Source organism: Eumetopias jubatus, unplaced genomic scaffold (assembly GCF_037043125.1).
Source record: "Eumetopias jubatus isolate StellerSeaLion01/CBP00866 unplaced genomic scaffold, mEumJub1_p1.0 scaffold_4, whole genome shotgun sequence".
Taxonomy (NCBI): domain Eukaryota; kingdom Metazoa; phylum Chordata; class Mammalia; order Carnivora; family Otariidae; genus Eumetopias; species Eumetopias jubatus.
In genome coordinates this window covers 86105361-86372804 of record NW_028274810.1, presented here as the reverse complement: position 1 = coordinate 86372804, position 267444 = coordinate 86105361, and the positions used below count along the sequence as shown (strand labels likewise).

The 267444-nt window shown below is 43.8% G+C and overlaps 6 protein-coding genes and 1 pseudogene across 19 annotated transcripts; 4 read left to right on the top strand and 3 right to left on the bottom strand.

The window, feature by feature from the left end:
• The first annotated feature begins 12139 nt into the window (after positions 1–12139).
• Positions 12140–39222, top strand: THEMIS2 (thymocyte selection associated family member 2). 5 transcript variants are annotated; one of them, XM_028114040.2, is made up of 8 exons: positions 12140–12280; positions 14481–14621; positions 17078–17488; positions 21499–22571; positions 24773–24932; positions 37072–37105; positions 37747–37899; positions 38713–39222. In XM_028114040.2, the coding sequence occupies exons 1-8, from the start codon at positions 12187–12189 to the stop codon at positions 38858–38860; spliced, it is 2214 nt and encodes a 737-aa protein (XP_027969841.2). In that variant the 5' UTR covers positions 12140–12186; the 3' UTR covers positions 38861–39222. The 5 variants fall into 5 exon arrangements, with proteins under 5 accessions (XP_027969841.2, XP_027969843.1, XP_027969842.1 ...); XM_028114042.2 differs by having other exon boundaries at positions 38459–38801; XM_028114041.2 differs by having other exon boundaries at positions 38456–38801.
• Positions 30703–32029, top strand: LOC114217216 (dnaJ homolog subfamily A member 1 pseudogene; annotated as a pseudogene).
• Positions 32234–47240, bottom strand: RPA2 (replication protein A2). 2 transcript variants are annotated; one of them, XM_028114046.2, is made up of 9 exons: positions 46954–47240; positions 46610–46716; positions 42723–42824; positions 42480–42593; positions 39869–39943; positions 39068–39184; positions 34914–35021; positions 34431–34525; positions 32234–33165 (listed from the first exon to the last, which is right to left on the bottom strand). In XM_028114046.2, the coding sequence occupies exons 1-9, from the start codon at positions 46961–46963 to the stop codon at positions 33081–33083; spliced, it is 813 nt and encodes a 270-aa protein (XP_027969847.1). In that variant the 5' UTR covers positions 46964–47240; the 3' UTR covers positions 32234–33080. The 2 variants fall into 2 exon arrangements, with proteins under 2 accessions (XP_027969847.1, XP_027969848.1); XM_028114047.2 differs by lacking the exons at positions 46610–46716; positions 46954–47240 and adding an exon at positions 46459–46572.
• An 18013-nt stretch (positions 47241–65253) lies between these two features.
• Positions 65254–87028, top strand: SMPDL3B (sphingomyelin phosphodiesterase acid like 3B). Its single transcript, XM_028113841.2, has 8 exons — positions 65254–65314; positions 75256–75469; positions 78059–78156; positions 81914–82057; positions 83045–83217; positions 83626–83806; positions 83894–84027; positions 86654–87028. The coding sequence occupies exons 1-8, from the start codon at positions 65254–65256 to the stop codon at positions 87026–87028; spliced, it is 1380 nt and encodes a 459-aa protein (XP_027969642.2).
• A 774-nt stretch (positions 87029–87802) lies between these two features.
• XKR8 (XK related 8) lies at positions 87803–93483 on the top strand. 2 transcript variants are annotated; one of them, XM_028114004.2, is made up of 3 exons: positions 87803–88172; positions 90346–90566; positions 92174–93483. In XM_028114004.2, the coding sequence occupies exons 1-3, from the start codon at positions 87880–87882 to the stop codon at positions 92881–92883; spliced, it is 1224 nt and encodes a 407-aa protein (XP_027969805.1). In that variant the 5' UTR covers positions 87803–87879; the 3' UTR covers positions 92884–93483. The 2 variants fall into 2 exon arrangements, with proteins under 2 accessions (XP_027969805.1, XP_027969806.1); XM_028114005.2 differs by having other exon boundaries at positions 87804–88172; positions 90370–90566.
• Positions 93484–96129: 2646 nt separating this feature from the next.
• EYA3 (EYA transcriptional coactivator and phosphatase 3) lies at positions 96130–219027 on the bottom strand. 7 transcript variants are annotated; one of them, XM_088022539.1, is made up of 20 exons: positions 218764–219027; positions 217579–217868; positions 165108–165208; positions 163105–163312; positions 156175–156218; positions 151329–151408; positions 146084–146150; positions 143458–143594; positions 137384–137521; positions 131448–131533; positions 128171–128354; positions 126092–126231; positions 120990–121073; positions 119445–119534; positions 117104–117162; positions 114870–115030; positions 112329–112443; positions 111155–111276; positions 101888–101988; positions 96130–99869 (listed from the first exon to the last, which is right to left on the bottom strand). In XM_088022539.1, exons 4-20 carry the CDS (start codon positions 163105–163107, stop codon positions 99789–99791), a joined length of 1692 nt encoding a protein of 563 aa, XP_087878665.1. In that variant the 5' UTR covers positions 163108–163312; positions 165108–165208; positions 217579–217868; positions 218764–219027; the 3' UTR covers positions 96130–99788. The 7 variants fall into 7 exon arrangements, with proteins under 7 accessions (XP_087878665.1, XP_087878666.1, XP_027969426.1 ...); XM_088022540.1 differs by having other exon boundaries at positions 163105–163308; XM_028113625.2 differs by lacking the exon at positions 163105–163312.
• Positions 219028–241988: 22961 nt separating this feature from the next.
• On the bottom strand, positions 241989–266964 carry PTAFR (platelet activating factor receptor). 2 transcript variants are annotated; one of them, XM_028113643.2, is made up of 3 exons: positions 266858–266948; positions 266662–266752; positions 241989–245255 (listed from the first exon to the last, which is right to left on the bottom strand). In XM_028113643.2, the coding sequence occupies exon 3, from the start codon at positions 245215–245217 to the stop codon at positions 244183–244185; it is 1035 nt and encodes a 344-aa protein (XP_027969444.1). In that variant the 5' UTR covers positions 245218–245255; positions 266662–266752; positions 266858–266948; the 3' UTR covers positions 241989–244182. The 2 variants fall into 2 exon arrangements, with proteins under 2 accessions (XP_027969444.1, XP_027969443.1); XM_028113642.2 differs by lacking the exon at positions 266662–266752 and having other exon boundaries at positions 266858–266964.
• Between the last annotated feature and the right edge of the window lie 480 nt (positions 266965–267444).

The following is a 267444-nucleotide window of genomic DNA, read 5'->3' as shown; positions in this document are numbered from 1 at the left end:
CCTTCCCAAGGCCTCCACGTAAATGCAAATTCAAATTTGTGCATTGGCTGGCAGGGGGTGGATAGGGCAGACCCAGTGGAGGGGAAAGAGGAAACAAGGCAGAGTGCCAAGTGCCATCTCCGTGCTGTGGGACGGGGTCCTGGGGCTGAGGAAGATGGGGAAATCCTAATGAGAGGGAAGAGGCCTCTGACTTTCTTCAGTCCGTTTTCCTTACAGCTGGGGAAGCTGGAGCTAAGAGTGAGCAGCAGCTGTTGCTGTTGCCTGAGTATTACTCAGAGCCAGGTTTGGTACCACAGCTTTCCTGAACTTACTGCACTGAATGCAAGTTTTCCACCTCTCTGGAAGCCAGGTGGCTTGGCTCTGGAAGCCAGGCCAAGTGAATCATGATGATGAGGCCACATGCTTTAGATTCAGACAATTACTTGTCTCAAGATCACAAGAAAGAGGCTGTTATGAGACAAGCCAAGAACCCAGGGCTCCAGATGCCCCAGGATGCGTTCTTCTGCCCCAGAGAATGTCATCCTCCCAGGATCTGGAGGAAGGTGTGGGGGCTGGGGAAATGAGGGCAGATCCCATTCCAGAATCCTCCCAACATCTGTTCAACAAATGCCAGGCTCTGTGGAAATAGGCAAAAAAGAGACACACCCAGCCCTCATGGCTCGTGTGGCCGGAGAGGCGCAAAATCTGCCAAAACAGAATGTGTCTCTGTGGCAAGAGGATTCGTTTAGGCTGATTATTTTTATGAAACAGAAAACTCAAGAAGCTTTTCTTCTTGCATCTCCCCCAACTCTTTAAAAGGATTTTGATGGGGCGCCTGGGTGGCTCAGTTGGTTGGGTGACTGCCTTCAGCTCAGGTCATGATCCTGGAGTCCCGGGATCCAGTCCCGCATCGGGCTCCCTGCTCGGCGGGGAGTCTGCTTCTCCCTCTGACCCTCCCCCCTCTCATGCTCTCTCTCTCTCATTCTCTCTCTCAAATAAATAAGTAAAATCTTTAAAAAAAATAAAAAAAAATAAAAGGATTTTGATGGAAGACTGTTCCAGGAAGGGAGCTGTCACCAATGGTAACTACAGTATAACATGAACCTGGTGTGGTAGACAGGGAGGAGCCTAGGAGCATCAGCTTGTGAAAATTCCTGTGTCCCATTGTTTCTGTAGGCACCCCCACACCCAAGCGTTTTTGTTTACCAAACATTTACTCTTTCTCACCTTCCTGTGAATTGTCTTCCTTCTCTTTTTTAAAAGATTTTATTTATTTATTTGACAGAGACACAGCGAGAGAGGGAACACAAGCAGGGGGAGTGGGAGAGGGAGAAGCAGGCTCCCCTCTGAGCAGGGAGCCCGATGCGGGGCTCCATCCCAGGACCCTGGGATCATGACCTGAGCTGAAGGCAGACACTTAACAGACTGAGCCACCTAGGCGTCCCGTCTCCCTTCTCTTTCAAGTTCCAGACTTCTAAGCCCTTCTCTTTAGCTCTGGATGACATATAAACCTTCATTGCCTGACTGGGCCTCATATTCTTATGGAGGTGCCATAGATAATGTAATTACATTTGACTTTCTGTTAATCTGTCTCCTGTCAATTTAGTTCTTAGACCGCCCAGAAAATCTTGAAGGGTAGAGGAAAATTTTTTGCTTCCCAGCATAGCCTGCTGAGGAAGAGATGCTAAGAAGAGAAATCACAAATAAAGGTAACATTGTAACTGTGAGGAGAGCTGTGGCGAAGGCGTTCCTGGTACTGTACAGGGTGATCTAAGGGACCATACCCTGTCTGCAGGGAGGGTCAGGAAGTCTTCTTGAGGATGTGATTCTTAGGTTGAGACTCAGGATGAAAAGTTTACTAGAAAATCTGTATCTTGGTTCCTGCATCCTGTTCCTGACAGAGGGCTCTTCTAAGCCCTTATAAATTCCTAAGTGGGGGCACCTGGCTGGCTCATTCGGTGGAGCATGAGACTCTTGAAATTGGGGTTGTGAGTTCAAGCCCCATGCTGGGCCTAGAGATTACTTTGAAAAAACTTCCTAAGTGATAAGAGCACTAGGAGCATCTTTGTTCTACTGAGGGGACTCTGCGTGGGCTTCTGGATGGCTCCTGGAGGGCAGCTGTTCACCAGAGAGACTAAGCCATGAGTGGAAGCTTAGAATTTTCAGCCTCTTTGGCCCCCACTTCTCCAGGGAGAGGAGAGGGGCTGGAAACAGACTTACTAACTGATCAGGCCTATGTGAAGCCTCCATAAAATCCCAATACTACAGGGAGGTGGGTAAACACATCCACACCAGGAATGTGGTGCACCCCACACCCCATCCCAACTCCACGGGGACAGAGGCGCCTGCACTCGGGACCTTCTCATACCTTGTCCTATGTATCTCTTCATCTGGGTGTTCATCTGTATCCTTTATTACATCCTTTAATAAACTGGTAAGTGTAAGCAAGTGTTTCCCTGAGTTCTGTGAGTCACTCTAACAGAATAATCGAACCTAAGGAGAGGGTCGTTCTCCAATCAATAGCCAGTTGGTCAGAAGCATAGGCAATGACCTGGGCTTGCAACTGGCATCTGAGGTGAAGGAGGGGGGCAGTCCTGTGGGACTGAGCCCTTAACCTCTGGGGTCTGATGCTCTCTCTGGGTAGATAAAATTGAGTTGAATGGTAGGACACCCAGCTGGTGTCACAGAGAATTAGTTGGGATGGAGGAAATTTCTTGGTAAGACGGTGTTTTTTCCTACACAGTTACCCAGGCAAGAAGATGGTGTGCATTCTAGGCAGAGGGGATGTCATATACAAAAGTCCTGTGGTGGGAAGAAGTACAATACAATCTAGAAAAATGCTCCAGGTTTACCTTTTCAAGAATGTGAAGTAGAGGCATCTTATTTCCCTTTTCTTCTCCAAAATCACTGCCTACCCATATTATACACACACATACAGGATGAGAAGAACAAGAAACAGAAACTCTACCTTCTAGAAAGATACTTCTAGGAAGATACCTCAAACTATAATATTGTAGAAAAGCATCAAATGCTCTGTATTCCAGTATGGTTAAATAACAGAATTATTAAATAATTGTGTCTTTTCTCTAGTTCTAAGACTTGGCCTCCTTAGGCCAATAAAATTCCAATGTCTGGCCATAAGAATGAAAATCTTCCTAATGAACAACAACTATGAAAACAAGCCTCGGAAAGATGAGAAGGTAGCTGTCCTTTGTGCCCCGAAGCTGTAGAAACAGAAATACTATACTTCATCATATAAATGAGTTTAAGGATCAGACACGATAGGGGTCAAAACAAGAACGTTCATAAAAGTATCCATCTTGTTTTCCTGTCCAGTATGGGGGTTTGTTTTTGTTCATTAAAAACATGTTCGCTTTATTAATATAAATCTGTCCTGGGAAGGGTTGTTTGCACAAGAGAGTTTTGTTTCTTTTCTTAAGATTTATTTATTTATTTTGAAGAGAGAGAGAGAGAGAAGAGAGAGCACAAGTGGGGGAGGGGCAGAAGAAGAGGAAGCACAGAGCCCACCTGGGGGTGGGTGGGGGAACTCAATCCTAGGACCCCAAGATGAAATCAAGAGTCAGCTGCTTGGGGCGCCTGGGTGGCTCAGTTGGTTGGGCATCTGCCTTTGGCTCTGGTTGATTGTTGGCCTGCGTTGGACTCCCTCCCTGTTCAGCAGGGTGTCGGCCTCTCCCTCTGCCCCTCCCCCACACTCATGCTTGCGCGCGCGTTCTCTCTCTCTCTCTCTGAAATAAATAAATAAAATCTTAAAAAAAAAAAGTTTCAGCGGCTTATCCGACTGAGCCACCCAGGCGCCCCTGCAGAGGAGAATCTTGAAAGATGACCATTTCAGATTGTACAACACTCTGTGGAAGTAATTTTTAAGTCCAAAAATAAGCCTGTGATGGTAACTGACTATCTTCATTGATAATTTGATCTGTGATAATTATGTTACAATTGTCATTTCTTAGTTACTTCTAAGCCTTTTTCTTTGGAGGGGTGGGTCAAAGCAGAAGACAATCCTCGACAACTCCCTCTTTCTCACATGATATGTAATGCCCATGAAGAACAGAATGACTCAAAAATGCTATTTTTTTTTAGATTTTATTTTTAAGTAATCTCTACACCCAATGTCATACCCTCCACTGACTAAGTCAGCCAGGCACTCCTCAAAAATACAGTTTTAAAGAAGTTCTTGCAAATTAAAAATATAAAAGCAGAAACTATGAGAAGTAGAAGAATGGTTAGAAGATGAAGTCTGTGAAATTTCCTAAAAATCTCCTAGAATATAGAACAAGAGGGCAGGAGATAAAGAAATGGTTCAGAAGATACAACATATATTTAAAGGAGCTCCTGAAGGAAAGGAAAACAGAAAACAAAGAGAAAAGCAAGGAAGTTTCTAGAACTGAGGAAAAATATCCACGGGTGCCTGGAAGCAAGAATGGAAGATCCACAGATGGCTGAGCATGTGAAATGAACATCAGGGACTGAGAGAAGGCTCCCAACCTTCATACTCAAGGGGTCTAGAATAAGAATGGCATTGGACTTCCTAACAGCAAACATGTTACTACAAGACATAGGAACCATGCTTCCACATTTGGGGGGAACATTGTTTACAACTTGCACCTTAATACCAGCCAGATCACTGCTGAAGGATAAACAATGCTGCACATTGGATTTAGGCTTAGAAACAGTCAGAGATAGCTTTTTTTAAGATTGCGATAAAATCCATATAACGTAAAATTCATCATCTTTTTTTTTAGATTTTATTTATTTGACAGAGAGAGAGACAGCGAGAGCAGGAACACAAGCAGGGGGAGTGGGAGAGGGAGAAGCAGGCTTCTCAGCAAGCAGGGAGCCTGATGCAGGACTCGATCCCAGGACTCTGGGATCATGACCTGAGCCGAAGGCAGACGCTTAACGACTGAGCCACCCAGGCGCCCCAGAAGCGAGAATCTTAAGCAGGCTCCATGCTCAGTGTGGAGCCCGATGCCGGGCTCAGTCTCATGACCCTGACATCATGACCTGAGCCGAAATCAAGAGTCGGATGCTTAACAGACTGGGCCACCAGGCATGCCTAAAAAAATTTTTTAAGAGTAATCTCTGCATCCAACATGGGGCTTGAACTCATGGCCCTAAGATCAAGAGACACATGCTCTTTCAACTGAGCCAGCCATGTACTGCCCATCTCAACCATTTTTCTTTAAGATTTTATTTATTTATTTGTTTACTTGAGAGAGAGCAGGGGAGGGGCAGAGGGAGAGGGACAAGCCAAGTCTGCACTGGGTGTGGACCCCCACGTGGGGGCTCAGATCCCAGAACCCGGAGATCAGGACCTGAGCCAAAATCAAGAGTCAGACGCTGAACCGACTGAGCCACCCAGGCGCCCCTCAACCATTTTTAACTACACACTTCAGCAGTGTTAAGTACATTCGCACTGTTGGACAGTCAATCCCCAGAACTTTTTCATCTTGTAAAACTGAAACTCGATCCTCTTTAAACAACAACTCGGGGTGCCTGTGTGGCTCTGTCGTTGGGCATCTGCCTTCACCTCAGGTCATGATCCCAGGGTCCTGGGATCGAGCCCCGCATCAGGCTCCCTGCTCGGCGGGAAGCCTGCTTCTCCCTCTGCCACTCTCCCTGTTTGTGTTCCCTCTCTCGCTGTCTCTCTCTCTGTCAGATAAATAAAAATAAAATCTTTAAGAAAAAAATAAACAACTCTTTATTTTCCCTTCCTGCAGCTCCTGGCAGCCACCATTGTACCCTCTTCCTTTATGAAGTTGACTGCTCTAGGTACCTCCTAGAAGTGGAATTGTACCTTACTTGCCTTTTAGTGACTGACTTATTTCACCAAGCATAATGTCCTCAAGATTCATTCATGTCGAAGCATGTGTCAGGATTTCATCCTTTTTACGGCTGAATAATATTCCACTGTACAGTTGTCCATTCATCTGTGGATGGACACTTGGGTTCCTTCCACCTCCTGGTTATTATGAATAATGCTGCCATGAGCATCGGTGTGCAAATATCTATTTGAGTCCCTGCTTTCAATTCTTTTGGATATATACCTAGAAGTGGGGTTGCTGGATCATATGGTAACTCTATTTTTTTTTAAGATTTTATTTATTTATTTGAGAGAGAGAGAGAGAATGAGAGACAGAGAGCACGAGAGGGGGGAGGGTCAGAAGGAGAAGCAGACTCCCTGCCGAGCAGGGAGCCTGATGCGGGACTCGATCCCGGGACTCCAGGATCATGACCTGAGCCGAAGGCAGTTGCTTAACCCACTGAGCCACCCAGGCGCCCGGTAACTCTATTTTTAATATTTTGAGAAAGAGACCACTTTTCATTTAACTTCTGCTGAAAGGGGACAGCAGACCCAGGCTGCTCTCCTCAAACCCAGAAAGCCTGATGTCCTTCCCTCTGCTCACCAGCCAAGCAGGTGTCGCAGTCCCTTTGCAGAGAGGAGTGAAGCCTCTGACTTCATGAGCAGGTGGTTTGGCTTCCATAGCATCCCAGTTAGGAAGGACAGGGCCAGAAGGCGCTCTGGGCTCAAACCCACTTCCCCAGGCTGGAGGTCGATGGTTTCACTTTCTGGTCTGTTCTTTCCTGGGCTCGCCCCCAGCCTGAGACCTAGCCAGTTCCCAGGCCTGAGGAGCTCCTGCCCAGCCCCTCCTCAGCAGCCCCTCTCCCTCCCCTCTTCCCCTCTCCTCCAGTCTCCTCCCCTCCCCTCTCCTCTCCTCCCTGACCTCTCAATCCTCTGTCTCCTCCCCTCCCTCCTCCTTTCTCCCTCCTCCTCCCCATCTCTGTCCCCTCCCTTCTCCTCTCCCCTCCTTCCCCATCCTTTCTCTCTGCCCCTCACCTCTCTCACCTCTCTCACGCCCTGCCCCTCCTCCTCCTCCCCCCCCACACTGGAGGTTGTGAAATTTCCTCGTTGAGGACACAGGGAGAGTGAACATGTCTTTCTAGAAGTGAACATGTCTGTCCCTCCACCCTCATGGAAATCTGCAATGGGGGTGGGGGGAGCCTCCCTCCAGGATGGCCTCCACCGTGGTCTCAGGGAATCCTTGGCAGGGAGCTGTTTATATTATCCTTACAAACCATGTTCTAATCTAGAAAACTGGGAAAAGACAACAGATCGCCCTTCACGTCCCTGGGGTTGCCAGTGCCGTGAGTGATTCTGGTTTCATTTGTGAGTTTTGGGCACTTGTCTCTGCTGACCTGGAGCGTGACAGCTTCCAAGCCTGGGCCTACAAGCGGGTGGGTGTGTAACTGTGCGGGTGGGTGTCCTGAAGCCCACAGGCGCCTTGGGACTTGGGAAGGGGCCACCTCAGAGCGGCCAAGGGGGGCCTGTGCCAAGAGGCAGAAGCCCGCAGCCCCAAAAGCCTCCTGATTGCTACCGTGTTTTCCACCGGCCCCCCTCTTGGCCAATGGGCCATGCTGGTGGACATAAGTGGACAGCCAGACGCTGTCACAACCCCCGACAGAGGCTGCATTCCCCTCCTGGGGAGGACCCCGCCCCTGGAAAGGCCGTGTGGGACCAGGTGCAAGAGTGTTTGGTGCCAGCAAAGCAGGCAGGGACCCAGCCCCCAGCCCCCCCAAGTCACAAGCAAAGCAGGCAGGGACCCAGCCCCCAGCCCCCCCAAGTCACCTTGAGTCACCCTACTGCTGTGACCACAGGAAGCCTGGAGGTATTCACCCTCCGACACGGAAAACTGTGAAACTTAGAGAAATGAGGAACTCCAGTTCTGGGTTGTGGCAGGCCTCTCCTCTGGCCTCCTTCCCCACTTCCCTCTGCCCGCCCCTCCTCCCCCCCCTCTCCTCCCCCACCCCTCCACACCCTGCTCAACTCCTGAGGAGCCAGAGATCCAGGCTGGTGCTCCTGGGCTGGGAAAAGTGCAAAGGGCTGGGGCCAAGGCTACCTCAGGCCAGGCCCAGCTTCCAATCCCAGTTCCTCCATTTGCATGCTGTGTAACAGCAAGGAGAACTGTTTCCCACTCAGAATCTCATTTTCCTAAACTAGAAAGCAGGGAATTAAGAGAATTAAATGAGATGAGACCCTCAGAAAACAATAATAAGAACGGATGTTGAGCACCTGGCATGTGCCCTGTGCCCATCACACTATCATTTCCACCAAGACCCTGCTCCAGCCAGTGCCCATTGTACAGAGGGGAGCGAGGCTCAGAGAGGTTAAGGAGCTTGCCCAAGGTCACACAGCTAAGAAGTGGTGGAGCCAGGCTTTGAGCCCAGGTCTATTTTCAAAGCTCATCTTTTTATTCTTCATCCTCTGCTGCATGCAATTCAAGGCCAAACTAAACCAAGCAGCAATCTGTCAGACTTACTCGGTCTGCTGAAACCCCTGGGGAAGAGATGAGTAACTGCCATGGTCTCCTCCAGCCTGCCTCAGAAGGCTTTGCCTCCCCAGGGCGCCTGGCTGGCTCTTGATCTCGGGGTTGTGGGTCTGAGTACCACATTGGGTATAGAGATTACTTAAATGAATACATAAAAACTTAAAAAGAAAATTCCTAGCTTCCCCCACTTTCTTGTCACATGCTCTCAGGCAATACTTTTCTGAGCCTCTTCTGTGCCTCAGTTTTCTCATCTATAAAGTGGGAATGATAATGTCTGTCTTGCTTGCTTGTAGAGAGGATTAAGTGAGTTTATGTTTGTACTGAGCCTGCTCAGAGTAGGTGCCCACAGAATCACACCTGCCAATGTTTCTGGAAACATAGAAATGCCTCCTCCTCAGTCCCATCCCCTCTGCTTAGCATACCCTCCTCCTGGGCCTGTAGCCCCATGGCCCCTGGCATACCTCTGTGCCACTCTTCTCAGCTCTTGCAAGTGTCCTTCTTCCTTTTCTTATTGGGTCCATTGGAGGCTCAGCAACATTTCAACATGACTGAAATACGCCCTCAGAAGATATAAACGCCAGCATACCATTTGACCCAGAAATTACACTTCAGGGGTCTATCTCAAGGAAGCATTTTCCATGCATTCATTCAGTGAGTCATTAACAACAGCAATTTATTGAGCATCTACTGTTTGCCAAGCCCTGTGATATGTGATTGCCACACTGGGGAGCAAAGCAGACTGGTATTCCAACCTCTGACCACGAGAAGCCAACTGTCTTTTTTTTCAGTAAGTTCTGGGTTAAAAAAAAAAGTTTTTTTAAATTTTATTTTAAGTAGGCTCCACATCCAAAGTGGGTGGGGCTTGAACTCACGACTCTGATTAACAGTCGCATAATGTACCCACTGAGCCAGCCAGGCAACTCCAGAAGCCAACTGTCTAATTGCTGAAGAGACGTTAAATAAACAATTACACATATAAATATATAACCACAAAACTGTAATGGCAAGGAAATGTTTCAATATGTCGGTTATAGTAGGCTTTTGCCTGCTAATTTGGTAGGTCCACTTCTGTGCCCAGGAATCTGGGAAAAGATAAAGGCCAAGGACAAGGGAGGGTTTTAAATTTTTCTGTTGAGTGTTATCACTCAGGAGCTTCTCCCTGAAGGTCAGGGCTGGACCTGATGACAGCTGGGTCATGGGGTGGGCAGCGGTGTCTGTAATGTTTATGCAAAGAAAGAAAAAGACAAAAATAGGGGGCGCCTGGGTGGCTCAGTTAAGCATCTGCCTTTGGCTCAGGTCATGATCCCAGGGTCCTGGATCTAGCCCCATATTGGGCTCCCTGCTCAGCGGGGAGCCTGCTTCTCCCTCTGTCCCTCCTCCCCCACCACCCCCCGCTTGTGCTTGCACTTCTCTCTCTCGCTCTCTCTCAAATAAATAAATAAAATCTTAAAATAAATAAATAAATAAAAGGAACCAGGCTTCTGGGAGAAATGGCCACGTGTAGGGCTGGGGCAGAAAAAAGACAAGATGAGCCTGAAACAGCTTGTAGCATCAGACAGTAAGGAAGGGCTCAGAAAGCAGAACAAGGAGGGCATGGCAAAGGGACCCAGGCACCAGCCCGAAGGAACTCCCAAAGCTGGAACAATTTGAGCAACAACAGAAAGAACATAGTATTAGATTATAAGTCAAAGTATAAATACCCATATGAGTCCATACTGACATAAACAAATAGTTGAATAAGTAAATAAGTGGGGGAGAAGAGGCACATCTTTCTTACAGAGGACTCCCAAGTAATTTATTTGGATGTTCTTCACTCCGGGAAGCGGGGCTTAGCTTCCCCTAACGGTGGGCTGCACTTAGCAACGTGTTTCCGAAGAATGGAGTACGGACAGTGGAAAATAGCAACTTTCCAGGGGAGAAACCCGGAAACCCCGCCTTGGCGAAGCCATCACGGTTAACACCACAGTAAAAAGTTCTGTGCCCATGTCATGTGCCCCCTTGGAGAGGACATGAGAAGGACATATCACCTTGGTAGTAGCCTCCCAGAAAACCCATAGCCCCAGTCTCGTCATGAGGGAACTATCAGAAAAATTCCAGTTGAGGGGCATTCTGCAAAATGCCTGACCAGTTCTCTTCAAGATTGTCAAGCTTAGAAGAAGAACCAGGAGGGTGCCTGGGTGGCTCAGTTGGTTAAGCGACTGCCTTCTGCTCAGGTCATGATCCTGGAGTCCTGGGATCGAGTCCCGCAATCGGGCTCCCTGCTCGGCAGGGAGTCTGCTTCTCCCTCTGACCCTCTTCCCTCTCGTGCTCTCTCTCTACCATTCTCTCTCTCTCAATAAATAAATAAAAATCTTTAAAAAAAAAAAAAAGAAGAACCAGGAAAGGTTGAGAATGGGCCACAGACCGGAGACACGCAGATTAAATGCAACACGGAATCCTGGTTGAGATTCTGGAACAGAAAAAGGACATCAGAGAAAAAGCAGATAAAATCCAAATAAAGTCTACCATTTAGTTAACTAATGTAGCAATGCTGGTTTCTTAGTTTTTACAAATGTGCCCTGGTAATGTGAGATGGTAGCATTAGGGGAATTTGAAACTAGCTGAGGGATATATGGGAAATTTATTTTTTGCAACTTTAGTGTAAATTTTAAAAAGTTTAAAATCTGCACACAAACAATAAAGAGTAGAAAGAAACACGGCCAAGTGTTAGTAATAAGTATGTTGGAATGTCCTCTTTTTGTCAAGTGTCTTTAATTAGGGTTTATTCCTCTTATTTTAAACTTTTATTATTTCTTTTTTAAAAAAAGATTTATTTATTTTAGAGAGAGAGAGCACGGGGAGGGGCAGGGGGAGAGAGAGAGAGAGAGCATCTCAGGCAGGTACCCCCCCTCCCCTCAGGCGGAGCTGGATGCCATACCGGGAGATCATGACCTCAGCCCAATCCAAGAGTCGGAGGTTCGACCGACTGAGCCACCCAGGCACCCCAAACTTTTATTATTTCTGATTAGAAGTCTATTACTTTTATAGTGACATAAAGTGAAATAAAGAATTTTGCACAATACCTAAATGATCTCATTTAATCCTCACAACCAGCTCAGAAAATATTCTTTGCCCCATTTTACAGATGAGGAAACAAACTCAGAAGTCAGTAATTTGTTTCAAGTTAGATACCAAGCAAGAGGGCTCTCGCCTAAGCAGATTTCTCTTTAGCCCAAGGAAGAAATTTTAACTAGAAATGTCCGAAGGTATGAGAGTCCTGGAAAGGTGGTGAGCTCCCCATCGGTAGAGGACCGTGTGTCCGGGACACTGCATCTTTCTCCGCAGACGCAAAGGGCAGGGCTGTGTCTCTCTTGGGAGACCAAGAACTACACCAGGCGGGCCGCGTTTCCGCCTTCTAACTGGGAGGACGGCGGGGGCAGGTCGGGGGGCGGGGCGCGGCTGGGGCTTCTCCTTCATCTCCATCAGCGCCCCCCACCCCCCGCACCATGGGATACATCACAGACAACCGGGGACGTGGGGACCAGCCTTCCTTTAGTCAGAGCCTCCAGGCGTCGGGCCCTGATCTAGACCTTCGGCGTCGCGCCGCCAAGGTGAGAGGGTAGGCACTGCGGCCCATTTTAGGGCTAAGGAAACCGAGGCGGTCTGAGGGCACGCGCGGGGTCGCTGCTCCCAGAGACGGAGAGGCCCCGCCCACGTTGGCGGAGCGACCCCGCCCACATCGGCACGGCGCGGGGCGCGGAGGGGCGGGGCGGGGCGCGGCGGGGCGCGGCGGGGCGGGGCGGGGCGCGGCGGGGCGGGGCTGAGGGATCAGCGCGCGGAGTGCGGTCACTTGGTAGGCGTCCAGAGAGCCGTGAGGACCATGGAGCCGGTGTCGCTGCAGGACTTCGTTTGCGCCCTGGACCTCGCCTCCCTCCCGCGTGTGCTGCGGGTCTGCTCGGGGGTCTACTTCCAGGGTGAGTGAGGGGCCGCGACCCCGCGACCCCCGCCCCCGCCAGGCTCTAGCTGCGTGGTGCTGCAGGGGCGCTGCCCGGGCGACGGAAACCGAGCCACGCTGCCACTGCCCAAGCCCAAGTGTGACTTGGGGCCACACTCAACCTCTCTGGGCCTCGGCTTTTGCTTTCGTGGAATGGGAGAGCGCTGATTGCCCCGCAGGGTGATGATGAGAAGTCAATGAGCTTAGACACTCAGGTGGGAGGAACCGAGCCAAGCGAGGGTGAAACCGCTGTGCGCACAGACCGAGGTCTGACCGTGGGAAAACGGAACATCAGGGCTCGTGCCAGGTCAGCCCTCCTCTCCGCGTGCTCTCCCACTCCTCCCCCTTGACGCCTATCTACGCGCCTTCCAGCCCCCTTCGTCCACGGCTTTGCAACCTGATCTATCAGCTCTTCAGTTCTCCGGTTAAATCGCTACTCCCCCCAGCCGGCTTCCCCGCTCGCTCTCTGCTCCTGGCGCACCTGCACATCTGCCTACATGGTTCCCTGGGATAGGTACATAGCAGGGGCTCAGTCGCTAGTTGCTGCCTGAAGGAGAAGAAGGGAGAGATGGACAGGCAGTGTGGAGGGGAGGGGTAGCTGCTCGGAGGGTGAGGCGCCGGAGGAAGAGGGAACTTGGAGACTGGTTGGAGGGGGAGAGGCTCCTTCCTTAGAAAGCAAACGAATGCAGGGGTGCCCTGCCGTATCTCTTCCCTCTTTCTCTTCCCTTGCTTTGCCACAGCAGCCTCCAGTGAAGTGTTCTGAGGCTCCAAGGGGGGGCTTCCTAGACCAAAGGGGAGACACATGGAGGGCCACGCAGGTGGCAGCATGCACCACCACACGCTGGGTTTGGCCAGGTCCACTTGGGAATCTGGCAGATGTGGGTTCAAATGCTGACTTCTCCTCGGGGGCTCCCTGCAGGCGCCTCTGCTGTTTGCACTCCTGCTGACATCCCCTGACAGGCGTGTCACAATGGCTGCTTCCTCATTCTGCCTGACCCTGGGCGTGGGAAGTGGTGGACGTTTGGTGAGAGAAGGCCCTGGGCGGAGGCCAGGGGGTGGGAGCAACGGGAGCCTGCTGCGTGGTGAGGGGTTCCCACTGTACAAACACCCTGGGCTGGAGTCCCCGTTCCGCCCCCTTTGACCTGATCATCTGAGGACCCCACCCAGTCTCACCCAGGCACAGCTCATTATTTAGGACGGGGAACCAGTTCTCCCTCGGAGGCCACTTGGGGGTCTTTACTGCAAAGCACATCTGCAGTCCGGTGCCCAGCACCCCAGCTGCTATTTGCACCAGCCCTGAGGGGCCGCCCCCTGAAACTGCAGACAGACCTACAGTTTATGAGCCCATGTGCGTTTTCCTGGGATAAGGGGTGGGATTTTCATCCGCTTCTCAGGGCCATTGTGAAAGCTGTGCTGGGGATGCCTTGGAAGTGTGGGGGGGTGGGGTGGGGTGTCAGGTGGTGGCCTTAGGGCTGACCTATGTGTGCTGTCCCGTCCCGTGTCAGCAGAGAGAGCCTGTCCACCCCGTGGGGGAGATCTTTATCGAGCACTCTCTATGTTCTGGACACTGCTTTAGACACTTAGAATCGTTGAGTGGGGCCGCTGTGCTTGATGGTGGCAGCCCAGAACCCTGCCTCCTGCGCCCACCCTGTCAGTGGCCCTCCGTTTTCACCCGTGCTGCCTTTAACCACAATTCACGTGAAGAAGAAAGCACCAGCGCGGGTGTCAGGCTGTGTGTGACCTCCAGGCAGTCACTGCACTTCTCTGGGCCCGACGTGGTAGCCATACGTAGGCAGCTGGGACTTAGGGCTACTTACTCGCCCAGGACCTCAACACCCACTTAGAGGCGAGGCCTGTGGCAGCTACAGGGGTGCTGGGACGGACCAGCCCCGCCTCGCCTGGGAGCTCCGCTTGGGAGGCATGGGGACGGGGAGAAGGTCAGAGAAGTGTCTCACAGAGGTGTCTGCCCAGCGCTAAAAGAAGGCACAGGCAGGGTTCCTGCTGCCTGAGTCCAGTCGAGCCAGGGGCCCTCTGGTGGGGAAAGACAGGGAAGGCCACCCCGGGTAGCAGGAACATGTGCAGAGTGGAGGCAGAGCGCGGCCTGTTGCGGGGGCAGGGTGCAGGCCAGCCAGCACTTGACTCTTGCGGGCCCCCGGGAAACTGGATCTCTCTCTCTGCAGGCTCCATCTACGAGATCTGTGGGAATGAGTGCTGCCTCTCCACAGGGGACCTGATCAAGGTCACTCAGGTTTGCCTCCAGAAGGTGGTCTGCAAGAACCCAGGAACAGGCCAGACCATGGAAATTGCCCCCAACTTCTCTGGTAAGGCAGGCAGCTCTGTGTCCCCCGCCCCAGGGCACTGGCCCCCTTCAGCCCAGCATGCACTCCCACCCCTCTCATTTGCACCTGGGCTCTCCCATCCCCCACTGCCCTGCCCCAAGGCCAGGGATGTCCTCTGAGTGGTCTGACAATGCCCTTACCCTGGGGTGGCTGCACCCTCTCCGTGTCCATCTCTCTGGTCACATCTGCCTCTCTGGCTGGGACTTTCTTTGTTCTAGGTCTTTGCCTACGTGCTTGTCTCTGTGTTTGCTCACACATCCCCTCGCCACACATTTACTGACACGTGTGTGCCGGGCCCTGTGCTCAGGGCGGGGGCGGGGGGGGGCTCAGGATGAACCCAGCGCAGCCCTCTCCAGCGGGAGCTTCCCCGATGGCAGCAAGAGGAGGGCAACAGTAGATGCGGAGTTTAGAGAGGGTTCCTGGCAGGAGGAGCCTGCCTCAGGGGTCTGTGCAGGCTTCCTGGAGGAGGTGGCACCTGAGCGGGAGGAAGGACTCCCAGAGGGAGTAACACAGTGAGGAGCATGTGCGTATCTGGCCCTCCAGAAATGACAGCTCGGTTCCAGCAGGGGGTGTGTAGTGGGCCGTGGGCCAGGACGCTGAAGCCAACGGTGTGGATGAGAATCCCGGCTCTGCCTGCTACTAGCCATGGCCAGTTCCTGGCACCGCTCTGTGCCTCAGCGTACTCCTCTAGAGCAGGGTAGTCAGGCTTGAGGTGAGGGGTCAATGAGTTGCCCAGAATGAAGGGCTTAGAACAGGCGTGGCCCAGAGCAGATGTAGTCCGAGGGCTCCTTCTTGTATGCCTTCCTGTGATGGCCTGAATGGGACGGGGGAGGGCTTGGGTTCCCGGTGAGGGGCAGGCGGTGGGGAGGCAGGCGGGAAGCAGATTGTTAGAGGGCTTTGGGGGGCCACGGGCATAGTTTGGTCTTTGAGAGCACCGAGGAGCCAGTGAGGGTTTTAAATATGGAAGTGGTGTGCTCTGTTTTGTATTTTGAGGGTTTTTCCTTTTATTCTGAAATGTGTTCAAGTTCACAGAAGACTTGCTAAAACCACTGTACACCCTTTATCCAGATTTACCAGTTAGTTGTTTTCCAGTTCACCAACATTTTGTTACATTGCTTTCTCTGCCTCTCTCCACACACATGCACATACACGAACATATATTACTATATGTGTATGTGTATATATGTATTTTTTCCTGGGCCATTTGAGAATGAATTGCAGACATGATAACCATTTTAAAGGTTACTCCTTGTATTTACTAATATTCCTCCTAAGTACAAGGATATTTGTTCATAAAACTATAGTTAAGTGATCAAATTTGGAAAATTTAATATTGATATAATACTACTGTCTAACCTAGTCTATTCAGATTCCAACAACTGCCCTAATAAATGTCCTTTATTAGTCGGTTTCCCCTTGATCCAGAAACCAATCCCAGATCACATCGATTTCTTTCTTTTTTTTTAATAGGAATTTCCTTCTCCCTTTTTTTTTTTAAGAGAGAGAGCACACGCGTGTGAAAGGGGGAGAGAGAATCTTTAGCAGGCACCACACCCAGGTACACCCAGTGCAGACGTGGGGTTTGATCTCATGATCCTGAGTTCATGACCTGAGTCAAAATCTAGAGTCAGACGCTTAACAGACTGAGCCACCCAGAAGCCCCCAGATCACATACCGATTTCCTAATCTCCTTCAGCCTTTGTCTTGACATCAACTATTTGAAGAGTCTAGACTTGTTCTTTTGGATGTCCTTCAGTCTGGGTTTAGTGTGATGTTGCCTTGATTAGACTCGTGTTGGGCATTTTGCAACAGGAAAACTCTGGAAGCGATGTCTGGGTGTGGGCTGTTTTAGGCTGGTATACAGTGGCAGGAGAAGCGGGAATGGGGACAGGGGGAGAAGTGGATGGGGGAAGAATAGTCGGGCCACCGGAATTGGCGGACGGGATGTGGGGCGAAGGGGGGTAGTCAGAGGTCATTTGGCTAGGAGCTCCTGGGTTTCTCGTGTGGGAGAGAGGGGGACAGTGGCGCTGCCCCAGCATGGGGTAATCGGTGTTGGATGTATGGGATTGGAATGGTGGTGAGGAATACGGAAGCAAAGTTGGCAGAGTTGGAGGTAGGTATGACTCAGGAGGTAGGCAGATGTGGCCATTGTCAGTGTCTTTTGGGAGGTCCATCCCTGCTCTGTCGACAATCCCTCTGTGTTCTCGCCTCTCCGAGTAAGGAGGAACTGTCCCCATCTCTACCTGTCACTGTCCCTTCACACATGGTCGCTGGCTGCTTTTTGCCCCTCAGCCCTGCTGCCTGGATGTCCAGATGCTTGGCGCTTGTCTTTGGGGGATTCTGACTGGGTTCTCTGCGGCAGACCGGGGCCTGGTATGTGTGGCCCTGGACCCAGCAAGGGCCCATCCCACCTTGACACCCTCTGCTGTGCCCCACAGGCCACTTCAGCCCCCTCACCGGCCCTCAGAGCTACACAACCTTGGAGGAGTTGGTCTCCGCTGCAACCCAGCGCTCCAGGAAGCTGCCCATTGGCTTCATGTCGACACACAGAATCACCACAGAGTCCAGGGTGGTGCCCAGGGACCAGCCCCTCCTGCTTGAGGATGTGGAAGCATACCATGGGACCTACCGTGCCCGCTGTGTGCTAGACACCAAAACCCAGCAGTTCATTCTACACCTGCCCCTCTCCCAGAAGGGGCCCTTCTGGGAGTGGCAGCCTGGCGCCCCTCAGCCCCTGCTCCAGGCCCTGCAAGACCCAGCCCTGAGCGACCGCCTCTTCACCTGCCCCACCCTCCCCTGGCAGTCCCTGATCCTGAGGCCCCAGTATGAGCTCCAAGCCATCATGCACAGTGAGTCGTCTGGGCAGGTGGGGGAAGGTTGGTGGGGCGAGAGAGGGGCCCCTGGGAAGCTGCTCAGATGGAAGGTACCCCAGGGGCCAGGTTGCTTACCCAGTACCTAACAGAATAAAGAGTTTCAAATGGTGGGAAGTTAGTAAAAGGAGACAGGAAAATGAGGGAACTTAAGAGTGAGGTCCCACACTTAATAAAATCAGTCAAAAGTTAGATTGTGTGCTTGCTAGCAACTAGGACAAAGCCGCAGTTACAGAGTAAAACCTTGACCATTTGCTCAGGAGGAACAGATTTTCCTGCCTCTGGGGAAGACGGGATTGTTCCTCAAGGTCCTCTCCTGTCTGGGTGACAAGGGCACTGGGTGAATCCCTAGCTGTTTCATGGGCTGTTTCTGAGGACAGGCTGGAGGCCAGTGCAGAGCAGGGCTGGTGAAACAGGCAGAAGCTGCCCAGGTCTGGCCGCTCGGAGGCTGAGCCGGAGCGGAGCCCAAATGAGTGCCCTGGGGGACAGAGTTTGAGGTTCAGCTCTCTGGCAGTTACCGAGGGAGCAGATGCTCACGGTGGCTGGGGGGCTCCAGAGCCAAGTGGGAATGCTTTATGCTGATTTTTAAAAATCTTTGAAAACCATTATGGAAAAATTCAAACATATACAAGCAGAGGGTAGTATAACAGACCTCTGGGACCCCATCACCTGACATCACAGTTATTAACTCAGGACCTGTCTGTCTGTCCTGTTTCATCTCTCCCCACCCTGCCCAATTATTTCAAAACAAACCCCAGGTGTCTTATTATTTCTCATATAAATACTTCAGTGTGTCTCTTTTAAAAATAATTTTTTTTAACAGACACGCAATACCGTCATCACACCAAAAAAATTAACAGTAACTCCCAATACCACTATTTGGTGTTTGAACTTCTCTGCTGTCTCATAAATTGTTCTACAGTATATTCACAGCAGGATCCAGATAAGATCCACAAGACTGCTGTTGATTGTTAGGCCTTTTACACCTGTTACTCTATAGGTTCACCTTTCCTATTTTTCTTATAATTAATCTGTCGAAGGGACTCGGCCATTTGTCCTGTAGACTCTCTCACATTTTGAATTTTGTTGCCAGCATCCTCGTGATGGAGCCAGCGTGCGTCTGACCCCTGTATTTCCTGTTGCGTTGGGCCCAAGGCCACCCCCAGGGGAAAGCAGGTGTTCAGCATCACTGGTTGTATGGGCTAAGGACAGGAAACCACCCCCACCAGTGAGAGGATGCTGGTAGCACTCGCAAAACCATGTCCCCAGGCGCAAGCCGAGGACCAGCCTTGCAGGCGGGCTTGTCCAGGGTTAGAAGCCTAGGCCCACTGTTCGCTCTTTTCTGCACATCTGTAAACAGGCCCTCAGAGGTTTGACCAGACTCAGGAGGCAGTTCTCATGGCTACGTGAGGTGTGGGGCAAGGAGATCCCCCGGCTCTGTGTCTGTCCGCAGCCTGGCTTACAGCACCAACCTTGCCCCGCGGTGTTGATCAGATGCAAGGGATGGGCCAGCATTTGTGATGTGCGTGGCTGTTGCTGATCCCCGCCTTAGATCCGTGATTGCCTGAGGAACTGCAGTAGTGGTTTTAATCCTCGTGTTCCTTCTTCATCGAGTAGTCAGGAAACTACTACAAAACCCACCCACCCCACCGCTTTGGTTCGCTTGTACGAGAAGTATGGGACATTGTGTTGATATATGTCAAGGTCCCAGGGCACCATTCTCCCACCACTCTGGCAGACCTGGCCGGGTTCTGCCTGTTTCACCAGCCCTGCTCTGCACGCTGTCTCCAGCCTGTATGGAAGACCGTCCTAAGAAATGACCTATACTTTGTTTACTCGTTCTTTTTTAAAGATTTATTTGAGAGAGAGAGAGAGAGAGAGAGAGAGAGCGAGCGCATGTTGGGGAGGGGCAGAGGGAGGGAGAGACTCTCAAGCAGACTCCTCACTGAGCGCAGAGCCTCCCTCGGGGCTCGATCTCACATCCCTGAGATCACGACCTGAGCTGAAACCACAAGTCGGATGCTTAACCGACTGAGCCACCCAGGTGCCCGTTTACTAGTTTTTAAAATGAATTGGCTCCCTAGCATTCTTCAAATATGATTATTTAGGTGTTGTTTTTAAATCATCATTGTGAACTCACAGATGAAATATTTTCAGTGTTCCAATCCACTGGAATTATCATTGATGCTCACATTATCTCCGCCTTGGCCCATGGGAGCCTTTTCAGTTTGGCTCCTGAGTCCTTTTGACACACATCTACATGGTCTTGAATAGATTTTTCTTGCTTTCTGATATAAGAGGTTCCAGACTGTTACATATTTCTATCCCAGGAAGTTCTCTCTTTCCCAGGGAGCCCTGGCATCTTGTGGGAAATGGCAGTAAGAGACCACAGTCTGGGGAACCAGGGCTTTTAATGGTGGGTCGGGCGTGGGGGCTGCCCTGGATGATGAGGCAGTTCAGGTAATTCATAAAGTACTTTGAAGAAAAAAACCAGAACAGTATAATGAACCTCCATGTGCCTATCTCCCAGCTGCAACCAGACATCAGCTCCCCTGGCACAGAGCAAAAATCCCAACACTGTCACCTGAGGCACGTCACCACCCGAGCCTCAGTGTTCCTCTGTGAGGAAGGAGGATGCTCCTCGCTCCGTCTTGCGTGTGGTATGGCTCAAACGCAGTGGACATGGGCTTACAGAGCCACCTCCTGAGTTTATAAACCAGGTACTAACCAATGCCCAGAGAGGAAACAAGTTGCCAAGGTCATTAACCAGTGTTTTTATTTTTATTTTTCTTAAAGATTCATTCATCTATTTTAGAGAGAGAGAGAGATAAAGCGCAAGCGGGAGGGGCAGAGGGAGAGGCAGAGAGAGAATCCCAAGCAGACTCGGCTCTGAGTGAGGAGCTGGACTTGGGGCTCGATCTCACGACCCTGAGATCATGACCTGAGCCGAAATCAAGAGTTGGACATTTCACTGACTGAGCCACCCAAGTGCCCCTCTTGATGTAGTTTTATCTCTTTATTTAAAATTGCAGAAAGGAGGGACGCCTCGGTGGTTCAGTCGGTTAAGTGTCTGCCTTCGGCTCAGGTCATGATCCCGGGGTCCTGGGATCGAGCCCCGCATCGGGCTCCCTGTGGAGCAGGGAGCCCGCCTCTCCTTCTGCCTGCCACTCTCCCTGCTTGTGCGTGCGCTTTCTCTCTCTGACAAATAAATAAATAAAATCTTAAAAAAAACCCAAAACCACAAAAATGCAGGAAGGATTTGGAAACGTAGCTTATAAAATTACATTCAAAAATCAATTAAAGTTTAAAAAGTGGTTGAAAGAGGGGTGCCTGGGTGGCTCAGTTGGTTAAGCGACTGCCTTCGGCTCAGGTCGTGATCCTGGAGTCCCGGGATCGAGTCCCACATCGGGCTCCCTGCTCGGCGGGGAGTCTGCTTCTCCCTCTGACCCTACCCCTTCTCATGCATGCTCTCTATCATTCTCTCTCTCTCTCAGTAAATAAATAAAAATCTTTAAAAAAATAAAAAGTGGTTGAACGAATTAGATATCTGATGCTATTAACAAATTATCAACTAATTATTATCTAGATGTGGTAATGGCATTGTGGGTATGTTTTTAACTTTATCCCTTCTCTTAGAGACACACACTGAAAGGTCAAGATGACATGTGATTGTCCTGATTCAAAATAACCCAGGGGCGGGGGACAAACAGGGTATGAATGAAAGAAGATGGGCCGCGAATGAAATACTGAAGCTGGGTGGTAGGGGGTTCACTATACTATTCTACTTTTGTAAATGTTTAAAAATTTCTATCGTCGCTTTTGAAAAGAGGTTAAGGAAAAGAGTGAGCAAGGAACCTGATGCCATAGGAAAATGCTGGCAGAACAGAACAGGGAAGAGGTCAGCCAGTCCAGATATCTTTGCTGGGGTGCAGGGACACCCCTGGGCTGGTGTGTGGGCCACCCCCTGAGCTGACCTCCCCTCCCCACAGTGCGCAGGACCATTGTCAAGATCCCCTCCACCCTGGAGGTCGATGTGGAAGATGTTACCGCCTCCTCTCAACACATCCACTTCATCCAACCGCTGCTGCTGAGTGAGATCCTGGCCCGGGGAGGCCCCTTCCCTCTGCCCACGGAGATCCTGGAAACTCCGGGGGGGCCCCCCATCTTCGTCGGCCCGTGGGTAGGCTCCTTACAGAAAGGCCAGCGGCTCTGCATCCATGGCCTGGCCTCACCACCCTGGCGGATCCTGGTCTCAACCAAGGGCCGGAAGGTGCCCAGACACTTCATGGTCTCTGGGGCTTATCAGGGCAAGCTGCGGCGGCGGCCGAGAGAGTTCCTCACGGCCTGTGACCTCCTGGGTGCTCTCCAGCCGGGCCAACCGCTCCGGGTCGTGGCCACAAAGGACTGTGAGGGCGAAGGGGTAGAGAGCCCCGGGTTCACCTCCCTGGCTGTGGGCGACAGGCTGGAGGTGTTGAGGTCTGGCCAGGCCCATGGGGCTGAAGGCCAGGACATAGATGTCTTGGTGTGTCAGCGGCTGAGTGACCAGGCTGAGGAGGAGGCGGAGGAAGAGTATGAAGAGGTAGAAGATGAAGACCAGATTCTGCTGCCCCTCTACTTCTCCAGTAGTTTTGTGGAGGAGATGAATGATAACCGGCGCTACAGCCTGGAAGATCTGATGGCCCAGTTTTCACTGCCCTGCGAAGTCAAGGTGGTGGCCAAGGAGAGCAGCCATCCTGCTGACCCTCTGCCCTCCTTCCCAGGCCTGCGGCTGGAGGAGAAAATCATGGAACCCTTCTTGGTGGTCAGCCTCGACTCCAACCCTAAGATGTGCTTCGAGATCCCTCCCCGGTGGCTGGACCTGACCGTTGTGGAGACCGAGGGGCAGCCTGGCCAGCCAGCTGGGCGCCCCCCGGTAGCCACAGTAGAGGAGGTGACAGATGCCTTCTACTACACCCTCCGGCGGTTACCAGCCTTCGAGAAACAACCCCCTCCTCCTAGGCCCCCCAAAAGTCGGGGCCTCCGTGGGCAGAAGAAACAAAGCGGCATGGACAAAAGTGCCCAGGTACCAATATGCCAAAGGGGGCGGGGAGGGGAACCCGCCGGGGTTGCTGCGGGGCCTGCCCGTTCCTTGTCCTGCCTCACGTCTCGCTCTCAGCTGTACAGAACTTGCAGTTTCTACACTCACACACTGTGCACCCATTCTTCTTACTCGATCCTGACAATCTGATGCTGGTGTGATGATTCCTATTTTATGGGCGAGACAGTGAGGACTCGGAGACCTGGAGACTTGCCCAGAGTCCCAGTCCAGAAGTGGGGGGCCTGAGCCAGAGCGTGAGCTTCCCCAGCTGTCCCCTCATTCGGGCTTCATCAGCGCTCACCTAAAGCGCGTCAGCAGCCTCTCCCCCGCCTTCCCACAGCGGTCAGAATGGCCTCCCAAGCCCTTCCCTGGTCATCGATGGGCCTCGGCCCCATCCTCTGAACCTCCAGTGGCTCCCCTTGGCCCCGGGGGTAATGTCAGCCCCCTAGCGTGGCGTCCAGGGAGGGTCCTTTATAAGCTGACTTCAGTCCCCCACCCCCAGATGGCCAGACCCATCTTCCTCCACCCACTCCGGTCCACACTCAGCCACAGAGAAACTCCCACAGCTTCCTCAGCACACCAAGATTCCTGCCTCAGCACTTCATGCGTGCGCCTTTTGCCAGAATGTGCTTCCTCTTTGCAGTGGGCAAGGCTCAGCTCAGGCTTCCTCTGGCAGCGACAGCCTCCCCCCCACCCCCACGGCCGTATTCGCACTGCCACGTGGTACACGGCCTGGGGGTGCCGGTAGGGGTGGGGGCAGGCAGACAGTGCCAGTGAGCGCTGAACTGACCCAAACCGAGTGACAGGCACGGGGAAGGACCTGCTTGCGGCGCGGTTCACTCGCCCCGTGGCCTGAGCTCTCCGGTTTCCCGCCCGTGAACCTGGGGTGAGGTGACTCAGCGCGGGCGGCTTAGCTGTGGCCCGCCGGGTGTCTGCTCTGCGGCCGGCGCCTTACCGGCATGGGCCCTCCCTCCCTTCCCCCCCTTCCCCCCCTTCCCCCCCCCCCCCCCCGCCAGCTCTCGAGACGTCCCTGTGAGTTGGGCGCTGAGAGATGGCTCTCCCCACCGCGGGGAAGACAAGAGGCACAGAGAGGGAGAGTAGTTGACCTGAGGTCACACAGCTAGCAAACGGCAAGCTGGGGTTTGACGCCGGGTCTGACGGCCCAGCCCGGGCACCGAGCTGCGGGGCTCTGCTGGCAACAGATGACCTGCGTCAAAAGCACGTTGTAAAGTGTAGCAAGCTTGCTGTTTGGGGATCTGGGGAAACTCGTATTTTGTACCGCAAGGGTAGGTGGTGGGATGGCAGCGGAAGTGAGAAAGATGAATCTGGAGCAGTTTTGGCCCCAGAAGGGACTTGCATCTGTGGAGGAGGGGGAAGGGCAGTTGTTTTCTGACAGAACAGAGAACAGACCAGGGCATCTGAAACACAGGCCTTCCTGACAGCCTGGGAGAGAACATAGTACAAAAAATTGAGAGACTTCAGTCCCCGCTTTTGCTCCTGTTGGAAGGGACTTTGGGCCCAGTCACTGCCCTTGATCCTGCAACTTTGCTGATCTCTGCGCATCAGCATTCCCCACCGCTGAGCCGGGGCCCTGCATCGTTTGCTTTCCAAGGCGTAGTGTGTTAGAAAGAGCACGAGCTTTAGAGGTCACGGACATGGTTCTGGGTCTGAACCCTGGCCCAGCTCGCAGTCCTGTGTGAGGTATGATATGGCACACTCTGAGCCTGTTTCCTCGTGGGTGCATTGGGAACTCAAACAGCTACTTGGAGGGTCCCCCGAGGATAAACGGACAGGTGTGCATATGGCCTAAGGTGGGCGTTCAGCAAAAGTCCTCCTCCTTCTGGGGCCCCTCTCAGCTCTGGCGCTCTGTCCTGAGATTTTGTGACTGCTTTTTGCCCCTTCAGCAGCAGACGTGAAGGACACTGACTGAATCCCCTCTGTGGAGAAACTCAGGGCACCCTGTCTCTAGCCCCCAACCCTTTCGTCTCTCATCCTGGCCTGTCTCCCCTGCCAAAGAATATTTCATGCGCTAGAAACAAAAACGCTTGGGGTCCCAGGAAGCCCTACCCTGAACAGGAAGTCAAGAGGGGAGCAGAGGAAGTGACATTTGAAGGAAATTATATTACATGGACTCGGCTGCCCCATTTCTTGGTACCCTGCTGACTTCTGCTTTTTCTCCTACTTAGTATTCTCGAGTCTCAGAACTGCAGCAAGCCCCTCTGCTCCCCAAACCCAAGATGAAGACCCTGCCACAGAGTGCCAAGGACAGCTCAAATACATACAGCAAGATTTCTGCCCACGTGAAGGGCCTCAGGTACACTACTAAGTCCATCACAGAAGATCCAGGTGAGTCCCTGTGAGCCCCTATTCACCGTTGCCGTTGCTTCTCCCCTGCTTACTCTGCTCCTGCTTGTACCTCTGACGGCAGCAGGGCCCTGCCCTCGAACAGACCCTTCTGCAGTCCCAGTTGGACAGAGAGGCTTTTAAGGGATGGGCTTAGGGGCGCCTGGGTGGCTCAGTCGGTTAAGTGTCCGCCTTCAGCTCAGGTCATGATTCCAGGGTCCTGGGATCGAGCCCTGTGTCCGGCTCCCTGCTCCGTGGGGAGTCTGCTTCTCCCTCTCCCTCTCCCTCTGCCCCTCCACCCACTTGTGCTCCCTTCCTCAGATAAGTAAAATCTTAAAAAAAAGAGAGTGGGTCCCTACTGTCCCTCTTCCAGGGGCTCCAGAGTCCTGGCAAGGAAAATGAGTTCATCTCCAACATACTACCCTCCCCGAGGCACGCAAGGGGAATATTTACACAGTATTCAGACAGAATAATTTGTAGTTTCTGGTCTAGCAGGGACCTTAGAGCACCCTGACCAACTCCTTCCCTGTCCGGTGCCCTAAAAAGGGGAAGGAACCTGCTTAAGGCCAGAGATCATCATTGACTTGAACTCTTTTGTAGATAATGATGAACATGATTACGAAGAAGTACTTGAGAAATTTCAGAATACCCTTTAGATGATGGAGGAACCCTGCTTCCTGACTGCTGTTTCTCAGGGAATCTCTGATACCAGCCAACCGTTACAAGCCTTTACAAGACCTCAGACGAGATCTCATGAAATCAGATCGTGGACAGGAAACGGCTTTGTGGCGACCAACGTGAAAAGGGATGGCCATTGTACCAGTGCTTCCCTCAGGTTCTAGGTTCCTGCCACTGAGGGCTGGCTTGTTTGGGCCCAGCACCTTAGGCTTGACTCCCTCAGCCTCAGAGCTTTGGTATACGGAGGAGCCAACATCCGTGTCTCACTGGTTGGTGCAGAAAGGAATCCGAGACCACCAGCCTTGATGGTGGCGGCACAATGTTTCCTGCCTCTTGGTAAAGGGGACTCGATCCGGAACACACTGCCCTGAGAGCCTTTTCTTCTGTTTGCCACCCCCTCGCCCTCCTCCTCCCTCACCAAACTCTAAGTCCCTGAGAGAGCAGGACTGTGTCATCTGTGTAGGATGCAGTACGATAGTTGCACCTGACGATCCAAGATTTTTTCACTCTAAAACCCATAGAATAAAAATGACATCTGGGCATCTGGAAAAATGGGAAGATACCATGTAGTAGGGTCTGTGTGCCAGACCCTTTATAAACATTATCTAAATCTTCAACTCTCTGAATAGACAACAGCCTGATTTTAAAGGTCAGAAAACTAGCTTGAGTGGTCAGGTGCGTCAGGAGGGGTGACTAGTCGTGGGCCGGGGTTAGCATCCCAGCTCACCACCTATCAGCTGTGACTATGAGCAAGTTCTTTTAACCTAAGCTTCAGTTCCTTCACATGTAAAATAAAACTAACGGTTATCTACCTCACAGAATTGTTCTAAGGATCAAATGCGATAATCTTGGTGAAGTATTTAGTACAGTGCCTGGCACGTAATAAACAGTAAGGTTAGCATCATTCCTGTTGACCCAGATCACGTGGCTATACCTGTCTCTAAAGCCTGTGTTCTTTCTCCACCCCCCCCACTGTCTCCCAGTCATGGAATCCTTCCGTGTCTGGAATATACTGAGCTCCTAGACTGGAGATGACGTGTGCAGACTGGTTAGAGAGCCTCTGCATCCAGAGTAACAGAGAGAAACCTGTGTCTATGCAGACACTAACTCAGCTTCCAAGGTCAGTCTAGGCCTGTTCCGTGAGGTGAGACCACAGGCCTCACTTCCTGGAAGTGGTAGGGCTTTGGTTTTTAGACAGAGGTGGTCACAGAACCAAGCACCGTGGTCAGCAGAGGACAGGAGACAGACAAAAAGGTGACCGGAGTCTCGGAGTCTCCGGCTGAGGTGGGAGTGGAGAGTGTGTCTGGAGCTTCCGGATTCGAGGGAGCACGTCTGAGTATGTCCTTCCTTGGTCTGCTGACACTCCACTGGGCCGTCCAGACCCACTTCACCTCCTAGGCCTCCTGGCTTCCGTACCCCAGCATGGAGCTCTCCAGGCGAGCCCCGAGCAGCTAACACAAGCTGCTGGCCTTCCCATGCCTTCCTCCAGAGACCAGCTGAACTGCCCAGAAGGACCCTGAAGAGTGTGCTCCGGGACAAGCAATAAATAAGAAAAATATGGAAGAGAGTTCTTCCTTGGCACAGGACCCCGAGGGCCAAGCCCATATGCAGAATGCCAATAGTTTTCACTTCGACTACTGCATTTAATTGTGGCCCCAGATTGGGCAAGATCACAAAAGGGGGGCAGAAGGGGCTACCAGCTCCTACAGAAGGGGTTTCTGAGTGGCCAGATGCTGCAATGAGAAGCAAGCAAGCAAATTCCTATCTAGGAAAGCTGGGCTGAAAAGGAAAACGTGTTTGAAAACCACAACTGTGAATGCTTTATCACAGCAGTGGGGGTTGGTGGGGACCAGAGGTGGATGATGCCCGTGGGGTGCTTTTGTCTTAACTCTGGAATAAGCCACTGGGCGGTGGGGAGGGTGTTATAGTGGGGCTAGGGGTTCCCCCTGAGCCGTGGCCTCCAAAGCGAGCACACACTCCTGGGAATATACAGGATGTACACTGGGAAACAAAAGAATTATTAGTCCATCCCTTCATATTTATTTTTCCTATCTTTTCTCATTTCTATTTTTTAATGTTTTGTGATGTAGAGAATATGCTAACACAGGAACAGATGTAAATGCTAAATAAATGAACATAAACTGGAGATGCATACTCAAAAATGGATCAAGTTCCGAATTTCCCTCAAATGCATTTTCAAGTTTTTTTTTCAAGATTTTATTTATTTGACAGAGAGAGACACAGCGAGAGAGGGAACACAAGCAGGAGGTGTGGGAGAGGGAGAAGAAGCAGGCTTCCTGCGGAGCAGGGAGTCCGATGCGGGGCTCGATCCCAGGATCCTGGGACCATGACCTAAGCCGAAGGCAGACGCTCACCCAGGCGCCCCTCAAGTTTTTTTTTTTTTTAAGATTTTATTTATTTGACAGAAAGCGAGAGAGGGAACACAAGAGGGAGAAGCAGGCTTCCCGCTGAGCAGGGAGCCCGATGCGGGGCTCCATCCCAGGACCCTGGGATCATGACCTGAGCTGAAAGCAGACGCTTAACGACTGAGCCACCCAGGCACCCCAAGTTTTTTTTTTCTTAAGTAATCTCTACACCCAACGTGGGGCCCAAACTCATGACCCCAAGATCAAGAGTCACATGCTCCACCAACTGAGCCAGCCAGATAGCCCTCCCTCAACTGCATTTTTGTTTTTTTAAAGATTTTATTTGTCAGAGAGAGAGCACGAGCACAAGCAGGGGGAGCGGCAGGCAGTGGGAGAAGCAGGCTCCCCGCTGAGCAGGGAGCCTGAAGTGGGACTCGATCCCAGGACCCTGAGATCATGACCTGAGCCGAAGGCAGACGCTTAACGACTGAGCCACCCAGGCGTCCTGCTCAACTGCATTTTTTTAATAAAAGATCTATTCAGGGGCGCCTGGGTGGCTCAGTTAAGCATCTCACTCTTGATGTTGGCTCAGGTCCTGATCTTGGGGTCCTGGGATCAAGCCCTGTATCAGGCTCTTCGCTCAGTGGGGAGTCTGCTTGAGGATTTCTCTCCCTCTGCCCCTCCCCCTGCTCACACACATGCATGGACACACTCTAAAATCAATCAATCAATCTTAAAAAAAACAACACCCAGATTTATTCATCCACATCAGACACTAATTCTTACCTTCTCTAGTTAAACCTGATGAAGTACTACTATTAACCAAGGAGCCTAATTTCCCACCAGTATACCTAGAGATTCTCTTGAGAACAAGCTGGATTCATTGCTTGGCTTTGACCCTGGGGGTTTCTGAGAACATGGGTTGTGTTGCTGCTCCTGCTGTCTTAACAAACATGCGAGAATACCGTATACTTGACATCCCAGGTGGGCACGAACACCATGAATGCAAGAGCCTCCTGCTCTGGCAGGCAGAGGCTCCAGAAGGCTGGGTTCGTTCTGCTGAGGAGGGCCTGCCTGTGCTCAGAAAATACACAGCTCCTGGGAGGCCGTGTAAACGCCAAGCTGGCAGGGAATTCCGCACCGCAGAGCCGCCACTCGGTGCTACTGGCAACACAGAACCAGCAAGTCCAGGGACACGACCTGGCGTTTTGTATTTCTAGTATTTGACCAATGGGCTGCCACGGGAGGTATTCAACAAATACTTGAATTAAGTAGTTTGTAATTGCTGAATCCTAAAAGACTTCTACGCAGAATCACTGCTATTGCCTCACCCATTGGCGAGCGCTAGCCTGAGAACCAGAGATGTCAACCACTCATAAACCTGTCCTATCATACATTCCAAATTCAAATGTATGGTTTTTAAAAAAAGATTTATTTTGAGAGTGAGCAAGCATGCGAGGCGGGGAGGAGCAGAGGGAGAGGGAGAGGGAGAGAGAAACGCAAGCACACTCTGCACTGAGCAGAGCCCGACGCGGGGGCTCAATCCCACCACCCAGAGATCATGACCTGAGCCGAAACTGCGTCAAGATGCTTAACCAACTGTGCCAAAGCGCCCCTAGAATATATATTTTTTAAAAATATTATTTGAGAGAGAGCACAAGATGGGGCAGGGTCAGAGGGAGAAGCAGACTCCCGCGGGGCAGGGAGCCCGATGTGGGACTCGATCCCGGGACTCCAGGATCCTGACCTGAGCCGAAGGCAGTCGCTTAACCAACTGAGCCACCCAGGCGCCCAAATACATGATTTTTTAACCCGTTTTTAGCCAGTGCCTTTTCTTTCAGAAAATAATGAAGAATGGACAGACTTGCAGATAAACATCCTGGTTGACTGACTTTTAAGCAACAATCTAGCTCCCTGGATAGGAACCACTCTAGGTACAGAAACAACAACCAGACTTGTTCACTTTTAGAAACCGGAGGGTGGGGCATTTTCCACATGGCTGCTGGTAGGTTTCATTTTCAAACACGGTTAAAGCAGTTATAGAATTTTTATTTGCATGTTACACCTCATTAACTTACCTCAGAATTAGTTCTCTTCTTCAAGACATAGCTTACATTCTGGAGTTGTCAAAAAACATCTTTGAAGTAGTTTGCTCTCCCTTAAGAAACAACTGATTACACTGGCCAAAGGCTGTAGGCCTTTAGACAGTCTCATCTTTTTTTTTTAAAGATTTTATTTGAGAGAGTGAGAAAGAGCAAGAGAGAGTACACACAAGAGCAGGGGGAGGGGCAGAGGGAAAAAGGAGAGGGAGAGGCAGGCTCCCCGTTGAGCAGGGAGCCCAACTCGGGGCTCGATCCCAGGCCCCTGGGATCATGACCTGAGCTGAAGGCAGACGCTTAACCAGCTGAGCCACCCAGGCGCCCTTAGACAGTCTCATTCTTGAGGTAAAACGGTAGGTTATCAATTCAGTTATGTGACCACATATTGCTAGAGTCAAGATTAAGGTCCACTTTCTATCTACCAATGGCAATGCTAGATGCTTTGCAAACATTGTTTTACTCAATTTTCACAACACACCTATGAAGAAATGATATAGTTGTCTTCATAAATAGGGAAATGGGAAGTCCTCAGAGCTGACATAGCCTGCTCAAGATCCTAACTAAAAGGGGGCGGAACTTTCCAGAACGCTCGGTGGGACGCGGAACAGCGGCGGCTGCCCGAGATGCGCCCAGCAACGCGCCCCTTCCCACTCCCCCACACCGGCCTCGGCCCTCTCACCGGCTGTAGAAAATGGTGAAAGAAACCACTTACTATGATGTTTTGGGGGTCAAACCCAATGCCACCCAAGAGGAATTGAAAAAGGCCTACAGGAAACTGGCCTTGAAGTACCACCCTGGTAAGAAACCAAATGAAGGAGAGAAGTTTAAACAGATTTCTCAAGCTTACGAAGTACTCTCTGATGCAAAGAAAAGGGAATTATATGACAAAGGAGGAGAACAGGCAATTAAAGAAGGTGGAGCTGGTGGTGGTTTTGGCTCTCCCATGGACATCTTTGATATGTTTTTTGGAGGAGGAGGAAGGATGCAGAGAGAAAGGAGAGGTAAAAATGTTGTGCATCAGCTCTCAGTAACCTTAGAAGATTTATATAATGGTGCAACACGAAAACTAGCTCTGCAAAAGAATGTGATTTGCGATAAATGTGAAGGCCGAGGTGGTAAGAAAGGAGCAGTCGAATGTTGTCCCAATTGCCGAGGTACTGGAATGCAAATAAGAATTCATCAGATAGGACCTGGAATGGTTCAGCAAATTCAGTCTGTGTGCATGGAGTGCCAGGGCCATGGGGAACGGATCAGTCCCAAAGACAGATGTAAAAGCTGCAATGGGAGGAAGATAGTTCGAGAGAAGAAGATTCTAGAAGTTCATATTGACAAAGGCATGAAGGACGGCCAGAAGATAACATTCCATGGTGAAGGAGACCAAGAACCAGGACTGGAACCAGGAGATATTATCATTTAGATCAGAAGGACCACGCTGTTTTTACTCGGCGAGGAGAAGACCTCTTCATGTGTATGGACATACAGCTGGTTGAAGCACTGTGTGGCTTTCAAAAGCCAATATCTACTCTTGACAACCGAACCATCGTCATCACCTCTCACCCAGGTCAAATTGTCAAGCATGGAGATATCAAGTGTGTGCTAAATGAAGGCATGCCAATTTATCGTAGACCATATGAGAAGGGTCGCCTTATCATTGAATTTAAGGTAAACTTTCCTGAGAATGGCTTTCTCTCTCCTGATAAACTTTCTTTGCTGGAAAAACTCCTACCTGAGAGGAAGGAAGTAGAAGAGACTGATGAAATGGACCAGGTAGAACTGGTGGACTTTGATCCAAATCAGGAAAGACGGCGCCATTACAATGGGGAAGCCTATGAGGATGATGAACATCATCCCAGGGGTGGTGTTCAGTGTCAGACCTCTTAATGGGGCCAGTGAAAAACACTGCTGGCATTTTATATGCAGTAGTGAATGAGTGAAGGACTATAATCATAGCTCACTACTTGCTATTGTTTTTAATATTCAACTATAGTAGTGTTTTAAATGAAGAATAAACTCAAATATAAAAGCTCTGAAAAAAAAAAAAAAGATCCTAACTAGAAGGGGAAAGCCAGGATTTCAAACCCAAGTCAACCTATGCTACACGCCTTAGATGATAAAAGTAGTAATTATACCAGCTTAGGAAGAAAAATAACATTTTCACACATTCTACAATAGACCTTTTATTAAACACAGGGATGAACTTTTTGGTATGAAATTGAAAGAACATCTTTCTCCCCTCTGCCCTCATGAGGCTACCACTCTAGAACTTCACAAAAACACACGTTCGGCAGCAGTCATGACAAGGTGAAGGAAAGCGCAATTCTGAAGGTAACACCATGTAACCAACTAAAGGGGGGAACAAAACCAGGCAGAGGTTAGTGGGTTTCTTGGCTAGCTCCCTGCTGAAGGCCCTAGTACTGCTCATCTTCTCTCCACAGGGAATATGACAGGAGCAGAAGCTCCTGACTGTTCTTTAAGTAATAACCGCTCAACTCTATCAGTAGCAGAGTTCTCCCACTTCCATCTGTCCTAACGTTGTAGACAGCTGATTTGTAACTTTTTTTTTTTTTTAAGAGTTTAGCTATTTATCTGATGGGGGGAGAGAGAGCGAGCGAGAGCACAAGCAGGGGGAGGGACAGAGGGAGAAGCAGGCTCCCTGCTGAGCAGGAAGCCTGACTTGGGGCTCGATCCCAAGACCCTGGGATCATGACCTGAGTTGAAGGCAGACGCTTAACTGACTGAGCCCCTCAGGCGCCCCGATTTGTAACTTAAGAAAGTCCGCCCAGGTTAACATTCTTGTCAAGTGCCCAAAATTGAGCTTCAAAAAACAAAAATAACAACAAACAAAAAGCCAGAAGAGCCATAAGTTTCAAAAGGATGTTAAATGAGACCCTTTCTAGATGAAACCTACTCCCTAGAAATCCATTGGCCAAACAGATGCATAGTTGGAGACAACAGTTTAGGAAAACAGGTCCAGCTGGAAAATGCCTTGGGTACTCAATTAGATCCAGTTAGTCTGCATCTGTGGATTTAAAATGATCATCATCCACAGTGGAATAAATGTGTCCCTCGTTGCTAAGAAAATCCACAGCTTGCCTAGAAAGAGAAGGAAAAAAAAAAAGGCTCATTTTCAAACCAATGCAGAAGAAAGGAAACAGACTTCTGGATATGGCCAAACATAGATTTTGCTCACTTCCCACTCTCTACTTTGCTAAGAAGTCACAGCCATTTTGCTCACAGAGGGCTCTTACAGGGCGAAGTGCCAGTAAAACTGCAAAAGTGAGATCATGCATGGAGACTATGGCTATCAGAGCTGCCTTGGACCCCTGTCCCAAACTGTGTAAAGGCCAGAAAATAGAGCCTAACTCAAATGCCAGTCTAAGCAAATTGAAACAAGAATCTAAAAATGCAGTCCAGCTTGCACATGAAACTCCTAGCATAAACAGCTATTTTTCAAAGTTTCTTCTCCTTACCCACCCACCAACCCTCTGGGAAGTAAAGCTGTAGGACGTAAAGGAAAGGAATGCAGGACAGAAATGGGAGGACACCTTCAAACCCTTCAAGACCTTCAGGATCAGTCTAACATATTTAATAATGTTTACTAACAGTAATTTAATAACAGTTAACATATTTATTTTTTATTTTATTATTATTTTTAATAACAGTAATAATTTATAGAGCAACTACTATGTGACAGGGTTTCTGTACCTCATCATCACTGGATCTCTGGGAATTAATCCTTTGGATAGGAATTAATATCTTCATTTTATAAAACAGGAAATGAAATTAGACCTGAGCTTTTCTTTTCTATGGGAACCTAAAATTGTTTTAGGTTTGATTTACAGTAACAAGTAACTATCAAAAGCACCAAAATACTCAAGCTTGTTTGACTGGCTCATCGGAATCAGGAAGCTGCTCGTCTACCAGGGAATCGGAAGGATGTCGGAAGGACCGATAAGGTTTCAGGTCCAGACAAACAAATGCACATCTCCACAGTGGAAACAGTAACACCAATGGGACTGTACATCTGAGGGCCAGGAGCGAAGGATCTCACTCCTCCACACTGAATTCCACAGGAGGTCAAATTTTATCTGGTCAATTTTGTTCAAAATTACATCCCCTGCACATAACAGGAATCATGACTTGTTAAATGAATGACTGAGTCAGTGACGTGACAGTCAGCATCACCTTTGTGAGTCCTTTTTTATCTTTCCATGACCGGACAACCTCCCTTCCATCAATAAAGATGGCGGCTGACAGTTTTATTTTTATTTGTAATTCACTTCTCATCACCAGGAAACCCTGCTAAGGTAAAATGGGTCCAATTCTGGAGCCCCAGCTGATGGAAACCAAATACTCACTTTATTGAGGCTACAGTCATGTGTTGGAGCTGGTTCTTGAGATCATGAAAGTTTAATCCTTCAGGTCTTGGACAAGCCTTAATCAAATTCAGCACCTGAAGATTCCAATGAGAAAGATTTGAGCAACTACTCTAAATCAACTCCCTTATGTAAACCTGAGTCCCCCCCCGCCCCCAGCCTTTTATAAAGATTTTATTTATTTACTTGACAGAGACACAGCGAGAGGGAACACAAGCAGGGGGAGTGGGAGAGGGAAAAGCAGGCTTCCCGCCGAGCAGGGAGCCCGATGCGGGGCTCAATCCCAGGACCCCAGGACCATGACCCAAGCCAAAGGCAGATGCTTAACAACTGAGCCACCCAGGCGCCCCTAAACCTGAGTCCCTTGATAAGAAAGAAATGAGTCAGGTCCTTAGCCTTAGAATCATTAAGGAAGTGACAAATTTAAGACTGTGTCTTGAATTTCTGGAGCCACTCAGTGTTTACCTGGTTTTGGGCCACAGTGAGGCCATTTGCTGGCATGGAGCTATTCCCACCAAAGTTCCCTGTTTCACCCATTCCTGGATTGCTGATAGATGCTCTCCCTGCTGGGGGCTGAATTAAGAAAGAAGTTCACAGCATCAGAAAAATTACCAAGTTAAACACAGTCCTTGTTATTGTGTTATAGCCTGTCAATAAGCAGCTCACAAAAATAATTTAAGCCGTTTTCCCAATAACAATTGCTTACATTGGAAGGAGCAACTATCATCATTAACGAGAATTTCTAAGGAAGATAAAGTGATTCTCTGAAGCATATATTATCAAACAGAGAGAAAGATACCTCCTAGCTCCTTCTTGTTTTTGTGCTGTTGAGGGGAATCAGAGGAAAACTAGTATCAAGAAGAAAATTACCTGGAGATTTGCTATAATGGCATCTATCCTTGGTGCTTTATTATTCAAACATGCACTCGCGCACTCATTTATTTATTTATTTTTGGGAATTCTTACCTCGTTCCTGATTTTATTATTATTTAAAAAGTTTTATTATTGAAATATAGTTGACACAACGTTATATACATTAGTTTCAGGTGTATAACATAGTGATTCAACAATTCTATACATTACCGGATGCTCACCATAAGTGTTCACCCATTTCACTCACCCCCCCCCCTCAGGCATTTACTGTCACCTAGGCATGAAGCATGACAATGAGAGAAAAAAAAACAGTTCCCATCACTCTTTGTTCTTTTTTTATTACCAAACTTTTAACAACAGACTATAATCACTGTTTCCATTTCCTTTCTTCTTAGTCACTCCCCAGAGCCCACTATATTTGCACTCTCACTGAATATACCTCTGAAATTGTTCTCACCGAAGTCACCAATGACTTTTCAACCAATATATCCAACAGTCTCTTTCAGTCCTAACACGACCTCTCAGAAAGACACGCTGACCACATTCTTCAAATGTACCCACCGCTCCCTAGGTTTCTTGATAGCCTGTTCTTCTTGTTCTCCACTTACTTCTCAAACTCTACCTTCTCAGTATCCCTTACCAGCTTTTCTCTCTACCTATCTCCCAAAAGACTGATAGCTCCCCCAGGATTCCATCCCAGACCTCCTCCTGGGCCACAAGTTCTTGTTCCCAGCTCTGGCCTGGATACGTCCACCTCGCTCTCTCACACACTCTGAAGTAAGATTACGACCCTCCCCAAACCTGCTTGCCCTGCTCTATCCCACCTCAGTGAGTAAAGCTAACCCAATCCTGCAGACTTCAGTCATCTGAGTCCATTCACTCACCTCCCACAGTCTGTCACCACAGCCTATCACACAAGCTTCAGTGTATCTCAAGTCCCTCTTCCTCACCCTGGCCTCCCGATGGCATTTCAGCTGCTAGTCTCTTCTACTCCAGTCAACCTCCCTCTTTGCTACCACATTAATAGCTTTGGATCCTGTCCCTCCTCTGGCTGGAAAGCTTTCAGGTGGCTCCCCCTGCCGGTGAAAATATAAACCTAGACATTCAAGACCTACCACAACTAGATGTCAAAATCTTGTTTTATTCTTGACTGTTCCTTCTCGACACACTTTACTCCCCAGCTGCACCTGGACTTCTTGCCAACTACAAACATGCCTCTGCCTTGAACATGTTCCCTGTCTAAAATGCTCCTCCCCTCAACTGCCTGGTAAACACTGACTTCTCATCCTTCAATGTCCAACTTAATTGCCACTGCCTTTGCAGAGCTTTCCAACATGCCCCAAGCCAAGTCAGCCATGTTCTTCGACCTTGGCTCTCACAGCAGCCATCACACTGTTCGCCTGGCACTTTCCGCCACAAGCTCCTCCATTCTCACAGTGCCTGGTGCAGTACGTGCTCAATGTTCTATCCACTGAACTGAATAAATAAGGATGACAGAACATCAAATGTGTTAAGTACTCATAACAGATATAAGGCACTGTGGAAGCTCGTTAGGAGAAATCCCATCCTGTCAGGAGACGCATTCGTTCAATAAATGCTCATTAAATGTCTACTGCTTTGAGGTAATAAACAAAAATCAATTGTGGTCCCTTGTTTTCAAGCTAGATGCCTTCATGTGGCCTGCTGGTAAAACAGAAGTCTCACATTTTATGATCCAATAATACTGAACTGAATGCTATTTCTTACCCAGATACTCTGCTGGAGGGCATCAGCTCCTGCTTCAGGTAACCCCACCTCGTGTATCTTTTAGGACTTGGTTTAGGCATCACTTCCTCCAAGGGGTCTTTCTTGATGTTCAGGTCAGGACAGGAAACCCCTCACTGTGGTTCCACAACACCCTGTGCTTGCCACTTACCCTGTTTTTACTGCTTAAGTGATCTGAATCTCCACTGCTCAAACACAAATTCTTTGTGGGAAAGGGGTTTTATTTGCTCCTCAATATAACTGTCTATATTTCCAGTTTCTACTCCCTAACCACCATTTATTTATGAAATATGTGATACATACATGTATGTGTCATTAAGTATGGTAATAAAATAAACACCCTAAACTTTCTACCCAATTCCGTTCTTTTTAACCCACTTCCCTCATCCTCTACTGAAGCCTCCCTTTTGAAGATCCAAAGTTTCCAAATCCAGTAGCAGACGTCTCTCATCACCTGCCTTGACTTCAAGGCAGCATTCTACAATTGATCACCTCCTCTCTCCTAAAATACTCTTTTCAGAATATTCTACAGAATCACATTTCCTGGTTTCCTCCTGCCCAACTAGCAACTTTTTTGACTTCCACTGGCTCCCGTTTTACTCTAGACTTCTAAAGGTTACTATGTCCCAGAACTCAGGTCTCTGACCTCTTAACTCCCCAGTTATCTCATCTCATCTGAGGCTTTAAATATCACCTACACGATGACTCCCAAAGTTCCACCTCTAGCCCTGACCTCTCCCTCGGATGCCACCTCTACATATTCAACCATCCATCCTGTTCCCCACTTGGATATCTACCCGGCACCTCCCACTTGGTAAGTCTGAACAGAACTCTGGAGTTACCCTCCAAACGTGCTAGCTTCACTCAGTTGTTCAAGCCCCAAACCTAGAAGTCATTTTTGAATCCTCCCTTTTTATATCCTATATTTATAACCCACCAAGAAGTCCTGTGAACTCTACCTTCAAAATACGTCAGAATCCAACCACTCCTCCTCCCAGCTACCGCTACCACTCCCAGATTAATTCTGTTGCTATTCCTGGTGCCTCATCACCTACACTCCATACAGCAGCCCAGCCCAAGCGAATTTTTTAAAAGACATATCAGACCATGTTGCTCCCTAGCTGAAACCTTCTAAGGGCCTAGAATAATGACTGGTACATACCAGGCTCAATAAATATTTCTCAAAGGAAGGAATAAATTAGTGGATTTCTCTCTGTATCCCCAGTGCTTACCCAATTGTTTGGCACAGAATAGGATGCAATAGCATCCTTAGTGGCTCATGAGTTCTCTAGCCTCTCCTATTCTGTAACCAGTAATCCTCCACCTGGGCACCAGAATCATCTAAGGACTTTTTTTTTTTTCTCTTTAAGTAGCCTCCATACCCAACATGGGGCTTGACTTCACAATCCCAAGATCAAGAGTCACATGCTCTACCATACCAACGGAGCCAGCCAGGTACCCCAATCTAAGGACATCCTAATACGAGAATAAAAAACTCTCTGTGTGGCCCTAGATGGACTGGCCAAATGGAATTTACACAGCAGAAAATAATGTTGAGAAATTTCAATATGAAGCAAGGAAGATAACTTCAGGGACAAAATAATGGTGCCTAATTTTTCCTATTTAGCCAACAGGTTAGAAGAAAAGCAGTAAAATGCTGTCCCCGTTGGAATATTTCTCTAAATACAGTCCTGGAGCCAAGCACTCAGCCTACAATTATGTGTCTATACTTGAAGGCTGTCTTAGGCCTCGATCTTCCAAGTCAGTGGGGTTAGAGGAACTTGTAATTCTGAGAGAAACAAGAGTGCTTCGTTTGGAATAAAATAACATGGCAAAGCTCGTGAAGAAAATGTTCTGAGGACTGAGTGAGGCCTTTCTTCTGGCTCAACCTTCAAACGTCAAGAAAATCAAAGCCAGAGAAGCCAGAAGCTGTCTATGTTTTTCCAGAGAAGAGGAAAAACTCTGAGAGTAAAGTTGCTCACCTGGCTGTTAGATTTGCTCAGGATCATGTGTGCATTGACAACTTCCAGAATATGTGTAGTGAACTCATTCATGTCCTCCAGAGGCATGATCTTAAAGGCTACAAGGCTTTTTTTGTTCTAATAAAATAAAGAGAAAAATGTGAATAAAAGACGAGCACATTCAAATCAACCTTAGCTTAAAACACTGTGGCACTTGTCTTGGGTTATAATATTTTTCCAATATGGAAAAAATGTGTTATATACTTAAAATTTTTAACTCAAGGTTAATCCTAATATAGTCATTAATGGGAGAAAAAAACAAAATCAACTCAGAGTTGTTCAATAACTTGCCCAATGTTACACAACAAGCAGAGTATAGTCTCCTGACTCCGAATCCAGTGTCCTCCCTTTTATCCCTAGTGGATGCCACTGATGGCAATTATAGGCAGGGATCCTGTTCTTTCTCTACCATTCTATTAGTTGTGTGTTTTTTCTTTCTTTCTTCTTTTTTTTTTTTTTAAAGATTTCCACCAATGTGGGGCTTGAACTCAACCTGGATATCAAGAGTTGCATGCTCTTCTTCTGACTGAGCCAGCTGGGCACCCCTCCATTAGTCTTATATTAAGCTAAAAACCCATTATTTCTCTTTGAAGAGAATAATGAAGTAATTTCAATCTAATTCCCATTTAACAGAAAGACTTGGTTCAATCTTAAGTATCCTAAACTCAGGCATGAATCCAAAAATTGCTTCATGCAAATATATATATATTTTTAAAAGATTTTATTTATTTATTAGAGAGTAAGCACGTTTTCTGACTTTACCTGAAAAGATCTCAGATGGCCAGCTACTTTCACGTATGTCTCTGGAGGAACCACTGTGTTTTCACTGCTGGCATCCTAAAAGATAAATAGCAACATATCACATGAAGGTTTTAGGGATGTTGATGAAACTTTAAAACAGCTAAAAAACAAAACAAAACAACTGCTAAATTATGTACAAAGAGGGCATTATAAACTAAGAGCACTAAAGGATCCTCATGTGGCACTAACTAGCTTCCCTGCCTTTTAGAATTTACCTTTTTAGAAAATCAGGCATTAGAATAAAAAGACCTCTAAAGATAATTTCTAGTTCCAAAGTTCTGTTATGTACATCATCAAAAAAAGCAAACAATTATGCGCTCTTGCTCAATGCTGTTGGGCACACAACTTTCTGGTGGATATACTTATCAGCATAGCAATTCTACATTTAGGAATTTAAGGAAAAAAGAACATGCGTTAAGATTTAGCTTTCTTTCTTTACTTACTTATTTATTTTTAAAGATTTTATTTATTTGACAGGGAGAGAGCACGCACACATGCACAAGCAGGGGGAGCAGCAGAGGGCAGAGGGAGAAGCAGGCACCCCACTGCACAGGGAACCCAATGCAGGGCTCAATTCCAGGACCCTGAGAGCACGACCTGAGTTGGAGGCAGACACTTAACCGACTGAGCCTGTCCCACAACTTGTGCTTTTTTAAAGTAAAAATAGTATACAAAGTGTTTATGATCCAAATTTTCTATAATGATAAAACATAAAAAAACCAAGTGATCTTTTACCCAATTAAAAATAAAAAGGATAGGGGCGCCTGGGTGGCTCAGTCATTAAGGGTCTGCCTTTGGCTCAGGTCATGATCCCAGGGTCCTGGGATCGAGTCCCACATCGGGCTTCCTGCTCGGCGGGAGGCCTGCTTCTCCCTCTCCCACTTACCCTGCTTGTGTTCCCTCTCTCAGTCTCTGTCAAATAAATAAATAAAATCTTCAAAAAAAAAAATAAAAAGGATAAAAAGTACAGCTTTCCTTTTATTTTCTCCATGTTTATACAGATACATACATGTTGCTTTGCAAAAATGGGGTCATACCATGTATACCATCTTGTAACATGCTCTTTTCCTCTCAAGTTTATGGTAAACATTTTGTAACAGTATATCCATTTCTATATCACCTTATATCATAAATATATGATGGTTTAATAGTGCCCTACTGCTCGCATTTTGAAAATTTTTAAAAATAATTCTTTTCTTTTTAAAGATTTTATTTATTTGAGAGTGTGTGAGAGAGAGAGAGAGAGAGAGAGAGAGAACACAAGGGTGGGGGCAGAGCGAGAAGCAGACTCCCTGCTGAGCAGGGAGCCAATGCGGGGCTCGATCCCAGGACTCTAGGATCATGACCCGAACTGAAGGCAGAAACTTAACCGACTGGGCCACCCAGGCGCCCCTGAAATTGTGTTTTGTTTTGTTTTTTTTTAAAGATTTTATTTATTTGACAGAGAGAGACACAGTGAGACAGGGAACATAAGCAGGAGGAGTGGGAGAGGGAGAAGCAGACTTCCCACTGAGCAGGGAGCCCGATGCGGGACTCAATCCCAGGACCCTGAGATCATGACCTGAGCCGAAGGCAGAGGCTTAACGACTGAGCCACCCAGGCACCCCATGAAATTGTTTAAAAAAAAAAAAGATTTGAGAGTGCATGCAAATGGGGCAGGGGCAAAGGCAGAGGGAAGCAGACTCCCCACTGAGTGCAAAGCACAACTCAGGTCAGGGACCAGTCTCACAACCATGAGATCACGACCTGAGCCTAAACCAAGAGTCTGACACTTAACCAACTGAGCCACCTAAGTGCCCCTGAAACTGTTTTTTTTCATTATTATAGAAAATGCTATGACCAACACTCTTACAACTGAATCTCTGTGTACATCTTTAATTATTTCCTTAATGTAAACCTCTAGCAGAGAAGTGCTAGATCAACATTTTTATGATAGATGATTTTGATCACCAGCTGATTTTTGAGGTAGGTTATACCAATTTATACTCAAACCATCAAGGTAGGATGGCATCCATTTCCCTTGACTAACAATGACAAATCATTCAACAAATATTTAGTTAAGTGCCTATTAAGTGCTAGAGGCACTGTGTTAGCTACTACTCTTTACCAGAAGTGGACACTGTCATTCTTTTTTCTCCTATGCTAATTTAATAAATTAAAAATGGCAGGGCGCCTGGGTGGCTCAGTCGGTTAAGTGTCTCACTCTCGATTTATGCTCACGTCACGATCACAGGGTTGTGAAATCGACCATGGAGCCTGCTTAAGATTCTCGCTCTCCCTCTGCCTCTGTCCCACCACCCCTTCCTTCTCCTTAAAAAAAAAAAAAAAAAAAAAAAAACCCTGCTTCCACAGAGTTCACATTCTAATGTCTCCTGTCACTTGCCTTTTAACTTTGCTTATACTATAGTGAAGTTTGGAACATTTTAAATTTTTATGAATTCAAATGTATTAACCTTTCATTTTAGGGTTCCTGCCTTTGATGTCTTATACTAAGAAATTGAAAAGACTAAAAAAGTCCAACATCTCCAGAGTCCCAAAATAACCCCACCCTAATTCAAAAATAACTGCTTACATCTGTGTCAACCCACTGGCGAACATCCATGGGCGCAGCTGTCATGTCATCTATTTTGTACACAATGTTGGTTGGGGCCTTTTCTGCATGTCTGATTATACCCACAATAGTGACCTAGATCAGGAGCAAAGAAAATTTTGGTTTTCCTGGAAACTAAAACAACATTTATGTATTTTTAAATAAACAATTTTTATTTCATTCTTCACAAGATGAAGGGACTCTTCCACAAACTATTTTACTTACCTGTGAAATCTCAACATTCCCAATTTTGAACATTTCATCAACTAGAGTGGCAGAAAGCAGCTGAGATATGGTACAGGGTACAATGTGCTGGGCTCGGGCCCTCTGAAAAGAAAATGTATAAATTCAATTAAGAAAATAATAATTACCACCCATTAACACCTTTCATGTGCCAAGCACTTTACATACATCATAACATTGAATCTTCAGACTGAATCTCATCACCCTTGCTTCACAGAGATGGAAACCAAGATCATATAGCTAACCAATACCACACTTTAGAATTCAAACTAGGTGTGTCTGACTCCAAAGCTCCTGATCAACGGGTAAGTTTGTGTAGCACTATGGTTTCACTAAAATGAGCAGGCCAGAGTGGGGACAACATAAGGAAGGATGACCTGCTTCTGGGACAAAACTTATACTCCAGTTTTAGGACAAAGGCAAGCCAGAGCTGGCTGTTTGTTTAGTTCACCAATGACGTAAGATGGTATCTGGAAAGGGTTTGAGAAATGGCCAGTAGAGACAGAACTCTGGAGTTGTTCTAAGTCTCATGATAAAATATAACAAAGTTCGAGGTATAGCTTTCTTAAGGACAGATGCTCTGATAATCGGATGCAAGTCCTGGGGAAAATGGGATAAGGGCTTGGCCACACTGGACATCTTAAAGGGAAAGGACACGACATGTTGGGTAGAAGAATGTCTAATGAGGACACTGAAATCCCATTCAAAAGTAGCCTAACAACACTGTAAACTCTTATTGTCACCTACCACTGGCCAGGGTTTGTCTCATGGCATAAAGATGAGAAAAATGGAATAGGATTTACTCTCAACACACTCCCACCTAATGGAGGCACAAATGTAAATAACAAACCGGTCTTGATATACTATAGAATGAGATGCACTACGTGGGATCCCAGAAAAACGTACTGGCACTTTCAAGAGTTAGCATTCAGGCTCTACCCTGAAGTATGAAAACATCAACAGTAAAAAAACAATACGGGATGGGTATTTCAGGCTAAGGGTAAATACGCACTCTCACAAACTCATTTAGGAAATAAGTACACAGAAGAAAATGCATGGTGGATTAAAGATTAGAGTTCTTCTTGTCAGAAATCAACACCTAATAGCTATCTACATGTAAGACATAATAGACTCTTGGCACTCATGGATTTAGCAGTTTCAGCTTTGTCCTGAAGGTCTATGATACTTGCAACATTTCCTTCTGCTGAAACCTCATTCTGAATGGTGAGTATTGCCAGGATGGTAAAAAGTAAGCACTGCCAACTACCAGCACACATCACAAAAGGCAGCAGTGAAGCTTGAGGTTAAGATACGGCTCTATCACTCAGGAGCAGTGTGTTCTTGGTCATGTTTTTCAACTCATTTCTATCTTAGTTTTCTTATCTGTAAAACTAGGAATGATAAAATCATGAAAATTAAGTATACGGTGAAGTACCTAGAATAATACCTGGCACATCGTAAGCACTCAAAGAATGTTAGCAAATGTTATTTGGTCAACTGGTGTTCCTCACCGTTTAGATCTGTAATGGCTTTTACTAAGGATGTGAGGAAATCAACAATGCTTTTCAATTCTACCTTATGGAATTGTACAGGTGAAGTTACATGCAACACTAGTATTAATAGATTTAAAATTTGCTGAGGTCCCATGTTTTAGCTCTCACTACGATATATTCTGTTTCTACCCATCACTGGTGAGCTTTTCATTTTATTTTCAGCGTAAGAAAACTAAGAACCGAACAGGAACAAGAACATGGGCTTTGGTGCCTCACAGTCCTATAGACCTGTGTTCAATCCCAGCTCCATAGCCCTGGACATGCCACTACCTCTTCTGTCAAATGAGAATATCCACCTTCCAGATTGTAAACAAAACATATAATGTATATAAAAGTGCTAATGCTGGTTTCTACATGTAGTATGTATTCAACAAATACTATTACTCCTCAGGTAAAAAAAAAAAGTTACATATGGGTAATGACTGAGGTGTTAGCAATACTTTCAAATTCATCTCAAATCACAGGTATTTCTTGTTTTTTAAGCACCTATTATTATTACAAGGAGTTCCTGGTTTGTTCCAAAGAGATTCAGAAAGTGGGCCAGCATAAGTATATTTAATTTTTAAAAATTCTTTTCTAGCTATGAATCACAGGTTACTCTGACACTACTGTATGAAACCACCATTTTTATAGGTAAAAAGTAGTCACTACTGAAAATTTCCCATGGTTCAATAAAATGTAACAGGTTTACGGTAGAAAGGAAACAGTTTAGATAGGGTGTTTATCTAATTTACTGTGGAAAAGGCACTAGATTTAAGAACAAAAAGATCTGGGTTGAGTCTCTAGCTTACAACCATCATCACTCTCTGAAAAGCTGTCTTAATACGGTGCCCAAGCTAAGGATCCTGAGAGAAAAATTCTATTGACTGGAATGAAGAAAACGGTTAAGCTTAGAAAAGACGAAAACCAATGATCTTTTGTTTTCTCCTTCACAACCTCAAGGAAGACAAAGAGTACTCGAGTCCCCCCTGGTCTTCCTGGGAAAAAGGAAACTGCAAAAGAGAAGCTGCTCACCAGATTTTGGATTTGCTCAGCATCCTGTATGCACTATCTAGTTCCACTTACTTACTAGCTATAGAAGCTTAGGCAGTCTCTTCACCTCCCAGACCCTCTGTTGTACAATGGAGTAAACAATAAATACCTTATGGGATTATATGAAATAATTTGTATGAAAAATATAAAGCAATGTCCAAATATATGGGAATTATCAATGAATTCTTTCCCCCGACACACACCCGTGAATTAACAGTTTAGGTAAAAGCTAATCAACCTGTACAAAAAAAACAGAACCTGCTAATACTGAATCTTAACGCCACATCTGAACGACACCTAATGAGTAGCCAAATCAACCTTGTATTTAAAGGATGCAATCAACAGCAGTTGTTAAATGCAAACTCTTTTCTGAAAGAGTGAATAACAAGCATTTGGACAGCTTTTAACAGATCACTTTCCTATACATTACATTACCTTATTTATCAATTCTCAGAACCAGTGATATAAGTAGTATGGTACCATTATCAGATGAGAAAAACCAAGGGCCACAAGGTTCAAGTTGCTGTACTAAAGATACTGCCACTTAAAAGTTGATTCCAGACACTATCTATCCTGGCTCCAACACTCAAGTTCTTTTTAACAAAAATATCTGGGACCAGGGGTGTCTGGCTGGCTCAGTCAGAGGAGCATGTGACTTGGTATCAGGGTTCTGAGTTCGAGCCCCACGCTGGGTGTAGAGATTACTTAAATAAAAACTTAAAAAAATCTGGGACCATTTATTGAAAGTGACTACAGGGTGCGCACTTTATATATACTATATATTAGACTATTAAGTCTCACAACAGCCTTGTAAGGTATGCATTATTAATCCCATTTAGTAGTAATCCCATTTGATTCCCGATGTTAAGAAATTTGTCCAATGAAACCCTGTGTCAGAGCAATGGTAGAACATCGATCTACCGGACTTCGAAGACCATGCTCTTTCCACCGCTTTTTATCACCTCATTACATTTAATGAAAAAAAAAATTTCGAATACAAGAATGCAAATACTCTAGTAACATAGTCCAGTTTTCCCATAAGACTGATTCATTAGCTATATTGGTAAATTTCAAAATAAAGCCAATTCAACGGTAGAAGTTAAAGTAGGAGAAATTTCATTTTTTAAACTTACAGCACTTAATTCTAAGATTCGGTAAGGCAATAATTGGTAATTATCCAATCAATTCGTGTTTGACGATCTTTCGCCGCATAAATTTTCTCTCACGGACGAGTTAGGAACTTCAGGACAGAATGAAATAAAACGAAATACTCTTTCAACCTACTGATTTCTTTTCAACCTGCGAAGGCGTCGGCGATCCAAAGCCCCCGGGGGACTGCGTGTAGCCGCCCGCTCCGCCAAAGGAGGAGCTGCTGTAGCTCTCAGATCCACCTGGTTTTAAACAACAGTATCAATGCCTGTGCTGCCTTCCAAGCTTCTGAACAACCCACAGGCCCCCTCAGACTTCACCCCACGGCCAACCACTCCCAGCATCGCCCTAATCTTCCCCACCACCTTGCCCCGGCCCCCGCCCCCCGCCCCTTCCCTCCCCCGCCCCCACTCGCACCGTCACACGCCTCTCCGACCCCGGCCCTCCTGCTAAATCCTCCTTGCAGCTCTCATCCTTACTAAACCACATCTTGGTCCCGACTCCCTCAGGAAAGAAGTCCAGAAGACGCCTGTCTGGTGGGTTCGTCGAACTCCTCAGAACCCTGCTGCGGCCGCAGTGTTAAATCCACTTCCCGCTGGTGCCACAAACTCCTTCCCGCGAACGGCGGAACCAGTCAGCGTCCAGAACGCTTCTTGCCTCAGCCAGTCAATGCTCACGAACTCTACGCTTTTTCCTGTCTTCTCTGGCCATGCTTATGAAAACGCGCACTCCGCTTCCGAGGGGGCCGAGAGCCTCTGCGGCCATTTTTACTAAGGGAAAACAAGCTGCGCAAGCGGAAGCAAGGAGCGGCGCGAGGCTGATAGGGCGTGTCTCAAGAAAACAACCAATCAAAATGGATAATTCCGAATCTCGGTCGCATAATCCCACCCCCGTCAGTGAGCGACATTTTACAGCACTTCCTTTGTTTGGCGTCCTTCTGTTCCCGCCAAACTCTCACCAATCAGACGACGCCTTAATCTACACCGCTACAGCAGAATTCTTGCTTCGGCGACTCCGCCTCGCCATCGTGCGGCGCTTGCGCATCTGGGGCCTCACCATGCTGTCTTCCCTGCACGTCGTGGGATTGTGGGGGGGGGGAAAAAAGCCGGGTTTTCTTCTTGGATGGGCATTCCCTTGTCCTGATTTTTCCCAGTAAGGCTGTAAGGAACATACACCCTGTTCCCCAGGACAGCCTTTCAAAAGATCTGAGGATCGCATCGCGCCCCTACCCCCCTCCTCTCCCCAGTCTGATAGGGTTCCGCATCCCTGATTGTTTAAACTGTACTTCACGTAACATTGTTCTGTCCTGTAGAGAGGAGAACACGTCTGTCATCTCCTTCCTCTAAATATCGCTAGATTGTTAGGATTCCTCACACCTCACTTTTTTTGATAAAAAGTATGTATTGCTGCCTTTTTTGTTCCAGGTTCTGTGCTGGCCACTGGGATTCAACGGTAAATAAGATAGACATGGCCCCTGGGTTCCTGGGCCATTTTATTTTTCTAAAACTGTAGGCACTGTCTTAAATACTTTACATTTAGTAACTCAGTCCTGTGAGGTTGGTGAACACCGTTACTGTCCCGGTTTTACAGAGGAGGCAGCCAAGGCAAAGAGAGGCTAAGTGGTGGAAGTCTGCACTCAAGCCCAGGAAGTCAGATTTCATCAACCAGTGTAGTCACTGTACTTTCTTGAACATCCCAGAACTGGAGCACAAACTCAAGTTGACAGTTGGGGTCAGGCAGGAAACTTGTAAATGTAGTGGGCTGGATAATAGAGGGAATTTTTTTTTTTATTGTTATTTTACTTTTTTCTCCACAGTGAGAAAAACAACCACACAAATATAATGGTAAATAGCAACTGACAACAAATATGGGTCCAGTGTTGTCATCTATATATTTTTAGCAGACTCCAGAAATTTTTATTTTTGTGTAAAAATTCCTGAATTTTTAGTGTTTTTAAGTAAATTTAAAAATTTAAAAACAGCATGTGGGCCAGAGGAAAGGTATCTGTGGGACAGACGTTGCCTGTCTGCCACCTCTTACTTATGTAAATTTTGTAAGCCTCCAAATCATCACTGAAGAATAAACAAGATACAGCCGAGGACAGAAATCTGAAGCATACCATGTTATATTAAGCATAAGGTGATTGAAATGTACAAGTCTAACAAATAAGAGCATATTTCTGATATATAGGATAAAATGTTTGAAATTAAGAGTATTCTGGGAAATTTAAAATGTGGATTCACTTGGAGTAATTGGGTTCATTTGGGGTTCAATTAGTTATAAATTCAGCTGAGAAAATCATACATTTAAGGGATATGGGGCACCTCGGTGGCTCAGTGGGTTAAGTGCCTTTGGCTCAGGTCATGATGCTCAGTGGAAAGCCTGCTTTTCCCTCTCCCTCTGCCTGCCTCTCTGCCTGCTTGTGTTCTCTCTCTCTCACTTATTTATTTATTTGACAGATAGAGACACAGCAAGAGAGGGAACACAAGCAGGGGGAGTGGGAGACGGAGAAGCAGGCTTCTTGCCAAGCAGGGAGCCCGATGCAGGGCTCGATCCCAGGACTCTGGGATCATGACCTGAGCCGAAGGCAGCCCCTTAACGACTGAGCCACCCAGGTGCCCCAATAAAATCTTTAATAAATACATTTAAAAAATAAAAAAAATAAAGGAAATGATGGCATGGCAGGTATAAAGGGTGTGACCAAAATTAAGGAGAGGTGGCAAGAAGCTGCAGCCCACACTGACCTCTCTTTTCCATGGGGATTTGTGTCACTCTGCTTGCGTCAGCTCCTAGGGAGATCTTTTACTTGTGATCACACCTTCAGAGTCGGAGCTTCCTCTGCTTCCTGCTAAAGATCCCCCTGGGAGTTGACAAGGATGTGTAGCAAGTATTTTCTTTCTTTTTTTTCTTAAGATTTTTTAATTTATTCATTTGAGACACAGAGATAGAGAGAGAGCATGAGCAGGGGGGAGAGGCAGAGGGAAAGGGCGAAGCAGGCTCCCTGCTGAGCCAGCAGCCCGATGTGGGGCTCGATCCCAGGACCCGGGGATCATGACCCAAGCCAAAGGTAGATGCTTAACCATCAGACTGACCCAGGCACCCCTAGTAAGTATTTTCTTATATAGGCCTGCAAAGGCTGAAGCTACCTGGTATCCAGGATGGGAGTGCTGGTAGCTCTATGCATATGTCTGTTTGAGGTTTTAATCAAGTTTTCAAGGAATAAAAGAGAAAAAAACACACAAAAGAATATAAATGAAATGAAAATGTCTTAGTTAAAATACTGCAAAATGCAAAACATCAAAATAAGATTTTTTTCACATCTTTTCAAGAGCTCGATGATCCCATATTTTGAGCAGAATTCTCAATCAGCACTAAAATAATGGGCATTTGCCTTTTTTTTCTTTTAAAAACTTTTTTTAATTAACATATAATGTATTTGTTTCAGGGGTACAGGTCTGTGATTCATCAGTCTTATACAATTCACAGTGCTCACCATAGAACATACCCTCCCTAATGTCCATCACCCAGCCACACCATCCCTCCCACCCCGCTCCACTCCAGCAACCCTCAGGTTGTTTCCTGAGATTAAGAGTCTCTTATTCTTTGTCTCCCTCTCTGGTTTCATCTTGTTTCATTTTTCCCTCCCTTCCCCTATGATCCTCTGGGCATTTGCGTTTTGTTTGTGTGTTTTTTTGTTTTGTTTTGTTTTAAATTTTTTTTCCATAGCCCAGTAGTTACACTCTCTTTCTCTTTTAAAAAAATTTTAAAAGATTTTATTTATTTGTCAGAGAGAGAGAGAGAAAGCGTGCACAAGCAGGGGGAGCTGAAGGGCAGAGGGAGAAGCAGGCTCCCTGCTGAGCAAGGAGCCCGATGCGGGACTGGATCCCGGGACCCTGGGATCATGACCTGAGCCAAAGGCAGACGCTTAACTGACTGAGCCACCCAGGTGTCCCTTGTGTGTTTGTTTGTGTCAATATTAATGATTTCATCTCTCAAGGTTTACTTTTGTCAAGGTGAAGTCTTCCTTTTCCCTCTCCAGGTTACTAGGGAAATCTATCCACAGCAAGACTGAGGAGAAATCATCCTTTAAAAACAACTTGGTTTCGGGGTACCTGGGTGGCTGAGTTAAGTGTCTGACTCTTGATTTTGGCTCAGGTTGATCTTGGGGTTGCGAGATCAAGCCCAGCATCAAGCCCTGAGTCGGGCTCAGTGTGGAGATGGCTTGGGATTCTCTCTCTCCCTCTCCCTCTGCCCCTTCCCTCCTCAAATAAATGAAAAATTTTTAAAAAACAAATTAAAAATGAATAAACAAAAGCTGGTATCACATCCATTTGGATGGCTACTATTTAAAAAATAGAAAACCCCAAGTGTTGGCAAGGACGTGGAGAAGTTGGAACACTTGTGCACTGTTAGTGGGAATGTAAGATCGTGCAGCCACTTTGGAAAACAGTATGGCAGTGCCTCAAAAAATGAAAAATAAAATTACCATATGATCCAGCAGTTCCGTTTCTGGGTATATATCCCAGAAACAAGGAGACCCCAAGGAACTGAAAGAGACTCAAACAGATACTTGTGCACCCATATTCACAGCAGCATCATTCACAATGGCCAAAAGGTAGAAGCAACCCATGTACCCAGTGACAGATGAATGGATAAACTAAATGTGTTATGGGCATACAATGGAATATTATTCAGCCTTAGAAAGGAAGGAAATTCTGACACCTGCTACAACACAGGTGAACTTTGAGCACATTCTGCTATGTGAAATAAGCCAAAGGACAAATATTATACGACTCCACTTATATGAGGGGCCTAGAATAGTTTAATACATAGAGACAGAGGAATAGTGGTTTCCAGGAGCTGGGGAAAGGAGGAATTGGGAATTACTGTTTAATGGGTACAGAGTCTCAGCTGGGGAAGATGAGAAAGTTCTGCAGATGCATAGAGGTGAGGGTTGTACCACAATGTGAATGTTCTTAATGCCACTGAACCGTTCATTTATAAAAATGGTTATAATGGTAAATATTCTATTGTTTTTTGACTACAAGTTAAAAAAAAAAAAAGCCCCGCCCTGGCATTTGTTTATTTTGGGAGGGGGCTAATCAGCTTTTATTTATTTAAAAAATTTTTTAAATTTAAAGTAAACTTAATTAACATATAGTATATTATTAGTTTCAGAGGTAGAATCTAGTGGTTCATCAGTTGCATACAACATCCAGTGCTCATTCCACCAAGTGCCCGCCCTCATGCCCATCCCCCAGTTACCCCATCCCCCCCACCTCCCCTCCAGCCACCCTCCGTTGTTCCCTACAGTTAAGAGTCTCTTATGGTTTGTCTCCCTCTCTGTTTTCATCTTATTTTATCTTTCCTTCCTTTGCCCTTTGTTCATCTGTTTTGTTTCTTAAATTCCACATATGAATAAAATCATATGATACTTGTCTTTCTCTGACTGACTTATTTTGCTTAGCGTAATACCTTCTAGTTCCATCCACGTCATTGTAAATGGCCAGATTTCATTCCTTTTGATGTCTGAGTAATATTCCATTGTGTACATATACCACATCTTTTTTTTTTAAGATTTCATTTATTTATTTGTCAGAGAGAGAGAGCACGCATGTGAGAGAGAGTGAGCACAAGCAGAGGGAGCAGCAGGCAGAGGGAAAAGCAGACTCCCTGCTGAGCAAGGAGCCCGAGGTGGGACTTGATCCGAGGACCCCAGGATCACGACCCGAGCTGAAGGCAGACACTTAACCGATGGAGCCACCCAGATGTTGCTATATCACATCTTCTTTATCCATTTATCTGTCAATGGACATCTGGGCTCTTTCCATATTTGGTCTATTGTGGACATTGTTGCTATAAACATTGGAGTGCAGGTGGCCCTTCAAATCACTATGATTGTGTCCTTTGGATAAGTACAACCATAGTGCAATTGCTGGGTCATAGGGTAGCTCTATTTTCAACTGTTTGAGGAACCTCCATACTGTTTTCCAGAATGGCTGTACCAGTTTGCATTCCCACCAACAGTGTAGGAAGGTGCCCCTTTCTCCACATCCTTGCCAACATCTGTCGTTTCCTGACTTGTTAATTTTAGCCATTCTGACTGGTTTGAGGTGGTATCTAATTGTGGTTTTGATTTGTATTTACCTGAGGTCGACCACTCTGGTGTTTATTGAGCACATAACACATGCCAGATACGTGTATTACCTCTGCTAAATGCTTAATATGCATTATCTCTTTATTTTTTATTTTTATTTTTATTTTTTTAAGACTTCATTCATTTGACAGAGAGAGAGACAGCGAGAGAGGGAACACAAGCAGGGGGAGTGGGAGAGGGAGAAGCAGGCTTCCCGCTGAGCAGGGAGCCCGATGTGGGGCTCGATCCCAGAACCCTGGGATCATGACCTGAGCCGAAGGCAGACGCTTAACGACTGAGCCACCCAGGTGCCCTATCTCTTCAGTTTTTAAAAAAGTTTTATTTATTTAGGTAATCTCTACACTCCGTGTGGGGCTCAAATTCATGACCCTCAGATCAAGAGTTACATGCTCTTCCAACTGAACCAACCAGACTCCCCTCTCCTGATGTTTTTGACTTTCCATTTCAGCCTCTAATGTCATTTTGCCTCCACTTTATAAATGCACATATTTTTTAAAAAAGATTTTATTTATTTATTTGACAGAGAAATAGCACAAGTAGGTAGAGAGGAAGGCAGAGAGAGAGAGGGAGAAGCAGGCTCTCTGCTGAGCAGGGAGCCCGATGCGGAACTCGATCCCAGGACCCTGGGATCGTGACCTGAGCCGAAGGTAGCTGCTTAACCAACTGAGCCACCCAGGTGCCCCATATAAATGCACATATTTTAATCAGAACTGTCCCAGCATTGATGAATTTTCATTTAGACTTAATTTCCTGTTCAATTTTCTCTACAGTGAGATTTACCCATTTCTGATTTTTCCATTTTTAATTTTACTAAAATAATTTTTGTGTGAATCAGTTCTTTCCTGGACAAATTTTATAAGGAGTGCTTAATTCATCATTCAAATTTGATCCATACCAAATGTTACTAATTTTTCACATCTGCCACTGTAGTTTTATGGGGGCTCATTATTTCTATCAAGTACAATTTGATTCAGGGGACTTTTTGAAGTTTTCAATGTTATATACAACATATGATTCTCTAACTTTTTTTTTTTTGGTCTAAGACAATTTTACTGGGTAGAATAACCATTTTCAGTTTTATATTGTACTGATTATTTCTTTTTTTTTTTTTTTAAAGATTTTATTTTATTTATTGGACAGAGACAGCGAGAGCAGGAACACAAGCAGGGGGAGTGGGAGAGGGAGAAGCAGGCTTCCCGCTGAGCAGGGAGCCTGATGTGGGACTCGATCCCAGGACCCTGGGATCATGACCTGGGCCGAAGGCAGACGCTTAACGACTGAGCCACCCAGGCGCCCTGTACTGATTATTTCTAACAGCAATAATCAATATGAACTGGATAATACTGATAGAATTCTTTCTTTTTTTAAAAAATTTTATTTTTAAGTTATCTCTAACTCCAAGATGGGGCTCAAACCCACATCCCCGAGATTAAGAGTCATATGCTCTACTGACTGAGCCAACCCGGAGCCCCCTATTGAATTATTTCAATATCCGACAGGCTTTTATATGTGGGAGAATACCCATCACTATTTCATGCTCAATCTATTCAAGTCTTATAGCTAATAAAACTTGAAATCAATCTTTGGAGTATTTAAACATTGTTTACAAACTTAATTAGATAACCTTAAAATTTTAAACTGCAATTAAATAAGTTTTGGTATGGCTGATTCTTATGAGTACTCCAAATATTTTTTTAAAAGATTTATTTATTTATTTGAGAGAGAGAGTGAACACTGTGTGGGGGAGGAGCAGAGGGAGAGGGAGAAGCAGACTCCCTGCTGAGCAGGGAGCCCGATGTGGGAATCGATCTCAGGAATCTGGAATCATAACCTGAACCAAAGGCAGACACTTAACCAACTGAGCCACCCAGGTGCCCCCTGCAAATATGTTAAAAACAGACCAAACATACAAAAATGTTTTATTGTGAAGCTAATGTTTAAGCTTCAGGACTCCTTACCTGTTCACCTTCTTCCAGGACCTCTTCTTTTTTTCTAGATACATGCTTACTCTCATACCTTACTCAGCATTTTTCTTCTTACGTAGGGACACACAAATTGTATTTTATTTTTTTAAATTAACTTTTTGTTTTGTTTTGTTTTTTAAGTAATGTCTACACTCAACATGGGGCTCGGACTCAAGACCTGAGCTCAAGAGTTCCACACTCTTCTAACTGAATCAGCCAGGTTCCCTGGGGCGTACAAATTGTATAAGCTTTAGGTGCCACAAAGTCTGGATCCTCCTGCCCCCTGCTTCCTTGGATCACTGCTTTATTTATTTTTTCATCCTCCTAGAGTTTCTGTAAGACTATATTTATTCCTCTCTGGGCTTTCAAAAATCCCGTCAGACTGAAAAGAAAAAGAAATGTCATCTTAGTCCAGTGGAGGTTATTGGATCTGGGTCCTTCATCAATCAGTTCTTGGTCAGGACTCAAGACTTGCTTGTGCAGTCCAAGGGGACTGTCAGCAGGCCATACATGAGCTTCTCTTCATTATGCCTCTAAGACTTTTGAAGTCATACTTCTGCAGAGGTTTGAGTGTTTTGCAACGTGATGTCTTTCCTCAAAATCATGGGCTTTCAGTCTCACTTGGGCACCATCCTATAACTCATTGTCCTCACTGATGGGAATTTTCGCATTTTCGAAATTCATGTATTCCTACTAATACATTACTTTGTTATATTCACAGGGCCACTTGAAGGCTTCACTTCCTAGAAGAAGAATGAATTGAGTTCTGCGGAGTTAGCAGGACTTGGGGATGGTTGGCTAATTGGTTCTTGTTGCCCTCACCTACTTAGTCATTCTGCCCACGGTTCCCTTTGTCCGAACGATTTGACTCCTCACAGGCCTGTGAGTTACTTCTCTTATCCAGGTGGGAACAAGTACACATGTATACTTTATAAATAGACATCTAATTAATAGAAGAAGCAAAGTACCCGTATGGGTTAACTTATTAATATTAAAAAGTTATGGGATGCGAGGCTGGCTCAGTCGGTGGAGCATGCGGCTCTTGATCTCAGGGTTGTGAGTTCAAGCCCCATGGTGGGTGTTGAGCTTACTTAAAAGAGAAAAAAAAAAGTAAAAAGTTAAACATATCCTATATCCTATAATAGTCACCATTCTTGTACGTTTCAACCAGTTTTTGTGCTCTTTTTCTATTTGGAACTCTCCTATTTGGGTTGTCATCATGAACTCATGGCCTTTCACAGATTCAACTTTTCCAGTAGCTTTGACAGCAACAGTAATAAAATAATCATTACATTGTTATGGATGTCACAGTTGTCACATCTTGGCCAGTGAAAGGTTGGTTCCTTTGTCCTGTCAGTGCGGCTAACGTTATTTATAGCCTTCTGGCTTGCTGACAACAGGAGAGTATGTTCCCATGCTATGCAGCTTGTTTTTTTTTTTTTTCTTTCCCCAAGCTATGGACTCAGTGCTCCTCCTCTGGGTGGAGAACGGCACCCATGAACCTTCTGAGAGTTGTCTGTGGGTAGGGGTGGGGCGGGGGGCTCCTGCTTTTGGAGCCCTCTCAGTAATCATTCAGCAATGACAATGGTAATTTTTTGTTAAGATTTTATTTATTCGTTGGAGAGAGAGAAATAGGGAGCACAAGCAGGGGGAGTGGCAGAGGAAGAGGGAGAAGCAGGCTCCCTGCCGAGCAGGGAGCCGGATTCGGGCTCGATCCCAGGAACATGGGATCATGACCTGAGCTGAAGGCAGACGCTTAACTGACTGAGCCACCCAGGTGACCTGACAATACTTATTTTTTAAGGTTAGGAGTTTGCATTTATTTTTCCAATTTAACGTGGAGTGCTACTGTACCTTACATTTGTTACACTGGCAGATCATTTGTGGGTAGTTTGTTTGTTTGTTGTAATCTTGGGGCGAGGGGCATCAGATTGGCAAAGACACAGAATCTGGGTGTGCCTCTGGTTCAAAAGGGCAGGATCAAAAGGTCCTTCTTTATTCACCTAATCTTCACAATAACCAAATGGGGTAAGCATTCTTGGCATCTTCATTTTACAGATGAGGAAACCTAGCCTCCCAGCCTTTTCCATACCACAGGCACATGTACAAAATAATGCTTGTATGGCACCCCGGATTAAATACATAAGGCTGTCAGGGGCCAAAGGTACAGGGTGACCACTAGTCCCAGTTTGCCCAGAACTTCCCCAGTTTTAAAACCAAAAGTACCTTGTCCTGGAACCCCTTCTAGTCCCAGTCAAACCAAGATGGTTAGTCATCCTTGCAGAGGTGTCTGGCCAGGGGTCTCCGGCTGCCCCACGCCCAGCCTGCCTGGCTGATCTATGGATGAATACCTCCTTGCTCTTGTAAACTTTTAGTGGTACACTGGTGTGCCTGCCCATTTCAGGTGAGACTGAGCGATCAGCCTGAGGTCACAGAGCTAGTAAAGAGAGGAACCAGGATTGAACTCAGCCCTGCGTGACTCCCGAGCCTAACTCTTAACCACGATACTTTGTCCTTCTGTGTCTCCTTTATGCCCATCCCCTCAGCCTTGTCAGTACTGCTTCATCCTCAAATACTCAACACTTTGAAACCAACAGAAGTAAAAGGGGCTTCTATTCACTTTTCTCAAAAATATTTGCAACTTTGAAGAGTGCCTCAGGAAGAGGAAGTGTGCCCAAGAAGACAGATGGTAAGAGAGGTACCTACAAAGGGGTCAACAGTGCCTCATCTGGATGTTCTGCTAAGAACCTGACTTTTCCCCTTGGCCTTGGGGAGCCACTGGAGGTTTTGGAGCAGAGGAGTTACATGATCACTTCTAGGTTTTAAGATGATCTCACTGGCAGAGTGAGGGAGCAAGGACCGGCCAGGGGAGGCCAAGACTGGAGGCAGGGTGATCTGTTAGGAGGCTGGGAAAACAATCAAGATAGCAATGCTGTGGGCCTGCGGGAGGGCAGGGAGTGAGAGAGGCAGAGTCAAGGCAGAAGCCATAGGAAAGTAAATTTATTAATTTGTTTTTCATTCAGTCTTAATTACTCTACCATTCATTTATTTAACATATTTATTTAGTGCCTATTAAGTGCCAAGAGCTATGCTAACCTTGAACTGACTCTGGTTTTGAATCTGGGTGATGAGAAACAGATCAGGAATTCAGGGGCAGAAGCAAGCCTCTTCATTGAAGATTTGGCCATGCTGAGTTTGTCAGGTATGGCCAACTTCAGAATTTCTCTCTGGGATCTTTAAGAATTGACCATCACAAAAAACTCGGCTTAGAGCAGACACAAATTATATGGCGTACTTGGAGGCCTCTCATGTTTCATTATGAGATATTCATTCTTTTGGGTCCGTCAGTGATGCTGCAAAGGGAAAACTGAAGGAATTATTCTATGATCTTTTCATGTTCTTGCTCCAAAGCCTTCAGTGATCGCCCATGACCTACAGGAAAAAGTTTGAGATCCTTTAGAATGGCATCCAACTGGACACCATCAGTTATAATTTCACATTAATCTGTATGAATTTTACTAAAGCCTATTTCTCTCAGTGAACTGTAAACTATTATTTTTAAGATTTTTATTTATTTATTCATTTGAGAGAGAGCAGGATGCCTGGGTGGCTCAGTTGGTTAAGCATCTGCCTTTGGCTCAGGTCATGACCCCAGGGTCCTGGAATCGAGTCCCACGTTGGGCTCCCTGCTCAGCGGGGAGCCTGCTTCTTCCTCTGCCCGCAGCTCCCCCTGCTTGTGCGTTCTTTCTTTCTCTCTGACAAATAAATAAATAAAATCTTAAAAAATAAATAAATAAATCCTGGATTTAAATACATTTAAAAAAAGAGAGAGAGCACCAGTGCAGGGGGCGGGTGGGGGTGGTGGAGGGGCAGAGGGAGAGAGACGAGCAGACTCCCTGCTGAGCAGGGAGCCCAACACGGGCAGCCGCTTAACCAACTGAGCCACCCAGGCGCCCCAGACTGTAAACTACTTTTGTACATTGTTGTATCATCAGCACTTGGCACTCAAATGAGTAAACGAAGGAATGTGTTTGCTCTAGAGTAACTGGACTGTCAACATTCATGGGTTCTATCATGACCTCACTCTTTTTTTTTTTAATTTTAAATTTTTAAAGAAATATCATTTTATTACCTTACATAAATACAATAATAGTAATTCTTAATTCTAACAGTGCATCCTTGATTTAATGAATAAAGAAGGTTGATTTTTATTTTTTTATATATTTTATTTAAATTTAATTAACATATAATGTATTATTAGTTTCACATTAGTGTCAATTAATTAACATATACTGTATTATTAGGTCAGTGATTCATCAGTTGCATATTAATACCCAGTGCTCATTACATCACGTGCCCTCCTTAATGTCCATCATCCAGTTACCCCAGCCCCCTGACCCCCTCCCCTCCAGCAACCCTCAGTTTGTTTCCTATAATTAAGAGTCTCTTATGGTTTTTCTCCCTCTCTGATTTCATCTTGTTTTATTTTTTCCTCTCTTCCCTTATGATCCTCTGTTTTGTTTCTTAAATTCCACATATGAATGAGATCATATGATAATTGTCTCTCTGACTGATTTATTTTGCTTAGTATAACACCCTCTAATTCCAACCACGTTGTTGCAAATGGCAAGACTTCATTGCCATTTTGATGACTGAGTAATATTCCATTATATATATATATATATATATACATATATATATATATATGCCACATCTTCTTGATCCATTCATCTGTCAATGGACATCTGGGCTCTTTCCATAGATTGACTACTGTGGACATTGCTGCTATAAACATTGGGGTGCAGGTGCCCCTTCAGATCACTACATTTGTATCTTTGGGGTAAATCCCTAGCAGTACAATTGCTGGGTCATAGGGTAGCTCTATTTTCAACTTTTTGAGGAACCTCCACACTGTTTTCCAGAGTGGCTGCCCCAGCTTGCATTCCCACCAACAGTGTAAGAGGGTTCCCCTTTCTCCACATCCTCACCCATATCTGTCATTTCCTGAGTGGTTAATCTTGACCATTCTGACTGGTGTGAGGTGGTATCTCATTGTGGTTTTGATTTGTATTTCCCTGATGTTGAGTGATGTTGAGCACTTTTTCATGTGTCTGTTATCATGGCCTCACTATTGACCTTCTTGGACTCTGTGGACTTGAACCCCAAGACAACCACAGATACATCCTGGCTTCCCAGAGGCTCTGAGGCCTGGACAAAGGGCATCAGTCACCTGAGGGCTGCCCCCACACCCCCAAGGGCTTTGCTACCAGGCTGTTTGCTTTATAGGCACTGCTGAGATGAGCTTTTACATAGCAGCTTTTCTCTAAGAGCAATGGGGATTTTCTGGAGATCACAGTTGCCCAGAATCAAAAAAAATGCTTTGGCCAATATGAAGAAGTGGAACTGTTTTGTACTTAAGAAGGCAAAATCCTAACCCTTCAGATTTCTCTGCCTCACTTACCTCTTCTAGCAAACCTAGGTCCAGCAGGGGCTGAGTGGGGGCTGAAATCACCCCTGGCTCCACCCTGAGCCCTGGCTGTGTCTGTCTGGGAGGGAGGCATCTTTTTCTTTTTTTTTTTATAATTTTTTATTGTTATGTTAATCACCATACATTACATCATTAGTTTTTGATGTAGTGTTCCATGATTCATTGTTTGTGCATAACACCCAGTGCTCCACGCAGAATGTGCCCTCTTTAATACCCATCATCAGGCTAACCCATCCCCTCACCCCCCCCTCCCCTCTAGAACCCTCAGTTTGTTTTTCAGAGTCCATTGTCTCTAATGGTTCGTCTCCCCCTCCGACTTACTCCCCTTCATTCTTCCCCTATCTTCTTCTTCTTTTTTTTTTCTTAACATATATTGCATTATTTGTTTCAGAAGTACAGATCCGTGATTCATCAGTCTTGTACAATTCACAGTGCTCACCATAGCACATACCCTCCCCAATGTCTATCACCCAGCCACCCCATCCCTCCCACCCGGGAGGCATCTTTTTCTAATTGTCACAAAGGCCTAGAGGGGTGCCCCTTTCTACTCACACAGACACCTTATGGGCTAACCAGGGGTGACAGTGATGAGGGCCTTCTGGGGACATTGACCAAAATGAAGCCTCTATTGGGGCACCTGGGTGGCTCAGTCAGTTAAGCATCTGACTTGGGCTTAGGTCATGATCTCAAGGTCCTGGGATCGAGTCCTGCATGGGGCTCCCTGCTTAGCGGGGAGCCTGCTTATCCCTCTGCCTCTGCCCCTCCCCCTGCTCATGCTTATATGCACATGCTCTCTCTCTCTCAAATAAAATAAGAATCTTTAAAATAAATAAATAAATAAAAATAAAAGAAGCCTCTGCCTCCAGCAAAAAGCTGAGTGGGACTCTAGCAGCCCCTGAGATGGGTTTATAAGGAACTCTCAGGCCCCCTCAGAGCTCTCCGCCTTGTTCCAGTTTCAAGCCTAGTCATTACCAGCTCCCTGCTCAGCCCTGGGGAGCCGCCTACCCCAACCCCTTGCCTGCCTCCGTCCCTACCCGTCCCATGGGTTACCTTCCACGCATGCCTGCATGTGGCCTAGATACTGTTCAGCGGTTCTGAATCAGGCCATAGGCTCAGGTGCAAGAAGTCACACTGCCTTATTTTTGTTAAGTCAACAGCAGTTGGTCTCTGAGCCCTCTTCCTTCTGCCCTGGCAGAAAGTTCGCTCTTGGTGGTTATGATGATGCCCTCTTCCTCCTTGGGGTGACCCGGGGCCCTGGACACAGGCTGGACTTTAGTTGTTTGTGGCCCCTCTTAAAAAATTCAACCCGTAAATTTGAAGTACTGATTGACTTCATTAAACGGCTCATGAATCTGGCAGCATTCCATTGACCAGGGAGCTCGGAGGAGGTGTACAAAATGGAAGGTTTTTATAGGAAGGAGGTTATGGCAAGGAAGTTATTAGCCAAAGAAAAGAAAGGATTATTTCAGGCAAGGTCATTTTCCCTTAGCAGGAAGAGCAGGAGGTCTGATCACGCAGATTACCTCATCTTCCTTTGTTGGGAGGGATAGAGAAGGCCCATGTGACAGATGACCTCATTGGCGCTAACCAGAAAAATCCTGACTGACCGCTTAAGACTACGTTTCTGGGGGGCGCGTGGGTGGCTCAGATGGTTAAGCGTCTGCCTTCAGCTCAGGTCATGATCCCAGGGTCCTGGGATCAAGCCCCACATCAGGCTTCCTGCTGAGCAGGGAGCCTGCTTCTCCCTCTCCCTCTGCCTGCCACTCCCCCTGCTTGTACTCTCTCCCTCTGTGTCAAAAAAAAAAAAAAAGACTACGTTTCTGGGGGAGGTTAAAACGCAGTTAGGTTGGGTATTGAGACCCAGTTTGATGACTTGGCTCCGTTCTGGGCCTGTGGAGTTTGTTGTTGTTTTTTAAAAAGATTTAATTTATCTATTTGGAAAAGTATGAGCAGGAGGAGGGGCAGGGGGAGAGGGAGAGAGAGAGAATCCTCAAGCAGATTCTGCGCTGAGCCCGTTGCAGTGCTCGATCCCATGACCCTGAGATCATGACCTGAGCCGAAGTCAAGAGTCAGATGCTGAACCGACTGAGCCACCCAGATGCCCCTGTGGTTTTCTTTCTGAAAGCCCGCTGGCTGAACTTGTACGGTTCCAAGGAGCCTGAGGTTCTGCTGCATCTCTGGCCCCTGGGCTTTGCCAGGCCGGGAGCCTTGCTGATTTGAGTGTGTAATATCCTTCTCTTCTGCTGAACGTAAGCTCTATGGGAGCTGAGGCTTTGTTTTGTTCACCACTGTGTCCCAAGGGCCCAGAAGCTAATAGACACCCAATATTGATTGGACCCAAGTAAATGTCCAAGGACCTCCTGTCTGAAGATCTGCTCCTTGCTGGAAACAGCCTGGACACGTTTGGCACCCAGCAGCCTGTGTCTGCTGTCCTGGCTGGGCCGGTCTCCCCTCTCTGAGAGGTGCTTCTCCTCCCCACACCACTCTCCAGTGTAGGAGGGCAGGGGACAAAAGCCTGGAGGTGGCTGTCTTCAAGAAGCTGTGGCCTTCCCCCTGGCCACATGCTCCCCCAAGGAAAGGGATCTTTGCTACCTGCGTGGAGCAGGGTTTAAAAAAAAATACAGCAAGGGGGGTGCCTGGGTGGCTCAGTCGTTAAGCGTCTGCCTTCGGCTCAGGCCATGATCCCACGGTCCTGGGATTGAGCCCCGCATCCGGCTCCCTGCTCAGCGGGAAGCCTGTTTCTCCCTCTCCCACTCCCCCTGCTTGTGTTCTTTCTCTCGCTTTGTCTCTCTCTGTCAAATAAAGAAATAAAAATCTTAAAAAAAACAAACAAACAGCAAGAATACAAATTAACACCTCAGCCAAGGCCTCAAGCCACCATCTGTTTCATTCTTCCTACTACTACTTACTAATTCCCCAGTGTAGACCCTCACTGCTTTTCACCAGCACTTCTCTGCTTCAGCCTCCTTGCTGGTCTCCCCCCAAATCCACCTTCCACAGAGCCAGTGCAGTCTTCCTAAAAGGTTAATTGGGCTGTGTCTCTCCCCTAGTTAAGACTCTATCGTGGCTCCCCACAACTCTCAGCTTGGCAACCGAGCATGGCCTGGCTCCCCCTGCTTCCCTGGCTCAGGATCCCAAACTCCCAAATCACCCAACACTGCTCCCTCAAATGTTTCAGCATCTCTGTCTTAGCCGATGTTTCTCCTTCTGCCTGGGACATCTTCCACCCTATTTCCCCCTTCTCCTGGCTACCTGCTGCTTATACATCAAGATCAACCATATGGTTTATATGCCTTGGGATGCGGTGTCACAGGAGTGACACAAGACCACCAGAGAAGTCTCCTTGCCGACAAAGCAAACCTGAAGGACGTCAAACCTCTAGGTCTAGCCACCAGTTAACAGGAGATACGCGGGACAGATGAATGCGTGAAATGACCACCACCAAGAGGCAACCAGCCAAATTCTCCTGAATGTGGGAAATGTAGTAGGATAAACAACCAGGTTCCTTTGACAAGAACAAGGGGAAAGTGGGGAGTGAGGGGGGATACAGAGTAAGAGAAACTTAACAGATACATCAACCAATTGGAATGTGTGGACCTGAAGTAGGAAAGCTGCAGGGACTCTGCTATTTGGGCCCCATTTACTCATGTTCCATAAATTGCCTCTGAATAAGCCAAAGAAGCTATGTTCTCACTTCAAAGGGGAAGCAGGAAAGTTAATCATTCTCTGAGTTTCGTCCTAGGTCCCAAACACCTAATTACACTTAAGAAGAGCCAGATCCCAAACCTGTTCCAGAACAATAGCTTCAAACAAACCTCAGCTGACGCTGGCCTCAATACCCCCTACCTTCGGCAATTTCAGGAATCACACTATTTTTGTTCACCTGATATTTGCCTGTGATTGACCCTTCCCTGGATTCCTGGAGGAACATGTACTCTAGACCCTTTTCTAATAAAAACCCCTAGCCCCAAGCCGCGATGAGACTCAGTCTCCATTGCTTTCCGAGTCTCCCAGACACCTCTGTCTGCTATTCTCTGTCACTTCACGATTCAATGAACTGTTTTTACTTTCTCTGGCTTGCATTTGATTTCTATCCTGTATGAAGCCAAGGACCCTTTTGGCTGGTCTGGTGGGGAACCCTCCCCTGGGTTCTCAGACTCAGCCAGCCTGCATCAGACCTGGTTTGGATCCTGATTTGAATGAACCAATTGTAAAAAAAATATCATGAGACAATCAGGACTTTCAACTTTGACCGAGTATCTATCTAGTGATAGTGAGGAGTTTCTATTTTATCATTTTGTTAGGGAAAAAAAAAAAAGGAGTCCTTATCTTCTAGAGTATTTGTGGGCAAAACCATATGATCTTTGGAATTTGCCTTAGAATAATCCAGTACAGTTGGGGTGGGGGTACAAAGGAGGTAGATTAGCCATAAGTTCCCAGTCACTGTAACTGGAGGGTGTGGGTGCTGAGGGTTCATGATCTATTCTACTTCTGTTTCTGTTTGGCAATTTCAATAATAAAAGAGGAGATTGGGTCCATTGCCTCCCTTTCCTCAAGTGTTAGATTCCTCCTCTGGGCTTGTCAAGCCACGTCACCCGCTAAACTGCAGTCCCTTGGTTTCCCCGGCTCCTCTTGAAGGCAGGGGCTGCCCCAGGCCCCCTCCGTCTCCTGGGGACGTGGCTCCTGGCATAGAGGCATGTGTGACCTAGTCTTGGTTGGCCTCTGGAGCTCCAGCTAGCAGTAAGTCCCTTTGACGGCCAAGGCCACAGTCATTTCAGCCGGGCCTGTTTGTTCTGCGGGGGTGGGGCAACGTAAAAGCTCGAGGAAAGTAGATGATATTTGCCACTCAGTGACTGGGGCCGGGCGAGGTTCTCAGACAATCCAGCTGCTGGCTGGACAGATGTGCTCTGAGGAACAGGCAGGGCGAGTGCTGCTTTCCACAGAGTTCAAAGTCCAGGCCGATGTGTCTCCTTGGGCCAGCCCAGCTCACACCCAGACAGGCCAAGGGAGAGAAGCTGGAGGAGGCAGTGCCTCGGATCACTGGGCACACGGGGCGCCAGGCCAGGAAGTTCTGCTCAAGCCCATGGCCAGGAGCACCCAGATAGAAAACCTGCAGTGTCGGCCATAGCTCCCGGAGAAGCACGTGGCTCCCAGGAAGTGAGCCCCAAAGATGAGGCTCCTCAAGCTGCTCCTTTTCCTGGCCCCCTGGGGAGTCACCCGAGCTGAAGCAGGTAGGCACCCCAGCAATTGCCTTTGTTTTGTACTATGAACTTGGGGATCCGGGAAGCTGCTCCCGCTTGGAGAGAGCTGAAAGTGCTGCTAAAAATAGCAAGGCAGGAAGTTAGGGAAGGGAGGCCCCAGGAGAGAGAGTGAGTGAGTGAGGGGTGGGGGTGCTCTTTGAGCCTGAAGATCTTAAGTGGAGGCCAGAGCTGGCCAGGGGAGGGACACTGACTTTGCGAAGATGTGTGGGTACGTGTGAAGAGCCAGCCATCTGGTAGAGGAAGAAGGCGGCCGGCAGATTCACGACTTCATTCAGCCAACATTGGCTAAGGGCCTTCTGCATATCACGCACTATCCTAGGAACCGGGAATGTGGCAGAAAAGAAAGGAAACAAAGCCCCAGTCCTAGGGAAGCATTCCTTCAACTAGGGAGAAGCAGACCAAACGACACTTGCACAAGTAAATGCATGATAGTCCAGGAGTTATAAGTGTTGTGGAGAACAATAAAGCAGAAGAAAGGGGTGGGAGTGGGGATGGGGGGACTTGCAGTGTGGCCCGGGAGTGACATTTGAGTAGAGACCTGAGGCAGTGAGGGAGGGAGCTGTATAGACATCCAGGAGAACATTCCAGCAAGAGAGCATGGAAAGCACACAGGCCCTGCGCCTGACACTCAGGGGATACATGTGAGGACAAGCCTGGGGCCAGAGTGGCTGGAGCAGAGCAGGCAAGGTGAATGGGAGGGGTGAAGTTGGGGACCATGGGGGTGGGGCTGGGGGGCTGGCGCCAGCTCACATACAAACATGTAGATGGTGTAAGGACTCAGGGTGGAATGGGACATCGTCGGAGGGCTTTAGGCAGAGCCTTAGGGTGATCTGACTCGTGTTAGGTTTTAAAAAGGGCCCCTGGGCTGTGCGTTGAGAAGAGACCATGGTGGATAAAGGTAGGTTGACCGACTTGTCTCAGTGTGCCTGAGACTTGCCTAATCTGAGCACCTGAAGTTCAGTGACCTGGGCGCACTGGGGTGGTTGGTCACCATGATAAAGGAGAAACAGTCAAACCCGTGGGCAGGCTCTTGTCATCCTCCAGTGAGAGGAGATGGAGGCTCGCCAGGATGGTAGGAGCGGGGCTGGCTGGAGACGGTCTGATTCTGGACAAGACTTGCTGGCAGATGTGGGGGTGACAGGGTGACTCCAGGGTCACTCCAGGGTCTTTGCCTTCAGCTGGGAGGACGGAGTTGTCATTGGCTGAGGTGCAGGGGGAGGGGACGGTGGTTTGAATAGGGATGCGTCCAGTTGGAGATGCCTATTAGATTTCCATGCAGTGGAAGAGGAGTCAGTGGGCAGGCTGGACCTCTGGTTCTCCTGAGGATCCGAGGTTGCCCTTTGCTGGAGTCCTGGGATGGGACCTGACAGGGGACCCAACACCCTTTCTGTAGCTGCTGGAATGAGGCTGAAAAAGGGAGGGACAGGCTCAGGTCTCTGCTCGTTGCTTGTTCTGTGGGGCTCAGTGCTCCCAGGCTGGAGCCCAAAGGGTTGGTGGTCTCAAGGTGCTCCCCTGGACACTACCCAGGAGCAGCTGGGAGCCCATGGCACAGCCGGGCGTCTTGAGGCCGGCAAGGAGGAACCTGGGGGCAGGAGACCAGAGCTAAATGCCCAAGAGGGACTGGGCTCCAAATGCTGTGACCCAAATGTGGAAATATTGCTGGGACGAGCCCTGAGAGTGTGTCGTTCCCTCTGAGGGTGACCTCCCTGGCAGAAGGCTGAGTGGAAGTCCTCCTTCTACCTGGGAGGCAGACCCTAGACCCCTTTGGAAATAATCCCTTTGTCAAGTAGGGATTATTGAGTTTGCTGAGCAGTAAAACACCTTACCCAAGGTTACACATGTAGTAAGTGTCTGAGTTGGGACATGAACCCAGGCTGTACAACTTCACCCTGCTTATAAAATAATGCTGTCAAAACAAACAAAGGGACACTGAAGGAAAGAGCCAAGAAGAGCGAACCTTTATTTTTTGGGACTTACGATAGGCCAGGCTGGGGCTAGTTGCTTGACATCTGCTGTCCTTTCAAAACCCACTTGAAAAATGAAAGAAGAAAAACCTCATTTGGTTTTTATAGTCCCTGTAAAGCGGGTACTATTCCTATAATACCCATTTTGCAGATGAGGCAAGTGAAACTCAGAGGAAGCACACTTGCCCAAGGCCGCACAGCAAGGAAGTGGCACGACCAAGTCTGTTCTCAGCTGCCTTACCCAGTATGCCCTTCGAAGGGTCCTCTTGGGATGGTGGGTTTTATAGGTACTATTTTTAATCTTTTCTCCAAACTTTCTGGAATGTATATATCTATACTTTAAAAAGAAATTAAATTTTATTTATTTTCTTTTTTTAAATTTAAATTCAATTAATTTACATATTGTGTATTATTAGTTTCAGAGGTAGAGGTCAGTGATTCATCAGGTGCATGTAACACCAGGTGCTCATGACATCATGTGCCCTCCTTCGTGCCCATCCCCCAGTGCCCCCATACCCCCACCCTCCTCCCCTCCAACCACCCTCAGTTGGTTTCCTATGATTAAGAGTCTGTTATGGTTTGTCTCCCTCTCTGATTTCATCTTGATAAAAACAAAATTAAATTTTAAAAGAATTCCACAGCCCTTGTAGGTTTTTTCAGACTCCGAGTCTTCCCTGAAATGCAGGAGAAGGTTGAGTCACCCGATCAGAGAGCAGTCATACCTGCTTTGCCCTGAACTGTGGCGTGTCTACTTCCACGGTCCTTAGCCAAGAGGCTGGGTGGGGTAGCAGCCTGCTGGCTCCCTCCCCTCCCACATATGCCCCATGCAGCACCAGCTTGTCCTTCAGCTTCTAACTCAGAGAAACGGACAATCCCTGTCCCCGGGGGTTAGCACGGTAGGCAAACATTCCCCTCAAGAATAAGCCTGTGGGGCTGTCGTGAAGAGAGGGCAGTCTACGTCCTTAACACAGGGGGTCAGTAGATGTTGGCTTGAACCAGGGAACCCTCTGTGTTTAGGAGGGCCTCAGCTTATAGAGGAGGTTATTCCTTAGGGTCGAAAGCAAAGGACTAAAATAGCGACCAAGGGGCGCTGGGGTGGCTCAGTTGGTTAAGCGACTGCCTTCGGCTCGGGTCATGATCCTGGAGTCCCGGGATCGAGTCCCGCATCGGGCTCCCTGCTCGGCAGGGAGTCTGCTTCTCCCTCCTACCCTCCCCCCTCTCATGTGCTCTCTCTCTCTCTCTCTCATTCTCTCTCTCAAATAAACAAAATCTTTAAAAATAATAAAATAAAATAAAATAAAATAAAATAAAATAAAATAGCGACCAAGATCGTCCTGTGGTGTGGGTTACACACAATCATAGAGAAAAGTCAGGAACCACTGAGCGTTAGAACTGGCAGGGCCTTCAGATAACTTTGTGCAGTACTCTCATTTTAGGGTTAGGAAACAGAGGCTCTAGAAGAGAAGAAAAAGCGAGGCCCGAGGGGCAGAGGGGCCCAGGGAATAAGCACTCAGGGTGGCTTGTCGGCCACGCGGCCGGATGCTGCAGGTGAGGTCGCTCCTCTCGTCCACACATCCACCCCTTTGCCACGGGCACCAGGATCCCCATTTTACAGATGAGGAAACTGAGACTCAGCTGGGGAAATCTCTCATTCAAGTTGCCATTGCCAGTGTGGAGGAGCCCAGATTCAAAACCAGATTTCCCTTAGTCCACGTTCCATGCATGCCCTTTCCAAAACAACCTGCTGCCTTCAGCCAGAAAACCTGGGTCCTACCTTTTAACATCTATGTGACCTTGAGCCTCTATGTCACTCTCTATAAAACAAGATAGGGATAAAGCAGAGGAGAGTTTAAACATGATAGTTAAGCAAGATCACACACATATGTTGTAATGTGCTGTAAAAGTTTAAAGGACCTTTTTTTTTTTTTTTTTTAATATCCAAGGTCGGGGCGCCTGGATGGCTCAGTCGGTTAAGCGTCTGCCTTCGGCTCAGGTCATGATCCCAGGGTCCTGGGATCGAGCCCCACGTTGGGCTCAGCGGGGAGCCTGCTTCTCCCTCTCCTCCCTGCTCTTGCTCTCTGTCACTATCTCTGTCTTTCTCTCTCAAATAAATAAATAAATAAATCTTTTTTAAAAAATAAACTTTAAAAGTAAGTAAATAAATATCCAAGGTCACACTGCTAGCTAGCGACAGAGTAAAGTGCATCGTGATCTTTTCTGTTCTGACACGATGTGAATCATAGGTCTGCCACTGACTAGCTCACTTTCCTCATCTGTAAAATGGTACAATACTAGAATATATGTCATAATTTTGTCATGAGTAGAGTGCATGGGTAGAGTGCTTGGCACAGCATCTGGCATTCAGTAGGTGCTAAATAAATGGCAGGTGTCTTGCTGCCTGCCTTTTCTTGTTTCCAACTATAAGTAGGCTCAGTTTAAGACCTTCTTAGGTTCTAGGAATTATTTTTGCAAGTCTCCCTCCTCCCATCAGGAATCATAAAGGATCTCATATTATATGATTTTAATAAAGTTTTAAATGCATCATTGATTTTGATGGTATTGTTTTTTCCCTGAACTTCGGAGCCAGTGCATTTTTTCCAGCCCCCAAACATGTCCATGGGTCTTACAAAGATACAAGGCTCTGGGCCTTATATTTGTTGTCCCCTAGTGGACAAGGGGGTCTGGTGACCCGTTTGGTGATGGAGGAGGAAGACCAGGAGTGTTTTACCTGCCCAGGGATAGGGAGCAGAACTGAGCTCTCAAAATTTAAACTGGAGGGTGGACTGTGCCCACCAAACCTCCAGGAGGGGAGAGGATCTGTCTTCCCATTGTTCTCAAATCCTGGCTCCCGGATCTGCACTTTATCTGCAGAGGACAACAGCTGAGGGGACGCTGGGGTGACAGGGGAAGGTTGCAGCCACTCCCCCCTCATCCCTTCTCCCTCCATGGGGAAAGGCGGACTTGCAGGACCCCAGGGATCAGATTCAGCCTACCTGCTGCTTTGCAATGCTGAGTGCCTTGGCATTATCTCCTGTTATCTCAATTAACCCTCACATCGACCCTAAGATGTAGGGGGCGCTGTTGTCCCCCTTTTACATCTGAGTAAACTGAGGCACAGAATTGCTCACGTTCCCACAGCTAGTGGGCCGTGGAGCTGGAATTTCAACCCAGGTCTGTGCTCTCAACTACTCACTGTAATTGATACCAAATTTATTCATATTCTCAATAATAGTGAATGATAATGACAGCTAAGATTGGTACACCTTTTCTTAAAACTGAAGGAACACATGAATACTTTCTTACTGTAAAAGATTCAAGCAGCGTGAATATATAGAGACTCTTAATTTTTTTTTTAAGATTTTATTTATTTATTTGACAGAGAGAGACACAGCGAGAGAGGGAACACAAGCAGGGGGAGTGGGAGAGGGAGAAGCAGGCCTCCCGCGGAGCAGGGAGCCCGATGCGGGGCTGATCCCAGGACCCCACGATCATGACCCGAGCCGAAGGCAGACGCTTAACGACTGAGCCACCCAGGAGCCCCAACACTCTTAATTTTAATGAGACCTCTGTGCACAGGAAGATCTGAGGAAGTCTGGTCTGAGAGTAAAGTGTTGAACTGCCCCATTCCCCACACCTTCCCGGGGTCTCCTGCCAGGGCAGCTGCCAGGGCCAGTGGTGTACTGGGATTCTTCTCTACAGCCCTTTCCCTTCACTGTCTTATTTGCTGCTCTCAGACAGCCGGCCAGATGTCAAACACCCATAGGCTCTGCAAGGCTAACGGGCTTGCCAGAATCCTCAGTCAACACATGAGAGAGCCTGGACTAGAAGCCAGATAACCCACCACCCTCTCAGTATACTCACCCCCTCCTCCATGACATTTTAGAGCTTAATTCCTCACAGTCTGTGACTAATTCCATAGAAGCCTGTGGCTTCCACTGTTTTATGGGCAACATAAGTGTTTTATAAAAGCCATCTTCTGGAGGCTCTGAGGCAACATTGTGTCTCAGCTTTGGAGCCTGGGAGGGCTGGGTTTGAACCTCAGTTTCCGTATCTGTGAAATGGGCATAAGAATCCCACCTCACAGAATGGCTGCAAGGATGGAATGAGATGAGAGTATATAGGGCACCTCGCTAACATTCTTTAGATTTTATTTATTTATTTGAGAGAGATTTATTTATTTATTTATTTATTTATTTATTTTGAGAGAGAGAGCACGAGAGGGAAGAGGGTCGGAGGGAGAAGCGGACTCCCTGCCGAGCAGGGAGCCCGATGCGGGACTCGATCCCGGGACTCCAGGATCATGACCTGAGCCGAAGGCAGTCGCTTAACCAACTGAGCCACCCAGGCGCCCACCTCGCTAACATTCTTTGAGGGCTTACTAGTCCCACCATCCTCCCCACAGCCTTGCTTATTCATTGAATATATATTTGGGCATCTTCCACATCCCAGGCACTGTTCTAGGTGGTGAGGACGCAGAGATGAAGAAGATAGGCTGCACGATCTCGGGGAACTGACATTGTAGACAGGGAAGATGGATGATAAGCAAGTCAACAGGATCATTTCATCACGTGAGAGTGCTCTAAAGAAAATAAAACTGAGGGAGGTGATAGCTAGTGACCAGATTGGGGCGGGGTGGAACTTGAGAAAACGTAGTCAAGGAAGCCTTCTCTGAGGTGGTGACCTTTGGGCTGAGACCTGAATGAGGAGGAGAAAGCAGCCATTTGATCAGTGACCTGGGGAAGATTGGAGAAGGCAGCCGAGGAACCAGGAAAGAGCCCGTGCGAGGCGAATGAGTGGGGTGGGTTGGTCTGTGTGAGGTCTGTGGACTCTACCTCCACAGTGAAGACACCAGAGCCCAAGGAAGTGGAGCTCTCTGCACCATTCCTTCCACTACCCTGGCCTCTCCTGGAGTCAGGCCGCTGGGGCGCGCACACACACACACACACACACACACACACACACACACACAGGTCCCTAGGAATCTGGGGGAGGCTGGAAGGAGTTTCAGTTCTATACTCTGACTAGACCGGAGCTCGTGGGAAGAGAGAAACTGACAGATGACATGTGAGCCCGTCAGCGGACAAGGAGTTTCTGGAGTGAAGCAATGTTCCCGGAGTTCTTAGAAGGCTGACATCAAAGGGACAGAATGGCTCCCTCTTTATGGTTAGTTGAAGAAGAGCCTGCTTGAGGCAGGGGAATGGTCTCTCCGTGGCCTTCAGAGGAAGCCAGGGGACCGCACTCCAGAGAGAAGGGCTAAGGAAGGGCCTCTCAGCCTATCTGACCTGGCCAGCCTGGCCTCAGGCTTGGAAGCAGGTGCCACCCCCTTCCAGTCTCCGGGCAGGGGCTGGGGAGAGCCCACCTACTCTGCCCACGTACTGGTTGAAATGGGGCAATTCGTTTCTTTGGCTTGGGATTTTGTCTCTGTAGGAGTAATTTCACATATATTGATCACAGTTTGTATGACAAGTTTGAATTTCCCCAATTATAAACAAAGGCTCTCAGTTTGGGTAAAAGAGAAACATGCAGGTATAGACTGTCTACAGAAAGACATATCAAAAATAAAAAGGCAACAGTTCGGGGCACCTGGCTGGCTCAGTCTGTAGAACATCTGACTCTTGATCACAGGGTCATGAGTTCAAACCCTACATTAGGCATGGAGTTCACTTAAAAAAAAGAAAAAAGGGCACTGGTTTTACCCCCTTAGCAATCACACCTTCCTGGGAGAAAATAGAGAGCCACAGGACCTTAACCATTTACCGTGTGATCTCAGGCATGTTGACCTCTTAGCCTTAGTTTCCTTATCTGCAAAATGGGGATAATGATCAATACAGCCGACCCTTGAATGACACAGGTGTGAACTACGAAGGCCCACTGGTACACAGATTTTTTGATACGGTACAGTAATGTATTTTCTCTTCCTTATGATTTTTCTTTTTTTAAAGATTTTCTTTATTTATTGGGGGGGAGATATCACAAGCAGGGGGGAGGGTGGTAGAGGGAGAAGCAGACGCCCCACTGAGCAGGGAGCCCGACTTGGGACTCCATCCCAGAACGCTGGGATCATGACCTGAGCCGAAGGCAGACGCTTAACCGGTTCAGCCACCCAGGCGCCCCCTTATGATTTTTCTTTATCTTTTTTTTTAAAGATTTTATTTATTTATTTGACAGAGAGAGAGACAGCGAGAGAGGGAACACAAGCGGGGGAGTGGGAGGAGGCTTCCCGCGGAGCAGAGAGTCTGATGCATCATGACCTGAGCCGAAGGCAGATGCTTAATGACTGAGCCACCCAGGTGCCCCACCCCCATGATTTTTCTTAAATAACGTTTTTTCTCTAGCTTACTTTATTGTACAAACACAGCAAATACATATAACATACAACATATGTGTTAATCAACTGTTTATGTTATCAGTAAAGGATTCTGGTCAACAGTAGGCCATTAGTAGTTAAGTTTTGGGGGAGTCGTAAGTTATGCACAGATTTTTGACTGTGGGTGTCGGTGCCCCGAACCTGCATTGTCCGAGGGTCAACTGCACCTCCAGGGCTGTGGTGACCGTGTAATGACCTTGGGAGGGATCATGACTTACTTAATCAGTCATTTGCACCCTAGTGTAAACAAGCTTCTGATCCTTTCCTGGGACCAGACTTAGATAAGGAGAGGTGAGGAGAAGTCTTGGAGAGAGGCTCCGGGGCTGGACTTTACCTTCGGACCCCTCCTAGAGCCACAAGGAATGTCCTGTGGCTTGGGTGGTGCCGTGGCTATCCACCCTGAAAGCAGCCCTGGGAAGCCGGGGGCTTCCAGGCCCCGGGCCGGGTTTCCTGGGCTGGGAGCAGGGCTGGGGGGGATTGACTGTTGGCACGGAGTGACACAGGAAATGGAGGAGGAAGTGATGGAGGGTGAGGAAATCCCAGGCCTCACCCTTGTCTTAGCCAAAAACATGGAATTTAGGGCAGAGGCCAAATCTGTTCAATAAACATCGTTGAAACTACTTATCCGCGGCCCTGTGCTGGGTACGGATGACAAATCCACCCCATGTGGCCTGTTTCTTTGTTGGGATTCCTTTCTCTCAATCACACCAAGAGACTTTTTTTTTTTTAAAGATTTTATTTTTAAGTAATCTTTACACCCAACATGGGACTTGAACTCACAACCCTGAGATCAAGAGTCACATGCTCCTCAGACTGAGCCAGCCAGGTGCCCCTCATGCCAAAAGAGATTTTTGACATTTCGGCCAGCCTTGGTTGGAAGCTGAGACCAGGTTTCAGTGGACCGATTCGGCAAACAGGACAGCTCCCAGCTGCATCCAGAATCACCAACCACTACACACATGCGAGTTTCAGCCCAATCTGTAGTTGGGTCCCTCCTTTTCTTGAACTCCATCTTCACACATACTACACAGGTTTTTGTTGGTATTAATGTACAAGATCTTACAGTGCAATTCGTGTTGTAAGGCTTCTCCCAGGTCAGATTTTTTTATGTATTTCCCTGGAGCCTGAGAAGATCTGGCTCTAGTTCTGGGCTCAGCGAGGTAAAGCAACTCACCCAAGGTCACACAGCTTATAGGTGGCTCCAGAGCCTGAGTGCTTCACCATGGCACTCCTCAAACTTTGCTTTCAAACAAGCACTCTGCTTAGAACTCCCAAAGGATTCTTTGAGGGTCATGAGGCCCACCCCCTCCCCCGCCCCTGCTGCTGGGTCCCCTGAGGTGGAGAAATGGAGAGGGTCAAGGGTCACAGGTCAGGGACAGAGCCAAGCTTTTTCTCTGCTCCTCTCAGTGCCTCCCTGGGCAAAGTCAGACCTGTGGCTCTTTCTCTCTGAGCCCTGGCTTCTGAGGAAGCTGTTTTACATTTGCAGCCTGCTCTCTCCCAGCCGGGACTCCCCCCGGGCTTCCTCCCCATCCAGGCTCAGGGAGGTACCAGCATCAAAGAGGGTCTCCTTTCCCCTGCAGGGAAGTTCTGGCACATCTCTGACCTGCACCTTGACCCTGACTACAAGGTCTCCGAAGACCCACTCCAGGTGTGCCCATCAGCTGGCTCCCAGCCGGTGCCCAGCGCAGGTCCCTGGGGCGACTACCTCTGCGACTCTCCCTGGGTCCTCATCAATTCCTCCATCTACGCCATGAAGGTGATCGAGCCGGAGCCAGACTTCATCCTCTGGACGGGGTGAGAGCAGTCACAAAAGCCACCCTTCACCGGGCCGCTGCTGGGTGCCACCTGCAGACCTGGCACCCTCCCCACGCTAGCTCCCTTAGTCCTCATACCGGCCTTGATTCAGAGAGGATGGGTCCGAAGCTTGAGGGACACAGCCTGCCCAAGAAACTGTGGGCCTGGCTGATCCCACGGTCCGTGCCCTTGACTGTGTCTCCTAGCCTTAGCAGAACGAAGCTCTCTCTGAGGGTGGGGACACAGTCATGGCACATCTGGGTATGTGGAGAAGTCCTGGATTTTATTATTTTTTTAAAGATTTATTTATATATTTATTTGAGAGAGAGAGAGGGAGGGAGAGCAGGAGGAGGGGCAGAGGCAGAGGGAGAACCCCCAGCAGACTCCCCGCTGAGTGCAGAGCCTGACAAGGGGCTGGATCCCATGACCCTGAGATCATGACCTGAACTGAAGTCAAGAGTCAGAGGCTTAACAGACTGTGCCACCCAGATGCCCCGAGAACTCCCAGGTTTTAAGTCAGGGGGATGAACACTGGGGCCACCCCCACCGGGGTTTAGTGATCCACATGCGGGGAGGGATGAAGCTAGGGGGGCTGAAAGTGGTCCTGGCTGCCCTGGCCCCGGGGGTTCTCATTGGTCACAGCACCACTCTGCCTGAGGATAGCTTGTGGGGTGGGTGATTTCTACTCAGCCAGACTCCGTTTCTGCTTCTCATCCAAGGACACTGCTGCGAGTCCTCCAGCTTGCCTCAGAACTGGCTGTCCTTGCCCTTCATGGTCCACCCTTCACTCACTGGCTCCTTTCTCCCTCCCTTGTCGGGGCAGCCTGTCTTCTGCTCAGCCCTGGGTAGACGCTGGGGAACCGAGCTGATACAAACCCAGACCGGCCTTCAAGGAGCTCCCCGTCTTGTGGGCGACACAGACAAGCCCACTGACCACTGTATCCCAGCCGGGAGAGAGGGTCACTGGGGGATGTAGGAGCTTTCCAGGGCACCTGACTCCATCTCACAGGAAGTGGTAATCGGGGGGGGGGGGCTGGTGAGGAAGGCTGGCTGGTGTGCTGACTTCCTGCTCCCTCTTCCAGCCTCAATGGACACTTGTACAGGGCAGGATCAGGCCCGTGATGCCCCCAGCTGGCCCTCAGTGTGGCGTGAGAGTGACCGGGAATGACCCTCAGATGGACCCTGTGGTTGGCAGGAATCAGAGATGTGACAGTGTCTCACAGCAGCTCAGGAAACCGTCTCAGAAGAGAGTGAGCTTTAGGCTCTGACCCTGAACTCTTGCTCCCAAGGGGGATCGTGCTCGGGGAGCCTCTGGATTTTCTAAGGAGGAACATTCGGAAAGACGGGATCCCTCTGGGAAAGGCGACTGCTTTGGGAAATTCAGGATCCTTTAACAGAAACATGATGTTTCTGGGAAATCTCTGGGACCTTGCAGAGATAGAGGACATTGAATGAGATGACCTCTGGGACCTTTTATAATTCAGTTTCTAAAAAGTTTGACTTTTCAGGGCGAGTTGCAATCCCTTAGGGGTAACCTGTAGAAACTGGAAGCGCTTTCTAAAAGAAAGAATTAGATCCTCCAAACTAGAAAAAAAAGGGGGCGGGCGGGGATTTTGTTTTGAGATCAAGAGTCAGATGTCTGACTGAGCCATCCATGCACCCCTTTTCTCAGTTGGATCCAGCCGAACAAGGGACTCAACGGTCCCAGGGCTGGTCCAGGATCTGCCGTAGAGATGAACTGTAAACGCTGATGCCAGCTCCCAACTCCTTAGGACCCTTGGGGAACGGAGAGGACTCAGAGATGGTTTTTCCACCCCAAACTCCCTGGGGACTTGCAGAGGGGACTCGAACCCCCAAGCTTCCCTCTTTACATAATAATACTAATACAGCCTAGCAGCTACTATTCTGCCTTTTATTTAATTTAATTTTAATTTACTTTTTAAAAGAGAAAGGAGAAGAATTTTATTGGAGCTCAAGTTAGGACAGCTGCCCGGGAAATATGCTCTTTACAAGGAAGAGAGTGGTCCCACTTGTCTACATTTTATATATATAATTTTCCCCGCTTTATTAAAATCTCACAAGACGAACCAGGAGAGATGATGGACTCTGAAAAACAAACTGAGGTTTCTGGAGGGGAGGAGGGTGGGGGGATGGGTTAGCCTGGTGATGGGTATTGAGGAGGGCACATTCTGCATGGAGCACTGGGTGTTATGAACAAACAATGAATCATGGAACAGTATACCAAAACAAATTATGTAATATATGGTGATTAACATAACAATAAAAAATTAAAAAAAAATCTCACAAATACTGTAGGAGTAGGTACCAGTCTTATCCCTACTTTATGGATGAGATAGTGGAGGCTCGGAGAGGTTAAGCAGCCAGCCCGGGAACCCACAGCAGGTGCCCTGCAGGGCCCGGGTTTGAACTCTGTCCTGCGTGACTCCCGCCTCCAGCCTGGCCTTTCCCTCGCAGGGGCTGCCGAGGGCCAGCTCCACGGCCTGTTTCCTCATAGCTGAGCCGTCCCTTCCTTTTCTCGGGGCCCTTCCTGAGCTGCCCCCACGGAACTGGCTCGGTGGTGTTTTGCAGTGATGACACACCTCACGTGCCCAACGAGAGACTGGGAGAAGCAGCGGTGCTGGGAATCGTGGAGCGCCTGACCGGGCTCATCAGAGAGGTCTTTCCAGGTAAGCCCCCTGCCGTCAGGAGTCTCCCCCACCCCCTCCACCCCGCAGCATTGCCTGAAGCCCAGGCGGAGTCTGGCCCGGTGGGGGTGGCTCAGTAACAGCAGCAAGATATGGAGGAACAACCTTCCACCACGGACGACGCTGGCTGCTGGCCAGATCTCACAGCGACCGATCGAGGAACGCGAGCCATCGCTGGCCTGTGTTTCCATGCAGAATCCAGTGGACGGAAACGCCTGACATTTCACTGCTTTCTGCCCGAGCCTGTTTTACAGCGTCTCACAGCTCCTTCTCGGGGCACCTGCAGTTATGTATAGGCATCGTTCCCGGCAGGTGTCACGGGGACTTGCACGTAGCCCTATGTCCTGCTGTGGCCCCAGAGCTGCCATCCACCGCCCTTAAACCATCCTGGCTGCCGGGGCCTCTGAGAGATGCTGATTTCCAGCCCAGGTGCTATTCTCGGTGCTTCCAAGGACTTCAGAGCCCAGGAGAGCAGGCAGAACCTGTGAGTGGTTGTGGCAGTAGTCCCGTGGCACGTGACAGGGAGAATGGGCTCTGCATGCCCCATCTAGCGCCCCCGAAAATGTCTTTAGGCAGGCTGTGCCAAACACAAGGTGCCAGGGACTGAATCAGGCCCTCAGGCTGTCAGCTGGGGACCTGTCAGAGCAGCCCGCTAGCCCCCACCCCCACCTCCTTCGGGTTCTGGAACGGGTGCATCCTCTAAAGGTCTTAGACAAGGATCGGCAGGCCCCGGATATGGACTGATGATAATAAAAATAAATATTAGCGCAGTAGTAACTGTACGTATCTCTGTACTGAGTGCTAAGTGTCAGGCGCTGCTCTAAGAGTCTAATAGGCCGTAGCTCATTCACTGTTGTGACGTTCCTGGAGAGAAGTGCTATTACTCTCTCCATTTTACTGGTGAGAAATGTGAGCCCTGGAGTCAAGCAAACTGGTCAAGGTCATGTGGCAAGGGCGGGGACACAAATCCTGGTTTGAGCACCACTGTGACCCACCACCCCCCGCCACCACTCCGGGAGGGGCCCTCAGCTGCTGTCACCATCCCACATCTGACCTCAAGGCAACCTCCTTTCCCACCTCCTTCCCTCAACGTGAATCATTTTATGCACCGTTGTCTGGATGTGTGGATAAGGCATTGATGGCTCAAAGCTAGCCAGTTCCTAGGGAGGGATTCAAACTCAGATCTGACTCTGAGCACTCTTCTCTGCTCCGCCGGGGCTTCTGGAATAAAAGTGAAATAATGGACAAGAAAATGCTTTAAAGGGCGCCTGGGTGGCTCAGTTGGTTAAGCGTCTGCCTTCGGCTCAGGTCATGATCCCAGGGTCCTGGGATCGAGCCCCGCATCGGGCTCCCTGCTCAGCGGGGAGTCTACTTCTCTCTCTCCCTCTCCCTCTGCTTGCCGCTCTGCCTACTTGTGCTCTTTCTCTCTCTGTCAAATAAATAAACAAAATATTTAAAAAAAGAAAATACTTTACAACTATGAGTTCACATACAAATGTAAATTAGAAGATCCTCTCGTTTATAACACACTTGCACATTTATTGAATTTCCTAATAATCCAAGATGCCATCGACTGTTTAGATGCATTGTTATCTTATGTATTGCTAAGGAAGAAAATGCTGTTAGAGTGTAACGGTGCTGTCTCGTGGCCTCAATGAGAAGTCACAACCCACCTGTAGAGATGTTAAAATAAGAATATATTACAAGAACTGAAAGGAGACATTATCTTATTCGAGAATTATAGCAACACAGGTCAAGCAGAACACTCTCCATTTTATAGATAAACAAGCCGAAGCACGGAGAAGTCAGGCAAATCGCTGGAGAGGAGGAAGGGACCGAAGCTTGAGATTTTGGGTCCCTAACATGCGTCATGTGTTCTTCCTGCCACGTTGCCACCTGCGTCACTGTGAACCCTGGCCCAATTTCTCCAGCAGGGCTTAGCGGTGAATGCAGGTGAACACAGAGCCTGCTCCCAGCTCAGGCTCTGCCAGTTTTCCGGCTGGGCCATGCCCTGGAGACTCCGTTTCCTGTCTGCACAAAATGAGGAAAATCATGGTGCCTGACCAGAAGGTTGTTGTGAGGATTAAGTAATCCACTCACTCATCTAGTCAACAAATATGTACTGAGTATCTACTAGGAGTGAGATACCATTCTAGGAGGAGGGACCTTGGCCGTGGACTTAGATGCCAGGCTGTGCCCGCATGGAGTTTATGCTCGTAAGGGGCTTCTCACAGTGCCCGGCACAAAGAAGCAGCAAAAAAGGGGAAAGATTCCCTCCCTTCTCATCTGTCCTTGGAATTCCAGGGGTTTGTGTTGTTTCTAAATGGATTCTTTTTTTTTTTTTAAAGATTTATTTATTTTAGGGGGGGAGGGGCAGAGGGAGAGGGAGAGAATCTCAAGCAGACTCCCCGCTGAGTGCGACCCCAAGATCATGACTTGAGCGGAACCAAGGGTCAGACTCTTAACCGACTGAGCCACCCAGGCGCCCCTCTAAAAGGATTCTTAATGGCTGCCGGCATTTATATTAAAGAGGTGAGATTTTTTCCGGGCAGTGACAGAGGTGGCTTCTGGGTTGGCAAACAGTTCCCGATGGGATTCCGACCTTCTCCTTCTGTGGAGCTTTCAGCCCTCCCAGATCTTGTGGGCTCTCCAGGGCAAAAAGTTGGTGAAAACATCTTCCCCATGGGGAATTAGACGTGCCCGCCTCCCTCACTGGTTCAAGGTCACTCACTCCCTGGGGAATGCCAAGCTCCTGTAAGGGCAAAACCCTGCCCTGAGCTCAGAGGAGTTTTTGTTTCTCATCAAACATTTATTGAGCAACTACTACTTGTCAGACATAGACATAAAGGAAATGCATCTGATGGGCTCCCTCCCACTGAGGGGTGATTCACAAGCCACTTCCTTCTCTGACCCCCACCCCCACCCTGACCCCCACTTCCACAGCAAGAGGCTCTTCCCTTTTTTTTTTTAAGATTTTATTTATTTATTTGAGAGAGAGAGAATGAGAGAGAGCACGAGAGGGAAGAGGGTCCGAGGGAGAAGCAGACTCCCCGCTGAGCAGGGAGCCTGACGTGGGACTTGATCCCGGGACTCCAGGATCATGACCTGAGCCGAAGGCAGTCGCCTAAACAACCGAGCCACCCAGGCGCCCGAGACTCTTCGCTTTTTTGTGACAATCCTCCCACCTCAGTCAATACCTGTCAACCCTACTTACTGCACTTCGAGGCCCCTGGGACTGGCACTGGGTGCCTGGTTCCGGGGTCTGTGCGTTGGCCCACACGAGGTGTTGATAAACACCTTCTGAATCACGGAATGCGTGAAACTCCTAAGGCTCCCAGGGTGAACCAGACCCCTCCCCCTACTGTAACTGGACCTGGAATGGACAAGAACGTGAAGCACTGTGTTACCAAGGGACTCAGTAGGGACGGGGAGATTATGTAGATCTTCCACCCTTCTTTTTCCTGTCCTCTTATGCTTCCTGCTTCCTTCCCACCAGGAAACTCTCTGCTGGGAATGGGGTTAGGAACTGGGATCAGAGAACTCACTACTCTTCTTTCCCAGGTCTGAGCAATGTGCCGCCAGAATCTACTGTATGTTGTTTTCTGTTTATCTCTGTATTTCGCTCATCTGTGCTATGGCCCTCCCCCATGGGCTCCGATGGCCAGGGGCGGCCTGAAAAGTACCAACTCCACTGAGCACCGTCACATAAACATATTTATATGTTTCTTTTTCATCCCAGATACCAAAGTCTACGCTGCTTTGGGAAATCATGACTTTCACCCCAAAAACCAGTTCCCGGCAGGGAGCAACAACATCTATGATCGGGTAGCAGAACTGTGGAGACCCTGGCTCAGTAATGAATCCATCGCTCTCTTCAAAGAAGGTACTAGCACCATTTGCAAGTATAAGTACTTCCTTGTCTGCCAAGGTCTGATCAAATTTTGTCCCCACCACGACCCCAGGAGATGGTACTGATTTTATCCCCATTTTACAGGTAAGGAGACAGAGGCTTAAAGATGTCGAGCCCCTTGGCCAAGATCAGCCAGCTTAGAGGTGGCCACTTGAGAGCAGAATCCAGGGCTGACTGCACTGCCCATGCTCTCAACAGCTCTCACGAGGATCCTAAGTGACCATTTCCTGAGTATTTAGTGGGTGCCAGGCACTATTCTCAGCACATGCCAAGACCCCCTCATGGAAACAAGGAAGGGGCAGTGACCTCTGGTTCAGGCAGGGTTTCCCACCCTTGGCACTACCGACATCTTGGGCCAGATAATTCATCGTCGGGGCTGCCCAATGCATTGTAAGATGTTCAGTAGCATCCACGGACACTGGATACGAGGAACACCCTCCATTGCCATAACCCAAAATGTCTCCAGACGCTGCCAAACGTTCCCTGGGGGACAAAATCAGCAGCCGAGGACCACTGATCCAGAGACACGGCCAGTCCAAGGTGACCCTGGCTACTCTCTTCCCTGTCCTCAGTCCCAGCGGGTCAAACCCAACCAGAAGCCATTGATTTAGTCCACAGAGATCAGCTTCTGGGACAGAGGGTTGAGTGAACAGGGTTGACAGTGGATCTGGAGGGGCAGACGCATCTTACTGTTCTTCATATTATAGAAAGGGAGAAACTGAAGCACAGAGCGCTGAAGGCTAACTGTTCCCACGCTGCACAGCTAATAAGTGCTGGAGCCAGGACTTGAGCTGAGCCAGCGGGCCTCCGGAGCCTCTGCTCTTCTCACCACGCCCCTCCTACAGGAAAGATGGGAAGGGAGGATGCGAGGGCAGAAGGTGGGAGTGAGATGGAGGGCCACAGAGGTGTGTTCGTCTGACGCAGGGATCCTTCAGATTCTCCCTGGCTGTGACACCTTAGGTGCCTTCTATTCTGAGAAGTTGCCGGGACTGAGTGGGGCTGGGCGAATCGTGGTCCTCAACACCAATCTGTACTACAGCAGCAATGAGCAGACGGCTGGCATGGCAGACCCTGCCCAGCAGTTCCGGTGGCTGGAAGATGTGCTGACCCGGGCATCCCAAGCTAAGGAGATGGTAAGGGCTCCCACCTCCACCTGCTACCCTCTCTGGGGTCACTTCCTGAACAAGTCTCCCACCTCTGCACAAACTCACCCACTCACTCGAGGGGCCCGTAGTGATATTACTGAGGGTCCTTCATCAGCCTGGCGCCTGGAGGGGGCTTTTCCCATCCTCAGGGCAGTCTGGGAAAAAGAGAAGGGTACTCCACGTGGCAGGCTTAGCCCGCGCGAAGGCGCAGAGGTGGGAAACCTGGTAAAATCATCGCTGGGGCCTTAGAGTGCTGGCATCTGCCTGGGGGTGGGCTCTGGGGGGACCCTGGAGCCTGTCTGCTTGCCTCTGGCGAGAGGGGCAGGTGTTGCGAGGTGGAAGTGAGGGGTTGGGAGGGGCACCCCTGAGCCCCTCCTGGGCACCCTTTCCTTGCAGGTGTACATTATTGGCCACGTGCCCCCGGGCTTCTTCGAGAAGACGCGGAACAAAGCGTGGTTCCGGGAGGGCTTCAATGAGGAGTACCTGAAGGTGGTCCGGAAGCACCATCGAGTCATCGCAGGGCAGTTCTTCGGGCACCACCACACCGACAGCTTCCGGATGTTCTACAGTGATGCAGGTACCCGCCGCGGAGGACAGCTGCTGGCCCAGCCCCCTCCTCCTCTTGCCAGCCTCCCTCTCAGTCCCACGGTCTCTCTCCTGAAAGGTACTCCCATCAGTGTCATGTTCCTTACCCCTGGAGTCACCCCATGGAAAACCACCTTACCTGGAGTGGTCAACGGGGCCAACAATCCAGGCATCCGGGTATTTGAATATGACCGAGCCTCACTGAGCCTGCAGGTCAGGAGCGCTGGGTCTGCTGGGGCCCAGGGGGAGGATGGGGAGGGACCTGAATGTATCACCGCCTTCCCTAACTCCTTCCAGCTAAGCCACCCTCTTCTAGAGCTCAGGTTCCCTTGAGCCACTCCAAATCTGCAACCAAGTCAGGTCAATTCTTTGTCCCCAAATCTCCCTTTGCCCTAAATCACAGCCTCCTACCTGGCTTCCCTACTTCTAGCCCTGCCCTGCTGTAGCTCATCTACTACATACTACAGAAGGCACTGATCTTTTTAAAGCACTTGTCTCTCTCCTGCTCAAAAACCTTCAATGGCTCCCCAGTGCCCACAAGATAAACGGGATCTCTTTGGCCTGGTGTTCAAGGCCTCCTGCAGTGTGACCTCATGCCCATTGCCCACCTCATGCCTACACCGACTAGGCCTCAGCCAAAGCCGGCCCCTAACTCATTGAGCAACCCCTCATTTCCTGGGATGGGCTTGTGATTGTTGAAATGGCAAAGAAATAGTATTCCTTAATTTATTCAACAAAATGTACTAAGCATCTACCATGAGCCGGACCCTGTGTTGAGCTCAGGAGTTACGTAAGTGAACAGTGACAAAGTCACTGCTCTCCTGGAGCTGAGGTTCTTACAGGAGACACACAATAAATAATAAGGAACGCTAAGTATGGCATGGAGAGAAGCACTAAGGACAAAGCAGAGTGAGGGGGTAGGTGTGCCCGTTGTTGGGTGTGTGTGCACGCGCACGTGCATGCTGTGAGGTGGGTGGGACGGAAGTGTCACTGATAGGGTGACGTGTGAATTCTGAGGAAACTGAGGGAGGGACCCACTCGGGCATCCGGGGAAGGCGGAGGACAGAGCAAGTCAGCTGCCCTGGGTGGGACTGTGCTTGGCGTGTCAGGCAAGAGCGAGGAGGTCGTGGCCGCAGAGGAAGGCACAAGGGGAGGGTGGGAGGGACGAGGTCAGATCCCGTCAGCCGTGATTAGGACTCTGGATCTGGAGGGTTTGGGGCAGAATTAAATATTCTGACTTACAATATTACAAAGTCACCCCGCCGGCTATGCAGAGAACAGGCTGTAGGGGGCAAGGGCAGAAATGGGGGGTGGGGGAGGGTGAGTTAGGAGGGGACCACGATAACCACCGAGAGGTGATGGTGGCATGGGCCAGGGGGTGGCAGTGGGGCGGCGAGACGCCCCAGATCCTGGATGTCTGCTGAAGGCAGAGAAGGCAGGATTTGCTGGTGGGCTGGATGAGGGTGTGAGAGAAAGAGAGGAGCCAAGCTTTGGCCTCAGCGCCTGGAGGGGTGAAGCTGCCCTTTACTGAACCGGGATCACTGTGGGACGAGCAGGTTTCAGAGGGAAGATCAGAAGTCTGGTTTGGGACCTGTTAACTTGGTGAGGTCTAAGTGGTGTCCCAGTGAAAATGCTGAGGACGAGGCAGCTGGGTATCAGGTTGGAGGCCCAGGAAGAGGAGGGTATAGAGATTTAATCGGGTGATTGAGAGAGGACACTTAAAAGCCAGGGACTGGATGGGATGACCTAGGTCCTTGACTCTAGAGTAAGTGTACACAGAGAAGAGGTCTGAGGTCTTTCGAGAGTGTGGCCTGTTGTCCACATGGGCACTCAGAGGGCCTTGGCAGAGGAATCGCCGGCTGGTTCCCCACCTCCCCCCCACCCCCGAGGTGCCTTCTCAGGAAAGGAGGCAGACAGGCCTGGGTTTGAATCCTGGCTCCACCCCTCATGAGACTTTTTACCTCTTCCTGCCTCTGCTCATCTGTAAAATGGGAGTAACAGTCCCTCACAGGGTTTGGAGAGCACGGAATGAAATAACATAACGTGCCTCGGGGGGAAGCTGCCCTCCATACGTGGCAGCTCCTCTTAGCCCACTGCTGGTGACCTGAGGCAGGCCCACAAATTTAAGTGTAAAGCATCGGACAGATAAGCCTTTCCAGATTCTAGTTCTGAAGATGCATCTGATCCTAGGAGTCTTGGGTGTATCTCAAACCCTCCTCAATCACAATTCCATAATCTCTTTCAGCCAGGCACTCCCTGACACTTCTTTAAGTTGCTTTTTATCCATTAATTCTGTAAATATTTACTGAGCTTCTCTGCGTACCTGGGACAGAAAATGAGTAGGCCACGGGGTTAACAACCTGGATTCCAGCGGCGCCTGGGGGTGGCTCAGTCGTTAAGCGTCTGCCTTCGGCTCAGGTCATGATCCCGGGGTCCTGGGATGGAGCCCCACATCGGGCTCCCTGCTCTGCGGGAAGCCTGCTTCTCCCTCTCCCACTCCCCCTGCTCGTGTTCCTTCTCTCTCTCTCTGTCAAACAAACAAACAAAACCCAACCTGGATTCCAAACCCGCCTCTGCCACAACACCTGTAGGACTCTGGACAAATGAAATAACTAACCTTTTTAGGACTCAGTTTCCTCATCTGTGAAATGGGGTGATAACTGCAGTTACCGCATCAGCATACCAGGCATACCCCGCAAGTAGGAAATGCTCACCAGCAGCAGTCATTGTGAGAGCTATAAGAATTGGGCGGGGGGGGGGGGGCAATGCGAGGTGTAGGATTGGGGGGGTGGAAGCTGCCAGCTCCTCATGGCCTGCCCTCCTCACGCCCTCTCTCCAGGACATGGTGACCTACTTCGTGAACCTGAGCCAGGCGAACGCGCAGGGGACCCCGCTCTGGGAGCCAGAGTACCGGCTCACCGAGGCCTACGGGGTGCCCGACGCAGGCGCCCGCTCCATGCACGCGGCGCTGGGCCGCATCGCCGACGACCCCGGCGCGCTGCAGCGCTACTACGTCTACAACTCGGTCAGCTACGACCGCGAAGCCTGCGGCCCGGCCTGCCGCGCCGAGCACTTCTGCGCGCTGCGCGAGGTGGCCTTCGACGCCTACGCCGCCTGCCTGCGCGCCCCCGGCGCCGCGCCCGCGCCCCAGCTCGCGCTCCTGCTCGCGGCGCTGCTGGGCCTGCGCACACTGCTCGCGCTGCTCGCGCCCTGACCCCGGGCCACGCCGCCACACGTGCCCAGCGGCCGCAGCGGGAACCGGCGTGGAGCAGCCGGATCAGGAATGGAAGCGCCCAAGACCTCCCCCCACCCCAGCGCACGTTTTTCTTTCCAAGTTTCATCCAAAAAAACAATGCGCCTCTTATTCTGTGCGTTTTTCCTTTTCATATGTAAACTGTTTCCGGCAACTCCCGTACTGAGTTACTTAACAGTTATGAACGTCCCCCCTCCCCGCCCCGACCCCCCTGCATTTGGATAATCGGAGTAAAATGAGCCCCGGGAAAATGCGCCTTAGGGATCCCGGGCCCTCGTTCTCCCCGGTCCTCGCCCGCACTCGAGGCACACTCAGTCTGCGAAGTCCCGCAATCGGGGATCAGAACGGGCCTTTTTGTTTTGCCACAACGCGGACGTCAGGGGTCGCAGTTCGACCCCGGGCGCTACTCCCCGGGCCATTTCCGTCGTCTCCGGCCTTCTTTTGCCTCAATTGCAACGCGAAGCAATGAGAAGTCGGCCGGGCTAAGGAAGGGCGGTGCGGCCGGGGCGGGCCGTCTTCTGGCCTGGCGGTCCTCGGGGCTCAGCGGGGCTGCGTGCGCGTAAGGGCCACGGCCGGGGGCGGCCTTCTGGGGCGCAGACGGCCACAGGTGGGGAGCACCGGCGCCCCTAGCCGCGGGGTCCGCGGGGCCTTGCTCCTCCCCGGACAGGGCGGGACGGGGAAGTCCCGCCCAGGAGGCCCGGGCCCTGGGAGGCCCTTAGGGCTGCGCCCGCCTCCTTCCTGCCGCGGCGACCCCGGGCGGGGAGGGCGGGTCCGGAGCCTAGAGGAGAGGGAGGGGGCGAGGCTGGCGGGTCATGCCCTGGTTGCCCCGCGCCGCGCTCCTCTGGGACGTGGTCCTGGGCTTTTTGGGCACCGCCGCCTTCCTGATCGACCTGGGCGCCGACCTGTGGGCCGCGGGCCAGTATGTGCTCAGCGGCCGCTACCTGTGGGCCGCGCTGGTGCTGGCGCTGCTGGGCCTCGCCTCGGTCGCGCTGCAGCTCTTCAGCTGGGTCTGGTTGCGCGCCGACCCCGCCGGCTTGCACGCGCCGCAGCCCCCGGGCCGCTACCTGGCGCTGCTGCATCTCTTGCAGCTGGGCTACCTGTACAGGTGAGCACCACGCCCTCGGGAAGAGGGAAACGGAACGGAGCCCAGCGGCACCTGCGGCCGGGCTACCAGCACCGGGGAGAGCCCTGACACCGGGAAGGGGGTGGGAAGGAGAGGATCGGGGGCCCAGAAGAGCAAGTTAAGCCCTTGTGGGCAATTCTGCTGACAGGTGAGCTCCCCGCCCCCCCCCCCCCCCCCCCGTAGAAAGAGAGGCCGGCTGAGAGCCCTCAGAGCCCATCTAGCCCTACCGTCCCTGGCACTGGGACAGAAACTGAAGCCCAGAGAAGAAAAGGAGGCACAGGACTTGGAGGCAGACTTGTCTGGGCTCCCGTGCTAGCTAATTTACCATCTGTGGCCTCATTCCTGTCTTCTCTAAGCCTCAGTTTCCTCTGTGAAAAGGCGGCAGGAACGTAGAGACAGGTCTGGCAGGCGGGCCTGTTGTGGGCAGTGAAGGCAAGAGCCGAGTGCGCCTAGCTTGGTGCTTGGCTGTTGGTGGACTCTAGTGTAATGGCAGACCAGTGATGTGTTTCATACAAAAAATGTTCCTTTTTGCTGTGGGTGGAGCCTTGGGCAAGTTACTTGAGCCCTCTGGGTCTCAGTTTACTCCTTGTTCCCGTGGGGATGGTTGTTGCGCCTGCCTCTGTTTGGTAGGGATGAAACGAAATTAAACGAAATAAGACCTATAAGTTGCTTTGGCGCAGAGCAAGCCTTCAACAAATTACCGGGGTCACCCAGGATCTTCAGCAGCCCTGACCCCCAGAGCAGAGCTTGTTCTCTCAACCCCTCCTCCCCTCCCTACCCTCTCACCCCTAGAGCAAACAAGAGCGCAGCGATGGGGTCTGACTCATCCGTGTCCCCTGAGCCAGCCAGGGCTGGACACAGGCTGGGTTCCAGAAAATCTGTGTAGGCTGTACTCCTTCTCAGAACTGGCAGGACCTTCTAGAGATGGAGAAGCTGAAACCAAGGGATCAGCGATGGAGTCAGGACACCATGTGGTCTGGGTTGGGATGAGGTGGCTGGAGCCAGGATCTGCTCTTGAATCTATTTTGCAGATTCTCTCCAGATCTTGCTTTGACAAAGCTGCATTGAGCCTCTAGGAGTGGACAAGAGGATCTTTGAATGTTGCAGTTTTGCCTGAGGGACTGCACGGGCCTCGATAAAATGCCGAATGGGCAGGAAGGAGGGCAGTTATTACAGTCCTGGCAGGCCTCAAGGAGCCCTGAACTCATAACTATGTCATGCATCCTCCCTTCTATTTCTGCTGAGCATGAGGCAGGCAGGCTTTACTGAACTTTCGTTTTGAAAATGGGGTCTCTGTTCCTGCCTTTGACTAGAGAGAGGCAGGCGCCTTGGGGGACCCGGGGCAGAGGCTCCTGCTGAGGGAGAGCCCCAACCTGGGCCTGCCCCCCTACTCTTTTGTGTTGTTAAGTTCCAGGGGAAGTGACCGTAAATTTCTGATGAATGAATTGGCACTGAGTGAATGGGCTCAACTCCCAATAGCCAGCTAAGATCAGTTCCAGGTGGGGGAGATCAGGGTGCATCTTCCACTGCCCCCCTCATGCCAGTGGGTCACCCGGGCCTGTCTGTCCAACCTCTGGACTCCCTTAACTCTGTGTCAGTCTCCATGCCCACCACTCTGGACAGTCCTCTTAAATGGATCTTCCTTCCGGTCTTACCCCTTTCCCCTTCCACTTCTCCACGGCCAGAGAGATCTTTCTACAGCACAGTCCGACCTATCCTGCCTGTGCCCAGAAGCTCTCAATGGCTCCCCTTTCCCCCACAGGGTCCTAAGAAAATCCTAGGCTTGCTAAAATTTGAGAACTACCACCTGGGGCAGTTTCATAGTATGCCTTTGAAATTCACACAGCTTTGGGTCTGAATCCTGTTTCTACCATTTATTAGCTCTTTGGTCTTGTTTCCCCATGTGTCAAATGGGGGTGTTGTAAGGAGTAAATGGAACAGGGTTTGTGATGACCCCAGGGCATCCTGGCCAGCCCGGGCGGTGGTAGTTGGTACCAATCCCCATTTTACGATGAAGAACGAGTTCGGCGAGGTTAAGTCACTCGTGCCCAGGGCCCCACAGCATGTCAGTGACGAGCTTGGAGTGGAGACTGCCCGCATCTAGGCACGGGGCGAGGGGAGGTGGAGCACAGCGGACACTAACCTGGCCCCTCAGGGCATCCATACCCCACCTGCCTAGGTGTGTGCAGGGGCTGCAGCAGGGGCTCCTGGTGTGGCAGCAGGAGGCGCCCTCCGAGTTTGACCTGGCTTATGCCGACTTCCTAACCCTGGACATCAGCATGCTGCGGCTCTTCGAGACCTTCTTGGAGACGACACCACAGCTCACGCTGGTGCTGGCCATCGTGTTGCAGAGCGGCCGGGCCGAGCCCTACCAGTGTGAGTGATGGACCGGGGGCCAGTCCCCCTTTATGGCGTGGGGGGGCTTCCAGCGAAGGGCAGGAGTGTTTTCACTCTTCGATCAAGGCTGCTTAGAAAACAGGAGGATGTCCCTTAGGTAGCTCTGTGTTCAATTCGGAAGTTGCTCCTTGGCCTTCCGAGTGAGGACAGATGGAGTGCGGGCGGGCGTGGTGGCCGAGCGCCTGCCGCCCACCGGGCACCGTGCCAAGTGCCTCGCTGTCATGCCGCTCACACGCACAGCGGCCCTGGAGGCTGGTGCTCTTTCTTCTCTCCACCTGACACGAGAGGCAAGAGGTGCAGAGAGAAGTGATCACCGGGGCACACAGCACTCACTGGGCAGATACTTCTGTTTGTCTGTTTGCCGCCACGGGTGTCTAGGATCAGGGCTACCTGGGGACGGTCTCCACTGTGTGTGCAGGGGAGGCAGGGAGTGAGGGAAGAGACAGATTTCCCTAACTTTTTATTTCACGAACATTTAGTTAGCTGCTATTATGTGCCAGGTACTGGGCTGCTGGGGACCCCAAGGGAGCAGAATGTTTTGTACACTGGAGGAGCTCAGAGACAAGGCAGGAGAGAATGACTGTGTGCTAAGACCCCAGACAGAAGGGGGTGAGGTGTTACAGGTCCCCTGTGGGGTGGGGTGGGCTGGGGGGGTGACTCTAGGGAAAATTCTGGCTGGTGCTCACAGGGCATGTGCTCCTGGCCTGCCCGATATTGTGGGCTAAGCTTGTCCAAGTCAGCGAATGCAGCACACGAGGCAAACGGCAAGGATATCAGCCCCGCTGAGACCTAATGTGGGCTAGTTAGAAAGGACGTTGCCCCAGATCTGCTCCCAGGGTGGGGGTGGCTTCCTGGTCCACAACAGGCTCCCAGTAAATATCTGTCGACCTACCGCAGTGGGAAAGGGCCGGGGAGTGAGCATTCTAGAGACATTCCAGTGCTGCCTTCACCCCTCCCTGGAGATCCTGGTGCTTCTAGTCCGGGAGGTGGGAGAGGATCTCCACCGTAAACTTCGAGTGTTGGAAAAATCAAGATGAGGGCCCAGTCCGAGCCGGGACGTTCTATCTGTGTGGCAGGGCCTGGCCCTCCCGGCCTGGAGGGCAGCTTCCGCCATGGGCCGGTTGCCACCCCTGGGATTTCCTGCTTCCATTTCTGAGACTACAAACAGGGAGCCAGGATTACTGATTTTCAGTGCCAAGAAAGGCTTGGGTTCTTCTGGGAAAGGACGGGTTACAGGGCCCTAGACGGTGCTCAGGGTGTGCCCAGGGGCCCGGGGCACCCGATGCTGGGTGACAAGGGTGCAGATGAGGGTATGGAAGTCGCACAGCCCAACCCCCCCGCCAATCCTGGAAGAATCTCATTGTGTTAGCATCTGAAAAGTTACGCCTTGCGGCGAAGGGCAGACTCACTCCAACCTAGCTGAACCCTGGCTCTGTTTTCGGTTGTGTGAACAGGTGTTCTCCAGCTGCAGTTCCCCTTCAGCCATCGGGGTCTCTGACACGCGCCTTGGGGTGGTGCCTGTGCCCTCTAGGGAGGGCCAGGCCAGCTGCCCGCAGGGCTCACCTGTGCCCGCTTCCTCTCCACAGGGGTCGGCATCTGCACGTCTTTCATGGGCATCTCGTGGGCGCTGCTTGACTACCACCGGGCCTTGCGCACCTGCCTCCCCACCAGGTCGCGCCTGGGGCTGGGCTCCTCTGTGTTCTACTTCCTGTGGAACCTGCTGCTGCTGTGGCCCCGAGTGCTGGCCGTGGCCCTCTTCTCTGCTCTCTTCCCCCACTACGTGGCCCTGCACTTCCTGGGCCTGTGGCTGGTGCTGCTGTCGTGGGTCTGGCTGCAGGGCACAGACTTCATGCCAGACTCCTGCTCGGAGTGGCTGTACCGGGCCACTGTGGCCACCATTCTGTACTTCTCCTGGTTCAACGTGGCCGAGGGCCGCACCCGAGGCCGCGCCACCATCCACCTACTGTTCCTCCTGAGTGACAGTGTCCTCATGGTGGTCACGTGGTTGACTCACGTCACCTGGCTGCCCAGTGGGATCCCACTGCAGATGTTGCTGCCAGCGAGTGGCATCTGCTTCCTCTTGGGCCTGGCTCTGCGGCTCGTGTACTACTGCTGGCTGCACCCGAGCTGCCGCTGGGAGCCTGACCAGGTGGATGGGGCCCAGGACGTCTGCTCCCTCGAGGGGCGTCGGCTGCCTCACAACAGGCGCTTGACCCACTTGGCTCGGAACTTTTTCCCCAGGGTTAGGGATGAGGCTGCTTTGCCACAGAAGGGAGAGGAGAATGGGGTCCTTTGAGGCGAGGCCCGACCCGGCAGGCACAGAACAGATGGAATGAACTGGTAGAATGCAGAAGATAAGCTAATGATGCAGCTATGGGCCTGGATTCCCTCAGGAAGCACTTGATGCCTGATGTGCCAGGCACTGGAGACCAGAGTTGAGTAAGGACACAGGCCTGCCTTTGAGGATGAGAACAAGATGAGAACAACTGTGGCAGGAATATTCTATTCTTGGAGCCTGGACCAAGATCAGCTGCCACCTGAGCTTTATCCCTTACTCTCTCCAGCTACCCCTGAGCGGGCAGTCATGCTGGAAGCCGGGGATGTCCAGCTAGTGGCCCCCGTCAGCCCCCCAAGGCCTAAGTGCTGCCGGCCCAGTCTCTGGCCCTGCTCTCAAGTGGCCACCTTTCAACCAAGTGCTTGTGAGCCTGTGGTCTGGGCCATGGCTCAGCCCGTTGAGTATTTTTCTACTCTAGGCAGTACACTTTCTACCTCAGAGTCTATGTGAGAGGAAGAGAACGTGTGTGCATATATGTCTTTGCAAGTGAAGGACACGTATGTGTTGTTTTTGTTTAACAGTATTATTAGATTATTATTAAAACCTCATGAAACCGTCCAACCTAGTTGTGTCATTAATCTACAGAATTCAAGGACACCTGGAAAGAAGGGTCAGGGACATGAAGTCCACCCTTAAAATTGGTAAGGGCCCTGGGACCAGAGAAGAGGGCTGGTTCTCAACCTTGTTTTCCAAGTTTCGGGAGCTGGTAAGCCATTGTGGGGTTGGTCGTCACCTGTGGGCATCAGAACCCAGATCTGGGCCCACTCTCATGTGTGCTGCTAACCGGCTTTGCTGCTAGGCCTGGCAGGAGCCACAAAACGCCTCTGGTACCAGGAAGTGAATCGCAGAGGCCGGGTGAAGAAAGGTACGTGTGCTGGGAGCTCAGGGAGGGTGTAAGCGAAGCGGCAACATAGGGGATGTGGATGTGGGCCATGATGCCAGGGGGGTGGAACTTTTGTTGCTCTGGAAGATCTGTGGTATGCGGAAACCAGGGAACAGGAAAAGGGCACTGGAGACAAAAGGAAAAGGTGCAATCCTCCCTGTGAGGGGGCCAGGATCGTCTCCGTTCTATTACTCATTTTAGTGGAGACACAATAAACAGGATAAGCAGAACTGTTCGAGATAGTGTAAAAGATAAAGTAGGGAAGGGCCCCCAGGGAGAGGGTGAATGCATGTTGTGGGTGGGAGTTCTAGTTCTGTATGGCATGGCTCGGGAAGGCCTCCCTGAGAAACTGACTGAGCCCTCAAGGATGGAGGGTGAGAACCATGCAGATGCACTCCACCCCAGGGACCAAATCAGCAGGGCCTGGCGGGACGCTTGTGGGAGGCTTGCACAGCTATGCTGGCCTGGAGCCAAGGATGACAGAGGTGGGGCGGGGTGGAGGGAGCCCTGGGGAGATGATGCTGGTGCTTTTTGACATGCAGAGAAAGGTAAGGCCAGAAGGATTTCCAGGATCATCCCGTCCAGTGATTTCTAGACTTGAATTTCACGGACCAGTAATATGGCCAACATGGGTGCTGACTTAATTTTAACAACAACAAAAAGGCAGTAAAGCTGGAGTGGAAGGGGGATGGGAGGGATGGGGTGGCTGGGTGATGGACATTGGAGAGGGTATGTACAATGGTGAGCGCTGTGAATTGTATTAAGATTGATGAATCACAGACCTGTACCTCGAAACAAATAATACATTAAAAAAAAAAAGGCAGTAAAAACTACCATCTATTATCATCATCATCTCCTACTAGGATATAATGGCCTTAGAGAAAGGATCATTCCTTTTCTTTTTTTTGATTGAGGTATAATATACAGTATTATAAAAGGACCATTCTTTTAATTGAATACATTTAAACACACACAAACACATCCATAAGTGAAATCATTATAGTTTCTCCCAAGTCACTGAGAATATCAAGGGTTGAGACCCCAGAGGGTGGGCTTAGTGCCCAACCCAGCCTCGGATTTAGGTCCTAAGGGTTTCACTAAAACAAATATTGGTGCTGTTGACTTTTCCAAGCTTCCTGTCATACGTAGAGATTAGGTTCGGGGAGATGGCATATATGCTCAAACAGAAGACACAGTGTTTTAGGCAATTCCCTACTTTCCCGGAGAAAAATCCCAAAGATGTGTGCTTTTAATGTTTTGGCTAAACGCTCATCTGTAATCGCTAAATGAAACTGTCAGATGATGGTAATATGTAATTAAATTGAAACAACATATAAGGCATACCACCTAAAATCTGTGGAATGAAGCAGTCGCTTCTTCGTTTGTATATAAAGTTTATAGAATTAAAGAGTTTTTAAAAGATTTCCATCAAGAATTTCTTTCAAAGGTCAAGAAACTTGTTTTTGAAGACTAAAACCATCCTGGATTACTAATTTTTACCTGCCAGCAAAAGGTTTTTGAGAAATGCGCAGATGTTGTACTTACTATAGGGGAGATGGAGATGTTTACTCGTAGGGCTCGAAAAGCAAATAATACTCCAGTATTTGTACTTATGACCAAGTTAAAGATGTAACAACTAATAAGTTTGCTTCAGCTATGATGTGGTTCGAAATATGTACCTTATGACAAAAAAATTTAATGCCTAGAATACAAGGCAACCCCCTTTTCTAAGGAGGAATTAATTTGGAGAAAAATACATCTTATAGTACTTGGAAGCCAGACCTGAATTCTGTCCTCCTTCGTTGGAATAAAAGGCAAAGGGATTCTCGACTGTTTTCCAGACCAGTGAGGGACAGTCAGACCCAATCTGAAGAAACGAAATGAGCAGAAGTAGTTGACGTGACGGGAAATCAGGCCAAATCAAGCAAGGTTTGATTATCAGTTTGTCAGTTTTATTGCTTTTGCATTTTAAGCTCATCACAGCAAGGTAGTGATTTCTCTTTAATAATTAAATTGCAGCACATTTGACAGCAAATGAGACCTCTTATCATTCCAGTCCTAAACTTTAATAAAAAGCAATAGATTTTAGAAACAATTAAGAAATAAACTTTCCCTTGCAAGTTATTTTAAAATATTTATTTCCACATGTACATTTATTTATACCAAATGGTTCTTAATTTTTGATGAAATTAATGACCGGGTTATTGAAGGGTGCCATCTTTCTAATGAGCTCTAAAGATTTTTTTACGAAGCCCTACTTAGGAGCCTACTTAGCTGGGCAACTGGGCTGATCCTACTCAGAAAAGACACAGGAGCAAACTGTATAGAAAATAAAAACTTTATTTTTTCAAGTTTATAAGATAGTTCCCATTACATATAACATTATGGTCAAGGACTCTACACAGCCACGAATGCCCGCAGTCACATAAATATATCCAATCCGCTCAATGCCTTTTCCTGCTAAATGAGGCATCTGAAGTCCAGAGGGTCATGTTTTGAGTAGAAGTTGTCCTAAATGAGACGGCTCCCGTCAGTGCATTAGGGACTAGCCGTGGAGCCTTGCTTGCTGGAGCTAAGTCAGAGGAGAGGAAGGGACAGAGGGCCTGCAAATTGGGGATGGGACAGAACTACATTTTTCTCTCATAGTTAAAGATATTTTAGAATCCCAGAATTCAGATTTGGCTTCTTTGTAAGTGTGAACATCTGGGGACTCCCAAGTTTTGGATGAAAAAGGAAGCCAATTTAGTGGTAAGAAGTAGAAACCTGCTTAAAGAAGGGCCCTAACTGTCCCTCTTCTACAGGAGTGAGGAGAGGAAGGCCCCAGCTCACCATCCTTGGCTTAGACCATTGTCCTCCCAGGAAGAGAAGAATGTGGCCCTGCCCCTCTCCCCGTCCCCCTTGGTTCAGTGGCACTGACACCCATTCAAGGTAGTGAACATCTAGATGCTCCATATGCTGCAGCTAGAGTTTGCCAATCAGATTCTACTTGGAGCTTGAAAAGTGAGTTTGTATAAACTGCGAACAAGCTGTGGCACAAGTCTCCTGGGACACTAGCTTTGTCCCTCAACTTGCAGAGCAGAAGACAGGAACATCCCAAACTAAATAAAAGCCCAAACAGGCATCGAAGTCTGGAACAGGCATCTATTCTCCTGGACACCACCAGCTGCCCCAGGGGCACTGGACAGGGTGATGCTAAGGCACAGTCAGTTTTACATTCGGAAGTCAAGCCACCTCTTAAACCCAGGACACATCTGACAACTCCAGATCCCACACTAGAGACAGTCCTCACCATGAAATGTGCAGACCCATCTTCTAGAACCCACAGTGCCTGGCTGGGGGAAAGACTCATCATGTGGCTAATTTCATGGGGACACTTGCTAGTAAAAGAGGGCTTCCCCTTGAAGAAATGACCCACGGTATCATTTTGTCCTCAGCTTCCAAGAGCTCTTGGTGCTACCCACTTATTTTCCTTTCTAGATCTTTGTGCCGGAGCACAGGGTGAAAGAAGAACGCTGTGTTCCCTGGATAACTCATTTTGGAAAAGAGGAATTGAGGAGCTCTCATTTTCTGTGTGTCCTATAATGAGGGCAGCAACAACCAGAAGAAAGCAGAAGTGCTCTGCTCGGTATAGTTTCCCCACCTCTCTTCACCAATTTCAAGTTCCTTTTGCAAAGACCCAAGCTGGGCAGTCAGGGCGGGGGTGGGGGAGTGAGGGAAATGCCGTTGAAAGAGGAGTCCAACTCAGGGATAGAGAGCTTCTCCCAAAGGGCAGGGAGAGGGAAGTGTTTGTGTGTGGCCCTGTGTGCGGGACGGGGGTACCACTCCACAGCCTCACAGGCCTGAAGTACAGCACCAACCAGGTGGCCTATGTCCAGTGCAGGGAACCAACAGTTACACCGCCAGTATGGGGAGAGCTTGGGGCCTGGAAGAAAGGCCCGTCATAGAGCTTTCTAAGATCAATTATCAAGCAAGGCAAAGCAGCATGTGGACAACTATGCCGAACTCAGACCATGGAAGGTTGGCCTCCGACTACCTGCCCCATCTCTTCCCCACCTGCCAGAGGCGGCAAGGTCAGAGAGGCAGCTAAGTAATGAGCACTGACTTCAGCTCCTTCCCAAAAACTGCTTCCCTAAAATTATGAGTAATGGAGCATTTTCTCAGTCAATTCGGAAGGAACGTGTCTATCAGTTTTTCTCTGCTGCCATTCGGGTGGTCTGGCGTTGGAAGGAGCCTGGCCCCTTTGTGCCGCAACATTTCTGGAAATGGATACCCAGAATCTCTGGGGGCAAGCAATTACAGCTGGGGTTGGTCAAGGGATGCCTCCTACTGAGGACCCAGACTGCACACCTGAGGTGCTTATATGATCACCTCTCCAGGCAGCCGGGGAGAGGCTCAACTTCCTCAGCTCTAGGAAGTTAACCCCGCCTGAGCAGATGCCCACGTTTGTCTTGGAGGGATGGAGCATCCACAACACAGCTGGACTGTAAGGCTGGGATTAGTTGCCTGGCGCCCACCAATCTTCCTAGAGGTCAGGGTGAGAGACGTTCCTGCATTTAGCCCAGGATTCAATTTTCAGGCATGGAGTGGGGTCCCAGCACCCTTGTTTAAATCAGGAAAGTCTTTCTGGCCTTCTGGTTTCCCATTTTAGAATGGGATTTGAGAAGCAGGAAGGGTGTTCCATGGGAAAAGTGGGTTTTGATCATAGCAATCTGTTCTTCAGTTTCAGGAAGAGATTTGGGTAAATATATGCCCAAAATACCTTTCTTGGCTTAAGGGCTTCAAAGGAAGTCAAATGTAGTTATGAGTCTGTTCTCAGACTTGATTTAACTTCTTGGGTCCAAAGCCGAGGGACTGGCCAGAGCTGCATGGAGGCGGATGTGAGGTACAGAGGGCAGGAAAGGGGCAAGAGTTTAGTACTGATGACTAAGAAGGCAGAGAAGGCTGCAGGGTGAGCATCTGCTGGGGACGGGTGCTTCTCGGCAGGAGGAAAAGGTGGACTCTTCTTGTCTCAAGAGCCAAAGAAGCAGAAATTCCTAAGAAGCCTTAGTCCTTTCCCTCCAGTTGGGAGGTAAGCCCTCTGGGACACAGTCTTTGAATAAAAGTCTAGCTGAAGGTTTAGAATTTACATCTTAAGAGAGGGAGTTTCTAGGGCTGTGCCATTTGGTTGAAGGGGGGCAGGGATTGGAAAGGGGACTAAGGCTTCTAGGATGGGAAATACCAAAGTCTAAAGTTATCAGTGTCCAGTGCCCCACAGTTCAGCAAACTAGGAGGTGGAAGAACGGGAAGGAAACCACCCTAGAGAGCAGACCGCTGGGGCAGCTAGAGGTGCTACTGTCACAGAGAGGTATTTTAGATATTTCAACTGCTATTTTCCAAGGAAACTTTACACACCCCTTTCTTGCTAGAAAAAGAAAGGAGGGAAAACCTGCTTCAGAGACCAGACCCTTAACTATAAAAATAACATATACATTCCCTGGGAATATGTTCTAGAGCTAAGGAGATTACAAAGACTGCAAGAGATGGTATCACAAAAGTCTGCCACATTTATCCTGTTCCCTCAAGTTCAGAGCAGTTCTCAAACTGGGCACAAACTAAGAGTGCAACTCTGCCCCAAGAACTTCCTTTTCTTTTCTTCATTTTTTGAAACAAAATAAAACGAAATAAAAAACAGAAGAATTAAAAGCACTGTAGCTGCGGTGAGTCTATTGTTCTCTCAATCCAACTGTCTCCTGCCTCTGTACGAGGATGAACACAGGGCTGCAGCTCACTCTTAGCAAAAATAAGCTTCGTCCCTTGCAGCTGTTGGTTCTGATTGTGTTCTCGCCAGCATTCCATGGAGAAAGAGAGAGAGAGACACACACAGAGACAGAGACAGAAACGGAGACAGAGACAGAGAGAGAGAGAGAGTTCCCAGATGGTTCCGGTCTCTAGCTCCCTTCAGGAGTGAAAAGGAGCTCACGGGGAAGGGTCTTCATTCCAGTTCTCAGAGAAAATCAAGTTCCAAAGCCTGGTGGAGGGACACTAGGTCTCCATGGTTGGTGATTCTCCAGAAAGGCATGTTGTGCTGGAAGACAGGGGGATAGTTGATAGTTGACTAACCCAACCTCTTTTGGGAGCTGATACTTACCTATATACCTCTTCCTCTCCCCAAGATACTTGGTAACACTCTCTACTCCTGCCCGCCTTATAGGGCTGTTATTAAAGATCAGTAAGTCATATGTATAAGGACTTTGTACGCTAGAGGACACTTTACAAATGGGAGAGATTTTTATCAGGTCTTTTGTGCTAACTGTGCTTTTGGGTGTGTTCTAGCCATTATACAGGGTCTTTAGGATCAAATAAAATGACCCACATAAGAAATTACTATTAATATATTACATTTTCTTAAAGATGGTCAGTTTTCTATACGTTTCAGACAAAGTTTCTGTAAGTTTCTACAAAGCCCAAATCTTGTTCACGACTAAGATGCAGAATACACAGATCTAAGAAATAATAATCCCATTTACCATGTTGTCAAAATCATGTCCAGAATACTGTGTGCTGTTATAGAAGCCACATTTTAAAGAAGGAATTTGAAAAATCGGAGTGTTGGAAACCATGTTCTATGAAGCCGAAGGGGATTAGCTTTACTGATCGTTTTGCTCACACTGCTTGCAAGTTACCCGAAATACTGAAGTTTTACAACAGTTCTTTTGGCACTAAGCTCAGTGTTTCTCAAGCAGGCTGCTCACCCATAATATTTAAAAGGCTTTTAATATACAGAACAGGAAACAGACTTGTTACATCATACTCAGGACTCGGACGACCAGGATATGAAAGTTAGAGATACAAGTTTGAGTTCAGTGGAAGGAGGACCATCCTAACAGCTTGGATGACGCCACAGTAGAACACGACACAGGAAGCAGTTTCCCCATCCTTGGGTTTATTCAAGCAAGGACTAGGAAGTCTTCTGGGAAAGGGGCTGGAGAAAAGGTCCCTCACAGGGTAGAGGCTGAACTGGATAGAGCTCTAAGGCATGTTCCAATGGGTGTATTCTGTGGTAGATGATTATAGGCATCAGCTTAGCGGCCCCAACTCCGCTAATGACTTAATTGTTCTCTATCTCCCCGACTCCCTTCTTCAAACCAAGCAGCAGTGTTGCCTCCATCCACTAGTGTCTTCTTCCCCCTCCTCCCCCCCAGAGGGCAACAAGTACCTCAGAATCAAAGCCTCAAAGATAACACATGAAAAAAAATAAAGGTCCTTGAATTGCTACATAAAATAGTACATGAAAACATAATGAGGTAATAATGCCACCCAATTACCAATCTCACAGTTTATTAGTAGTTGAATATTTACATTAACTGAAGAAATCAGGACAGCTGGTCCTAGCTGGCAACCTCTACCTCCAAATGTAAGAAATAGAGTTGCTGGAAGGAAACCAGGCAGAGGAAAAGAACTTCTGTAGATCCATTTAATAAACACAGATGAGGAAACTCAAAGAGGAGAAGTAAACTGTCCAAAGTCACACAGCTAATCAATGGAGGAGAGGTGACCCAATTTAATTTAGATTCCACAGTCAAGACTCTTTCATCTACTGTTTCCTGTAGTGAGATGAGGTGGCCTGGAGTTGGGACCTGCACAGTGAGGACGTTAACAGCAGAACAATCTTTTCTGGGCTCGAAAGCAGGAAGGACTTCATCTAAACAACTTTCACTTGATTGTACTGGCTTTTTGAGAATCTAAAGCCTGAAAAAGTCAGACTGATTTGCCTTTTTGTAGTGAAGTCTCATGCTCTTGGGAAGGCATTGCCCTCTAAGATGAAGACGGCAGATGGGGCCTGTATCAGGTTTAATGATGGGGGTCCCTACAGTAGCGCTCAAATATTTTAAGATTTCTGAGTGGCAGGGAGGAGGGGGAAAGGAAGGATCTAACAACTTATAGGGAAAACTCTATTTCGGGGAAAAATGAACATCTTTCTTTAAAGAAAAACAGGACAAGAAAACACTATAAATGCACAAGATTCCTAAGATTTCTGACTTTTACCATTTTTCTAATTGTTTGATGCATTCCCACATGGACTATTCTCTTTACCATGGTTACCTGTTTGGCTGCAATTTCTTCATCTCGTCCATCTCCAATCACTACATATGTGACTTTCTTTCCAAACCTAGACACAATTCTCTCAAAGCAGCTCTCCTTACCTGATGAGAAAAAGAAATTTCCCATTAGGACATTCTCCCCACCTTTTTTCAACACCAAAGAAAAGGGCTGCTGCTGGTTCACCTGCGTAGGCTTAGAAAAAACAAGTGACAGCCCATGTAGTTTGTCTGGTGGGGAGTGGGGGTGGCAGCTAGAGATCCAGCAGGCCTGCTGCCCAAAGAATGTGAAATTGTGCTATTAAGACAAGACTTTCTAAGCATTGTGCTTTTTAGGTTCTTATTTTAATAAGTGTGGGGAATTTTTTTGTTTTGTTTTGTTTTTTAAGTAGGCTCCACACCCAGGGTGGGGCTTGAACTCACAACCCTGAGATCAAGACCTGAGCTGAGATCAAGAGTTGGACACTTATGGAGTGCCTGGGTGGCTCAGTTGGTTAAGCGGCTGCCTTCGGCTCAGGTCATGATCCCAGGGTCCTGGAATCGAGCCCTCCATCGGGCTCCTTGCTCCACAAGAGGCCTGCTTCTTCCTCTCCCACTCCCCCTGCTTGTGTTCTGTCTCTCGCTGTGTCTCTCTCTGTCAAATAAATAAATAAAATCTTAAAAAAAAAAAAAAAGAGCTGGATGCTTAACTGATGGAGTCACCCAGGCGCCCCTTAGTGTGGGCATTTTTATAAATAGGAAGCAAAGGGGCCTAGGCAGTGTGAGAGCTGGGATACCACCTCCCTCTTCCATATCTCCTGTATGTTATAGCTTACAGAGATATTCCTTTAATGAACTCTCAAAATAATCCAGTGAGAGGGGTACCATTCCCTACTGTAAAGATGAAAATGGGATTGAAAGGATTAGTTAGTTACTTGTCCCAGATCAAAAACAAGCTAGTAGCTACACTCTGGGCTCCAGGCTCCAATCTAATCACTTCTCAGCCTTTTGGCTAAGATCAAGTGCAGGCTCCAATTTAGGGTCAGGCTATCTTGCCATGATGAAAGGATGATTTCAGAGGGTAACTGTTTTAGTGCAGGAAAAAAAAGGTGGAAGCATAAGGTCCTGATTTCTTGTTAGTAACAAGAAACAAGCAAACAGCCATTTTCCTTCAATTCTTCATTTTCCAGAAACAGTCCTAGGCTTGGGTCTTAGGTCTTTCAGTGGGGGGAACAGCCCCAGAGTACCAATGAATATGGCAGTAAACCTGTCACATCCAGAATGTCTATTATACGCTGTAACTGCAACTGAGACAGTGTATCTCTGAAGTTGACCTTGGGAAAGGGTGATTTCAATCCACTGCAGGCAGCTGAGAAACATGGCAGTGTATCAAAATTCAAATCACATCTGGAACACAGCGGAAACACGCACAGATAATACTGCTGTGGGAAAGACATTTTATTTGTATAAATAAAAGGGAAATGATTTCCCTTGCTCTTTCTTCACCATCTTATACTTTATTTCCCTGTTTCTACCACCTTCTTCAGTTAAACAAGGTCCTAACTCTGCTTCCTTCTTCATCCTGCTCCATTAACCTTCTCATTAGCACCAGGGTTCCTGTGTGAATAAGAAAAACATGCCTCTTCCTCAGGCACTTGACTGCCATCTGCTGGAAAATTGTTGTAATAAATATATAAATACATGAATGAGACAACTACCATAATTGACAAGAACCTATCTACCCATACTCAGAAGTCCCACTTGACACGTCTGAGCAACTGCAAGTCTCTGAAATCCCTAGCCCAACTGGCACCTCAACCCAGATGAGCTAGTCACCTGGACCAAACACCTAGTCCACTTTGGCCTTCAGTCTCCCGCTTGTAATAAAAAGCTTGGCTCAGGCGCACTTAGCACAGATCCCTTTTGGTGCTAACATTTTACAATAGCATCATCATGCCCAACATTCAAATCAGGCAATGCAGTCAATGTTTGCAGAATAAATGCATATTAATCTCATAAATGATTCGGTAGATGACTGCAGTCCATGTCTTGAGCTCCAATTCATATATTAAATAGTTCAACTAATAAATTCTTATTATGTTCAAAGTGTTGAAGAGTTGTTTGTCTAATTCCATGGCAAATATTACATCCTATAACCTAAGCCAACCTCTGCCAGGCCCAATCTACTTTATGATCTGTCTATAGAAAAGAACCTTAAGTCAGTCAGGTTTTAGACCTTTTTCCTCAGACTTAATAAAGGGAATGCCTCATATTTATTTTTAAGAAATATTTTATTCATTCATTTGACAGAGAGAGAGTGAGAGAGCACAAGCAAGGGGAGCGGCAGAGAGAGAGGGAGATGAGCAGGGAGCCCGATGCAGGGCATGATCCTAGGACCCCGAGATCATGACCTGAGCTGAAGGCAGGACACCTAACTGACTGAGCCACCCAGATGCCCCAGGAATGTCTCATATTCAGAGGACAAGGACATAAAAAGTTTTTCATTGTCATGACATGTAATGATCAAGGATGAAATACATTTAGGAATGTCTCCTCTAAAAGGATTAAGAGACAGGGAGAATTATTAACAGCTCACAGTGAAGAAGTAGCTACATAAAAAAATGACTCCCATATTGTTGGTAAATATATTTCCTCCATTTTACACTCTCAAAACAATCCTGAAGATGAGCTTTCCATTCAGGAGGATATGGCCAATGATCACTCAACTAACCAAATGTCAAACAACTGAATCTGTAAGTGCAAGACCAACGAATAAGCATTTGGAGAATATTCGGTTTCTGGGCTTCCCCTATCAAAAATACTTCTGAGATTTTCAGAAACAATTTTGAGAATTCTTTTTAATGTCCAAGATAACAGAGTGGCCACTAAGAGAACCATAACGCTGAAATCAAATGTCTTCTCCTTGCTCCCATTTCACAGTTCTATCAAGGAAAGCCTCAAGTCTCTCACTGTAGTTACCAAGGTGCCAGGAACCTATAGCTTTGCAAATTAGCTCTGGATGAAATGAGATTGAGAAAAATTACCAAATAAACACACGTACTGTTGAAGGGAATAAAATCATTCCCATTAGTTTGATGAGGCTTTGGGTGTCAGGACTCACTGTAACAAGAACTACAGAAAATCTACCTTTCAGGTGTGAAAGGCTTAGTGCGTGCTCTCAGTTATGAAATGCATAGTGAAGCAGTGGCAGCGAGAGCAAAACATGAAGAGGGGTGGGTTCCCCCAATCCCTTGTAAATGAAAGTAATTCAAAATACAGAAAAAGGAGAATAAAAATAAATTCCTGTATACCTACTGCCAACCCACTTTTGTCAAATTGTAATATTTTATAGTTGTTTTAGATAAAAAAATAAGAATGAGATACCACAGATTTATTTGATTTCCTGTGTACCCCTACCTGTTGACCCTTCCTTTCTCTCTGTGAGTATATATCCATAAACAATATACGGTATATGGTTGTGAACATTTTTGGCCTTTAGATAAATGATACACACTATACATATCTATCTGCCCTGTGTTTTTTGTGTTGAACATTGTTTTTCATATTAATCCTTATGGATGTATATAGTTTTAGTTCATTCACTTTTAACTGCCATATAGCATTCCATTGTTTGGATACATCTATCAATTTTCTTTTCATGGACAGGTTTACAGAGAGGCTATTTCCAATTACATTCTATTATGAACAATGCGGCATCAAAAAAATCCTCACACATCTCTCCTTGTGCACCTGAGAACTACTCAAGGGCAGGGGTGGGCCAACTTTCTGTGTAAAGAGTCAGGTAGTAAATATTCCAGGCTTTGTGGCTTCTATGATCTCTGTTGCAACTACTGGACGCTGCTAACTACAGTGTGAAAGTAGCTATGGAAATGACTTGACATGGCTATGCTTCAATAAAATTTTACAAAAACAGGCAGTGGGCAGAATCTGGCAAGTCAGTTATAGTCTGCAGACCCCTGAACTAAAGTGTATTTATCTAAAAGTGGAGTTGCTTGATCATAGGGTTATGCACATCTCAAACTACTAGACATTGACAAACTACTCTCCAAAAAGGGCTATATCCAGGGGTGCATGGCTGGGTCAGTTAGTAGAGCATGCAACTTTTTTTTTTTTTTTAAGATTTTATTTATTTGACATAGAGAGAGACACAGCGAGAACACAAGCAGGGGGAGTGGGAGGGGAGAAGCAGGCTTCCCGCAGAGCAGGGAGCACGATGTGGGGCTTGATTCCAGGACCCCAGGATCATGACAGGAGCCGAAGGCAGCCACTTAATGACTGAGCCACCCAGGCACCCCAAGTATGCAACTCTTGATCTTGGGGTTGTGGGTTTGAGCCCCGCGTTGGAAGTAGAGATTACTTAAAAATAAAATCTTAAAAAAGGGCTATCTCCATTTGCAGAGTAAGTGTTCCCATTTCCTTGACAAACTTTGGCACTGTCAGACTTAAATTTCTGTCAATCTGATAAACAGGGAAATGCAACACACTTTAATCTGCATATCCTTAATTGCTGAGGTTAAGGAACTTTCCATATGCTTACTGGTGACCTGAGTTTCCTCTTCTGCAAACTGACTGTTCCAAGGTTTCTGCCTACTTTTCTAATATGTTGTTTGCTGCTTAATAATATACAGTTCTTTACAGATTTTGTATATGAATTAACAAGCAAAAGAACTGCAAATATCTTCTCCCAGTCTAGTTTTGTCACTTTATATTTTCACTCGATATAAAGCTTCATCCAATTAAAATGATCATTTTTTTGTTGTTTTTCAAAACTGTATTTTGGGCCTTTTAAATAACATCCCCTTCTACCTTAAGGCCATACAGATACTCTTCTGTATTTTCTTCTAAAAATTAAAGTTTTGCTTATCATGTTAAGTTTTATTTTATCCACCTGGAACTTATTTCTGCAAATAGCAAAAAGAAGGAATACAATTCTGCTTTTCTTCTCATATGGATAACCCAGTTACCCTCATACCAGTGAGTGATGGTAATTTCCATGAGAACAGAGGACTTTGTCCCTGCTATATTCCTAGCGCCTTGTCAATGTCAGACACACGGGAGGCACCACCATTGTTCTTCCTCATCTAGTGAATCCTTACCACCTGCATATAAACTTGATAGAATTTCTCTTACGCTCAAAAATTCTCGAGCCCATATAACCCTCCAGTTACTACCTCATTTCTTTGTTCTTTTTTACAATTGATCTAAAGTGTTGTCATATGGTTGCCTTCTCCAGCTCTTCTCTTTCCATTCTCTCTTAAACCCATTCCAATTAGATATCACCCCCATCATTTTGTTCAAACTGCACATCAAGTTTATTAATGGCCTCCATGTAGCAACCTTATTTGACCCATCAGCAACATCTGATTGAATCGAACACTCTCCCTTTGTCTTCTTCTAAGACACCATTCTCCCAGTTTTCTTCCTACCTCACACATACCTCTCCTTCTGAAACTTCTGCTGGTTCCACCTTAAGATCCAAACATTTAAATATTAGAGGGACTCAGGACTTAGTTCATAGACCTCTATTCTTCTGTCTGGGTTCATTCCAATGACTTATGTAGTCCTTTTTAATAACCACACGTACACGAAGAACTCCTAATTATTTAACTCCAGCCAGTACCTCTCCCTTGACTTCCAGACTCAGATATCCAACTGCCTACCTGACATCTCTGCTTGGACGTCTAGTAATTATTTCAAACCTAGCATCTAAAACTAGACCTTTAATCTTTACCACAGCCTTCTCCATCTCAGTAAATGGCATCTTCATCCTTTCAGCTGCTTAGGCCAAAATCCTGGGACACCTCCTTAACTTCTTTTTCTTTCACACCCCATATCCAAATTACTAGCAAAGCCTGTCAAAATAATGCCTTCATAATATATCCTATATGTATCATAGACATATCTATCATCATACATGACTACTTCCCCATCTCTATTGCTACTACCTTGGTTCAAGCCACCCAGGATCTCATGCTGGATTGTTACAATAACCTCCTAATTTGACTCCCAGCTACCCTCCTCAAGATCCTACACAGCAGCCGCCTGATGCATTTATTTATTTTTTTAAAATATTTTATTTATTTATTTGACAGAGAGAGACATAGCGAGAGAGGGAACATGAGCAGGGGGAATGGGAGGGGCAGAAGTAGGCTTCCCGCTGAACAGGGAGCCCGATGCGGGGCTCAATCCCAGGACCCTGGGATCATGACCTGAGCCGAAGACAGATGCTTAACGACTGAGCCACCCAGGCGCCCCCAACCTGATGCATTTAATGGGTAAGTCAGATCTTGTCAGTCTTCTGCTCAAAACCTTAAGACAGCATTTCATTGGAATAAAAGCTAAAGTCTTTAAAATAATCTACAAGGCCCTGCAAGATCTCCCCACCCTCTCCTTTGATCTCTTTTGACTTTACTTGCCAACATTCTTCCTCCCCTGCTCCTCCCCGCACATGCCTCCAACCTCTTCCACTGGCTGTTCCCTCTCGTTGGCATGCTCTTTCTCCAAGTAAACGCTAATGGCTAACTCCTTCACCTGTTAGGTCTTGCCTAGAAGGTTAACGAAAGAAAAAGAAGAAAGAAAAGAAAGAAAAGAAAGAAAAGAAAGAAAAGAAAGAAAAGAAAGAAAAGAAAGAAAGAAAGAAAGAAAGAAAGAAAGAAAGAAAGAAAGAAAGAAAGAAAGAAAGAAAGAAAGAAAGAAAGAAAGAAAGAAAGAAAGAAAGAAAGAAAGAAAGAAAGAAAGAAAGAAAGAAAGAAAAAGAAAGAGAAAGAAAGAGAAAGAAAGAAAAGAAAAGAAAAAGGTAGCTTTGCCTTGAGGTCTTCCCTAACTACCCTATTTGAAACATGGCCTTCTTTTCCTAATTGATTTTTAGCTATAGCACTTACCACCATTTGACATAGGTGGTTTGTTTTCCTTAACTTACTTGTTTACTGTTTCTTCCCACTAGAGGCAAGGATTTTTTTGATCACTGCTGTATACCCAGGACCTAGAAAAATGCCTTGCACATAAAGGTGACCAATAAATATTTGGTGAATGAATGAAAAAAAATAAATGTCAACAGGACCCGGTGGGCTTATGACCTCCACACGTCCTGGGGTGTGTGTATGTGTGTGTGGATATATATAATTAGACCTGCTTTTTATGGAGAAAGCTGATCAACAGGCATGTAGTAGATTATTAAAAAAATAATGAATAACCACAGTTCATCTTCAAACTCTAGGACCCTCTCCTTTGCTTGGTATAACAGTGAAACAGGAACTGTAAGAGTCTGGACAGGTGAGGAGAGGGCTGTCATATTCCTCTTTTTCTGACCATGTTCAGCACACAAGAAGCACAGTGACACACTTGCTGCCATCTTAGTGGGACAAGCTGGTTTTGTATAAATCTGGTGCCAATTAATTAATTATTTCAGCAAATATTTATCGAGTATCTACTGTTTCCCATACTTGGTACTGAATACATTTTTAGGGGTTAAAGAGTACCTTCATTTACACAGTCCCATTTGAGTTTCACAATCTCTCTGGAAGTTTCTCATTTTATATGAGAAAATGGGGGGCTCAAGAGATAATTTGCCTAAAGTGAGAACTAGTAAGTGGGGGAGACAGGACTTGAATTCTAGTCCTTTTTTTCCTTGTTAAAGATTTTATTTATTCATGAGAGAGAGAGAGAGGGCGAGAGAGAGCACAAGCAGGGGGAGGGGCAAAGGGAGAGGGAGCAGCAGGCCCCGTGCGGGGCTCCGTGCGGGGCTCCATCCCAGCACCCTGGGATCAGGGCCTGAGCTGAAGGCAGACGCTTAACCGACTGAGCCACCCGGGCGCCCTGAATTCTAGTCCTTATTACTGTTTGTTTTTTCCTTTTCAAAAAATTGCACTAAAAACCATAAAATCTGCCATCTTAACCATTTTTAAATGTACATTTCAGCAGTGTTAAGTATACTCACATTGTTGCTCCAGAACTTTTCATGGTGCAAAGCTGAAATTCTATACCCATTAAACAACAATTCCCTATTTCCCTTTTCCTCCAAGCCTTTGTTAATCACCATCCTACTGTCTGTTTCTATGAGTGTGACTAAGAAACACACAGTATTTGCCTTTTTGTGACTGGCTGACTTCATTAGCATAACATCTTCAAGGCTGACACACGTGGTAGTATATGACAAGATTTTCTTCCCTTTTAGGCACAATGATCGCCCACTGTATGTATGAATATATCGTCTCCTGTGTATCCATTCATTTGATGGACGTCTGGGTTGCTTCCACCTCTTGGCGATCGTGAATAACGCTACCATGAACATGGGTGTGCAGATATTTTTTGGAGATCCTGCTTTCAATCCTTTTGGATATATACCCAGAAGTGGGATTACTGATCATATAATAGTTCTTTTTTAAATTTTTTGAGGAACCACCATACTGTTTTCCATAGTAGTCCTACCATGTTATACTCCCACCAACAGTGCAGAAGGGCTCTAATTTATTCACACCCTTGTCAACACTTGTTATTCTTTTTCTTTTTTTATTTTTAAGTAAACTCTACGCCCAACGTGGGGCTTGAACTATGTCCCATCAACATGGAGAGTTGCACGCTCCACTGACTGAGTCAGCCAGGTACCCCAACTATTTTTTTTTAATATTTTATTTATTTATTTGACAGAGACAGCGAGAGAGGGAACACAAGCAGGGGCAGAGGGAGAGGGAGAAGCAGGCTTCCCACTGTGCAGGGAGCCCGACGTGGGGCTCCATTCCAGGACCCTGGGATCATGACCTGAACTGAAGGCAGCCGCTTAACTGACTGAGCCACCCAGGCGCCCCTATTTTTCTTTTTTTGACAGTAGCCATCTGAATGGGTGTGAGGGATTTAACCAGTTTTAAGTATATAGCTTAGTCTTTGATTTTTAATTTAGTGCTTTTTCTATAAGACTATACTGCACCACTGTCTCTGTGGAAAAGAAAAATAAATCTGGAATGAGGCAAAAGTAGATTTCCAAGCTATATATTACGTTCTTTCAATTATTACAAAAGGAAAGAGCATGATAAACTTTAAGTCCTACAAACCTGGATTTGAATCCGGTTTATGTAACTTACTAGCCGTGGAGCCTTGAGGAAGCTACACAACTGTTAAGCCTGAACTGGCCCATCACTAATACTAGGAAAAGACTGCTGTGAGGATTAGAGATATACATAAAGTGTCTAATTATGGGATTGGTAAATAATTAAGCACATCATAATTATGAAGTATTATGTAAGGCAAGTGACAAGAAAGAGAATAGAAACCATACCAATTTTGGTAGCACTATAGATGTTTTCAATAGGAAATATTTCTCCTAGCCCGTAAAGGAGAACCTTGGCCAGAGCTGGAACCAGCTGAGTTGTAGTGATCAGAACATTCACACAATTCTTTCTAGAAGGGAGAAAAAATAAAAAGAAAAGGAAAAGGTGAAACTAAACAAACCTGAGAGCAAGAATTCAAATGCGTCTTCTCTTTAGAATCTAATTATTAAAAACTAACTTCAAAGGGCCTGATTTTTGTTCAGTGCCATGCTCAGCTGTTGCTCTAATTACCTCAGATTTATTTATTTCCCATATTAAAGGACAGAGATTATATTTATTTATATATATATATAGTGGGCACAGAGCAGCAACTTGATTCTTGCCCCATTTCCCTTATGACCATTCTAGCTCACTGCATTTGTTAGCAAATAAACCACCAACCCATGTCCCTGATAGCACACTCTAGAAAACCAGCAATGAAGACTTTCACAGTGCTATTTCATCTGAATGCAACTCAGCTCTTAAGTAAGATATGATTTAAGTCCTCTCTGCCTCTCACACAATAGCAACACAGATTCCAGAATACACCTTAATTTCACATGTCCTTTACCTTCACGGATATCTACCCCTTGGTGTCAGTTTTACTGTTTGCTCTACTAGGTTGTAGATCTGGAATTCCTGCTTTGAGGGAGGGAGGAACAGGGTACTGGTGTAGACTGTATTTGACTATATTTATTTCCCATCCTAAGCTTCAAAAGCTGAAATCTCCTTAAACTACTTAATTTTTCCTTTTCTTCTGAATCCTGCCTTCCTGAGTAGGCTTTGATACATTTCTTTAGAGCTTCCTGTACTTAGGGTATGCGATGTGTCTCCTACAGGGATTCTCTGATGTGACCAGGCCCATTCCTGGGCTGGATATTATGGGTCACTAAGCTTTCATTCTGTGAGCGAAAAATAAGGGGAAATAAAAAGGCTTTCATATATAAATATTCTCTGAAAATTCGAACACATGCTGTCAGCATAGAATGACCTCGCCTCCCACCGAACCTAAATGTTTGCTTGCATCCTTTCAACTCCTCTCACCCCTATCCCAAACCGGTGTCAGGGAGTGGCCTATCCTGGACTGGGGTAGGACTGAGTGCATATAGGAGACGATGAGACCTAAAAGTACCATTCCCATACCTGGACTGGATGAGAAGTAAGGACTTTAATGCAGTTCCTAACCAGGAATCTGTTAAAACTTCAATTTCTGCTCTTAGTCTCTGCAGTGCTTCCTTTCTCTGGGGACTGAGTAGGCCTTTGGGAATAAAAGCAGACACATTTATCATTTGACAATATATCCTTGCTGACACTAAGGAAGCAACTTCTAAATTCAATTTAGAAATAGTGTGAGTCACTGAAATATTCTATTGAGCTAACAGGTTTCTCTTCTTGGTAAAACCCTGGAACAGTCTACTTAATTAAAATGCCTTTTTGACTTTCTTCATCAGAATGTTTTGCTAGGCGGGCCACAACCACCAGCACAAAATCAGCTGAAAGAAACACTGTGATCAGATTCTGCCAAAGCTTACTCTTTCATCACCAGCCAGTAACATGACTGGCAGACTGGTGGACCACACTCTGAGCAGCGCTGCTGTAGATGTGACATCAAGAATCAAAGGGGGAGAAATGAGGGTTAGAGCTGGAAGAGTCTGCAGCATTTCCAATCTCTCTAAAGAAACCAAAGCCCAGGGAGGAAAGGGGGCTGCCTAAGATCACACAGCAGTTAGTGGCTTCTGGCTTCCCAAGTCTTTGCTCTGCCACACCCTGCTCCCATGGTGACCGTGCTCTCACCCGTTCATAACACATCGACCTGAGATTCCAGGTTGAATGACCAACTTCATGAACATCATTTATTTGTACTGTACTTGCTTCTGAAACAACTCCAACTAAGAGGAGACTGAAACACTGCTCAAGATCAGACAAGCATGGAACAAAACAGAATTCATCGGATGGGAGCATGTTATCAGACATTTGAATTATAATATTCAAATAATAAATCTGGCCCTGTATTTTCTGTAGTGAAGGTAAAAGAGAAATCCTATCTTCTATTACAAGTATTTCACAAAAACAGAAGGCATTTCTGTGAGGAGACTGGTATATAATTTGTTTTCAGATTGTCGGTTTCACAATGCAAGCCTAGAAATACATGACTCTCAAGGTCTCTGATAAGACAACAACAAAACCAGTACCTATATGTCATGTGTGGCATACACATAAGTCCACATGTCACATACTTAATTAATAATATGATGTGGCACTTCTGTTAATTCCTATTTTACAAAATACAGCTGGACCTTACTTTTAATATGTTCCCCAGAGTAGGCTCAGGGGATTCTCACAGAGGGTTATATCACTTTCTTCAGGAAACCAGGTCCTGGCCCTCAACTAACAGAAAAAGGATCAGATACTTAGGTTGTATATGAAAACTAACAAAAGAAAGGCTTATGTGTGGAGACAGTAAAAGCAAAAAGATGGGAGTTGCCAAAATAAAGTACTGGCTCTGAGTCATGAGAAAAAAATAGGCCATAAAAAGGGGAATCTAAAAAAAGCATATTAAATTCCCAAAGCCCAGATGCCTGTGCTTTTTATCTGGTACTGGGGGCTCTAACAGAAATGAACCAAATTATCTTAAAACCCTATTTTTACTTTCTGCACCACAATGTAAGGCAGCATGGTGTGGCAGGAGTTGTTTCTTGATCTGGGATAATATACCTCTAGACAGTCTATCAAATCCCTGAAACTTCATGCAATATTTTGTATTAGATCTTTGAGGGTAATGCTTCACAGCTTAAAATTTTTTTCTCGTAAGGATACATCACTAAAAAAGGAACTGCATCAGGGCGCTTGGCTGTCTCAGTCAGTAAGCATGCAACTCTTGATCTCGGGCTCGTGAGTTCAAGCCCCATACTGGGCACAGGGCTTACTTTAAAAATAAATAAATAAATAAAAATAAAAACATCTTTCATACTTTAAAAAAAAGTGTCCTGCATGAATGTAAAGTACACTGGACCAAGAGTTAGGGGACTGGATTCTAGCTGTGACCGTGGGTAAGCTGTCCTCAGCACCCTCATGATAAATGAGCTTTCTCAAATGCAAAATGAGGGATTCAGATTAGATTTCTAAAGTCTCTTCTAATTTGAACAATCTATGCTTAATTTATTAATTTTAAATAACAGAATTTTAGGCATAGTGACACCTGATATTTCAGATATTTCTGGGCAGAATTTCCAAGGTCCAGTACATGGCTACTGCCAACCTTTAATTCTGGACCAACGTTTCCACCCATTATAAATCTAGTCACTAGTTCTACGTGACTTGTTCTGATAGTTACATAAATCAGTCAAAAATTATGGCAACCCATTAACTAGTATTGACAATAGTTGTGACTCCAGAATAAAACATATGTCATCAAACATAATCTTTGGAACACATTTCTTTAAAAAGGTATTTGTCTAAAAAGAACAAGAGAACTCTGCAAAGTTATGCTAAGAGAAGTCCATGAGAGATGCAGAGCTTCCTCCTCAAAGAGTTTCAATCAAACCTGTTTTTTTATACAAAGTTAAAATGTTATTGTGGCCCCAATTCCTAAGCAGTTGCCAGGGAGTTCTAAGGAATCCCTGGAAAAGAACATAGGAAATAAGAGGGAAACAGAATATCAGACTGGCTGTATGCCACACTTACCACCCACGTTGCTTTTATGCTTATCATAGATTTCTCTCACTTTTCGGTAGCGGAAAGCCAGCTTTCTCATCCAGTCCACACCTCCCTGGACACCCACAGAGGAACCATGGCTGCCACCGCCTCCTGACCCACTGAAACCATCTGTTGAAAAACTGTAGTTGCTGCAGAGAGAGAGGATGATGAAAATTAATATCTATACTGTATGGGCTTTTGTGCTGAATCCCATCTGGGATTCTCTGTCCTATTCCTGGCATCTGACATCAAGTCTAAAGGCTTTGAGAAACTTCTCCTTTAATCTCTGTGTGTCAGAATCTATCTTCCATTAGTTGTCTACCTCGCCCCTACTACTGCCATCAAAGAAAGGAGGGAGAGAAAGGAAAGAGAGGTAGAGCCCATTCAAGCACCAGCATCCCCTAGAGGTTGTCTTGGGAATAGAGCATCTTTTCATTAATGAGAGAATATCTTATAATGAAAAAAAACTCCAGAATATAACATTTTTGTGTACACACACACACACACGATGGCAACTATGCAAAGTGGAGAAACATGTGAAGAAATAATGGAAGGAAATAACCCCAAATATTAATAATTGCAAGGTATAATGGAGATGTTCTTCAGAGATATGTTAGCTGGTTTATTAAGTTCATGGGTCATAAGTCCATGGGTCATAAAATGTCCACAAATTCTTTAATACTCCCCTCTTCTAATTCTTCTCCCTATGGGTATGGATTGATTTAAATGTAAACAGGATGTGGAAGAAGAGATGGTGTCAGACCGCAGAGACAGGCTTCTCTTGCTCTCTCGGAGCATTTGCTCTGAAAGAAGTCAGCTGTCACACGAGAACACTCGAACTGCCCCATGGAGAGGCATATATAGTGAGGAACTGATCAGCCACATGTGAGAGGCTGCAAGCAGGTCCTCCAGCTCCCATCAAGGCTTCAGATGATTTAAGCTCCAGCCAGTATCTTGATTTTAATCTCAGAGACCCTGATTCAAAACTACCTTGCTAAGTCACTTTCAAGTTCCTGTCCTATAGAAATTATGAGATGATAAATGTTTATTGCTTTAAGCTACTAAGTTTTGGGGTAATTTGTTACACAGCCATAGAAATAAGTAATACAGTTAAACAGGCTGGGAGAGATTGAACACTTCCTAAGTAAAGATATAAAAAAGTGACTGACAGAATTAGAGACAACTTGGTTCAATCAAAAATCAAAACTGAGTTCAGTAAGTGTGAGATTCTATTTTTAAGAAAATAAAGCTGTCAAGACATTTAGGTAATTACTGGTTGGCCTCATGTATAAGAGGAAAAAAAACACTAGGCTTCAGGGTAGATCATAAACTGCTTTGGACCAGGCACTTTCCTAAAAGGTCCAGTAAAATCTCATTAGAATGGTGTGCTCCATGGCTGTGCAAGCAACATGCACGACTGGATGCTGATCCTCACGTGGGACCTCGTAATCTTTCTCAGTACTACAGGATTAGGTCCTTCCTGAGTGATACGTCCAGTTCTGCTCTATGTTTGAGAATTCATGGATGAAACAATTTTAGGGTAGACACAGGGAAGAACCTATGAAAGGGACAAACACGAAAACAAATTAACATGAAAAAAATGTGACAGGTCTTTTTTTCTGAAAGTTCTTAAATAGAAGCTAGATAAATTTTTGGATTATTCACTAAGACTACTGGGAGGGAAGACAGCAGCCAAGAAAGAAATGAGGAGATGGAGCAAACATTTGCCTCCGAGATCCCCTTAGTGTAGCGTTCACTGATACAAGGTTTAAGGCTGTCTCCGATAGGGTCATTCCTGACACCAACAGACCCCCACAATTAGTTTCCCTCGTAAAATTCCTGATGCTTATTTGTATCTAAAACTAACACACTCCTGACTGAAAATCTGGTCAAAGAGAAACCGGTGTACCCTTTACTTTGAAATGCTTTTTCCTCATCCAGTCATTGCCACCCACTCTTGAAGGCCATACTCAAATTCTATTGCACTGAGAAGGCCGCTCCAATGCTGGCAACCACAGCCACCAGAGTTACTTTCTTTTCTGTGCTCTGTCACATTCTCTACTGTCACCTCTGTACACTGCAGTCCATCATTACCTCTGTTTGTCTCGGTCTCCGCTAACAGACTGTGGGATCTTTTACTCGTCTTTGTTTTCCTCTGAACCTAGACAGTATCTCATGCCTAACAGGTACACTGATGTTTAAGACATCACTGTTTCTATCACCTCAAGTCCTGGCCATTGTCATCAGAAGCCACATCTTCCACGTGCACCTGGTCACACTCCTGTTAAAAAACAAAACCACACACTATTTCAGTCCAGGGAGTAGAAGTGCTACCACCACCATGACATATTGTAAAAAGACCAAAAATAATGGCAGATGATGAAAATCCTTACAGTCTCCTATGTGTGGAGGATCACTCTCACCCCCCTGCTGTCCAACTTCTTTTAAGGCCTAATTCATGTCCCACGGTCTCATGAAATCTTCCTTACCCAGCCTGACCCTCAGGTATACTCTTCTCTCAGTAGTCATGGGTATAACACAATAGCTCATGGGTATAAACACAAACTCCCTTACACTGTCAGGGATGTCTACGTCCTACGCCAGACTGTGAAGTTCTGTTATAAACTGCAGCCCTCCTGTGGCACAACCTGTATCCTACAGCTCCCTTGTACCCCTTCAGTCTAGTCCTTACGTAGCATGTGCTTTTACGTAGCATGTACCCAATACGTTTTTGCAGATGAAACAGATGCTGGTAGGGTATGGTATCAAAACGGAGAATGACTGAAACAGAAATCTGTAAGTCCAAACTTAGGAATTAGAAGTGGTCACCTAAGTTAATCTCATGTTCTAAAAGTGAGGTGAAATGAATGACCCACGGCCACACAACTAGTGAGTGATAGAAAGAAACGAGAAAGTGCCTGGGCCTTCCAATTTGAATCCAAGGTTCTTTCCACCAAGCCCGTGCTACTATGAACTAAATGCCACCCACTACCTAAATCTGAGAGATTCATTCCTCTGACACCACCTAAGGCAATGTTGTGATGTCCGCCTACATCAGAATCCCCTGGGCAAGTTTTTTAAAAATGCATATTCTTGGGTCCACCCCAGACCTACTTGAATCAGAATTTCTGGGTGTGAAGTCCTAGAATCTTCATTTTTAACAAGCTCCCCAGGTGATTCTTATGCCCCCTAAAGTTGAGAACCACTGACCTGGGGGGCAGGAACATATTCAGGTCAAATTCTTCACAGAACTTTCAGTCCTGAGTGAGGTCTATGTCTAGAAAATCATTACAAATACAATTTGGCAATAATTATTGGCACAAAGTAGGTTTTCAATAAATGTTTGCTGAGTAAAAACTATGATGTCCTAACGTATCAACACGTGAAGTTGAGGAAGAATAAAGCATTGTGGAGGTTAGACAAAGGTACTGGAGTTTAGAGACCTGGGTAATTCAATTTGTTGGAGATCTGTCCATTGAGAAGAACTAGACTATCTTTAAAAAGAAATAGGATTACTTTGTGTTTATAAAATGCTATCTTATTTTTAATTAATTTTATTTATTTTAAGTAATCTTTACACCCCATGTGGGGCTGGAACTCACAACCCTGAGATCAAGAGTCGCATGCTCTTCCGACTGAGCCAGCCAGGTGCCCCACTATTTTATTTTTTAACTTACAATTTTCACTGTTTTTAAAAACTAGGTTATATAAGTAGTACACAGTTTGGAACTCAAAAGGGCATGAAGTGACAAGTCTGCTCCTTCCCACCTCTGGGTCCCAGCAACATATCCCCTTCCTCAGACAGAACTGTTACTAGTTTCTTGCGTAGGATAACTGCTTAACTGAGGCCCAAAATGGTGAGTTCTTAAATAGAACTTAAACTTAAACTTTCCTAACCTGGAACTCACACTCTGGTCTTCTGACTTCCCAGTCTTGTGCTCTTGCCACTACACCATGGTCACCTCAAAGGTGAACTCAAATGTCAAAGCCAAAAAATTCACCAAGAAGCTCTCAGTGCTCCTGGTTTTCCTTGCATCTAACTATACAATGATTCTGGACATCAAGGTTAACCTATACATGGATAATAAGCATGTATAAGTTATAATGAGTTAGAGCAGCCATTTATAGATCTGACAAATCAAGAGATTATATTTTAAGAAGGTAAAATCAAAAAATAGTCAAAATATAATTAAGAGTACAAAGAGTCAAACCCACATTATTGTATGTTATTTAAGACAGATGAACAAATAGGAATGTTGGTTTACACTTCACTGTTTTGTCTGAAGGGCTGGCATTTCCCCTAGAGCTAGATCACTTCCAAATAGGCTAACAAAAATCAAAATTTTGAACCAATAAAATTGAGGGCCAGTACCAAGACCGGTGACCTAGCTAAGGCACTGTTCTTATAAGACTACATAAGTCTAAGTGGCCAGCTGGCTTCTCCACAACCACCCCTTCTCACCACACTTCCTCTAAATACAATAAGCATAGGCTAGACAAATAAATAGTTACTGAACAAACAAAATGTTTCACTGAAGCACAGAAACAATTTCAAATGCTTACCTCTAAGTCATTGAAAAATAGATGTGTATCAGCCACTTCAAAAATCATCTCTTCCATTGTTAAACCTGAGCCAATCACTACTGTTGGATCCTAGAAGACAATAAGAGAAAAATCTGTTTAATTTGGTACTAACAGCACTGGTTCCAATCTTATAAATATTTTGGAGTTATTCTGGGTCAAGGTCAAAACAACAGAGGCCTGCAAAAGTGCTTCTAACTGTTACTTATGCAATTTCATTCAGTTAGAAGAATCTGGGATTGTGCAAAGTTAAAAATTTCAGGACTTAGTTTTTAGAAAACTAAACACACTTAAAAAAAAAAAACAATTTGAGCGGAAATTCTGTTTTGTGAGAAATGCTATTGCTAAAATATTACTATTGTGATACCCATTATCTCCCTTCAGCCTCCGCACCATGTGCGCGCGCGCGCACGCACGCACACGCACACACACACGCACGCGCACACACACGCACACACACACACACGCACGCACACACACACACACACACACAGAGCATGACGCCAGAAGTCAGTTATCTGACAATCTCAACAGCCAGGAAATAAGTGAAGAAGGCTGAAGAGCCAAAATATTTGTAGGAAAACCAATGCATCTAGCTTTAAAGTGAACCATCAGGTCTTCACTTGGAGGATGTATGCTCTTATTTTATACACTTTTATAATCAGCTTATACAGTGTACAAGCTTATGTCAGCTTACCAGCCTAGACACTAAAAGCCTGTGGAAAGTACTTCTAACAGAAACATTAATACAGTAAGAAATAAATGGGAATAGTAAGAAAGCAAAGGACGTAGATATTTTTATAAAATTTATTCACAGAAACTGAAAAATAGAAGCCTGGAGATAATCTGGTATAGAAACATATAGCTTATCCCTCTATCAAAGCTGATGTTTAGGGGCGCCTGGATGGTACAGTTGGTTTAAATGTCCAACTCTTGGTGTGGAGTCTGCTTGGGATTTTCTCTCCCTCTCCCTTTGCCCCCCCTCCATGCATGTGTGCTCTCTCACTCTCTCTCTCAAATAAATCAATCAATCTTAAACAAACAAACCCCCCCCAAAACCCTGGTGTTTATATTGATGACTAAATAAGTTTAAATTCTGCTTGGTATATTTAGTGTAAGGAGGTATGTAATCTATGTAAGAAAAATATTTTAGACTTTATATATATTTTAAAATTTACATATCTGGTATATACTCAGCTAAATAAAATGCTCAGTTTGGGCTGTTAAAAGTGACTTAAGGTTAACACATCAGTCTTTGGAATATATAATCCTGAGACTCCACTGTTTTGAGCTTCATTCCCATATTTAGTCTTTATAAAATAGAACCCTTGAACAACTTCAGCTTACAGCACTGGTCCTAGGTCTGTCTCCAGCTTTATCAACACTGCCTGACATGCAGTCTGCTGTACAAGTCATCCGGTGAAGTTGTACATGGCAAGTGAAAGGCCAACAGGGTAAGATGGAGGTAGCAGAGTGAGTGAGTCAGGAGGAGGGCAGTTACAAGAAAAGAAGAAAGACTCAAATTACCTTTCCATATTTTTGAGCATAGGATCCAGTAAGAAGAGAGTGAAAGATGATGATGGTTTCATCCAAGTCCCACAGAAATACCCGCTGAGGAAGGAAAACAGAAAAAAAAAATGAGTGAGCATCTTTTCTAAATATAATGGAATGGAACAAGAAATACGTAACAGAAAAAAAACGTAAAAATTCACAAATATGTGAAAATTAAACAACACAATTTTCAACAAGCAGTAGATCAAAGAAAAAATCCCAAGTGAAATTAGGGAATACCTTGAGATGAATGAAAACAAAACACAACATACCAAAATTTATAGGCTGCAGTGAAAGCAGTACAAAGAGGGGAATTTATAGCTGTAAAATGCATGCCTTAAAAAAGAAGATCTCAATCAATAACATAACTGTACAATTTGAGGAACTGGAAAGAGCCAGCAGAAGGAATGGAAGACTAAAAGTTATAATGGAGATAAATAAATCAGAGAGCAGAAAAATAATAGAGAAAAATCAATGAAACCAAAAGTTGGTTCTTTGAAAAGATCTACAAAATTGACAACCTTTAGTTAGATTAACTAAGAAAAAAAAGAAGACTCAAATTAGTAAAATCAGAAATGAAAGTGGGAATGTTGGTATCAATTTTACAGAAATAAAAAGAATGGTAAGACAATACCATGAATAGCTGTATACTAACAAATAACCTATATGGACATAGACAAATTCCTAGAAATACACAAAATGCCAAAACTGACTCAAGAAGAAATGGAAAATCTGGATAGACCTTTAATAGAGGTTGAAATCAGTAATCAAAAAGATACCAAGAAAGAAAAAAGCCCAGGACCAGATGGTTTCACTGTTAAATTCTACCAAACATTTAAAGAAGAATTAACACCAATCCTTCCTTAACTCTTCCAAAAGTTGAAGATGAAGAAATACTTCTTAAATCATTCTATGAAGCCAGCATTACCCTGATACTGATGTCAGATAAAGACACTACAAGAAAACTGCAGACCAATATCTCTTAAGAACATCAATGCAAAAAATCCTCCACAAAAATACTAGCAAACAAAATTCAAGCAGCATATTAAAAGCACTGTACATCATGACGCTGCGGGATTTGTTTAGAATGCAAGGATGGATCAACATACAAAAATTAATCAATATAATATGCTACCTTAAGAAAACGGAGGGAAAAAAACCCAATGCTTATTTCAATTGAGGCAGGAGAAGCATCTGACAAAATTCAACACACTTTCATGACAAAAATACTCAATAAACTAGGAGTAGAAGTGAATTTCCTCACATGATAAAGACTGTATATGAAAAACCCAGAATTAATATCTTACTCAATGGTGCAAGACTGAAAGCTTACATAAGTAACAGAAGCACTTTATCCTGGAGATCAGGAATAGGACAAGTATGCCTGTTTTTACCACTTCTATTCAACATTAAGTACTAGAAATTCTAGCCAGAATAATTTGGCAAGAATTGGGGGGGAAAAAGGTACCCAAATTGGAAAGGAAAAAGTAAAATTATCTCTGTTCACAAATGACACGATCTTATATATAGAAAACTCCATAAAGAATCCACAAAAAATTTGTTAGAGCTAATAAATGAATTCAGCAATGAGCTGTATTTCTATATACTTGCAATTACTAATCCTCAAAGAAATTTAAAAACAATTCCATTTATAATAGCATCAAAAATAATAAAATAACTTGGGATGCCTGGGTGGCTCCGTTGGTTAAGTGTCTGCCTTTGGCTCAGGTCATGATCTCAGGGTCCTGGGATTGAGGCCCGCATCCGGCTCCTTGCTCAGTGGGAAGCCTGCTTCTCCCTCTGCCTGCTGCTCCCCCTGCTTGTGTTCTCTCTCTCTCTCTGACAAATAAATAAATAAAATCTTAAAAAATAATAAAATACTTAAGCATAAATTTAACTGAGGGGTGCCTGGGTGGCTCAGTAGGTTAAGCATCTGACTCTTGATTTTGGCTAAGGTCATGATCTCAGGGTCGTGAGCTCAAGCCCCACATCAGGCTCTGTGCTGGGCATGGAGCCTGCTTAAGATTCTCTCTCTCCCTCTGCCTCTCCCTCTCTCTCTCTCTCTCTCAAAAAAAAAAGAATAAATTTAACTGAGGAGGTGAAACACCTGTATACTGAAAACTAAAAAACACAGCTGAAGGAAATTAGACGGATCTAAATGGAAAGACAGCCCATGTTCATGGATGAAAGATTTAACAATGTTAAAGTGACAATACTACCCAGATGACTTAAAATTTGATGCAATCCCTATCAAAATCCCAATAGTTTTTAAAGAAATAGAAAAACTCATCCTAAAATTCATATGGAATCTCATATTCCATGGCCTGAATGGCCAAAATAATCTTGAAAAAGAATGAAGTTGGAAGACTAACATTTCCTGATTTCAAAACTCATTACAAGGCTACAGTAATAATCAATACAATGTGGTACCTCCAAAAGGAAAGACACACAAACCAATGAAATTGACAAGATGACTCAGAAATAAACCCTTACATATATGGTCAATTTAAAAAAAAAAGACTATTTATTTGAGAGACAGAGAGCAGAGCAAGAGACAGAGCATAAGTGGGGGGGGGAGGGGTAGAGGGAGAGGGAGAAGCAGACTCCCTGCTGAGCAGGAGGCCCGATGTGGAGCAGGGAGCCTGATGTGATTCAGGGCCCCAATCCCAGGACCCTGGGATCATGACCTAAGCCAAAGGCAGGCACTTAACCAACTGAGCCACCCAGATGCCCCCAAATATGGTCAATTTTTGACAAGGATGCTAAGACCATTCAATGGGGAAAGGAAAATATTTCCAACAAAAGGTGCTGGGAAAATTGGATGTCCATGTGCAAAAGAATGAAATTAGACCCTTACTTTACACCATATACAAAAATTAACTCGGGGCACCTGGGTGGCTCAGTCGTTAAGTGTCTGCCTTCGGCTCAGGTCATGATCCCAGGGTCCTGGGATCGAGCCCCGCATCGGGCTCCCTGCTCCGTGGGAAGCCTGCTTCTCCCTCTCCCACTCCCACTCCCCCTGCTTGTGTTCCCTCTTTCGCTGTGTCTCTTTCTGTCAAAGAAATAAATAAAATCTTAAAAAAAAAGTCTCTTAAAAAAATTAACTGAATATGAGAAAAAATTAATTCAATATGAGTCAAAGACCTAAATTTATGAACTACAACAATAAAATTCTTAGAAGAAAACACTGGTAAATATCTTTATAACCTTGTATTTTTAACACTAAAATACAAGCAATAAAAGAAAAACAGGACTTCAACAAAATGTAAAACTTTTGTGCCTCAAAGAACACTATCAAGAGAGTAAAAAGAACTCATGGAATGGGAGAAAATATTTGCGCATTATATATCTGATAAGTGAGTAGTATCTAGAATATATAAAGAATTCCTAAAACTCAACAACAAAATACCAAAAACCCAATTAAAAACCGGGCATAGGATTTGAACAGCTATTTCTCCAAAGAAAATATACAGATGGCCAATAGATACATGAATAGATGTTCAACATTACTAGTCATTAAGGAAATGGAAATCAAAACCATTTCACATCCATTAGGATGGTTATTATTTAAAAAAAGGGGGGGGAATAATAAGTGTTGGTGAGGACGTGGAGAAATCAGAACCCTCATGCATTGCTGGTGTAAATGTATAATGATGTAGCCACTATGGAAAACATTTTGTTGTTTCCTCAAGAAGTTGAACATAGAATTACCATATAATCTAGCAATTCTACTCCTCAGTTTATACCCAAAATAACTGAAAAGAGAGACTCAAAGAAATATCTGGATAGCAATGTTCACAGCAGCATTATTCACAATAACTCAAAGGTGAAAAAACCACTAATGTCCATCAACAAATGAATGGGTAAACAAAACATGGTATATATACATACAATGGAATATTATTCAGCCATAAAAAGAAATGAAGATCTTATACATAGATGAACCTTGAAAACATTACGTTAAGTGAAAGAAGCCTCACACAAAAGGTAGCTATTGTATCATTCCATTTATATGGGATACTCAGAATAGGCAAATTCCTAGAAACTGAAAGTAGAATAGAGGTTACCAGGGGCTAGTGGGAGGGGAGAATGGGGGGTTATTGCTTAATCGGTATAGTTTTTGTTTGGGATCATGAAAAAGTTCTGGAAATAGACAGTGGTAACAAACAACACTGTAAATGTACTTAATGTCACTGAACTGCACACTTAAAAATTGGTTAAAATGGTAAATTTTATGTTATGTATATTTTACCACAATTTAAAAAACTAAATGGGTTCTCAGTTTTTCCCAATAAATGTAAAAGGACGTTAGATTTTTTCTTTTTTGCTTTTTTTCTTGGTCAGGAACAAAAGGAAAGAGAGTTCCCCAAACACAGCCTCAATTTACTTACGTCTTAATGCCTACCGATGAACTCATTTTTAAATACAGCATCCCCCTGCCCATTAAATGCTCATATTATAGAGAAATCGAATACAAAAACAAAAGTGTATAAAAACTCCACTATTATTAGCATTTTGTATGATTTTCTAATCTTTTTAATAACGAAGCCAAATGTATGCCCATAATAAATTCTTATAGTGCTTAACCACAAAATAAGTGCCTACCAATCTCATTAATAAGTTACCAGATCTCATCGTGACTGCTTCACATAAAGCACTCATCTTCTCATTTTACTTTTAGATTTTCAAATGGAGAACACTATGACATTATTTGTGACACCCTGTGCTTTCTGAATATGAGGGAACTGTTCTTTCTGTCCTTCTCTGGAACACAGAGAACAGTTTGTTCTTTCTCTTAAAAAGTTACCTGGCTATCTAAATTCAGAAAAGCTTTTTCAATGCTTTGGTGAAAAGCATCTGAAAGTAATATGGTGAGTTATGGGCACAGAGAAATGTGTTTTTACATTTCTCTCTTCACCTGGCCAATTTTCGTTTCTCTTGCCCAGGAATCGGGGCGGGGGGCGGGGGCGGCATTCAACAAAGAACTACAGTTTCTCCATGAGTTTCAGATATGTATGTTCAATGAACTTAAAAAATGAGACAAAAAGTAGGTAACTCAAATGAGCTCCTTCCCATACTTCCAATTCACTGTCCTGGGAAGAGCTGGCATCAGCTTTCCTTTTGCCTCGGTTCTTGCCAGTCATGTTTTTTCTGGACTGGTCATCAGCATCTTTATTTGGTGTAGTTTGGGACAAAGATGGACTTGAAGAAGGGTCTCCTGGAATGAAAAGCGAGACATATATTGCCAGTAGTCACAGGCTATAAGAACTAGAGCTGTAAGAGGGTCAGCACGCTTTCTATCCTTAAGAATCATATTGCAGGGATAAAGGCTAGAAAATCAAACTTTACCTAATCAGTTTAGGAATACAGACCTAGGCATCAACATCGAGCATCAACAGCTCCTAACATCACAGAGAGAGTTATAACAGAATTTATATACCTGCCTCTCAATGGAAGAACACAGCTATAAAGTTGTTTTGCCAAAAAAGACCCCCCAAAAATCTGAACCTGGAGCTGGTCAAGTTTCTACATCAGAGTTTTTCAACATGGCACAATTGACATTTTGGGCCAGATAATTTTTTGTTGAGTCGATGTCATGTGCATTATAGGATGTTTGGTTAAGCAGCATCCTTGGCCTCTATCCACTAGATGCCAGTAGCACTCCCCACCTGCTGTGACAACCGAAAATGTTTCCATACACTGCCAAATGTCTTAGGTGAATGCGGGAGAGGTCATGGCACAAAAATCACCTTTAGTTGAAAACCACAACTCTAGATCTATTTACCAATTTAAATTGAAATACAGAAGGCAGCAGGAAATGTTGATCTACCTGATACAGAGAAAATCAGCAAAATTCAGACTGGGAAATGGCATGAGATAAACACTTTCTTCACAGATATAGTACATCAGAAAATAAAAAAAGAGGGGAATTTACAACTTAAAAGAGACAAAATATATATCCACCAATCCCAATGTATGGACCTTACTTTGATCCTAATTTCAATAAACTATATAAAAGGAAAATAAAATTTTTAACATTTATGAGAAAACTAGAAATAATACCTTTTAGTATTTTATAATATTAAGGAATTATTGTTGAATTATTTCAGAGGGGATAATGGCACTGTGGCTGTGCTAGCAAGTATTTATCTTTTAGACATATGATGCCGGGAATTCGGCGAGAGAACTAGATGAAGTATAGTTGAAATACGAGTTAATTGTTGAAGATGGACGATATACATAGGAGGTTCATTATACTATTCTGAAAACTTCTAGGTTTGAAATTCCCTCTTATTAAAAAATTAAAATTGTTATGAAGAACAGATATTTAGAGCTCTGAATTCAAAACTAAGGTATCAACATGTGTAACTATTTCAAAGTTATGTAAGTTTGAAGCAGTGACCATCTGTATGTCTATTTCCTTAGAAGACTAATGAAGGCAAGGTGTACAAAAAACTGATTTGAGATAGAACACTGTTTTTGAAAATGCATCAGTACTAACAATAAACAGTCCTTCCTCCAGTTACATGATGTAACAGCCAACCACCAAATTTTCCTGAATGATAGAGACAAAAAGCATATACATATGTTTATTTACTGAATGTGTGTATAAAGCCTTTATGTCAGGGTTTTTTTTTTTTAAACCTGAACTTCACAACTCATCGATACATTTCAAACCAACCTTAATGTATAGGTTTAAACTTGTAGGTTAAATTTTATGTATTTCCTTGGGGTCGGGGGAAAGACATAGCTTTCCTCAGGATCTTGGAGATCCATGACACAGAAAAAGTTAAGAACTACTGCTCTGAGGCCTCAGCAGGCATCCAAAATATGCACAGACTAAAACTGGAGTCCTTCAACTTTTACAAAATGTGCCACTATTCTGAAGTTCCCTGTGACGAGCACATTAAAGCTAAAGGGTGGGGTGGGTGTCGCAGTCTTTTCATTCTTGGTACTTTTCTGTTCACAGCATCAGGTATTACATTCGGTCTGCCAATGACTCATCATATAGTCTGGTTCCAATGTTTAAATATTCCTCACCCAAGAGGGAAAGCCAATAGCACAGTAACTGACTTAGACCAGAACAAAATGATCTTTACTATTACATGGTGAATGAAGTGCCCTTAAGTCAAAGTTTTCAGAGCTACGGTGCTTACCCGAAGAAAGTCTCTGTGCCGTAGGTGCAGGTACCATGACACTAGGCTTCTCGGTCTGGTATGTGGTTGCTGCTAATGTGGTACTCTCAGTATCACTGTTAGTCTGGCCTGTGCCTCCAAAGCTGGAGCTGGGGTAGCAGGTCTGGTACTGACTCTGACCAAGGATAGTGTAGGTGGGATAGTCCTGTAGACCAACGGAATAAGGGAGGAAAACAAGACTCTTAGAAAGAGCAAAATGATGATTTCAACACAAGAGACTTTCATGTCTCTCTTATTCATAGTTATTTTCCTAAAATATTTATTTGACTTCTCATTTACCCATCTATAGCTTCCACCTAAACCAATGATTTTCAAAATGTATTCTGTGGAAACCTAAGAGTCAAGAGGAGAGACCTCAGGGCCTATCTTTGCCATGAGCCAGAGGCTGAGAGAGAAGGGTCCCACTCACTCTACACACAATGTCCCTTGTCTACTCTAACGGCTTTCCTTTTTTTTTTTTTTTTCTATTTTAGGTACTGAATTTCTGTATAAATTTCTGCACAGAATTTCTGAAGATTCTATTCTTTAAGAAGTTTATAAGCAACTGCACTAGATGCTAGTGCTTTCTAAGTACAGATGAGCTTAAACAAAAAAAGCACATATCCTACATTAAGGTTTCCCAGTTTAAAAACTGAGTACTGGGGGGCACCTGGGTGGTTCAGTTGTTAAGTGTCTGCCTTCGGCTCAGGTCATGATCCCAGGGTCCTGGGATCGAACCCCGTATCGGGCTCCCTGCTTGGCGGGAAGCCTGCTTCTCCCTCTCCAGCTCCCCCTGCTTGTGTTCCCTCTCTCACTGTGTCTCTCTCTGTCAAATAAATAAATGAAATCTTTAAAAAAAAATACAAAACACAAAAAAACCCCTGAATATTGGGGCGCCTGGGTGGCTCAGTCGGTTAAGCGTCTGCCTTCGGCTCAGATCATGATCCTGGGATCCTGGGATCAAGCCCTGTGTGGGGTTCCCTACTCAGTGGGGAGTCTGCTTCCCCTCTTTCCTTGCCCCTCCCCCCTCATGCTCTTTCTCTCAAATAAATAAAATCTTTAAAATAAAATAAAATATTTGGAGGGAGGGGCGCCTGGGTAGCTCAGTCGGTTAAATGTCTCTGACTCTTGGATCTCGGCTCAGGTCTTGATCTCAGGGTCATGAGTTCAAGCCCCACTGTTTTAAAAAAAAGAAAATTGGAGGGAACTTCATGGGCACATACATGTCAAAACTTATCAAACTGTATGTACAATTTAAATTTATGCACATTATTGTATGTCAATTATACCTTAATAAAGCTGTACAAAAAATGTGTATGATGTATAGCTCAAAAACATACCTTAAAGAATTTCAACTTATACTGATGTTGGTAAGAAGTAGAAAGAAGCTAATCAACCAGACCAATTATAAAGAGTACTGAACATCTATCATAAACCAAATACAACTCAGTCAGGGTGTGTGCTCATAAGCTGGAACATTAAAGAAAAGAGTGAAGTTGTACTGGCTGAACTCAAGGGAGTTAAAAGTCTAGCAGGAGAAGACAACAATATTTCCAATAAATTGGCAATAAATTATATGTCAAATGAGTGAAATACAGAGGAAGACAACTATCCCTGCAGACTGTGGTAGTCAGAGCTTTCTGAGATAAACAGAGGGAGTAAGAACATGAATATGCCCTGAAAAGGTTTTATATTAAGGGACCAGAGACGTTGAGTCTGGTTGAAACAAAAGATCTTGCAGGCTTGAATGAGTCATGCAAACCCATGAATGTGACTTGGATATGGTGTATAGTTTGGCAATGGTGTATAGTTTGTGTGTGGGGCAGGTAATAGGGACTATCAAAATCAAAACAACAAAAATACAAAAAGATTCTGGGACAGATGACTGACGTGGGCTTTTGAGAAAATTACTCAGATTCTGTTTTAAAATCTTTAAAAAAATTTTTTTTTAGTAATCTCTAACCCTAACATGGGGCTTGAACTCATGACCCCGAGATCAAGAGTCACACGTTCCACTGACTGAATCAGCCAGGCGCCTTCAGATAGTGTTTTAGGAAATGGTTAGGTATAGAGAAAAACTGGAGATGAGATGAACAGTTAACTGAAGTAACTCAGGATTAAAGGGGAAAAGCCAAAACGTGGGAAATAATAGCAAAAATGGAAAAGAATTCTAGAAATGGCTGGATTAGGAATGGGTGAGGAAAAAAACTGAAAACAACTGGTTTGGTTTGAGGCCTAGCTTTATTTAAAAATGGTCTCATTGACAATTGAGAAGTCATAGGGAAAAGTGGTTTTACTTTTGGAGGACAACGAGACAAAAAAAGGAGGAATGAAAGCGTGGTTTTTGATATGATGAACTTAAGGATATAGCAAGACATTAAAGAAAAAAATGGGCATCAATCAGCAGGAAGCCTGTAGATATCATGAGGTCAGGACTAGAATGTTCATTTTGGAGGTAGTAAATGGACACTGTGAATATGGTTAAACATTTCTGGGGATGAAGTAATAAGCATGTGGAAAACTACATACTGTCCATGAGAGAAAAGAGGATCAAAAAGAAAACCTATGAAAGGGAAAGAGATAAATAGTACACTGACAAGTGCCAGGTGTACAGCAGAAACTCAGTAATTTGTGAACTATAAGAATGAACAAATGCAAAAACAGTCAAACATAAAAGATGAACCGGAATAGTAATGTTAATTACAGCCAGAAAAAGAGATTCACGGAGAAAAGATTCATTGCTGTAGAGAAAACAACAAATAAAAACCTAACAGCAAAAACAAAAAACCCTAAATCACTGAAGCTATTACCAGTGATCTAAACATAAAGAGTTAATAGAACAGGGATCAAGACCAGACTACAAAGAATTCACAAAGGAATAAGTGGCTAAATAAAAAAGTGGAAGGAACATTCATTCCACAAATATTTATTTTGTGTCTTTAATGTGAGAACCAGGCATTTTCTGAACTCTGGGAATATACAAGCGAACAAAATAGAAAAAGAAGTCCCTATCCTCATGGAGCTTACATTCTAGTAGGAACAGAGTAGAAGGCAGACTCACAAAGTAGATGAAGGAGCAGATACAGTCATATCATTCAGAGACTTTAGCAGCGTAATGAGAGAAACTGGATGGCAGCCTGAGAAACCATCCAGGGTCCTAGTGCTGGTTGTTTCTTAGACTGGAAAATTGACCATGGAGTGAAGAGAAGAGCAAGCTTGATGAACCATATCAAATAGGATGAATGAGGTAGCACAGTACCTGGTTTGAGATGCTGGAAACTGCTGCTGCTGGAATATTGGCAATTGTAGATGAAGTGGGTATCAGGCTGGCATTTGTGCTTGAAGCTATAGGATTAAGAATGTCAAAAGATGTTAAAGATATCATGTAAAAGCCTAGAAGAAATGGAAAACATATTGTGTCTTATGTAAACAGATCTATAAGGATATCAGGAACATCGTGCAAAGGAAACAAATACTGATTTTGCTCTTTTGTGTGCCATACCTTACTCTAGTCTTGATTAGAAATAAAACAGTTCAACCATTTTTCTGTTTCAACTTGAGTTTTCAACTCTTCCTATTAAAGTCCTAGGAAGGGTATGTATAAAATGCACTGGCTCATACTAAGGATATCAATGGAATTAGAAGCTAAACCAAATCACTCCAGTCTATCTTCTGAGACCTTGAAAAATGACTCACTTGCGATGTGACCTACTGACAACCAACAGAAACAAGAGCTCTGGTAGAGCCACATGTAAATTCTATACTGTGATATTTGTTGTCACTTGCCCCAAATTATGCCTTTCCTAATGCAATATAATTACTTTGAGAAATACAGCTGGTCCCCCAAACGTGCTTGGAGTTGCTTCTTGGGCTCTCCTCAAATTGTGGATTATTAATGTGGATCAACAAACATGATGATCTGGCATTTAAAGATTTTGGAAAATCTTGGAAAATATTAAATATTATTCTGGCCTGGTAACAATGTACTCTGTAAGCTATTTAGGCTGCCTGTCTTGGACAAGGAATTTGGGCTAATTTTTTCATACCCTCCCATCACAGATCCCACCACAGTTTTAGTCAAATTTTTAGGGACTACTATTTGCTAAAGTGACTTTTTCCAAGTGGACAGTGTAACGGAGACTGTGAGGTACTGGTCTTGAACTCCTCTCCCTCGCTTATCATAAGCACACGTAGACATAGTTCCCACTGCTGTCACACACGCCATAAGGGTTCACCATCAGGCAGACCTGACTATCTGACTTACCTATCCCATTAGCAATAAAGTCCTTTACAGGTAAAGTTAATAGGAAAACCTCCATTAAAAACAGAACAGATGAACAAATGAAGCAGAAACGTGAGAGTACTCATCAAAATCAGGGGAATTCTTATCCCTTTCCCCAAGGGTACTCTTCTTAGAAGAAAGTCTAGAAGAGATTAGAAGAGAAAGTCCAAGGAACAGCTATTGCTGCAACTCCAGCTTTCAAATGAACTTGGGACAAAGAAGAGTTAAGGTAATTTGTCTACTGTCATGGAACTAGTAGTAGTCATGATGGTGACTGGGATCTCCCAACTGGATGAGCTAGGATTCAGATTTCTTGACCATCCAGGGAGATCTTCTTTTCTACAATACTTCTTCCCCCAGGGGAACGAAAGGACTCTTAAGAGTTTACCTTCTTAAACATAACAACCAAATGAAAGAGATTTTATAACCTCACAGATGGTATTTTCTTCCTACCAATATTTTTTCTTCTCTACTATGGCTTAATCTATTTTCCCCCCTGACGGGGAAGTACAAGGAATTACTGTACAGTACATAGGCTTAGATGATTCTGTAAGTAGTTTTTAATCATTCTTGTGGGTAGAGATTTTGAGTGGCTTTCAGGTTTTATTACCAGTACATTATGCTAGGCAACCATGCAATAAAACAGACAGAAGGACATAAGGTGATTTAAGGTGGGAAAGAAAATTAACAATTTAGTTAATCTCTTAAATTTATCTCTCCTAGAAAAGTCCATTTCTAGCTCAATTTTTCATTGGTCTTTATTCTAGCACATGCTCCTCTTTTCCTATTTACCTTTAATTCTGTTCTACCTTCTTACTAACTAAATGGTTAGCAGTACAACCCATTCATATCTGATCTTCACATACATGGGGAAAAAGGTACTCTGACTGACAAAGTGGTTTTATAAATTTAACAATTTTCAGACCACTTATTGAACTGGGCTAGAGGTAAAAAGGTAGACCTTACAAACAACTGGGCATATACTCTTAGTATCTCCACTAGGAAGTTTAATGACTTGATTGGCTAGTTGCTGATACTGAATTTTAAATAAGTACCTTACTAAAGATCACAAACTACTTTCAGCAATAGTGACTTCTATTATAGGAAATGTTGGCCTGCTGACCTAGAAAGTTTATAGGGTTCAGTAACACTTCTTTCTCCAACTCACTCAAATCATTTCTCATATGTGCCATAGTTCATTCATTCAGCAAACCACGGTCCACTATGCACCCAGAAACTGTTCCAGTCACTAAGGAATAGAGTAGTGAACAAGGCAAAGTCCCTGCCCTCATGGAGATTAGATTCCATTGACAGAGTTAGACGATAATTAAATAAATCATTTTTTAGGCTCCTGTAACCATCATTGAACCCAAGCTAAACTCACCTAAAAATGTACACACATCACTGTATACCCTACCCTACACATAACTATGACTAAAAAACCACACATCTCAAAAAAGTACTTATCATTCTGCGCATATATATACACACACATATATATGTCTCAACAAATAATATTCAACTGCAGATTTAAAAAACAAAAGCAGCAGCAATAAAGGTCCAACAAAAAGTACAAACTTAGAGGATCAAATAAAACTCAAGTGTTCAATCCTACTGATATATATCTGAAGACTATTAGCTCTCCAAATGCCATGGCATGGCCAAATGTTTTGGGATAGTCTCCACTCCTGTTCTGACAATGGAGCTGTGAAATAAGAGAAAGACAAAGATTCTGAGAACCATGCCCCATTAGAGGTCCAATTAATAAATATGAAGAGGAGACTCAGTAGTTTCCTCATAGGTGTGTTGTGAAGAACCATGCCCCACTAGAGGTCCAAATAACACAGTCAACATATATAGACAGCTTTAATCAGAAGACGGTGGTCAGAGAACTGTGAGAGGCACAGCCGAATTAAATGACACTGTCCCAAAGCCACAGGGCCGACCTAAGGGTCAATGGTACATAAAAGTTGGCACAAGATTTACTTTCTACCCATGTCTAATTTTATACATGTCTCTCTCTACCACCCTTGTTTACCTGGCTTTCAAGTTATTCAAAATAAAGACGAGCTCTTTCTCACTTGGGCACCTTTGCAATGTTACTCGCTCTGCCTGGATTGTTCTCCCTGGCCTGTCCCTCTTGCCCTCCCAGCATGATGGCTCCTCCTCAGCATGTCTACTTCTTCAGAGGTACTCTCTTTGACCCCTCTATTAAAACTAACTCCTTCGGGCACCTGAGTGGCTCAGTCGGTTAAGCTCTTGATTCCAGCTCAGGTCATGATCTCAGGGTCGTGCCATCAAGCCCTGCATCCAGCTCCACACTCAGCATACAGTCTGCTTAAGATTCTCTCTCTCCATCTCCCTCTCCCTCTGCCCCTCCCCACTACCCCCCATTTGCACGCTAATTTAAAAAAATAATAATAAAATAAAACAAAACTCCTTGTTTTCCCAATCACAGCAATCTATTCTTTTTTTCTTTCAGAGAACTTTTCAAAATCTATTTAATTATTTATTTGCTTGTTTTCTGTTTCCTCCACTCGTCTGTAAGCTCCAGAGGCAGAATCTTGCTATCTTATTCATTATCTTTAATATCTAGCAAAAAACCTGACACGGAGTAGGTGATGCTCAATAAATACTTGTGGGATTCATGTCTATCTTATAGACATGTATATTCCTGTATAACTTGTGGGATTCATCCATAGTATGTCAAGGTCATCAAAAACAAGAAAACCCTGAAAAACTGCATAGACAAGAGGAACCTAAGTAGACATGACAATTAATGAAATGTGGTACCCTGGATGGGATCCTGGAACAAAAATGGACTTAGGAAATAATAATGTACCAATATGGGTTCATTAGTTGTAATATATGTTCCATTCTAATATAATATGTCAATAATAGGGAAAATTATACGCAAGATTGGGGATATATAACTCTCTGTACCATCCTCTCAATTTTTCTGTAAATGTAAAATTAATCTAAAAACTAAAGTTAAACAACAGAACAAAACAAAACTCCTGGTGAATGAAAGACAATCAAAAAAGACTATCATGTGCTACCAACAGTATTAGAGTGCAAACACATTCATTAAAGTCAAGACGGAGTTAAAATTAATTTTGAAATTTCTAAAATTAATTTTACCCCTTGAATATTAACCATTTAAGCCATCTCAACTGAAGAAAATAATAAGAGACGGGGCCACATAGTTATACCCCAGGAGAAGACTGATATAAAGAAGCCAGATCTACTTAACCAAAGGGTTTTCATGAGCATTGTTGTATAAACTGAAGAAAGGGTTTTGATCAGAGTTGATGAAGCCAGACGTATAATTCTTTTTAGGTTGAAATCATACATTTTAAAAGAAACTGCAGTATGTTGACACCATTACATCAGCTTCAGGTGTACAACATAGTGATCTGACAGCTCTATATGTCAACTGTAGAATGCTTTGGGGTATGATGAGGAGTCACTGCTATTCTGACCACTTTTTAAAAATTGATAGAATTCTTCTTGTTTTTATTCTGTGGAAGGACTGGATAGTTACACAGGGGGAACAGAGCAGCCCTGGATAGCTAACATTCACTATCCATGCTAAGTGAAATTAAAGGTGGGAGTGAGGAGAGTGATAGTGATAGCAGACAACCCAGGTAATTTGATTCTGCCAATACTCGTATTTCACTTTAGCCAATTGTTTCAACTTGTATTCTACCAATTTTTTCTTCAGAATAAAGGCAAAAATTAATAACTTGATGGTTACCTTCTGCCTTAAATTCTACCCTCTGCCAAAGTTCTAATGAACAACAAAATGGGCCAAGAGGTTAACCAGAAAAAGGGAGGAAAAATAAACTTAGTTATCTGTCAGTAAAGGTTATCACTTATGGGAGAGTTGATACTGACATCAGGATTTCAATATTGAAAATGATAAATATTGCACTCATGCTCTGAGGTCAGATTGCCCAGCTTACATCCTGACTTAATTATTTACTAACTGGTAAATGGATCAAGTAGAAGTAGTTCTTAATCATTTAAATGAACACAAAACTGAGTAGCAAAATATTTAATTTAATATAATCTACATAAAAACTTTTTCATCACCAAAGTTCATATCTTACTACTACCTCAGGCCAGTTTTTGCTGTCCCATCCTCACTCCTCTAGCACTCATTTTAAAAGGAATAAAATTTTAAAGCTGGGAGAACTCAGGAGAAAGGAGGCGGATGAGAAGCCAGGTACATGGACATTAATTTCCAATCTGGAGCAATGATGAATTGCCTGTGTTAGATGTGGAAGGGCAGGGAATTGCACCGTGCCTTCTGAGTTTTTCTGTCTTCATTCCTAATAGTCCTGTCATAATTCTAACCTTTTAGAAGAACAACTCAGGAAGGCAAAGATGTTCAGAGTTCAAGCTTTAAGGCTATGCTTTTTATCATGAAACAGAAACAAGACTAAACTTTTTGAGAAAGAAAAATGCTCTCACCAAGAAGCAGCAAGTGGGGGTGCAGGTATGACAACACAGTAGCAAAAAAGCAGCACACATCTCACTTCTGCCCTATGTGGACTTCATATAAAAGAAGTCAGCAAAGTTCTACCCCATGGAATCTTCTGCTCATTTATAGGACAAAATGCCACTGAGAACAGACTAAAACAAAATCAGACAGGTTTTCTGGACACCAACATGCAAAAGGGAAGGCTTCAATTCTACGAAGCAGTTCACAGTTAAAAGGCTAAACTACTTACAAACCACAGTCTTGGGTTCTGGTTTGCCTAACACAAAAAGCATGCACAAATGCAAATATCACCCCCTTCTATTTTACAGGACAGAGCTCCTGTATTACCCAATTTGTTTGGAGATACAGATAGGCTGAAAACAACAAAAACAACAATAATAAAACACACACAACCATGCCTATTTACCTTGAATGGGATAAGAATAATGTGCTGGGCTTGGCTGGCTTGTGGTTAACCCTGTAGTGCAGGTAAGAACACTGTGTTGACTTGGAGATGAAGTCTGAATTAAACCACTTTCAGGTTTCATACCTGGCCACAATGCACCTGAATCAGATAAATTGGACCAATTACAAACAATACACTGGGACTGAGGAGCATGGTTATGCTTTCAAATATCAGCCAGTAGGTTTAAAACCTAAATCTTAGAACAAAAGTAAATTTGCTTGTAAGAGAAAATTACTGATTCTCCCACTCACAATATACCACAAGCAAATACAATTTCAAAGACTGGGGAGTGGGGCCACAGAAACAAAAATCTTGTCAAAAACCCCAATAATGATATATATATATATAAAAGTTCATTTCAATGGTTGAGGGAGACTGACCAGGGTTCAGAAAAAAAAGCTACTGTCACCCAACTGGAGTATTTATTGTAGATAGTGCCTGATGATCATGTACGGTGATAAATCATTTATCCATTGTCAAGGTGGGAGACATTCCACATAAGTTTAAAATTCACTTACCCATTAAACAAGCACCAAATCTTTCTAAAATGTATTAAGTACTTTTCTGCCTTCTTAAGCTGGTTATTTTGTCACCTGTTTCTTCTGATTAGGAAAGACATACTTGCTTATTTTTATAAATTAAAAACATTACAGAAATATATAACTTAGAAAAAATAAAGTCATATATAATCCCAGCATCCAGACTTAAGCACTATTAACAGTTTGCAGAAGTCACTTAGATTTCTTCTATGTATTTACTAATCTTTTTTTCTTTTTAATAAAAATGGGATGTTATACATACTGTTCATAATTTGCTTTTCCACATACCTGTGAAAGACATCTTTCCAAGTCAGAACATGTAAATCTCTCATACTGATAAATTTCATAGCTGTTCACTTTTATTTTATTTTTATCACAATGCTCCCGAATGACAATCTTTCTAAAATATATTTATATCTTTTCCTGCCTTCTTTGCAGGGAGGAAATAGTGAACGTACCTTTAGATTTTCTCAGAATTATTGTCACAAAGATTAATAGTGTGCTGTGCTATATATATTACAGAGACACCCCCAGAGGCTACTGGGATATGTAAAGACATTTGTTTAGTACTAAAGAGAACTCAGTTATAGTTCTATATCATTTTGTTTTTTTCTCTGTGACTTGTCACTTGACATTCTCTTGCTTCTCACTTTATCTCCTTTTTCATTTGCAGTAAACTAAGAAACCATAAATGAAGCTTTGATTCTACATGACAGCCTAAGGATGTCCTTTATGGTGAATAGTTTTAGTGACAATTTTGGCTATACAAAAATCTATCTATAAAAAATCTTACTGTCTGGTTGTTCACTGTGTTCTGAACAGCTATGGCTGGTGGATCAGTGCAGTTGAAGCTAATAATTAGGTCCAAGAAGGTTCATCAATCACATTCCAGGTCAGAAATCAATACCAAGGTCAGCCACAGCTTCAAATTCAATATTAACTCATTTCATTCACTTCTAATCTGATATTGAATTTATAGAAATGTAATGCACTGATAATAGAGTCCTCTGCTTCACCAGGGCACTGAGATATCTAGGTGCAACTCAGATCTGTAAAATTTGTTGATTAGTAAATGTAAGGGAGATGTATTTTGACATGGGATGTGGCAATTGCCTTGTTCCAAAGTCAAAACACACACAAAAAAGTCATATTCTTTTCTCACCTATTAAACACATGAAATAACTTATTTGAGGAGAATGAAGAATACCATCATCTCTAGCATGCATTAGGAGGGTTGGCCCCCATTCCATGCTTAGTTTATGATCATTAGCCACAGTTAAAGTCCTAACTAAACCTAAATTTCAACACTAAAAATATTGAAAGTGTTATTTTTTAAACATTTATGTGAAATTTGAATATCAGTGCCATGATTCTTCCTGGTTGAGTATCACATTTTTTAGCAAACAAACTGCCATTTCAATGTCACAATAACTTTCAGATTTATTGTAATCAGTGTGATTTTTTTTTCTAAATAGGTTTTAAATCTGAGGTGTTGAATCTGTGAACACACTCAGATTACACTGCACGAAAATACAATCTTATTAATGAGAATAGTATTACCTGTAAATATTTTGCCAGTCTCATTACTTAGTACGTATTTAAGTTTCAAAATATAAAATGTCTATGAACTGGCCCTTCTTATAAGGTCAAAAACCAGGGCAAAATGTCCAAGGCAAGTAGGGAAATGGCTACTTATGGTAGTTTTGAATGTTTTTGACCAGAAACATGAAGTTGATATTTAAAATACAATTATTTTACAAAGAATAGAAGAATAAAAGACCATATGAATACCACCTCCGGCTTCATGGTAGCCTTGCTCTGAAAGCATATAAATATCTTCCTTTAAAAGCGCCCTTCCCACAATTCCAAATCACAGGCAGCATGACCAAATGATCTGACTGTAGAGCAATACTGCCCATAGTGAAGATGAAACCAAATCCTAGTTTCCCAACTCCTAGTCCACTGCTCTTTTCCTGTAACTACCAAGCTTATCAAGTCATTTTAAGCACCAAGGGCCTGATGTGTAACAACAGCTGGCGTAACAATGGCAAATGAAGCCTGTCTCTGAGTGCTTTCCTCTTACCGCCCCACGGTGGGGTCTTATCACAAACTCTACCCAAGTTTCTCAGCACAAACACTTCACCCTTGGTTAGTCACTAACCAAACTAATCTGGAGCAGCTCAGTTTATAGTAATACATATCAGAGTAGTGGATCTTTAGAGAAAAATTAGTTTGGTTAGGAACTGAGGTATATGCCAATGCTCAGGAAAAAACACATAAAAGAACATCTTGGTTTGTTGATTCGATAGCTCACTGGGATGAGCTATTACAAATACTAAGTAATTTAATCTGAGTATTTTTCCTAATTATAAAGGGAGTAGATGTATGTTACAGAAAATGAAGAAAACATAGAAAGTAAAAGAAAAAAAATTGCACAGTCTCATTGCACAGAAAAAAAAATACAGGCAGTTCTTGCTTTTGTACGGGACTGTATTACCTGAAACCTGTGCATAATGCAACTATGTCCTTGCCTTACGTGGTTCTGTCATAACAGAGATCAAATCTGTAGTGCCTGTACTGCAACATTCACATTTTTCTTCCAAATTTTTCTTTATGTATATATTTTTAAAAAATATTAACTTGGCATATTATACTGCTTTTAGTTTTACATAATGCTTTTTTAATAAACTTTTCTCAAGATGCTCTATATTCTTTAAGATATTAAAGATATTTAAGATATTAAGAGTGTGAATTTATAAGAATATGATTTCTAAGTTTTCCATTCTATAGATACATTGCAATTTAACACACACCTTTCAATTCAAAATGTAGCCTGCTTCCAATCTTTTGCTGTTATAAATAATGCTGTGATGCGTATCTTGGTTTGAAAATTTGTGGGTATCTCTAATTAGTTCCATAGGATAAATCCCTAGAAGTGAAATTACTGGGGGAAATGGCATGAACATCCTTAAGGTTCTTAATAGTATTACCAAATCTCCATCTCACATCAGAGTTCTTTCAAAAGAAGCTGAATAGTGGCAGCTAAGGTAATCTTTTATGAGCTCCTAAAAATAAATGGGTGCCCCTTTCCTCCCACATGTTCACTGAGATCACTGGAAGTTAACCCTCGAATTCTCTTTCTGCCATTCCACTACATTTCTATGGAGTTCTTAAAAAGAATATGACCACTATTCCTTTACTTTTACAGACTGCTCACAGTATAAGCCTCCTAGATTTCCTCTAGTCTTTTCTTCTTTCATCAAGAGGAGGAACATTTTTAAATTTCAAACTCAACTCTGAGACACAGACTAAACTTACGAGCACTTCTGGAATTAAACAGACCTGGGTTCAATTCTAAACCCAGGCATTTCCTAATTGTATGACCTCAGGCTAGTCACTTGATCCTTCTCAGCCTGTTTCCTCATCTATAAAAAGGGATAATGCTACTGTTTACTCCCTAGGATTGTTCTAAGATTAAATAAGACAATACTGTAAAGCGTGAGGTACTTGTTCCCAGAATACTGCATGGTATATAATGCATTTCATAAACATTAGATATTATTATAACGAGATTTCCCAAAGCCCTGTTTACATCTGACATAAAATAACAGACTAGTTAATCTAATTTTAGTGCTAACAGGCAGCACTAAGATAAAATTGCCAAATCTTCACAAGAAGAAAGAAAGAGTATTTTATACTGAGTGAACACACTTTTAAAAAAAGTCATGTCTATGACTTCCTTAACAAGTTCTGAGAATATGCCACATCTACTATTCACATTGCCCCAACCTAAGTCTCCCTCCAGTAAGCTTCATATATTACTTAAGAGTCAGATTTAGCTGATTCTCTTTCTTTGAAATACTGATAGAAGAATTTATGAAACAAGTCTCCCTCACTCCCAAATATTAAACAAAACCAGATTAATGAAAGAGCCTGTTATTACCAATATTTCTTTACAATATAAACAGTTTCAAGTTTTTACCAAGGACCTATTATACAGAATTTTTTTTCTTTCTTTAATACAAGGGAAATGCAGTGATCATAAAAGATACCATAACATGCACATGGCACTATGTTAGGTATTCCATAATCTGAGATCAGAGATATAATAGTTTTATTAAATACTGAACAGCAGGAATGACCAACAGTTCAACAATGTCATAAATGGTTCTGGGCTTGCTAATAATGAATTTCAATCAAAACAGAAGGTAAAAAACTGATATAAAAATACTTACTTTATACTTGCTAGCTTTTACTAGTCAGCTGTTGAAAAATTAGCTTTAACATATGCACAAAGATGTAAGCACAAACATATTCACAGAGAATCCCATTTCCAAAAGGACTGCTCAGTCTTGGCTGGTTAAATATATAACAAATTTAAGATTTTAGTATACTGGCTAATACTGATGGGGAAACAAGAGCATTTCTGTTTGTCTTCTTCCATGAAGTTATCAACTACCACTATCATTAATATATAACCTGTTTCTAGTAGTTATCAGGAGCCAAGGCAAGCCTAAACTAAGAAAGCTGTCACTATCATAAAGGACTAGCCAAATGGGCCAGGTAAAGCAGGAATGTAGAAACCAAAAGCAGGCAACACCAATACATCCAGAATCTGTGGCGATCTGTTTAGAAGATCTAATTTCCAGCTAGTTTCAGTAAAGGCTACAGAGATATAATTTTATTAACATGCTGCATATGTGAAAATAATACAGTATTCTCTCAATTTTCTAACACTGGTTCTAGGAAACTAGAAAAGGGACAGTAAAGCACACTGCATATATCTATCAACTTACACACACAGAGAAAAATCAGCACAGATGTTAAGTGCTCAGAGAGTCTCAAACTGACTTCTAGTAAATCAATCTAATTCACAGTTCATGTCCAACATACCTAAAACCACAGAACAAACAAAGCACAAGATAAGGCTATATAAAATTGGGGATTCTCCTCATTCTAAGATGACTTGTTGGTTCAGCAGAGCAACAACTGATCAGTTTAGGAACGAGGGAGGAAAAGAGGGAGAAATTGACCAAAAAAAAAAGGAGAGTACACTATAAGGCATACTCTATCTGGATATTTAGATTACCGAGTTTTAGCAGGAAAATGAATCACCTCAAAATATATTTATTATGCTTATCTAACCATGGTAACATGTTTTATATAAAGAAATAGTAATTCCTCAAAGAGTTTCCCAAACACTTAAAGATTCCAAGCTTTATAGTCAAGATTTAGTACCTTGGAAATGGCTAAATCTTGGCAGAGACACAAATGAGTATTGAAAGTTATGATTTTATTTAATATGCAGCAAACATACTGTTGGAAAGTTACACACCCAGCTTCTATCAAACTTGTAACTGAGTAGGTACTCTGTAAAGAACAACCCATCATCTTTCAGCTTCCTGATTAGGCATACTTGATTTTTGGGGAAAGATCGAAGTTTCTGGGGGATAAAAATCAACACCCTCAGAAACTGCTTATAATAGAATGCCTTACCGAAAGGAGGTAGTCCATATGTTTGGGTTGCCTGAGGGTAGACAGCATAGGGTTGAGACTGCTGTAGTGTCTGGTACGGAGTCTGCCCAGGGTAAGCAGTTTCCGACACAGGAACTGAGAGGATATGTGCATAAGGTCTAGAAAAGTTCAAGAAAATAAAAACTTTCATGTGTGATTTATTTTTAATGAAAAACAGAGGAAATAGTTAATACCACTAAAAGCAAAAAATCAGCAATGAGGAGACTAACCTTCCACATACAATGTCTCTTACTACGGTCAGAAGGTAGAACTAATTTTTCCTTTCCAGATTTTACTATCACCTAAGAAACATTTTTATGGGAAATTTAGTAATTCCAAATATCCTCCCAAGGTCCAATTACTATGCTACAACCATTTGTGATATACTACATGCAAACTTGTAGATAGAATGAACGCCTAATGTAACCGAAAACTGGACAGATTGGGACTCAACATTTGGTTCTTATTCTCCACCCAGCCCTCTGGGCCAAACAAGTTCTAAGAGGGAGAGCAGGACTTGAGAGAGGGTTAGGCTGGCAGAGAAAAGGCAAGCAACCACTACACATCAAAGAACAGGGAGTAGGGGTGGGCCCCAATATCCCCAGATCAAGCCTACAAAACAGGAGCCAGATAACTAATAAAATCTGAGAAGTCCCAGGCAGGATTCAGAATCTCCCTACTGATGTTTAAGCCAGAGTATACTGCCATTAGTTGCAGCCAACCACATCAGGTTTAGCTAGGGAATTTGAATTCAGCAGTAAAACTTCTGGGACTTTAGCTAAATGACCTGGTCATTTCATCCATGCAATAAAATGGTCCCACGCTTTGTGCACTGAATATTTAGATACCAGTTATTTTATTTGGTATTATGCTGTACTTACAATGCAAGCGTTTTGTGTACCACATAAATCTGAACAATAAAAATATTCGGAGAAAGGAATGTTTCAGAAGGGGAAAATATTTTTTTCAGCTTTGGGGGAAAGGAAAATGAAGTAAGGCTATAAAGAAGCAGTATGTGAGCTGAGCAAATAAGACATGCAGAAATGGGAAAGAAAGGGTGTTCAAGGAAAAGAGAAAAACTCTGGCAAAGTTACAGAGGAAGGCAAACAGGGCTTAAGCCTATAAGGAGCATAGATTATATTAAAGGACATATATAAAGTGAAGGGGAGTAGCAAAAGAAGGAAAGATAGCAAAGACCTTGAATACCAGGCTGAGTTCAGACCAATCTGAAACAACTGGGAGTCACCGAAATTGCTGAGCAAAGAGTGACAAGATCAGAGCTGTTCTTGAATAAAGATTAGTTTGACACTCCTTTGTAAAATGGGTTAGAAGGGGTAGAAAGTTGAAGTAGAGTTAAAAAATAGCTATAATGCAATGGTTCACATAAGTGCTAAAGAGTTCTGAATTAAGAGAGAATGCATAGCTAATAAGGTGTCCTGAATGCAAAAGGTATGTAAATTATTTTTTGAATAGGCAGATGAATTTGGAAAAGCACCTCCATCTTCACATCTGTTCTTCTTAGCTAGATCTGAACCAAGAAATAGCTCAGGTTGTAGCTGTTAATCAAGTCACATGGGAATAATTTAAAATCTTTGTGACTTCAAATGGATTGATCTCCAGATATGTTAAAGATCATAATATCCTTTTTCCTGTAGTGTCTTTATAGCTCAAAGTATTTTCTTATTTCCTTCATGATGATCTCAGAGAATAGGTTCAGTCATTTCACAGAAGAAAATCATATGAAAACAACTGCTCCAATTGCTATTAGTGTTAAATACCAGATTAGAATTTGGAGAACTCATTGAATTGACCTTTTAGTTATTTGTTAACTGATGAAAAATTCAAAAGGTATAAACAAGCACAAAAAGAAAAAAAAATGCCAGTTTTCTTTTTATAAACAGTCCCATAGGTATCAGTCACCTCTGTTACCAATTCCTTTATGTGTTCTGCCTATGTAAGCACCTGGGAATACATCCAACTTCAATAAACACACTCACACGTATCTATCGACGTATGTGCAGGCTTACTCTTTATCAACGCCCATTTGCTAGTTTGGCATACACCCAGTTCTGTACCTGCTCATCTTGGAGATGATTAGCTTGTGGATCTTAAATGCTGATCTTACCTGTTGAAGGCCCAAAACGTTGCCTCTTAGTGACTTCAACCCGCTAAGCCTAACTTTAAGCCTAATTCTACTTTGAGGACATTCCTAAAGCAAGAAACTGAACAAAGATTAGGCTGAGAAGTCCCACTAGGAGGCTGGCTTGTGCTGTGTTTATTGATCTAGGAAGGTAGAGGAAAGAGAGAATGACCAGAGGTCAGTCACTGATATGCTTTGATCACGAACAGTATTTTTCATTTTCAGTGGCCATTCATTTACAGCAAGCTCCTGGGTAACAGTGATCTATTCCAGGCAACCATCTACTTTTTAAAAGCATTGTTACAAAGACTCTACATTTAGAGGGAATAAAAAAAGTGGAGTAGGGTCAGAAAACATGAGAGGTGAAATGAAGTTAAATGTCCACTTAATAATTTAAATATCAAATTAAATTTTGAAATGAACCTAGAGAAAAGGCATATAGATTTTTGAAATAATTATTGAACTTACTTTGCAGAATACATTTGTGAGGTATAATCATTGGATGAGCGAGGGATGTAATCGGTGCATGTCATAACTGAAAGAAAGATATCATCAGGTAAAAAGTTAGAACATTTCAAAAATGAAATGAGAAAATTGCATATCTCATTGTAGAGTCTTTCAAACTAAATAACAGATTACAGCTTGGACATGAGAAATTTAGAACGACTAAGCAGTAGAAAATCCCTCTCTCTTATAGTAATGGGTTTAGAGACTTTGAGACAGTAAAAGCCAGAATGTGGGGGGTATGGGAAAGAGCTGAAGGTTAGTACCAGTTGATCTCTATCTTTATCCATCACTGATCTAAAGCCACAGATGAAGTAACTTCCTAAGCTTTCACTGTGCTCACAGGCAAACTTAAAAAGCAAGATCCATAGCTAAGAAACCGCATTACACTTCTTCAGCTTATTCGTTCTCTGAGTGCTTCCACTCATGTGAATAAAAAGCCCTAAGAATGACTTGCAGGAAGACAGATTTGGGGGGGTGGGGAGTACTCCATTCTATTAGAAAATTGTTGCTACTGCTGTGTGCAATGCAGCAAAAGATGCAAGTATGCTTCCATACCACTATTTTTTCAGCTCTGTGGTGAAGGCTTTCAAGTTTGGCGAAGCAAAGACAGATCTGAGGAACTGATGTGATGCTCTGATGAACCATCAAGTAGAAACTTTCATAGCTAGTGTCCTCTTGACCCCTATGACTTCATCTAAAATAGCTGCTGTGAAGGTTTAACCCTCATGATTTCATCTGTAAATATTCAACTCAAGTCTGACAGGTAGCAGAATCCTATTCACTAGGCACTCTTTCAGTCCATGCTCTAGACAGAGTTATATCAGAAAGAACCTGTACCAGACCCCTGAACTGTCCAAGTACTTCCTTCAACATCTGAAAAGGAGGCTGTTCTACTATTAATAAGGATTAAGAGTAAAACCAACTAACTTTACGTCTAGCTGGGTTTCCTGAGTGTCTGAACTAAAAAGGGAACTCTGGTCAAGAGCACACAAGGGGCCAATTCATGGCCAATAGTAAGGCAAATTGACGTCTTGTCCACTGCCATTGTTCAAGGTCTTTAAAAATAATTACTGGAAATTTGTAGACCACATTCATCCATAATAATTTTGACAAAAATGAAAGAGATCTCAATTAGTCTAAAGTTCTTCACATCCATCACAGAGAATATAACTTTATTTGAATTCTGCATGATGGTTCCTTCCCTGCTGACAACTACTTTCCAAACCCAAACCCTTTTCCTCCTCTGATTTAATTCTAGAAGAGATTGACAAAACATCCTGGGAGATTTAGGCTGATACTTACTTCTTTAAAGAATGAATGAGGCTTTATCTTTGCAGTACTTAGGAACCGTGAAAGGATTATAAACAGTCAGGGCATAATACTGCTATAATATTAGAATTAGCAGCAGTGGAGATGAGGTGCAAACTTGAAATACATTCTGAAGGTAAAACAGGACATTCTGATGGATCTGTACGTAAGGAATGAGGAAAACGGGAACATGGGATAATTTCTATGTTTTCGGCTTAAGAAACTGGAGGGACAGTGAAACCACTTCCTAAGATGGGGCAGTTTGGGAAAAGAAGAGATTTGAGGGGGGCTAAGGGAATAAAAAGCTTTCCCACATTTTTTTTTAAAGATTTTATTTATTTATTTGTCAGGGAGAGTGAGCAAGCACAAGTAGGGGGAGCAGCAGGCAGAGGGAGAGAGAGAAGCAGGCTCCCTGCTGAGCAAGGAGCCTGATGTGGGACTTGATCCCAGGACCCTGGAATCATGATCTGAGCCGAAGGCAGATGCTTAACCAACTGAGCCACCCAGGTATCCCAAAAGCTTTCCCACATTTTAAGTATGACTTTCCTTTCAGATATCTAAGTTGTGATGTCAAATAGGCAGTTGGATATACAAATGAAATCAGGGGAGAAGTCAAACTGGAAATATAAATTTGGAATTCATCAGCAATGTATACAATATTTAAAGTAATGTAGTGGATGAGAGAATGCAGAAAGAGAAAAGAATGCTGGACTAGAAATAAATCCTGAGGCCCAACATTCAGAGTTCAGGCAGAGGAAGAAGGACCAACAAAAGAGAAAGGTGGGAGGAAAAGTGGTGAGAGGCAGAATATGAGAAGAAACATCCAGTAGATGTTCCACTACTCTCAGAATAAGTGCAAGTTAACTAATGACCTTGAGAGGAGCAATTTCACTGGAAGAGTGGTGACAGAAGCTAAATTTGAGAGGGCTGAAGAATGAATGGGAGACAAGAAAACAAGAAAGGGCAACTCTTTCCAGAAGTTCCAATGGCTCATGGAAAAAAGAAAAGGTCTGTAACTAGTGGGGAACATGGAGCCAAAGGAGGATTTTGTTTGTGTTTTAAAATGGCAGATACGGGCGCCTGGGTGGCTCAACTGGCTAAGCGACTGCCTTTGGCTCAGGTCATGATCCCAGAGTCCCGGGATTGAGTCCCGTGTCGGGCTCCCTGCTCAGCAGGGAGTCTGCTTCTCCCTCTGACCCTACCGCCTCTTGTGCTCTCTCTCTCTCAAATAAATAAAATCTTTAAAAAACAAACAAACAAACAAATAAATAAATAAAATGGCAGATACTCCTGTGCGCTTACGTGGATCCTCAAAAGCCTTCCCTGTTCTTGTGGTGGAAGGAGATTGGACCACAGGATTGCAGGCAAAAGAGCCCCAACAATGAGGAATAGATGCTATTCCTGCAACACCACAAGCCAAAGAACAATCTAATCAAAATTCGTAAAGGACCTTATACAATTTGCCCTAAGTTCTTATTGTGAGAAAAGTGAAATCATTGCGACAATGAAGAATGGGGATCAAACATGTCTAAACCTAGATGTGAAAGAACTGATTCAAGAGTGGGAAAAACAGGTCAGCCAAAAGAAAAAGCAAAAGAAAGGGAAACGATATCAAAAAAGCAAGAAAGTTTTAAAAGTTAAAAAATCTCAACATCCTCATCAAAAGACCACATAAGCAACCACTTTACCAACAAGTGTTTTGTGTTAAAAAGGTTCTTTTTAATTATACTGAAATAATTCCAAAAGGGGATGGCGTCCTAATACAATAAGCTTTTTTTTTTTGACTAGAAAAGTTTAAACATTGTTGTGAAATTATAAGTAAAGCTAGACAGTTGCTTTTAAAATCCAAATGTTAATAAAAAAAAAAATGGCAGGTACTGTGTCATGTCTCTTTACTGACAGGAAGGATTAAGAAGAGAAGAAGAATGTGATGATGCAGGTGCAGTCTTAGTTAAGACAATACCAAAGTCCTTGTGGAGGGTAAGAAAGGGTTAGCTACAGAGCCCAAATAAAAGGTCCTACTGTTGACAGGAGCAAGAATACTATTTCCGTCCTGGTAAGAATGAAGCAAGAAAACATGGGTACAAATGCAGGTAGGCTTGATGATTTGGTGGTGGTGGGAGGATAAGGAGGTTTCTTGTCTGACAACTTCTATTTGCAATAGAGCTGTCGGTTAAGAATGACGAAAGGTAAGTGAGGATATGGGTACTTGAAGAGGAAAGTAAGTGCTGTGAAATATCAAAAGGTAAAATTCATTAGGGAAATGTAGTAGGATTTCCAAGCATGCTGGGTGCCTACTTGAGGCCTTGTGAGTAGTAAGTCAGCTAGGTATATATTTTATCCAATAATGTTTAGCTATGTGAATGCACGTAAAGGGCAGATGGAGAGTATTAAATTAGGACTGGGGTTTAGCAAGGAGAGTACAAGAGGCAAAGTTATCAAAGGTATTTGTAAGGGAACAATTATAATAAACAGCCACAAGAATCCATATGGAGTAAGAAGGGCCATAAAGGCCGACAGATATGATGACAGGTATTGGACAGGTCATCTACATGGATTTTGAAATCACCAAGAAGAGTAAGAGTTTGGATGGAGAAGAAAACCAAGAAGACCTAGTCTTTAAAGAGCAAAATGACTAGGAGTTCAGAAAGGTAGAGGAGGCATAAATATAAACTTCAAAGGAACTGGAGTTTTTGGAGGGAAAAAGAGAAAGAGAAATGGTCTGGAAGGAGCAAGAAGACTCAACTTACTTCCTGGCCCTGGAATATATAAGACACAGGTCTTTTTCTTGGGGATGAGTGGGACATTAAAAAAATCAGAGACTTTTCCCTGATTAGAGCAGTTTCTCACAGTCCGGACAGTTTCTCATATGCATCAGAATCACCTAGCTATCTTCTTGAAAATGTAGATTCCCATCCATATCAGATCTGATCTGAATGATAATCTCTGAAAATGAGGCCAGAATTCTACATTACAAACAAGCACTCCAGATGATTCTTAAGTACACTAAGAGCTGGAGAACCACTAGAATAGTACCTTTGAGGAAATAATATACATAGCTCAAAATACACTATTTCCTTCCTTCCCCTGTCCTTTTTTTTAAAGACATATCATTTTCTAATACATGGAAGTACGTCAAGTTAAGCATAACCATTTAAGAGAAGAAAAATCCCCTAAACAAGTGTCTTTTTAAAAAGTGTCTTATACAAATTTATTCTTTTAAAGTATGTGGTAAAATATGGAGAAGCACTGATATTTAGTTCCAGGGATGACTATTTGTCCTATGGAGGCAACCTGGGGGCATATGTGGGTATGCTAGAGAAAACTTACATTTCTGCAAAAAAAAAAACAAACCCAGAACACTCGACAAACTTTTGTCCATTATATGAAAGTATCTTTTCTATAGGAGAAAGCAGGCTGGTGAGTGGAGGATGTATCTTATTGGGCTGGATCTCTCCCAGGGCCCAGTATCAATTTTGGGCTCTTAAGGGGATTACTTTTCTTTTTTGGCACAGATGGATAGGTACAGTCATTTGGTTATTAGAAGGTGGAGAAACATCAGTGTCTCTGGAGGAGCAGTTAGAGGTTGGCCCACAAACTTTTCTGATTTTGAGTAAGGCAGTAATACCTTTAGAACATCCAACTTCGGAACAAAACAAAAATAAAATCACCAAGTGTGACTCCTCAGGTAAATGGATTCCATGAGATTTTCTTCCTCAGCTGGTATGTCAAATAAAGCTTATATGAGAGCATAAGGATGAAAACACACACACACGGACAGGAAAGGCTTGTGGATATATGGGACAAACAAGTCAATCGGTGAAAACCAATTATAAAAGAACAGCATCACCCATATATAGGAATACCTCTTTCATCATGCATAGAATATAGTACTTACTTTCCTCTGACATGGTCAGGTTTGAAGCAAGGCTTGAAGTTTCAGGTTTCTGATCACTGACTTCAGGGCTGCTCACTTGACTGAGAGAACCAAAATGAATACACATTAGCCCCTCATGGACTTGCTGTGTTGCTAAAAGTGATTACGTCAAACCCATTTCTCTCCCTAGGCTATACAAGTAAGAGGAAAAGTAAGTCTTCTCCATGGTATCATTATTCTAAAACAAACAAACAAAAAAACCAAACCAAACTGCGCTGTCACTTTGTTTCCAAAGTTCCACAGGAAAGTGGACAGTCTGATTTCAGAGAGTGGTTCTCATAACTACTTGAGAAGTTTTTCTCAAATTACACATGCTTGCTTCCAAGAAGGGGGTTCTGAACCTTAAAATTGTTCATTCTACTGTATTTCTCTTTTCCTCCAATTAAAAAATTTTTTTAAATTTGTTATCATATCCCCTGAGCAATATCTTTTTTTAAGTTATAAGGAGAACTCAGAAATTACAAAAGGTAAATCACATAAACTGGGAGAACAAATCATTATGTTAGACACTTTAATGATGGCAAAATTCTCACTGGAATTCTGGAATGGAGATTTTACTAACTTTCATCCCTCACAATGTCCTCCTTCTTCCTTCTACCTTACTTTCTACTCTCCAGTTATTCTCTCAATTACCAGGATAGCATAGTGGTTAAGGGTACAGATTCTTGAGTTAGATTGCTTGCATTCACATTCTACTCTGCCAAAAGTAGCTTAATGACTTGGGCTGAACTTCTTTGTACCCCAGTTTCAACTGTCAAAGAGGGACAATAACAGAGTCTAACACATAGGGTTGTTATACGGATTAATGAGCTAATATATGAAAAGTACTTAGAGACTAGAACAGAGTAAATGCAATATAACCATAGCCGTTATTATTATATTACAACTTCACCCCAGCCCAGGCATCCTTCCCACATTCATTTTCCTTAGAAAGAAATCTGCTTTGCTATTCTATACTCCAGGGAGAAGTGAACACTGTACCAGAGGCTCCATATATCTCCAAAGATAAGACTAATAAAAGGTAAGAGTAGTTTCTACACAGTAAAATTTTAAAAGAAATGTTATTTATATAAAAAATACACAGCATCAAAATTCTTAAAGCTCTCATCTCTTTTCTGAATGGACCTCTAATATTCAAGTATAATATCAAGATTTTCCCCCCGATATATTCTGAATTTTCAAACAATTTTTCCTCAGATGTAATTAACTTTTTTTTAAGTTTATTTATTTATTTTAGTAATCTCTACACCCAGCAGGGGCTTGAACTCAGCACTGAGATCAAGAGTTGCATGCTCTTCTGACTAAGCCAGCCAGGTGGCCCTGTAATTAACTTTTATTTATTTATTTTTCTTAAGTAGGCTCTATGCCCAATGTGGGGCTTGAACTCATGAACCTGAGATCAAGAGTCGCATGCTCTACCAACTAAGCCAGCCAGGCACATCTGTAATTATTATTATTATTTTTTTAGATTTTATTTATTTATTTATTTGAGAGAGAGAGAGACACACACACAGCATGAAAGGGGAGAGGGTCAGAGGGAGAAGCAGGCTCCCCGCTGAGCCAGGAGCCCAATTTGGGATCCGATCCCAGGACTTTGGGATCATGACCCGAGCCGAAGGCAGTTGCTTAACCAACTGAGCCACCCATACGTCCCTCTGTAATTAATTTTTAAAGCTTAGTCCCCAGATGATGTTTATCTATTTACTCAAATGCCTGTATTTTTGGAATAGCATTTAATGTACTCACCAAGATGTGACTATGGGAAATGAAGAGTAAGGGGAAGAAATCATACTGAGTAGTTATATCAATGTTTCCCAAACTGGCCTAGTATTATAATTATCTGAATAATTGGTGAAAATACAGACTTCTGGTCATGCCTACTTAAATACGATTCACAGGAGAAGGGTATAAAACTAGACAAGAACTTCACATTCCTGACTACAATGACTGTTTTGTCTTCTGTGTATACCTGGATAAGTCTGGGGTTCACTGTTATACCCACTGATGGAAGACTATTTCTAGACCCTGTAACTTAGAAGGTATATTTGTATAATCTGGTATACAACGGTATAAAATCCTATGGTCCTGGAATCTTATGTTATAGCAAAATCCCCTACGTATTCAACTGAGTGTCTAGAGATTCAATAGAAACAACAGTGCTAATGGGGTGCCTGGGTGCCTCAGTCAGTTGAGTGTCCGACTCTTGATTTCAGCTCAGGTTATGGTATCAGGGTCCTGAGATTGAGCCCTGTGTCGGGCTCTGCACTTAGCAGGGAGGAGTCTGCTGGAGATTCTCTCTCCTTCTTCCTTTGCCTTACCCCGTACTTGCATGCTCTCTCTCAAATAAATAATCTTAAAAAAAAAAAAGAAAGAACAGTGCCAATACAGCAAATTGACTAGCACTTTGTTAAACATTTAAAATTATTTTATCTAGGAAAACAAAACATTCTGTATTGCCTCAAAATTTAATTATTTTCAGTAATATAAACATAAATTTTGCTCAACAGTGTATATATGATGAAAAAAAAATATGTTCCAAAAAACAGAAACACCCAAACTCCAAAAAGTGAGCATCACGAATACCTGATTCTCATTCAATAGAACTCTTGTCAATAATCAATACAATCAACCAATGCATGAATAAACAAAATTAGGTATGGACATACAATGGAATATTATTCAGCCTTAAAAAGGAAGGAAATTCTGATACCTGCTAGGACACAGATGAACCCTGAAGACATTGCACTAAACAGAACAAACCAGTCACAGAAAGATAAACACTGTATGATTTCACTAATATAAGGTACTTAGAGGGCGCCTGGGTGGCTCAGTTGGTTAAGCGACTGCCTTTGGCTCAGGTCATGATCCTGGAGTCCCGGGATCGAGTCCCATATCAGGCTCCCTGCTCAGCGGGGAGTCTGCTTCTCCCTCTGACCCTCTTTCCTCTTGTGCTCTCTGTCTCTCATTCTCTCTCTCTCAAATAAATAAATAAAATCTTTAAAAAAAAAAAAATAAGGTACTTAGAGTAGTCAAAATCAGAGACAGAAAGTAGTGTGGTGGTTGCCAGGAGTTAGAGAACAGGGAAGCAGAAAGCTGTTATTTAATGAATACAGATTTTCAGTTTGGGAAGATGAAAAAAGTTCTGGAGATGGATGGTGGTGATGGTTGCATAACAGTGTGAGTGCAATAATGTCATGAATTATACATCTAAAAATGAATGAAATGGTGAATTTTATGTTATGTATATTTTATCATAATAAAGAAACTGAAGGAGAGAGAAGGGATAACTGCAGGAAAAGATGAAGGTGGTAGGTTCCATAATGTAACTGGAAGGGTCAGCTTTACAAATAAACAGAGGAATTAACTTCATTGTAGAGAAGCAGATAAATGGGTAGATTTGGTGACAGGCAAATGAGGTAGTTCCTATCTAATTGTTTCTAATTTCTCTTTGAATTGGGGAGCAAGATCCCCAGCTGAGTGAAAGGGAACAGAGTGGAGGGGAGGTGAGATGAAAGGAAGGGGAGGAACCAGGAGGCAAGGAGGCAAGGAGGAAGGAAGGGAGGGAGGGAGGGAGGAAAGGAGGCAAAGAAAGTTAATTTTAGAGACTAGGGAATAAAACACAGCAGGAAGGGTGGCTGGACCACCAAGAGTTAGTTTAAGTGCCTGTTTGAGATGTAATTATAAATGAAAACAGATCAGCACAGTTTGGTGTTTTTCTCTCACAAAGTTCAGGTGATTGGAAATAAGCATGGAATAAGTGGATAGTTGGTTTAACCAGGGTTGTGGTTTTGCTAAAGAAGGGGAAAAGAAGTTAAAAGGAGAAGTCCCTCACAAAATATTTGTAATGGACTGGTTAAATTAATAGATCTTATAATTTAAACAGCATAAGAAAGATACCAGTCTTTTTTTTTTCGTGGGAAGGGTCAATGGTTAAGAATGAAAATATGATAGCTCATTTAACGGAAAGTGCACAGGAAGATAACACATGGCTAGTGTGGGAGTAGATACATGAGCTGGAATGCAGTGTGTGGTACTAAAATAGTAAGATTCTGGAAATTAAGATGTTAGAGGTGATGTAGTTACTGCTTCACAGACAAACAACAGGAAGTAAGAACTGTGGAAAACAAAACCATGGCATTGTGGAAGCAAGAGTATGAGGTACAAAGAAGCTGCCTCTTGGGCGCCTGGGTGGCTCAGCTGGTTAAGTGACTGCCTTCGGCTCAGGTCATGATCCCGGAGTCCCAGGATCGAGTCCCGCATCGGGCTCCCTGCTCGGCAGGGAGTCTGCTTCTCCCTCTGACCCTCCCCCCTCTCATGTGCTCTCTCTCTCTCTCTCTCTCTCACTCTCTCTCAAATAAATAAATAAAATCTTAAAAAAAAAAAAATCTGCCTCTTGTCTAAAGGGAGTGGAGCAAATGATTAAGGCATCCCATATCCATTTGGTAATTAACACCAAATCCCTTGGATTTCCCTTATTTCTGCTTATTCTTCCCATTCTGTATACGGTACATCTGACTGAAGAATATTTACTGTCATGTCTCTTCCATATATCACAGGACCTGACAGATAACTGAGTTCAGGACATATTATTGAATAAATAATGAATGAATAAGAAAAAAATCAGTGCTTAATTTGTTTCAAGGACAAACTATTGGAAGGAAATTTTCATCTTAAACCAAGTAATTTCAAAACATAAAGACTGAGATGCTAAAATTCAAGAAGTGAGTAGTCAACCCAAAACCCATATACTAATCAGCATATGAAAAAAAAGTTAGTAGATATTAAAAAGAAATTGAATTTTACATACCTTAAAGTTTGCTCTCCTGATTCCTGCATCTTGGCTTTTTTCACCTGCAAAAATTAATATACAAAGGCATCAATATAGTGATCTGCTTTTGAAATCATCTAGCTATTCAAATGGCAGGCCAATATTAATAAATTACAGGGTGACTGTTTCATTTTGTTTTGCTTAGATTTAATTAACCTTTGTTATATTTTAGAGTTAGAGATGGACTTGTTTTTCACATGAGCTCTTTTCTTTTTAATGAAAAAAGTGTTTTTCAGATTCAACGTAAAATGTTTACCAGATTTTTACTCAAGATAAAATGTTTATCAGAGGGATGCCTCGGTGGCTCAGTTGGTTAAGTGTATGCCTTTGGCTCGGGCCATGATCCCAGGGTGTGGGGATCAAGCCACATTGGGCTCCCTGCTCAGTGGGAAGCCTGCTTGTGCTAGTGCGCGTGCGCACTGGCTCTGTCAAATAAATAAATAAAAATCTTTAAAAAAATGTTTATCAGAATCAAGTATCCAAACGTGGATACAAACTAGTTGGTTTTAATTTTTAACAGACACATAATTATATTATCCAACAGTAAGCAAAGCAATCTCAATATCATCTACTCATTTATTAATTTATTAAACAGGAATGTCTTTATACCTAAATTATTTACATGCCAAAAATAAAGATAAATTCTTGGGGCGCCTGGGTGGCTCAGTTGGTTAAGCGACTGCCTTTGGCTCAGGTCATGATCCTGGAGTCCCAGGATCGAGTCCCGCATCGGGCTCCCTGCTGCTCAGCAGGGAGTCTGCTTCTCCCTCTGACCTTCCTCTCTCTCATGCTCTCTACCATTCTCTCTCTCTCTCTCAATAAATAAATAAAAATCTTAAAAAAAATAAAGATAAATTCTTATCAGGTTATGAGAAATTTTTTAAAAAGATATTACTTATTTATTTTGAAAGAGAGAGAGAGGGAAGGGGGAGACGGGGGGGGGCAGAGGGAGAGGGAGAGAAAAACTCAAGGGGAGTGCTCACCTCGATCCCACGACCCATGAGCTCACGACCTGAGCCAAAACCAAGAGTCAGACACTTAACCAACTGAGCCACCCAAGAGCCCCAGGTTACGAGCAATTTAAAAAACATTGTGCATGCTATTGTTTTATTCCAGATTTTCATCTTTTCTAATTCCTTCTGAGGTGAAAGCATTTCCACTGAAACAGTTTAAGAATCCACAAACAGAAGATCAACATTTAACATTACTAGTGGATTTCCCTGCTTTCCTATTACAAAGAAGCTGATTTTAGAGCTCTCTGATTAGAATAACTAGTCATAGCAGAAACATGCTTATTAGTATGCTTAGCCATACAAAATTATGGATCCTTAAAAGTATTTCAAGCTAATAAAAGGCAGAAACACTGTTAAGTAATTTTAAACAAAATATCAGGTGGGAATATAGCTATTTAATATGAATAAATTTAACATCTCTGACATGTTTGCCTTGATTCGGGTAATTATGTCCCCCTGTAAATCAGGAAGCATGTGCTACCTTGGCACTAGAGGCAGGTAAATGAACTCAAAGGATACAGACAGACTTCACAAGTATGGGTTCAAACAAAATAATCCAGAAACTGACAATGTAAAATACTATAGCTACTTCGGAAAACAGTCTAGCAGTTCCTCAGATAAGGTAACTAGTAAATACAGATGAATACAAGACCCATAACATTTCTCATGGACATCTATTCCTCATGAGAAAACATGACAAAATAAATAGAACTACTCTTGGTTTCTTGCTTATGGCATACCAACATACGTTATATTTAATGCTACTTTAATTTTCATAGGTACCAATAAAGAGAAAATCAAGAAAAGGGGGGCATTAAAAACAAAGCCCTCAGGGTATCTGGGTGGCATGGTCAGTTGGGTGTCCGACTCTTGGTTTTGGCTCAGGTTGTGAACTCAGGGTCGTGGATCAAGTCCTGCACTGGGCTCCGTGCTCACCTACCCTCCACTCTGCTCCTCCTGCTCATGTGTGCTCTCTCTCCTTTTCTGTCTAAAATAAATAAATAAGGGGCACCTGGTTGGCTCAGTAGTCAAGCGTCTGCCTTCAGCTCAGGTCATGGTCCCAGGGTCCTGGGATCGAGGCCCACATCGGGCTCTCTGCTCAGCGGGAAGTCTGCTTCTCCCTCTCCCGCTCCCCCTGCTTGTGTTCCCTCTCTCGCTGTGTCTCTCTCTATCAAATAAATAAATAAAATCTTTAAAATAAAATAAAATAAATAAATAAATCTTAAAAAAGAAACCCTCTAAGAATAACAGGCATAGTGCAGGGCATACAGTCAATCACACTGCCAATAGCATTGTGTGGTGACAGACGGCAGCCATACTTATGAGCACAGCACAACACAGGGACTAGCTGAATCACCATGTTCATCTGAAACTAATATAACATGGTGTGTCGACCATACTCAAATAAAATTTTTTTAATCCTCTAAATTTAAAAATAAAATTACAAAAGCATATGAAGAAAAACAAAAACAAGAACGCTTGAGGCAGATAAATTCTCACTAAGCATATTAAATTCCAAAGCCATAAAATAAAAAATAATTTGATTATACAAAAATTCAAAACTTCTCTATGATAAAAGATACCATAAACCAACCAGGAGATCAAGGAATCCTAGGATGATATACAGACTTTGACAAAAACATTTAACTTATTATAACTGTATGATATAACTCCACTGAAAGGGGTGGGAGATAAAAGAGCTACTTAAGAAAATAATGGACATTTTGACTGGAAATTGCAAAGTTAGACATAAGAAAAATTCAACTATCTAGTTTACCTGCCTGCCATAATTCCACAAATGACAAAATATATGCTTTTGTTATAAAATGTGCTGTCCTTCCCACCTAAAGATGATAGTATTTACATTAGGTCAGATGATAATGTAATTTTCCAATAGTGGAGATGAATTTATGTTTAGCTCACCCTAAGACTTTCTTTATGATCATGTATTCATGACCTGGTAACCAAAATAGTCTACAGTTTCCAGTCATACATCAAAGAAAACTGGAGCACTGAGGAATCTAACTTATCATAATCTTAATTTTATTAGAATCACAGAATAACAAATTTAGCTAATAAATTCCAAAAAAAGAAAAGGGCACTGGAGCAAAAATTTTAAATATACCATAGGGCCTTTCTTTTTTTTTTTTCTTAAAGATTTTATTTATTTATTTGAGAGAGAGAGCATGAGTGGGAGGGGGGCAGAGGGAGAAGTAGACTTCCCACTGAGCAGGGAAGCCCAACGTGGGGCTCAATCCCAGGATCCCAGGATCCCAGGATCATGACCGGAGCTGAAGGCAACCATGTAACTGACTGAGCCACCCAGGCACCCACACCATAGGGCCTTTCAAATTTTATTTCACTTTTTATTACAGTGCCAGCCCAGTACAAAGAATAAGTAATACTAGAAATGGAGAAAATGTACCTAAAATCGTATCTACCAAACAAAAAGTTTGGGGGAAGAAAATGTGTTATCACAGCTAATTTTTTACCTTTCATGGCCCATTATTTGTCTTGACTTGGGCAATTATTCTCTCCTATAAATCAAGGATAGAAAGCATGCACTGCCCTGATACTCCAGGCAGGTAAACTAACTTAAAAGGATACAGACAGATTTCACTGGATTACAGAAGTATGGGTTGAAACAATACAATCCAGAAACCAACAGAATGTAAAATAGTGTAGCTACCTTGGAAAACAGTTTAGTAGTTCCTCAAAAGGTTAAATATAAAGTTACTATATGACCCAGTAATTTGACTCCTAGCTATATAACCAAGAGAAATGGAAATGTATGTCCATGGATGCTCATAACAGCATTATTCAAAATACTCAAAAAGTGAAAACAACCCCAATGCTCATGAATGAACAGATAAATGGATAAAAAAAATGATAAAATGATAAATGATGAATGATAAATTAAAAAAATCCATACAATATTATTCAGCAATGAAAGGGAATGAAGCACTGATACATGCTATAATGTAAATGAACTATGAAAAGATTATGCTAAGTGGAAGAAGTCAGTCACAAAGAATCACAAATTGTATGATTCCATTTACATGAAATGTCCACAAATCAGTACATTTTTAGACAGAAATTAGATTAGTAGCTGCTTAGGGCTGCAGGGGGTGGGGGGATTTGGGGGGTGACTGCTAATGGGAATGGAGTTTCCTTTTGGAATGCTGAAAATGTTTTAAAACTGATTCTGGTGATAGTTGAAAAACACTGTGAATATACTAAAAACCACTGAATTGCATACTTTAAAATGAATATGTGAATTGTATCTCAAACCTGTTATTTTAAAAAATGACATAATCTTATGGGCATGTTATGACTAAAGATAACACAAAAAGAACCACTGACAAATTCGTGAATCAGGGTTCTATTTGTGCCTCTGCTTAAAAAAAAAAATGCTTTAAACATAACAGAGCAAGGGAATACTAGTAACACAGTACATGAATTCAGAATATCCATGTTCTGTGGATCACTCTGTGATTTTTCAGATGATCAATGCTGGCTTTGCACTGATGTCTGAGAAAGTTTTAGGTTTATGGGATAAAACCGCTCTAAGTCTGGAGGAACAGAACTCATTTGAAATAACTTAGGTCCTTGCTTATACATATGGAAATAAAAAATATTTTTAAAAATTGAGGTATGCTATTCTTTACAGTTTATCCTCCTTCATAGAGAAGACAACATCAGGGGTTGAGTCAAGATGTTCTCTCTTCACCACCTGTTCCCCCTCTTTCTTCTCCTTACCCTCGAAGCCCAAACACAATTTTTTATTTTTTATTGTTATGTTAATCACCATACATTACATCATTAGTTTTTGATGTAGTGTTCCATGATTCATTGTTTGTGCATAACACCCAGTGCTCCATGCAGAATGTGCCCTCTTTAATACCCATCACCAGGCTAACCCATCCCCCCACCCCCCTCCCCTCTAGAACCCTCAGTTTGTTTGTCAGAGTCCATCGTCTCTCATAGTTCGTCTCCCCCTCTGACTTACTCCCCCTCATTCTTCCCCTCTTGCTAACTTTTTTTTTTTTAACATATATTGCACTATTTGTTTCAGAGGTACAGATCTGTGATTCAACAGTCTTGCACAATTCACAGCGCTCACCATAGCACATACCCTCCCCAATGTGTATCACCCAGCCACCCCCTCCCTCCCACCCCCCACTACTCCAGCAACCCTCAGTTCCAAACACAATTTTTTCAGTCCTTTTTATTGTTCTCAAAAATGTTTCCCAAGCTTCGCTCTTCTTTATGTTTTATAGCCTAGAGCGTACACTGTGGTTATAAGCATCTGCCACCTCTGTTGTCTACAGTATTAGGAATTTCTTTTAAAAATTTAAACACAAGGTACCTGGGTGGCTCAGTCTGTTAAGCATCTGCCTTCGGCTCAAGTCATGATCCCAGGGTCCTGGGATGGAGCCCCACATCAGGCTGCCAGCTCAGCGGGGAGCCTGCTTCTCCCTCTTCTCCCTGCTTGTGCTCTTTCTATCTCTGTCTCTCTCTCAAATAAATAAGTAAAATCTTTAAAAAATAATAAAATAAAAATTTAAACACAAAAGGCATGCTCATATTTAAAAAAATCCCATTCAGGTATGTATAAAATAGAAAAGATCTTATTCTGACCCATCACCTCCATGAAATAATCAATATTAAGTTTGCTGTATATTCTTCTAAAAACTTTTCCTATGATGTGTATCCTTTAAAAACTTGAATTCGGAAAGCACCCCTGACAGCCACAAAGGGAGTTTTTAAAGCGCTTCCAGCTTGCCAGGGACAGTCTTGGTTTATACCTCTTATCCCAAAACCAAGTCTGGTTAGTGTTCCCTTTTACTCTTCAAGAGTATTGTCCAGTTCGGACAATAATACAACTGCTTCAGTGTATCTGAAAAAGATGAAGACTGGGCTGCAGGAGGGGGGTGGGGAGGAGACTGAGTAATTTCAAGGTACCTGGTGACCATAGAGTGAATCATTTCTGATTGAAGACTGATTGGCAATAAGGGAGAGTGAAAGAGAGAACCCCCAGCTAGGATTTATGTTGCATTGTGAACAATGACCTGAACAAAGCTTAAGATGAAGCAAGTTAAGTAGTAAAGAAACATGAAAGGGATAATTCAGTAGGAAAGAGACAAGAAGAGATAATAAGAATAAACATAACTCCAGGTAATAATGCCTACCAGTAACATCTCTCTATGTATACAGGTAACGGTAGGGTTAAAACTCTTGGTTTTATTCATTATCATCAATTTGGGATAGAACCATTCTTTCTACTCAAATTTCAGATCTCTACTACAGCCTGTGAAGACTTTTCTCCTCAAAGTACAATATTTACTCTTCCTATTCTAATTATTTTTAACAGTTCATAAATATTCCGTGTTTTCTTAGATTCTGTATTTGTCTATTTGGCATCCGCTAATCATAGGGACAAACTATGGACCAAAGCTATGTACATCTCCCTTGTGATCTAGAGCCCATACTCTGATGCATCTCCTTTATCCAACTTACATACCAAGTATTTCCCCTCCTATAATCACCCCACCCAGAGCTAGACACCAGATACCCAGTGAGAGCCGCAATACCCCCAAAAGCCCTCGGAATTATTCAAACAAACTAAACTTAAATCGTTTACCTTGTTTTGCCTGTGGAAACCCCAATAAAGGCTGTGGCGTCTGCATTCCCCTTGCTCCTTTCTGCCTCCTAACTGACATTGGTGCTTCCCCCATGGCCCTGTGTGGTGTGCCATGCCTTTCATTTCTAAGGACTGTGAGTAACATTAAACTTTTCTTTCAATGGCATTGACCTCCCCATGTTGTCACTCAGTTACCTTTATAAATTAAGACTTAGGCACAAATCAAAGTAAATGATACCCTATGACAATTACCATTTACAGTCAGCAGAAAATTTGTTTTTTAAAATGCTTTAATTTCGGGGCGCCTGGGTGGCTCAGATGTTTAAGCCTCTGCCTTCGGCTCAGGTCATGATCCCAGGGTCCTGGGATCGAGTCCCACATCGGGCTCCTTGATCAGCGGAGAGCCTGCTTCTTCCTCTCCCTCTGCACCTCCCCCTGCTCATGGTCTGTATCTCTCTGTCTCAAATGAATAAATAAAAAAAAGTTAAAAAAAATTCAATAAAGTTTCAAAAAAAATAAGTAAAATGCTTTAATTTCTCACCTTCTTAAGTAACAATCAAGTTTTACACATCATGTTACAGAAACTGAACAGAACAGTAAGGAAATGAAGCAGACCAGAAAAGATTACTCACCAGCAGGTCAGCCTCACAATTCTCATTACATTCAATAAATAAGGAGTAACTAACAATACCCATTTCAATAGTGTATCAGCACGTAAATCTTGAAACTAGACCTCCTGACTAGACCTCTGTCTTGCTACATTAAAAATTCAATGACATAATTTTCTTTGGCACATTTAATGTCGCTAATTCAGCTATTTATTCTCATAGTACATATCCTAGGAACACCGCTGGGACGATTTTTAGTTCTACCATTTCCCTGATTATTGCTGCCCCATCATGGATAAGGGATGACATTTTATATGTTTCAAGGTCATTTTACCAATTGCTTATGTCTTTCTAGTTTTTTTTTTTAAGATTTTATTTATTTGACAGAGAGAGACACAGCGAGAGAGGGAACACAAGCAGGGGGAGTGGGAGAGGAAGAAGCAGGGTTCCCGCTGAGCAAGGAGGCCGATGCGGGGCTCGATCCCAGGACCCTGAGATCATGACCTCAGCCGAAGGCAGACGCTTAATGACTGAGCCACCCAGGCGCCCCTCTAGTTTTATACTTACCTTAAGTGAGAGGGCTAAAAGAATAATGGCAAAGTAATCATTAGTATGTACCTCTCAACATAAAAACAAATATTAAAAATGTATTAAAGGTCTTCAGGCAAGCAATGTCCATCCTTCTGTGATGTAAAGAATACATCTGGAACATGAAAAACATACCCTATTATCTGCTTGCAAAACTCAAGTTTTTCTAAGTTGGATTTTCATAAAGGTAAATATATATCATTGTACATTTTCTCTTAATATGAAACACAAGAGGCTCATTCAGGACAGTAAACTGCCTCAGAATTTATCTAACTTCAGAAAAAGAAATAACACAAAAGGAAAAGATTCTTTAATATAAAAGTATCTTGAAAGAATGATTACTATTGCTTTCCTATTTTATTTATTTATTTTTTAAGTAGGCACCATGCCCAGTGTGGGGCTTGAACTCACAAACCAGAGATCAAGAGTTGGATGCTCTACTGACTGAGCCAGCCAGGAACCCCTGCTTTCCTTTTTTAAATGTTAAGAGTCAAAATACAGAAAGAGCAAAACAAACAAAAGGCCATGGTAAAGGCAATAAATCTGTATCACCTGGGGACATTTAGAATTATTTTATTTATTTATATTAAATATTTAAAAGAAATTAAGAATCTAACCTAGACTCTAGGATCTTATCTGTTTTTAACAATTAGGTAATGGTCAACTATTACTTTTTTAAAAACTTAAGTCAATCAGAGAAATTTAGGTAAAGATTAAGTTTTCTGGCAAAATGGTATATACTGTTTTACTGGTAAATAGATGTCCTCTTTTATTTTCTAAAAACTGTAAGAATAGCCATTGGTGTTTTTTTCTTCTTTAATGTGACATTTCCAAATACAATATGTAATTTGTAATACTGAATTTTCTAAGCAGACTCCCTAGAATTAATTTAACAAAATGTGAATTTAAGAACACTGTTTTCTTAGAAGGAAAATATTAGGAAGTCTTTTTCTTATTTTTATTCTAATTTGGAATCTGTAGTATAACTGAGTAATATTTAAAATCTTTTACAATTAGCTTTTCTATAAAAAACTTTAAATTGTTAAAGGAGACACTTACTGGTTGTTCTGGTAAGTCTTGCTCTTCTTCCATGAGGACCAGTATTCCTTCCTAACGTTTATGTGGCTGGATTGCGAGCGTCCGTCAGCAGTCTTCACTGTCTGTTTATAAAGGGGGGGGGGGGCGGAGAATCAAAGCCTTTATGATTTCTTAAAGCATTATCATTGAGGCCATCGGAGAATAATTTTTTTTAACTTTTTGTTACTCCAAGCTTTCTACGTGAGTCCCAATCTCAAAATCTCAAACCCGCACGTGGCTTTTCAAAATTGACATGCTGCACCAAGTCAAGATAGGTGTACACAATGACCTTTATACTACCTCGCAAAAGCCAACACGTGGAACCCCTTCTGCTGTACTTAAAACACGGTTACTATAGTGCCTAATGCACTAAACATTTTAAATGACAGCCATGTGCAGATAACTAAAACATGATTTTAGGATTATTGTTACATTAAAAAATGATAAAAACCAGCCTAGCAAGTAAGTTACGATAACATCTAACCTGCTTGAATGTGGAACATTTACATAACTGTTAACACAGACACACTGAATCACTTTAAATGGGACAAACTGGAGTATCAATTAAATACTTTCACAACCAACTATCTGTATATATGTAATTAAAGGAAAATTCTGGATTTATTTTAATAATACAAATAAATAAGTAAAACAAAACCCTGAATTTTAAAATTAAGGAAAAAATCATGTAAAGCTAAGACCCAATTTTATTCTGAAATAACAAGCTCCACTAAATATGCTATACCTGGTCAATTTTTTTTTTTCATTTGAGAGAGAGAGAGAGAACGTACACACGGGGGGAGGAGCAGAGGGAGGAGGAGAAGTAGACTCCCTACTGAGCAGGGAGACTGATGCAGGGCTTGATCCCTGCAGGACCCTGAGATCATGACCTGAGCCAAAGGCAGATGCTTTAACAACTGAGCCACCCAGGCACCCCACTACCTAGTCAATTTTTAAGCAAACTCTTTACCTTCTCAGACCCTGCTCTTCCTGTCCTGGTTTTTAAACTAAAAAAGAAAAATAGAGGACTCAAAGCCCCACATTTACTGGTATAAGCATCTTACTGTAGCCTGCTGGCAAGAAAGAGACAGGTAGGTATTAGTAAACTAAATACATTATAAAAACAAAAATTCCGTATCTATTTAACACAAATGAAACTGACACTTCTCCAAAACAGATGTGATCATTTATGATTTTAATGAAGGTCACACCTGTCTTTACTTCTACCAACCACTGTAACTAAACATATAAAGCTAAATCAAGTATAGAACCTTATTGCTGAAGTAATGAAAAGAGATAAAAAAAAATGGAAAGGGAAATGAAAAACTTCAGTTGTGCCAATACCACCCCTCCCCTTCTATTGCTCTATATAGATGCAAGAGAACACACTTTATTTTACAGCCACACTCCAGAATGGGAAAAAGAGGGAACACACATGTGATTAGATGCAAACCTGTCCAACTCTACCATGGCTTTACTCCCTTCCCTGACCTAGATGTCAAAAGAAAAAAAGTTAAAAGGTGAGAAGCACTTGGTGATCAATACTCACGTGTAGCTCAAACTGAGCCTCAAAAGCCAAGTTCTCCAACTACATGACGCAGGTAATTGGTGCTGCAGAATTACAGGGCGCAGTAACTAAAGCCCACAGGAGCTATCTTGCCTGAACTTGTTTTGCTCTCCTCAGAAGAGCATAATCAATGTGACGTGAAACGGATTCACAATTGTGAAAAATGAAACATTTTTATGTTTTACCAGCTTATATCTATCTTAGATTTAAACTGAAATTCTTTATTTTATAGGCTTTTAATACTGTCTAAATGTACAAATATAATTTCATCCCCAAAGGAGGAGGAAAATAGGGCCAAATCATGAGGAAAGTGTAATGCTTTAATATCTCATTTGTTGGATTTTTGTGAGACCATCTCTCACCTAAACAAAAAGTTATAATATTCCATGTTTTATTTAATTGAAAGCCATACGTAATAATTGCAATCTCTAATTAGTAGATCCTCAGCACAGGAGAGGGAAGGGATATTCCTTCTCATGGGGGAAGGATTATAAAATCTACCTCTGGGCAAGAAGAAGGTTAAGAAAAATTGTTTTAAAAAAACGATACTCAATAACATGTGCTTTAATTTTAACACAAGAACTAATTTAAAAAATATAAACATTAAAGGAGAATATTTTTTTTATTGATCAAAAGGGATCAAAGGTTTTACAAGGTAAAAAATACTACTCTTAATTGTGGGGAAATAAATTCTCAAGTCATACAAAACTAAATGTTAAAATCTTGAATTTTAGGGGCGCCTGGGTGGCTCAGTCGTTAACCGTCTGCCTTCGGCTCAGGTCATGATCCCTGAGTCCTGGGATGGAGCCCCACATCAGGCTCCCTTGCTCAGCCGAAAGCCTGCTTCTCCCTCTCCCACTCCTCCTGCTTGTGTTCCCTCTCTCGCAGTGTCTCTCTCTGTCAAAAAAATAAATAAAATCTAAAAAAAATAAAAAATAAAAAAAAATAAAATAAAATCTTGAATTTATTTTAGAAATATGGCAATATAACAGTGATTTAATAATGAAAAGGAAAGAATTTTCTATTTTTCTTAAGACAAATTCTATGGTAAGTTGTAAGAAAACTTTAGGGGAAAAATTGGAAGATATTCTTTCTACCTCTATTTCTTCTTTGAAAATAAGCAATGTTGTTTCCATCTTAAAAATCACCTTTATTTTCTCAGCTTTTCAATTTAGGGGAATAAAAGGAGCATAATTTCTATAGTTAGGAAAAAACTTTAAAAATCAAGTAACTGATCAATGATCACCAATAATTTTGATCATTTAAAATAAAAGCAGGGAGGGGCATCTGGGTGGCTCAGTTGGTTAAGTGTCTGCCTTTGTTTTGGGTCATGATCCTGGGGTCCTGGGATGGAGCCGGTTCTCTGCTCAGCAGGGAGCCTGCTTCTCCCTCTCCCTCTGTCTTCTGCTCTGCCTATTTGTGCTCCCTCTCTGTCAAATAAATAAATAAAACCTTAAAAAAAAATAAAACAAACAAAAGCAATCTAACAAGGAAAGCACATGATTTATCACAGCATCTTCTGGGATTCTACTGGCAACATGTAAAACGCGTAAAGTTGCAAACATACATTGTGGTACATTTGCGTATGTAATATGTTATTGACTATAAATTATGTATTTCCATCAGAACATGCATCTAAGTACACTAGTTTGTATCAATACAGTAGTTTTCCTTCCTTCCAATTTATAATTTGAATAACCTGAAATATAAGGACTTACTAAATACAAGAATGCAAGTATTTGTCACATTCCTAGAACTTCTCAATGTGCTAAAACTTTAATATTAAGATCTCACACCATTTTCTGTAAGTGACACATGCTTACAATCAAGTCACATTTACTAGCAACCAGACGGAAGTGCTGTATAACACACAGTGCTCTAGTACTTGATAACTTAAAAAGTACAGAATTACTATACAAATCTTAGTATTCTCATTCCATGTACTAGTTCTAGAATTTAATCTAATTGTGGGTTTTGTAAACCATTACTGTAACCTGACATTACTGTATACTAAAAATGAAGTTCATCTTCTAAAATATCCAAAAATACAATGATTTGACATAGAAGTGGAAAGTAGATTCTTAATGCAACTTAAATACAGTTACTTATAACTTAGTCAAACAGCCAGTGAAGTTACAAAACATGCTGAGTTAATCTTTTAAGTACCTTTAAGCATTTGGAAAATGTCTTCTCACAATTTTCTAGTTTCAATTCTTACTGTTGATTTCTAAATACACCTTTTAAATCATGAGAGTTTGTCAGTATCTAGATGCTTTTATGGACAGAAATCTAGGCAATTCTACAACTAAGAACAGAAATAGTATTACTTCTGAAGACTTTCCCTATCTGCAAATGCTGACAGTGAAAAAATAAGGACTTTTGTTTCGATTCGAAAAGGTCACACAATTTTAAATACTGTGATTTCACATGTTCATAAATAAAGTAGGATACTTTTGTAATATGGGCAGCCATAATTTTTCTTTTTAATCGTTAAGTATTAGAAGGGAAATAATTAGTAAATATTTTACTTCAAAACTCTAATTAGATTCCTACCTCCTAATTTCTGCTTTGTACCAAGTTGAACATAGTATTCACCCTATAACTGTAAATGGCTACAAGCAAAAACCTGGTAACTGCAATGTTATTATAGCTCTTACGTATAGGAAGGGGGAAAATATATATATATTCTACACACACACACACACACAGATCAAATTGCTTTCAATGAAAATAAAGTATACACTACTCTTAATTATAACATCAAGAGAAGTGTCTAAATAGAGCACAACATTCTGATTATAGGTCCTGAAAGGGGGACTTGCATGTGGCTAAGTGTGCACAGATTAACTGAATATCGTTGATACAGTCCTAAAGAGAAAACATGTAGCCCATAAATTTAATCACTGACCACACTGTATTTTAGAAGTCTACTTAATATTTCTTCCCAGGCTATATATATATATATATAGAGAGAGAGAGAGAGAGAGAGAGAGAAAGAGAGAGAGGGAGAGAACATGCTAAATAAAAGGCTACAGAAGTTTCCCTGGGGAAAATTAACAGCATCTTTCCCAAAATTAAATATATCTCAGCAATAATAGTTATAAACAACAGTAATCTAAAGAAGTATCAAAAAAGTGGTATATCATCGTTTAAGATTAACATGTGGATTACTTTAGGATTTAAAAGTACATAATTAGCAAATGTCTACCATGGTATCCTCAAATATAATTATACGTATGCCTTGAAGAATGAAAACAATAAGCAAACCACCGTCTTTTAATGGCTTTAAGATGACTGCTTCAAGTACTGTTATTCAACAATATCTATTCTAAAGGAGATCCATAGATGAATTCAGAAACTAGTGCCCTAACACCCAAAGTGCCAAACATAAAACCTAAAGATCTCTCTTAAAAATAAACTCCAATTTAAAAACTTAAGAGGCCTTATAACGCAGAATCAGAAAAGATGTCAGGAAAAATGGTTTCAAAATGTAAAAAAACATTTCTGTGGTTTCCTGCCGAACATTGCTTATCAGCAGTGTCAGCGGGCATTTAGTAATTTGAGCTTTATAATCTACTGCACTTATACATTAGTTTCAAACAAGAAGTGAACAAAGGTTTATTCCAATACCTACAAATGTCTTACGGAAATTAGGCAAAAATAATAATGAATATCTTGGAGTAGTGGAGAATTATTGAGGGAATTAAGGAAGATATACCCTACAACAGCCTTTAAAACCAATTACAGTGGGAAGGATGAGAGAGCAATCATTTACCAAGCATATATAGCAAATATTTTCACATTTATTGTCTACCTAGTTTTATCTCCACAACAATCCAAAGACACAAGTGTTATCCTCATACTATGGACAAGGCAAACTGGGACTCAAAGATTTAAACAATTTGCCTGAGAATAATAGCAATAATGTTTCAGGTTAAGGTAGAAATATATCAAATAAAGAGACTAGAGGATGGTGGTGATGGTTGCACAACACTGTGAAGTACTTAATGCCACTGAATGGTATATTTAAAGTGGTTAAAAAAGTTAATTCTGTTATGTATATTTACCAAATAAAAAAATACAAAAAGACCCACAAAACAAGAAATACCAAAGCAATGATCAAATCTAAAAAGTGCTTATAAAGTAGAATTTAAATAAAAACTTGAAACAAAACAAACAAAAGTGTTTTAAGTAGAGAAAAATCAATTTAAAAAATACTGCCAGAGGCACCTGGCTGGCTTAATTGGTGGAGCATGCAACTCTTGGTCTTGGGGTTGTGAGTTCGAGCCCCACACTGGGTATAGAAATTACTTAAGTCTTTTTTTTTTTTTTAAGATTTTATTTATTTGACAGAGAGAGAGACAAGAGCAGGAACACAAGCAGGGGGAGTGGGAGAGGGAGAAGCAGGCTTCCTGGTGAGCAGGGAGCCTGATGTGGGGCTTGATCCCAGGAGTTGATCCAAAGGCAGATGCTTAACAACTGAGCCACCCAGGTGCCCCTAAAAAAAAAAAATCTTAAAAAAAAATATATGTGTGTATATATATATTTATTGCCAGAAAAACAATATCAATGTGGAGAAAAACATGACTAATTCTAAGTAAACGAAGAACAAAGCATTCAATAAATTTTGGAGAAAGCAGATTAGCATACTTATCTCATCTGTGGAAAAGAGATGTAAGAATTGTGTGCAACAGAAGAAAGCAAAAGCAACAAATCAACAGATCTGATTATATAAAATACACTTTCATGCAATGAAGAATAAACAAATCTAAGATTAAAAGAATATAACATGGGGTGCCTGGGTGGCTCAGTCGGTTAAGCATCTGCCCTCAGCTCAGGTCATGATCCCAGAGTCCTGGGATCGAGGCCTGTGTCAGGCTCCCTGCTCAGTGGGGAGTGTGATTCTCCCTCTCCCTCTACTTCTCGTGCTTGCTCTCTCTCTCTCAAATAAATAAAATCTTTTAAAAATAAAAAACAGGGACGCTTGGGTGGCTCAGCTGGTTAAGCGTCTGCCTTCAGCTCAGGTCATGATCCCAGGGTCCTGGGATGGAGCCCCGCATCAGACTCACTGCTGCAGCGGGGAGCCTGCTTCTCTCCCTCCCTCTGCTGCTCCCCATGCTTGTGCTCTCTTGCTCTCTCTTGCTCCATCTCTCAAATAAATAAAATCTTTTAAAAATTTTTTAAAAATAAAATATAATAAATAGAAGCAACACCTGCAATAATTATGATAAACCTTAATGTCTGTAATATAAACCCACCCAATTCAACATTACAGATCATCTGTTATGTGGCAAACCATAACTAAATACACATTCATCAAAGGATACAAACAGATTAACCACCAAGATCAAATCAGCTCTTGGGAAAAAAGATTCTTACTACTAACTGAAAAAATTTTAATATTTTTAAGACACTACTTCATACCTAGGAAAACACCAAAAATAGGTCTAAACAACAAAATTGAGTTTATCTGAGCAATAAGAAGATATTCGGGCACAGCTGTAAAATCATATGTTATCTTCAGACTGTTCTCTGGCTAGAGTATATAAAACAAGTCATAAAATTGCCCGTGGCCTGATTTTCTAATTTTTCCACCCAAATTGAAGAGGGATAAAAAGCTAACTAATTCAAAAAAGAGTAAATTTGTTCAGAGAAATGAAAACTCAGAAACAATCAACATGTGGAGAACGGCTTACCTATGCTGCAAGTTACTAATGAAACATTCTATATTAAAATGGAAACTGTAACCTATTTCAATAAGCTCATTTTAAAGGTGAAAGAAAAGATTTTACATTAATTATGGAATAATAACAGCTTAAATATAATTTGTTAAGAGTCAAACGCAGACCCAAAGGGATACAACGTTAGATGTCTTAAGGTTTGTATAGTAAAATGTTTACCCACATTTTATTTTATTTTTTTAAAGATTTTATTTATTTATTTGACAGAGAGAGACATACTGAGAGCAGGAACACAAGCAGTGGGAGTGGGAGAGGGAGAAGCATGATGCAGGGCTCGATCCCAGGACCCTGGTATCATGACCTGAGCCAAAGGGAGATGCTTAACGACTGAGCCACCCAGGCGCCCCTATGCACATTTTATAAATGCTCCTAAAAAAGTGTTCCTCAAGACATTAAGCTAAAATTGGACACAAGTCCTCCATTCTTGCCCCACCCTTTTTCCTCAGGAAAAAAATTTCAACTTTGAGGGAAAAGCAATTTAAATTGCATTGATCCTGGGGTGTCTGGGTGGCTCAGATGGTTGAGCATCTGCCTTCGGTGGCTGGGCTCAGGTCATCATCTCCAGGTTCTGGGATGGAGCTCCACGTCAGGCTCCTAGCTCAGCGGGGAGTCTGCTTCCCCCTCTCCCTCTGCCTCTCGCCCTGCTTGTGCTCTCTCTGTCTCTCTCTCAAATAAATAAATTTTAAAAAATAATCTTTAAAAAATAAACAAATTGCATTGATCCTCCCTTACCCCAAATCTTAAAGAAGTTCAAGACAGCACTATAGGCAGAAAGATTCATTAAATTTTTTTGTTCCATTATCTCCCATAAGAAAGAAGCCAAGTTAGACCCTACACACAATCCTAGAGATGGTTCTGTACAAAAGCACTGAACTTCCACTAGTTAAATAATTTGGTATCAGAAGACGTTTCACATTTGATTTTATCCTATTGGACAGAAACTGCTCACTCTATGAATGCAAGAAAATACATAACATTAAATGCTACAAGGAATATAGATTTTAGAGTTAATCTTTATTTCAGGGTTGAGTAAACTAAAGTCAAAGAGGTGAAGACACTGCCTCATGAAGACTCTTAAGTAGCAGAACCAGAAGTAGAACCCAAGACTATGAAGTCCCTCATCTGAAGCTTTTTTCCTTTCATGTAGAATTGAGTATGTTCACGACTCCCTTTTTTAAAACTACATTCCTAATATTAACATAGGCTATTTATTCCTTTCCTACATTAAATCTCTAACTATTCTGTTACATTACTTTGACTTCATGGTATAATAGCATAATTTTAAAAATGTTTTAAATTTATAAATTCAAAACTTTTTCATTATGTTAACTGGCATCTTAAGGACCTCCCCCAAATCCTAAAACAAGATTCTTTTTTTATGCTACTTTTTAACTTCTTGTGCAGTCTAGCAGAAATAACAATTTAATTTCTTTTTACAGCCTTAAGTCTTTAATTTACAAAGTACAGACTGATTTACTGTTAATGAAACAGGTGATTTTAATTACAAGGTATATGAAAATAAATTCTTTTACTATTTCTACTCAGAGATAAGCATCATGATTTTAGAAAATTAAAATACCTCCTAACCTATTAAAACCTCAATGTTGTTAGTGAAAGAGCTCCCTGTTTATTAATAATTAAGAAATCTTCAAAACTCTTCTGATCTCTACTATGGTCTGTAAGTCTGGCAGTTAACAATTCTGTTAATACCTTTGTTGTGTACTGACTTGTTATAATTTCAAATCCATGTTTTCCCAAAGCTTGTTTTGGACAAAGTTGTGGTATGAACTTATTTTAAATAGCTTGTTTTGATGGAACTGTTTTGAAGTTGGATATTAGGGTTTTCTTATTGAACTTTTGCACCTGGAGTGGCAAGGACCACTAAGTCACTATACCATGGTAAGAGCAGTGGTCTTCATCAAGTGATGGACTTTTAAACTTTAAAAACCAAGAGGTATGACCACCACCTCGACAGTGTTCAGTCTGGGCAAGGCTATTCTTTGCTGATCTACATAGCCCTCTGAAGATCTTGCTCATGCTAAGGCCAGACTACCTGTGGTCAGCAGTTGCTGATCTACATAGCCCTCTGAAGAAGCTTGCTCATGCTAAGGGCAGACTACCTGTGGTCAGCAGTGGCAATAAACAATGCAGCAGTCTCAGGAGTAGAAGGCACATCTGTTGTGGCCGTGGTGAGGCTGCTCCTCATAGGCAGTGGTTCCTGGAGTAACAACATTCAGAGCAACCCACCTTGCTGTCAACACCAGTATTATTGTTTGTTAGCTAGCTATATGCCCTGGCAGCAAGGGACCTGAGGCAGCAGTTGATACCCAGCTTTTAGTTGGAATGACTGACTCTACCAAGACCAGCTTGTAGAAAGGTACACTTCCAACTAAATTTGGACTTTCTTTCTTTCATTTCCCCTTTGCCTGGAGGAGTAGGGTAATATTTATCATTAGTTTGCAGTATGTTCTTTCTTTATTGGCTTATTACAAGACATTATCCTTTATGCTATTGGCTTGTAAAATATTAATATTATAAATTATAATTCCCATGAACCTGTGTTAAATAAATTATTGGCAAAGACAATCTCTGTCTCTGAGCATAATTTCCCCCGAACAAAACAACTACTAATTTTCCTTTGGTTGGTCCTAAGATTCCTGGGGGATCTTGATCCTAAATTCCACAGTGGCAGAGACCACTTTCTTCTTTTTAGTATGTGACAGCACACTGTGGGCATTCAATAAATATTTATTCAATCAAGCACAATTTCTAGGCTCTTGATTCCTCTAAATATTTACTTAAAACCAGTTCACTAAAGAAACTTCAATAAATTTAGAGGCACAAAAAATTCAAATCTCCACTTTTCCCATTTCTAACCAGGGATGTCTAAGTCACAACTTTAATTCTTTACAAGGTTTTGTTAACTGACCTGAGGAATAACATTTTGAAGTCTGGGTTAACTGAAAAGTTCCCTTCAAGTAAAAGCAAGGATGATACACTTTAAATTTTTTTTTAAAGATTTTATTTATTTATTTGACAGATCACAAGCAGGCAGACAGGCAAGCAGAGGGAGAGGGAGAAGCAGGCTGATGCGGGGCTTGATCCCAGGACACTGGGATCATGACCTGAGCCCAAGGCAGACACTTAACCGACTGAGCCACCCAGGCGCCCCAAGGATGATATACTTTAAATCAAAATTTTAAATCACATCCATAACAAGGGATCATAGCACAGGTACTACTCATATAGAAATTAGGAGCCCTCAGGTTTCTCTCCCTTAACAGACTAAAGTTTAAAGTTAGAAAAAGAAAAAAAGGGGGGGAGGGGGAGGGAAAGAGAGAGAGAATCCCCTTCCCCAAACACATATATACACAGAAAATAGATTTCTGGTAAAAGAAAGGTCGACACCTTAATCCCCAGAACGAACTAATGTAATCTTATTTGGAAAAAAAGAATCTTTGCAGATGTAATTAAGGATTTTTAGATGAGGAAATTATCCTGGATTATCTGAGTAGGTCAAAAATGACATCTCAAGTATCCTTGTTAAGTGTGAAAATGAATAAAGGAAACCTCGTTTGAAATGGAGATGGAAGGCCTTGAAGGGGGTGCTCTCAAGCCTACCAACTTGTCAACTGCAGACCCCAACAGGAAGAAGCCTACTTTACTACCCCAGCGGTAAGACAGAAAATATCCTCCTAGCCCAGCCAACGAGAAACCATCACCACCCAGAACTCACTTTCCTCCAATGGACTTTTGTTCAAAAGAGCCCCTCCCTACTTCCTCCTTTTCTTCTATAGACTACGGGCATACCTTGCTGTGTTGCACTTCACTTTACTGCACTTCCCAGATACTCTGATTTTTACAAGTTGAAGGTCTGTGACAACCCTGTGTTGAGCAAGTCGATTGGCACCATTTTCCCAACAGCGTTTGCTCACTTTGTGTCTCTATACAACATTTTGGTATTCTGGCAATATTTCAAATTTTTTCAATATTATTATATTTGTTGTAGCAATCTGCAATCAGTGATTTCTGATGTTACTACTGTAATTGTTCTGAGGTGCCATGAACCATGCCCATACAAGATGGTGAACCTAATCAATAAATGTTGTATGTGTTCTGACTGCTCCACTGACCAGCCATTCCCACATCTCTCGCCCTTTCCTCAGCCTCCCTAGTCCCTGAGACACAACAATATTGAAATTAGGTCAATTAATAATCCTACAGTGGTCTCCAAACGTTCAAGTAAAAGGAAGAGTCACATATCTCTCACTTTATTTTTTCAGTGTGACCTGTTTATTGAATTAGCTGGACTCAATAGGGTGCCTTCTCATCAGGTCTCCTCTTTCTCTTTTAAAATTTTTTTTCTTTGAGTATAGTTTGCACACAATGTTACATTAGTTTCAGATATACAACACAGTGATTCAAGATCTCTGTAAGTCATGCTATGCTCAACACAAGTGTAAGCTCCCATCTGTCACTACACAAGGCTATTACAATATCATGAACTATACTCCCTATGCTGTGCCTTTTATTCCCATGACTTACTCTTTCTACAACTGGAAGCCTGTATCTCCCACTCCCCTTCACGCATTTTATCTTTCCCTCTGGCAATCATCACTTTGTTCTCTGTATTTATAAGTCTGATTTTGCTTCTTGCTGTTTGTTTGTTTTGTTTTTTAGATTCCACATATGAGCAAAATCATACGCTATTTGTCTTTCTCAGTTTGACTTATTTCACTTAGCATAACACCCTTTAGGTCCATCCATGTTGTCACAAATGGCAAGATCTCATCCTTTTTTTTGCATATCTCTCACTTTAAATCAAAAGCTAGAAATGATTGAACTTAGTGAGGAAAGCATATCAAAAGCCAAGGTAGACTGAAAGTCCTCTTGTGTCAAAGAGTCAAGTTGCGAATGCAAAGGAACAGTTCTTGAAGGAAATTAAGTGTATTCCAGTGAACACATGAGTGAAAAGCAAAACGGCAGGGGCACCTAGGTGACTCAGTTGGTTCAGTGTCTGCCTTCAGCTCAGATCATTATCCTGGAGTTCTGGGATCGAGCCCACCATCTTGCTCAGTGGGGAGTCTGCTTCTCCCTCTGCCCCTTACCCTGCTTGTGCTCTCTCTCTCAAATAAAATAAATAAAACCTTTAAAAAAAAAAAAAAGAAAGAAAGTAAAATGGCCTCATTGCTAATATGGAGAGTCTGAGTGGTCTAGAAAGAAGATCAAACCAGCCACAACATCCCCTTAAGCCAAAGCCTAATCCAGAGCAAGGCCCTAACTCTCTTCAATTCTGTGAAGGGTAAGTGAGAGGAAGAAGCTGTAGAAGAAAAATCTGAAGTTAGCTGAGGTTGGTTCATCTCCATTTCATAAAAATGCATAGTGAAGCAGCAAGTGCTGATGTAGAAGCTGTAGCAAGTTATCCAGAAGATCTAGCTAAGATAATTGATGAAGGTGGCGACCCTAAACAACAGATTTTCAATGTAGATGAAAAAGCCTTAAATTGGAAGATGCCATCCAGGACTTTTCATAGCTGGAGAGAAGAAATCAACACCTGGCCTCAAAGCTTCAAAGGACAGGCTGACTCTTGTTAGGGGCTAATGTAGCTGGTGACTTTAAATTGAAGCCAATGCTCATTACCATTTCAAAAATCCTAGGGCCCTTAAGAATTATGCTAAATCTAGTCTGCCTGCACTCTGTAAATGTTAACAACAAAGCCTGGATGACAGCACATCAATTTACGATGTGGTTTTCTAATTTTTTTTTTTAAAGATTCTATTTATTTTAGAGAGAGTGTGTGAACATGTGTGCGTGACTGGAGGCAGGGGCAGAGGGAGAGGGACAAGCAGACTCCATGCTAAACGTGGAGCAGAATCTGGGCTTGAGCTCATGCTCCTGAGATCGACCTGAGCCGCAATCAACAGTCGGATGCTCAACCAATTGAGACACCAAGGTGCCCTGGTTTTCTCAATATTTTAAGCCCACTACTGAGACCTACTGCACAGAAAAAAAGATTCCTTTCAAAATATTACTGCTCACTGACAATGCACCTGGTCACCCAAGAGCTCTGATACAAATATACAATGAGATTAATGTTATTTTCAAGCCTAGATTATATTATTCCAAAATTAAAATTATAACAAAATAATTATTCCAAAATAAAAAGCCTATCTTTTAAAAAAGGGGTATCATTACACACTAGCATGGCTGAAATAAACAAGGGAAAACTGGCCATATCAAGTGCTGACAAGGATGTAAAGCAACTACAATGCTCATGCATCGCTAGTATGAATGCAAAAAGGTACAATATAGCGATTGTGGAAAAGTTTGGTAGTTTCTTATAAAGCTAACCGTATGACCCAGCAATCCCATTCTGAACTATCCACCTAAATGAAAACTTATGTTCACACAAAAACCTGTACATGAATGCATATAGTGGCTTTGTTCACATATACAGTGAAAACTGGAAACTTAAATGTCTTTCAAACTGGTGAATGAATAAACTACTGTACATTTATAGGATGGAATATTATGCAGCAATTCATGGAACAACTTAGATGAATCTCCATTATGCTAAGTGGAAGAAGTAAAGCTCAAGAGTCTACATATTGTATAATTCCACTCATATGACATTTTTTATATAAGGACAGAAAAGAGATCAGTGGTTGCCAGGTGCTAGGGATGGGGGAAGGGACTGGCTACACAGGGTTACGAGGGAACTTTGTTGGGATGATGGAACTGTTCTCTATCTTGATTATATTGGTTGTTACATGATTGTATGTATTTTAAAACTCATAGAACTGTACACTTAATACGATGACTTTATTATATGTGAATTATACCTCAAACAATTATAATAGGACCTGTTTACATGTTTAGAAAAAATTATATATGAAGTTGAATAAAATTCTGTAATATATGCAAATGAAATTATAAACATAGTTGGATCAACAGTTTATGAGTACAGAGACTGAAATGTTGGTTAATAAAATTATAAACGTAGTTGAATCAACAGTTCATGAGTACAGGAAATGGCAGTATTACTTGATATCATCTTAACAGAAGAGTTTTCCATTACATAGATGACTTAAATAAGGTCAAATTGTATAAATTTTTAATTTAATTTTTTTATTTTTTAAATATTTTATTTATTTATTTGACAGAGACGGACACAGCGAGAAAGGGAACACAAGCAGGGGGAGTGGGAGAGGGAGAAGCAGGCTTCCTGCTGAGCAGAGAGCCTGATGTGGGGCTTGATCCCAGGACCCTGCGATCATGACCTGAGCTGAAGGCAGACGCTTAACGACTGAGCCTCCCAGGTGCCCCTAAATTTTTAATTTTAAATGTGACTACCTTCAAACAGACACTCCTTCCCTAACTAAACTGGAGTGGTGGAAGAATTCTACCCCTATGCTAAGCTACTAAAGGTAGATCTATAATATAATCATTCAGAAGCAATTACACCTAAAATAGAAACTGATATTTGGGGCACCTGAGTGGCTCAGTCCGTTAAGCATCTCCCTTCAGCTCGGGTCATGATCCCAGGGTCCTGGGATTGAGCCCTGCTCCAGGCTCCCTGCTCAGTGGGGAACCTGCTTCTCCCTCTCCCTCTACCCCTCCCCCTGCTCGTGCTCTCTTGAGCACTCTCTCTGTCAAATAAATAAATAAAATCTTAAAAAAAAAAGAAACTGATATTTACTCAAAGACAAAAACACAAAGTAGGAGGTACTTAAGAGACAGGCAATGAACCAAAGATTTCTGCAAAACACATATACATTTATCAAGCCAGAAGAATTACTCCACAGCAAAATATTCTGCAAACCCAATGACACCACGAAAACATGTGTCTGACAAAAACAAAGAAAAAAAGAAATCCCAAAGAGAATTATTTAGTTGGAAGCCTTAAAAGAGAAGTCACATAAAAGTTCACATCATTTTATCATCTGGAGTGTCATTATGGATGTTAACATTGTACAGCACTGTTTTCTTTAAAAAAATATTTAAGGGGCTTATAGGTATAATACCAAAAAGGGTGCAAAAACTTAAGCAAGCTTGCTTTATAACATACATGTTTCTAAGAAGTTTGTGATCAAGTTTTTACAAAATCAATCATTCCAAATGCACTATAGGAGCTTGCTTAATTTAATGAGGCAATTTAATACAAGGGAAAGAGATGGAATTCAGAGTCAAAGGGTTTAGCTCTGTTAACCTTTGACCTGGGGCAGGTCAGTCTTATTTCTCTTATAAATATAGATTCAAAAAAGAGTTTAGTACAATGCATATGCCTAACACAAATATAAGTACCCCAAAAATGTTAGTCCCCTTTGCATTCATAAGTGTCTTGCTATGCACCGAGAGTGGAAGAGTAAATAAGGTAGGACAGTTTCCACAGGCTAATCACAGTCCAGTGGATTTCTTAGGTATGAAACCACTACAAATCCACAAAAGAAAAAAAAAAAGAAGAAATCTGACTTCATCAAAATTTAAAACTCCAATCTTTTAATTTGTATTCTGGTTTCTATACCACTGTAAAATGTTTTCTATGGAAATTAGAGTTAATTTTTCACTAATGGTCTTTTCTCAGTCCACATCTGTTTGTGTATGTCCTACAGAGTAAGCTCTTTATATTTTTCTTCCTTTTTTAAATTGAAGTATAACTAACATACAGTGTTATATTAGTTTCAGGTATACAATACAGTGATTCGAACAATTCTATACATTACTCAGTGCTTATCAGGATTAAGTCTCAATCCCCTTTATTTCACCACCCCTCACCCTCCTCCCCTCTGGCAATCACCAGTTTATTCTGTTTTTAAAAGTCTGGTTTTTTTGGTCTCTTTTTTTCCTTTGTTCATTTGTTTTGTTTCTTAAATTCCACATATGAGTGAAATCATATGGTATTTGTCTTTCTCTGACTGACTTAACTTCACTTAGTATTATACCCTCTAGGTCCACCCATATTGGTGCAAATGGCAAGATCTTTTTTTTTAATGGCTGAATAGTATCCCTGTGTGTGTGTGTGTACCACATCTTTACTTATTCATCTATGAATGGACACTTGGGTTGCTTCCAGAGCTTGGCTACTGTAAATAGCAATAAACATAGGGGTGCATATATATCTTTCTGAATAATTAGTGTTTTCATTTTCTTTTGGGTAACTACTCAGTAGTGGAATTACTGAATCACATGGTAATTCTATTTTTATTTTTTGAGGAACCGCCATACTGTGGCTGTACCAATTTGCATTCCCACCAACTGTGCATGAGGGTTTCTTTTTCTCCACATCCTTGCCAACATTTGTCATTCGGCATGTTCTTTGGAAAAATGTCTATTCAGGCTTCTGCCCATTTTTAGATCAGATGATTGTTTATTTAGTGTTGAGTTTAAAGTTCTTTATATATTATATATTTTGGATATTAACCTTTTAACAAAAGTATCATTTGCAAATATCTGCTCCCTTCAGTAGGTTGCCTTTTTGTTTTGTTGATCGTTTCCTTCTCTGTACCAAAGCCTTTTATTTGGTATAGTCAGTCCACATCTTACTTGTATTTTCTGCATTATGCACCCTCTGGACTATATTCCTTTTAGGATACCTGAAAATTGCCTTCTTTACCCACAAGGTTAAGTACTTTTAGCCCTTACACACACATGTATATATATGTGTGTGTATATACATCTTTTTTTTCCTAAGTGGTTCTGCTTCTCTCATGAACCCTAACATCTACCAGACTGAAAGAACCCTGACAATCTACCCAAATGATTGCAATCATTAATACCCACTTCCCTGTGCCTTAACCAGCACCAAGTACCATCAATCTTTTAAAATTTTTGCATAATTCAACAGGTAAAACATGATCTCAAATTGCATGATTTATATCTCTAATTGTAAGTGAAAAGTTTTTTTGAGATGTTTGACATTTTTTTCTGGTAAATTTGCCTACTTGTATCTTTTGCCCAATTTTTATGCAATTGTTCATCATTTTCTTAATATTTGGAATGAGGTCACTGTAAATTTTGGAAATTAGTTTTCTTACTTATATATTTTCTTTCACCTTGTCATTTATCTTTTAACTCGACTTATGGCAATTATTTTGCAAAATATAAGACCTAATTTTTAAGAAATAAAATTTGCCACTATTTTCCCTTTGAGGTTTCTAGGTTTTAAGACCTATTTAGCCTTCCCCAAGTCCAACTTATAAATACACTTTTATGGCTTTATTATTTACATTTACATATATGCTTAAAGAGGCAATAACAGCATAGTGATTAAGAAAACAGATCATGGCGGGGGCACCTGGGTGGCTCAGTCGGTTAAGCTTCTGCCTTCAGCTCAGGTCATGCATGATCCCAGGGTCCTGGAATGGAGCCCTGCATAGGGCTTGCAGGGAGCCTGCTTCTCCCTCTCTTCTGCCCCTCCCCCCTGCTTGTGCACGCTCTCTTTCTCTCAAATAAATAAATACAATCTTAAAAAAAAAGAGAACAGATCATGGAATCAGACTGCCTAGATTCAAATCCTACCTTCTGCCACTTAATTGCTGTGTGATTCTATGCATCAATCTCCTAAACTGTAAAATGGGGAGGCAATAATAGTATCTGTCTCACAAGGTTGTTGGGAGGATTAGATGTATTAATAAATGTGAAGAGCTTATGATAACACTGATGCATAATAATTGTTAAACATTAGGTGTTATTTTGTTTCACCTACCAAATGCTTAGCCAGTTGCCCCAACAACACTTACTAAATCTTGCCTTTTTCTACAATTACCTGAAATGCCAATTTTATAATAAACTAAATTTCTATATAAACTGTTCTACATAAACTGTTCAGTTTTGCTGATCAATTTGCTACTTCCTCAAAATTTAACTTACATTATTTTAATTTCATAACATGTTGTAGAGGCTTTCTTTTCTTTCAGTAATCTCATGTTTTAACACTTAGAAAGGCTAATCTCTCTTCTTCATTCTCCATTCTCAGATTTTATGCTTTCCAAATGAACTCCAGAGCAGTGCTGTCACGTTTTCAAAAACCAATGATATTTTAATTTAAATTGCATTAAATAATAAATTAATTTAGGGGAAAATGGTAAGTTTACGATATTAAGCTCTCCTAAATAAAAGCACAATATGTATTTCCAGTTATTCCTTTTTAAAAATACCTCTTAGTAGACCCTCTCCATTTATTTATGTTCCTATTTTATCTTTTTGCTTGTTATATTTTTCATTATATTTTCGAAAAAAGTTACTTTGTATATATAGGAAAACTATTGGTATTGGTACTTCTGTAAACTGCCACTTTACCAAAGTCTCATTCTTTCTAGCAATGAGAACAGTAAGACAGTTGATTGTTGAGTGTCAGGTATATATTTTCCCCTGCTGCATAAAAGTTGTTTCCTTCCTCTTTCCCAATATTAACCTCTTTATATCATCTTCTTGCCTAATGATATTGGTTTATACCTCTACTATATATTTTTTAAAGATTTTATTTATTTGGGCGCCTGGGTGGCTCAGTTCGTTAAGCGACTGCCTTCGGCTCAGGTCATGATCCCGGAGTCCTGGGATCGAGTCCCGCATCGGGCTCCCGGCTCAGCGGGGAGCCTGCTTCTCCCTCTGACCTTCTCCCCTCTCATGCTGTTTCTCTCTCTCTCTCTCTCAAATAAATAAATAAAATCTTTAAAAAAAAAGATTTTATTTATTTGACAGAGAGAGAGAGAAAGAGCACAAGCAGGGGGAGCGGCAGGCAGAGGGAGAAGCAGGCTCCCCATGGAGCACGGAGCCCAATGCAGGGCTTGATCCCAGATCCCAAGACCCCCCACAATCACGACCTGAGCCAAAGGCAGAAGCTTAACCGACTGAGCCACCCAGGCTCCCCTATACCTCTACTATAATATTAAGTAACAGTACTAAATGTTGGGCATCCTTTTCCTGTTTTTAACATTAATGAGAATACTTCTACCATACCACTACTAAGTGTGACACTGATCTTGGTTTGAAATAAGTTTTTCCTTAATCGTGTCAAATAGGAATTCATCAATTTTAATTAAATGGAGAACATTTATCAGGAAAAGATATTAATTTGGTCAAATGTTTTTTTGGCATCCAAAATGGTGACCATATGGTTTTTCTCTCATCTATTAAAACATGTTAGTAGATGTTCTAATATTGAGCCATACATGCATTTATTTCAGAAATCAAACCCTTGACGGGGCACCTGGGTGGCTTAGTCAGTTAACCTTCTGCCTTCAGCTCAGGTCTTGTTCCCAGGGTCCTGGGATTAAGCCCCACATTGGGCTCCCTGCTCAGTGGGGAGCCTGCTTCTCCCTCTCCTCCCCGCTCATGCTCTCTCTTACGATCTCAGTCTCAAATAAATAAATAAAATCTTAAAAAAAAAAAAGTCAAACCCTTGGATTATAGAGTATTATTTTAACATACTGTTGAATTCTATTTTCTAGCACTGAATTTTTTAAAGATTTTTACATTGATACTTATAAGATTCTTCCATAGTTTCCTATTTTGTGGTGTTCATGAAGTTCCAGAATCAACATTTCATTGGCTTCCTTTTTTTTCTTTTAAGATTTATTTATTTATTTGACAGACAGTGAGAGAGACAGCTAGAGAGGGAACACAAGTGGGGGAGTGAGAGAGGGAGAAGCAGGCTCCCAGCTGAGCAGGGAGCCCGATGCGGGGCTCGATCCCAGGATCCTGGGATCATGACCTGAACCGAAGGCAGACGCTTAACGACTGAGCCACCCAGGAACCCCTTTCACTGGCTTCCTTAAAAGAACTATAAATTTTCCTTCTTTATCCATGCTCTGGAACAGTTATCTATTCCTTGGCTATTTGAAACAACATACCTACGAAAACATCTAGGTCCAGTGGTTTTTATGGGGCAGTCCTTTGATAACTTTGATTCCCTTTATTATTAATCTCCTGAATTTTTTTCTTCTGGGGTCAAATTTGGTAACATTTTCTAAAATATCTATTTCATGCAGATTGTCAAGGTTATTTGCATAAGGTTTTACATCATAATGCATGTGTGTAGTTCTTTCATTCCCTTCTTTAGAAGGAATTCTACCATAAAACCTCCCAAACTTCATCCAAATCAGTTTACTCCCAGTGAACTTCCTATTGATCAAAATCAGTAATCAGAACATTCTGGCTCATGAGAGCTGATGAAGCATACCCATTTATATCCTCTCTCTTCAGAGATCCACCCCATAAAAATAACAGCAAAGGAATGAAAGAGATAAAATACACAACAACAAAAATAAAAACAGTGGGCGCCTGACTGGTTCAGTTGGAAGAACATGTGGCTCTTAATCACAAGGTTGTGAGTTTGAGCCCCACATGGGGTCATGAGTTTGAGCCCCACTTAATCTCTCTTAAGTAGAGATTACTTCAACAAATAAAACTTCAAAATAAAATAAAATAAAGTAGAAACAGTGACTTCAAGGGGCAAAAGACTCAACAAACTTTTAGAAGACAGAAAGTACATCAAGGATTGATACCGGAGTCATCCGTTTACTCATCATTTCAAGAAATATTTAAGGGGCACCTGGCTGGCTCAGTTAGTGGGGCATGCAACTCTTGATCTTGGGATCATGCCCCATGATGGGCACAGAGCTTGCTTAAAAAAAGAAAACAAGAAATATTTTATGTACTAGGCATTGTTCTAGGCACTGGAAATAAAGCACTGTGCACGGAGTCCCTGCTGTTAGTACATTTATCTTCTAATTGCAAGGAAGAGACAGATAAAAAGTAAATTATTATTCAAGCAACAGTAAGAAATATAAAATAGGACAAGGAAATAGAGAAACTAATTCTACAGAATCTGGACTTTTTGTTATATGTGGCCACTGAGTCTCTGCTGTTAGTTTAATGGTCAGCTAATGATTAGAGAGCGATTTCTCTAGTCCCCTGGAACCAATAAATCTCCCAGTCCTTACTGATGGGCTTTCTATATATATTAGGGCACACCTTTAGCACTCAGCCAGTCAGTTTTTAATTTTGCCTTAGGCTTACTATCTGTAGGCACAGAGCCTCAAGATGAACCAGAACTGAGAGCTTAGGGCTTTCTCAGGTCCTTCCTAAACATGCTCACTGCCCAACATATGTGCAACAGCCTTCTAGATTCCCAGGAATATATCAACGCTTTACAAATCCCTTATGGACATCTATTCCCCAGCTTTTCCTTTTAAGCTTTTTTGGTTAGCCTGTTTGCCCCAACTGCTATTCATTACCACAGGCAGCTGAGATGTTCAATAATTGCCTCTAATTGTTTTCAATGAACACCCCAGGCGGAAAAGCCTCCAAGTCAGGTCAAATACATACAAGTTTGCAAATGAAGTCTTTTAAGGAACTACCAGACAGGTCAGTAACAACAAATAATGACAGGTCAAATTCAATTAACAATTCTCTGGGAATGGGGCTTTGAAGAAGCTCCAATCTTGTTCCATCACTTCCAGTTGGCTTCTAGGCTGCTAGTTTTCACCATGATGGGGCGCTGTTGGTTTTCAAAGTTACTGTGGAACTGGAGAGAAGAGGATGGCACTTGGGCAAGTTAAACTGCTACAAAGTTCACTGTTTTTCCTGAAATGTGGCCATTTTTCTTGAATAAATGCTCCCAGTTTGCTGCAAGCCTATGGTTGATTTTCAGAGTTCCAAAACAGTTGATTCTATGTCTGTCAGTGTTCTCGCTGCTTTTACAAAGGAGAGAATTTCAGAGGTTCTTATTGTCATTATTGCTGACATCCTGCATTTTAATTGAGAAACTCCTTTAACTCAATTTTTTTTTTTTTTTTGAGAGAGAGAGAGTGCCTGAGTGGGGTGGGGGTGGGGGCTGAGAAGAGAGAGAATCTTAAACAGGCTCTACGCCCAGCACAGAGCCCCACATCGAGCTTGATCTCATGACCCTGACACCATGACCTGAGCCGAAATCAAATCGGACGCTTAACTGATTGAGCCCCCCCGGGGCGCCCCCTACCTCAATCTTTATACTTATTATTTTGTTATATTTGCTATTTGATTTTTCTTTTTATTTTTTCTTATTTATTTTAATTTGACAGAGAGAGACACAGCGAGAGAGGGAACACAAGCAGGGGGAGTGGGAGAGGGAGAAGCAGGCTTCCCGCGGGGCAGGGAGCCCAATGCAGGGCTCAATCCTAGGACTCTGGGATCATGACCTGAGTTGAAGACAGATGCTTAACGACTGAGCCACCCAGGCGCCCCTGATTTTTCTCTTTTTAAAATTTCAACATTTACATTTATTTCATTATTTCCTCTGAAATCACGGAAAATGCTTATCTTTTAAATCTCCTTCAGTTTATACTATTCAGTATTTCCTTTAGTGCCAGTTACATTTGACTCCTCTCTTTCATAGCATTAATTTTCCTCAAACGATTAAATCTAGATTATTAGAGTTCATTTTTAAAAAATTTTTTATTCATTTGAGAGAGAGAGCACAGAGGGAGAGTGAGAGGAGAAGCAGACTCCCCACTGAGCAGGGAGCCCAATGCAGGGCTCGATCCCGGGACCCTGGGATCATGACTTGAGCCAAAGGCAGATGGTTCACCGACTGAGCCACCCAGGTGCCCCTAGAGTTCATTTCTGTATGGGAGTTTTAACTAAACTTTTTTTCCTCAGAGTGGATGGGAATCTTTGTTCATCTGTTATTATAGGTAGGTTCTAGTTACATATGTTCACTTTCAGTGATTATAAAGAGGGGTGAAATATACAATTAGGCCGTGTCTGCTGGGACCCTGCTTTCTGGATATGAATCCCTGTCTCTTCTGAACATCACAAATTATTAGGGATATATCTGGCCTTTTATGCCAAGACTCTCACTTTGGAGTAGCTATCAAAGCTTTATCCTGGGGAGAAACACAGGAGTTACCTACTCACTTTGCTTTTTGCTTCTTCTGCTTTTGTTATAGCAGTCTACAGTTACTTCAGGCTCCTCATGCTTCTTTCTCTAATCTCAACATTCACTCATTCATTTATAAAATATTTATTGAATATCTACTATGTGCCTGGCTTTAGTTTAGATATTGGAAATTCAGTGATAAACACAAAGTTCCCAGCCTCAAGGAACTTATATTCTAATAGGAAGATGAACAAATATATAAGGTAATATAATTTCACAAAGTAGTAAGAAATAATGGAAAAGAACATAAAGAATAGAGACTGACTACAAGGGAGCTATTTCAGAGAGGGTGATCATTTCTCTGAGGTGGTAACATTTCAGCGGAGATCTGAATAATGAAAAGGAGAGAGTTAGAAGAAGATGCAAAAGAAAAGGTTTCAGAAGGAAACAAGTATAAAGAAACTGAAAGGAGGGACGCCTGGGTGGCTCAGTTGGTCATGTTCCCAGGGTCCTGGGATCGAGTCCCACACCGGGCTCCTCGCTCAGCAGGGAGCCTGCCTGCCTCTGCCCAACAGGTCCTCCTGCTTGTGCTCTCTCTCTCTCTCTCACTCTGTCTCTGACAAATAAATAAAATTAAGAAAAAAAAAAGAAACTGAAAGGATAACAAAATCTTGTCATGTTTGCAAAATAGCAAAAAGGCCATTGTTAGCAAGTGAATGAGTGGATGGAAATGAAGACCGAGAAGGAGGCAAGGGCCAGATCATACACAGCCTTGTAACACATGATACAGAGTTTGGGAAGGAACGGGTGCTTCAAGCAAAGGAATGACATAATCTGATTAATATACACTAAACACCATGGGGAGAATAGACTATAGGGAAATACATGCCCTCCCCAAGCAGACTGTTCAATGTGTCTGGAAAGCATTTCTCCAGGCTTTATTTTATTTTTTTAAAAGATTTTATTTATTTATTTACACAGAGAGAGATCACAAGTCGGGGTGGGGGGGCGGCGATGACAGAGGGAGAGGGAGAAGCAGGCTCCCGGCTGAGCAGGGAGCCCAAAGTGGAGCTTGATCTCAGGATGACCCAAGCTGAAGGCCGACTGAGCCACCCAGGCGCCCCTCTCCAGGCTTTATCCAAGGGACAAACACCAGATGCTCAAAATCAAGAGCAAGGGCCAGGAAACTGATTTATGCTCCAAGCACCCTTCATTTCTTCAGAATTGTCTACTTGGTTTCTGAAGTTTCTGAAACTTCTACATATGCTTTCAGCTGTGATTTCTTCTCCTAGTCTGTACTGATCCAATCTTACTGTTTCTTATCTTTTAGAAATTCACCAGTCACATCAACTGATGGTAACTTTTCTCGATATATTACCTTTCAAAAAACATCTAACATATCTAACATATTACTCAGAGTCCTTTGTACTCAATGTCCTCCTGAAGTAGACACAAATATCCCGCAGACCTATACTCACTTGACCTACCTTAAGACTGTCTTTCAAGGGACCCTAAGAAAGCCTTTTAGCTCTCACAATTCAGGCATCAGCACAAATCACATTTCCGTGGCAAAAAAAAAAAAAAAAATTGTAACCAATTACATCTTCCCTGCAGAACTGTCTGTGGATAGACAAAAGCTATCACCATGCTGATGAACTCCTTCCATAAATAAACAGCCTAGCCAACTGACTGTGGTAAAGTTGGTGAATTCTTCTGGTTACTTTATTTGGGAGGTATGACTGACCAACACATCATGGTACTGTCAGCTGTAGGAATATTTTAGTGACTTTATACTTAACAGAATACTATCAGAACTTACTGAGAAAGAATTTTTTAAAAATACATTTAGGCTGTACCAAATTCTTAACAGGAAAAATACTTTATCAGGAATAGATCTGCTAAGAATTGTTCTTAAAATTTCTAATATTATTTCTTGGATAATCATCCTTTGAAGTTGTCTATAAAACAATCTTTAATAAAAATTAAAAAATCTTTTCCCCACAAGCTTCCAATAAAATAAGGAGATCTGTTCTACAAGAAAAATTCCAAAACCACAGTAAAAAGTATTGAGAAGGAATGAGTTAATCTGAATTATATTTGTCAAAGTGAGCTTAATAATAATCCTACAGTTCTACTACATTCTTTCCAACTCTCCTTGTTTTTAGTAACTTGTCAGTCACAAGCTCAAGAATTTAACGTGTAAAGATCCAGACTCCATGGAACTCAAAGCCTCCAAAATTTTATCTTTATATTCCTTTAATCTGTGACGTTAACATTTCTAAGAGAATCACAATTTTTTCTGTAAGTGCTATGGCCTGATACATGGTTTATTCCAACATGAATATCCTATAAGTGTGCTGTTTCCAGTTATATAGAAAAACTTCCTCCGCCTTCAAAAGTCAAAACTCTATATCACATTCTATAAATCTATACATATATCACATTTATACATCAGTCAGCTCTCCATTATTCAGATAAAATTTATCTTACACTATACTAACAGAACTAAGTCTTTTGAAATGTGTATCTTTAGCTGCCAGAACTATAAAATCTAGGTTCAGTTCTTTTATTAATATTTTATTTCTCCAAACTTATTTATTCCTTTGAGAATCCACCAGCCAAAAAATTCAGTGCTATCATTTCAGCAGATTGAGGAACACTGAATTTTTTCCCATATTTTAAAAATTTTAATTCCAATGTAGTTAACATACAATGTTGTATTAGTTTTACCATAATAGTGAAGTTTAAACACTTGTTATTTTATTTTACTCTTTTCAACATAATTCACCTCTGTAAGAGGCAGGTTTGGCAAGCTTGAAGCATTAACTCTGGAGCCAGACTACTTAGGTTCAAATCCCAACTCTACACTGAAGAATGGTGTGGGAGTTTAGTTATTTAACGTTCCTGTGCCTCAGTTACTTCACCTGTAAAATTGGAATCATAAGTGTCTTTGTCATAAGATTTAAATGAGTTAATATTTGTGAAGCTCTCAGGATAGTGCCTGGCACCAGAGTAAACATGATATAGCTATTTGTTACAGAAAAATAAAATAAATAAATATCTTACACATAAGATAAATTCAAGAAAAAATCTGGTCTTGAGTGAAAGTCAATTCAGCAACTAGTTGTCCTTAGTTTTTCAAAGGGAAAATATTAAAATTATTAAGGATGAGGTCCAAATAACAAGAGATTCCTATGAGAGATTAAATAAGTTGGACCTGTAGCTTTGCCTTTCTCATTTGGCTTTGATTCCAAATACCCTACACGAAAACTTTCCCTGTAAGTCCTTTGCAAGGAAAGCTGTTTTCAAGCTCCTGGACAAGAAAACATTGAATGTCAATCACATCCTGTTACTTAGCAAATACCCAGAACTCATCATGGTCACAAATACTTTCAGGAAATCCAACTGGGAGTTGTGAGTTATTAAATGGCTAACATTAATGGAATGTTTTTTATGGGTCCGACACTATTCTAAGTACTTTACATGTATAACTCATTTAATCCTCTCAAGTCTATGATAGGTACTATTTATTATTTTACCATTATATTACCATTTTATAGACGAGAAAACTAAAGTACAAGAGAGTGACTTGCCCAGGGTTATTTACCTAGTAAGTCACCAACCTGGAATTCAAGCCCAGGCAGCCTAGCTTCAAAGCCTGAGGTCTCAAACCACAGCTATGTGCCACTCAATATGGAACATCACAGGCAGTACTGATGACTTTAGAAAGCTGACCAAGCTAAAAATGCATGCTATGCCATGCTATACTCACAAGTAGCCAGAATTCACAAGCCAGATAATAATACTGAGGCAAATTTTCTTCTTTATCCTCTCATTCCCGTTCTTCCAGGCCTCCCAAGTGAATGAGTGAATAAACTGAGGTGCTTTATTATTTTTTTATGACTTACTTACTTTGAGAGAGAGAGAGAGAAACTGCAGGAGCACAAGGGGAAGGGGCAGAGGGAGAGAGAGAGAGAATCTCCAGCAGACTCCTCGCTGAGTGTGGAGTCTCACGCAGGGCTCCATCTCATGACCCTGAGATCATAACCTGAGCTGAAACCAAGAGTTGGATGCTTAACCGACTGCACCACCCAGGTGCCCCAAGTGAAGTGCTTTAAATAGTGCCTTTAACATAGTAAGTGCTCATTAAGTGTTAGGAGGTGATGGTGATAAAAAACTAAGTAGAGTATGCTGCTGACCCTGCCTCACTTTAATGGCTACAATATGCTAAGAACTGTTGCTATCTCTACTATCTTTTCCTCTTTGTGATTACAGGAAAGGAGTTGGGACAAATACATATATTACATAACATGCGGTCCACTCTTCAGCCATGTTACTTTCACCTGATCATCTATACAGAAGCAAACTCCTTCACTCCTCAGTTCCTTTTTTGGTTTACAAAGACTGGATTGGGGCCAGAAGAAAGCAGAATAAAGCAGTTTTGTAAACTTCTGACTAGTTGCCAAGAACAGAAGCAAAGTTTGTGAAAAGCAACTTCATCGACTTAAACTTTGACTATTATTTGGAACCTAGCAAAGGATTCTAATGACAAAAGCTCGGCATGTGACTGAGCATTTTCAACCTCCTGATTCTGTATTACTTAAAAATAATGTGCCTAGATGCAGTAAAGAACAGAGATGACAGCCATGACAGTCAGGGCAATAGGGTCTCCGTCTCTCAACTGTTCTGCATAGTTATTTAGATTAAAAGCTTAACAGAATCAAGGTACATTTCAGAGGAAAAAAAAAAAACTAACAAACCCAATTCCAAAAAGACAATATTGGAAAAAAACTAGCAGTCATTAATATTTTCCAAGCTGCAGGTAAAACACATTAATATCTTATTAACTTAGTGGAGACCAACAGTTTTGAATGAAATACAATAAAACAAAATAGAATAAAAAATATTACAGTTCATCACCAGTAAGTAAAGATAATACTGTTTCACAAAACTCCTGTTTCAATTTTAAACATTAATATGTAAAAGTACTGGATAATGTACATATGTGTGTAAGTACTGGGTAACAATGAAAAACTGCGTCTTATAGTGGGTCATGATCAAAAAAATTTGAAAGCCACTTTATCAGAATATAAAAAACTGGCCAGAGAAAAGGAGGAAAATAAACCACTTCAAACTACATAGGAAATAACATTCAGAGTTTTAGTGGTTCTCTAAGTTACAGTTTTTTAAAGGCAAGCTTCTGAAAAAGAACAAAAAAGGAAAAGGAAACTATCTGCATAAGAATTAACAGTTTAACAGAGTTATTCCAAATAAACAACAATTTCACAGAATGTGAGGTACAGACACTAAATAAATATATACTAACAGGAGATACACAGAAATGAGATAAAGCCAAGATTTTCAGTTCATCGAGCTATTAAATGCCACGCCAACATTAGAGATGGCTTCTCTTTGCAAAATCTCGCATTCTCACTCTCAAGAACTCTTATTCATCAGTGTTATCTAATCACTGATTCAGAACCTACAGCAAAGATTTGGTAAAAAGGAAAAGAGGATTTGAAAAATTCAGTGGATTAATAACACACTGATTTCTAGAGCATTTTTTAATAAAACATGTATATACAATTTTTTTATCCTAAAATGTTCTCTAAATTCCAAAATTTTCTGAAAACCAAATCATATAGACATTATTTTGGATTATGCTGTCAATAAAAAGAGAGTGAAACTATCGTATCAACCTAGTGGGAAAAAAATTAACATCATTGTGCTAAATTAAAATTCCCTCTTATTTTGAAAAAAGGAGAACAGGTGAATCTGACCTAAATCTTTTTCAACTACTATGGAAACTAAAGAATAAAGTTCAATTCCACCTAAGAGCTAATCATTCTAATTTATTCCCATAGTAACAGTGCTGATAGCAATAAACAATTTTCCTAAATTCAGTAATTGCCACATTATTAAATTTCAGATAAAAAAAACTACTGAATTTTAGAAGATAAACTGATTATCAAACCCACATATAAAAGAGTTGCTTTTGAAACAAAAATTAAACATTTAAACCAAAGTAAAAAACATTCTAAATACCAATAAGTAATCATAGCAAAGCTTAGACTTTTCAGCTCCATAACAATATTTTTCCCACCAAAAAGAAAAAAAAAATCAAGACAAAAGGTACTATGAAAAATGGTGTATTTAATTAATGTCTGAATTAATAAACGAAGTTAATATATAAGAAATAAACTAAGTAGTATCCCTAAACAAGTGTCACTTCTTACCAGAAATAAGTGTAGTTTTTTTTGTTAACCAGATCCCATGATTCTCAATTGTTTTTATTTATTTTTATTTCTTTAAAGATTTTATTCGTTTATTTGACAGGGAGAGAGAAAGCACAAGTAGGCAGATGGCAAGCAGAGGGAGAGGGAGAAGCAGGCTCCCGCTGAGGAGGGAGCCCGACGACCCCAAGATCATGACCTGAGCCAAAGGCAGACGCTTAACGACTGAACCACCCAGGCACCCTTCTCAATTGTTTTTAAAATACACAGAAAAATCTCTTCTCATATCTCAGTCCCAGACTCTTACATTAAACTACCACCTCAACTGATATAAAATCATCTCCTTCCCTTAGAGATGCAACAAGAATTTTTATATTTGGGAATAATAAAAGAACAAAAGAATAATATTAATATGATTAATAATATTCTAAATTATTATTTGCATTTTTCAATTTACAATGGAATTGATTTGTGAAAGCTCTCCTCTTTTCTAAGTAAAACTAAAAACACTTTATTTTGCACAAATTTCCAGATTTGAAAATGAGATACAGGTAAGTCACAAATTTCAGTTTTAACTGTTTCATATTCCAAAGTTGTTAAATTAGTATCGGGGACATTAAGATTTCAGAGTTTGAGACTATTACATAAATTTGCTTAATACTTTGCAGATCAAAGAAAGGAAAAATATTAAGATCTAGAGGTAAAACATGTTAGTAATATAGAATGCATTTTATTAAATAATACTGCCTTTTCTCCAAAAACTCAAAAGTAACCAACTTCCACAAGAAAATTTTTTTAAGAGGGAAAGATCCGGTCCTGTTTTCCTGTCTTAATACATAATTTTTGCCATCTAAGAAACATAGGTAGTACAGGGTTTGCAATTTGCCTTAAGCCAGCATTGAAAAAAGACCATGTTGGGCACCTGGGTGGCTCAGTCGTTAAGCGTCTGCCTTCGGCTCAGGTCATGATCCCAGGGTCCTGGGATCGAGTCCCACATCGGGCTCCCTGCTCCGCGGGAAGCCTGCTTCTCCCTCTCCCACTCCCCCTGCTTGTGTTCCGGCTCTCACTATGTCTCTCTCTGTCAAATAAATAAATAAAATCTTTAAAAAAAAAAAAAGAAAGAAAGAAAAAAGACCATGTAAAACCCCCCTCTAAGGTTCCCAGCCAAAAGTGGTATTCTTTTGTTTCAGACAAATTGGATTTTTAACCTTAACCTAAAAAGGAAGAAATCACTGAACTAGTAGAACTCTGTACAAAAAGGTCATGAACTCTGAAGCCAGAAAGACTAAGTTCAAAACCAGCTCTCTGGCTAACTAGCTTTGTTACTTTGGGCAAGTTATGTAACTTCTCTGCCTTGGCTTCCTCCTTTGTAAAATGCAGATAAGAACAGTACTTACTTCACAGGGTTGTAAAGATTAAAGAGTTAATTAATATATGTGGAATAGTTCCTGGCACACACTAAGAGCTATGCTGCTTTTATGTTTACTGTTTTACCATTACCTTTTTACAGTTCAGTTGTGAAGTTTTCCAAATGAAATTTGTTTAATTGTACCTATAAAGAACATGATTTTATATTAAACTGTAATGCAAATTAACACAAGAACCTTAAACTCAATTAATGATGAAGAATCAAAGTGTTTTGAAAACAGAAAATCATAAAATCTAGCTTAAAAAAATCATATACCATTGTCACTGGTAAAAAGTGACACTTTCTTAGGATTAGGCTTATTTTAATTCTAATTATGTTGTCTACTGCTGCTGCTGCTTTTTTTTTTTTTTTTTTTTTTTTGGCTACACCCTGGTGATGTAGGTTATATTAAATCTTATAGTTTAATTCAAATATGTACAAAGAAAGCCAAATTCAGGATTTAAGTGTAAATGTCAGCCTTATATAATGTTACCTGGTTTACATGAACAACCTATATATGTATTATTAAAACTGTACATAGTTGGCACCTAAAATAAATTTGCTAAAAGAAATGTATTACAAAGATTATAGCTTACTATTTTCTAAGGCAAATAAAAGCAAATCTACCTAGTACAAATATTAACCAAGTTAATAAGTTAAAGTGCATCCAACACAATCTGTAGTAAGATCTCTAAGACATTAAGCACTGACTGCCTTGGGGGAGGATCTGTTAACTTACAGTAAGTCAGCACTATTTTTTAAATTTTTCTTTTTAAATTTTTTCTACACAAATGTTAGAGTTATTTGTGTCAGTTCTGTGAAAAATGCCATTGGAATTTTGAAAGGAATTGCACTGATCAGTAGATTGCTGTGGGTAGTAGGGACATTGTAATAATATTAGTTCTTCCAATATATGAGCATGGACTATCTTTCTGTTCATTTGTGTCATCTTCAAATTTTAAATCAATGTCTTATAGTTTTCTGTGTACAGGTCTTTCACCTCTTGATTAAATTTATTCCTAGACATTTATCCTTTTGGTGCCATTGTACACGGGATTGTTTTCTTAATTTCTCTAATAGTTCATTACTGTGTAGAAATGCAACAGATTTTTGTATATTGTCTTGCAAATTTACTGCATTCATTAATTCTAACAGTTTTTTTGTTTAGGTTTTCTACATGTAGAATTAGGTCACCTGCAAATAGTAACAATTTAACTTATTCCTTACCAATTTGGATACTTTTTCTTTTTCTGCCTAATTGCTATAGCCAGGACTTCCAACACTATGATGAATAAATATGGTGAGAGTGGGCATCCTTGTCTTGTTCCTGATTTCAGAAAAAAAGCTTTCAGTATTTCACTATTGACTATGTTTGTGATGGGTCTGTTATATATGGCCTTTATTATGTTAAGGTATGTTCCCTCTATTCCTACTCTGTTAAGAGTTTTTAATCATGAGTTTTATGATTTCAATGGATGTTGAAAGGTCAGCACTATTTATACACTTCCTTTTTTGATTTAAAATACTAATACAGTGGAGCCTGGGTGGCTCAGTCGTTAAGTGTCTGCCTTCGGCTCAGGTCATGATCCCAAGTTTCTGGGATCGAGCCCCGCATCGGGCTCCCTGTTGGCGGGAAGCCTGCTTCTCCCTCTCCCACTCCCCCTGCTTGTGTTCTCTCTCTCGCTGTGTCTCTCTCTGTCAAATAAATAAACAAAATCTTTTAAAAAAATAAATAAAAAATAAAATAAATAAAATACTAATACACGGGTGCCTGGCTGGTTCAGTAGGTAGAGTATGCGATTCTTGATCTCAGGGTCATGAGTTCCAACCCCATGTTGGGTGGAGAGATTACTTAAAAAAAAAAAAAAGAGGTAAAATACTCCTACATATTTAAAAGGAGAAAATAGTAAAGATAAATTTTACGAAGCCCATATGTCTAATAACTTTTTAAAATATACTATAAATAACAAAGAAAATACTCTCATTATTTTTACATTTAATAATTAGATACCCTAAGACTTAGGTTGATGGGACCAAATAAAAATATCGAGACGATGGTGTGGTTGCTGTTCCATTATTTGCTATGTTCTCTGTCAATAAAACATATTCACAGCTTAAGCCATATATTCTGTATAAGAACATGCACCTGCATCTTTAAGTTAATTAGCAGATAGAAAGTCCACCTATTTTCAACTTTATTTCAAATAATTAACCACTTGATATAAATGAATGTATGAGAAAAATAAACTATTCCTAACATTTTTAAATATATTTTGAATTATTTCTATGTTAAACTAGTCTATGTTAACTATTTTGAACTATTCTTCCTCCATTTAAAACACACATAAGTTAAAATATCCTGCTGTTATATGCAGAACACAAAAATCTTTTATTTTTTATTTTTTTTAAAGATTGTATTTATTTATTTGAGAAAGAGAATGAAATAGAGAGAGAGCACATGAGAAGGGGGAGGGTCAGAGGGAGAAGCAGACTCCTTGCTGAGCAGGGAGCCTGATGCAGGACTTGATCCTGGGACTCCAGGATCATGACCTGAGCTGAAGGCAGTCTAACCAACTGAGCCACCCATGCGCCCCACAAAAGTCTTTTAGACAAACAACTACAAAAAAGAAATTCTATCAGCCTTTTATCTGAAAGCAAAACAAAAAGAATGAACTTATGAAGTGGCTTAGGCAGATCACAGAAACCATCACACCGCAAGGTACAAATGGTAAGGACATGGAAGAGGTGTACTTTGTTTCTTGAATTTTTAAAGCTGCATTTTCCTTAAAATATATTCCAGGGTTCAAGAATAAAAATTAAACCATGTAAAAACAAAGCACAGTAGCAAGTAAATGACAAGAAAATAACATTCAAAAATAATTAAGCCAAATAAAAACAGAAAACTGGTAGGCATAAACTAATATGCAGAAATTTATTTTAAATTGAACCTCAGGGTTACAAGCTAAGACTGCCAAACTAAAGGAGAAATTTCTATAGAAAACCTACTGCGATTCCTCTCCTAAGCATTACAAACATCCACTAAGCTGTCTCTAGTGATATATTTGTTTGTTTGTTTGGAAGCTAGGTAAGATGTGCAGGCTTTTCAGTAATTAGCAAGTCTATTAGCATTGGGTAGGAAGACCAGGAGCATGAACACAACTGCTCCCAGACCTCAGGACGTTCATTTCATGTAAGGGCTTTTATGCAGCATTTATATCATAATAAGCTAAAGTGATTTTAGAAGAAAAGAGAGAGAGAGAGACTCCCTAAAACTTTTCAACTTCTACTTCTGCACAACACAATTTCTTTCTAGAGTCCATTTTGAAGACAAAATGACTTTAGCCTTGAATTTAAAAATCTGTCATAAATTTCTTACCCTAAAACTCATTCCTGACACAAATGTACTGAAATGAACCATTAAATGCTATGTTGTGCTCTCTGACCTACAACTTTGAGGGAACCAAAATCCACTTCTGAGTGCATGCGCAAAACTTCTTTATTTGTAAAAACTGACCTTGGAAAAATCACCAATTCTTTAAGTCTTGATTTCCTTATTTGTAAAATGAAGGGGTAAGTTTGAGCTCAATGGTTCCCTCCAGCTGTAAACTGTAGAAATCCATCTAGGTTTAGACTTAGACATGCTCAAGAAATAAAAAGTTCAGAAATGAAAAAGGTTGAAAGAGAGCCTTGAATCAATCCAAATATAAGTCTATCTATGGAGTTCCCATGGCTAAAAAAAAAAAAGTCCACAAAGCTGGAGGTGAGGAAACAGTCAGCCCATACTCACTGGGGTTAGTTTTCGAGGATGCAGAAATGATGAGGCCAGGCTGAACAGAAGCTAGAGTTTCCAGTATAGGTGCTGGGGAAGAGGTATGGGTAAGGAGCTTTCAAAGGGTCTTCCCTCAGCAGTTAGCTCCGGCCTGAACACCAACCAGAAGGGTCCTTCTCTGTGGCATCTAGGACTAATATGGCCAAGCTCCAAAGTCCTTTGCTAAAAATAGCTGAAGGGAGCAGCCCAATTCTGGAATGAGCCAAGGTCTATGCTATGCCTGTGTATGTATATGTATCATATAATGAGAGAAACTTTTCTGTAACTCACCAGTCAAAAGTGAAGCAGACACAAAGCCGTATTTATTCTGTTCACTTAAGTACTAAATTTCAGAGCACGATTTGTATTTCAGAAGCTGCTCAGACAAAAAAAAATTGCAATAAAATGCTAGACACCACCATAAACATCAGAAAAACAAAAATAAAAATCATCCAACCCTGTGTCTCAAAATATACCTCAGATCACAAAATTTGAGAAACCCGATACTAACCACTATTAAATCCAATCTCTTCATCTTAGAGGTGACTAAGAGCCATTAGAGAAATTTAAGAAATTTAAGAGAAACCTAAGTCTCAAGTGAGAAAGAGGTGGTTTTAAGACTAAGGTGGAGGGGCACCTGGGTGGCACAGTCAGCTAAGTGTCGGGACTCTTGGTTTAGGCTCAGGTGGTGATCTCAGGGTCGTGAGATCCAGCAGCATCAGGCTCCAATCTCAGCGGGGAGTCTGCATGAGATTCTCTCTCCCCCATCCCTCTGCTCCTCCTGCTCCTGTTCCCTCTCTCTCAAATAAATAAATAAATCTTAAAAAAAAAAAAAGACTAAGGTGGAAATAGTAAAGAAAAAATAAAAGAATAATAGTAATAATAGTAATAATGTAGTGTAATGGCTGGTTTATGAAGAAACGGGAAGAAAAACAGAAAACTTGTCAATACCATAAAAGTAAAGAAACAATTTGTAAGAGGTAAGGATAAAGATATATATGCACACTGAGCTCAAGTAAAGAAATTGTACTTTGAAATTACTATAGTGCACTCCTTAGCAGAAAACATTTCAGTAACACTAAAATTTTTGGAAATAAGCTTACAAATCTGGGGCTAAAAATCTCCCAAGAAACTCTGTCCTTTGTCATAGCAACCGTCCTGTAAGTAAAGCCTATGCAGAAAAAAAAGGTGATAGTCCCAAGAATATCTGCATTTTTGCCTCAGCTGTGCCCATCCATTCTCATGGAACAGAGAACACAAAAATGACAGGAGGTCCTCATGGCCTGTCAGTTAACAAGACCACACAAGCCCATAGCAGATCCGTGTGCCTGCCACCTGTTAGCCCTCTCCAGAGAGAGCCCCCCCCACACTGTGCTCAGCAAAGAACTGGGAACGCCTTTGTTGTTCCCTAACTACCGAAGTTACCAAAGTTGCGTCTAACACAACGCCTCAAGGCAAAACTTCCCCCAAGACAGATAAATCGGCCCAGACTGGGGCTTTGGCTAAGCCCTCCTCTAGCTAAGAAAAGGCGGGAGAACCCCAGGCGAAGCACAAATGCCACCTATTAGTCCCAGGAAGGGACAGTGGTCGAAGGTGATGGAAGTTGGGGGACGGGACCTAGGACCCCAGAAAGACAGTCTCAGTTTCGCAGTGGAGGAGGGGAAGCACAATGAGGAGGTGGGCAGTCCTGTAAGGGAAAGAACGGCGAGATACCAGGGAGGTGCTAACGTGAGAGGAGGAGAAAAGCGAGAGGCAGTGGTGAGGAAAGCGCTGAGGCAAAAGGCAAGAAAACGGGGCTTGTAACCCGCGGATGAAGACGAGGAAAACAGCCAGGCGAGAGGTGCGCGGCGACAGGCAAGGCTAAGGGGAGGTGAAAGGCGAGGCCGGCAAGGGAAAGGGCTAAAGTGAGGGAAGCATTACAGGGACAAGGGACAGGCAAATAGAACCCCCACCCACAGGGACCGGGACAGAACTTTTGACCCGTCCCCCTACAGGCTGCAATCAACCAGCCGCATTCAGACCCTGTCGCGGCGGGGACTCACCCTAAGGCTGCAGAGGCCCCAAAGCAGGACATGGGTACTGGTCCAGACTCACAGCAGAACCAAGCGGATAGAGGAAACCGCGGCGTTAGCGTGACCCGGATGCGCATCCCTAGGAACCGGAAGTCAGCAGCCAGGGTCACCTCACAATCCACACCTCGTTCCACCAGAAGCCTCTGGGCGCATGTGTCAGGCCTCACGGGGCGGGGCGAGGAAGGGCCTAGACCCAGCCCACTCCGCCATCCCGGGAGCCCCGCCCCCTAGTTACGCCCGCCCCTGGTTACGCCCTGCTGGGAGCCTGGTCAGAGCGTGCGGAGAGGCTGGTTCTTGCTGCGAGCGGGCGGTGGCGCAGCTGATGCACAAGCAGCCGGATAAAGATTTCAGCATTCATATTTTTAGAAGGTCTTTTAAAATTCGTGTAATGCCTGCCTCCCCAAAGCGATCGTGAGAAGAAATGCCGGATGTATGAGATAGATTTAGAAAAACTGTGGGAGGAAGAATGGGTGAGAAGTTTTGGAAGACACTGGTGGGGAGGCGAAGCCAGGGTGGTGTTTTAATTCCCAATATTAGTTTATTTCTAATATTGTAGTAATCTTACAATGACTTCTATTTCGTGCACATTATTTTATGTGATAATTTTGTCAGAAACAATATTTATTAATGCTTCACTAACTTTAAATTACTACCCAAATATGGGCAAGGAGCTGGACTGAATTCGGGTATTGTGGAGGCTTGAGATTTATTCAATTTGAGGGCCCTGTTTAAAAAAAAAAATCCAAAATTACAAATATAATATGAGGTATAAAAATGAATCCTTGGAGTGAAAAAAGAAATCACAAACTACAAATTTTAAAAACTTAACAAATACCACAAAATCCAGAAAATTTACACACTATTTTTAAACTGCTTGATACACCTCTAAAATACTTCTTTTCTGTTTTTCCGTTTTTTTCAGTAGGCACCACGCCCAGCGCAGAGCCCAGTGTGGGGCTTGAACTCCCCACGGTGAGATCAGGCCTGAGCTGAGATCAAGAGTTGGATGCCCAACTGACTGAGCCACCCAGGCACCCCTAAAATACATTTTTCCTACATTTTTGGCTGTATATTCTTTGATCATCTCTTCCTATGACAATTTATTAAGTAATGTCATTTACTAAGATCCTTGACTCCTCTCACACCCCCAGGTTGAATTCATCAGTGAGTTCTGCAGAATCTGCCATCAAAATTTGTTCAGAATCTGACCATTCACTGCTTCTCTTGGTAAAAGCCACAGACTATGTGTGACTGCTCTTTTTTATACCCTTACTTTTCCATGATCTATTACAGCAGCAAACTTCTGTTAAAACCTTAAGCAGATCATGTCCCTTCTCCAATGGACTCCTATTTTCTTTTTAATTTTTAAGATTTTATTTATTTATTTGAGATAGAGCAAGAGAGAGAGCACAAGCAGAGGGCAGAGGGAGAAGGAGAATCAGACTCCCCCCAACCCCCAGCAGGGAGCCGGGTGTGGGGCTCCATCCCAGGACCCTGAGATCATGACCTGAGCTGAAGGCAGACGCTTAACTGAGCCACCCAGACGCCCCTGGACTACTATTTTCAAGTGAAAACAAAAAAATCCTTAAACTGGTCTAGAAGCCCCTCAACATGTGACACCTCTTTCCCCCCACCCAAGTACAACTAACCTCACCTCCTACTCTCCATTAACCCCCCCACCTCAAGACATTTTGGCCTCCCTGCTATTCCTGAAACCTGCACATAATCTCAGGCCCTTCGTGCTTGCTGATCTCTCTGCCTGGAATGCTCTTCCCCCAGATAACTGATCATTCACCCTGTCACCTCCTTTACATCTTTGTTCAAATGTTACCCTCTTAATGAGAATTTCCCTGCCACTGTATTTAAAACTGAAGCACCACCACCCTCTCTGCACTTCCTAGCCCAATTCTTCACTTATTTTTTCTCAAATAACATTTATCCCATCCAACAATTTGCTGGTAAATTTGGTTGAATGTCTTTCTCCCACATATACACACCAAACTGTAAGCTCCAGGAGGGCACAGGTGTCTGTGTTTTTTTCACAGATGTATTTCAGCACCGGAACAGAGCCTAGCACACTGTAGGTGCCCAATTAATGTTTGTTGACCGAAAAGATAAATTGCCCATTTACTTTGCTTTTGCTCATCTGAAACCATGCAAGCTGAGCCACAATTCCACCAGGGGGAGCCCATGAGTAACCAATGTGCTATTTCCCAGAACCGTTATTCCTAAAGCATATACATGTACATAATTCTAGAACAGGGCCACAGAAAAGCACACGAATTCCTCCCGAGGGCAAAGTGTGTTGTAACTACTAACAATAAAAACCCTCCAATGTCTCCACAGTCCCTTAAGAGTAAAATCTAAAAATAAATAAATAAATAAATAAATAAATAAATAAATAAAATCTAAGCTCTAATCTATGGTCCACAAGGCCCTTCTTGACCCATTCTCCCTAACTCTCAGATGTCATGCCCAGCCTCCCTTCCCCTCATATACAGTTCCAGCCATCCTATCTTTTCTTCCTGCACAAGCTTTCTTACCTCAGAGCCTAAGCACATACTGTTCCTGCTCTCTCCAACATTCTTCCCCAAACCTTCCAATGACTGATTCTGCTACTCTCAGTTAAATGCACCCCTGAAGCCTTCCCACAGGCCTCGCCTGGCCTCCTGTCTGCTGTCCAAAGTAGCTCCTGCATCCCCTTCCCATACCTTTTCCTCAGGGTCGCTATCACTATCTGAAATTACCTTGTTTGTTTATTGTTCATCACTAGTAAGTAAGCTCCACAGGGGTCTTTTTTTTTAAGATTTTATTTATTTATTTGACAGAGAAAGAGAGAGAGCACAAGCAGGGGGAGTGGCAGGCAGAGGGAGAGGGAGAAGCAGGCTTCCCGCTGAGCAGGGAGCTGATGTGGGGCTCAATCCCAGGACTCTGGGATCATGACCCGAGCCAAAGGCAGGTGCTCAACCAACTGAGCCACCCAGGTGCCCCTGTAGTGATCTTTATCTCTCTTGTTCACTGCTGAATTTTCAGTACTAGAAGAGTGATTGGCATATAGTAGGTGCTCAATAAATAAGTAGTTAATATTTATTGAAGTTTTGCTCTGTGTCACTTACTGTACATAGTAAATATGTGTTCATATTTCTCTTTCGATCATCCCAACAAACTTGGGAGTGTTATGATTATCTCCATCTTACAGATGAGAAAACTGAGGCAAAGATAGGTGAAGGAGGGGCGCCTGGGGTGGCTCAGTCATTTGGGTATCTGCCTTCGGCTCGGGTCATGATCTCAGGGTCCTGGAATCATGCCCCTGTCAGGCTCCCTGCTCAGCAGGGAGTCTGCTTCTCCCTCTCCCTCTGCCCCTCCCCCACCACTGCTTATGTGCACTCTTTCTCAAATAAATAAGCAAAATCTTAAAAAAAAATAGGTTAGAGAGCTTGCTCAAGACCACACAACTGGCAAGAAGCAAACCCAGGGCTTGAACCCAGGTCTATGTGACTTCAGAGCCCATGATTTCTCTCAAACTGCAGGAAGAGCTTATGTAGCCATGTATGAATTCATTTTATTTACTAGTTTCTTTTCTCTGATTTCATGAATCTTTACTTGCTGTCACAGACAGTAGAAGTGGAAATGTTTATTGGTTGTTTTTTTTTTTCCTGACCTACTGCACTACTCTTGGGGAGAGATCTAAAGAAATATGCCAAAAAATATGGTTTTATTTGAGTTGGGTTTAAGTAGATATTTGTTATATTATTTTCTGTAGACTTGAAATATTTCAAATATTTCATTCAAAATTTAATACAAAAGAAAGGCTATTAAAATAGTCTAAAAATGGGGCACCTGGGTGGCTCAGTCAGTTAAGCATCTGCGCTTGGCTCAGGTCATGATCCCAGAGTCCCAGGATCCAGCCACACATGGGGCTACCCCCCTTGGCAGGGAGACTGCTTCTCCCTCTGCCCCACCCCCTTCTCGTGCTCTCTCTCTCTCTCTCTTTCTCACTCTCTCAAGTAAATAGATAAAATCTTTTTAAAAAAACAATAAAATAGTCTAAAAATATTATAGCCAGGTCTTTTTTAAAGTTTATTTATTTATTTTTAAGTAATCTCTACACCCAATGTGGGGTTCAAACTCATGACCCTGAGATCAAGAGTTGCATGCTCTTCCAACTGAGCCAGCCAGATGCCCCTATAGTCAGGTCTTTCTAAACACATCCAAATGTAAATCAAAACACAAGCCTCATTACACTGAAAGTATCTAAAAATAAGATCTGTAAATTATATATCTCCATTTTTAAAAAAACATAATGAGTGTATGATTCAGTATTTTGTTAACAGTTATCAATTTAAACTCTCCTGACTGATATATCTGAAGCACAATGGTCCGGGTTTTGTGTCTGTTCACTTCTCTGTTGTATTTAAGACAATATCTTATTATACATATGACAGCCGAACCCCTAAAAGCCATCTATAGTTGGTGAGATAAAAAAGGATTACAGTATGATCCAGCAATCCCACTTCTGAGTACATATCCAAAAGAATTGAAAACAGAGTCTCAAAGGGATATTTGCACACCCATGTTCGTAGCAACATTAGTCACAATAGCAAAGAAGTCGAAGCAACCCAAGTGTTCACCAGCAGATGAATGGATAAACAAGATGTGGAATATATGTACAACAGAATGCTATGGAGCCTTCAAAAGGAAATCCTGTCACATGCTACAATAGGGATGAATCTTGGGTGGCTGGGTGGCTCAGTCAGTTAAGTGTCTGCCTTCGGCTCAGGTCATAATCCCAGGGTCCTGGGATCGAGCCCTGCATCGGGCTCCCTGCTCATCTCCTGCTCATCGGGGAGCCTGCTTCTCTCTCTGTCCCTCCCCCCATATAATGCGCGTGCACGCACGCGCTCTCTCCCTCTCTCTCTCACAAAAATATATAAATAAAAATATTTAAAAAACGAAACAAAAAACAGTAGGGATGAACCTTAAGGGCATTACACTAAGTGAAATAAGCCAGTTACAAAAGGACAAATACTGTATGATTCCACTTACAGGAAGTATCTAAAGTAGTCAAATTCATTAATATAGAAAGTAGAAGACTGGTTACCAGGGACAGAGGGGAATTGTTGTTCAGTCTACACTAAACTGTACACTTAAAATTGTTAAGATGGTAAATTTTATGATATGTGTTTCTTGCCACAGTAATTAATTTTTTGAAAAGCAATCTAAAATAGAACTACCCTACAATCCAGCAATTGCACTACTAGGTATTTATCCAAAGAATTGAAAAATACTAATTCAAGTGGATACATGCACCCCAATGTTTATAGCAGCGGTATCTACAATAAACAAATTATGGAAACAGCCCATGTGTCCATAGATTGATGAATGGATAAATAAGATGTTACACACACACACACACACACACACACACACACACACACACAATGGAATATTACTCAGCCACAATAAAGAATGAGATTTTTGCCATTTGCAATGACATGGATGGAGCTAGAGAGTATTATGCTGACACAGGAACACTTCCATCCTAGTCTATTGGTCAAAGCAGCCATAGAGGTCATCCAGATAGACCCAGTCATTGTGAGAGTAACTTAGACCTATTGCCTCTACTGTAGTCTGCCTGATGTTCACTGGAAGAGCTCCTGGGTAAACATTCATTTTGATGTGTAGCTACCTATTTATTTTGCAGCCACTTTGTAATATTCTAGGCTCTGAGGACACAGCAGAAAACAAATCAGATCAAACTCCTGCCCTTGTGGAGCTCACATTCTAAACAATCTGTGGTCAGAAATGTTGTGTGTTGCATATGTTCAGCTGGGGCTCAATATCCACTCCCACTTCTTTCTAGTGAGCCTTCCTATACTGCAGAAGTGGGAAGGTTAAAGATGGCACTTCTCAGGCTCCCTGACAGCTAGGGTTCTGGAGGAAAACTAGGTATTGCCAACTAGAGGCACTTGGGTCAGATTTACAAGAGAAAGGAGAAAGAGGCCATTTTCCTGCACTTTGGTTGTTTCTACTGGTCAATAGGATTATCACTGGAGATGTGGGGTTTTTCTGTGTCAGTATTTCAGTCTTGATCTCCAGTTCCATGAGTTAGAAAGGTAGTTGTAGCAACAGAGACCAGGAAGGCAGTTCCCCGGTCATAGCTTTCTGACTCCTGAACCTTAGAGAGGTATGTTCTTGAGATCAATAATCCCCCGGTTGGCCTCCTGATGCTCTCTCCTTCAGGTCTGCCAACGGTTTTCTAAACATCTATTTTCCTAAAATAATTGCTTTCTGCTTTAAACACCTAGAATGATTTCTTTCCTATGGGGAAACCTGAGAAAGTATAATATTAAAATAAAAAATGCTCAGTTCCTACTATCTCTGCCTTCTAGGTAGACCTTTCCGTACTCACCTGATGACTATAGTAGAGTCCCTCTAATGGATATCTGAGCACCTGATGTCCTTGCCTTTAACTCCTCCCAGACAGCCTGGAGTTCCAGACAGTTCTACAGCCTTCCAGGACCTGGGTGAATATGACCAGTCCCAGGAATCACTGGAAGCTTAGAAAGCGCAGTTGTTGCAGGACCCCCAGTGGAGGGCCCTGGGGCACCATCTCAGTAGGAACCCTTCAGAGGCAGAGTCCCTCCTCTGCTGGGTCCCTCCCCTCCTCCCGCAGCAGTGTGCTTTCCAGCTATAAAATGGGATTAAGAATACCTGGTTTCTGCCCCTGCTTTCACCGTATTTAGCATTAGTCTGACCCACTTCGACCTCCTGTTCCCACCCTGGGTTCCCCTCTTGGCCAGTTGCCCACAACTAAGCTGAGTCGTCTTCTGCCCTTATCCCGGTCCAATTACAGCCTTCTCCATCCCCCATTCCAATCTAGAGATGGGTCAGACTGAAGCTTCTCGGAAGTTTTCTGCCAACTAGATAATAGATTATTTGTTTTTAATTATGTCTGTGTCCCCCAAGAATGCTGTTATCTGTGTATTTGTACTCTCTTAGATTTAAAATTAAAACATAAACAGCAATGGATAATTCTTACGGATAAGGATGAAGGAGACCATTCATTTCTATGTTATACATATCAGACAAGTTTGCTGGGGTTGTTTTGTTTCTGTTTGTTTCTTTTTTCCTAAAGTGAGAATGTGTAGAGATTAAGAACAAGGCCGGGAAATCGGAGGGGGAGACGAACCGTGAGAGACGATGGACTCTGACAAACAAACTGAGGGTTCTAGAGGGGAGGGGGTGGGGGGACGGGTCAGCCTGGTGATGGGTCTTAAGGAGGGCACGTTCTGCACGGAGCACTGGGTGTTATGCACGAACAATGAGTCACGGAACACTACATCAAGAACTAATGATGCAATGTATGGTGATGAACATAACAATAAAAAAAAATTAAAAAAAAAACCTAATGATATAATGTGTGGTGATGAACATAACATAAAAAAAAAAAAAGAACAAGGCCTCTTTAGAGAAATTGTGTCTTTTCTCCCAGAATTTGCTGCCTCTCCCACTGAGAGTTGTATGACATCACATGGGTCACATAACCTCTCAGTACCTCATATTTTGCACCTATAAAATGGAGATTTTAAAAAGCTATCAAAGAAGGAGGAGAAGGAGGAAGAGGAGGGAAAAAGTCCTTCTCTCATAGAGTTGTATAAGAATTAAAAATATGTAGAGTGCTTGGAATTATGCAGATACATACCTATATAAATGATTAAAAATCAGAAAAGAATGAAGATATAGAAGCTATGCTATGAAGCTTTCATGAGTATAGAAATACAGAAAAAAATTGTAATAGACCCTAAAATCCTGATCTTTATAAGGAAACTTGAGAAGGTGAGAAGCCATTAATCCAAGTAGCTTTGGAGAATGCCAAGCACTGGGTTATCTATTCGCCTTTGTTTAGAAAGCTAAGAAGTGGGGGGCGCCTGGGTGGCTCAGTCGTTAAGTGTCTGCCTTCGGCTCAGGTCACGATCCCGGGGTCCTGGGATCGAGCCCCGCATCGGGCTCCCTGCTCAGCGGGAAGCCTGCTTCTCCCTCTCCCACTCCTCCTGCTTGTGTTCCCTCTCTCACTCTCTTTCTGTTAAATAAATAAATAAAATCTTAAAAAAAAAAAGAAAGCTGAGAAGGGGGTTGCCTGGATATCACAGTTGGTTAAGCATCAGACTCTTGGTTTGGGCTCAGGTCATGATCTCAGGGTCGTGGGATTGAGCCCAGCATCGGGCTCCTTGCTGAGCATGGAGCCTACTTGGGATTCCCTCTCTCCCTCACCCTCTGCCCCTCACCCCTTGCTCATGCTCTCTCTCTCTCTCTCTAAAAAAGAAAACAGTGGTTATTCACTTAAAGTTGTAAACTATGTTCATTAAGGAAGGTTAATTTTATTCCCGTTTAATGATAATTTTTTTCTTTTTTAAAAAAATATTTATTTATTTGAGAGAGAGAGAGAGAGTGCTCGCAGGGAGGGGCAGAGGGGGAGGGAGAGGGAGGGCGAAAGAATCCCAAGCAGACTCCACGCTGAGCAAGGAGCTCAATCCCACAACCCTGCCACTATGACCTGAGCTGAAACCAAGACTTGGATGCTCAACCAACTGAGCCACCCAGGCTCCCCCTGGTTTAGTGATAAATTAAGCCACTGATTATGACCTTGTTGAGTTAGATCTAATTAACTTGACCAGTATAAAAGTCTGGGCAGGGGTGTCTGGGTGGCTCGGTTGGTTAAGCATCTGGTTCTTCATTTCAGCTCAGGTCATGATCTCAGGGTTAAGAAATTGAGCCCTGCGTTGGTCTCCTCACTCAGCGGGGAGTCTGCTTGAGGTTCTCTCTCTCTCCCTCTCCCTCCGTCCCTTCCCCCCACTTGCACATGTGCTCGCTCGCTCTCTCTCTTTCTAAAATAAATAAATAAAATCGTCAAAAAAAGTCTGGGCAGATTCTCTTCAATTTAGTTAATACATCCAAATACATTCCTTTATGTGAAAAAAGTTCTAAGAAAATAAATAGAAGACTCTAATAGACTGAAATTAGTATATGTGCTGTCAAGGCAAATACACTGACAGATTAATTTTAAAAAGCAATGCAGAAGGGCACTTGGGTGGGACAGTTAGGCATCCAACTTTTGGTTTCTGCTCAGGTCGTGATCTCAGCATCATGAGATCAAGCCTTCCGCGGGAAGTAGAGTCTGCTTCAGATTCTCTCTCCCTCTCTCTCTGTCCTCCCCACCCCCAAAAATAAATACATAAATCTTTAAAAAAATAAATAAAAAATAAAAAAGCAACATAGAGAATAAAATTTTGATACATGCTACAACATGGATGAACCTTGAAAACATTATACCAACTGAAATAAGCCAAACACAAAAGGACAAATATTGTATGATCCCACTTGATGAATTACCTAGAATAGGCAAATACATAGAGACAGAAAGTGGAACAGAGGTTACTAGAAGTTGGGGGATGGAGAAATAGGGAGTTACTGTTTATTAGTACAGAGTTTCTGTTTGGGATGATGCAAAACTTCTGAAAATAGATAGTACTGATGGTGTATGTAAAGCCACCGACTTGTACACTTAAAAAAGGCTAAATCAGGGGCGCCTGGCTGGCTCAGTCGATTAAGCATCGGACTCTTGATCTCAGCTCAGGTCATGACCTCAGAGTCTTGAGATTGAGCCCCACATTGGGCTCTGGGCTCGGTGGGGAGTCTGCTTGGGATTCCCTCTCTCCCTCTCCCTCTGCCTGTTCCCTCTGCCCCCACTCTCTCTCAAATAATAAATAAATCTTAAAAAAAAAAGAATAAAGAGACCCAGCAACCAAGTGCGACGAGTGAACTTTGATTTGACCTTTAATTTGAAAAAAAATCTATAAAATGCATTCTTATATCAATTGAGGAAATTTGAACATGAAATTTCTGTAAGATATTATAGAATATTTATTAACTTTTTTAGGTGTGGTAATGGTATTGCATTTACATAGGAGAGTAGTGTTATCCTCGGGAAATACATGAAGTATTTAAAGGGTAAAGGGCCATAATGTTTGCACTTGTCAAATAGCTCCCCAAATTTAAAAAATGCAGAGCAAAATTAAAGCAAATGTAGCAAAATATTAGCATTGTGGAATTTGGATGGACATATAAGTGTTCATTGTTTTATTCTTTCAACAATTCTGCATATTTGAGAACACTTGAAAAATTCTGAATCTTGATATTTCAAGACAGAATAGTATTTGCAGAAGACATCTGTTATTTGTGTCCACCCAGCGTTCACACCACTCTTCCGGTAACAGCACTTCCACCTACCTTCCGAGAATTACTCTCCCCCGGTGTCTGCTCACTTACTATGAATTTCAATCAAGGTGCCCTCTCCTTCCCTGAACAAGGGCGTAGGTACACAACACAACTCAGGTCAATCAAACAGTCTCTTGGAAGAATTTAAGCTTGGGTAGATCAACACAAAGTACATCTGATAGTTCCTGGAGAAACTGCTCATCACTTCCTACTACCTAGATCCCTGGAGCTACCCTGTATGCTTTTGCTGAGGCTTGACTGCCAGGCTTCTCTTCAGTGAGCTATTCCATATCTTCCCAATAACATATTTTTGTTGTTGTTGTTGTTGTTGTTGTTGTCATCATGACCAGAATTAGTCACTGATGTTTTTAACCAATGAACCATAGCTGATCCAGTGTTTTGTCTACAAGAGACATATGGGGCGCCTGGCTCATTCAGTTGGTAGAACATGCGACTCTTGATCTCAGGGTTGTGAGTTCGAGCCTCATGTTGGGTGTAAAGATTACTTAAAATTAAAAAAAAAATTTTTTTAAAGAAAGTGGTATAGAGAAAATTCCTGACATGAAAAATCTCTTGCTTTTATATGACAGTTAAAATCTTCCAGGCAAGGATGCCTGGGTGGCTCAGATGGTTAAGCGTCTGCCTTCAGCTCAGGTCGTGACCCCAGGGTCCTGGGATCAAGTCCCACATCGGGTTCCCTGCTCAGCAGGGAGTCTGCTTCTCCCTCTCCTACTGCCCCTCTCCCCTGCTCATGCTCTCTCTCTCTCAAGTAAATAAATAAATCTTTAAAAAGAAAATCTTCCAGGCAAGAGACAAATCACAATTGTGAAATGAGCTGTGAACCATAAAACCAATAAAAAGCTTTCAGGGTGTGAACAAAGGAAAAAGGAAAGAGGCATTAAATTTACTCCCTCATTGAACTACAGTCTCACCTACCAAAGTAGGCAATGAGAGTGAAAATAAGTGGAAAGTAGGAAAAGCCTTACCTGCTCCACAGAGGATGAGATCTCATAGTAATATGGCTGCCATTTACCAAAAGTTCAGGATCCCAGGCATTGGGTTAGTCCTTCGTATCCATCACCTCACTGAATTCTCCCAACGACCCAATTATCATTTATTACTTGACAATATATACTCTGATTATCCCCACTTTACAGACAACTGGGGCTTAAGGTTGTTAAGTCACTAAGCCAAAGTCCCAGGAGGAGGAAGGGCAGGATCCCAACACAGGTGTGAGGCTCCAGCGCTCTGGGGCAGTAGCACCTGGAGGGCCAGGGAACTCCAGCTTCCTGGTCCAGCCTCATAGCAGCATCCCTGAGGCCTAAGCCCCTACCCATCAAATTCCTGAGGCAATCTGGAGAGAAGTCAATGGATATGACAGACTCTGCCTCTCTCCACTCACTCTGGTCCCCAAGAGCTTCTTCCACGGCATTCAACTGCTCGCTCCCAAGTCTCCTGAGTCACCTCTCCTGCCCTGGAGAACCGGGTCTGGGGGAGCCCTAGCCACCCCGAATCCATACCTCTCAAGTTATGGCACTTGCAACCCCCCACTCTGCTGGGTTAACTTCATTCACAGGAACTAGACTTCTCCCACCCCTATTCTCCTGGAATTAGTAAAGCCCAATGGTTAAAAGCAATGGCTTTGGAACCAGACACACCTAGGTTCAAGTTCTGCATCACTACTGCCTCCCTGTGTGTAATTTCTTCATCCTCAGGCTCCCATTTTAAAGTAGGAATGTTAATCCTACCTTTTTAGGTGACGTGTTTTGAGATTAAGATGCACTAACGATAGAAAGCATTCCGGTCCTTTGTAAGCACTTGGTAAATAGTGCTTGCTATTTTCATGGCTTTCATTGTTAACCCCATGCCTCTCAATCCCAATTTTCTAGTTTGGGGCTTAGATCTCCTGCCTTCTCTTGCCATTTTTTTTTTCTCTCTAGAAGTGAATCCCAACCCTAGGATGGGTCTCAGAGCACTGGTGTGTCTTCTTCATTTAGACATATTTTCCACAAACAAGACTTTAGCCTACTTGAAGTTTTCATTTATAAAAGTTATTTCCAGGTGGGAGTTTGCTGCAATGCCCACCAATTTTCATCTAGAACTTCAATGTAGGTGATATGCCCCCTAAGAGAACCAGTAAAGGATGGGGCGTCCTGAGGTGGGGCTAGGGCATGGGCTCTCAAGTCAGCTGGGCCTGGACCTACATGCTCACTGTCTCTCACCTCTGAACTTCAGTTTCTTTAGCTATACAATGGGGAGTCTTGCTTTTAACCTGAAGAGATGTGGTGAAAATTCCATGAGGTAGTGGCGAGAAAGTCCAGGTTCCTGAGGCAGAGTAGGGATGGATAGTGTCAGTTTCCTTCCCTCTGGGAAACCATCACCATCTTGAAATATGGCCAACAGCATCCTAACAGAGAGGTCCCACCTTTAAGGAAATAACAAGGCTCCCCCTCTCCTGTTGACCCTTCTACCTTCTTTCTAGATACCCTCTCTTTTATTTCTCCAAAACTTTGTCGTTCTGAAGTTGGGGTGGGACAAAACAGGGCAGAGAGTCTATCCCTGGGGTTTAGTCAGCTCCTGCTCAGATGCCATTTGGTCAGGAGCCAGATTTGCTACTTAGAAAAACACATCCGTTCTGGACACCACTATTGAAAAAGAAAACTGAGAAATGTCAAAAGCGGCAGTCAAGATGATTAAAGAGTTCGAGAATAGGGCTGTTGGTTTAAGGAAGTGAAGGCAGGATGGGAAGGCTTGGCTGCTAAGAAACAATTTTCAAAGAAACAGAGCCAAATAAAATACAAAAAGAAAAAAAATGGTGAGTCTATGCTGTAGATGTAGGGCTGAATGAGGGATAGCGAAAAGGTCTTGGCAGATCCATTGAGACAGAGGCCAGAAGGGATGAGACCTCTTTAAGAAAAAGAATACAAAACTCCCTGGGCCCTTCCTGGGCTTTGGAAGGGTTATGAGCAGGTGAGGTACCCTGAAACTTAAGCTCTGGTGATTCCACAGTATATTCACCTCTAATCTAAAAAACAGATGGTTAGCAGAGGGGAGGTGGGTGGAGGGATGGATAAAATAGGGGAATGGGATTAAGAGGACACTTATCCTGATGAGCACCGAGTCATGTATAGAATTGTTGAATCACTATATTGTACACATGAAACTAACACAACACTGTATGAACTCTACTGGAATTAAAATTTTGCCTTTCATCAAGGCTGTGACAAGTGAGCTGGTAACAGGTTTGGGAAATGGACACAAAGCTCCACTGTTCTGCAAACTTTGCCTGGAAATGCCTTCTCTTCCTTCTTCCCCAAACGAATGCCTTCTTAGCCTGCCAATTGCAACGCAAGCCTGCACTGTTCTCGGACATCTTACCAGAGGCAACCCTTCCCGCCACAGCAGATGGGTGCCCCACGCTCACGTGTACACCTCTCTCACACTGGGCTTGTTTGTACCACTCCCCTCGTGTAGGAGTTATCCATTGCTGCATGACACATTTCTCCAAAATGGACTGGCTTAAAACCACATGCATTCCTTATCCCATAGTTTCTGTGGATCCAGACGTCCGGCATGGTTTAGCTGAGTCCTCGGTCATCTTCAGGCTCAACTAGGAAAGAACTGTTTCCTAGCCCATGTGACTGTCGGCAGGCTTCAGTCCCTCACAGGCTGCTGGACTGAGGCCTCAGTTCCTCAAGGTGGCCAGAAGCCTCCCTCGGTTCCCTGCCACATGGGCCTCTCCGTCAAGCAAGCACGAAGGCTGGCTTCATCAGAGCAAGCAAATGAGAAGGCCAAGACAGAGTGCTGGCAAGGTGGATGTCACAGTCCTTCGTAACCTAATCACAGAAGTGACATTCATCATCTTTGCCACATTTTTGTCACTAGAAGCAATTATGTCACATTTTTGTCACACTTTTGTCACCAGAAGCAACTCACTGGGTTCAGCCCACTCCCATAGGCAGGGAATTACACGGGCATGAATACCAGAAGGTGGGGATCATTTGGAACTCTGTCAGAAGCTGCCTACCACAATTGTTACTCCTTCCAGTCCACTGTGTCATGCCTGTTGTCCTGCCTGTCTCCGCCATTTCATCAGGAGCTCCTTGAAGACAGGGACCACATTTGACTCACCATTTAGTGCCCCTGGGTGCTTAGCACAGCCTTGTGGGCTTCTTACGTGAATGGATAATGAATAAATGAATGGCTGGTTACTCACAGTAGCAGAAACAAAACCAAAGGCAAGTGTATCATTTTACTTAAGAGAGCATGTTATTTACTACCTTTTTTACCCCATCATTTCATTTCTAGGAAGTTAAGGAAATAATCAGGAATGTCATTACAAGGATATGTCCAGAAGTTTACAAGTTAGTTTCGAGGATGTTCTATGGAATTGTTTATAAGAGCAAAACTCCCCCCCTTAAAAAAAAAAAAGAAAGAAAGAAAGGAAAGAAAAGAAAAAGAAACCAACCTGTAAACTCCCTGAATGTCCAATGATAAAAAACTGAGTAAATACATGATGCTACAGTCATACAGTGGATATTTTGCAGTCATCAAAATGAAAAGTGTTAAGCAAGAAGACGTGTCAGGGAAGGATGCTTACGATATTGCCTGTGATTTTAATGTTGTACACTATTGCACATTATTGACTGTACATCTGGAAAGCAGGTTGTTGCAAAGCAGTGTATGTATTTTATACCTTTACAAAGTAAATACACACATAGAAAAAGTCTGGAAGGATTTCGAATGGCCATGAACCTTTGAAGATAAGCCAGTTATTAAACTGCTTCAACAAACAGGTGTTTTTGGTTTGGGTTGTGCCCATGTAACAGCAAGTCTGAAGGCAGGCAGCCTCTGGCCTTGGTTCTCTCTGGCTCAACCTCACTGCAGTTTGCCAGCATTCCCCTTCACGCTTGCCCCGCCCCTGCAGTCATAAGATGGCTGCCCAGCTCCAGGCAGCACGCCCACATTCCAAAGTAGGAAGAACAAGTAAGGGGAGGCTCCAGTCGTGGCTCTTTACTAGGAAAGCAAGAGCATTCCCAGAAGTCCCGCACTAGATTTCCCTAACACTCTCTTTGGTTGAGTCACAGGGACACTCCCGGCTTGGGAGGTTGGGGACACTAGAAATGGCAATTTCATGATTTGCTTAGAAAATCGTGATTGATCCCCTAGTGTTACAAACTGGGCCCCACATTGAGCATAGAGATTACTAGAAAAAAAAAATCAATAAACTTAGAACAAAACAACACAGACTGCTGGGGCCTACCCTAGAATTTCTGATTCAGGAGGTGTGGTGTAGGGCCCGGGAATGTGCATTTCTAACAAGTTCCCAGATGCTGATGCTTTTGGTCCAGGGACCACATATGAGAACCAGTGCTTTAGAGTAAACACATCAAATGACTCACCTCCAACTAACTTTCATCCCTGCATGTCTCCACTCAAGCTTCAAAAGCCCTGAGAAAGTCTAGTTGACTTAAAGTTGAGTCATACCTGTGGTCAGGGAGGTAGAGTCCTGTGACTGGCAGCCCTGCAAGCATCACATGGGGTGGATGGAAGTTCCTCCAAAGGAAAGAATGGTGGACACACAAAAATAGATGTCCTCAAGGTGGTAATTGGCTAAGCTGAATGCACAACTCCTCTGGAGTGAGACCTGCTGCAGCCACTTCTCCTCTTGAGGCAGAAAGTTCCAGAAGAGAGAATTAAATAATAATAATAATAATAGGAGGGAGCAGGTGGACTCCTATGGACCATTATTTCTATTCAAACCTCATTCTATTTTCCTGCCAAGAGAAATAAAAATAAAATAAAATAAGGTAAAACAAAATAAAATAAAAAGAGGAGACTCCTGCCTCCAAGAGGCCAGTGATCAATTCCACCCCTGCCTTGGTGACTTCCAGGATCCCTGAGGAGGGTTTAGACTTTGCAGTGAGGCCCATTTTGACCAGTTAGGCCACCAACCAAGACAACTCATCATCATGCATACTGTAGCTTTTTTCAGACTCAGAGGGATTGATACTAAAGATAGTTCCTAAAAAGCCTAAGCATCTCATTTTTGCATGCTCACAATGAATTTTCTCCTTTAGGAAAGCTTTGCAGAGGGAGAAAAAAAAAAATCTGTTCACCTAAGTAACCAAGCCTATAGTTGTATAAGTCTGGTTTGTCATCTATCGAACTTCCTTAAAATGAGGCCCACCTGAGCTTATAAACCAAGATGATGATTTAACACAGCAATCTGGAGTGTGTTTAAAACATTACGGTAATATTTACACAGCACTCAGTGGAATATGCCATATTAAATACGATAGTCTCAAATCAGGCTTATTCTGTTTTATTGCTCTTGGCTTCACTGCACTTCACAGATAAATTGAAGGTTTGCGGCAACCCCATGTCAAGCAAGTCTGTCGACACTGTTTTTCCAACAGCATTTGCTCGCTTCATGTCTCTGTGTCACATTCTGGTAATTCGGGATTTCAAACTTGGTCCTTATTATTATATTCGTTATATAAATATGACTCACTGAAAGCTCAGCTGTTGGTTAGCATCTTTTAACAATAAAGTATTTTTTAATTGAGGTCTGTACATTTTTTTTTTAGACATAACGCTATCACACACATAACAGGCTCCAATACAGCATGAACATAACTGTTACACACACCGGGAAACCCCAAAACTCACTTGACTCACTGTATTGCGATATTTGCTTTATTGCAATGGTCTGGAACCAAAGCCACAGTATCTCCGAGGTACGCCTGTAGATGATAAAAAGCATTTGACAGAATCCAACGCCCTTTCATGATAAAAACCCTCAACAAATAAGAGTAGAGGGGAACTCTCTCAGCCTGATAAAGGGGCATCTACAGAAAACCCACACTAACATCACACTTAATAATCAAAGACTAAATGTTTGCCCTTAAGATCAGTTGTAAAGTCACCACTAGGAGCTAGAGGAGAAAGAAATAGGAAGTGACTACTAATGGGTAGCGACTTTCTTTTGGGGATGATGAAAATGTTCCAGAATTAGACAGCAGCTATGGTTGCACAACCTTGTGAATGAATATCCTAAAAACCACCAAGTCGTGTGCTTTAAAATGGTAAGTTTTGTGATATGTGACTTATATCTCAAATAAAATTGTTATTAAAAATATATATTTACACAGGGGCCACTAGTTATGGTGTAGCTAGAAGTGGGGGGGGGGGAAATCCCCACAGTCCCTGGAAGTTCGAGACAGGAGAATTATGTTTTATAATATTCTCTTGAGCTTCCCCAAAGCAGGTGGGAAAGGGACCCCACCCCAAGAATTTAATTTTGTTAGGGAAAAACACCCTTAATTTTCAAGTGTACTTTGTCCTTTGTTTTGAAGGGCATGTTAATGAGTATTCAGTGGGTCAGCTTCAGCCTGACCTTTAGCCTGGGGTCTGGTCCAGAGGAGAAAATCCTTTGTGTTATGGAGTATGAGAGGTTTTGGAGTAGACTGCATGAAACTGGAATGGAGCTAGGGAAAGGCTGGAGGACATGTAGTGAGCTGATTCCCAAAGAGGGATACAGCCAGAAAGAAATTCCTCTTGGCAGTAATGGCCCATGAAATTTTAGGACAGTGATGTCTTCTAGATCATTTTAAGTTGGTGTCCATACTGTGCTGAACTTGTCCTGTTTCCCCCAAACCTCAGTGGAATCTGCTAAGTGCTAGTGATACTCAGATGAACGCAGGAATCAGGAATGTGTCCAGAAGTGTCTGAGAGGGTCTGTGAGAAAAAATAGCACCAGAAGAGCAAGACTAACTGTGAGAAACACTGTTCCTTGGGCCACCCAGAAGTTGTCACCCCACAGCCATGCTATCCTTTGCAAACATCACAGGAATTAAGGGGAGATGGCTGGAGACCAACTTAAGGATGTCTTTGGAGGTGACGGGGTGGCTCAGTCAGTGGAGCATGTCACTCTTTTTTTTTTTAAGATTTTATTTATTTATTTGAGAGACAGAGAGAAAGAGAGTGCACATAAGTAAGGGGAGCTGCAGAGGGAGAGGGAGAAGCAGGCTTCCCGCTGAGCAGGGAGCCCAACGCAGGTCTTGATCCCAGGACCCTGAGATCATGACCTGAGCCAAAGTCAGACACTTAACTGACTGAGCCACTCCTGCGCCCCAGGAGCATGTCAGTCTTGATCTCGGGTCATGAATTTGAGCCCCACATTGGGGGTAGAATTAAAAAAAAATAAGGGATGGGGACATCTGGGTGGCTCACTCAGTTGAGAGCCCGACTCTTGATTTCAGCTGAGGTCGTGATCTCAGGGTCCTGGGATCAAGCCCCACGTAGGGCTCCCTGCTCAGCAGGGAGTATGCTTGAAAGGCTCTCCCCCTTTCTCTCTACCCCTCCCCCACTCTCTCTTTCTCTCTCTCTCTCAAATAAATAAATAATCTTTAAAAAAAAAAAAAGGAGGGATGTCTGGATGGCTCAGTCGGTTAAACGTCTGCCTTCCACTCAGGTCATGATCCCGGGGTCCTGAGATCGAGCCCCGCATCGGGCTCTCTGCTCAGGGGGGAGCCTGCTTCTCCCTCTCCCACTCCCCCTGCTTGTGCTTTCTCGCTCTGTCAAATAAATAAATAAAATATTAGTAAAAAAAAGGAGGGCTTTGGCTACATGTCATAAAAAAAACCAAACTCCAAAAATAATTAACCAATAAGGAAATTTTATTTTTTCACATAATGAGAAGACCTAAATTAGATGGGGTCTAGGGTTGGTTAATTCAGCAGCCTAATGAAGTCATCAAGGGCCCGATGTTCATTGCCTCTCATTACTCTACTGTCCACAGCTTGTTGGCTTGTCTTCAGGCCCCTAGAGATCCAATCACTCTCTCTGCCTATTAGAGTGAGCCCATGTTTTGGTGATCAGAATTTTTTTTGGTTGCAAATGTCAGAACTCCAATCTGTACCAATTTAAGGAAAATGGGAACCCAGTGGGACTTCAGGCATGTCTGGATCCAGGAGGGCATCAAATTCTCTTTTATTCCATCTTTCAGGTTTATTTGATTCTGTTTGGCTTTGCTCTCAGGCAGCAAGATGGCTGCTGGAATACCAAGTCTTCAATGCCATGTAGCTCATGTTTTGTGGGGTTGTGGGGCGGCGGGGGGAGGATTGGGGGAGGAAGAGAGAGAGAGATTTTCTTCCTTCTAATGTCCATATGACAAATTTCATGAAGGGATTCTGATTAAGACACAGGCCAACCCTGGACGAATCACTGGTGACAAAAGACACAGACTTTGGATTGACCAGCCTTGTGTCTTCTGCCACTCCTGGGACTTAGGGTCAAGACCACCCAAACCGCAAAGTCTGAGCTGAATTTAGGGAAGGAAGAACGATTTTCCGAAGGACGACTGGCTGAGGAACTGGCTGCAGGTCATGAGGACACCAGGATTCCAAAGCAAACTGAGGCTAACAGTCACCTTCCAAGAAACCAGAAGGAAAGAGTGAAAGAAACTGGAATTCTTGAAGGGCCTACTATGTGCTTTCCCAAGGTCCCAGAGCTAGGACATGACAGAGCCTAGATTTAAATCTATGCCTTTTTAGTTCCAAAGTCCATGCACTTATGGGGCGCCTGGGTGGCTCAGTCAGTGTGCATCTGCCTTCGGCTCGGGTCATGATCCCAGGGTCCTGGACCAATCCCCACATGGGGCTCCCTGCTCAGTGGGAAGCCTGCTTCTCCTTCTCCTTCTGCTTGCCACTCCTCTTACTTGTGGTCTGTCAAATAAATCAATAAAATCTTAAAAAACAGAAACAAAAACTGAAGTCCATGCACTTAGCACTGAGGGGACTGCACAAAAGCAAAGGAGTCAAGATGGAGAAGAACTATACTATTGTGAAGAAAAGATGTCCAGCAGACACCCTGGCAGAGCACTTAGCCCAGCCTGGGAGCATGAATCAGGGAAGCCTTTCTGAGGAGGAGATACTTAAACTGGGGATTGAAGGACTAAAGGTGTTTGTCAAAAGAGTAAAGGAGAGAAGCAAGAAAAGAGGTTGTCTGGGTAGGCGGGGGAGGTCCCAAAGGCCAGAGTTGCAGCTTTGGACAGTCACTGTGTCCGTGGGGTGGGGGCTTCCTTGTCCTGCCTCCTCCCAGCTCTGCCCTGCGCCATTGCGCCACGACAATTTTTCTGAGGCACAGTTATCCCCATGGGGGTTTCCAGAAGCATTCTCACAGTGGTTGAGGCGGTGGCCTGCATTCTGCCAACTCCTCTCTGTATGACTATTGGCTATTCACTTCCCTCTTTGGGATGGAGGAATCCATAAAATTATAGTCAGCAAGTTGACCGTAGTGAAGGTGGTACGTATCTGTGACTATACTAGAAACCACAGAATTATACACTTGAAACAGGTGAAATATATGGTGTGTGAATTATATCTCGATAAAGCCATTTTTAAAAAACCTGTATTGGGCTGGGTGACGGATCGAGTTGCCGAACTACTGCAACCAAGGCTTTGCTACTTTCTAGCCAGGTGACCCTGGTACTTCGTTTTACTTCACCTCTCTGAGCCTCATTTTCCTTGTTGTGAAACGGGAATTATATCCTTACCTTGTTTAGGTAGTTAAGGAACAGGTGCAGCGTGGTATTGGAATGTTTGGTTGGAATACTGGCTCTATCACTAAAGTCTCTCTGTGCCTCTGCTTTCCCATCTGTTCAAAGGGGACGAGAGACCTGGTTCATAGCATTATTAGGAAGATTGAGTGGATACCTATCCAGTTCTTGGAACTATGCCTGGCACATGGTTCAATAGTTCAGTAAAAATAGTACCTCATTGATTATATCCATTTCATATCCTGGATTCTATTTGGGATCTTCTTTATGAGGTTAAACTGTCCACCCAAACCTAGTACTGGATTCCCTGAGAACTGAGGATTCCCCACACCTGAGTCCTGCTGTCAAGGCTGTACACAATTTTGGGGGTGGTCTGCCAGCCCAGGCTCCTCTTCCCTGAATATGCCTTTTCCATATGTGTGGGCTTCAGCAGTTCCCAGCCATGACCGAATGGACAGGGGCAGACCCCTCACCCGAGCTGAAATAGTCACCTTCTTTCCCCCGGAAATTTGGAATTAGGACCCTGGTATGTGTTAGCAGGTGGCGCTGGAGCTGAGAGGTGACATGGTTTCAGGCTAGGGCAGACATTTTGTGCCATGTGAATGGGGAAGCCTAGAAGCCAGGGAGGAGCCAAGGGACAGAGCCACAAAAAATGATAAGAAATCCCTAGCCTCAGAGGGAGAAGGAGAGAGTGGTTCTGCCTTGGACCCTGGTGCATTTCCATTCAGTCACTTCACAAATTTATTGAGTATCTACTATGTTCCATGCCCAGGGATACAGCAGTGAACAAGAGGGACAAATTCCTTCCCTCAGGTATAATGGGAAACCACTGAAAAGTTTTGTGCAGAGAAACACAACCTCACTACATTTTTAAAAGATTGGGGCACCTAGGTGGCTCAGTCAGTTGAGCATCCAACTTTTGGTTTCAGCTCAGCTCATGATCTCATGAGTCATGGGATCACACCCCACATGGGGCTCCAAGCTCGGTGGGGAGTCTGCTTGAAAATTCTCTCCCTCTCCCTCTGCCCCTCCCCCATGTTTACTCATGATCTCTCTCTCAAATAAATAAATAAACCTTTAAAAAATAAAAGATTATTTTAGAGAGAGAGCACATGCTCATGAGAGAGCATGTGAGCATGGGAAGGGGCAGAGGGAGAGGGAGAGGGAGAATCTCAAGCCAACTCCATGCTGAGCACAGAGCCCTATACCAGGGCTGGATCTTACGACCCTGAGATCATGACCTGAGCCAAAATCAAGAGTTGGATGTTCAACCTACTGAGCCACCCAGGCGCCCCAAAAAAGAAATCTTTAAAAAAAAAAATCACTCTGGCTGCTGTGTGAAGAATGGGTTGGTGGGGAACAAGGGGAAAATCAGAGAAAATGTTGCAACAGTCCAGGCAAGAGATGGTGATGGGTCAGATAAGGGCAGTGCAGAGGGAGTGGTGAGCAAGAGGGGAGTCTGGATCTATTTTGAAGTTTCTAGTTCCTGGTTCTAGTTCCTCATGGGACCTGTCTACTTCCTGCCTGTGAGTTCATCCAGATATCCGCCCCCCTTCCCTTCTCCAACATGTTTTTCTTGCTTAGGCTCGTGCGCACCATGGGTTCTTTTATTTGCAGTGGAACTATCCCTAAGTCATCTTGGCTCTTCAGTTTGGTATAATTCACCACTAGCTAGGACATGACCGGTTTCATTTTCCCTGCATTAAGGAAAGTGTTTTCTCTGGGGCGCCTGGGTGGCTCAGTTGGTTAAGTGGCTGGCTTTGGCTAAGGTCATGATCCTAGGGTCCTGGGATCGAGCCCCACGTTGGGCTCCCTGTTCAGCGGAGAGCCTGCTTCTCCCTCTCCCTCTGCCTGCCGCTCTGCCTACTTGTGCTCCCTCTCTATCTCTCTGTCAAATAAATAAATAAATAAAAATCTTAAAAAAAAAAAAAAGGAAAATGTTTTCTCTTATGAGTCATACATATAGGAATTAACAGCCTTCCAAGGAAAACTCTTCTTCTGGAGAACTTTCAAAGGAAACAGTCAAAGAAGATTTATTTCATGATATGGGAAAAATGCTTATGATGTATCATAGGCTGCCTCCTGTTATGCCTACAACATCAGATAAAGGGAACAGATAATAGTAACACTTGCTAAAATGTTCGGCTATTGTGTGCCAGGCCTTGGCCTAAAAGCTTTGTATATATATTTTTTAAGGATTATTTATTTGAGAGAGAGCACATTCACAAGCACAGACATGGGTACACAGGGGGAGCGGCGAGGGAGAGGGAGAGCCGACTCCCCACTGAACATGGAGCCAGATGCAGGGCTCAATCTCGTGACGCTGAGACCCTGACCTGAGCCGAAGTTAAGAATTGGATGCTTAACTGACTGAGCCACCCGGGTGCCCCCAAAGCTTTGTATATTTTAACTCACTTAAGCTTCAAGACAACCCCCTATGAGGTAGGCTCTCATTGTTCTTATTTTACAGCTCATTTCATTGCCCTATTTTACAGATGAGAAAACTGAGGCACAGAAATGTTCAGTACGTGTCTAAGATCCTGAAACCTAAGTGGTGGATCTGAGATTCAACCTGAGCATTTGAGCTTCTTGCTCTCAGCTAGTGTTTCTCAACTAGTTCTGATGGCATTTTGGGCGGGATGATTCTTGTTGTGCAGGACTGTCCACCTAGTCACTGTGGTTCTTTTACTATCCCTGGCTTTAAAGACGTTCACTCAGTTTAATCCTCCCCACAACGCTATGAGTTAGGTGTTACTATTTTCATCCCCATTTTACAGAAGAGGAAACTGAGACCCAGGAGATTTAAAGAGCTTGCCCTGAGTTATCCAGTTCATAACGTGGGGGGGGGGGGCGGTGACAGGGGGTGCCACTAGTGTTTATACCCAAGCAGTCTGGTTCTGGCTCTTGCTTTTAGCCATTCTGTCATCCTGCCCCACTAAGAGTTAAGAGAATTGATGAAGGCATGGAGTGCCCAGGCCAGATAGCACCTTTAAGTAGAGTCCAGCAGGCCTTTGATGGTGGGCTCAGGAGCTCAAGGGAGCAACTCCAGGCTGGAAAGGCAAAGACTTTGCCAGGAACCAGTAACCATTCCTTTTTTTTTTTTTTAAGATTTTATTTATGTATTTGTCAGAGAAAGAGCGGCAGGCAGAGGGAGAAGTAGGCTCCCCACTGAGCAAGGAGCCCGATGCGGGACTCCCTCCCCAGGATGGTGGGATCATGACTTGAGCTGAAGGCAGACACTTGACTGAGCCACCCAGGCACCCCAGTGACCATTTCTTCTTGCAGGACTAACCAGCTGGTAAAGGGGGAGGGAGATGTGGTTAGAAAAAGCCCATAGACCAGGAACTGGGGATAATCAAAAATTGGGATTCAGAAATCCATAGTAGAACAAAGCCAAAGAAACATCTGGAACACTGGCCTGCTGGGTGGGTGTCTCGTCTTCCCCAGCTGTTTTGTCTCCAGCTCCTCGCCCTGCAGCTGTTCCTTCCTTGAAAGGTATCATGTTGCCTGGGAGCATCCTGGGCACTCCTTTGTCTGTAACTCTGCCCTTTTATACCCCAAGATATGCCCACATGTGGCTAATGGCAGGGCCCATTGGCCCCACTTTGGGCAAAGCCGTTGGTAGCGGATACCAAATCAAATCTATGACTCTATAATTTCACTCCAAAAATGATTCAGCAAAAGCCGAAGGCCAAAGGGCTGGAGATAATGGTAGCTGCCCTCCCAGACCTTGCACTTTTAAGCAGCAGAGTTTAAAAGGTAACCTTGTGAAAAGCAGGAGTGGACCACTTCCCAGGATACAGCCTCACTTTGAATTCAATTCTATTCTTCAGTTGCTGTTCAGCTCTGGGGCCATGGCCCGGCCCCATAACTTTGTCTTCATTTTTCTGCCCCATTTCGGACCTTTGAACTTGTCGGGCATTTGGACACAGACTCCCTGCTCTGATTGCTCTTATTCCTGCCTACTTCAGAAGGAGCACCCCCATCCCGGCTGAGGTCATTAGGACCTGTGCCAGTAGGAGAAACCCATTCGAACCAGTAAGAGGGAAGAATTTGTTATGAGAAACCAGGTGTCTTACAGAACCCAAGGCAATAATTGCAGCCATGTAATAGGTTGTGGAAATAGGTACTTTTCCTGCCTCTGTTTCTACAGAGATGCCCAGAACGTCGATGTCCCAAAGTGAATGTGAAGTCACTTCCTAAGCAGAAGTTACAAAAGCAAAGTGTAGAACCTGTTTTACCACTTTTGGACCTCTGGGCCGGATCTGCAATATTAAAAGGTGGGAAGAATGTAGAAAGGGGAGGGATTAGATGAAGAGAGAGCTTTGGAGAGAACTTTGTCGGTCCTGTTGTTCCCACCGTCTTATCCCTGCCCCAAGAATGGCAAGGGAGAGAGGGAGAGAGGCATAGCACACACTGTTTCAAGCCCAGGGAGCGGTTCTTCAATGACTGGGGAGCCTCTCCACACTGTGGTCCCAGAGAGCTGACTTCTCCCTAATCAATCCTGAAGATGAGAGAGGGCTCGCCAACTACTTTGACAACTCTTATCAAGACCTTCATGTGCTAAGAAAAAAATATGCAATGGAAAAAAGACAGTCTCTTCAATAAATGGTGTTGGGAAAGTTGGACAGCCACATGGAGAAGAATGAAACTGGGCCATTTCCTTACACCACACATAAAAATAGACTCCAAATGGATGAAAGACCTAAATGTGAGGCAGGAATCCATCAAAATCCTAGAGGAGAACACAGGCAGCAACCTCTTCGACCTCAGCCGCAGCAACTTCTTTCTAGAAATAACGCCAAAGTCAAGGGAAGCAAGGGCAAAAATGAACTATTGGGATTTCATCAAGATAAAAAGCTTTGGCACAGCAAAGGAAACAGTCAATGAAACCAAAAGACAACTTACAGAATGGGAGAAGATATTTGCAAATGACATAACAGATAAAGGGCTAGTATCCAAAATCTATCAAGAACTTATCAGACTCAACACCCAAAGAACAAATAATCCAAACAAGAAATGGGCAGAAGGCACGAACAGACATTTCTGCAAAGAAGACATCCAAATGGCCAACAGACACATGAAAAAGTGCTCAACATCGTTCGGCATCAGGGAAATCCAAATGAAAACCTCAATGAGATACCACCTCACACCGGTCAGAATGGCTAAAATTAACAAGTCAGGAAATGACAGATGTTGGAGGGGATGTGGAGAAAGGGGAACCCTCCCACACTGTTGGTGGGAATGCAAGCTGGTGCAACTACTCTGGAAAACAGAATGGAGGTTCCTCAAAAAGTTGAAAATAGAGCTACCCTATGACCCAGCAATTGCATTACTGGGTATTCACCCCAAAGATACAAATGTAGTGATCGGAAGGGGTACGTGCACCCCAATGTTTATAGCAGCAATGTCCATAATAGCCAAACTGTGGAAAGAGCCAAGATGTCCATCAACAGATGGATGGATAAAGAAGATGTGGTATATATACACAATGGAATATTGTGCAGCCATCAAAAAAACCACAACAAAATCCTGCCATTTGCAACGACATGGATAGAACTAGAGGGTATTATGCTAAGGGAAATAAGTCAATCAGAGAAAGACAAGTATCATATGATCTCACTGATATGAGGAATTCTTAATCTCAGGAAACAAACTGAGGGTTGCTGGAGTGGTGGGGGGTGGGAGGGATGGGGCGGCTGGGTGATAGACATTGGGGAGGGTATGTGCTATGGTGAGCCCTGTGAATTCTGTAAGACTGTTGAATCACAGACCTGTACCTCTGAAACAAATAATACATTATATGTTAAAAAAAAAAGATAGTAGGAAGGGAAAAATGAAGGGAGCAAAATCAGAGGGACTATGGACTCTGAGAAACAAACTGAGGGTTTTAGAGGGGAGGGGGGTGGGAGGATGGGTTAGCCCAGTGATGAGTATTAAGGAGGGCTTAATTATAAGCACCGGGTATTATAAGCAAACAATGACTCATGGAACACTACATCAAAAACTAATGATGTGGGGTGCCTGGGTGGCTCAGTTGTTAAGCATCTGCCTTCGGCTCAGGTCATGATCTCCAGGTCCTGGGATTGAGCCCCACATCGGGGTCCCTGCTCAGCGGGAAGCCCGCTTCTCCCTCTCCCACTCCCCCTGCTTGTGTTCCTGCTCTCGCTCTCTCTCTCTCTCTCTCTCTGTCAAATAAATAAATAAAATCTTTAAAAAAAACTAATGATGTAATGTATGGTGACTAATATAATAATAATAATAATAATAATAATAATAAAGAACTTCATGTGCTAGATACTGTTCTAGGTGCTTTACATGTATTAAGCCATTTAATCCTCCCTATAACCCCGCGTGGTAAGTGCTGTATATTGACGCCCTCACCAACATGTTGTATTTTCCCACAGTAAATATTCTTTCCCATGTCAATAAATATTCACATGGATTTAATGGCTGGAATCTTCCTCTGCAAAGCACCATGGTTAAGCACGTGGACTCTGGAGTCAGATTGCCTGGTTCAAATCCCATCTCTACCATTTATATATGGTTCAGGACCATTTTTTATAAAGGAAATGAATACATGTAACCTGAGGTTGGCCACCTGCATGACCCCCACATCTCCAGCCCATTGGGGTCACCTTTTACTCCATTAATATTTCTTAAACACCCAACATCTTCCAGAAATTGGAGATACATCAGTGAATGAGACAGATGTAGTGCTTGCCTTCACGGAGTTTATATTCTAGTAAGGGAGACAGACCTTAACCAATAAAAATGCCAAAGACGACAAATGCAAAATAATGCAAATGATAAATTTAATACAGGAAAAAAAAAAAAAAGCCAAGGGCTGCTGGGATAGGGAAAACAGTCTTTCTTGGGAAGTTACATAAAATTGGCTTGAAGTCCCAGAGCCTGGAGCATGGGATATTCAGAGCCACTCCCTGTACGTCTAGGGATGCACCTGATTGGAGGTGGAAGACAGTGAACCTTCAGCTTCCTGTCTCCCTTGGCTCCACTTCCCTTTGCTTGCATTCTTAACTCCTGCCATTCTCCAGGTTCCTGGGATGAACAGGCAGGACATTGAGAACCACGATGCTGCTTGGTCTTGGCTTATTTCCTCCTCCCCCTAATAAGTGTTTGTTTATTTTAGAGAGAGGGAGAAAGCATGTGTGCACAGGGAGGGGAGAGGGGTAGAGGGAGAGAATTTTAAACAGGCCCCGCACTCAGCATAGAGCCAGCCACAGGGCTCGATCTCCGACCCTGAGATTAGGACCTGAGCCGAAATCAAGAGTCTGATGCTTAACTGATTGAGCCACCCAGGCGCCCCCCTCCCCTGTCCCACCCCCCGCAAGACATGTTTTACCAACCAACTTCCTTGCTGGTCTTGGCAGGCCCATGAAGTGGCTCCCTTTCCAATTTAGGGCCCTTTGGAGATTACCTCATTCCAATCTCCCTCCCGTTTTACAGATGGAGAAACTGAGTTTGGTCACCTTCAGTAATCTTGTAGAGAAATATAAGTTTCTCCTGAATTGGAAAACTGTCATGATAAAATGCATGTTCAAAGGGACATTGAGGGGCGCCTTGGTGGCTCAGTTGGTTGAGTGTCCGCCTTTGTCTCAGGTCATGATCCCAGATCCCTGGGATTGAGGCCTGCATCAGGCTCCCTGCTTCTCCCTCTGCCTCTCCCCTCCTCTTGTTCTCTCTCTCAAATAAATAAATAAAATCTTAAAAAAAAAAAGGACATAGAAATTGGTCTGAAGTTTCATCAAAACCTATTAAACCATCATCACCTTTCAGGGCATTTCCACATTCCAGATCTATACTCGAAGCTGAGGGAACTGAACAAGATGTATAGAAATGGATGTGTCAGAAAAGAGAAGTAGCAGCAGTTGACAGGAAGAACAACATCCTCAATTTTCAAGATATTTACCAAGCGTGCGTAAGCTTTTTTCTAAGTTCCTTCTTCAAAGAAAAAGTATCCCTCCCCAATTCTAATAAACTTTTACTTATTGGCACACCCTATTCACCTTTGCTGTCAAAGGGACAAAAACTAAGTTAATTATGAGAAACTTCATATAAAACTTTAAAAATTATAATGGTTGGTGCTGGTGAAGACATAACAAAACCAGTATTTGCACAATTTGCGGGTGACATTGTAACTGGAAGAACCCTTTTGAAAGCAATTTGGCCATATATTTCAGGAGACAGTAATTCCTCTCCTGGGACTTTCTCCTAATTAAATCAAATTAAGAGGAAATGAGGTAGCAAAAACTTGGAAATGACCTATGTGTCAAAGGTGTTTTGAGTGCTGACTTTGTGGCAAGTCCCATGTTGTACACTTGACACAGATTATCTCATTTAATCCTTAAAACGCTTCTAGGCAGCATATGCTAATTTACCCCTCATACAACAAGTGGGAAAACTGAGGGTATGGGAAATACTATAGTTTGCCAATGGATCAACAGAGTTAAAGCTGGGATTTGAAACCAGGCAGCCTGCTTCCCGGGTCACATGCCCACCTCTGTTCTGCTGTCTCTGCCCAGTCGCTGACGTCAGTGACCTGTTGCACCAATGCAGTTTCCTGTTCTCAGGCCCAACCCTCCAGCACAATGCTGATATCCTGATCTGATAATAAGTTTATGAAAAGCTTCAAGCAAGGGAAGGGATGACTTCAGTGGTTAGGGAGTAATGATGATCCAGAACTCCTTTCTCCTCTGTGGTGGAATGGGGAGAGGGGCAGTGGACAGCAATTTCTCCACACTGTGCAGCAGGCCATGGGTAGGTCATTCCATGAAATCCTCCCGACTCCAAGTAGGGGATCATTAGCCTCCTTAACAGGTGTGGAAATTGAGACTCGGAGAGCTGAGGTGACCAGCTCAAGGTCATACAAGTTAGTGAAAATGGTCCCAGAATCCTAGCCCAGAGTGTCTGATTCTAGAACCCGCACTCCCTCCCCAGGTTGGCTCTTTGACAAAGACTCAAAATATAATGACTACAGTCAACTTGGGCATGGGGAACACTGAGCTGGTAGAGGTGGGGAGGATGTTGGCAAGATGGGTGTAGGGGAGACCCAGCTCTGGTGACACATCCTAGATAGGAAGTCAGGCAGTCCCAGGTTTGGGATCCAAGAAAAGGTAGAGAACTTGATGTGGCCTGGGCAGATGCTTGATTAGTGCAGCCAAGAAGAAGGCAATAGGCGAAGTCTGAAGCTATATTCATGTGCCACTGGAGAACTAGGTAGGGAAACTGAGACAGAATCCCAGTCAGGGACTGGGCCAACGTGGTAATATCTCGGGACCAGAGATTTATGGGTCCTCAGAATCAACCGCCAATACTATTCCATGTCTACGACTGTTTTCCTCACGGGTGAGAAGGGGCTGGGGGGGGTGGACAATGACAGCAGCTACCTTATCTCTGAAAACACTCTCCTGCCTGTCCAGAGGCAAACAGATGCAGGAGACAAAACTGGCTCTAGAGCTTCCCACCCAACTTACCCATACCTCCCGCCCTTGCTGGGCTTGGTCCAGGGGCTGGGCTGGGTGGGCTTAGAAACGGGGCCACAAAGGAAGGAGCTGGAAGGCTGAGGAAGCCAGCCCAGAGGAAGAAAACTTCCCCATCGTGGCCTTGTTCTCCACCCCAGAATATTATCACACGGATCAAGAATTTCCTGTCCACATCTCCAAGCTGCTTGCTTCTGTCCTCCTAAGCCAGTGGCATATCTTTCTCCCTTCCTTTGTAGCTCCCAAGGACCAGGAAAGGGACAGTGAGAGCAGGGTACAAATGACAAAGACTGGGTTCAGCTCTCTGTCCCCTCCCCTCAAGGGCTGCTGTGCCCTGCACCACTTCCCTAGCAATGAGAAGATCTAGAGTGCATCCAGAGATGAAGTCTTCCTGGGGGAAGAAGGTACCTCAGGATCAAGGATTCTGAGCGCAGAATGAGGAATCGAGATGTGTGGTTCTAAGCACTTTGTCAGAGTAGATCAGACTGACCTTGGAAAGAGGCCAAACCAAGCTGTGAGCAAGACCACCCACCCCAGGAGCACCATCTCCCACACTTGGTCCCTGTCCGGCCAAGGTGAGTGAGTGAACATGGTTGAGTCTGAGGTAGGAAGGATAGGAAGCGTGCAGACACTGAGTACCTACCTACAGTGGTGTGCCAAGAGTTTTGCTCATCTCATTTAACCTTCCCTACCACTCTAAGTACTCAAATTCTCAACTTTCCTCATTGCACAGGTGAAAAAAGATATTCATTTAGCTTCTTTGCATTGGAATCAACAATCCACTGAAGTGAGTTTTTCCTGAAACGGTGGAAGATTAATTTTAAGGATCAAAGGGTGTGACCTGAAATCCATGGACATGCATAATGATAAGTAGTGCTTACTTAGTGCTCACCATGTATTAGACACTGTTCTATGCACTTTTATCTAATCATTATGGCAACCCCATAAAGTAGGTACTATTACCATTCCCACTTTACAGATGAGAACCGGGCACAGAGAAGTTCAATACCTCAGCTAGGGTCACATAGCTAGTCAGTGATAAAGCCATAATCTGAACCCAGGTAGTCTGAAACAAGAGATTGTGCCCTAAACCATTATACCAATGGTTACCTAGCTACCTACCTAGCTGTCTGACAGGGGGCTGGGCCTAAGAATTAGTCTGGAATGAGGGCTTTATTCCTCTCTCCTGCCATAGACCAGCTCTCTCTAGTGGAAAATGGCCATAGCCACCCCCTGAGTTCCTATCTCCTCCATTTAAGAGGCCAACCAGGCTAAAACTGGAATTCCAAATTCCTGGAGAAGAGACTCTGATTGGCCCATTTTGGGGCCAATTCATACTCCTAGATCAGTTGAGATAGGGTCGAGGGAGGGGTACAGGGCCACATAATATTAAAAGCCTGATCACGTTACATGTGTGAAGATAGGAGGGACAATTACCAGAAAATGGAAAGATTGCACTGAGAAGTGACCCCCCCCCAAAGATTTCCACTACAGGAAACCGAAGCTCAGGAAGACTGGGGAATTTGCCAAGGTTTACCAACAGTAGATGATGAAGCCCAGATTCTAACCCAGGTTGGTTTGTCTCCAATCTAAGTCCTTTCCTTCATAGCATACAGGCTCCTCATAAAAGTAAAAAGCCTTGGCCAGATGCATAAGGTAAGTTCACAGTGTAATTTTCATTCAGCCACCTGATACATAACAGGTGCTGTTCTAGACAGTGGGGTTCCATGGCGAACAAAACAAAAATCCCTGCTCTCACAGATCAGACACTCTAGGAATACCATTGAATGTGCACAGAGGTCCATCCCACAGGAAAGCATTTTTCTGGGGCCCCAGGTGGTGTGGAACATGAGAAGGGTGATAGGGTCTGCCCGTTTCGTGCCTCTGCCATTACCCATGAAAATGTGCTAGAACTAGCCTACTGGTAGAACAGAGCCAGAGGTCCTTATCTTCCCAACCAAGATCAGACTAGATCAGCCAGCAGCCAACAACCTCCAGACGCATGAACAAGTCCACTTAGCTGAGTCAACTCTCTTGAAGCAGCATTTCCAGATCTAACAACTCTCACTTAACATCTCGTTGGCCGGAACTTAGTCACAAGGCTACCCTTAACTGTAAGGAAATGCCATCTCTAAGCTAGATGCTTTGTTACTCCAAATAAAATAGGGGTTATTCTATTTTGGAAGAGGGAGAGAAGAGATATTAGGCAACCAGCAATATTGCTGCTCACATCTGATGACACATGTAATGGCCCCTGACAGATTACAAATGGTTTTCTCTCCGTCACCTCCCCTGAGACTTCTAACACATCTGTGCAGTCGTTGTCATGATCTTTATTTTTACAGGTGGGAAAACTGAGGCTCGGAGATAGGCATTCAGTTACCTCACACCAAACTCCCAGTGATGACAGCCCTGGGAGACAAATCTAGCTCTAACTCCAGGGCCCACGTTCTTCCCCATTCCGCGTCTTGCCTCGCTGACTGAATTTTGCCAGCTGCTGTAGCTGAGGTTCATTTGTTGTGAAACATCCAAAATATGAGGAGCCACTCTCTGGTCATAAGGTCAAGTAGAAACAATGAAACAATGAAGGATGGAGAGCAGTAACTACCTCCTTCCTTTCGAGCCTTCCCCTTCCTCTTCCCAGGGTACATAATAAGTGCCTGTGGAGTTATTTCTGGACAGTTGCTTTCTCTGGACAACACCAGCCCAGGGCAGCATTGCTGCCAACTGAGGAGAGGCAGGGAGGGGTATCAGCAGATATCTGGGGCTACACAGGCTCCCTGTGTAGCCCCATCCTAAGTGTCAAATTGCCCTCTTGCCAGGAAAGGGAAGAGAAAGGAACTGGTATTTATTATATTCCTTTTACAGAGAAAGAAACTGAGGCTGGGGAGGTGATTCCCCCAGGATCACAGAGCCAGTGACGGAGCTGAGGTTCAAAAGATTTGTAGCATCCGTTCATTTCTGCGGTAGAAGTATTCCCAACAGGGCTGATTTCAAGCTACCAACATGACAGCTGGCCGTGGCAGACCACTGAACAGCAGACATGACATTTGCATTTTTAACAAATCTGCCACTTGCCAAAGTGTGAAGACAGAGACTTCTTTTTTTTTTTTTGACTTGTTCTCACAGCTCATGGCAGAGTGCTACCTATTGACAAGGAATCCTTAAACGTTGGTGAAATGAAGGAAAGACACCCATATTCTTTTCACTGGGCTGGGCTGCCTCAGACAGCCACACACATACCAGAGACATCACACGGGTACAGAGTTTGATGGACTAAGCTCTCCCACACACAGCAGCTCAAGTAGAGTTGGTTGAATCAATGGTAAGCAGCACCACCTTGAACATGGTGGCCTCACCCTGAGAAAAGGATTCTTTGGGAGTCAGAGTTTCTCCCTTCTCACCCCACTTCTTCCTACCCTGTCCTCCCTTTGTTTAAAAGGTTGTGTGTGTGTGTGTGTGTGTGTGTGTGTGTGTGTGTGGTAACATAAAAGTTACCACTTCAGTTTAAGTATTCATTTCAGTGGCATTAAGTATATTCATATTGTTGTAAACCATCCACACCATCCATCTCTAGAACTTTTTCATCTCCCCAACTGAAACGCCATACCTGCTACATGATAACTTCCCATATTACTGGCCTCTTCAGCCGTGGCGCTCACCACTCCGCGTTCTGTCTCTATGACTTTGACTGCTCTAGGCACCTCCTCTATGTGGTCTCAGCTGTCCTTTGTGTTTGGTTTCTCTCATTTATCATAATGTCTTCCAGGTTCATTCAGGCTGTAGCATGTGTCAGACTTTCCTTCCCTTCTAAGGCTGAATAATATTCCATTGCAAGGATATACCACCTTTTGTTTACCCATTCATCCCTCAGGCACCCCTGGGTTGCCCCCACCTTTGGCTGTCGTGCATACTGCTGCTATGAACCTTAAGGTTAGAGTCCCTGCTTTCAATTCTTTGGGGTAGAATTGGGCAGAGCTGGAATTACTGGGTCACGTGGTCACTCCGCGTTTAAGTTTTTGAGGAACTGCCTACCGTTTTCCACGGTAGCTGCACCATTTTCCATTTCCCAGCAATGCACCTGAGTTTCATTCCTCCGCAGCCTTGTCCGCTCGTTATTTCCTGTTTTCGGCTCACTGTGGCTTTGATTTGCATTTCCCTAATGATGAGTGATGTTGAGCATATTTTCATGTGCTTGTTGGCCATCGGTATGTGTTCTTTGGAAAAATGTCTGTTGGGTCCTTTGCCCACTTTTTTATTTATTTATTTTTAAAGATTTTATTTATTTATTTGAGAGAGCGAGAATGAGAGAGAGAGAGCACATGAGAGGGGGGAGGGTCAGAGGGAGAAGCAGACTCCCTGCTGAGCAGGGAGCTCGATGTGGGACTCGATCCCGGGACTCCAGGATCATGACCTGAGCCGAAGGCAGTCGCTTAACCAACTGAGCCACCCAGGCGCCCGCCCATTTTTTTAATTGAGTTTTAGTTTTTTATTGTTGAGTTTTAGGAGCTCTTTCTATATTCTGCATATAAATCCCCTGTCAGATATATGGTTTGCAGACAATTTCTCTCATTCAGTGGTTTGCCTTTTAACTCTGTTAATAGTGTGCTTTGACTACCCACCTTTTCTTTTAAGGAACTGAATCATCACTTCCTTCTGAATGACAAAATCCCCTGACTCATGCATGTGACAATTCTTAAAACATTCTTTGAAAGTCCTTTAGAATGACCTGGGAAGTTAAATAAGAAAGCCAGACTAGTTACCTTCTGTTTTCTCTTTTATGGTTTCACATTTCTGAGGAAAATTCAGGGTTATGCAATATGAACTTTACGAGCAGGGTTGGGGAAACATTATGAACTGGAAGGAACAGAAAGCCTGCGTGAAGAATGACACAGTCTATCCAGGCAAGACATGACATTTGCAAGTATTTATTCCATGCTGGGCACTATTCTAAGAGATTTTAAATCCTCGAAACCATCCTATTATGTCAACAATAAAATTATTCCCCTTTTACAGTGAGGAAACAGAGGCCCAGAGAGGTGAATATCACAGACCAGGTGAAGCCAGAAATTGAACCCTGGCAACGTGGCCCAACTAAAAGGCCACTTTAATGATCACTATGTGATACTGGGCAGGCTTTGGAGTTGGAATGGTATGAATCTCAACTCAAATGGCTAATGAGTACATGATTACCAACCCATTAATGGTCTGAGAGAAATTCAAACCAAAAACAATATTTTACTTAATACCTACCAACAATTTGAAAGTGGAACAATGCCAAGTGGGGGTGGGGACTTAGAGACATAGAAACTCTCCTGTAACTCTGGGTGCGAGTGTAGACCAGTGCAGCTGTTCCAGAAGTGATTTGGCAGGTCTAAGTCTTACGTAGGAGTGAAGCCTCTGCCCTAGGAATGTCACACCTGGGTATTCATCCCGGAGAAATTCTCATTGGTCCATAGGGGAGCATCTGGAAGGATCTCCTCACAGCATTGTTTATAGAAAAGGGAGCGGAAGACAACCCAACTGTCCATCGCCCAGGGAACAGGTAAGTAAAACGGAGATGCACACGAGGGAGGGCCAGGCAGATGTTTGCAACAGTGAACGCTATGTGCTCCCTTCACCATGGTTAAATTGTAAACACGATGCTGAGTGGGGCAACTAGGAGACACAGAAGGAGGTCCATAGCCCAACTTATGTAAATCGTGCCTTTTGTGTAAATTCTAAATGAATACACACACACAGGATAACACTACCTTTTCCAAGGATACATATAAAGTCGAAGATACTTATTGAGCACTCTTGAGCTGGCGTGGGGGGTGAGACTGAAGGAAGGTGGCGACAGAAAATAACATTCAGACAGAAAATGCACAAGGGAGGCATCCGGCAAAACAAGTGAAAAAAGGATCTATGCTTACGCAGCGGTAAAAAAGGATGAGGCTGTGCCATTCGCGACAACATGGGTGGGACTAGAGGGTGTTATGCGAAGTGATGTAAGTCAGACTGAGAAAGACAAATACCATAGGATTCCACTCGTCAGTGGGATCTTAATAAAATGAATAGACAAACAACAAGCAGAATCAGACCTCTAAATACAGAGAACAGACTGAAGGGCACGGCCCATGTCATGAAAGGAGTCTACAGAGGAGGTCAGTGTGCTAGAATGAAAAGCGCGTGGCCTTTGGAGCCAGACAGACCCAGCTGTTTACCGCGTGGCCTTGAGAATCACTTCATTCTTTAAGCTTCTGCTTTAGGGGCGCCTGGGTGGCTCAGTGGGTTAGGCGACTGCCTTCGGCTCAGGTCATGATCCTGGAGTCCCGGGATCGAGTCCCGCATCGGGCTCCCTGCTCAGCAGGGAGTCTGCTTCTCCCTCTGACCCTCTTCCCTCTCGTGCTCTCTCTCTCTCATTCTCTCTCTCAAATAAATAAATAAAATCTTTAAAAAAAAACTGTTTTAAGCTTCTGCTTTAAGTAATGCAGTCAAAGGCAGGCTTCACTGAGAAGGGGACATTTGAGCAGTCTTGATGGAGGTGAGGGAGCGAGCAGGAGAGATAGATATCTGAGGAGAAATAATGCAGGCAGAGGGAAGAGTCAGTTTTATCCCTAGGTGATGATGTGAAGTTCCCCTCACAGGGCCTGGCGCACAGTAAGTGGTCAGCAGCTTCTGAGTGTTCACCCCTTTCCCTCCTCTTACAGAGATGGCAGGATCCAAGTGACCCCTGAATGCACCTTCTAGGTTTAGCGACAATGACACTCTGGTTTCAGAAGTTCTTTGCAACACTGCATTCCTGTGCAACATCCACTGGCAGGAGAGCCCCTCGCTGACCCCAGGAGTCTCAGCCCCCCAAAAAAATCCTTGCTTCCGGGGCTTCAGCCTACATGGGGAGAACAAAAGCCTTCAAGGAGGAAATTAGAAACAGCAAGGTGGGGCCCTCACCAGCTGCTCTTGCCCTCAAGAGACCTCTAACCCAGCACACACCAAAGCCAGGACAGTGCTTACAGGAACTTGGGCAAGGGTATAGTCACATGGAGGGCAGGAAAGAAGGAAAGGGACCCATATTTACTAAGGCAGGTCTGGGTTTGAAGATTATTCTGCCACTTACTAGCTCTTATAAATCACTGGACCCCTCTGAGCCTCAATTTCCCCATCTGCAAAATGGGCATGAGGGTATCAATTCTGTACAGAGGTTATAAGGACTCATTGAGATAAGACTTATGAAAGTGGCAAGCAAATATCTGGGCTCAACAAAAAGGAAGTCCCTTTCCTTTTATACCAAGTATCTAGGAGGCAGCCACTGTCTTATTCAGTCAGTCTTTATTTTATTCATTTCTAGGGGGATAAAATCAGCCACCTTTCAGTGGGGACTGTGAGGTTTCATTAAGACAACAGGTAAAAATTGTGCTTAGCATAGTTACTGGACCAAAATAGGTACTCCATATGTGTTTTTTTGGATAGCTGGATGAATGGATAGCTGGATGGATAGCTGGATGGATGGATGGATGGATAGATGGATGGATGGATGGATGGATAGCTGGATGGATGGATGGATGGATGGATGGATGGATGGATGGATGGATGACTGGGTAGGTAGGAGGATGACTTGCTGGCAGGTTGTCAAGGGAAGCAAGATTTGTATTTTCAGCAAAACTAAGTCTGCACAAAAACCAGGTGTTTTACAAGAAGGTTTTTGTTCTATCTGTTTGTAGCCTTAGGTCTCAAGGACAAATATAATATAGATGAGTGAAAACAAGCATAAATATGCCCAGTTCTCATCAACTGTGCCCTACACTTACCACTCTTGTGTCTGTGACTCATCTTGATGAGGTGAGAGACCACGTCTTGTTTCAATCAACATTCTCCAACTGAGATCACTGGTGTAAGGCTGAGGTCAGGGCAGCACGAGGCCTTCTTGACACGCAAGATGGCTTTGGAATCCTGATTAGTGGTGTTTCATCAAAAGAATTACAACTCAGGGGCGCCTGGGTGGCTCAGTCAGTTAACCGTCTGCCTTGGGCTCAGGTCATGATCCCAGGGTCCGGGGATGGAGCCCCGCCTCGGGCTCCTTGCTCAGGGGGGAGCCTGCTTCTCCCTCTCTGCTGCTCCCCCTGCTCATGCTCTCTCTAGCATGCTCTCTCTCTCTCAAATAAATAAAATCTTTAAAAAAAAAAGAACTACAACTCAGCTCTTCCCATAATCCAAGAAGGAAAAGACACAGGTGAACAGCCAGCTCTATGTTCACTGCAGCTTTGTGCTGTGTAATTTCTGCAATCACTTAGCCCTTCTGAGTTCCACGTTTCCCTTCATGAGATGAAGGGATTGGACCCTCCTAGCTCCACAATGTTCTGATCTTCTGAAAATCCCTGACATTTCTTTTAAAATATGGACATGGAACTTCGAAAGAATGTGTATTAAATTCCTTCCCCATCTATCTCTCAAGAGTTTCCTTAAACCCTTTCTTCTTTTTTTTTTTCTTCTTAAGCAAGCAAGCGTTTAATAGTGGTCAAAGCAAAAGTATCCTTTCACGGTGGGAGAGCACACCTTGGTGGGAGGGCTCAGGGGTGGCAACTGCCTCCTTAAACCCTGTCAAAGCAAGTGCATGTATATGTCAATATGTCTGTTGATCCTACCCCCGGGGGAAGCAATAAGCTTTGGAGACAGACAGATCTCAGCTCTAGACCTTGTGTGAGAAATTGTGGATACGTAGATGGTTAAGATTTAGGTACTACCCCCAGGATCTGGTAGACAGACATTGAGGTGGATAAACCTCAATAACCATAGTAATTAAGACATAAAAACGGTGGCCCCTGGGGGCACCTGGGTGGCTCAGATGGTTAAGCATCTGCCTTCGGCTCAGGTCATGATCCCAGGGTCCTGGGATCAAGTCCCGCATCGGGCTCCCTGCTAGGCGGGGAGCCTGCTTCTCCCTCTGCCCCTGCCTCTCTCTCTCTCTCTCTCTCTCTGACTCTCATGAATAAATAAATAAAACATTTAAAAACATATTAAAATAAAAAAATTAAAAAACAAAAAATGGTGGCCCCTGGGGCACCCGGGTGGCTCAGTCAGTTAAGCGTTCAGACTTTTGGTTTTGGCTCAGGTCATGATCTCAGGGTCTTGGAATCAAGCCCCAAGTGGGGCTCTGTGCTCAGCCTGGAGTCTGCTAGAGTTGCCCTCTGCCTCTGCCCGTCCCCCAGCCGATCCGCGCGCGTGTGCGCACACGCTCTCTCTCAAAATAAATAAAATATTTTTTAAAATAGTTACATTTTATGTTTACGTTCATCTTTTATGTGTGGCAGGTGCCACTGGTTTTCATTATAATTTAGTTATAAAGCATCCTTTTAAATAAAGTTTTATTTTTTTTCTTTTCAACTTTTTATTTAAATTCTAGTTAGTTAACATACAGTGCGATATTGGTTTCTGGAGTAGATTTCCATGATTCATCACTTACATACAACACCGGTGCTCATCATAACATGTGCCCCCCTTAATATCCAATCACCAATCTAGCCCATCCCCCACCCCCCAACAACCCTCAGTTTGTTCTCTATCAGTAAGAGTCTTTTATGATTTGTTTCCCTCTCTCTTTTTCTTTTCCCTTCCCATATGTTCATCTGCTTTGTTTCTTATATTCCACATATGAGTGAAATTATATGGTATTTGTCTTTCTCTGACTTATTTCACTTAGCACAATACCCTCTAGCTCCATCCGCATCGTTGCAAATGGCAAGATTTTGTTCTTTTTGATGGCTGAGTAATATTCCATTGTGTATATATACACCACATCTTCTTTATCCATTCACCAGTCGATGGACATTTGGGTAAAGAGATAAAAAGTGACTCAATTTAGAGCAAAATATTTATTAAGTAAACATACAGATGGCACATGGGTATTGAAAAATTGTGTATGGGGGGTACGCAAATGACTGAAATGCAAGAAACACTGTGCTTTAGCATCTAAGCATTCATCTTATTCAGAGATGAGATGCAAGTCATAAAAAGTCACTCAAATAGGCTTAAGCAAAACAAGAGAATGCATCCTGATGAGGGAATCTCATAGGACCCAAGGGAGGAATGCAGATGTTGGGCTTTGAGAGGGTCTGGCCCGGAGGAAGAGGGCAGCAGGCCCTGGAAGCACTTGCCCTCCTCTCTCCAGACTTCTGGTCTCCCTCTGGTCTCTGCTTTGCTCTGCACATTTCCATCTTCTCTCTGAGCAGGTCACCCACCTTCCCCTGCCCCACCTCATACACATAGAGGAGCACACACACACACACACACACACACACACACACACACACACACACACAGTCACAACTCCAGACTTGTATGTCTTCAGGTTAGTGACCTGCAGAGCCTGAAATAGCACCTCTGAATCTGGCTGCTTATTCCTGAGAGAGAGAACCGGACTGGCCCACCTAGAGCCAGATGCCTGCATCTCATCCGTTCAGCTCTTATCAGAGGATCAAGGGGAACACATTCTCAGAAAAAGGGAGAATCTGGGATGAGCAATCACCCTGACCAAGAGGTATCTGCCTCAGCATTCGCCGCTCCTAACAACCTTATGAGGTAGGAAATTCAGCTCACAGTCCCTCGGTAGGAAGTGACAAAGCTAAGACTTGAACCTGGGTCTGTGTGACACCAAAGCTCAAAGTCTGCTGCACTTTCCACCTAGTCACCATCAGCTGAGTTCAGCCCACAGCTACCATCCCAGACCCAAGCAGGTTACTGGCCCATGGGGAAGCATTTATCAAAATCAGCCCAGTAGATAGGAAACAAGGAAACAGTACAGGGATTGTGGCTGGAAGGAAGTTGTCTCAGAAGGACCACAGGGCTCCAGGGTAGTCTCCTCCAAGCCCCTGGGTCTGTGGCTGCCAGAGTCACACTGCAGGTGCTCAGGGTGTGAGAGGAAGCTCATCTGAATATGTTTGCCTAAAATCACAAGGAGGCATCTAGAGATCTTCAAGAGAAGGTGACACCTCTTTTCTGCACCCAAAATTCAAAGTGCCTGCTGGCCCTTGGGATTATAACAGCTCCTCTCACCTTCTGGAAGCTAAATTAGGAGGGCTCCCCACCCGCCCCCCACACCTCCCTGCCCCAGAAAGCTAGGTGGTAGATGAGACCTGACAGGCTCCTCCCACTCTGGAGGCCTCACCCACACACAGGTACTTCTCCACCCAAGTGCCCTTTCTCATGAAACCTCTGAGCGTCGTGGTGCCGCGGATGTCTCCAATTTGGCTTTGAGGGGCCTCTGCCCACCCACAGTGGGGAGCTGCCCCGCGGGAGGTGATTCACCAGGATCCACTGTTGAGACAGATGGATGTGGCAGTTGCGTCTCTCCCAGTCCCCCAGAGCTGACCCAAGGCCTATGCGGAGAGACACATTTGCCTCAGGAGACAACCTCCCCATCCTAGCCTTTGACCCGAGCATGTCTTATCCCCTCTGGCACCATTCAGGACAGGTTGTTGGATGAGTGGGAAAAGGTTCCACTGAGCCACGTCCCCTAAGAAGTGTCACAAAGATCTTGTGCCTGTAAATGGAGATAAGATGGCACGATCCTAGCTCAAAAGTCTCCCCCAGAGACACCACCACACAACCAGGGGAGGATCTCTTTCCCAAAACCCTCTTCTCTGCCTTTATAGTAGCAAAGGTCGTTGTTGTCCAAAACTTCAGGCCATACTGGCTCAGGGCAGCTGCCTTGGTAGGGTAAACAGGGTGGCTCGGAGTCTACCCCCAAGGTCTGCCCTGGGCCCTGACATTCCCTGCAGAGCTATCAGACTCAGGTATTCCGGATGAAGTTGCCAGCCAAGGTTATTATGCGTGTGCCCCAAGGTGGCTGATGAAGCACATTCAAGTCCTGGATTTCCCAGCAGTCTGGCCTGGCCATCACCCCCACCTTGGTGAAGTAGCCTCCATACTTAAAGAGCCACTTGTGCCCAGGGAAGAGATGCCCAGACCACAGCAGAGACCCCTTCATCCCCCAGGTCAGTCTGTGATGTCCATGGAGGAGAAGGCTCTGGGCCTGGCCCCAACAATCAGGGACTACTTTTTGAGGAAATGGACAGGGAGGTGGTTGAGCGGCATGACCACTTCAGTGCCAGTCTCCGAGGTGGCCCGGGAGCATTTCTGGCTGCTGCGCATGCTATAGAACTTCTCAGTGAGGTGCTTGCGAAACTTCTTGGTGAGGAAACAGTAGATGATGGGGTCTAAAACGCAATTGGTGCTAAGAAGGCAGAGAGTGACCTGATGGGCGTCGTTGATGGCCTGGTGGAAGCTGCTGTTCTGGAAGCCCAGCTCAGCCAGGGTCCAGGGCAGCTGCACAATGTGGTGGGGCACAAAGCATATGATGAACACAGCCAAGACCGTGCAGACCATCCACAGCGCGCGGCGCTTGACTTCTGCGTTGTGCTGCAGCTGCACCGGCTGCATGAGCAGCCTGCGGATGATGATCAGGTTGCAGAAGAAGATGATGAGAAATACAAGGAAGAAGCTGAACACAAGGAAGACGTGGATGATGAGGACAGGCATGCTGCCCTTCTCGTAATGCTCAAAGCAACGTGTGATGTTGCCTGAGCCAGTCTTGTTGGGCACCACGTTGGTGGAGTCCAGGATGAAGAAGTAGGATGCCGCAGCCACAATGGCCACCCAGATGATCAGGGACACGGAGAAACCACGCTTGCGGGTGGTGTCCTGAGCTGTCTTGATGGGCTGGGTCACTGCCTGGAAACGGTTGTAAGTGATGACAGCCAGGAAGGCCACTGAGCAGTAGGTGTTGATGAAGAAGAAGCAGCCAGCCAGGTTGCACAGGAATTTGGGGAGAATCCAGTTGCCCTGGTTGTGGTAGTAGACGATCCACAGGGGCAGAGTGACCAAGAAGAGCAGGTCAGCCACGGTGAGGTTCACCATGAAGATCTTTATCTCATTGAGTTTCTTGGAAGGGTACAGGCAGGAAAAGACCCATAGCACATAGCTGTTGGCGATGACGCCCAGCACAAAGATGATGCTGTAAACAATCGGGAAGAGGGTATATCGGAACTCAGAGTCCACACGAGAGGAATTATTTGCCCCTGTCGCCATGGTTGGCAGGGGCAGCTGGTGGTAGAATCCTGCCGCGCCTGGAAGACCACACAGGAATTCTGGTTAATGAAGGGTCAAAAAGGGCCTGTCTCATTAATCAATTCCAAGACTCTCATTTTGCACATTTTAAAAACTCTAAAATCAGTGGTATCTTCCAATTAATTGGCAGTATTTTTTTCTACATAAAATAATGGTGTATTTTTAAAAAGAACAGCATCTGAGAGTCAATGAAATCAATGGCAATTCGGTTTCTTTTCTCTTCTTCCATTTTAAAACATACCTTTTCATTCTGTGGCTTATTTTGATGTAAGTTTTAAATAATCTATTTCTGATGAGAAAATATATGAAAATTTATATTATAAAATTTTTAACTTTCTAACAACTTTTAAATATTTTTCTATTGATGAAATTTGAAATGTAAATTTTGATGGTGGGTGTTCTATATTAAAAAATAATTGGGCACCTGGGTGGTTCAGTTGTCAAGTGTCTGCCTTTGGCTCAGGTCATGATCCCAGGGTCCTGAGATCGAGCCCCGCATTGGGTTCTCTGCTCCGCGGGGAGCCTGCTTCTCCCTCTCCCACTCCCCCTGTTTGTGTTCCCTCTCTCGCTGTCTCTCTGTCAAATAAATAAATAAACTCTTTTAAAAAAATAATTGTGGGTGATGCCTGGGTGGCTCAGTTGGTTAAGTGTCTGCCTTCAGCTCAGGTCATGATCCCAGGGTCCTGGGATTGAGTCCCACATCAAACTCCTTGCTTGGTGGGGAGTCTGCTTCTCCCTCAGCCCCTCCACCTGCTTGTGCACTCGCTCGCTCTCTAACAAATAAATAAATAAAATCTTAAAAAAATAAAAAATAATTTATGGGGGTGCCTGGCTGGCTTAGTAGGTAGAGCATGTGACTTTTGATCTCGGGGTCAGTGGGTTCAAGCCCCACATTGGGAGTAGACTTTACTTAAAATAATAATAATTATATTATATTATTATTAAAAGTAAATGTATTATTATTTTTGTGCTCATACAAAATCTGGAAAATACAGAGAATTATATTAGGGTGACCCAAAGATGAAATACTAGCCAGTCATTAGAAAGAATGAGATATATCTGATTGTACTGATGTTGACAGTTGTCCCTGGATAATATTGTTAAGTAAAACAAAATTTTAAAAATCTGTGTGTCCCCATTATATATGTGTATATGACATCTAGAAAGTGATCTAGAAGGATATAGCTTCAAGAATAGACAGTGATAAGTAACCTTTGGGAAGGTGAGATGGGTTTGTTGGGAGGTTTACCTATTTATGCTTCCTTTGTTTGAACTTTTTAGAAGCATTTATTGCTTTAGTAATTAAAATAAAAAAATTAATGAAAAGAAAAATATACGGGCACCTGGCTGGCTCAGTTAGTGGAGTATGCAATTCTTGATCTCGGGGTTGTAAGTTTGAGCCCCATGTTGGGTATAGTGATTACTTAAAAATAAAATCTTTTAAAAAAAGAAAAGAAAAAGATGAAGAAAAGTATACAGTGGAGAAACCCAGTAGACAACACTTTAATCAAATGATTAAGATGCACTCATCATTAGTAAGACATATAGCAATATCAGGTACCTTTGATTTGAAGCACTGAAAAGACTATAACGTCATTTCTGTGGTTTTCTTTCCAGAACTGCATAATCTCAATTTAGTCATGAGAAAACATCAGACAGACCCAAATTGTGAGACATTATACAAAATGATCAAAAATGTCAAGGTCATGAGGAAAGACTGAGGAACTGCCATAGATCAGAGGATATTAAGGAAACGTATGACAACTAAATAAATGTGGGATTCTGGATTGTATCCAAGAACAAAAAAAGATCATTTAGTGGAAAAATTGGTGAAGTTCAAATAAGGTCTATAATTAAAATAATATATCAATGTTCATTTCCTGGTTTTGATCATTGTATTATGTTTTTGTAAATTGTTAACATTAGGGAATGTGGAGCAAAGGGCACACATGCACTCTTTGTACTATTTTGCAACTTTTTTGAAGGCCTAAAATTATTTCAAAACAAAAAGCTTTTCTTGGTTTTAGGATCGTGCTATGGCTATGTCACCACTGGAGGGCTCAAGAAACTCTATGTTCTATTTTTACAACTTCTTGTGAGTCTACAATAATTTCCAAATAAACAGTTAAAAAAGCAAAAAAAAAAGTATATTAAAGGGGTGCCTGGGTGTCTCAGTCAGTTAAGCATCCGACTCTTGGTTTCAGCTCAGGTCATGATCTCAGGGTCATGAGATCAAGCTGCGTGTGGGGCTCAGTGCTGGACATTTCTCTCTCTCTCCCTCTGCCCCTCCCCCGCTCATGTGCGTGTTCTCGTTCTCTCGCGCGCGCGCAAAAATTAATTTTAATTAACTAAAAAAAAGAAAGATTTTCCTTCTCCCTTTGCCCCTCCCCACCACCACTCGCTCTTTCTCTCAAAAAAAAAAAAAAGAAAAGAAGAAAAAGAAAAAGTATGTTAAAGAAGATGAAATTAACCCTAATCCCACTACCCACAGTCGGGTCCGTTTTCAACAGCATCTTCACCACCATCCACTCTCCACCAGAACCAATTGCTCCCTCCTCTCTTGTTCCTCGAACTCTGTTGCCAGCACATGAGCCTGGAAGCCCCACTGACGTTTGTGTTGCAGCTGGCGGCGGGGGGGTTGATGGGAGGGCAGGAGACCCAGATGGAGTTGATCAAGGCCCCAGACTCATCATACATCCCAGAACAGTGAAAAGAGAACAGAATTGGGAGTAAGACGCTCCTTCGGAGCCAGGTGCTTTCCCGTGTACTACCTCATTTCAGTCTCACAAAAGCCCTCTGAGATAGGAAGTAAAACCCCATTTTACAGAATAGGAAACAATCTAAAGTGTATATGTGATGGTTCAAGGTCACACAGCTGTTAAAGGATGGAGCCAGAGTCTCAAATCCAGCTCTGGGTGCATTTGTTCATTCACACATTCCGCCAACAAATACTTCTAAGCACCAACTGCATGTCCAGCCCACAGGAGAGACAGGGCGGGCGTGACTGCACAGGTCTGCACTCGGGGAACCGACAGGCTCGTGGGGCAGACGGACAAAAGCAGTGTAAACAAACAGAGTTGCTATACAAAGAAAAGGAGGTGCTGATGTGGAGAATACAAAAAGTTATACTTAGAAAAGAGGTGACATTTCCTTTGAGACCTGAGAGAGAAGAATATTCCAGGCAGAGGGATCTGCATGGGTCCAGGACTGAGGCAGGAAGGAGCAGGGTAGGTTGTAGGAACTGAGAAAAGGACCACCGATGGCCCTCACCCTGACCTCTAGCTGCCATTCCATCCTCTCCTCCTGCTATCTTCCCACCAGGGTCCGGTCAAAACGGAGCTCCTCGTGGGTCTTCAAACATGCTCAGACCTTTCCTGCCTCTGCCTGCAAGCATAACACCCATGCCAACACTTCGAACCCTCCTCCCTAACCACACCCCACTTCCACCTGGCCATTCTAACTCGTGCTTCAGACCTTACCTGAATTTTACTTCTTCAGAGAGATCTTCACCAGGCCAGGTCAGGTCCTGTCTCAAAGCCCCCTGTACTTCTTTGTAAATCCTAAAGCAATTGTGATCATATTCGCGTTTGTGTGATTCATAACACTCTCCCAGTTGACTGAGCACCAGGAGAAGAAGGGCCTTGTCTGTCTATTCAACACTATTCCCAGCACCATGAACCAGTAAAGGAGTGGGTGATAAGCCTCGTCGATTACAACCATCTCTGGGAGCTCTGGAGCAGTGGAAACACTTGAAGAAGTCTCTAGATACTTACAGGTGAGTTTAAAGAACCAACTTGCTCTAAAACCAGAAAGAGACCCATAAATAAAGGGAACAAGCCATGGTTGCCAGAGGGGTGGGAGGTGGGGGGATGGGAAAAATAGGTGAAGGGGGGTGGGAGGTACAGTCTTCCAGTCATGGAATGAATAAGTCACAGGGATCAAAGGCACAGCACAGGGAATATAGTCAATGGGACTAGAATAGTGTTGTAGGGTGACAGATGGGAGCTACACTTACTGGTGAGCACCGCGAAACACAGTTGTCCAATCACTATGTTGGAAACGCAAAACTAATGAAACATTGTATATCAATTATACTTCAACTGAAAAAAAAAGAAACAACTGGCTCTAACTGGAATTTTGATGATTGAGAAAAATTTTGTGCTTTGCCCCATTTAGTGTGGTGGTGGTTTGTCTACGCTAAATTAAATAAATATAGGTTTAATTATTCTAATAAATAATTGTGATCCCTTTATTTTTTTTTTAAGATTTTATTTATTTGACAGAGAGAGACACAGCGAGAGAGGGAACACAAGCAGGGGGAGTGGGAGAGGGAGAAGCAGGCTTCCCGCAGAGCAGGGAGCCCCATGTGGGGCTCGATCCCAGGACCCTGGGATCACGACCTGAGCCGAAGGCAGACGCTTAACGACTGAGCCACCCAGGCATCACCAGTTGTGATTCCTTTAAAACAAAAAACTCAGCCTCAAGTCACATTGTGAATTACATAGTTGATTTGAATTACATAGTTTTAGGTTGCTTCCCCAGAAGCGAAATTGCTAACTTTTACTCGGCTGGGATCTTTTCCACACCTAAACGTGGTCCTGCCATCTGATCCCAAGACTCTAGGATAATACTTCTCAAAGGGTGGTCCACAGAAATGAGGGAGGAGAAAGGAATATCTCTGAGAACTTTCAGTGGACCCATGAGGTCAAAACTATTGGGGGCGCCTGGTGGCTCGGTCGTTAAGCATCTGCCTTCAGCTCAGGTCATGATCTCATGGTCCTGGGATCAAGCCCCACATTGGGCTCTCCGCTCAGCGGGGAGTCTGCTTCTCCCTCTCCCTTTCCCCCCTTATGCTCTCTCTCACTCCTGCTCTCTGTCTGTCTCTCTCTCTCAAATAATTTAAAAAAAAAAACTATTGTCATAATTATACCAAGACATTATTTCCCCCTTTTCACTGTGTTGACATTTGCACTGATGGTACAGAGTGAACAAAACTGCTGGCTCCTTAGCACAAATCAAGGCAGCGGCAGCAGATGGGAATAGGAGCTGTATTTTTCACAGCCAGGCACTACTCAGGGCAAAAAAAAAAAAAAATCCTTGATAAAGCAAGGAAATTATTAATTTTATTAAATCTTGAGTACACATCTTTTTAATATTTTGGGTGTCAAAATGGGAAATGCAATGCTTCTGCACCCTGAAGTCAGTGGTTGTCTTCAGGAAAACAGCTTAAGTGACTTGAGTTGTAAGCAGAACTTTTTTGCAGATCATCACTATCACTTGAAAAAATGACTGACCAACTATGGGTTTTCAGACTTGGGCATCATATTTGCTCAAATATGAACAAAGGAAACCCATCGCTTCAAGGAAAACAAGTAACAGTTATTTGTTGCCAATGATAAAATTCGAACTTTGGAGAAAACTAGTATCTTCAGAAAAACTGTGTCTGCCAGTATGTTTGACAGCTTCTTAATCCTTAAAGAATTTTCTGATGAGATTGGTGGCGATACTAATGAATGTAATTTTTAAAAAATCCTTTAGTGAAAGGTCCATGTTTGGAAAACCTGCATAACTTAGTGAACCAACATTTTCCAAATGAGGAAGGCCAGTTTCCAAATTATGCATGGGTAAAAGAATCAAAGGGTGAGACAGATTAAAACATTGCTGCACAACAGATTATAGAAGAGTCATTGGTATGACTCGGGTTCCACATTGCAACTGACTTTTCAGAAACTACTGTTTGTGGAGCTTTGATGTAGTATCAGAGAAGAGCATCATCAATTATCTGAAAAAGATATTAAAATATCTCTCCCACTACAAATACATATCTGTGTAAGGGCAGATTTTCTTCATACACTTCAACCAAAACAACATACCACGAAGTGACAACATACCACAACAGACTGAATGGAGGAACAGATAGGAGAATCTAGTTGTCTTTTATTAAACCCATCATTAAAGAGATTTGCAAACAAATGTAAATCAAAACCACTCTAAATTATTTATGTTTTGCAATTGTTAGCTAACTTTTGCTAACAATGTTATTTATGTTAACATGGGATGAGCTTAGGGGCGTCTGGGTGGCTCAGTCGTTAAGCGTCTGCCTTCAGCTCATGATCCTGGGGTCCTGGGATCAAGCCCCGCATCAGCCTCCCTGCTCCGCGGGAAACCTGCTTCTCCCTCTCCCACTCCCCCTGCTTGTGTTCCCTCTCTCACCGTGTCTCTCTCTGTCAAATAAATAAATAAATAAAATCTTTAAAAAAAAACAAACATGGAATGAGTTTATTACTGGGTTTTGTATTTAAAAACAAAAATGTGGGCGCCTCGGTGGCTCAGTTGGTTAAGCGACTGCCTTCGGCTCAGGCCATGATCCTGGAGTCACGGGATCGAGTCCCGTGTCGGGCTCCCTGCTTGGCGGGGAGTCTGCTTCTCCCTCTGACCCTCTTCCCTCTCGTGCTCTCTATCTCTCATTCTCTCTCTCTCAAATAAATAAATAAAATCTTAAAAAAAATAATAAAAATAAAAACAAAAATGTTTTGAAAGTCTTAGTTTTAATTTTGATTATGGAAAATACTGATGGGGGGGCCTGGGTGGCTCAATGGGTTAAGCGTCTGCCTTCCGCTCAGGTCATGATCCCGGGGTCCTGGGACCCAGCCCCGCATCTGCTTCTCCCTCTCCTCCTGGTTCATGCTCCCTCTTGCTATCTCTGTCTCTCTCTCTTTCTAATAAATAAATAAAATCTCAAAAAAAAAAAAAGAAAATATTGATGGACATAACCCATGTAAACAAAAGCTCTCTGGGGCCCTCAATAGTTTTTAAAGATATAAAAAAGAGGTACTGAAACCAGAAGATTTTAAAATTGCTGCTCCTCAAGAGGAAGGAAAAAGAGGGAGAGAGAGAGAGACAAACCAAGAAAGACTCTCAACTACAGAGCCCAAGCTGGTGGTTACCAGAGGGGAGGTGGGTGGGGGATGGGTGAAACAGGTGACAGCGATTAAGAGTACACTTATGATGAGCACCAGATAATGCAGAGTGGTTGAATCACTATATTGTACACCTGAAACTAATATAACACTGGATGCTAACTATATGGGAATTAAAATTAAAAACTTAAATAAAAAATAAATAAATAAAATCACTGTGCTCCACAATCTCAGCCCCCTCACCTTTCCTTTGAGCCCAAGATGCCCATTTCTCAGGGACTGGCCTTCCTTCTTTCTCCTGCTGGACCTTAATGCCTTGAGGGACCCTCTTCCTGGGACCTCAGAAAGGAGGGGAGGCAGCCCACAGCTGGGCAGTGCCTGGTGTTCACTCTGGGTCTTTGAAGAAGTCATGTCCCTACCCATCCTCACCATCCAACCCCACCCCTAAGTAAGTCCCTTCCTCTTCTTGGGTTTAAGCTCCAGCTTAATGGGGTGGGGGCAACTCTCCACGAGAAACAGTCTTTTTTTTTTTTTTTTAAGATTTAATTTATTTATTTGACAGAGAGAGACACAGCGAGAGAGGGAACACAAGCAGGGGGAGTGGGAGAGGGAGAAGCAGGCTCCCCGCCGAGCAGGGAGCCCGATGCGGGGCTGGATCCCAGGACCCTGGGACCATGACCTGAGCTGAAGGCAGACGCTTAATGACTGAGCCACGCAGGCGCCCAGAAACAGTCTTTCTACAGCCAGAGTGTTCAACCCAGTATATCTGCTTGGGCCCTGTCCCCTGTGCCATGCCTGTCCTGGCCTGCTGAGGAAGACTTCACACCAGGACCTGGACTGGGGTAAGGCTTGTGGAGGAGCTCACCTAAGCACAAAATGTAAGGGGGTGCTGAAAACCTCAGTGATCAAGAAAACAATATTTTAATGCAATATCTTAAAAAATCAAAATCAGTATTCCTTTTGCCTCAGCTTCTAATATTGCTCTGCCTGGCACTATTATGATCCTATCTTCATTTAAGATTTTGGTATTTGTTCGTCATGAATTTTTTTGCATCAATTTAAAATTTTTTTTCTCACTATGTGACTGGGGCACACACACCCAGGTCAACCCAACTCACCCATTCAGGTCCTCATCCATGCATCCACTGGACAGGCACTCACTGCTCCAGGCCCTGGGCAGAGTGCCGAGGCCTCAGAGAACAGACCCAGTTTCTGTCCTCCCATAGCTCACAGCCCATTTTGCAAAAGAGAGATTCAGAAGTAGACAATTGTCAAGTGTTACGATGGTGCAGGTTCCAGAAGTCGGGGTAATTCTGAGATGGTGCCCCTACCCAGACCTGAGGATCAGGAGTGACCTGCCTATGTGGAAGGACAAGAAGTAGTAAGCCAGATGAGGAGCCCCAGGCAGAGCTATGGCACGTGCAGAGTCCTGGAAGACGAGGAGATGGACCTTGTGCTCAGGGAGCTTGAGATACCTGGTCTAGCTAAACCTTAAAGAGTGTGGGGCGGGGGGGCGGGCAGGGATGGTGAGGAGAGACAGGGCCTACAAAGTAAGTATGTATTGGTCAACTTAAGAAAGGTCTTGAATATTAGGCTAAGGATTTGTAGAAAATGGGGAGTCACTGAAGGGTATGGAACAGGAAAGGGAGAACACTGGATCTCGGTTTGGGGAAGAGGGCTTTGACCGCTGTGTACAGAACAAACCAGAGGGGCTTCAGACCAGAAGCAAGGAGAGAGCATCAAGACAATTGCAACTGTCTGCAGGGCCAAAGGAGGCTGGGAGCATGAAGGGGCAAATGGAGGGAAATGGATGGTTGTCAGAGTTATTTGGGAGGTTGAATGGATGGAACTTGGTGATGGATGGGAGACGGGTTGATAGAAAGGGGGGAGTCAAGGACTGCCAACTTTCTGGCCCAGATGATTTGGGCTGGGGGTGGTACCCATCTTCATGGAGATGACACTGAGGAGGAACAGTGTGGGGGTGCAGAGGATGAATCCAGCCGGGGACACATCTGGGGCACCCTGAAATTCCAGAGGATCCAGAGTCAAATCCTGAAGAGCCCAACATTCCCCGGAGAAGTCAGAGGGGGAGGAGAAACCTGTGAAGGGGGCAGGGACAGGACAGAGAGGTAGGACAGCCATGCTGGAGAAGGTTTCAAGAGCACGGAAATGGGGGCCGGCAGCGTGAAACGCCACAGGGAGAGATCAAGTATGATGCAGACAGAAAAGTAGGGGCCCCTGGCTGGCTCAGTTCATTAAGCGTCTGTCTTCAGCTCAGGTCATGATCCCAGGGTCCTGGGATCGAGCCCCGGGCTCCCTACTCAGCAGGGAGTCTGCTTCTCCTTCTCCCTCTGCTGCTCCCCTTGCTCATGTTCTCTCTCTCTCTCTCTCTCAAATAAATAAATAAAATCTTAAAAAAAAAGAAAGAAAGAAAAAGAAAGAAAGAAAGAAAGAAAGAAAGAAAGAAAGAAAGAAAGAAAGAAAGAAAAAGCAAAGCAAACACAGCATGTGGCAACAGGGAACTCCAGCTCCCCGTCATCAGGAGAGCAGCGTCCAAAGCATGAGCTGAGGAATGAGGGAGAAGGAAAGAGGTGGAATGTTAAATTCTCACTCAAGAAGCTTAGTTGAGCAAATAGTTGTGAACCTTGTTTGTATCCTGATTCAAACAAAGTAACTATAAAAATTAGTTTTTAGACAATTGGAAGAACTCAAACACAGACTCAGTATGAGCTGGAATTAAGAAATCAATGTTAATTTTGTTAGGTGTGATAATGATATTATGGCTCTATATTTTTATATGTTTTAATTCCTTATCTATTAGATACACATCATGAAGTATTTATAGGTAGAATTATACAGTGTCTTGACTTTGCTTTAAAACAGTTCAGGAAAAACATTCCTACATGCTAATCTCCATTTCAGAGTCAGCTTCCCTGTGAACCCAACCTGTAATCAGGTCTGTTCTGGGCCTGGAGCATCCCCAGTCCACAGAGCCCCCACAGGAAGCCCAGTGCAGGCCTCTTCCTTCCAGATACAGAGTCAGAATCAGTGTGGGGGGTCTTGGGTGAAACCCCTGCCTTTGCCCAAAGCCTTGCCCTGGTTGCCTCCCGTACCCATCACCCTGGCTCTTCCTACTTCTGCTGTCTTCCCAGATCCTGGTCTTCATGTGACTCCCACCCCTTTAGCCTTCATCCCAAACTTAGCACCCAGCCGTCCCTTTGCGTCAGTGGAACCCTTTGATGTCACCCACAATGTAACCAGCTGAGTCTCTTCTGGGCCTAGGGGCTCAGACCTCCATGCCTTTGTTCATGCTTCCCTCCCTCACTCTGCCTGGCTACCTACTGGTCACCTGAAGACTGCCCTGGCCTCTTTCCCTGCAGCTAGTTCTTCCTAAGCCTCCCTGCCTCTCTCACACCCTGCTCTCTGCCCCCAGACCCGGTTAAGCGTTCATCCTCTGAGCACCCATAGCTTACAGCATCTTATACCATTGAAATTATCTCTGTGGCCTCCTGCCACACTCGACCAGCAGCTCCTGGAGGGCAGAGGACATGTCCATTCATTCACCTGACAGGTATCGATAGCCCGCTGAGGGCTGGGCACTTTGTTGGGGATACTGCAGGAATAAAACAGCCTCTTGAGAAGCTTACACTCTTGTCAGGGAAAACAGACCAAAAAAGAGAGGTAAAAGAACACAATAGTTTCAAATTGTGATGAATTCAATAAAAGAAATAAAAATCGTGACATGACGGAGTTTGGGTAAGGGGCTGCTTTAAATAGAGTGACCAGGGAAGGCTTCTCAGAGGAGGTGACCTATTAACAAACCCAGAGGAAGATTTACCATGAGGCCAATGAAACATAAGTTTCAAGGCCCCTTCCTAGGTCTTGTATCTAATTGTGTATTTGCAATCTGGTCACTTTTCTTCACAAGGACCCCCCAAATTGTACAAGCTTTAGGGTCCTGCGAAAACCCATATCTTCTCCTGGCTGAAATCTAAAAAGCAGGAAGGAACAAGTCAAGAGCAAATCTGGAAGAGTATTCTAGGCCAAGTGTCTCATGTGCAGTGGGATAAGTTCATCGTATCATAAGATAGGAACAAATGCATCCTGCTCAAGGAACCAGTAGATTCATGTGGTCCTAGGGGAGTGAGAAATGGGAAGAACTGGATGAGATTTGGGGGCAACCGACCCCAGATGGCTCCTAAGCCGTGGTGAGGAGGTGGAATTTTATTTTCTGAGCCCTGGAGAGCCGCTGGACCGTGTCAGGCAGGCGAGTAACATGATTGGACTCCCTGGCTGCTGGACAGGGAATAGATAGTAAGGGGACAAAGGGCAAAGCAGAGAACCCGTTCTGGAGGCAAGAAAGGGTGGTGACACGGACCACAAGGTGGCATTTCCAATTCCTCTCTCCATCTCCAGCACCTAGCACACGTGTGGCCAGAGCAGGAGCTTGGTAAGCATTTGTTGAGTCAACAGATGTCTGGCAACCAAAAATTTTGACCTTGTTGTGACCTCTTTGTGTGAGCTGCAGGAGGGCTGACCCAAGAAGAAGGGCAGACCCGAGGCCTGATCTACCCCGTGACAGAAGAGCACCAGGAGCTGCCTGCTCCCCAGAGCAGTCTCCCTATGAGACGGAGTGAGCCCTCTACAGCCTCACTGCTCAAATCGAGGTCCTCGAACCAGCAGCATCAGCTGAGTTTGTTAGAAATACGGACTCTCATACTCCACCCTGGACCTGCTGCATCAGAATCTGTATTTTCACAAGAGTCCCAGGTGATTTGTGGGTACACTGAAGTTTGAGAAGTACTGTGCTTCAGCACTCTCAGCCACATACTCGACTAGTCTACCACCTTCCATGGCTCCCCATTGCCCAGGATCAAATCCAAGCTCCTTTCACACCTCGTTTCCCTCCAGCCTCTTTTACTACACACCCTGTATTCCAGCCACACTGAACTTCCTGCTGCTTCTCTAAAAACTCTGTTTCTTCTCAAACCTCTGTGCTTTGCACATGCTGCTACCTCTCTGAGAGTGCCTTCTGCCTCTTGCTTTACCTAGCAAACTCACACTCTTCCTTTAAGACCCAAACTAAAGGGACACCTGGGCAGCTCAGTCGTTAAGTGTCTGCCTTTGGCTCAGGTCATGATCCCAGGGTCCTGGGATCCAGCCCCGCAACAGGCTCCTTGCTCAGCAGGGAGCCTGCTTCTCCCTGTTCGTGTGCTCTCTTTCTCTCTCTCTCTCTCTCTCTCTCTCAGTCTCGGACAAATAAATAAATAAAAATAAAAATCTTAAAAAAAAAAAAGACCAATCTAAAGAATGCTTCCTGTAGGATGCCCTCCCTAATTGCCCCAGGCAGAATGAGTTGCCTTCTTCTCCGGGTCATCATGGTACTGGGCACATTCCTCAGTACAGCACCAGATACAATGTGTTGTAAGTATTGATTTCTATGGCCATTTCCTCACCAGCCTGGAGCTCCTAGAGGGCAGGGACTAGATCTTTTTCATTCTTTATCCCCAGTGTCAGACATTGAGCACTGAATGAATGAATGACCAAGCCCCTGATGACTATTTGGCAGAAACCGGTCTGAAGGAAACGTGTCCAGTCTCTCTGGGGGAGGCACAGTAGGAGGGGGAGAACAATCCCTTTCTAGAGTCAGAAAGACCTGGGTTCATACATGGCTCTGCCATTTACTTGCTGTGTGACCTTGGGCAAGTGACTTCACCTCTCTGAGCCTCAGTTTCGTCACCTGCAAAACTTTACAGTTCTAACAGTGGTTCCAAAAATAAGCACGCAAACTGGTCACAATGGCCAGGCCTCCCTCTCCCCATTAGCTCAGCCACATGAAGTCAGGGGAGGGGACTATGGTCACCACTGTCCCAGGGGCTCTAACCCACATACTGATTTCCCTGTCAGCTCCAGACAGGGCCTTAGGCAAATGCCAACAAATCTCTCAACAGGTCAGGAAGGGAATGAGCATTTGGAGGGAAAGAAGGCAGCAGCAGCTCAGACCAATCAATCTTACATAAGGGCACAGTTCCCTGATGCCTCAAGTCTGGGCAGCAGCCCAGGCCCAGCTCTCAACTAGGGGTAGGCAAGGGGAGCCATAAATATTCACGGAGACAGAAGAATTCTGCCATCTGGATATCCCATCCTCTACTGTGCATAGCATTCAGTCCCAACCCCCTACCATTCCCATACTGTCTGAGAACATCATGCCCCTAGCGAACCTGGGCTCCCATTCTCAGCTGAACAGTCAGAGCGGAGGGACCACCTGGATCTGGGCAGAAGGAAGTATGTGCCAGTTACTTCCCCAGTGTGCACTGTGGGTTGGAAAGTTGGGTTTACCAGTCAGCCCAGCTCCTAACATTTGTGGGGCCATTCGGGGTCAAAAGTACAAATGTCAGCACACCGGGGTGGCTCAGTTGCTTGAGCATCTGGCCCTTGATTTTGGCTCAGGTCATCATCCCCGGGTGGTGGGATTGTCCGGCCCCCAGCCTCTCCCCATCCCATAAGGCTGTGCACTCAGTGGGGAGTCTGCTTTTCTCCCTCTCCTTCTGCCCCTCTGCCCCCCTCACAAGAACGCTCTCTCTCTAATAAATACATTTTTTTAAAGTACAAATGTCTAGATATTTATAAGCTATAAATCACTCACATTCAAGTTCATGCAATCTCATGCACCAGCAGCTCCCTGCAGAGCTGCAAGTCTGGGGGTACAACCATCGACGCAGCTCAGGCTAGGAGTGGGGTGTGGGAGGGACACAGGCTCCAAGTGGATATTTACACGTGGAGCCAAATATGCCTTGCCTTGTGTGTAGGGCATGACAGGAGGGGAGTCGCAGCCAGCCTACCTAATTTCAGGGTACTGGATTAAATATACAGACACTACATACCCATGAATACATTTCCTCAAGTCAGCCTGGTGAGGTGAGTTTTACATAATGCCCATTTTTCCAAAGAAGAAAGTGAGGCCAGAGAGGGAAACAGACTTGTCCAGTCACACAGCTAAGAAGTGGCAGATAGGATTTTGAACTCCAAGACCCATCCTATCTCCTAAGCCAAGCCAAGGCCTCTGCTAGAAGCAAACCACGCATTGGCCAACTTACCCCTCATAGACCTGTCCTGTGACTCAAGAACAGGAATGGGGCAAAGGGAGGGGAGGATCTGCTCTGCATCCATATCACTCCTACCAGGCAGCCCTGGAGCTGGAATCAAATTCTAGTTCAAACACTAAACTCACCCCATGACTCTGACTCTCTGTTTCCTCATTGGTAAAATATAGATTTGAAAATGGGTCAAAGAGGGGCACCTGGGTGGCTCAGTCGGTTATGCATCTGCCTTCGGCTCAGGTCATGATCCCAGGGTCCTGAGATGGAGCCCCAAGTCGGGCTCCCTGCTCCACAGCGAGTCTGCTTCTCCCTCTGCCTCTCCTCCTGCTCGCACACTCTCTCTCTCTCTCAAATAAATAAATAAAATCTTAAAAGAATAAAAATAGGTCAAAGAGAAAAGGAAATTAAGAATACAATCCCATTTATAATGGCATCAAAAAGGATAAAATACTGGGAATAAACTTAACCAAGGAGGCAAATGACTAAACTACAAAGTATTGCTGCAAGGAACTACAGAAGATACAAATAAATGGACAGACATCCTCATTCATGGACTAGAAGACTTAATACCGTTACAGTGTCCATACTTGTCAAAGCCATCTACAGATTCACGAAGCCATCTACAGATTCAAAGCCCCATCAAAATCACAGTGGCATTTTTTGCAGAAACAGAAAACAAAATCCTAAAATTCAGACAGAATCTCATCTCAAAGGACGCCAAAGAGTCAAAACACTCTTGAGAAAGAAGAACAAAGCCGGAGGCCTCATACTTCGTGATTTCAAAAAGCATAACAAAGTACAATAATCAAAACAGCATGGTATCAACATAAAGAGCAATATATATATAGACCAGTGGAACAGAACAGAGAGCCCAGAAATAAACCTCCACACATATGGCCAAATGATCTTTGGCAAGGGTCCCAAGACTACGCAATGGGAAAAGGAGAGCCTCTCCAACAAGTGCCAAGGGGAAAACCGGAGATCCACATGCAAAAGAATGAAGATGGACCCTTCTCTTACACCATATACAAAAATGAACTCAAAACAGATTAAAGATCGAAACATAAGATCTGAAAATGTACAACTCCTACAAGGAAACATAGGGGGGGAAAGGTTCGTAACACTGGAATGGCAATAATTTCTCAGCTATGACAGCAGGAATGCAAGAAACAGAAGCAAAAATAAATGTATGGGGGGACATCAAACTTTAAAACATTTGTAGCAAAGGAAACAGACAACAAGGAAAAAGGCACCCTAGAGAATGGGAGAAAAAAGTTGCAAACTATATACTGGATACAGGGTTAATATTCAGAATATATAAAGAACTCTTACAACACAATAACAACAATAACAAAATAATAATAACTGATTTTAACATGGGCAAAGGACGTCAATAGATTTCTCCAAAGGAGATAAGCAAATGGCAAACAAGCATGTGAAAAGATGTGCAACGCCACTCATCGTCAGGGGAATGCACATAAGCACCACAATGAAATAGCACCTCACACTCGGCAGCATGGCCGCTATCAGAAAGGCAGAAAATAACAAGTCCTAGTAAGGATGTGGAGAAATTGTAACCCTTGTGCACCGTTGGTGGAAATATAAAATGATACAGCCAGGATGAAAAACAGTAGAGTTTCCTCAGAAAATTAAAAATAGAACCACCACATGACCCAGAAATCTTACTTCTGGGTACACTTCCAAAAGAATTGAAAACAGGATCTTGAAGAATATTCGCACACCCATGTTTATAGCAGCACTATTCACAATACCAAGAGGTGGGAGCCACCCAAATGTCCATCAACAGATGGATGGGTAAACAACACGTGGTATGTATGTAATACCAGAATACTATGCAGCCTTCAAAAGAAAGGAGGTCCTGTCACGTGCTACAGCATGGATGAACCTTGAAGATAATATTAAGTGAAATAAGCCAATTACCAAAAGGCAGATACTGAATGATTATATGAAGTATCTAAAGTCATCATTTATATGAAATATCTAAAGTCATCAAACTCAGAGAAACGCAAAGTAGAAGGGTGGTTGCCGGGGACTGGGGGAAGGAGAAATGGAATTGTTGTTCAGTGGGTATAGAGTTTCAGTCAGGCAAGATGGAAAAGTTCTAGAGACCTGCTGTACAGCAAAGTGCGTACAGTTAACAATACTATAATGTGTACTGAAAAACTGTTACAAAGGGAAATTTATGGCACGTGTTTTTAGCACAATTAAAAAAATGTTTTCTTGGGGCACCTGGGTGGCTCAGTCAGTTGAGCGTCTACCTTCGGCCCAGGTCATGATCCTAAGGTCCTGGGATCGAGTCCCACATCTGGCTCCTTGCTCAGCAGGGAGCCTGCTTCTCCCTCTGCCTGCCACTCCCTCTGCTTGTGCTCTCTCTCTCTCTCTCTGACAAATAAATAAATAAAATCCTTAAAAAAAATTCTTTTTTTCTTAATGGACCCAAGCAATGGTAGATTTGAAAGTACATTGTATATTCTTAACTTAGAATCATAGGGCTCAGCTTTAAGACCTACTGCTCTGCAACTTTAGTAAAACTGTTGACCCTCTCTGGGCCTCATCTGTAAAATGGGGACAATCACACCTGGAGTTTTTGTGAGCAGCCAGTGAGGTAAAGGATACAAAGTGTTTGGAAAGAACAGTGGTTAAGACCACAGACTCTGGTCAGACAAACCAGAATTCTGCCTCTATCCTGCCCTAGCTTGTGACCATTGCCAAGCACATTGCTCTCCGAGCCTCAGGTCCTTCCTCTGTGAATGGAGCTGGGGATGTTCCAAGCACATATATCCCCAGAGTGCCATGAATATTTGATGAATAATGTGTGTAAAGGGCTTAGCACAATTCAAGATATTCACAGTCAACAGCTCTACAAAACTGTATCTACAGGAAATCCAATTTTCTAATTAGATCAGATCAAATGTTCCTCAAAATAGCAGCACGGTCACTGCAACAGCTCACATGGAGTTCACGCCAGCCTGAAGCCACCTACATCAGGCTTCCAGATGTATCATTAACTCTGAAAGCTTCCAGGAAACAGTCACATCTTTTTATGGCAGCTAGTGACAGTTGGCAAAATGCCATCAGCTGATTCTTACCCAAGATAATTAATTTAACCTTCAATGGGCCTCTGTTTACTCCTCTGTAAAAATAAGAAGAAGAATACTTCATAGGGTTGTTGTAAGGATTAAATAGAAAATGCCTGATCCATAATCAAAGCTCAAGGAATGCTAGCTACCATTAGTCTGGCTTCTCAACCCAGACAGAGTTTTTGTTTTTTTTTTTAATATTTTATTTATTTATTTGAGAGAGAGAATGAGATAGAGAGAGCATGAGAGGGGCGAGGGTCAGAAGGAGAAGCAGACTCCCCGCTGAGCAGGGAGCCCGAAGCAGGACTAGAATCCCGGAAATCCAAGATCATGACCTGAGCCTAAGGCAGTCGCCTAACCAACTGAGCCACCCAGGTACCCTCAACCCAGACAGAGCTAGAGATGCTGCCTGGGGTTTCCATAACACAACACATCGCACTGCATTATAATGGCTGTTGGTTTCTTTTTCCTTTGGGTTGGGAATTCCCTGGGTTCAAGGCTTCTGGCATTTCACCAGTATGTACACAAGCCTCCTCCACAGCAAACACGCAAGAAATATTTACTAGTAGGGGCATCTGGCTCAGTCAGCTAAGCGTCCAACTCTTGATTTTGGCTCAGGTCATGATCTCAGGGTCATGAGATCAAGCCCAGTATTGGGCTCTGTTCTGGGCATGGCGCCTGCTTGGAATTCTCTCTTCCCTACCCCCAACTCGTGTGTGTGTGCACACGCACACATGCTCGCTCTCTCTCTCTCAAAAAAAGAGACATTTACTAATAGATAAACACACACACAGTTACATTGTCCCTCATCCTCTACTTCCAAACCCTCACACACCAGCCTCAGTCACTCCCAGCCCTTAGATTTCCTGAGACCTCTCAAACACAACAGTTTAATCATTTCTCTTCTGTGAGTCCTACTTTTCTCATGTATAAAATGAGAATAATATCAACAATGACCTCATAGGATAGCCTGAGGTTGAAGGCAGGTAAACTTCTAAAGTGCCTGGCATATAGTAGATGCTCAGTCAATGAGTTACTCCTATTCTGACCTCCCCTGTTCCTTGGCATTTGGGCCCTGGCCTGACCATGCTGGCCAGACTCTTTAAAGATTCCTCTCATGGAGTGCTTTCACTACCGTTTCTCCAAAAAGCGGAGGGATTTGAGGGGGAAATTGAGGGAGCAAGTATCTTGACCTCTGGGGAATTCTTGGCTCCCCACAGTTTCAAAGACAAGGAGTCCAGCACCGTGCCGGGCACATTTCTGGGTGGAGAAATGGAATTCCTTGTCTCTGAGAGGTCAGGGACAAGGTCTAGGGCTCTTGAGGTGGGAGTGGCCTGGGTACCAGATTTTCCCAATCTCCCTTCTCACAAAGGGTCCTTCCCTGACCCCAGGGAATATATATTGCCCTGGTGAGACTCAGTCTGGGCTCAGCTGGTCTAGGACATCCCTGTGGAGGTGGGGGACCCCGAACCTGGCCTGGGTCTTTCCTTCTGGCTCCCAAATACCCAGATGGTATCTGTGGGTCTCCTCCCCCTCCCTCCTCCTTCTGGGAAGTAGGCCAGGGCCAGGGGAGGGAGTGGAGAGGCATGTCTTCCTGTGGGATTCTTAGTACTGGGCTTACCCCTACATTATACCAGGAATCACACCAAAGGACCACGCCTTCCAGCCTGGGAACTCCTGCGTCCGTCCTGCTGGTGCCCTTGTGGGTACCCGGGGCCCAGCCCAAGGGAAAACATAGGGTACAGGGCCTAGACCTTGGGGTCCCACAGACCAGGATCCACACGGGGCTCTGCTCTTCCCTAGCTGCTCTTTGGCTCTCAGCGGCTCCCTTTCCTCATTTGCAAAATGGGGATAATAAATCTTCCTCACCAGGTAGTTGTAAAAGCAGAATGAAGCAGTCAATCCAAATGGTTATTGCTCAGTAACTGTGAGCAACTCCCCAACCCTGAGAAAACATTTGTTGAAGGAATGAATGAGTGAACCAATCAGCCGCGCACCAAACCCGCCGCCACCAGCGACAGCTGAAGAGAAATCACAGGACTTGAGATCAGAGCATCAGGATTCTGGGTCTTAGCCATGCCCCCCACCACCTTGAGTGAGTGAGCTCTGAGACTTGTGATCTGCATCTGAAAAATCCGCAGGGTGGGGCGGGGGGGCGGGGAGGGGCAACCTCAAGAATTCAAGCATTGTTGTAAAAGAAAGTAAGATGGGTAGGAGTGATAAGGGGTTTGTCTTATCAACAGTACAGCACTTGGTAAACTGAAATGGACTTTATAAACTATAAAGGGGCCTGCACAAATGTTTGACATGCTTCTCCCATCAGCCAGCTGAGCTCAGCATCAAACCCAGGCCCTAAGGGTCCCCCTCCTACAGAACTAAGGGGGTGGGGAGGGACTGCTGAGCAGTGGTCCTCCCCCCACATATTCTCTCTCTCTCTCTCTCTCTCTCTCTCTCTCACACACACACACACACACACACAGAGTCTGGCTTTGGATCCTCCTTGGCTGAAGACACAAGGGAAGAAAGGTACACCAACCTCTCAGCTGGTTTGGTTGATGATTCTGCTTCTGGGAACTGCTGGGCTGTACCAGACCCTCCTGCACGTTGGTCATGTTCCAGGCACATGTGACTACAGCCAGGGCCAACGCCCCAGTACAGCCCACACCATCACAGACACACATGCACGTGCAAAGATACAGCAGAGGCTCCTCTCCCCACCCACCCTGCTGCCAAGGAACCCAATGGGGGCCGGTCAGAGAGGTGGCTGTGCTGGGGGCCCAGCATTTGTCCTTCCGGGAATGGGCTCCACGCCCTACCCAGACACACTCCCCCAGGACCAGTCAGGGAGTGCTCCCACACTGCAGCTCAGCTGTGCCTCCTCCTGGGCCAACCCTCATTGGGGGGGGGCGCTGCCACTGACAAAGAGGAGCACCCCCCTCTCCTCAACGAGGCCTTGTTCATGGGCCTAGGGTGGGGAGGAGGGGTCCCTTTGTAAAGGTCTCCCTGTAAAAGGACAAACAGACAGGACCCCAGCGTCTCATCACACCCCCACCCACCCCAATACCAACCAGGAGCAGGAACTCAGTCCTGGAGGCTGATTTTGTCATTAACGCCATAGACTATAACTCCTTACCCAAACCTTCATTGGACAGATGGAAAAACTGAGGCCCAGAGAAGAGAAGAGATTTGCCCATGGTGACAACAGGATCGGGAGCAGAACTGGGACCAGATGCTGGGCCTCTGGCTTGCTGTCCATTCTCTTTTAAGTACAGCATATTACTTTATCATCCATCTGTTCAATTCATATTCTAAGATTATACTGCTCACCAAACACTGTGCTAAGGGTAGGATAAAACAATGAACAAAACAAATTCCCCCCTGTAAGGCATTTACAGTAAGGATTGCAGTGTCAATATTAGTAGTAACACATTGGGCAGCAACTCACCATTGACAAAACTTTTTCCCACCTGGCCTCTTACTTCATCCTCCCGCACAAACCCAAAAGTCAGGACTTTAAACCTAATCTACAGAAGAGGAAAGTGAGGCTCCTGAGTTGCCAACGTCCCAGCCTATAAACTAGAGCTAAAGTCAAAATCCTGCCAATCCTGAGGTGCCCACCTCAGACTCAGGGCCATTTCCTCATGTCCAGAGCAGACTTCCTTCTTTGGCTGGGTTGTCAGTACCTAAAGGTAGGAACATCTCTTTCTTTTGTTTCCATAGCTCCTACACACACACACACACACACACACACACTCCAGGTACCTGGAACACAGCTGCCAGTTCAAACAGATCTAAATCAGAGTTGCCTAAATGCTTACGGAGAGACTCTGCTGGCTCCCTCATTCTCCACAGGAGAGCAAGTGTCTGCACAGCGACCCTGGTTCAGCTGGCCCACCTGGGACCTCCTACCAGCAAAGGACAAGGGGAGACCAGCCTGTGCCCTGTCCCTCCCACCTGGGACCTGTTAGGGGAAACCCGTTGCGGGCCAGGTCCTTTGTACCAATAACCTGGTTATCTTCATCATCCCCCAGGAACACCCAGCATCTCATGAGTTCCTCAGTACCCAGCCCTGTACCAGACCCGGAGCTTCTCCCGACAGCCCTGCTGGAGAGGCGGGATTAGCCCCACTCGACAGTGCAGGAAATTTAGCTGCAGAGCGGGAGCATAACTTGGCCAAGACACCATAGGCAGCCAGTCCAGCAGAGGGCATTCAGCTCCTGACCTCTAGCTAGCCCCCTCTCATCACCGTCGTCAGCTCCCAGGGAGATAGATCTCAGGGCTCACTTTCAGCTCGGCCCGGGCCTCAGACAACCAAAGTGGGGAGCTGCATTTCCTGGCAAGTTGGGTCACGAGGAATCCTTTCTAAACACCGGGCCTGAGGAAGATGCCAAAACGGTCCCTTCAGACTTTGGTCTCCTGAGGACCTTGTCACACGTCTCCCCTTGCCCAGCCAGCACCGGGGGCCCCCCCACCCCCTTACCTGAATCAGGGAAGGCTGAGCGGGCTGAGTGGCTGCAGCAGCAGGATCTGAGTGTCTCTCTGTCTGCAGACACTGTGCTATCTGGAAATTGCAGAAGTGAGGAAACAGAGTGCACCACTGCCAAGTCACCCCCAGGGCGGAAATGCTGTGACCCTGGGGCTCCTCCAACGGGTGGCACAAAAACCTCCAAGCTGGGTGGCTGGGCCCTGACCACTGCTCAGAGGGTTCTCCCGGAGCCAGGGGCAGGCTGGGGCGTGGGCAGGGACCAGCGAGTCGGGGAGCTGGGGTACAAGAGACAGAGCAGAAAGGGAAAGGGTGCACTCCAGGAGAGAGAGACTGAGCACGAGAGCCAGGAAGAGAGAAGAGGGATGAGGGACTGAGAAAACCAGAATAGGGGGGTGGGGGGCACGGGGGGGGGGGACAGTCAGGAAACAGTGAGAGATGGACGGAGAAAGGCACACGGAGAAAGACAGATGTAAAGACAGACAGAGAGCATGAGAGGAATGAGGGGACAGGAGGCCCAGACACCAAGGAAATTAGAAGAGAACGCCATGAGGTGGTGAGTGTGCGCCTGGTGTGCGTGTCTG

Excerpts from the sequence above, each read along its gene's own strand:
- EYA3 (XM_028113625.2), bottom strand. The coding sequence starts at position 165,140 with ATGGAAGAAGAGCAAGACTTACCAGAACAACCA. Across the intron at positions 146,151-151,328 it reads CCTGACCATGTCAGAGGAAA|TTATGACATGCACCGATTAC; the intron begins GTAAGTACTATA and ends TCTTTCTTTCAG. Across the intron at positions 121,074-126,091 it reads CCCAGGACAGTGAATTGGAA|CGGGTATTTCTGTGGGACTT; the intron begins GTATGGGAAGGA and ends TTCCTTCCTCAG.
- XKR8 (XM_028114004.2), top strand. The coding sequence starts at position 87,880 with ATGCCCTGGTTGCCCCGCGCCGCGCTCCTCTGGGACGTGGTCCTGGGC. Across the intron at positions 88,173-90,345 it reads CAGCTGGGCTACCTGTACAG|GGCATCCATACCCCACCTGC; the intron begins GTGAGCACCACG and ends CTGGCCCCTCAG. Across the intron at positions 90,567-92,173 it reads CCGGGCCGAGCCCTACCAGT|GGGTCGGCATCTGCACGTCT; the intron begins GTGAGTGATGGA and ends TCCTCTCCACAG.
- SMPDL3B (XM_028113841.2), top strand. The coding sequence starts at position 65,254 with ATGAGGCTCCTCAAGCTGCTCCTTTTCCTGGCCCCCTGGGGAGTCACC. Across the intron at positions 83,218-83,625 it reads CATCCCAAGCTAAGGAGATG|GTGTACATTATTGGCCACGT; the intron begins GTAAGGGCTCCC and ends CTTTCCTTGCAG. Across the intron at positions 84,028-86,653 it reads GAGCCTCACTGAGCCTGCAG|GACATGGTGACCTACTTCGT; the intron begins GTCAGGAGCGCT and ends CCCTCTCTCCAG.
- THEMIS2 (XM_028114040.2), top strand. The coding sequence starts at position 12,187 with ATGGAGCCGGTGTCGCTGCAGGACTTCGTTTGCGCCCTGGACCTCGCC. Across the intron at positions 24,933-37,071 it reads GTCCATCACAGAAGATCCAG|ATACTCTGCTGGAGGGCATC; the intron begins GTGAGTCCCTGT and ends TTTCTTACCCAG. Across the intron at positions 37,106-37,746 it reads GGCATCAGCTCCTGCTTCAG|TTATCTCATCTCATCTGAGG; the intron begins GTAACCCCACCT and ends TTAACTCCCCAG.
- RPA2 (XM_028114046.2), bottom strand. Across the intron at positions 39,185-39,868 it reads GCCATCTGAGATCTTTTCAG|AACAAAAAAAGCCTTGTAGC; the intron begins GTAAAGTCAGAA and ends TTATTTTATTAG. Across the intron at positions 34,526-34,913 it reads TCACTGTGGCCCAAAACCAG|GTGCTGAATTTGATTAAGGC; the intron begins GTAAACACTGAG and ends TGGAATCTTCAG.
- PTAFR (XM_028113642.2), bottom strand. The coding sequence starts at position 245,217 with ATGGCGACAGGGGCAAATAATTCCTCTCGTGTGGACTCTGAGTTCCGA.